The sequence below is a fragment of the Crocodylus siamensis genome, chromosome 8 (genome assembly GCF_052110815.1).
Source record: "Crocodylus siamensis isolate JL-2025a chromosome 8, ASM5211081v1, whole genome shotgun sequence".
Lineage (NCBI taxonomy): Eukaryota > Metazoa > Chordata > Crocodylia > Crocodylidae > Crocodylus > Crocodylus siamensis.
In genome coordinates, this window is record NC_143402.1 from 27,420,772 (window position 1) to 27,672,596 (window position 251,825).

The 251,825-nt window shown below is 42.3% G+C and overlaps 2 protein-coding genes across 3 annotated transcripts; one reads left to right on the forward strand and one right to left on the reverse strand.

Annotated features, from left to right (window-relative positions):
• The first annotated feature begins 85,576 nt into the window (after positions 1 to 85,576).
• LOC149858247 (uncharacterized) lies at positions 85,577 to 86,284 on the forward strand. Its single transcript, XM_090060399.1, has one exon. The coding sequence runs from the start codon at positions 85,577 to 85,579 to the stop codon at positions 86,282 to 86,284; it is 708 nt and encodes a 235-aa protein (XP_089916525.1).
• Positions 86,285 to 95,413: 9,129 nt separating this feature from the next.
• On the reverse strand, positions 95,414 to 241,228 carry CHM (CHM Rab escort protein). 2 transcript variants are annotated; one of them, XM_090059407.1, is made up of 15 exons: positions 241,142 to 241,228; positions 216,399 to 216,465; positions 200,252 to 200,324; positions 196,008 to 196,132; positions 175,939 to 176,323; positions 171,094 to 171,210; positions 170,381 to 170,501; positions 166,362 to 166,587; positions 133,277 to 133,354; positions 125,495 to 125,599; positions 123,566 to 123,629; positions 120,320 to 120,416; positions 107,364 to 107,462; positions 102,775 to 102,944; positions 95,414 to 97,559 (listed from the first exon to the last, which is right to left on the reverse strand). In XM_090059407.1, exons 1-15 carry the CDS (start codon positions 241,188 to 241,190, stop codon positions 97,377 to 97,379), a joined length of 1,959 nt encoding a protein of 652 aa, XP_089915533.1. In that variant the 5' UTR covers positions 241,191 to 241,228; the 3' UTR covers positions 95,414 to 97,376. The 2 variants fall into 2 exon arrangements, with proteins under 2 accessions (XP_089915533.1, XP_089915532.1); XM_090059406.1 differs by lacking the exon at positions 133,277 to 133,354 and having other exon boundaries at positions 241,142 to 241,215.
• Positions 241,229 to 251,825: the final 10,597 nt, after the last annotated feature.

Here is a 251,825-nt window from a genome sequence, read left to right on the forward strand (position 1 = left end):
GCAGCCCCAACCCACCTGCCCAGCCGCACACCCTGCCCACACGGGTCCCACCCCTGGTGATGGGTGCAGGGCAGACAGGCTGGGGGGCTCAGGCAGTGGGGTCAAGCCAGGGGGGTCAGGCAGTGGGGTCAGGCCTGGCAGTGGCAACCAGAAGGAGCCACTTCCAGGGGTGCTGGGAAATGAAATCCACGCCACTCTGGCCCCACTAAATGCCTAGGGACAGCAGGACCGGATGCACACACCACCGCCTGGGCTGGGCAGGGCTAAGGGACCTGCTATGGGCCAGACAAAATGCCTTGGTGGGCTGAATCTGGCTCACATTTTGCCCACCCCTGCTGCTGAGGAAGAGCCAAAGTTCACTTGTTTGCTTTTTTTTTGCAAAATATAAAACAGCAAAGATACAAAACCTTGTGGGTATTTTTTGGACAAATCTAAGAAGAACCATTAATAAAACAGGTCCACATATATAAAAAGAAAGGTGGTTTGAGCTGGAAGCAAGTGTCCTAAGCAGGACCTCTGGATGCTGCAGTTCTGGGCAAACTATGCAGCAGCTCCTACTGGTGGAAAAGGCTCCTGTCCTAGCCAACTGGCAGCTCTGTGGCTGAGGAGCCTGGCTTCATAGTCCTGTAAGCAAACTTGTATCCAGCAGACTTGCCTGACTGCTTTCAGCCCCCAAATTACCTGCAGAGATCAGAAAGAATTACCTAGGCACTTTGGCCTCTCAATCCTAGAGGCAGCAAACTGAAGCTTCTGCAGGAAGAATAATATAGAGGGAGTACTTGTTCTCAGTGGTTTCTTATGTGGGACTCCCTAACTTCAAGACTCCCAGAAGCTGCAGTTTTGTAGCTGCTCTGAACTAACACCGTAGTAGCATTGTCATGATGCATAGTGATGGTGTGATACAAAACTTTGTAAGTTCCCTTCACTGGCTCAAACCAAGTGTCTTGGAAAAAGCTAAAGGTCAGGTCCTGAAGAAAGCCAGTCAGGCACCAGGTGCTAGAACAGAACATAGCTTTCATCTCTGTAGCTGCACTTCATTTGTAGTCTTAGCAAAGTATTGTGCAACAGCTATTGTGGTTTAAAGTGCTTACACCAGTGGGTTTGTATTTGGTTTTGTTCTCGTTTTGGTGCATCTTTTCCAACTAGCTCATATACCATCAGTGATACTGATATTTTGGGAACCTCTGCTTCAGGGCAACATGGAGCTCTTACTTTTGACAAAGAATTTATAATGTGGCCAGACTTCTTAAGATCATAAAAATAATCACTCAAAGAGCAATGGCTAAAAAGAAACAACAGCTGAACTGCATTGATGAATATGAGGATACAATCTAAGCAACTTTTTGCATTTCTGGCAGCTACCTTCAGCGAAGCAAATTCAGTCTTAAAATCAGCAGTTGATAGAGTTATTTAGTATGTAAGCTTTATTGCCAGGACTGAATTTTGTCCAGGGAACCCTACCAGAACTACCTGTGTAGATGGGATGGCTATCAGTCATTTCCTGGTCCTCAGAACACTAACCAGAGTTCAATAACCAATAATTACTTACTCTGACCTAAAATTCCTCCTTCCTTCCTCTTACTAGAAAAGGCTTAATGCAATAATTTTTTAACAAGAGATGGTATAAAGAAATCCCTTATCATCTCTTTGTTTGGCAGGTTATTTCAGTGAGGATGGTCTCTTTATCTTCTGTCCACTCAAACACCCAATTATCACTAATGCCTTCCTAATAATCTCCGCTTATTTAGAATAATCAGTCTGTCTGTCTGTCTGTCTCTTTCAATTCAGTGCAAACAGTAACGTAACTTTCCCACTGACAGGCACATGTTTACTGGATGCTGGGTACTGTTTCTCAAACTTTGCACTGATGATGTATTTGTTATTTAGCACAAACCTGTATTGTTTCTGCAACCAGGCCTATAGAAACTACTGCAGTAATGTGTTTGTAACACATAATTATAGGCATGCTGTAACCTGTCCAAAGCTGCTACAGACCTAGTTGAGAACATAAATAAGTTGCCAGGTAACCAACCATTCCATCTAGTATATCTATTTTTCTTTCTGGAAGCATACTAGATGCACAAAAATTAAATTTTCAACCTTGAATGCATGAAGATCCATCACTACATCTGTATAGGTCCCAACGGAATTGGTCTGACATTCAGAGGTATTGAATTTTCATAGATTTCATAGACATCAGGGCTGGAAGGGACCTCGGAAGATCATCGAGTCCAGCTCCCCGCCCAAAGGGCAGGAAGTCAGCTGGGGTCATAGGATCCCAGCAAGATAAGCATCCAATTTGCTCTTGAAGGTGTTCAATGTAGGTGTTTTTAATATAATTTATGTGGATTTCAAGCCAGCAATAAGAGTTGCAACTACTGAACCCCTAAAAATCAGCCCAGTCACTTAGATGCTTAACTTCATACATTTTGAAAATGCTGGTAAAAATGTATGTGGGAAACATAGGCAGCAGAATACTGTTAACTACATGAAACCAAGTGAAAATCATAGTATTCAGCTAGTGTAGCATACTTACACAAATCAAGCAATTACTTTGGTTACATCCCTTGGCAAACCTCAGCACATTATAGTCTTTGATCTAAGTATTGTGTCAAGATTAATCATTTAATTTGTTTGTCGGTGTGTCTACACGGTGTGCCACGTTGGTACAGCAGTCATTTGGTAATTGCTTTAGCACTGTGCAGTCCCGGCAGCATACAGGTTGTTTCTGACCCTACTGCGCAGTAGCAGCAGTGTCATGGTTAGTGGCCACCAACTCTACGTCACCATAGGAATGAGCTACATCAGTATGGGCCGGTTGCCACTGGCCTTCCCCCTGACCTGCCAAAAAACCGCTGTTGGCATCTGCAGGAGCTCTTGCTTACTGCTTCCATGCTCCCACCGCCATGCCTCTCCCAGCCACTGGGGACATGCATCATTCATGCCAGATCCAATGTATGGGGCTCAGCCCACACTGTGAACCACACTTCCAGACCTACCCCATGTGCTGACCTCATACTGGATTAAGCCCGTGAATCAAGCCAATGCCATTTACCCAGTCCGGAGGGCTAAACTGGTTAAGCACCACTAGATTATTTTATGTCTGGTGTGACAGGAAGTTCCTGCTACCTGGTGCCTTCTGAATGCAAAATTGTTCTTTACTATAAGTAGTTCTTTTTTTTTATGTTCCTGTAAATGATAAAGTGGCTTTTTCCCATAGCACAAGCCTTGTCAGAATACTACCAGCAGCTCATCTGCTGCTTCAGGAACAAGCTACAGTGCTCAGCTAATAGCTACAGCTGTGAGGGGGTTAACATAGAGTTGTGCCCCTCCGGTTTGCTGAACCAGACACACAAGCAGCAGCCATCCTGGCAGGTGCATGCATGCCATGTGCAGTGTCTCCAGGCGTGTTTCTTTTCCAGTAAAGAGAATAACTTTCCCGCTTTTATTAACACACCCTAATCCTGAAGGGCAGATTTTTGGGAGAAAGATGCATGTGGTTTGTGAGAAAATACAACATGGGAAGAGAACTGACTGACTGAGGCACTGATGTGCTTTCTTGGGCTGTCTCCCAATTTTCTCCTGATCAAGGCCCCATACACACACAGCACTCAAAAAAACCAACATCTTTTTAGCTAGTTTTAATTCTCTGTCTTCCTGGGACCTCTGGGAACTAACCTAAACCCGTTTTTCAGTGATCTTTTTCAGGGTAGTTTTTTCCAGGGTAGACTTTCCAGTGTAACAAATGATCTATCGCTCTATCTATCTATCTAAAATCTACATATTTTTATGCAGCACTGTAATTATAAAGGGATAAATTCATAACACAATGTGTCCAGCTTCTTTAGTATGGCACCAAATATGCAATATATTTTTAATGAATTGGATTCTTGGAGTTTTCTTACAATTTTTATGTCCTTTATACAAGCTTCACAAACACTTCATACCTGATTCATTTAATCATTTTGATGTATGCTCAAATTATTCTGTACTTTGGCTTTATGGGTTTTGATTTCCCCCCAGATTTACATTTACTTTATGAAATTGGTCTTGTTTAATGTTTCTTGTTGTTTACCACTTAAAATATTAGTACTAATATGAGCAGGCTCCATATTCATAAAATTAATCTGGCTCATTATTAAGAGAACTTAACAGAACAGGTAGCCTTCAAGCCATGTATATGCAGGCTAATTTCTTGGTGCTTTCTTCAAACTCTTCCCTCTTGCAACTCTGCCTTCCCTTCCAAGTTCCATGCAGGTTGCTGCAAGAGCTAAAGATCTATTTTCTCTGTCTGAAAAACTCTCTCTTATCTATCATATTTTAAAATTAGCCTATAATTTGCATGAGTACACAGTGTTCTTTTAAATGTACTATAATTATAATATAGTCCTGATAATACTGACATTTAATCTTAAACCATATGCAGAAGTGTAATTTATATAATTGTCATTATTAGTTTAAATTACTCCCAAATACACCTTTGTGGTGTCAGTTCTCTTATCAGTACAGTAAGGATATTTGTGCGTATGTACTAACCACATGCAACGTTGTAAGAATTACTTTTATAACATTTAAAAAATGTAAAGTACTAAGTAAGTGATAGATATTATTCTGTATATTTTAGATATAATAAAAATGTTGATTATTTTCAAGGGAAAAAGTGAATTAAATATAAAGCTCCTATATTTTTAGGAGGAAATATATTTACATTGACCATATCAGTCTCTAAAGGGTAGGGTTTTGAGAAAATCATGGATTTCTTGTAGAAAATTCATGGCATATGCATGGGTAAGGTATCATTTTTCACAGAATATTCATAGAACTACCACTGATCTTGGCAAATGGGTCCCAGTTGTTCCATGAGTAGTCTGTGAAAAATGATACTTTACCCATGCATGTGCCACACATGTGGCAGGCACAATAAGCAGTGGGGGAAAATATTATTTTGGGGGGGGGGCTGAGCCCCACCTGATCCCTGCCCCTCCCTCCCACAGGGCTGTAGTGGGGGCAGTGCATGCTGTGACTGTAAGCAGTGGCGGAGGAACAGTTACACGCTAAGCACCTCCAGGTGCTGTGGGATGGTGGCACTGTGGTGCTGCTGCTGCGGCTGGCTGCCGTGAAAAGTCTTGCGAGGCTAAGCCCCATTAGCCCTGGCCTTTTGCTGCCTACGGCAGGCACACACACACTGCCCCCTCCACCCCAACAGTCCCCAAGCCCTGGCCCTCCAAACCCCCTCCCCCACTCTCCCTATACACTTACCTTCATCCAGCTGCATCCTGGCCACGCCCCCAGAAGCCACTTGCAGACTGAAATGCTATGAAAGCCCGGGTTTCCCTTTGCAGGCTGGAACACTGCCAGCCTGCAAAGGAAAACCTGTGCTTGGGCACAGGCTCGTAACCCTTAAAAATTGCAGTGTGGGGCTAATTTTACAGCATCCGCACTGTCCGTGAAATCATGATTTTCTCAGGGCCCTACTAAAGGGATAAATCCATTTGTTAAATGGCAACATACTGGCAATTCTCATCTGACAGTGAATTCACTACAAAGGACCATCCATTAGTTTACCTCAGCTTTCATTGCCACAAATTCTAATTTATTCCAGGGTAGACTTTGATCAGCTCTGTCTATATGTACATTATTGCCAAAAGTTGTGTTTTGTGTCAGGATGCTCTCATGGCATATTATCTCTTAGACTGCATTCTTACTGTGTGTGTGTATTTACATTTGTAGACCAGACTGCAGTCAGGTACTTCTTCTGAAATATATGAACAGTAAGATCAAAATAGCTTAAGTAACCTGGAACCACAGAACTACTGCCCTTATGAGGAATCCTCTTGGAGATTCTACTGCAGTACCTGAGTAGTGAAATATGTAAGATATACTGTACCTTCAATTTCAAATCTATCATTCTTAATTTTGCATACCACGCTAAGATAAGGATACTTCTAATTAAGCATTAACTCCATAGGCAAGAATTGAAATAACCTGGGTTAGGTTTTCTTTTCTCCTCCCCACAAACTTCATTTACCATGTGAGCTTGCTACAGCTGTTTTTGAATGTCATCAGGCTTTTGGGGGCCAACTTATGTGTTCAGTTACACAACATTAAATACTGGATAATTCTACTGAAGGCAATGAAATAATTCCAGTAACTTAAGTGAAGAACTTGCCCCCATCTCCATTACAGAGGTGACTGATTTTTGCTGATTAAAGATAGAAAACTTGCTGTACGTGAAACTCTTTCTAATCACCTTTCCTACCAAGTGCACAATTTCATTTTCTCCAGCTAAAATGAAACAGATCTAACAGTAAGAACATTTCTGTTTGGGGTTTAAAATAATATTCTCTTAAGTTAGCTCAGCAGTGGTAAAGCAATGAGTCTAATTCTGTGATTCATTCATGTCAGTCTTCTCATGAAGAGTTCATGTGCCTAAGAGACTCACGTGATAGGCACAGCAGGAGTTGGTCCTCTTGGAAGATAATAAGCAGATAATTCTGCTTATTAAAAGATATTCATTTGTTAAAACAAACATATAATTATAAAATGGATCAAGTCAAAGCAGATTTCTGGCAATTATTTTCTTTAATATCTTTATGAGTCATAGCTTCATTGTTGACAAAAGCAAGCTATGATTTGCCAAACCACGTGTATGCAAATTTGAAACTGGTTAGGTTGGGTGTGTCTAATACCTATGGAAACACAGGTCTTTGTAGTTTGAAATAAATGTTGCAGGCCCCAAATTGTCTATGGCTAGGTCCTATTTGAAATGACATTTTTACCTCATACATAGTCCAGGCTTTTATGCTTAATAATCATCTCTCTCACTGGAAAAAGGGATGAGAAAAATAGGTAAAAATAACTTCAAAACTAAATAAAAAATAAACTTACACATTATACAGAAGTCTGTCTTGACCAAGTCATATCCATCATACAATTCAAGCAAGATCACAATATCTGTGTCCTTTGCCCAGTTGGGTGGATAAAGAGAACAAGAAGACTTGTCTTTTTTCCATGCAAAAATCAGGGAGGGCTGCATTTGTCAGAGTGCGAGGATCATTATCCCTGTGTTTCCTAGAGGCACAAATCAACTGATAGTCTGAAGAAGCTGGTATATAATGTTGCTACCCTCCTCACCACTTATGGAGTAGCTGCTATGGAGGCGAAAGCAAAATGCATAGTCCTAAAGCATGGCAACTTGTGGCCCATTCTCTGAGCGATTTGGAATTTTGCCAAGGAGTATGATACAGGACATAATTTTTAGGTATTTTAGCCTGTTTTATGGTAGTTTTCCAGTTCAAATCAGACAGACTTCCTGACTACTGCATGGAGAAAGTCTAAGAAGCCATCATGATAATCCTTATGTCTTTCTCTCCCAGCTCTGCATGTAAGGGATCCTGTCAGGGGGCAGGGAATGTTGACAGGACACTGCAGTAATCCCAAGTTGGTAGAACAACTCCATTGGCATCACTGGTAGAACAACTCCATTGGCCTGAAAAACATGGGAACTCACTAAAGTCCCTTATTTTGCTTATATTGTGCTTACAGAAAAACTAGAAATAATATACTATAAATAAATAACAATTTTATTTATGCTGGGAAGGAATGAGAAAAAAGTATATTGTATTTTTAGATGTTGTTTTTGCTTCTGATATCTTTTTTTGCCTAATGGTCTTCCCATGTAGCTGATGTAATCACTGTCCACACGCATACAAGAGCTAGTCTACACTAGAAAAAATTAGAACTATAGCATAGACTTAGCAGGGTGGCTAGATCAATCCTTCCTCATATAGTCATAGTTTATACTGGTAAGAGAATGCTTTGCTGGTACAACTTATACTAGTTCCTGAATAATTTTTCACTAGGGCTTTTGCTGCTATAAAACATCATGCAACTCACAATCCTAACCAACTGGACTAAAATAGAAAAAGTTTTAAGTGCAGAACTTATTGTATGTCACTTGTCTGACTATTGACCAACATAGTTGTTGTGTGTCAAATGCCTGCATTTTTGCTCATTCAGCATTAAGCAAGAGTGCCAGGAGACATGTACTATGGAAATTAGACCAGGTGGTGAGAATACAGTGATAAATATCAGTCAACATCAAATAACAGCAGCAAGATCAAAAGAAAAAGTAGAGTTTAAATAAGAAAGAAAATTATCTGCAGGGAATCTCATCAACAATAGTGGCAGCAAAGAGACAGTGGATGCATCTACACATGCTCATTTACTGCAGAGTAACCAAAATTACTGTGCAGCATAGGTGCATGCCTACATGGGCATACATGTAACACTGTTAGTTAGTCCCAAGTCAGTCCACACACAGCATTAATATGCTTTAATGCCTAAACGTGTAGACGTCAGCCTATTCCTTCTTATTGTGCAGTAATTTACTGCACAGTAAAATTAAGCCAGCATAAATACACGTATAGACACACCCAGTGTATCTAAAGCAACATTGATACATATACTGAAAGTCTTAGAAGTGATGACAATAACTATCAGCCATGCTGAGTGCAATAAAAGGATTCTGCAAAAGCAGAATCAAACTATCCCAACTGTGACCCAACCCACTATTAAACGTACAAAATCCTGCTGTACTTGGCCTGTGTATTGCCAGTCATTCATGTACCACATGGAAACAATACCTTACATACATACAGATGGCTAGGTAGCACACATTCTCTGCACAGCCATTTTTGTTAGAGAGGGATCTTAATATTCCCTTGCTCAAATTTTGAGTTCTATATCAAAATGTGACAGTACCAAGTGCCAGAGAAGACCAATAAAATAATTGTATTTCTCCTTTCTTCCATCTAGTTAGAGTAGCTTTTACTAGTGCTCTCCACTCTCCATGCCTTGAAATTCTCAACTCCCCCAAAAACTTTATGACAAACTTATTTCCTGCTAACTGCTGTAACTATCACAGATATTGTTTTCTTGTCAGACAAAACCAGGGAATAACCAGGCTCCTTACATACTAGGTCAGATAGTAAGTCTGTTCAAGTTCCAGAGCTTTTCTAAGGGAAAAGTTTTACAAACATACTTTGAAAACAATCTTCTCTGACAAACCAGTGTAGCAAACAAATCCCAGACCCTCAAGTTCCACAAAGAATTTCCCATCCATCCGATGTAAAAGGTTGCTAGCAAAGCACTCCAGCTGAGCTCAATAGCTTCCTAAAATCTTGTTTCACCAGAGAAGAATGATGTTACAGCCATCAGTTTGGAGGCCTACACTACTGGTAAGACATTTTGGTTCACATATTAAAGTCAAAGTGTTATAAACATAACCATCTTGTAAGGAGACATTCTTGGAGCAAGATTTAACAATAGCTCCACCTGTACTGATTCATCAACACATGCACCTGCACGGGCAGGAACATAATTGCTGCAGTGAATCACAGTAGCTGATCCTTTCATATCTATCCCTCATTATAGAGTCTGGAGTATCTTAGGAGTTCCTCTGTCCCTACTGAACTTAACAACTGTAAGATCTCTTCTGATACTTATAAAGATTCTTGTACCACTAGTTCTAAGCTCACCAAAGTACTTGTTTATTCATGTGTCTTCTTCTATAATACTCTGGAAAAATAAGCCAATTAAATGCACTGAAGCAACATAAAGTAAATGTTATTAAACTGTAACTGTATTAGGGAAAGGTATGGTATAAAATTTTGTTTTTCATGTGTTCTTCAGTAAAAAAATTCAATTAGATTCTATTAAAATATTATAGAAAGGAAAGAAAAGTAATATGTGAAAGGAAGATAAACAAAGTTGATGGTAATCTATGACATCTCAATTACAGAGACATGTCTTATGCCATATTATCAAATCCAAAGAAAAATCTTGAACCTTAAACTTCTCAGACAGTGCTCCATCCATCCACTATCACTACTTCCACAATTCCTGAGGAACTGGCAAACATTCCAAGAACAAGTTACACAACAGGGGATATGTGAAGCTTATTGATCTAAATGTACTTTCCCAGGGGGGGCGGCGGGGGCCCTAGCCAGGCACCACACAATGAGGACAAAGGACACTGGGCCCAGCTGGATGCCATCACCGATGGGGAGGCCTGTGATGACAGCCAGCCTCACCATCCCCAGACATGTGGTAAGTCACTCACTGGGGAGAGGGTCCTCCCAGTCCCGGGCCCTGCCCCCAGCCCTGGCCCATCCAAACTCCCCCTGACCCCAGGTTCCCCTCCCCACAGCAGGTAAAGAAGCAGGACACAGTTCATAATTTTATTGAGCAGCCCGTGTTTCTGCACCTGGGCAAGCACAGGCCTCTCACACACCAAGGAATGTGTCAATGCTGGTGTCAATGTCATCATCAGCAGGGGGCAAAGACATATTGCACTGCCACAAGTAGCCTTCTAGCAGGCAGCGGAGGTTGTGGAGTAGCCTAGGCTAGCCCCCCCATGCCACCATAGCTCAGGGTCCCAAACCAGGAGTCAAGGTGTGTTTGGTGAATGAGGAGGATCAGCAGGGTGTAATGGCTTGGGCACCCCACCACCTGTACAAACAGCTCACTGCCTGGGGCCCACATAGGAGGGGCGTGCTTGAGGCACAGTACCAGCATGGGGGGGGTCTATGCCCCCACCCTTCCCAGAAAGACCCCCAGCAGGGAGTGTGGGGTCACAGCACCCCCTCACTGCAGTTGTCTCAGAGCCCCACATGCCCTGAGCCCAGGTGCCATGGGCTGGGTGGCAGTGCAGCACAGCAGTTGGCCCACAGAGAGAGAGGAGTGGGGTCTGGAGCTGAGGCAACAGTTGCTGCTAGCAGTCTGGCCTGTCCTGCTCTGGGAAGAGGGGAAGGGGAGGCAGGCAGCACACGGCAGGCTGCCGGCACCAGGTGAGCAAGTGGGGACGGTGGGGCTCATCTAGCCATGGTCCCTGGGCACCTGTGCATGGCTGACCCCTGATCTGAGGCTGAGCAGCACACAGTCCCTGGTACAAAGCATCTTATCTCTGAAATGTTGCAAAATCTCATGAAAGGCTTCTGTCTCTTGCCTCTACAGGGTCAACATCTGGACACGGGGGAGAGCCTAGCAGCCCCAGCAGAGATGTGGACTCTGGGTCACCGCCACCCAGCACTGGAGCCCTTCACATATGCCAGCTGCACCAGTGGTGTACACAAGACTGTACCCTCCTGCTCCAGTGGCTGGTGGCAGTGGCAGAGGAGTGGAAGCCATGGGAGCAGGTATGAGAGGCACAGAAACAAGCCTGGCAAGTGGAGGACATCACCTGGGAGACCACTTGGGAGGAGGTGCAGGACCAGGCACAGTGGGAGCACTGGATGCAGATGGAGGTCCAGGACTGGGAGTGCGCTGAGCTTCTCTGGCAGCAGGTGTGCCTCCAGGCCCAGGCAGTGAAGACCAAAGATGCCAACTGCTAGACCCTGGACATCCTTTTGAGCCTGGTTGTCACGTCCATGTCCCCCACTACCCAGCCCCTATCCATGACCCCACAGGATCCCTAAATCCCACCCACTGCCCTGCAGCAGGGCCCTACCTAGTTCTAGGAGAAGATCCTCTGGCACCTCCTGCCTGCTGGAAGCCCTGGCATGGCCCCTGCCCCAGGTCCCCCACCACCCAGATGCCCTGCCTGGGCAAAAACCCACCACTTGCCTTAGCTCCATGCAGGTGTGAAGCCAGAGCAACCAACACTGGGGACAGAACCCCATGCTGGTCCTACTGGCCATGAACAGCCCTCAGTAGAGTGGGACCTGCCCATGCTGGAGGACCAGCAGCTGCCATTGCCCCAGAGGGAGCCCTCCACCTGATGCATACACCACATCATGTGTACCCATGGGGGAACAGCCCAGGGCCAGGATTCTGGGTACCTGTCCCCAGGGTCTGCCCCCTAGGTTTCCCCAGATCAGGACTCAGATAGAGTTTGAGACTATTGTAAATAGTTTGTACTTTGTGACAGTTTTTTTTATTATTGGTGGCTGGGGAGGGAGGTGGAAAGGCTCTGTCCATTAAGGGTGAGGGTGCTCTGTGTGTTGATGGGGGATAGATGGAGGTGGGTGTTGTGAAGGGTTTTTTTTTTAATGTTCATTTCAACCATGCATGTGTTCTAAGAGTGGTGCTGGGGCTAGGTAGGGGTAGGTGGTGTGTGGGTGGCAGGGCTGGTGAGCTAAAGCAGGGAGTGCAGGAAGAAGGGGGTCAGGCATGGCCTCCTGCAGCTGGTGCCTTGGGTCACATTGGTGGGTGCATGGCTGTCCTGAGGCCTGGGAGGGAGGGGCCTGCTGATGCCAGCAGCACCAGCACCATGGTCAGCAGGAGCATGGGGCACTGGTCATAACTGGCAAGGGCAGGGCTGGAGCAGATAAGCACTTGGCATCACTGGCAGAGGAAGAGGCACGGGCAGGGGCTGGAGCAACCATGGTGCGGGAAGCAGTGTGGCCAAGGAGGGAGCTGTCATGTGCTGCCCTTGTGCTGGGCACATGGCTCCTGGACAGAAAAGAGGTTGGCCAGGGATCAGAGGGTGAGGGTGTGTTTACAGGATGGCTGCCAACTGCTAGCAGCTGGGTCTGACTTCAACATGGCTGCTAAGTACTGGCAGCCATGTCGCTGGAGGCTGGAGCTCCTCCCCGCTGGCCACAGAGGCACAGGGCATGGCTAGAGGACACCTGCCAAAAATCTCTTTCTGCACATTAGCTTAATGCACAGTAAATTTAGTTGCCTTTAAATGCATGTGTAGACACTCCACTGTGTACTGTGAGCATATGTGATACTTATTTCAATGTGCTATTATCTGACATTTCAAAATTGTTTTTGTGCCATATTATTCATCAAACAAATATTTTGGAAATTGTGTATTTATTATGCTGTCAATTCAAAACAATGCAATCATCTCAATAAAATGACAAGCAGCCTCTGAAGATGGTACCTAAAACTCATCAGAAAACAAAGTACTCTCTTTCATTTCTCATTGGACATATCTACACATGCAATTAATACACCTACATTTTCTACACAGTAAATTCAGGTGCATTAAACTGCTCCTTGGCACACATCTACACATGCACCTGGGTTGGGAGCAAATTGAGCATGACGGGAGCAGCCTAGTCCAGGACTGCTTGGCTCCCCTACAAGAGCCATGGCACTGAATCCACAGGTAATGTTACCTTTCATAGGATTAACAACAACAACAACAACAATTATTATTATTATTATTATTATTATAACAACAACAGGAAACTATAAGGAGTCTGAACTTTTGAAGGTAGTTCGTTACCAGCAAGTGGTCTTGGAAAAAAGTAATTAAAACAATCTTACTGCTCAAAAATGTTACCAAATTGCAGGCCCATTTTACAGAAAAAAACTGCAATGCCTTCATATTTCTCAAAGACTTCACCACTTTAACTTAGAAATTCCACAACCATTAAGCACTTCTGTTTAAATTTTGATTACTTTAATTTAACAGAAGAGAAAAATACCTAATCAAAGCTGCCACACTTAAGCAATAATGACATATGGGTCCCCAGCTGGGAAAGTGCCTGACCAAAGTAACTGTAATTCAAGACAGTGAGAGAAACAGAGACAGAAACAGCCCACCCCATCAAAATATTATTTTATGAAGGAACAGGAACACTGGGCTGGAAGCCAAGAGTCCATGCTTCACAACCCCAATTATTGAGCAAAACCATATGAACACAGCAGGTATCATTCACCCGATTTTATAGAAGAGGTTACTAAGAGCTTGTACAAGAACACTTTTTGGAAGAGATGGGAATAGAACCATATGTCTATTATGACAAAACCTATTTTCATTCATTTAGCTACACTGCTGCACCAAAAAAAAATAGAAATGCATGCATGTGGCTTTGCCAGGATTGCCAGTTCTTGCAATTTTGTCTGCAGCCTCACTATATTGCATACACACACAAACTTTCTTATTGCAGATTTCCCATGAAGAGAGAGTGAGAATAGCTGGTAAACAGAAGAGAGGCAGACTGAGGGGAGAACAAGATGGATGGGTAAAGAGGTAGGGAGAGAAAGAGTTGGAAGTCCAAAAAAAAATAATGCTGGGAGTAAGGAGATAAGGAGTGCTAGAGAGGGGAAAATGGAGGAGGGCGAATAAAGGCGATGCAGAGAGGAAAGGAGACTATCAAGAGCATAGAACAGAATGCTTTCAATAGTCTAGCAGTGGGCTCAGCAGCAAAGGAAACAGGGGAAGATAAAATAGAAAGGAGAGAGAGCGAGAATAGTGAGTTTTTTATCACCAGAGATGGAAAAAAGTAACAGAATCTCCCTCCAAGCAGCCAACAACGAGGCCTGCACGTTTTGCATATGCATTCAAATGTTGAATTTGAACCTAAAATTATTATGCACTAATCAGCAAGGGAACCCGTACATTCTCTAAAATCCCAAAGGCAGGCCCAGAGAACTTTAATTTAAAAACTTGAATTTTTAAGCCAATCTTAGTATAATATATGAACGTGTGCAGAAGCAGATACATGATTTCGCAAAGGGAAGTACAGGAGCAGAGACTGGTGCTGCAGTATGACTGCAACCCTGCTCCCAGACTCCTTCCCATTACCACCAGGGCAGGCAGACTGAACCGTAAGAGCAGCATCCAAAGCAGATAAGAATCCCACTCCCTTCACCTCCCACCTCTGAGGTACCTTCCCTTTCCTCCCCTGCCTACCCCACCTGCTACTACTCCTGTCCCTGCTGTCCTGGGGTAAGGGGACAGCAAAGCTGTCTCCAAAGCTTCTCTAGCCAGGCTGTGCAGGGGTCAGAGTCAGCCTGGATCAGTGGTAGTGGGCTGGAACTTCCCCCATCCCTGCACTGGCTTCAGGGCTGTCAGGGAAAATCCAGAGGGACCAGGCAGGGAGGGGAAACCCACCTGCCACTGCCACCACTGTTCTGGGCTGCTCCTGCCACATGGACAATTAAGTGTGTGTGAGCTGCACTCAATGTGTTGATTGAAATTGCTTTTCTACAGTGTTTGCTCACTGTGAGAGATGCAGAAATGTTCCTCATAAGTATGTTTAAAAATTAAATTGTGTCTGGATATATGCTAAGGCATATCTGACATTATAACCAAACCCTTTTAGTCCTCTGCCTTGTGATGCAAAGTATTTACAATGGAAATAAGAAAATGATTGTATGTAGGTAGCTTTCAAATACCATGTTATATTTTGATATTATTTTGATATCTTGACATAATGGACCATATCTACTCTGCCTCACAAGGCAAAGTAGCATGAGGAAAGATGGTGCAATAACTTTGCAGCTAAATGTAAGATTCAAAAGTGATTTAAAAGTTTTAAATTTAAAACATCAGCCTGGTGACTAACTCGTCACCAATGCAATGAGCAACTCTTGATCAGAAAGATAGTGGAACTTGGGTCAAGCCCCTTCAGATAACATCTTTTAATCTGATTACATTTTGATATATACAAACAGTGCAGGGTTTTTTGCAGTACAAAAATGATAAATTTCAGTTTCAGAGTTTAGTAATATACAAGTGTACGAAAGTAAGAAAGCAGCTCCCTCTGCTGATAACTTTCTGAATTGCCTTAAAATCTGCCTTTGAATGTTTTCACCTGATGTCCTTTGGCAGATTAAAAACTGCCAAAATAAATACATTCAGGACAAAGTTCTGTATTTTCTTCATTAGAAATACTTAAATGATAGTGTCTTTCTATTCTGAAATTATCTCATTTCAGTTTCCAGCCATGAAATCCTATAACCCATCAGCCATCTTTCATTACTTCACCATGAAAGCAATATTCCAGCTACTGGAAATAACTAATACAATTGCCAGCTGAGCCAAGTGGAAAAGGACAGTGATTATATTTTGCAGCACACAAAAATAAACTCCACTTCCAAATGGAAAGTGGGTGCATACAGGCATATATCCTGGTTTCACATACAGAAGAGTTATAGGGGCTTATACAGCATGCTATTAAGTGTGGTAATAAAAAGTAGATAAAAATAGATCACAGAGAGGTTGGCAACAGAAATACAAACCTTCAACTATCATTGTGTAAAATTTTATTTTAAATAACATTTTGTGAAATTATCCTTTCCCTGTTTTGCTGAATTTAATTTGCATGAATTTGGGGTATAAACCAAAGTTCTTGAACATGTTAAGTACAAGCCTATATGGATACATTAGTTAAGACAAGGCAAATGCAATGACAATCAAATAGAATAATAGAAAATTAGGTTGGAAGGGACCTCAGGGGATCATCTAGTCCAACCCCCTGTTCAAAGCAGGACTATCCCCAATAAGATCATCCCAGTCAGTACTTTAAAACCTCCAAGAGTGGATGTTCCACCACCTCTCTGGGTAGGCTGTTCCAGGGCTTTACTACTCTCCTAGTGAGAGATTTTTTTGTAATATCCAACCTAAACTTCCCTTGCTGCAACTTGAGTCCATTGCTCCTTGTTCTGTCACCTTCCACCACTGAAAACAGCCTAGCTCCATCTCTTTGCAGCTCTGCCTTCAGGTAGTTGAAGACTGCTATTAAATCCCCTCTCAGTCTTCTCTTCTCTGGACTAAATAAGCCCAGTTCCCTCATCATCTCCTCAGAAATCACATGCCCCGGCCCCTAATTATTTTTGCAGCACTCTGCTGGACTCTCTCCAATTTGTCCACATCCTTTCTGTAGTAAGGGGGCCCAAAACTGGATGCAGTACTGCAGATGTGGCCTCACCAGTGCTGAATAGAGAGGATTAATCATTTCCTTCATCTGCTGGCAAAGCTCCTATTCTCCAGCATATCCACTACTCCCTCCACCTTGGTGTCATCGGAAAATCTGCTGAGGGTGCACTCTATCCTATCTTCCCGATTGCTGGTGAAGATATTGAACAAAACCAGCCCCAGGACTGAACCCTGGGACACTCCACTTGTCTTGCCTCGACAGACACCTCACATGTACAAGGAGAGGAAGAGCTGGCAGTGGCAGTAGCTCTGGCATTGTGCAATCTTCCAAGTCATTTCTCTAGGTCTCTTAATCCTCCACCTCTCTTTTCCTGCCCCTCTTTCCGAGCAGACCTTCTTTAGCAAAATCCCTTGTAAGCTGACATGTTCACTGCTTCTTGGTCCCGAAACATTCCCTTTCCCCCACTAACTGGTTTCCTGTCACCAAGCTTGCGATGAAGGGAGGTAAGAGAGTTTCCAAGCAAACTCCCCCTCACTCTGGATTCCTGTTAAAGAAAGGGCTTAAGTATTGGTTTAACTGCTGAGTTTTAGGCACTTACACTAAATATATGTAGGTTAGTTACTCTTAATTAAAGAAAGAACTTACCTTAAAGCAGGGGTAGGCAATTATTTGGGCTGGAGGGCGACTTAATGAGTTTTGGTGAGCTGTTGAGGGCCGTGCATGGAGAGCAGCAGTAGGAGCAGGAGCAGGAACCCCCTCAGGGCTATAGCGTCTTACCTCTGCTTCTCCCCATGCAACCTACCAGCAGGCAGGAATAGGGCTGAAAGCCACGCTGCATCAGGGATCGTGTTTGCAGCCCTACACAGCGTGGCTGCAGGTGGGGGAATGCCACCACGTCTTGGCCTTCCCCCCAACCCTCTGTATGAGGCCTAAATGGGGTGGGGGGAGCAGAGCAGTAGACTCAGTTCTCCCTCTCCCTGCCCAATGCCCTTGCCCTTGCCCTCTGCGGCACAGTGCCAGGTAGGTGGGGCTCCAGCCTCTGCTGGCTCCGCAGAGGACACTGAGCAGAAGCAGTCCCACCCAGCCAGCACTGCAGGGATGAACTCTTGTCTCCCAGGCTGGTGCACAGTGCTGGTCAGGTGAGTGGGAAGAGCTGCTTCTGCCCAGCATCTGCCACCGCACCAGCAGAGGCTGGAGCCAGAGCCACCAGCCACAGGCTCCCAATTGATTCTATCCAGCCTGTGGGCAGCCTCTGGTGGCAAAGTGGGCCAAATACATGCCTCAGGCCATATTTTGCCCACTCCCCTTCAAAGAGCAGCTTAGCGAACTGACTTGTAAACTGCCCTGTTTGCTGCCCTTGTTTACACTCTCCCTGGTTGCTTAGGGAGTCCTTTTATGCCCTCCTGAGCCTGGACTAGCTCCACTCCCCTTGTTAGGGCTTCTGTCAGACACATGCAGCAATCACCCGGGTAGCAGCATTCCCAGCTGCTCAGAGCACATGCCCAAATATGCAGCCCACCAAACAAATACTCAGCAAGCCAAATGCACAGACATCCCTGGCTTACCTACCTTGCCACAGCAGGATCTGATGCCTGGCTCCTCTTCCTCCTCTTGCTCCCAGGGAACTGCTTGCAAACTGCCTTATTTGCTGCCCCTGTTCACTCACTCCGTGGTCACTTGGGGATTTCCCTTTTATATCCTTTAAATGTTTTATCCAAAAATGAAATTGTTAAATTTAATTAGAATCCAAATTTATAACCAACATTTTACAGCTAATTGTCAATTATAATTTTAAAGGAAAATAAATAATTCCTATATTTATGTGTCAATGTTATACAATATTTTACTTAAACTACTTTTTGCTCATGAAAGTTGTTCCTGAAATGAAGGATGATATCTTTTGACAGCAGTGGTCACTCTGATTTACTCCTTTAGTATCCTAAGCTTAGTTTTTCTTGCAGTGACAGAGGTCTGAAGAATGTTGATTAAAACAGAGTTGCAAAAGCAGGTAACAAATTTAGGTGCAAATAGCTAAAGCGCATTAACACACATGTAGATATGTTAAGGAACATTAAAGCTGTATTTGGACTGATTTGGGATTAACTTTAGTTCCACATCAGCCCACACACATGGCTTTAATGTGCTTTAATGAGTGCGCGTGTAGACATGAGCCTAAATCACCTTAATGTGCATTAAGTGAATATGCATTAAATTTAGGCATACTTAAATGCACGTGTAGACATGCCCTGGTGGTAATAAACTGCAAAATGTGTTTCATAAGAAATTTGAGAGTTTAAAGATGTTACCCAGATTTAGACTAAACACACTCACAAATTGTTTAAACCTTTTCAAAAAATAATCTGGGTAAGTATGATAAGCTTTATCAGGACATACCCAGTTATTCATATTAAAAAAGGTTTAAATCTACTTTTTCCAGAGTAGAAGTGTGTTTAAAGGTGTTCTGCTATCACACAAGTTCAAACCCTGTTCCAGGCTCTTGCCAAAGGTTGTTTTCAAACAACCCAGCATAAACAATGCCTGTTCATCTGGGTGAGGGGCTCAAAGACAACTGGGCATGAAACTGCACATCAGTCCCTTGTATGCCACTGGCTACAGAAACTGGTATGCCTGAACCACACTAGTCTTATGAGCAGGGATCCTGCTTATCTCTGGTTTGAAAAAAAACCCCAATTTTCAGTTTAAAAAAGTAACCCCAAATCCACATTTTTCCCTGATTTAAATGAAACACCACTAATATATAGTGATGCTTCATTTTATCATGGAAAAATGTGAATGCGGGATTGCTTTAATAACCAAAAAATGGGGATTTTTTTAAAATCAGAGAAAACCAGGTTCCCTGCTTATGAGCCATTTATCTCAGGAGGACCTTTAACTTTTACACACTACAGGCATGTCCATTTGAGGCACTGCAAACCACATGCATTGCATGTGCACCCATTTGCTGTGCTGCTAATTTGCAGCACGGTGGTTTTTTTGATTTTTTTTACACTGGGAGATCCTGGTGTCAGAAAAACTGCCACTAAAAGAAGCAGCATAGCAGTAGTGTGGTCTGCTAGAAAGGCAGCCTGGCTGGTCAGAGGCCCCATGATCCAAGGTAAGGCTGCTGGGACCAGCACAGGTGCTGGCCCCAGCCTTCTCTAGCCCACCCAGGTCAATTTGCTGTGCACTGGAGTGCGTATGCAGGGGCATGCCCAGGGACAAAAAGCAGTGGCACAAATATGTGCCTCTGCATTTGTCCCACGGAAAACACTGCACACGTATGCTTGCCAGGACGTGCCCTATGAGAAGAAAATACTGTATAATGGAAGTCAGTATGGGCATTTTTACACATGCTCTGGGTGGCATGGAGGGGTACTTTAATTAGTGAGCCATACTAATTACAAGTGCCAGAGCATCACATGTATCAGCTTCCCCCATGCTGAAAAATGGCGGCAGGGTGTTTGAACTAAAGTTCTTGAATGAGCTTTAGTTCAAAGCACTCCACCACCATTTGTCAGTGTGGGGATGCTGGTACACATGACACTATAGTTTGCTGGAATGCATTTATTTCTGTGCTCCAGCAGACTTGACTAATCCAGTTTGCTCTGATGTGCTGGATTTCCAGCACATCAGAACTGACTCCCTGGATGTCTATAGGAGCCCTCTGAGTTTTTTCACTGACTTTAATGGGGTCCAAATTTCAACCCAGAGGTACTTTTTTCATAGTTATAGACATTGTTCTTTTGTTTTTAAATGGTGATTATGAAAAGTGAAAATATATTTCTTTAGTGTGTCTGGAGTTTGTACTTTGGTAAAAACTACCTTTGACTAAAGTGCACTATTCTCTGTTTTAGGATGGCAGGATTGAACTTTTAAGGTTTAAATAGGAATGTATTTTGGACTCTCAATCTTCAAAGAAAAATATTACAGACTGAATTTCCTGCAGTGAGGGAAGGATTGGGGTTGGGGCAGACGCTACATAGCCAGAGTGGAGCAGGCACAGGATGGAGCTGCAAGCAGCTGGTCTGGAGAGCACCGGGGGGAGGGGGCAACTCCCACCCTGGCCCACAGCAGCAGCCCATTCAGATCCGGTGACATGCATCCCCCATGCTCTCCCAGGGCTGTGCATAATGGTGACACTGGGAGAGGGAAGCCAAATGGCGAGGGGCTCGCACGTGGCAACTGCCACCAGCGCCACTGTCACCGCCATGCAGTGCCCCGCGCTACTGCTATGCCTGCACTGCTTTTCTCTGCAGGCTGCTGAGAGGCCTCGCACCTGGGCAATCATGTACCACCTATCAGCAGCCTGTGGAGCTGCATGTGCAACCAGCCATGTGAAAATGGTGCAGACGCAGTGGCAGCACGGGGTGGTGGGTGGCGACAGCAGTGGCTGCTACCGCATCTGGCCAGCCAGGTAGTGCCTGTGGGGCCCACAGAGGAGTGCCACTGCCCTTGCCCACCCCTGGCCCTGCTTTTGGGAGTGGCACAGAAGCACACTCCCCTCCCCTCACCACTCAGACCCTTGCTGCTGTAACCCGGGTGGTACTCCAAGAGGTACCCCCTCTCCAATTGAAGGGATCAAAGCAGGTGCACAAGCGCTGTGGGAGGTATAGGGACTCTCCTTCCCCTATAGAGCAGAGCCAGACCACCAATGGGGACTTAACCATATACCTTTTAATGAGGGAACAATACTGGGAACATAAACAGTATAAACCAGGGGGTATAGGGGACACTACAATGCCCCGAGGGGCAGGATTCAACAAAGGTTAGACACTTACAATCATAGACAAATTCATCCAGTTGACAAAAGACAGGGTTAACCAAAATGTAAAACACAAACAGCAGACAAACAATACCGGTTGGTGAAATATAAAACACAAAATACAAAATGTCAAATGACAAGGAAAATAGGGCCTAGGTACCTGGAGGGGGAGAAAGGGGGAAAACACAATGGCCCCTTTCTACTGCAAGATGAATTTCTTCCTGTTGGCTCACTCACCCCAAGTCACCCAAGCTGGGACTTGAATGCAGTTCTCCCATGTAGTAGACAGCAACGCTACCATGCAGCCACCAGTGGTGGCACCACTCCAACCTGCTAGGCGTCTTGACCTTCCTGGAGGCCTGGCCTCACGTGGAGCTGCCTGGCCTCTGATTGGAGGAGCTGGAAGCAGAGCTGGGAACCTCTCCGGTTGCTGCTCAGATCCTTGCTGGCGGGGGGGAGCCTCTCCTGCCAGCTGCAGCCTCTTGTAGGGGATCCTGGAGCCCAGTGGGGAGCCTCTCCTGCCGGCCACACACTGAGCTGTTGAGGGTCCCACTGCTGCCTGCAGGTCCTGCTCCTTCAGGCTCTTCTGGGGCAACTGCTCCCACCCTGCTGGCTCAGCTTTTTGACAGTTATTTGAATATCCTTCCTTGTGGTCCCTCACTGGTCTTTCTTGAGTCAGCCGCGCTGCCCCTTTTATCCCCTTCCTGGTGACCTAAGGGGCCAATCAGGGGACATGGAGGGGGAGTCTCTGGGGCCTGATTGGTGAGGAAAGGGAATCCCAAGTCCTCCAATCATCTTTTGCCCTTTCAAAACCCCTGGGCTAAGTCACTGCCAGCTAGCCCGTCACACTGCTCTCCAAGAAGCAGGTAGAGGAGAGCGAGCTGAAATGTCAGTGGGGGGAGGCACTGTGGTGTGCCATGTGGGGCCAGTGGCACCTAGCACTGTCTTCCTCCTCCCCCTTCCCTGGGTAAAAGGCAAACTGTGAGAACGCGCTGGGGGAGATGCCACCACTGCACCTCAGGGCATGCTTTGTCTCCGCCTGCCTGCCTGTCCTTATGTACCCCTACGGCCTAAGTACCCCTGGGGGTACACTTACCTGTAGTTGACAACCCCTGACTGAGGACAAGGACTGAAAACAACCTCACTTCTTTTCTCATCTTAAAAAAGTTTTGAAAATATCTAAATGCTACATATGCAGTTTTTATTTCTATGAACTATGTAACCAGTATGCCCAGAAGGAACACCACACTTTCATCAGGTGCAATATCTGCAATCATCCAATTATGTTTCTAACGAGTAGATCACAAAAGAACATATTTTGGGCAAAAGAAAGTGTAAGTGTTAAGGCAGCATCAGTTTTACAAGGGCAAGCAGGCTGATTTTTGCTGTTCTCAGCTTTCCTGAAATAATTTTAAAAGCCAAGCACAAAGAAATAGGATTTGCTTTGCACCTTCAGGGATGGGAGATGACTCTTTTAAAGAAACTTATCATCAGTAGTTATATGGGTGGCTCTCATCATCATTTTCTGCTCTGATAGTAAAACTTCACCTCTGGATAGCTGGAAGGATTCCCTCTCTATGATTAAAAAAAGGGAATGAGAACTGAGCTTCATCTGGGCAGCTGACACAATCAGAGTCACTTTAAAATAGAGATGTGTTCCATGATATGCTTCTATGGGTAACAATTTAACTTACCTGCCAATATTTGGTTCTCCACTCACTGAAAAAGGTTTCAACAGAGCACTTCTTCATATTGAAAGGAGCCAAAGAAAGCCTAACATTATATAGAAAGCCTCTTGAATTGGCTGGTGTTTTAGTATTAATTTATGCAAGCATATAAGAGAATTCTATACTGGCTTTTTGCAGGTTCCAAGGCATTTCTTTGATGCCATTTTTATTACTAAGGCAGAAATGTCAACTGTGATTGTCATTTGACCGACTGCATAACCCAAGACACACAATTTAATTCAATAATGATCTGAACACCCTGTATTTGAACTATAGCCTATATTTTAGGAAGATAACTGATCTCGACAGAAACTCATATGATATAGTATCTACTCCATCCTGAGTTAGGCAGTTCACCATCGGAACAGCCTTTGGTAGTAAAACTTCATTTTTCTTTAAGTCTATGTTTTTCTAGCTTGACCCTCCAGTCATTGGACTTTGTTATGCCTTTGCCCATTAGACTAATGTTAGATACTTTTTCCCTGTGTACGTAGTTACAGTCAGTGATTTTCACTTTCTCTTTGATTATCTTAATATGGTAGAGGTCCCTATACCTGCAAATATGACATACTTTCCAGACCTCAATTTAACATGAGGTGCTGACAGACATGGAGGCCCTCACTCTAACTCTTTAATGGCACTTTAAATAAGGTGCCATTAGTTATAGCTCTATGCCCTTCCCCAGCCCAACAGATGTTCACCTATAGGGTTGAGGTGGGGTGGAATCAAGCCTGCCTGCAGGAGCCCAAGGAGCCTGCCTGCAGATGAGGAGCTGCTCCTCTCCCCCAGCCCTGACCTTGCCATCCCAGCTGTGGTGCTGCCTGCAGGAAGGGAGAATAGATGTGGGAGGTGGAATGAGTTGCTGGCTACAGTTTGCCTGGTCTGATCTTGGGGGAGAAGGGGCTGGGGAGGCTCTAATTCACCCATTCCCACTGCAGCTCAGGGCAAGCAAACCTCAGCCAGCAGCTCACTCCCCCTCGCCCATCCCTTCTCCCTTCCTGAAGACTGCCTTGTGGGGAGGCTGAGTAATTTCAACCTACCCCAACCATGCAACATATTAACCTTAGGGCACGCAAGTTCCTTAAGGCACTCCAAAGTGGAGCACCTTCATCTGATCCCTCATTTTATGTTAAAATATTATCTGAAATATCCATCAGTGATTTCAGGATTCTAGAGTGGTTGTAGTGGCATCAAACAATTCAGAATCAAAGGGCCTATGAGCTATTTATAATATTACTTGACTTTCTGCCACCCAACCTGTCCTGCAAACCAATTCATATTGAGATATTCTGCTGCAGCATGACAATGGAGGAGTGATGAAAAAACGTGTGTGTCTTAATGACTATATAATTCCAACTGAGAGCTCTGTTTTAGTCAAGCTACTTCTCCTCCTGCAAACCAGAAGATAAGTTATAAAGAGAAAGTAGATTTGAACTGAAAGAATAATATTCTATACACATTTTTTTTTGTAAACTGAAGTGTTTATACCAAAAAAAATATGTAAAAAAACCTCTCATTCATGTATTTGGAAAAAATAGAGCATTATTTTAAAAAGGGAGGAGTGAGGAAATCAACCTGTTACCGACACAAGCCTGTAGAGACATTTGTAGGACTTTTTGAAAGTTACATTATTCTTTTTCCCAAACACAAATAGAAATCTAAAAACACAGGGAAGAAAGAAATGGAAAGAAAAGCTACATATGGGTGATCTTTGAAAACCTATTGACTCTTTTGACTATCTCTTTGGGCAATTCTTGAAGGCCAGTTTCAGCGTAAGGACAAGAAAGTTAGGAACTGGAAGAAAAAGGCATTGAGGGGAGATAATCACAGTGTAATGTTGTAACTAAGACAATGGAAAGAAGGGATTGGGAACAGCAAGAGATGACAGCAACAAGAACAAAGGAAGACTGAAATCCTGATCCCACTTACTTTATTAAAAGCTTTTCCATGGACTAATATAATGTCAAGATTTTACCACTGATACCAGTGAGAGTACAGTTAGACCAATCCTGAATGCATCCATCAATCCCATCCTTAATTTCTTGATCCTGTCTTTAATTTGTTAAACTCAAGGCCTGAGTCAAAGATTTCCTTTTGTCACTATTCTTTTACAGGAGATATACAGAAGAATTCTTGTTCAATTAAGTTGTTTTTATTTACTTACCCATGAGGCAACAAGAAAATCGGTTCCAACCAATTATGTATATTGACCAATATGCTACAAATCAGAATTTGGATGCTAAAAGTTTTCTGTTTAGCAAGCTAAAATGTGGTCCCCTCAGTAAGAATTCTGAATCTATTCTAGACCACTGATTCTCAACCAAGATTCAATGGCACCCTGGGGTGCCTTGAGATCCTTTCAAGGATGCCAAAGGTTGCCATACAACGTTAACAGTCTTAGGCATGCAAACTTGATAAAAAAATAAATCCAGAAATTTCAAATAGGAATCCATAGTGTTAAAGCCATTCTGCCCTGTTGTGACATTTCTGAGTTGTTTGCAACAGATGAATTGCTCAATAATTTTTCTGAAGTGAAAAAATGAATGAAGACTAAGAACTGTCATTTTCCAAGGGGCATATCAAGCCGAACAAGGGGTAACTTGAACCTAAACAGATTAAGAACCACTGCTCTAGAGGCAGCATTTGCCTCAGACTTTTTAGTTAGTATCTGTGAAAACCATGGGCATGTCTAGATGTGCAATTAATATGACTGAATATATGCTGGCTCAATTTGACCTGGAGTAAACTAATCCTGATGTCACCATCTACACCTGGATTTAAGTAGGTTAATCTATGGCATTGTTGGATACCACTTGTAACTGATAGGACTATCCAGCAGTACAGTAAATTAGTCTTCTGCACCCTAGTTGCTGGACACATGCAGACAGTGATGCTTTACTGCACAGCAAATTAGTCTTCTGAGCAGTAAAGCCTCTTATATAGATGTACCCACTGTAAATTCTAGGTCCAATCTACTCTGGACTTTTCATGGAATCAGCTGAATCCTTACAAATTAATTTTAACTTATTCTCCTTTAGAAATGAGAAGGATGTAAATTTAAACAGTGGGTTTCCAGAAGTTAAACAGTGGTATATGTAGTAATGAGTTCTAGTTTAACCATTTAACTAAGATACAAAATGACAAAGATACTACTAGGAGGTTAACACTTTTCCTTTCCCAGCAGGTGTCAGTATAAGGCAGCAATGGTTAACTTAAGAATTTAAATAAAAATCTCTGAATCTCAAAACACTGGTTGTGAGCAGAGAGGGCACATGTCATAATAAAAGTTTCCTTTTTGGAAACACACAGGTACTGTTAAATATCTGAATGAACAACAGTGTTACCCCTGTGAAATGCAGACAGGGAGTATACAGAATTCCAGGCAGGCATTTTCATCTCCAAGTCAAAGATATTTAGAGCAGCAAGAGTGACTAGGAAGATGTGTGTCCAAGAGGAGGCATTTCAGGCCAAATTTTCAAGCAGATGCAGCACAACTTTCATAACTGCATTTAGAATTGCAAGAAATTAAGTAATTGATTTTATATAGCTCTATATCATGTAATTGATGTGTGCCAGCTAAATAGACTCTCAGCTTCTTCCCTTACCACTACAAAATATCACTTCTCTGGAACAAGATTTGTCTTCATCTTTTTTTCTACCTGCAAGAAGAGTCACTATATCATTCAAATCCATTGAAATTAGCAAGGTCAGACTTATACCACATGATCCTTGTTCTATGTTTTAAGTTACATAAAATATAATCAAATAAAGCTAGCTAGGTTGTAGAATCAAGCACTCAAAAACTAATGCTAGAACTCACTACCTGCCAACCCCCCCCACTCCCACATACACACACACACACACACAACTCACAAGCTGCTTCTGGTGCTGGTTTGACTGGTGTTCGTCAGTGCCAGGAGCCAAACAAGTCAGGCTGGGGGGAGGAGTGGGCAGGATGGGAGGGTTGGTTTTGGGGGATTGTTTGTCTGGGGGTTGGAATTTGCTGAGTTATAAATAGTCCCTAGTCCCAAGGTGTGGGAGGAGAGACCACCCCCATCCACCCAAGCCCCACCATGAATCTCCTTGATCCTACCAAACCCTCCTGTACCCTACCACCCCCCCACACCCACCCACCACAGACCCTGTCTGCTCCGCTGATCCTACCTTCAGATCCCCCTTGCCCCTGCAATCCTGTAGGCAGACCCCACTAGCTTCCAATTCCCCCGATCCCCCTGGTCTCTCTACTTGCCCCCCCCACCAATCTCATCCATGGACCCCCACCTGCCTCCCCCAGCCCTGCTTGCTCCACAATCTCTCTGATCCCCCCTAGATCCAGTTTGCCTCTTCAATCCCTCCCCATTAGGCCTTATCCCAGTTTACCATAGATTGGGTGGCTATTTTTAACTCAATCTAACTTCCCCAAATATTCGTCCATACTCCTTGTGTGCATACATTATCATTCACCCTTTAATTACATGATCATATAATATTTTTTTCCACTGCATCTCCCCTGCCCATAGTTAGTGTGCAGGATGGATAGTGTACTGTCAATGAGGCAACTATTCAATATTGTTTATAATCTTTGTTATTCAGTGTGTGGTCCCCATGCTTTATTTAATGCATACCCAGAATGCAGCTCTGAATACAGAGTTGCTTATTTTCTGGTGGTGTTTCCTATAGCATTAATACCATGCTTTAAGTATCTTGTCAATGCTACTTGAATGTATTCTCCCAACTCCTATGGGAGATAAAGTAGATTATGCCAATTTTGCAAATGGGGAAGCTCAGACACAATAAAGTAATGTGCCCCAAAGGACACAATGAATCTGTGGCAGAATTGGGATTAGGGTTTAACTGCCAAATCCCTACTCATTCCTCCTTCACGGGGTCTGTAAATCCAGGCTAGGGACAGACATTACACATAAACTGGTTTAAACCTGTAACAGAACAAATGCTCAGTGCACATAAACCAATTTGAAAATGGCTGAAACTAGTTTGAGATAAACCTGGTTGAATGTAGTATCAGACTTAACTGATTTGGATCAAACCAGTTTATGCAATGTCTGCCCCAGACCCCTTGCTGGTTTAAGATAAACCCAACTCCCCCAGCATCCCGGCATGCTCCCTGGCAGGAGATTCGGCAGAGACTGCAGACACAGCAGGGTCTGCCTGGCTTTCTCCTGCCCTTCTTCCCCCTCCCTTGCTGCTTAAGCAGGAATCCCCTGCCCCCTCAGCAATGATCCCAGCCCCACAGACCCTCCAACTTCACTGGGACAGGCAGACAGAACAATGACTGCTTAGGGTTTTTTAGAGCTATTCAACAGGGCAGCTGATAAGCTGTTTAAGAAGAGTTTGAACTAATAGAGAGAGGCTATTGTTTTTCTGATGGAGTAATAAACACTGTTATCAGCCCCCTGCTGGTTTGCTTGCCTGTCAGTTTGCTGCAGGCAGTATAAAGAAGCAGGGAGGGAGATTGAAAAGTTCCATATAATCAACAGATGCACACACTGCACACCTTCTCTTGCCTCAGAGTGCTAGCAGGCGGCTGGGGTTTGGCAACACTCCCACCCCTTGAGTAGTCAGTGGGGAAAATCCTGGAATGGTGAAAGCAGACCTCTCTAATCAAAGCATCCTACCAGGGCCTGGCCACACACCCCTCAGCTCAGGAGTTTGAAAGGGAAGGGAGGGCTGCTCTAGCACCCCCCATCTTCTAACCTGAACCACTGCAGGCATGTGCCTGATTTTCCTAAGTCCAGAGAGAGTGTCTGTCTAGATACAATCCAGTTCAGCCTAACCAGGTTAGACTAACCTGCAAAGACTGAATCAATTCAGGCTTAAGCTTTTTGAATGTCTGTCCCTAGTCCAGAGCTCATATTGAATTTAGGGTTACCATATTTCCAGTTTCAAAAAGAGGACACCTATTAGGGTGAGGGACGGATAATATGATTGTGTGGGGGGGGGGCAGTGATATGCCCCATGCTTTGCCCTCACACCTCACTCCTAAACCATGCCCCACCCCAGCCCTGCTGCTGCCACTCACTCCTGACCCACAGTACCCCAGACCATACTGATACCCCTCACTCCCAACTTGCAGCCTCCTAGCACTTCCTGTGCCCTGTGCTCCCAACCCACAGTCCCTTGCCCCACCTGGTGCCCCTCACTTCCAAGCCACAGTCCCCCCAGCCCTGCTGGTGCCCCTTACTCCTGACCCAGAGTCCCCTGCTCCCTCCAGCCCTGTAGCATCTCCCAACTGGTCTGCCCCTGCAAGTACAGGCACTGGCCCTGCTGCTGCTGGCCAGGCCACACAGCTCCCTGATGCCCCCAAAGGACCCCCTCCCCCTTCCCCCACTGGAGGGTCAGGCACCCCACCTCCCCTGCCTTACCACAGCCCCAGCACCCAGACACTGTGCTTCTCCCATCACCAGCAGGCACCTGCCCCTGCCATCTCCTCCACACACGTTTGCACACGCACCCCCTCCATACCCCTCCACCAGTCCCCAAGCCCTGGCCATCCAACCCCCACCCCCACAGACTTACCTGCATGCAGCTGTCTGCACTGGTCCTACCACCACATGATGCACCATGCCTCCAATCACCCTCCCCACAGCCCCAAGTGACTCCTTGCTAGGGCAAGCTGGGAAAAACTTTAATGCTGAACAGAGCAAAATCCCAGACATTTTTTGATATTTTAAAAAAAACTTCCTGGCTGGAGATGGGTAAACCCAGAAAGAGGACATGTCCAGGAAAACCTGGGCATATGGTAACCCTAATATTGGTGTCAGATGCAGGTGTGCATGCTCCACACTTCTAAAATTCCTCCACCATGAATCTCTAATTAGTCACTAATTCTGTTCCTCTTTTTCTAGGAGACCATTTGTCAAAGTCTGGGTTTAAATAACTTGCTTAGCATCACATAGGAAGTCTGTGGTAAAGGAACAGACAAGTTAAAGTTCTCCTGCTGTGTCTACATCAAAAGCCTTCAAACTCCACCTGTCTACCAGTAAAGAGTGGCCATCATAGGCTAACTACCAGAGCATAAGGATCCTGTGCAGTTCATGGTGACTTTGCACAGCTCCAGTTGTGCCTGAAAGTTGTGCAGCTGTCATGTCTACGTGTGCCTTCTGTTAGCTGTCAGATGACAGCAAGACCTCTGTTGGTTAGAGAGCTGGCTTTAGTCTGCAGGGGTTCTGCTGACACAGAGGAGCTGGAAGGAAAACTCACAGTTTTCCTGGGAGAATGTGACTTCTACCAGCAAAATTACATACTGTAGATCAGGTCATCTGGTCTCATTCTTTACACAAGCTCCTGCTTTTTCATAGATTGTAATGCTGGAAGGGACTTTGGAAGATAATTGCATCCAGTCCCCTGCACCAAGCAGGAAAAATAACTAGGGGTCAGGTGACCCCAGCAAGATGACTGTCTAGTCTCCTCTTGAAAATTTGCAGGATAGGTGATTGCACCACCTTTGAAGGGAGCTTATTCCACAGTCTGGACACCCTGACTGTAAAGACGTTTTTCCCAATGTTGAGTCTGAATTGGTCTTCCAGGAGTTTGTGGCCATTACTCCTAGTTTTCTCCTTGGGTGACCTGGTGAACAAGTGCTCACTGAGCCCTCGATGTACTCCCCTAGCATAGTGGTAAGCTACTACCAGGTCCTCTCTCAGCCTTCTTTTGTTCAGGCTGAAGAGTCCCAGATCCCTCAGCCTTTCCTTGTATGGCTTGCCATGTAAGACTCTAATCATACAGGTGGTTCTTCTTTGGACTCTCTCAAGCTTGTCCATGTCCTTGTTGAAGTGTGGTGCCCAGAACTAGACGCAGTGCTCCAGTTGCAGTCTCACCACTGCTGAGTACAGCGAAAGAAACACCTCCTTGGTTTTCCTGGAAATCCATTGAGTGATGCATGCCAGAGTATTATTTGCCTTACTGGTTACAGAATCACATTATCAGCTCATATTCATACTGTGGTCTATTATTACCCCCAGGTCCCTTTCATTCATGGTGCTGGTCAGTTTGGTGCTGCCAAGCCTATACGTGTTTTGGAGGTTGATCATCCTGAGGTAGAGCACTTTACATTTCTTGACATTGAACTTCATCAGTTTCTGATCCCCCCCAACTTGCTAGTCTGGCTAGGTCTGCCTGTATCTGTAGCCTTCAAGCATGACCACGCTTCCCCATAACTTGGTATTGTCTGTGAACTTGGCCAGTGAGCTCTTCACCCCAACATCCAAATCGTTAATAAAGATGTTGAAAAGCATTGACCCGTGGGACAATTTCTCACCAGGATAACACAGATCTGTTCACTGTGACTCTCTGGGTCCTATCCTGCAGCCAGTTTCTCACCCACCTGACTGTCTTGGAGTTAAGCCCACAATCCTCCAATTTTCTTGCAAGGACATTGTGGGATACAAGATCAAAGGCCTTTTGGAAGTCAAGGTATATAATGTCAACCTGCACATATTTTGTGTAATAACTTTGTCACATATTCCTGGTTTTAACATGCCATTAATTGAATGAATAGGCGGCCAGGTCAGTGCTTAAAACAGATTAACCCTGGAGACATGCTTCAGCTTCATGCAATGCCCTACAGTGGAGAGACTGGCTGTTAAGTCTTATGCTGGGTTGGGACCAGGTTGCCTGCCAACTGTCTTTTCCATTGCAACATCTACTCAGATAACAGCTGGGCACCCTCCTCTCTGAGGACTTCTTAGAGCAGCACAACACTGCTGAAGCTAAATTGGCAAGCCAGAGTTAGAACAGTTCAAAGATGTTACCAAAATTTTGATAAGTGGCAGACAAAAGAATTAGGACATGGTGATCTTCAATACCTTATAGTGTGGCTAAAAATACACAACATTTAATGAGAAGTCCCCTTGCTGAATTTCAATTATCTACTACAACCAAGGGTGGTATTAGAACTTCTAACTTACAGGAAAATATATCTTTTTCCAGGAAAACATCAGGCAAACCAAATATAAGGGTTGCTACCAGCTCCTCTACATAATCTGCCTATGTCCACCTTAGTTCAAAACATCTAAATACGATATAAAAACGGGGATCAGAAACATTTTGCTGCCTAGGGCAAGAGCTTATGAGCCAGCTCCCTCCCACAGGGTACAAATCTCCAACTGTCAGGATCTTGAGCTGCCTGTGTTTCCCTTGATGCAGTTACCCAGCCCCTTGTTGTGAGGGGAAGCACTGGTATGAGAGAGTAGCAGAAAGGGCTGCTGAGAAAGCTGCTGTGGAAGGGATGGCTGCATGCCGATCAATCTTCTGCATTACCCTGTACTGGTTCAGAACTTCCTAGGCCTGATTCAGTTGCTTTGGGACCTGGATCTGGCCCTGGGACCATAGGTTGCCAACCCCTGAGATAGATAGTTTAGGAGTAGCAGTTTTTCTGCTTGAATAATATTGTCTACTCTCCTTCTTTGGATATTGTTCTCTTTACTGGACTCATTTGCATGGAATCAAAAAGAAAATCAGGTCTGGAAGGGACTAGAAGAGATCATCTTATCTAAAACTCTGCTCCAAACAGGATCTTCTTTGTCCGAACCATCAACAAAAATGTTCACCTTCAAGATTGCCTTTTAGGAGAAGCATCAGGCTAATTTTAAACTCCCAAATGGGTCCTAAACAATTAGCAGACACAAAACATTTTTACCTCCCTCCAGGCTGCAATCTTGAGTGATGCTTTTACTTGGGTTTACTTTGTGTCCTAAGTGAGGAGGGACAGACAGTAGTTTTTTGACATTTGAAATTTTTTGAGAGCAATGAAAAAAAAACCAAAACTAGAACAGTGTAATGAAAGCATATCCGGCATATCAATACAAGGAGTGCCCAGGTCAGATCAATAGGCTAATAATTCAATATTCAATATTATTTAAAGAAATGAAGCATGGAGAACATTTGGTCTTAAAGAATAGGATCTGATTTGTTTCTTCTATGATTTTTTATTATTAGAATCAAATAGTCAGCTACTCCTCTATCCCCATCTTAATACTTCTGGTGCCCAATCTTGTGCCTTTATTTCCCCTTGGATGAAAGCATACAGTTGTCCTATTTTTAGAACAGGCCCAGGAATACAGTACCCTACATATAAAAAAATGTTTACACAACAGATCAAACTGCTGTGTAATTGCCTACTGTTGTTTAATTTTAACAACAGGAACAAATCATCTCGAGAAATAGGAATTTAAACAGCCTATTATACTTAAAGCCCTACCATCTTGTGCTGGTGGTCTAAGACAAGATTAACTTCCATAGACCTCTCACTGTGTGCCTACACCAATATGGTTTCTTCCAAATAACTACCTAAAAATTTATCTTACCCTAAAAAGAAAAAGAGTTACTTTCAGTCATCTGGGCTTTTTTTGTTGCTATCAGTTTCCAGACTTCAGCCCTTCTTCTCAAGCAGGTTGAGTCAGGTTCCAAGTTCAAGTGTTTGCTAAAGAGGTGTATTATTTTGTGCCACTGTTTCATTTCCTAATCATTTTCTTACAACCCTTCTAATTAAACTAATGCAACATTCATACAGTAAACAGTCCAATAATCAGCTCACATACAATATTCATAAATGATTAGAGATGAATTCTATTACTGTTCTACCAACTATGCGATAGCAAAATTCAGATGTGTCGTAGTCCACTATTGCTCCATTTCTACTATTGTAACATAAGATATTGCTGTTACCAACTTAGTTCATTGTTTTTCACTGACCTTTTACAAATGAAGTGCTTTAAAGATGCTATTTCAGGTACATTTACACTTTTAAAAGTATCATTGAATTCATCTCTACAAATTCTAGTTTAAGATATTTTGATCCATTTTGTAGTGGTTAGACATTTTACTAAAGGAAAGGTTTTAGAAAGCAGACACAGTTTGTGTTTTTAAATGTAAAAAATATTATTTTAATGAGGTTATGGATAATATGATTAAATTTGTTTAGAAAATTTTGATATTGTTCATCATAAGTGTTTTTGCTTTATATACCTTACCAATGTGCCTAAATATATATTTTGTTCTTGTAATATCAGACTATAGTGATATTCTAATCTTTGAAGAGAAGTGTTGATCACCACTGAAGCCTGTAGTCACCAACAAGGATGATGCTTTTTCCTCTATAATACATGTCATTTATAAATAATCAACCCAAGTGATGTAATTTGTGCCCTTTTCCAGGTGAAAAATATAATTCTTTTATTTAAAACTTAGGACAAGTTAAATTTTAAACTGCCATTTTAATTTATATAAATATGAGCTAACATTAGCCACAGGTAGCAGCTGATGGAACAAATTTAACAAAGTATTCAATTCCTTGAAACCTTAAAAAGGGAACACAGTCTTAATTTTAAATGCAAAGCTTTATGTAAAACTCAATTTTGTATGGAACTGAGTTTTTGATATTACACTGCAATATAACCTACATACGTATTGTAATGAGGCCTGCAGGCAAATCATGCGTCCAACTGCATGTGCAAAAGGCTGTAACAGGGAACCCCTGCCACTGTTACTAGGCGGGGCCAGAGAGGGTAGGAAACCCAGGGCTAGGGTAGGAAGTTAGAAGCAGCCCAGGTGGACCAAGCCCAGGACTAATAAAGCTAGGTGGTTAATGGAGCAATCAGCTACATCTGGTCATTGGGTGCAGAGGACTCAGTCACATGGCCAGAAGAAGACTGGGCTTGGGGGATTTAAGCCCAGTCTCTGAGTATGCGAGGGATGGTCCTGTCTACAGCAGGGAAAGGAGCTCTTCTGAGCGATGGGCTGTTGGGACAGATGCTCCGCTGAGTGGCCTAGGGGCTCAGGGGGAGGGGGGAAGGTTCCCACAAAGGTAGGGCCTGCAGGCAACATTAGCCCTGAAGAGGGAGATTATTTTGTCTTACAAAGAAGCTGACTTGTCTTCTTATTGTATTTGAACTTTAGACTGGAGCCATGTTATGGCTACAGAGGCAGGGCCCCAAACACGGGTGCCAGGGTGCACTTCAGCTTTTCAGCCCTATCAGGGCAGGCTGCAACTGAGAAGGCCAGGACCTGAGCCCCAACAGAGACAAAAAGGGTCAGAAGTTGTCCCCAAGGCCAAGGGACAGAGACTGGCATAATGAAGCTGAACCTTCCCCACCAACCTGGGGGCAGCTATCAAGACAGGGCTGATACCTGGGATCTGAGGTCTTGATCAGTGGACCAAGGTGAAGGGCACTACCAGAGAGGAAAAGGGGGCCTAGGCTGCAACAGCTGAAGCCCCAACAAGTCCTCAGAAGCACACAGGAGCACTCCCTTACAGGTGAATTGCTGAGGGAGGGCAAAGGTCTCAGGTGGGGGTGGGAGGGCTGACCTGGCTGAACAGACCAGGCTATATGCAAGGCTGGTACTAGCCCAAGGACCGCTCCCACAGCAACAAGCAACATCAAAGTTATGGCAGGCAAGAGACAAGAGGTGAAGTAGGAACCAGAAGGAACAGAAAAGTGGGGCAATCCCCATGCATACTTGTGCAGCTACTCTGTGCTTGAAATTACATTGATTGTACATACTAATTGGATAAATGTGTATGCAAATACCAGTGCTCATTTGTACTAGAAATTACCCAATGTGCATACATAGTCATGAAAATTACACGCATAAATGAGGCATGCTCTTTCCCATTTAACTTTCCTTGTGTTTAAATCTGCAATCCTTATTTCATCAGGTCACTTGGCTGCCAATTTGTAGATATTCTTTGTCATTGCTTATGCTGTTGATTCAAACAATGCAATGTTCTACATTTTTAAAGTAAGGTAAGGGAGCTTGAAATTCAACTAGGATGTTCCTTAGTTTTTCTGAGGATGTAGTCCAATAAGCAATAAGCAGGATGGGGGAAAAAAATGGTAAAAAGGTGAAGCTAGAGCCAATTAAGAAATGGAAATCTATCACTTACATGACACAATGTAGCCATAGATCCATGTCAGGAGGCTTAAGCTGAACTTCTTTCTACAGTCAAATAACTTCTATTTGGTTAGAAGAAATTAATGTATTATAATTGTTATAGGAAACATTGGTACACCTTTCACTGGAAGCTTTATTCAGCTTTGACCACATATTCTCTAAAAAGATGTGGCAGAGACCAAAATGCTCCAGAGGGGGGAAAAGGTAATCAAAGATGTGGAAAAAGATTGGAAAATAATGGGACCGCTTAAAGCAGAGATATCTTAGATTGCATATGAGAGAGAGAGATACAACACTGAATGCTAAAATAAGGCAAACTGAGTGCTTCCATTTACTCTCCTTCATAATACAAAAACAAAGGGACATGTATGAAATTTCAAAGGTGGATTAAAATTAATAAAAATATATATACTTTGTATACATCACATAATTAATGTGTGGAATTCATCACCACAAGATATCATTGACTCCAGGAACTTGCTAGTATTTAAAGAAATTGCACATTTACATATATAATTAAAACAGTCAGTTATATTAAATGAGATTTTTTAAGAGATATAAATCAGTGCAGAAACTGACCTTAAAGGGCTTGTCTTCACTAGCAAATTAGCTGATGTTAGATATGTGACCTTGAGATGTCATGCTGTCTTAAAGTTGTTTACTTACCTCATAAGTTAATATTGTTCATTTCTAAATCCACAAAGTGAATATTATGGTGAGGAGTGCATAGCAAAAAATAAAAAAACTGGAAGGTGGAGGGGGAGAAGCAAAATAGCAAATGACTGAAAATGTTCTGTATCTCACCAAAAACACTTATCTTCCAGGCTTAGCCACCTAACATCCAAGATATAATACGTGGAAATATTACGTCTGATCTGTTAAACTGTTCTGTAACCAAGATTGGGGCTGTTTGATAGGTAAGCGCAGGTTGATTCAATAGGATGTTGAATGTACCATTCCATGAGAACGGCCTTTTGATTCAGGGTTGAATATATTTTCTGTTCTCTGGACAGTATTGCCCTGAATTGGAAGTGGAAATGATAGGGAGATGGCCCCATGTTCTGATGTTTGTATTTCGATGTGATTCTGTCCAGAACCAAGAACCTGGAGGTCTGATGAGCAGCTTGGAGGGAGTCATTCAGAAAGCAGAAGAAACACTCTCCAAAACTCCTAAAAATAAAAAAATTATAGTAATATGCATAGTCTGTATGGATCATGAGGTACATTTGTAAAAATATTAATATACTAAACTCTCAGAAAAAACAAGGAGCCAGAGACACCCTACTACTTTTAAGTATCTAGCCCTACATTCAGTTTCAGATCTGGACACAAGAAAAGGATAAAGAAGATTTCAAAACCTTGACCGTCGAATCACATCCCCATATATGCAAGCATTTAAATCACTAATGCTCACTGACCTATGAACATCCTGGTAAACACTATTTTTCAAAGAAGTTCAGTTCCAAAACACAACATTTTACGCCTACATACTAAATTTTACTTACATTATACTCTTACCAGTCTTATAAGAGAAAGAACTCGTTTTGAAGTTTGTATACCTCTGCTTTGTAGGATGAGGTTACGAAGTCACAAAGTACCTGACTTAACCTGTTTAGGATTCAAGGACTTATTTACAAGGCAATACTACTAAAGTAATATTTCCACAGCTGTAGGATTCCAATGTGTGGTCACTTCCTCAGGATTCTGGGGTACTGCTATTTCCTGTATTTTCCTAAACACACACAAATCAAATGTTTTTGTTTAATATTATTAAAAACAAAGAGAAAATAAAGAAGTGCAACAGCATAGAAATAAGAACCAAAAGGAACACTGCGACAGCAATATGAGTGGAGTCAGGAGATTTGGGATGAATTATTTCCTTCAAAGACTACTTGTATGATCCTTTTCCAAATTAAAAAAAAAAGTTCTTTTTCACCTCACTGTCAGAGCAAAATTTTGAGTATATGCTGCCAACGCAGAAGAGCTGGACTGACATGCGCATTTGACTCTGTGAGGGGGAAGTTCCAAGGCTCACCCAGCCCTTGCCCCCGGGTGACCTGCGGACCTGTCAATCATTGTTGACCTACTTCCCCCACAGACGCATGCTCAGATTGTGTCAGCTCCTGACTGAGAGCATGCTCAGTCAGAACCTGACATGAGGTAATCTGACTAGAAATTTCTCTGCGGAGAGGGTTCTGATTGGCTACCAAATTCATATAAAAGTTCAGTGAACCCCTCCCTCGGGGGGAGATCGCGTTAGCTGAGGACAGAGGCTACTGCTGCAGGGACTGTCTCTCAGTCAGGCTTTAGGGCCTATAGATCTCCTCCTTCGCCTCCTCTGCTTGGCATTTTGTATTGCTTATGGCTTTGACTCTGCTCACCTGGCTTCCGACTTACCTTGGCACTGACTACAGACTACGATTCCGGATCATCCATTGGACTTTGTTTGCAATCTCGGCTTGACTCACCTGGTTTCGACTTCAGCTTCTGACATCACCACTTCTCACCATTGTCCTGCAGGACTGGCATCACGTGACGTGACTCACCGTATACATCGAGTTACAGTTTTCGTTTTATTGTTTGTGTTCCCCATTAATGAGCTGTTGACCAGCCCTGGGACTAGGTCTTCGGACTGAACCTCGTGGGCCAACAGACCCCTTCGTTGTTCACTGTTGTTGTAACTGTAACTGAAAACATCGCTGCCTACGCCTAAAGCATAAGTCAAATAAATCCATCTTCATTTCAATCCGCTCCAGGTCCGTATCTCCTGACTCTACGCCAATAATCCCACCTGTCTGTAACTGATTGCCACCCCGGCCCACCGTGACCTTGGGGCCCGATTCATTTTATTCGGTTTACCCCAACACTCACGACAGTGTTGCAAGTAGGGCTGTGTAAAGCTATGCCAGCTGTTTCATTTTGACGCTGTTTCAACTCGATTTGAGCTCAAAACGAAACCAAAACTAAATGAAAGGCTTCAAAACAGCCTCAAAATGAAACAAGTCCAGTTGAAATCTTTCAAAAGTTTTGAAACATTTTAGATTTCGAAGCAGCCTGGTGGTGGGAGGCAGGGGAGAGCCAGGGCTGCGTTTCAAGCAGCTCCACAGCCCCATGTTGCTCAGCCCCATGGGGAGCGCAGCCCTGGCTCTCCCACCTCCTCCGATGGTGCAGGGCCTGGGGAAAATCAGCTTGCGCAGGGACCTGCCACCACTTCAGGATCAGGGCGGTGGTGGGTCCCTGCATGAGCTGATTTTCCCCAGGCCCCGCATTAGAGCTGACCCAAGGAAGGTGTGGGGACCAAGGGAAATCAGCTCGTGCAGGGACTCATCCCCACTCTGATCTTGGGGTGGGTCCCCGCACGAGCTGATTTGCCCCAGGCCCATCTGCCACTGGCTTCAGGCAGCAGCACCAGCCTCCTGTGATCTTGGAGGCAGATCAGGGCCCACACCCCTGGGAGCAGTCTGGCACAGCTCCTGCAGCCCTCCTGGGGGTGTGGGCGAACCCCTGATCTGTCTGCTGGATGACAGGAGGCTGGTGCTGCTGGTTGGGCGCAGCCCGCACTGGGAAGATCAGTGCTGCCACTGGCCCTAGCCAGCAGCACCAGCTTCCTGTCATCCAACAGGCAGATTGGGGGGCTTGCCCACACCCCTGGGATGTCTGCAGGGGGCTGTGTTGGACTCCTCCCAGGGGTGCAGATCCACAATCTGCCCCCTGGATCACAGGAGGCTGGGGCCAGTGGCGGCACCGATCTTCCCAGCACTGGCTATGGGCAAAACATTGAAACAGCATCAAAACAGCCAAAGAGTTGACAAAATGAAATGGAACAGTGCTTTCGAAATGAAACAAAACTTGAAACGAAACCCTGTTCCATTGAAACAGAAGTTGAAGTGGAACGAGGGCTGTGTTTTGCACAGCCCTAGTTGCAAGGTTATGTTAAAGATTGCAAGGCACTCAGCATGGTGATCAGGCAATAAGTTCCTGAGATAGCTAGGAACCTATTCATTGAGCTTTGCCTGAAAGGTTTTTTTCCCCCTTAAATTAGGATTCTCAATTTTATGGAAAAATCAGTGGCACATAGATGGCCTGAGCTGGGCTTCAGGAATCTCAGTTCTACTGCCATTTTTTCCTCTGGCTTTGGGAAGATCACAATGTTCTTTTCCAGTTTCTTAAGCTCGATAATGGGGATAAAATATGCCCCAGTTACAGGGTTAGCAAATGTAACTTCTCTCATGGATGTGTACTAGCAACAGTCATAAAATGCTCTTGACCAAACTGGGGCCATGCTTTGCAAATGAGTTCCATAATGCTAAAAAGTGCTATTTTGATTTTCTACAACAGATTCCATATTACATATAAAGATGGAGGGACTGTAGTTTTAATACTTGTTGATATGCATGGAACTTCAGGAGCTCCTGTTCTTTCACTGCCTTGCATCTGTCATGGCTATTCTATTCCAGGACAGAGAAAAATGATTCAGCAGAAATTGAACTTCCTCATTTCTATGCTGCAAGAGCTCATATTCATTTTCAGGGCTGTTCACAGCTTCAGAAAGATAGTTATTGTTAGCATGGAACATTCCTGAAGCCTGAAATGCCCTGGTGAGGACACTCTATCAACAAAATCACAGTTGTTCTGGCCTTGTATAACTGATGCTCTGCTGTCCTCATATCCTATTAGATTGCTCCAGGAAAATGTGTCCAGTATCACTTAATGACTCCACATACTAAATTTTTACTGGTTTGCTCTCATCAATTGTAAGGTCTCCTTTTTTTCCCCAGAGGGCAGTGTACCTTCTGTCCAAGATAGAAAGGAGCTTTCTACAATAACTACTGTCTTGATTACTTCTCTATTTCAAAGAAACATTATTTAAAAAAAATCTTAAGATTCTCACCTCTTTGCTTGGAGCTTTAAACAAGTATTATATTAGTATTAGTAGAAGCAGCACATGAGGAACAGCTTCACTGCCCATTCCAGATTACAAGAGACTAGTTTTCTTCCTGCACATCAAGGTTAGGGACAGAAGTTACACATAAACTGGTATCAGTGACTGGAAGCCAGTTCAAATCTGTAACACAAAAGAAATTCAGTGCACATAAGCCACTTCCAATTTGGCCAAAACAGATTTAAGATAAACCTGGATGGATGTAGTATCAGACTTAAATGATTTAGGTTAAATCAGTTTATGGAACTTCTGTCCCAGATCCCCTTCAGTTTCAAATTAAATTTGCAGTCCCCTAGCATCCCAGCATGCTTTGCACCTCTCCCACAACCCACTCCCTGGCAGGGTGGGTGTGTAGCCTTGGCCGAAGCTGTCTGCTCCAGCCAAGCAGGGAGGTATATTCTAGTGCCCTCTGGCTTCTGGCCTGGACCACTGCAGACATGTGACTGTATTTCTGGAATGAAAAGTTAATGTCTGTTCCCTTTCTTGTCTGTTCAATCTATGCAGTTTAGCCTAACCTGCAAAGATTGAATCAATTCAGCCATGGGCCTTTTGATTGTCTGTACTTAGCCTAAGTGCAAATTTATTCCCACTGAAAATGACATGAAACAACAGATTAAAGGAGGTAGAACTGCAACAGGATATTATACATTTGAGATTCCAGGTGGTTGCGGATAAAAGATTTGGACTAACCCCTCAGATTCAGTCATAACCTCATGCTTTCAGTGTAATGCACTGCTTTAAGGAAAAAAAACATGTAAGCTCCTGATATAATGGAATACACTGATGTGATCTTGTCATGATTACAGGGTCAACACAGATCCTTGTCTTCCTTGTTTGAGCACATCATCTCAAGTGTCAGATTTAATGACATATATTTATATACATATACATAGGCATAGAATTTTGCATTTATTCCATTCTTAAAACAGAATGACAGACAACAGATTACAGTACTCTGCAGATTACTTACTCTGCTAATCAACCATTATTACCCTGTGGATTTGACTTATTTTGGGTCTCTGAGGTTCTTCCCCTTAGAAGTCTGTGACCAGTGGTATAAAGCAATAAAACTTACTTCTTTAAAAAAAAGAGAAAAGGAAAGTACTGTTTATTTATCATCAGCATAAACCTTTTAGAGAATAAGTACTTTCACACAATAAGCAGTTTGCACCTCTTCCCCATGTTCCTGCCTCCCAAGTGTCAGACAACAGTGGGCCAGAGTCAAGCCTGCAGGGCCCCGTGCTGCCGCTGGGCACTACCATGACTAAGAAGCAGTTGATGCTATTCTGCAAGGTGCAGACTCAGGAGCAGCAGTTCTGGCTCAGCAGTTCCTGTCCGAGTGCAACAAGTTGGCAGAGGGGCTAGGAGGCACGAATGCTCCTGTCAAAGCACAAGGGGAAGGCCCTCCAACAACTCTCTTCAGGAGAAGGGGTCAACACAGCATCAGGGTCTTTGCTAGTGGCTCCCATGCACTCTTCCCTCGGGGCAGGCTTGCTGGCCAGGCAATGCAGCCCTGCCGGGGTGAGATGCCTTGCTGTCCAGCCAGGATTCAGGCACCCTTGGAAACCCACTCTGGGGCTGCTGCCCAGGACAGTAGGCAGGCTAGGATCGTTTGTCTGCAGTGCCAGGCACAGCTTTTCCAGCTCCACTCCACTTGATACTGGCTGCCAACTAGACATCAAGCTATTGATTACTACCATTTAAGCCTGGCAATCCAGCCAGTTTTCTGTGAATCTTACAGTCTATTCATCCAAGCCATACTTTATTACTTTGCTTGCATGAATGTTGTGGGAGACCATATCAAAAACCTTGCTAAAGTCAAGGTAAATCACATCCATTGCGTTCTCCACATCCACAGAGCCAGTCATCTCATCATAGAAGGCAATCAGGTTGGTCAGGCATGCCTTGACCTTGGTGAATCCATGCTGACTGTTCCTAATCATGGTCTTCTCCTCTAAGTGCTTTGAAACAGATTCCTTGAGGACCTGCTCCATGATTTTTCCAGGAATTGAGATGAGGCTAACCATTCTGTAGTTCCTCCTTCTTTTTTTTAAAGATGGGCACTTTTCCAAGCATCCAGAACCTTCCCCAATAACCATGAGTTTTTAAAGATAATGGCCAGTGGCTCTGCAATCACATCAGCCAAATCTCTCAGCTGCTTCAGGTACATCATGTCTAGCCCCATGGACATATGTCCAGCTTTTCTAAATAGTCCATAACCTGTTCTTTCACCACTGTTGGCTGTTCACCTTCTCCCCAGACTATGCTGCCAGGTGCAGTTCACCTTACTTGTCTCTTAATAACTCTTAAATGTTTTCTGATGCGACTACCTTAAGCTGTTTGTTCCTTCCCCCCCTCTATTCAGTTAACAAGTGTGTGTGCTGAAAATGTGTGTGCACATTTTAAAAAATGTGGGTTTGTTTGGCTTGAGGCTTAAGCTACCAATATTTGTCTTGCTTTCCACTGTTATTTTATGGAGTTCTTCAATACCAGTACTTGTTCCTGTCAAAACAACTGATCAAGTCACCCCTCAGTCACTTTCTGGATAATACTGACAGATTGAACTCTTCTACTCTCTCATTATAAGACAATTCCTCTACCACTTAAATCATTTTGTGGCTCTTTTCTTTGCCTTCTCCAATTTTACAACTCACTTTAAAAAAAGAGGAACAAAGGACTGTAGCCAAGATTCTATTGTTGGTTTCACCAAAGCCATATACAGAGGTTAAATCTCCTTGGTACTCTTTGCTTCCTAGTCACTACTCCTTCATTTCTTTATGCAAGGATTCATTAGAATTTTGCAATGAGATAGGATTTCATGTTGAGTTGCTTGTCCACTACGATTCCAAAATAGTTTTTAAACCACTGTTTTCCAGGATGCAGCCTCCAATTATGTATGTAGAACCTCCTTTCCTTGAGTTCAGATGCATAAGTTTGCATTTGGCTGTATTACATTGCATTTATTTTAAATAGGGCCGGTTTACTAAACAACAAAAATTGCTTCATATGACTTTTCTGTCTCCAACATTGTTTATTGCCCCATCAACCTTTGTGTCACTTGCAAATGCTATCCACTAGTGGTTTTATACTTACTTTCAGACCATTTATGTTGAACAAAATTGGACTTGCTATGGATCTCTAAGTAGAAGAACCCCTGTCCATGACTAACTGTTTGCTGTTAACAACAGCTTTTTGAGATTTGACACTTAGCCAATTCTTAGGCAATTTAACGTACTCTAAGATGCACATGGCCAACATTTTAATCAGAATATTATGTAATACCATGTCAAACACCTAAAATATTACACTGATACTGTTATTTTTATCAACTAAATCTGAAATCCCAAAGAATGAAACAAACCTTGCTTGAAAAGACCTATGTTCCATAAAACTATGCTGACTATTTGTACTTCGATTCCTTTTCTTTAACGCTTTATCAATAGAATCCCATTTCAGCCTTTTTCATTATTTTGCCTGGAATTGATTTCAGACTAACAAACTTATCATTCTAGGTTTCTCCAGATTTGCCACAAATCCCTACCAAATAAGACACGCATAGAAACAGAAAGTGGTAAAAAGACAATTCAGTGGAAATCTTAGAAGCACACAATTTGTAAAAATGTTATAGGTAAAAACTGGAAACACACATACCATTTTCTCTAGTTTGATACTATATTAATAAATGTTGAATATTAGGATAAGGTGATGTTACTTTTATGAAAAAGACCATATTTATAGAAAATATCATCACTGAGCAGTGCTTAACAAGTTGTAGATTAGAAAATACTGTAGGTACATTAGAAATATTGCGTATTAGACAAACGATGTGGAATATGGGAGAGTTTAATATACAAAATACCAAGTGGAATGGGAAAGGGAAGTGCCTTTATAAATAGAAGACTTACTACTAAAAATCCAGGAGACAAATGGTATACAAATTTCAGGAGAAAGGAAGGGCTATGCAACTCTAAAAACAAGCGGCCTCACACAGAATTGTTTGTGAACATATACAATATGGATATTTTGGACAAAAATCTTTCAGTCCCCATGTAAATGAAGTAAGAATTTGAATTTTGATATGTTAACACTTGCAACACTTCTGTACACCCTAACATTACGAATAAGGTTGGAAGAATTAAAAAGAGTTAATATTGAGTGAAAGGAAGTTTGCTTTATGGTCTTTTAAAAATATTTTTCCTGTCAACTATGCTTTAAATTTTATATTAATCCCTGTGTGCTGCTACTGTTTAAACAGTTTTATGTGATGAAGCAAACCTGATGTACTTTGCAATGCAGGATGCTGTTCTGGCATTAGTGAGTAAAAGTGAATTTATACTTCAAGATGGTACAGTATTTCCTACAATTAACAATTTTATTTCTCATTTCCTTACCATGATAGATAGATAGATAGATAGATAGATAGATAGATAGATTTCTATTGAAAAATATACCCAAATCTCACTTGGATGCCAATAGGCATCTGTGTATTTTTTCACTGCCTTTGATGAACACCATGCAGACAATGCAGCCATCTGGTCAGGGAGAAGGAAATTGTGTAAAAATGAGATATGCGTGTGTAAATAAAAGATTGATGAATGAAGCCCTGAAAGCAGAGATGAAAGTGAAGCAGAACAGACAGGTAAATCATTCTGATACTTATGTTAGTGCTGAAATTATGTTCCTCTACTTTCTATTTTTTTTCTGCTGACAGCAATGCAGGTGACAAAAAATACTTTCAATTTTGCTGCTGACAAAAATGCTGGGGGTTAGCAAACAGTTTTAGTTCTGTTGCTGAGAAAGCAAGCTTCACTCAGGAGAAAATGAGAAAATGTAAGAGTTTTGTTACTTCAGTTTTAATTACTTGGAAGGTACTCAGATGCTATGACAGTAGCCGTATCAATACCTATGCAGAAGACTCCAACTTCACTTTCACTTACAACTGAATCTGGGTCAATTTACATTTGAACTAAGAGGAGTTAAAGAAAAAAAAAGAGATTCAGTTGAAAACTTTCCTCTGTAACTGCCATCCAAATGGCAAACTTTTTCTGAGGTGCCACCTTCAGTATATGGTAGACAATTCCTAGTCTTAGCTAGCCTGAAATGCAGAACCTAATAAAGTAAATTATTCCCATTTATAATAAAAAGAGAAAATACCCAATAAACCATGCAATAATAATACTACTCTTTTTTTAAACATATCAAGAAAGTTTAGGTAAGCTTCTTAGATTTTGGACATACGTTAAAACTTCCAAACTTTTTTTTACATCATGACATGTTGGACATGCTAGATGAACATTGTCTCTTGCTGCTATGCCTTTTATTTATCAGTTTTTAATAGAAGTGAAAGACACCTCTATAATGCTTCTATCCTGTTTCCTTTCCCCACCCCCAACAGAACTCTGCTTAAGCAGTTCTTCTTAGTAACTATAACAATCTTTACTTAGGCAAGAATGAGGCTTATGATCATTCTGTTTTACTAGGTTTTTTTCACATTATCAGCTGAAAATTTGCTAAGGGCTTGTAAGAGAGAACCCAAAGTTTTATGGAACTGAGACACACCCTTGCTCCTTCAAGTCAGTAACTAAACCAATTATCCATTCAGCAGGAGCATTTCTTCAGTGAAGCCTGCTGTTTTACAAGATAAATGACTACTAGCTTGCTTAAATATCAAACTCAGTCAGACAGAGTCCAGCCTCTCTTTATCACACTGTATGGAGGAGTGTGGTTAGTATTTTGCTGTAAGTATTCTGCTTTTCATGGACAGATCTTTCCAATGTGCTAGATATCAAGTTGTCTGCATTTGCTTTGAAAGAAAGAAATTTCTCAGGGAAGCTTCACTTGAAAGCCTAGTAAATTTTAAACATAAATATGGCTCTTTCTTACTTTACTTTAATGGTATAGTTCAACTATACAAAGAAAAGCCTAATATGAAGACACTAATGCATCAGAAAAATAAAAGGAATAAAATGAAGAATATTAGGACAATTCTCACCAATGTAATCACTGGACACACATTCATATTTTAAAAGTCAATAACACTTTGAGAAAATTAATTTTAAAAACTCTAAATATGTTGAGTAAATACCTGGTTCAGAGAAAGTGACTGAATAAATACCTGATTCAGACCCCATTAAGTGTAACAGGTTGTACTGGACTGTATAAAGAGCTTTATCATGGGATCCCAAGTGATATAAGTTGATAATAAATATGCTCTTCTCTAGCTTTTTCTATGATTAGTCAGCTCAGTTAAGATTCTTATATAACTGTATCCCTAAGTTTTGCTATCTAAAAGTCTGAAGATATGCAAAACCACCCTCCCTCACGTTTCATACTCATAATTGTGTAGAACTCATAATTTCTAGAACTTACAACAGCTTCCTGGTTTGGTCTGTGATATCACTATACAAAGAAAAATACATCAAATATTCATCTAACATAGGAAACACTCACTCAAGATTTCTTTTTTTTATATATGTGTACATGTAGGTGAGTGGATGCATACACACACGCACACACACACACACACACACACACACACACAGAAAAGAACGGCAATTTCAAAATAAAACCCATTGTGTGTGCAATGATCACTTACTGAACCATATCACTTCTCTCTAAATGATGGATACATTTGAAAATACCACTATCAGTGCCCTTCACTTTCTTACTCATTGCACACAAAATGGTTTTATTTCAAACTTGCCGTTACTTTCTGAAATATTTGTGTGCCTGAGTAGATGGAGGGGGGTGGGGTGGCTTTCAAGTAAAAGGGGGAAAGAACCAAATACATAATCAGAATAAGTACGATCAGTTGTGAAATTTGTTACATGCTATCATTAACTCATTATATTTTATATTTTAACAGTTCAGTAATTTCTTGCATAACATTTATGTAACAAACTCATTTTACAGTTCAATAATTGCAGTCCTATTTCTGTGTTTATTAAATGTCTCAATATATTGGTTGCAGTTTTGTGTAAACTATGTACCCATAACAATGTCACTTATGAAAAATATTAACCCATTAGTGAATTATGCAATCATATACTGTACCTTTTATGGTTCCTTTATAACTTGGGGGAGACAAATGCTATACAGTTCCACGGCAGTGGTCTACATGCAAGAGACAGCATTCCGTTCACAGGCAGAGGGAGGAAGCTCTTTTCTATAAGAATCACCGATTTGCTGAGGAGGACTTTAAACTAGGCATTTCTGGGGGAGAGGGAGGAGGTTCCACTGTTGTACATAAATCCACCATTGTGCATGAATCCTCTTGCCATGATGATCCAAGACAAGACATCGACATAGTGGACACCAAGGTGAGCATCAACGCCCAAAGATATTTGCATAGTAACAGAAAACTTGGGGTGAGCAGGGGGGGAAACTCAGGTGCCTTTATGGGAATGCCAGAAGCATGGGCAAAAAACAGAAGGAACTGGCTTTCCTTCTGGTAGATGAGGAATATGACCTCATTGGGTGGGTTTAAGGAGACCTGGTGGGACGATACATACGATTGGGCAGTAGATAGAGGGCTATAGGCTCTACAAGAAGAATCAAATTGGGAAGAAGGGAGGAGGGGTGGCCCTCTGTTTGAGAGAGCAGTATTCCCCCGGAGGTCAGGTTTGATAGTGGGGAGAGGTCCCTCGAGGCCCTCTGAGTCAATACAAAGGGGTTCAGGAGAGAAAACATGATGGTGGGAGTCTACTACAGGCCTCCACCCCAACAAGAGGAGAATGATCAGACATTCTCCAGGGAATTGACTGAAGCAGCTAGAACTAAAGACCTGATTGTCATGAGTGACTTCAACTACCCTGACATCTGTTGGGAGGACCATTCAGCCAGCTCCAGCAAGTCAGCCAATTTCTTGACAGCTATTGATGACCTGTTCCTGTCTCAGGTTGTTGAAGGACTGACTAGGGGTAAAGCAACTTTGAACTTAGTGATTACCAAAGGGGCTGGCATGGTAGGGGACCTGAGGATTGGAGGTACTCTGGATGACAGTGATCACAAACTGATTAGGTTCACCATCCACTGGAAGGCTAGGATCCCAATTAGTAGCTTACAGGTGTTACTACCCCTGGTGCTGAGTTCTCTGGCTCCTGTCTCTGCAACACAGAGGCACCAAGTTCTCTAGTAACCGGCTTTCTGTGCCTTTCTCTCAGATGACTGACTCTGAGCCTCTCTTTCAGGTGACTGGTTCTGCACCCTCTTAGCTGTGGGGCTACACCCCTCTGGCACTATGGGCTCACCTGATCCTATACCTGCACCCCTCTGGCACTATGGGCTCGCTGAGTCCTTCTGGCTGCACCCTCCTGAGGAGGTCTGTTTAGCTTGCAGAACTCCTTGGCCTGGCTTCTTCAGCCTTAAGAAGCAGGTTCTTCTTAGTGCCCTGCTACAGTCCCCCTTAAATTCTCTCAATTAAACTGGAGGGTACTGGCCTGGACCAGCCTACAGTGATGTGGGTGGATAACTAGCTTAGAGGCTGGTCCCAGGGAGTTGTAATCGCTGGGATGACCTCATCCTGGAGGGCTGTCTCCAGTGGTTCCCCACAGGGATCAGTGCTTGGACCTGTGCTTTTTAACATATTTATCAATGATTTGGCCTTGGTAAGCCTTGATTTATAAGGCTGTTGTGCTGACCACCCTCCTCTACTGCAGTAAAGCCTGAACCGTCTACCAACACCACATAAAGACCATTGAGAGCTTTCACCAGCAGTGCTTGCATCAAAACCTGGGGATCAAAAGCAAGGACTGCCGGACCAGCGCGAACGCCCTCCATGAAGCTGCATCCACCAGCATCAAAGCCTTGCTTTTGAGAAATCAGTTTTGATGGATGGGCCAGTGCATCCGGATGTCTGAGAACCACCTCCCTCACCAGATTCTCTCCTCTCAGCTCTCCATTGGCCAACACTCAAAGGGCGGTCAAAGGAAATTATACAAAAACATGCCCAAGGTTGCCCTCAAGCACAGAGACATCAATACCAATGGCTGGGAGGAGCAAGCTGCTGACCGTTCAGCATGGCACCACCTGGTCCAGCAAGGTAAACTTGAGAGGGTGCAGAGAAGAGCCACCCACATGATTAGAGGCCTGAAGGATAGGCCTTATGAGGAGAGACTCCGGGAGCTGGGTTTGTGTAGTCTGAGTAAAAGGAGACTGAGAGGTGACTTGATAGCTACCTACAAGTATGTTAGGAGAGAACACCAAGATCTGGGTGAGAAACTCTTCAGGAAGGAACCGTTTGGAAGGATGAGGACCAATGGTCACAAACTAATAGAGGGAAGGTTTAGGCTGGACATAAGGAAGAACTTCTTCTTCATAAGGACAACTTGAATATGTAACACACTCTTGGCAGAGGTGGTGAGGTCACCATCCTTGGAGGTGTTCAAGAGGAGGCTGGATAAACACCCTGTTGAGTAGTTTGAGCTCATTAACATCCTGCCTATGGCAGGAGACCAGACTTGATAATCTAACAGGTCCCTTCTGGTCCATTGATTCTATGATTCTACGATTCTTTGAAATACCCAAAGAAAATTCATTGTAAAAGGGAAAATATATGCTACAACATCTGTCACCACCTGTCATATTCTGTACACCATCACCGATTTGCTGAGGAGGGCTTCAGAACTTCACAGTATTAGAGGGATAGGATTTCAAACCCTCCAGCTCAAAAATCAGAGGTCTCTACTGTGACAGTTAAAGGACACACCATTAAGTATTAATAGTAAAATATGTCAAACAAGTATAATAGGTGTGGAGGTACACATTGTATGCATTTGTTCATTATAATACAGTTTTAAGAAAGTGTTTGCAAAAGCACAAATGAGAATTTGATGCCAGCTTTTGTTTCAATGCAAGTTGGGCAGCTGATAATTGTTTGGTGTCTTGAAAAAGTCTCTCCTTTAATAAAAGTAGGTTAAATAAATCATTCATCTATTAGATTACTACACTTTAAGAAACTGGAACTATATCAATTTTTATGTTAAAGATCAGAATGAGATTGTAAGTCACTACAACTCATCTCATAGAATAAAGCTAAAAAGCAAAACTATGGGGAAGCTGGGAAGGAAAGGTCTCTTAGTAATGCCAGATACCAACCAAGAAGAAATCTGTAGTGTGCCTTGTGGTAGAGAATAAGCAGAACATTGTTGCAGAGATGACACAAATAATTTGTCTTATAGAGGAAACTGGATAATTTTACTAACTAAACTCAGACTATTGCTGTCTAATGTCACCAAATTGGTGTGGACTAATATATTAGGGAATGAATGGTAGAATGTAGAACAACAATCAAAATAAGTATTTGTTAGCTGAAAAACAACAGTAGAAACATCTGTAGTGAAGTCTATACATCAAAATGTATTAGCTATGTAACATCTGTGCACTTTCAAATCACATGGGAAGAAATAACAGCTAAAAGCGTTACAGGCAAGAAGAGTTAATATGGCATATTTGATGACATTTGATATTTAAAAGAAATAATGGAGAGAGGTCTTAGTAATAAAAGGTTTTGACAGAATGGTAAGTCATTATGCCATACAATATAAATTCTGCTTGGGAGAGGAGGCTGATGTAATAGGGACCTAACTTGTGAATTTATCAGTATATTTACCACAGCAGAAGCAAAAGAAGGAAATGAGGGAAGTTAAATCGATGTCATATTGAGAAGCCTTGGAAGTTGCAGAAAAAAATTATGGAGATCCAGTGTTTTAAGATCTAGATAAAATGTGAAACAGCTTAATGGTCACTAAGGCCAGATGCAGAAGTTAAACTTATTGAGTAGTGTGCAGAAAGCAGTCTAGAGCCGTAACTGAACAGATAACGGATGATCAGTCAAATCTGAATCTGAAGACTTGATGCTGATTCAGAGAATCAGCAATTCGGCCATAGAGACACAGCTTTAAATGTTTTTTCTTCATACCTCAAGGTACCAGGCGTGGCTCGTGAACGCTGTGATGCTGAGATAGACAAAGCATCCCACAGGAGCGCCTGCCCCCACCATGTGCTCAGCAGCAGACCTGGAAGTGGACTGGAAGTACTTCCGATTCACTTTTGAGTCTGCTGCTGAACGTGCAGGGGACCCCCCACCCCAGTCTCTCTGGCTCAGAGATCAGCTGCAGGGGGACTCCAGGTGCCCCCCAGACCCAGGAGGCACCAGTCACCAAGTTGGGGGGGGTCCCCCACACACTCCCCAGTGGACCTGGAAGTGGACCAGGAGTACTTCTGGTCCACTTCTGGGTCCACTGCCTAGCATGCTGGGGACTCCCCCTCCTTACCCCCGGCGCTCCCGTGGGACATTCTATCTACTCCAGCACCTCAGGATTCAAGAGCCACCTGGTACCTCGAGATATGTAGAAAAAAACATTTAAAGCTTTCTCTATTTCTGAATCATTGAATCCTTCTGAATCTCTCCAAATTGATTTGGAGAGTTCCAATTCAATTTAGAGAGATTAAAGGGTATCCTGATTTGATTCAGGTTTAGAGGTTCGGCTGCCAAATTGAGCTGAATCTCCGCAGAATTGAATTGGTGACCAAAGCTTTGCACAGCCCTAGCAGATACCTGTACAGAGACTTTTCTATTGACCTTCTGAATGGAATGTTTATAAGTGAGGGAATGGTCTAATGTAACTCCTTGATAGGTTGGGGTGTGCTCATGAGGAAGAATGTGGTTGCCTACACCGACATTCACCATGCTCTTGGCTCAATGATTGTCCAGGTGGAAGACTGATGATACTGATTTATTGATGCTCCCCACTGATGTGGTTTCTTTCAACCCGGCCCCCCTGGCCCCTATGTCACTGCTTTGAAACAAAGATGAGGTGCCAGGGTCATTACCCCCTATTGTTGTTGGTCACTTCTCAGTATGTTACATTGAGTGGGACCATAAATCTGATTAACTGACAACAGGTCACCACATTCCTCAAGGGTTTTAGTAGTTTCCTGAGAGAGGCCAGAGTGTTGACACAGATCCACCTAATGCAAACCAGCACCCAAACACACCCGAAAAGACACTGATAACTTTTTTTGAGCCTCACAGTTGAGATAACCAACAGTCGCAACTATGGGTTTTTGCTGGCCCGTCTCCTGGCACCATTTGGAAAAGCACCTGTGTATGAGCACCACTGCAGGTAAGGCACAGTGGGAACTGAAATAATTTCCCCCAGTAAAAAATGCCCCCATTCCCTCCCTCCTCTCCTCTTAGGGAACCAGAAAAGATTCATCCCTCTGGGCCCAGACGCTTGGGTTCCCAGCCCTCCTGGCTCCCACAAAAGTAAGAGGAAAGCCAGGTATCCGGGTTTTCCCAGCTGGGAGGCAGAACACAGACATTCCATGGTGTGATCAGTGCCAGGTTGTGAGCAGCTGCATGCCTTAGGCCCCAGGAAGGGGAAAGAGTCCGGACAGGGGACTCACCATAGGTCCCTCAGTGTTGTAGACTCCCTTGTCTGCAGACTCTACATTTATGCTCAGGTGGCTTGGTCATCGAGGCCAAGATGCTGGATCCAGGATGGTCAGCAAAACACCTGCAGACTGCCCTATGAAATGGGGAGATGTGTGTATCGACTGTGTCAGCAAAATGAGTACCAAATGGGACCCTCAGTGTGTGTGTGTGGGTGGGGGCAGGGAACAGGTTAGCAACTGCTTGCACCCACACTGCTGCAGCACTTGAATGAGCTGTCCAGGCCCAGGAATGCACTGCAAAGGTCCAAGAATGAGGTCTACAGATGTCCATCCACTGTCTGAGGGAGGCTACCCATGTTGCTATGGAGCAGAGAGAATTACAGCACCAGGATCAGGGGTTTATGCACAAGGTCTAGGTATGATACTTGGGATCCAGATATGATACCCCAGAGTGGCATCAGTGGTGCCTCCCATGGAAAGAACATAGCCATCGTGGGCAGGAATGGGGGGATAGCCTGCCACCCAAACCCTCTTGGCATGCAGGGACTCCTCCCTGTGGAAACAGGAGTAGGGGTCCCACAAGGGTCAGCCCTGGATGGCAGCCAATAGGGAACACTCGACATTGCAACATTGATTGAGAGTGCTGGGGAGTGGTGGGCCCTGGAACAGGAGATATGGCACATGGGAGTCACTGACCTGTAGTCCAAGGAGCCAGGAAAGCATCCAGTAGGCCCACTCCAGTAAGTAGCAGTACAGGAGGGGATGGGGACCAGGCTGTCTGAGATGTGATGTCAGGGCCGACAAGTGACTCAACCCACCTTCCAGGACTAACTTGCTAGCCCTGGCTGCTGGTGGTGGCTGGCATAGGCATAGGGCCCCAAAGAGTTTCCAGGCCAGTTCTGGAAGGGTGTGGGAGTGCTCAGAAAGGGGAAGGGGAAGGGGAAGCCCACCAGGCCATCAGATCAGACCACTCCAGGTCTGGGTCCCACTGATGAGACCACTCACGTAAGTTCCTAACCAGAATGCAGGACCTCCATCTAACCCAGGAGGTGCACAGCCCCACCAAGGGAGACACCTTGTTGGACCTGGTGCTGGCCATGGGAGACGACCTGGTGAGGGGGCTGCGGGTGCTCAACCACCTGGGCGACAGTGACCATCACCTGCTGGAATTCACCATCCAGTGCAAGGTGGCAAAGGCCTACAGCAAGGCAGCAGCCCTAGATTTCAGGAGGGTGGACTTCAACGAGCTAAGAAGAATAGTCAGGGAAGCACTGAGGTCCCAGAGGGGAGGGGAGCCAGGTGTCCAAGGAGAGTGATCTCTCCTTAAGGAGACGATCCTCCAAGTCTAAAGGGAGGTAATCCCAACACAGATCAAAGGGAGCAGGAGGGCACACAAGCCCCCATGTCTCACCAAAAGCATCCAGGAATGTCTCCTGGCAAAAAGGGAGGCGTACACCCAATGGAAGGGAGGGGCCATCACCAGAGAGGATTATACCGCAGTTGCTCGGGGATGCAGCGGGGCAGTCAGGAAGGCCAAGGCGGAGATGAAACTGGGACTAGCTTCCCGGATCAAGGACAACAAGAAGTCCTTTTTTAAATACATAGGGGGCAAAAAGAAGTTTCTGGGTAATGTGGGGCCCCTGCAGGACATGTTAGGAAATTTGGTTGTCACACCAGACGACTAAGCCAACATATTTAATGATTTCTTTGCCTCCGTTTTCCTAAGCAGGGACCAGAACAGTCACCCACCCCCAGGCCCCTGAGAAGGCGCACCTAGGCCAAGGGTTAGTGAGGAACTAGTTAGGGAACTTCTGGAAGGACTAGATGTATTCAAATCAGCTGGTCCGGATGATCTCCACCCTAGAGTATTGAGGGAATTGGCTGAGGTCACTGCAAGACCCCTGGCATGGCTTTATGAGCACTCATGGTGTTCTGGTGTGGTGCCAGAGGACTGGAAGAGGGCCAATGTGGTTCCCATCTTCAAAAAGGGGAGGAAGGAGGACCCGGGGAACTATAGGCCAGTTAGTCTTACCTCAATCCTGGGCAAGCGTTTTGAGAAAATTATTCTGGTGCATATCCACGAGGGGCCAGCAGGGGAGATTATGCTTAGGGGCAACCAACATGGGTTCATTAGTGGTCCTGTCAGACCAACCTGGTGGCTTTCTATGACCAGATCACCAAATCCTTAGATGCAGGGGTGGCAGTGGACATAGTCTTAATGGACTTTCGGAAGGCCTTCAACACTGTGTCTCACCCCTTTCTCATTAAGAAACTGGGGAACTGTGCTGTTGACACCCACACAGTCAATTGGGTCACTAACTGGCTGGAGGGCCGCACCCAGAGAGCGGTAGTGGATGGGTCATTTTTGACCTGGAAGGATGTGGGCAGTGGGGTTTCACAGGGCTCAGTCCTCGGGCCCGCACTGTTCAACATCTTCATCAGTGACTTGGACGAGGAGGTAAAAAGCACCCTGTTCAAATTTGCTGATGACACTAAGATGTGGGGGGATGTGGGCATGCTAGAAGAGAGGAATAGGCTGCAATCAGACCTAGACAGGTTACAGGGGTGGGTGGATGAGAATAGGATGGGATTCAACACAGACACATGCAAAGTGATGCACCTGGGAAGGAAAAACCGGCACCATACCTACAGACTGGGGAACTCCCTTCTTGTCAGTACAGAGGCAGAAAAGGATCTCGGAGTCATCATTGACTCCAAGATGAACATGGGCCGGCAGTGTGGAGAGGCAGTCAGGAAGGCCAACCGTACCTTGTCATGCATCCGCAGATGCATCTCGAGCAGGTCCAAAGAGGTGATCCTCCCCCTCTATGCGGCACTGGTCAGGCCACAGCTGGAGTACCGTCCAGTTCTGGGCGCTGAACTTCAAGAGGGATGTGGACAACATGGAGAGGATCCAGAGGAGGCCACTCGCATGGTCAGGGGACAGCAGGGCAGGCCCTATGAGGAGAGGCTACGGGACCTGAACCTGTTCAGCCTCCACAAGAGAAGGCCGAGGGGGGATCTAGTGGCCTGTTACAAACTAGTCAGAGGGGACCAGCAGGCATTGGGGAAGTCCCTGTTCCCCCGAGCACTCCCAGGAGTGACCAGGAATAATTGTCACAAGCTGGCAGAGGGTAGATTCAGACTAGACATCGGGAGGTGCTACTTCACGGCCAGGGCGGCTAGGATCTGGAACCAACTTCCAAGAGAAGTGGTGCTGGCTCCTACCCTGGGGGTCTTTAAGAGGAGGCTGGATGTACACCTTGCTGGGGTCATTTGACCCCAGTAGTCTTTCCTGCCATGGCAGGGGGTCAGACTCAATGATCTGCTCAGGTCCCTTCCAACCCTAGAAACTATGAAACTATGAAGAAGCAGCACAGCCTCTGAGAGGATAGGCAGCCTCCTGGGTTTGGGTCCAAATTCCAGAGTGGGTAACATTTCACAGTTTTTCTTTATTATGCACAGGAAAAATTGGGGAGTTGCAACATTTAATTAAACCAAAGAGCAGCAGTTTTGCATGCAGCTTTCTCTCTGCGAAAAATACAGGCTAAAAACTGTACTGAGGCTGTGGTGTAAGTAGCTGTAGCACAAAAGCAAGCAGCAGAAGGGCCCAAGCTCCATGATTTAAATGTGGACACAGATTTAAATTCTGCAGAATTTGAGAGTTGAATCCTTAAATTTTGTGGCTTCTATATGTGCGCAGGGCGGCTACTCGAACATGTTATAATTACAGCGTGTCACAGTGATTTTCTTTCTTGTTGCTTATTTGTAGGTTGTCTAGCATTTTCAAAACCTACTCCTTGAGTCTCTTAACAGATGCAGCGTTGGTCCCAGGAGAAAGTCTTTTGTCCCGGAATCCCACAAATTACAGGTGTCTGTTATGCCACTTCAGGTACCTGTGATGCATGTGGGATAAAATATGCTAATGCTTTTTCCTGGGACATTGTGGAGTTCATATGAGAAATTATTGTGACTCATTCCAAGGACAGACTGTCCTTACAGGGAAAAAAATCAGTGTTTTGGGATTCTTAGAACACTTAAACACACCCCATCCCAACCCAACCCATCATATTGTTATATGGTTCCTCTAATTATACAATTAACTTTTAGGATGAGAAGTGGTACATCTTCCTCATTTTGTAGTTTCTTTTATTTGGATACTCATTAGGCATGGATGACTTCAGAAATGGAATACAGTTAAATTTTATTAACATATAGGATGATGGACAAAATTAGTAGCTCTGAAGGTCTTCTAGTTTAAAATAAACAGAAGTTGTATGATCAAAATCACAAAGGCACTGTAGCAGCAACACACCTAGATTAATAGAGATTTCAGCAAATCACGATTTTGCCTTTTTATACAAAAATAAAGTATTATTTGCCTGATTAAATCAAGACAACAAACCAAAAAAGATCTTGCACTGTGTATGAAAAAAACAGTTAAATACATTTTCTACAAAACAATCCCAGATGCATCCATTATACATTGTGTGAGATATATTAAATGCTTCTAACAAAGTATAAACATCAGAACCCGGATGCTGCATTTCGATCCGCTGCCAACCCATGCCATTGTTGCACAGTCAGTTACATAGTATACAATATTAAATGCTGGTAATAGATGAGTGTTTTTTAAAATCACGTTATTACAGGCCTAGCAAAGTAGATGATGCTCAGAATAGCAACCAGTGCTTCAGATACTATCTTACGGTGCTAAGCCCTGTAGAATGAGAGAGAGAGAGAGAGTTAAGTCTCCACAGCCTCCACTGCCTATACACAAGTTAACAGAAATTGCGTGTCTCCTTAAAGCAATATTCATGCAGTACAAAGAACCAGCATTAAAGGCGGAAATAACATCAAGGACCTCACACAGGACCTCAGCACTTGTGTGAATTTCATCATAAATCAGAATAACTTTAAGTCTTCATTTTGAACAATTCCTAACAAGTCAACAAAATAATAGTGTGCAAAAACTCATTACTAAATGATTTGACACAATGGAATAGTGAAGAAGAGCTGTCATAGCATATCATTTACTGGCATATACAGCAGATAGTTGTGGGTGACATTTAACAATACATGGAATGCCAGATCTACAAAAGAAAAATGACTTGAGCAGATGTCAATCAATTACTGTCTGTTCAAATGCATATTTTTCTTTAGTTAGTTTTTGATCCATGTTGCTACATTACAGTAAACATCAAATATTGCTACTGTTCCTGGGATGCAATGTACATGTCCCATCCATACTGCAAAGTGTCACCACACATCAAAACATATATAGAATGTGGAGAAAACAATAATTCTAAGAAAAGTCAATGTGTGTGCTCATAAGAAGTATGTCATCTCAGGAAATGGATATGCACAATTATTAGGAGTCAGAGGGCCATGCTATTTTTTCAGCTCTCAAGTACATGTCCTAGTGTAACAGGCACTTATCCCAGGGGTGGTCACGATGTCCCGGAGACTGCCTGGCCCCTGCTCCACACTCACTCCTCAGGCTTGCTCCCCTTCACCTCACCTGCCACGCCTTGGCGTTCATGGAACTGTGGAGGCTGCCCCAGGGATCCCTGATCCCATGGTGGTATTTAGGTGTCTCTGCCTCACCTTAAGGGCTTATAACATGGCTCTAACTGCTCCTTACACAACACTCATGCCTCGCAGATGTTGCCATTCACTCTCTAGATATCTCTACTCACACCTGGGCACTTGACCTGTCTTGGCTACTCCCAGGTGTGGCCCTAAGTCCCTGACCCTGATCCCATCTCTCCTGAGCCACTGGGCCCCTGGCCCTGACTCTACCCTTCTTGGGCTGCAGGTTCCTGACCCTGTTGGTCTCCTGCTGTGGCCCTCTTGGACTTCCTAGACCCTGGTCCCACTCCTAGGCTAGTTGAGATCTCTGGGCTCCCTAGCCCTGCTCACCCACCCCAGGCTATGACTTTGCTTCTCATCCCTTGCAGGCTACAGGTCCCTGACCCTCCTTGCTCTCAAGACCATTCAGCTGTGGCCCTGTTCTTCTACCTTGGCCCCTGCCTTTTGGGCCCTGGCCCCACTCCCAGGCCAGTTGAGATCACAACCACTCCTTGTCCCAGTCCCCAAACCACCAGCCTGCTTCCCCAGCTTAGGTGTTTGCCAGCAGCCTGATTCTTCACATCTCAGCTGCCAGGATCAAGCCACCACCCCAGCTCAGGTTCTGGGTTTATATCGGGCAAGTCCAGCCCCCTTTTGGATCATGTAACTTCTGATTGACACCCACAGCACCTGCAGACTGTGCCATCTGCAGTCTGCCTTCTCTTCACCAAACCTCCTAGGGCATGTCCACATATGCAAACACTTGCATGCTGCTTGCAGCAGTTCAAATAGAAGTGGTGCAAATTTGACCCAGGGCTTTTTGCTTCAGCGCATGTGCTTGGACATGCACTTTAGTGTGGAGCAAATTGTGCCACTTGGGGCAAAATAATCCTGTCTGGCTCCTCCCAGATCTGAAGCCAGGGGGAGCTAGAGCCCAGGGCCAGCACCTGTGCTGTCCCCAGCAGTATATAAAGCCACCCTGGCAAGAGCTCAGGGCTACTAACTCTCAGGAGCTTCTGGGGCCCAGCTAATTGGTACCTGGGGACACTACCCCTTGTGCCAGCTGGACTGCTGAAACAGCCCTGAGAGTTCCCTGCACCCTCTACCCACTGCAGCAGTCTGGCAGTGGAGGCTGCTGCCTGGCTGTGACCTGCTGTGCACCTGCCAGACCTGGATTGGGACTTCATAACCAGTAGAGGCATCTTACCCTCTGGGCCAGCTGCCATTGGACTGTGGTTGCAGGGCTGGCTTCTGTGAGGCACTACTGCCATGTGTGCCCCCTGCCCGGCCATCTGGGCAGCTATTGCCTGGAAGATGTTTTGGGTGTGGTTGCCTCCTTTGAACTGTCAAAGCATGTCCTCCTGGCCCCACACAAGGGATTCGGCCCCCACCCAAAGGGTTCAGCCCCCACACAAGGCAGGCTGTTGAGGGCTGTATAGCCCCCCAACAGGGAATACAGCCCCCACACAAGGGGTACAGCTGCCCAAAGGGGGGCAAATATCCCCTGCAGGGGCTACCACCCCCCCACAAGGCCCACATGCCCCACCCCAGCCCCCCAATTGCTGCCTCACCTGGCCCCATCCCCCACCAGCTGCTGCAGCCCCCCAATGGCTGCCCTACCCAACCCCACCCCCCACTCCCCCAGACCACAAAATTGCTGCCCCACCCAGCCTTACCTGCCAGCTTGCACCCCCAGGACCCCAGGGCTACCCCCACAACCCCAGGCACCATCACTTTAAAAAAAATACCCAGAAAAAGAACAGAAAAAAGTGGGGGGAAAAACCTACCTTAACTTACTTCAGAAGCAGGGGTGAGGGGGCTCCAGGGCCTCCTGGTAGAGCCCCCCAGGCAGCACAGGACAGAGCATGGCAGGAGGGCCTGGGCTGGGACTGCTGGGGCTGTGAGCCTGCCCAGCACTGTGCAGGCAGGGCCCCAGTCAGCCAGATGGCAGCTCCAACCAGTAAGTGCCAGTAAGTGCCAGTCAGGGGCTTCAGGGGGCTGGCGGGGGGAGGAGCCAGCCATGGCAGGGGTCGGGGGCTCCAGGGGGCTGGCAGGGGAGGGGTTGGCTGTGGCAGGGTTTGGGGGGCTGGGGGAGTGGGCGGGGCCATTGCGAGTCCCCCCCATGGTCCCCTCCCCCCTTCTCCAGCCACCCTGACCCCTTAGTCACCAGCACTGGAGCCCTGGTGCTGAAACATGAGGCCTGGCTGGCCAGGGTGAGGGGCCAACCACAGGGGCCAACCACAGAGACGCTCTGGCAATCAGCCTCCAGTTGCTCTGATTTTTAAAACTTTAATTTTTTTGGCCCCCTGGATATCCAGGGGTCTAATTTTCTCCCCGAGTTGCAAGTTTATGGGGAACATTTTTTTGTTCCCACACATGCCTGTTGCCTTACCTCAAAGGGGTTTGAGGCAGAGCAAGAGGCACATGTGCGCTCATCTGGACATGCCCCTAGAGTTCATCTAAAGGAGCATACAGATATAGTGTAGTGCCCGAAGACTGGAAGAAGGCCAGTGTGGTGCTTATCTTCAAGAAAGGGAGGAAAGTGGATCCAGCTAACTATAGGCCCATCAGCCTGACTTCTATCACGGGGAAGATCTTAGAAAAGTTTATTAAAGAGGCCAACCTTAATGGACTGGCTGATGCCAACATCCTAAGGGATAGCCAGCATGGGTTTGTTTCAGGTAATTTTTGCTTGACCAATTTCATTTCCTTCTATAACCAGGTGATCTATCACCTGGACAAGGGAAAAGAGATTGATGTCATATATCTTGACTTCAAATAAGGCTTCGATCTGGTATCCCATGATCACCTCTTGGCGAAACTGGCCAATTGTGGCCTTGGGTCCACCATGTTCTGCTGGCTGGGAAATTGGCTCCATGGTCAGACCCAAAGGATGGTAATTGACAGAAGTCAATTGTCATGGTGCCCTGTGACCAGTGGGGTTCCCCAAGGCTTTGTCCTTGGACCCATATTGTTCAACATCTTCATTAATGATGTAGACATTGGAGTCAGAAGCGGATTGGCCAAGTTCGCCGATGACACTAAACTTTGGGGCAAAGCATCCACACCTGAAGACAGGAGGGTGATCCAGGCTGACCTGGACAGGCTCAGCAAACGGGTGGATGAGAACCTGATGGTGTTTAACACTGAAAAATGCAAGGTTCTCCACCTTGGGAGGAAAAACCTGCAGCACCCTTATAGGCTCGGCAGTGCTACGCTGGCTAGTACAACGGATGAAAGAGACTTGGGGGTCATCATTGACCACAAGATGAACATGAGCCTTGCAATGTGATGCTGAGGCTAGTAAAGTGACCAAAACACTAGCTTGCATCCATAGATGCTTCCCAAGCAAATACCAGGACGTCATTCCCCCCTTGTATTCAGCCTTGGTGAGGCTGTAGCTGGAGTACTGTGTCCAGTTTTGGGCTCCACAATTCAAAAAGGATGTGGAGAAGCTTGAGAGAGTCCAGAGGAGAGCCACATGCATGATCAGAAGTCAGGAAAACAGACCTTATGACCACAGGCTGAGAGTTATGAGGCTCTTTAGCCTGGAAAAACACAGGCTCAGGGGTGATCTGATGGCCACCTATAAGTTTATTGGGGTGACCACCAGTGTCTGGGGAATGTTTGTTCACCAGAGCACCCCAAGGGATCACAAGGTCGAATGGTTATAAACTTCTGCAAGACCATTTCAGGCTGGACATAAGGAAGAATTTCTTTACTGTCCGAGCCCCCAAGGTCTGGAACAGCCTGCCACCGAAGGTGGTTCAAGCACCTACATTGGACACCTTCAAGAGTAAATTGGATGCTTATCTTTCTGGGATCCTATGACCCCAGCTGACTTCCTGCCCTTTGGGCAGGGGGCTGGACTCAATGATCTTCCGAGGTCCCTTCCAGCCCTAATGTCTATGAAGTCTATGAAATCTTTATCCAGTAAGGTAGTTTGTCTACTATTTCCTCCATGTTTCTAATCCATTAATTCTACTTTTTAAATAAATAAATCACAGGCCATTTGAGAAAAGAACTTATTTCTATTCCCAGCTTTCCCATATACATACATGCATATATATATGTGTGTGTGTGTGTGTGTGTGTGTGTGTGTGTGTTTATAAATATATGTAACTTTGATCAGGCACTAAAATTTCCCTGTCCTAATTTTCCCATATGTAAAATGGGATAATTCATTTTAATGTTGGGAGGATAAAGATATGTCTGTAAGAATAAGTATAACTAATACTGGGTGTGTCTACACATGGATTTGATCTGACCTAAATTTACTCTGGTGAGTAAATTTACTACTGTACTCACCCCTTCTTCTGAAGTAAGTTAAGGTAGGTTTTTTCCCCACTTTTTTCTGTTTATTAAAGAGGCCATTCTTAATGGACTGGCCAATGCCAGCATTCTGAGGGGTAGCCAGCATTGGTAGTAAATTTTACTTTTACTTTTAGTAGAAAATTTACTCTGGTGAGTAAATTTACTACTGTAGAGTAAATGCTTTCAGGCAGTTGTCTATACAATGCAGGGTTTAGGGATCAGCCCTCTTTAAAAGCCATCCCTGCATGCTGCTCTCTGCCAGACCCTTCCTTGCCCATGAGCAGCATGCCAAGCATAGAGGCAGCATGCGGCAGCACTCTCCTTGGCCCCTCTGCCTCTCTGCACTATGGCTGCTCTAGCCCCTGCCCTTGGCAGTGACAACCAGCACCCTATGCTCTTGCTGGCTACTGTGCTGGCTCTGCTGGCCCATTGTGCCAACCACTGCCTGGCCCATGGCCATCTCACCCCATCCAGCTCCCCCACATGCAGCACCCATCTGCCTGGCTATAGCATGCTGTTCTAGGGATGTTGCTGCACAGCTACCACTGGGAGAGGCACCAACGAAGGGCTCCAGGATGCCACCACCAGGTCTGATGCTGACCTCCTGGGCCTCCAGCCCTGCTGCACCAGCCACCAGGACTGATGGCAGAATTTCATCAAGCGGACCTGGGATGGTGAGCAGTGGGTGGATACATACTGGTTGACCCAGGCCACGTTTTGGGATCTTCTCAAGCAGCTTCAGCCCCCGCTGGAGTGGCAGGACACAGGCATGTGACTGGCCCTCCCCATGAACACCCAGCCAGCCCTAACTCTGCTGAATCTTGCCCTGCCAACCAGCCTCTGGTACATCAGACACCTGTTCAGTGTGGGCAAGGCCATCACCCAGGAGGCCATCCTGAAGGTGTGTGGCCATCCTGAAGGTGTGTGGCACCCCCAGGATGTTCTCTGTGCTCCACATTCATGACCCTCTGGGAGATGTGGTTTGCTGGGCTCCCCCAGTGCATAGGAGCCCTGGACAGGGCCCACATAACCATCACCTGCTCATCCAATGGAGGCTGCCCCTACTACAGCTGTTGCGGTCCTGCTCATCAGGGACCCAACCTATCTGCTCCTGCCCTGGCTCATGCAGCCCTACACCAGCTACCTGGACCCACCAGACACACTTTAACAGCTGCCTGGGCCCGGACCTGTGCCCTACTGGAGTGTGCCTTTGGCCACCTCAAGGGCCACTGGTGTTCCTTCACCACCCACCTTGAGTTCACCAAGGAGAAAACCCCCCAGGCTATTGTCACAGCCTGTGCACTGTATAACATCTGCAAGGCCTGAGTGGAGCATATTTATGAGGCCTGGGCAGAGGAGGCATAGTGGGCAAAGGATGCCTGGCAGTTGGAGCACCACCTGCAGCAGCAGTGGTGGAGATCCCCCTGCCAAGATACCATGACAGCCACATGCCTGCCAGCAGGGGCCAGGGCACTGAGTGTGGGAGGTACTGGTACTGGCTGACCACCTCCTTCAGCTCTAGCTGCACCACCACCCATGGCCCCCCTTCATGTCTCCACCCCCCAGCACCACACTCACTGCAAACACATGTCAGAACAAGTCTTTATTCATAGATTGTAAGGCTGAAAGGGACCTCAGATCATCGGGTCCAGCCCCCTGCACTAGGCAGGAAAGACAACTGGAGTCAGGTGACCCCAGCAAGGTGACCATCTAGTTTTCTCTTGAAGATTTCCAGGGTAGGTGATTGCACCACCTCTGGAGGGAGCTTATTCCACAGTCTGGGCACCCTAACTGTGAAGAAGCTTTTCCTAATGTTGAGCCTGAAATGGTCTTCCAGGAGTTTGTGGCCATTACTCCTGGTTTTCTCCAAGGGTGCCCTGGTGAACAGTTGTTCACCAAGCCCTTGATGTATTCCCCTGGTGTAGTGGTAAGCTGCTACCAAGTCCCCTGTCAGCCTTCTCTTTTCCATGCTGAAGAGTCCAGGGTCCCTCAGCCTTTCCTCATATGGCTTGCTGTGCAAGTCTCTGATCAGACATGTAGCTCTTCTCTGGACTCTCAAGCATTACCACATCCTTATTAAAGTGTGGCACCCAGAACTGGATGCAGTACTCCAGTGGGGTCTCACCAATGCTGATTAGAGAAAAAGAATAACTTCCTTGGTTTTGCTGGAGATGCATCGATTGATGCATGCCAGAGTATTATTTGCCCTATTGGCTACAGCATCGCACTGCCAGCTCCTATTCATACTGTGGTCTATTATTACCCCCAGGTCCCTTTCATTCATGGTGCTGGCCAGTTTGGCACTGCCATGCTCTAGATGTGTAGGGGGTTGTTTATCCTCAGGTGGAGCACTTTACAATTCTCAGTGTTGAACTTCATATGGTTCCGACCTGCCCAACTTGCTAGCCTGTCTAGATCCGCCTGTATCTGTAGCCTATCTTTAAGCATGACCACGCTTCCTCGTAACTTGGTGTCACCAGCAAGCTTGGCCAGTGAGCTCTTCACTCCTACATCTAAATCATTGATAAAGATGTTGAAAAGTACTGAACCAAGCACCGACCCCTGTGGGACACCACTGGCCACTTCTCACCAGATCCATTCATTATGACTCATTATGATTCATTATGATCTCTTCATTAGGACTGTCTGGGTCCTACCCCGCCGCCAGCTTCATATGCACCTGTCTCGCAGTTAAGCTTACAATCTTCCAATTTCTCACAAGAACATTGTGGGATACCAGATCAAAGGCTTTTTGAAAGTCAAGGTATACAATGTCAACCTCCTCCTTCCTATTCAGGTGGCAAGTTACTTGATCATAAAAGGAGATGAGGTTGGTAAGAAAAGACCTGCCCAAAATGAAGGCATGCTGACTGTCATTCAGAATCCTACCTTCTGTAAGCCTATCGCACATAGACACCTTAATGATTTTTTCCAGGATTTTCTCTGGGATAGAAGTTAGGCTAATTGGCCTATAGTTACCTGGGTCCTCCCTCTTTCCATTCTTGATGATGAACTCAACATTGGCCTTCTTCCAGTCCTCAAGGATCTCCCCAGAGCGCCATGAGTTTTAGAAGACTTTTGCCAGGGAAAAGTCTCCTTTAGCACTCTCAGATGGAGTTCGTCTGGTCCTGCTGACATATATAAATGCTTTTAATTGGTCACACATCAGTTCTATGGCAATAGTAGGACAGCGGTCATTTGTGCCCTGCTCATTCTGTAATCTATCTGGCATGATCTTCCCCTTGGCCCTGTAAAATACTGAAGCACAGTTCAAGAGTTCAGTTTTCTCCTGAATGCTGGTAACCAGTTGTCCTGAGTTGTTGAGCAATAGCCCCGCACGCCCATTTGTTTTTCTCCTGTTCCCTACATATCTAAAGAATAACTTCTTGTTGTCATTGATTCCCATTGCTAATTTAAGTTCAGTCACTGCCTTAACCTTTCTAATCTCTTCCCTACAAGTGTGGGCTGTTGTTCTATAGTCCTTCTTGGGGCCTGTCCCAAGCTTCTATTGTTTGTATGCCTCTTTCTTCTTTCTTAGGAGGACCGTAGTTTCCCTGTTCAGCCAAAAGGACTTCTCAGCCCTTCTGCTATTTTTCCCCGACATGGGAATGGACTTTCTTTGTGCTTTAAGGATCATGCCCTTAAGGAATGACCACCACTCTTTATGCACTCCTTTCACCTTCAGTCCCTGGTCTCACAGCATTACCTCTACTAGTGACCTGAGCTTGTTGAAATTTGCATTTTTGAAGTCCAAAACTTCAACCCAGCTATCTGATATGTCTGCCTTGGGATGGACAGTAAATGCAATGCTTTCATGGTTGCTGTCACCCAGGCTGCCCTCTATATTTAAGTTGCTCATCAGGTCATCTCCTTTGACCAGAACCAAGGTCTTTTTCCCCCACAGACCCCTTCTCCCGCCCCAACAAAGAGCCCCCTTTACATATCAACAATAAAAAACCCTCTTCTCTCTTCAAACTATGTACAAAGTGCTTTTTGTGGTGTTCCAGAGTGGGGACATCTAGGAGGCAGAGCCTGGGAACAGGTGCCCAGCACCCCAGCCCCTGGGCCTTCCCTTGTGTGTGTGGATACTGCAGCAAGTGCAGGGGGTGGAGGGTTCACTCAGGGGTGACAGCTGCTGGTCCAATGGTGAAGGCAGCTCTCTTTCAGCCAGGTTCTGTCTGGAGTTAGCAGGGCTGGCATGTAGTCCTGGTCCTACTGCAGGCAGCTCTGGCTCTGCAGCCATGTGGATTTGGCATGAGTAGTGGGCCTGGGCCCAAGTGAGGTGGGGGCTGGATGGTGGTGGATCCAGGGTGGGAGCTGAGACAGGGGCTCCTGGCAGCTGGAGACACCACAAGACATCCTCCCAGGCCCAAGTGGAGACCTGCTGCTGGGCAGTGAGCAGCTGCCAGGGGTCAGGTAGGGCTAGGGTTGGAGGCCAAGCAGCAGGTGACACAAAGGCAATCACCAGGGCCAGAACAGTTGCTAGCACCTGGTGATCATCATTTGTGGCCTGCATTGCCCAGCCCAGGTTGGCATTCTGCTCCTTGAGCAAGGCCAGCCACTTGAACTCCAGGTCCAGAGCTCTGTCCAGAACTCCCTGTCCATCTGGTTCTGTGCATCCTCACAGGGATGTCTTCCATTCGCCAGGCCCATGAGTGTCACCACCTGCTGCTAGGAGGATGGTAAGGTCCATTGTGTGCACTTGGCAGAGCAGCACATCTACAATGCCCCAGCTGTGGGCAGTGGCAACCCCGAGGCTGCATACCTACTGCCAAGTGTGACCTCTGCTCCACATCCAGCTGCAGGACCTGCAGAGCGATGAGACTGAAGCTTGTTGTGAGTTTGCAACATTTCAGAGATAAGATGCTCTGTATCAGGTCTCGTGCACTTCCTGGCCTCATATTGGGGGTCAACTGTGCACGGGTGACCCGGGACCATGGTAAGTTGACCAGGCAGGCTGGCCCAGGCAGCTGCCAGCCAAGCTCCCCATCCCTGCATGCTCCCTTGGGGCTGGCGGGTCATTGGTGCTGCTGCAGTTCCTGACTCCACTGCCTTCTGCCTCTCCTTCTGCATACCAATCACTCTGCTTCACTGCCACCCCGCCCCCAGTCCCAGGGCTTTTGGGGCACAGGGATACCGTACAACTGGGACAAGGAGCTGCTCGTGCCCCCACCCTCCCCCCGGGGGCTTCTCCAGGGAGGTACCCCAGAGTCAGCCCCCCACTGCACTGGCGCTGTGCCCTGGGTGTGCCCCTGCTGTAAGTTCCCCGGGTGCTGCTCTGTTTGCATGAACCAAGGCGTGCCTGACCCACTACACTCTGCTGCTGCTTATCCTCATGGTACCCTGGGCACACCCACACACTTGGTATGGCCCTGTGAGCTATGGCGATGTGGGGGGAAATTCTGTCAATCTCTGCCACCACCTGGAGGGTCACCTGTGGCTGTACTACATGTCCCTGCCTCCTGCTGCCAAGGAGGACATAAAGAACATGGTTTTGCGGGTATCGCCTGACCAACAATTGTGGTTGGTCATGGTGGTCCACTATGCTTTGACCTTTATGAGATACTGCTGCACCAACTGGTTGTGCAGATGGAATAAGAAAATGACAAGATAGAAAGGAGGGAAAACAGTTTGAAAGGACAAGAGTAATAGAAAAGGTGTGAAGGTTAGAGCAGAGCATGGAAAATTAAAGCTTTCTTCTGTTTGAAATGGAATAAAAGCAAATGCTCTGCAAATGCATGTTCTGAATATGGTGTGCTGTACTGAAGAAAGACCAGAGAGGAAGAAGAGGTAACTGCAATTGATCTGGAAGGGGGTATGAATAACTGGTGTTTAGGGAGATCTAAAACTTATCAAGGAAGAAGTGGCTGTTTTCAATGCATCCCAATTGTGAAGAATAAAGGAAGAGTCCAAGGTCATTATTGTTATTATATATATTATAAATATAGCACTCAAAGCCACATGGTTCTAGAACCGGGGCAGGCAATTATTTTGGGTGGAGGGCTGCTTACTGAGTTTTGGCAAGCCATCAAGGGCTGCATGATAGGCAGCCAGGGGCAGATAAATATTAATTTTCTAATTTTTTAGGGGCCCTGTGGGCCAGATAGAATGCTCTGGTGGGCTGCATCCAGCCCCCAGGCCACATTTTGCCCACCCTTGTTCTAGATGCTAAAGAAACAAAAATACATTACACAATCTACTTGTGAAAACAGCTTATGGCAACACAGAATGGCAGTATTACAGTGAAAAAAATGCATGAAAGATTTGTTTCTTTCCTCAGAAATTACGTTTTGGCCATGTTAAAATTCAGTTGAGAAAAAGACATCATAGAGAAAATACCGAAGAAACAGGCTGGTAGTTAAGACTGGATACAGAGAGATAGAAAAATACCATAATGAAGATTTTCTTTTAAAAAATAATCATTTATTTTTTTTAATATAAAATGGTATATAACACTGACAAGTGTATAGGAAAAACACACAAGGTAATTAGAAAGATATAAGCTATGTCTCATAAAGAATACACCATTGATACTTTAAACATGTTTTGTACTGAATGAGATGTGAAATGAAGAAGTGTGCACTCATGAAAAGGATGAAAATATAATTTAAACAATGGCAGCCTGAACAGAGAATATTCTGGGGGGAAAATATGACTTGTCTTGGCAATGAAATAAAATATGTAAAATAAATATATGAGAAAACATGTATATATAAATATTAATTAAAGCAGAAAAGAGTATGCAACCAATTTATATCTTTGTGCAGTTTGCTTTTCTTCTAAAAAAAAAATAATCAACACAAGCAAATCTTTGATCCTATAGACTTTTTCAAACTCCCCCTCACCCCCCATGGTACTTTCCTTACTGTTCACTTCTCATTGTTACATTAAAATCTGACAGAATATTTGTATGAATCTGGTCTTCCATCTATTTTGTTTGTGAAAAGTAGGCAGAGATGTTAAGCAGAGGACTGAAATCTCTCAAATAAAATCTGGTGGACCAATGAGCAGAAGACCAAACACGAAGAAAAAACACTGACTTTCACTTCACTGGGCCAAAACAAAACTAAAACAATTTAATCTGGTGCTACACATGACCGTGCCAGATGAATGTGTTCTGATGACTTTGAAAAATTGCTCTCAAAATGGAACATGTAGCTGCAAAGGAGACTGGAGGAATATATTTTACATTGAAAGGCTTTTTGAATTTATATAATCTGAAAAAACTGAGAAGTTTGGTCTCTGCCTTCTTCCCCCCTCCTTTCTTCATAGTTATTATTGCCTCATTATACAGTCATTTTTACAATGTTTTGGCAGACATTTACTGTTGCATAAATTAAAGTCACTGAATCTAGTTTTGCCTACAGGTCTTTATGAAAATACCAGCAACATTTTTATTTGAATGTCAAAGTTTGTCAACCATTAAACTGATTGATTTTTCATTATACAATTCAATAGAAGAGGCAATCTGCAGTGTGTATGCAACATTACTCTGAGAAAAATACTCATCTTTGAAAAAATCCCTTCTGTTTATGCTTAAATAAAATGATAGTTCCTTAACAAAAGAACCATGTATTTTTAAGCTAGCTTTATTCATGGATTGTTAGTATGCCTGGGACATGTACAATGTTGTAATGTAGTTAAATGAAAATGAGTGAGTTCACTTACCCTTTAAAAATATTTTTATGTGGTTTTATACATAAAATATTTATTGATTTCCATAGAGGTAGGATTAAACTGAATACACTGTAGTGCTAATAAAACAACTCTACAGAAGGAAGTTCTCTGCATCTCAGAACAGATATTGCATAGACAGCAATAATACAAGCTTTCACACAGCAATAATTTGTTTCACAGCCCTGGCCTGAGCAGACTGCTTGTCAAGTTGAGAGGTTAAGTTTAATTCTATGCTTATTTAATGTTCAAGCTCTCTGCTGAAACTGCCAAAGGTACCAGTCACTGTTCAGCTTTGTAACATGTAGTCATTAGAAGAAATACTAAGGTAGTTCTGTAACTTTTTCACTTTACCCACCAACCACTGAATTACTATTAAAAACTGACCATGGCCAGATTCAAACCAGTGACTGGTGAAAGGCTTCATGGAACTTTAACGGTGCTTTGTATCAGGCCAGACAGCATACACTAGCTGTGTTCCTCATTTATAATTTGTTCATTTTAGATATGCAAACCACAGACAGGTAATGTGTACAGTTTTTAAAAAATTCTTTGCCCCTTTGTGACTTTAAAATATTTTAATGGGCCAACTCAGCAACCTTCCAGCAACAGTTTATGCTGCCCTATGGAGAATAAAGTTTGTATCACATGGTCATTCTCTGACTTCCAAGCTGGAGGGATTATGGATGCAGAACCTCAGACCTATCCCAATGATCTTCCATGTCCAGCTGGAATTGCCTCCTGATCTAAGAATTAATTTATCTAAAGCCATTGGAAATGCACTGACCCTCAGTTGGTGCTGGGTTTTAGGGCCAAGTGGCACCCTGGGTCTTATAATGGCACCCTCAAGATAACAACAGCTGCCCTTGTTAGGCAGGCTGCTCTTCAACCATTCCAGTGTTTTTAAGAAACACCAACACAAACTGCAGAGCATCAAGAAACTCCATAAAAGGTGGTGGTACAACTGGACATTCATCTGCTCCATTTTTACCACTACAGATATCCTACCCTCCCCCTTCTACTTCTATAGGGAGTTTGGCTGTATTGTAGACCGGGGTGGGCAATTATTTTGGGCAGAGGGCCATTTACCCAGTTTTGGCAGGCTGTTGAGGGCTGCATGAGTAGCCCCATGTGGCCCCCTGACAGGTGCCCCGCCCCTTGGTCACCATCTTAGGACCAGTGTCCCAGGGCCAGCACCGATGGGCCCCAAAGCAGGGCACAGGCTTCCAGGGGTCTGGGCTGGGCTGCACCAGCAGGGAGAGGGGGGAGCTGGCCCAGCTCCATACAGCCTGCCAGCTGGGACCCTGTGCTCCTGCCACCCTGCTCTGGGTCTCACCGACACTGACCCTGGGACACCAGTGCAGGCCCCATGCTCCTGCTGGCTCACACCTGCTCACTTTCAGTGCCCCTCATCCCCGTGGTGGGGGGGGGCAGCACACAGCCCCAACCCCCTGCTCGCCGGCAGGGAAGAAGCTGATGCTGCATGTGGGGAAAAGCAGCCCCTCACCTACCGCATGGCTGGCGCTCCCTGCTGCAGGCACTCGCAGCCCATGTGGCGCTGTCTGGAGCAGGCAGTGAGTGAGATGCGAGTGGTTCCAGTGCAGGGCGCCAGCTGCAGCGCAAGCAAGGGGCTGCTTTTCCCCGCACTCAGCACCAGCTTGTAACCCGGCCCCACTGCCAACCTGGGCTCCGTGCCGGCTCTGGGTTTGCCTGGCAGTGGCAGCAGCAGCAGCAGCTGTGGCCCCCCCGCTTGCCACGCTGGGCTGTATTGGCTGTTGCTGTCCGCCTGGAGCTCATATGCTGGGCAGCCCACAAGGCGGCAGTGGCAAACACTGCTGAGTGTGGCAAGCGGGAAGGCCACAGCTGCTGTTACCACACACACCCCGACGGGCGAGCCCAGAGCAGCTGTAGCATGGGGTGCCGGTCACGGGGTGGGCGAGGGGCCACTTTCCCCCCCCCCACTCTCAGCTTTTCCCCAGGCCACTTTTCCCTGGGCTCCTTCCCCGCTCAGGGTCCTCCCCTGCCCATCCCCCCACCTTCCCCCTTACCTGAGTTTCCGGCATGGGGCAGCCAAGTGGTCCCAAGCCAGAAGCCCCTGCTCGGGCTGCTGGCTGGGGGGTCTGCTGGGCTTCCCCTGGGTCCTACTGCCCTTGGTTCTTGTCATTTTTGACAGGAACCAAGGGCAGATAAATATTAATTTTCTAAATTTTTTAGGGGCCCTGTGGGCTGGATAGAATGGCTTCACAGTTTGCCCACCCGTGTTGAAGACACTGGAGTCCTGCCATTGTTACGCATGTGGAGGATGACTAGAGGTTGGAGGATTCCAGAACATTTGAACTCCTAACCTTAATGATGTTATGATCCACTTCTGAAAGCAGAGCATGTGCAGTGAGTTGCTTGACCAGTACCTAGTTGCTTGTTTGGTAACCAGGGGAACTGTAGCAGTTAGGACTATTATGTTAACTAGTTATTATGGGTTGTTGGGATAGTTTGATTTGTATGGTCCTAGCTGTGATTGACTTTGATTGGCATTGATTGAGAGAGTAATGATTATATCTGCACTTGATTGACAGGTGGCATCGTTTGGATGTTATAAAGACTGTTCAGTCTAGGGGCCTGCATGGCTTTTGGGGGTTGTCGTCATTGGAGTTAGAGCTCACTGAGACCTGCTCTGTTTTGCGCACTCTCCCTCTTTTGCCTGGTGTGTACATGTGCAACTGATTTAGTATTTGAGTATTTGTGTTTGTGGAACCCATCCTTTTCCGAGGTGCTTAGTACCCACCTGCATGTGAGGGAACAGCAGAGAAATCCTCAGGGGCGTGAGGCTGCAGAGCCAGCCTGCCCTGCCTGTCAGCTCTCTAGGGCAATAGTCAGCCACCTCAGGTGAGAGACTGGCCTTGGGTTAACTGTTCTATCGTTTAATTCTTTATAGTACTGTACACTATGTCTATATACTGTTGCGGTTGGTTATGTTGGTTCTTGTCTTAATACACTTGTTAAACTTTACATTTGTGTGGGGTTTTGCTTGGTATTTTGCACCTCTGGTCAGGGCTGGGCAGTAGGCCAGTTTCCAGACTGATTTAATTCTTTGGTGTCCCTCAAATCTAATAGGGAGGTTGGTAAGGTATATAGGCCTAACAACCCTCTGTGTGCATTTGAGAACATGGGTAGATGTCTGAAGTTGTCCATGGGGTTCTCTGCTTTATTGTGGTGTGCCTGCCTTCTCTTTTTCCCTGCTCTTCAGTATAAGGGGCACAATCTGTTTATTATATCTGTCTGTGACAGTTTGTGTAATCCCTGTCATATCCTCAACACTGGCATTCCTTATGACAAGGGAGGCTAAAGCTATTGCATGCATCTTCCTCAAGTCTTGAGTTTTATTTTCTTACATCAATCTGGATTTCATACTACATGAGCTGATTGACTAGGATGCCACTTCCTGATGGAACTGGGTTTATAACCTTCCTTTTTTTTTTTACAAAGACCAGTAAAAGCAAAGGAAAGCAATAATGGAGAATGAGTCTAAGTGAGTTTTATGTCAGAATTTTATCATACCTAGAACTTTTTTTCACAGTTGCATGATTAAGAACTTAGGGAATACCATGTTCACACCTAGAAATAATATTGTAGAATACCATTTGCACACCTAGAAATAATGGAAGAAGACCCAGTCTTGTTAAATACATCTCTACAAGTAAAAGACTTAAAGAGTTTCTGAAAAAATGTGTTCTAGAACAGCACGGTGGTAGAAACGTTTGCCATTCCAAAACAATATAGTAACAAATAAGCACTTTAAAAATGAGCAATTACCTTCTGCTCATATTTGACGGTATTCTGTAGTTTTTAGATACTTGAAAACTACTTTCCAATCAAATTAAATTAACTGCCATCAAAAACTACCATCATTTGTATGGCTCATGTAACAAGAACGTTCATGGGACTTATAAATAGCAAGAATTCATTTCAGTCAGTCTTCTCCCAATATGGCTATTCAGAAGCAACAGTATTTTAATCTTTATTGATGCATTCTGATTAAGAAGTTCATTCAAAATAAAGAAATAAAAAAGACATATAAATGTATTTCCACTACAAAAAGAGAAGACTGCAGGGACAACCATGTATCAACTTAGTACATGGGCAGAAAGAATTGTAAGCAAACCTAATCCAATCTAATAAGAAACTACTGCTCTGCAAACTCAATTAAATCATAGGTGCTACGTATTTGTTTTTGGGGGTAATAAAGCTTTGCCTTAGAAGAACATTTGAACATACGGTTGAATCCAGCAGGCAGGACATGCGAGCCATGCAACCTGGAGTCTATCCCTGGCTTGGTCATGGCCCAATATGTGATTTGGAGCATGTTACTTCTCTGGGTCTCTTTCCCACCTCTACCTCTCTCCAGATTGACAATTAGACTAGCAATATCTTTGGAACAGGGCCTGCCTCTTGCTGTAGTCAGAGCAGAGCTGAAACAGTAGGTCCCATTCCCACTCACAGGTTTTAGGTACTGGTGCAATACAAACTGATAAGCATGAGATGAGCACAGTTTTTACCCCACAGAATTTTCCATGTAAATGCAAGCAGGGGAAAGAAAACTCATACTGGAAACCCATGGTGCCTAAGTGCAAGCCACTGGATTCCTCAGGAGAGACTGCACCCATCTACAGTCATATCCTGCAGGTGTCAAAAGCACCAAACACTGAGCTGCTGCTGCCAGCACTGCTGTTGACCCCTGGCACAGGCCAGCCTTAGCAATTCCCTTCCAAAGGCCCATGGGGAACAGGGCTTGGCCCTGGGTTCAGCACTAGTGATAGTGACATGCAAACAATACATGCTGTACTGTGCACTAGGGGTGAGCAAAGCAGGCCCTATTCGATTTGGATTCGGCCCGAATCAGGGACAGTGATTTGATTAGTTGATTCAGATCACTGTCACTGATTCGATTCGGCCAAATCCAAATCTGAAGATTTGATGCTGATTCAGAGAATCAGCGATTTGGATGTAGATGCAGCTTTAAACGTTTTTTCTACATACCTTGAGGTAGCAGGCAGGACTTATTGTTGCTGTGATGCTGGGGCACATGGAACACCCCACAGGAGTGCAGGGGGGCCTCCATATGCTCTGTGGTGAACCCAGAAGTGGACCAGAAGTACTTCCGGTCCACTTCCGGGTCTGCTGCGGAGCATGCTCCCCCCATGCCTCCCCAGCTTGGCAATCAGCTGCAGGGGGACCCTGGATGCCTCCCACCTCAGACTCAGAAGGCACCATTACCAAGCCGAGGGAGGCCTCCTGGCACGCTCCCTGGTGGACCCAGAAGTGCTTCTGGTCTGCTTCCAGGTCTGCTGCCAAGCACGCTGGGGAGTCCCCCATGCTTCCGTGGGACACTCCATGCGCCCTACCATTGTAGCTCTATGAGTTGCCTGCTACCTAGAGCTATGTAGAAAAAATATTTAAAGCTGCGTATATGTCCAAATCTCTGAATCTTGATGAATCTCTCTGAATTGATTTGGAGGGTTCCAATTCAATTCGGAGAGATTAGTGGGTCCTCTGATTTGATTCAGATTTAGTGATTTGGCCACTGAATCAGGTGGAATCTCTGCCAAATCAAATGAGGGACTGAAGCTTGGTACAGCCCTACTGTGTACCTGCTGCCCTCTTCAGCAGGCCCCTAGAGCCAGACAGGGCTCCAAGGTTGGGGCATAGGCTGTGTGGCAGCTGGGAAGCAGCAGGAGGCACTCATGCATGAGACTCTTCCCTTTGCTCCAGTCTTGCCTGCCCAGAGCTCGTTACCCACTGGCAGCAGGGAGGGGAATTCAGCCAGGGCTGTCTCTGCAGTGCAGAGGAGGCAGCTGTGATGCTGCAGCCTGAGCAAAGCAGAAATGTGCAGAGCTGGATTGCACAGGCACTATAGCTTGTGTCCAGATGCTCCTACTTCCTTCATCCAAACCCCTGCCCATAAAGGCTGATCCTCCCAAGCCATTTCTCTCTTGTTCCTAAAAGTTGGTCCTTTCTCTCCCTTATAAGCGTTTCCTGAATCTTGTCACTTTTTTCTCAATCCTTTTGCTAATGCAGGTTCCTTAGCTCTCTTCTTCAAAAACTACTCCCACCCCCTTGTCACTGCCTTCAGCTCCCCTTGCTGGTTTTGTGCAGCCCCCATCTCCCTCCCCCAGTGTTTGCAATGTGTGTGAGAGAATGAGGCGAAGCACTAAAATAAAAACCGAAACAAAGCAATACGTTACCTAACATCATAATGGTTAATGTTCATTGATTAAGTATTCTCCATTTGTCTGTAGCTTGGTGTCAATTAAGCAGCCTTCTTGTTCATCTTCTGTTCGAGTCAAATGGGAAAGGCTTGTGGATCACACAATCAAAAGACATGTTTTAATCAAGCTAGGGCATGTTACAAAGCATAGAAAATGAAGTCCTATAGCAAAAACAATTCAGGGTTTAAGAATTATGTATTATGAAGAAAATGAACAAAGTCTGACCTTGCTATATTATGGTAAATGAAAGAGGGTCAAGAAAAAATATTCTCTCTCTCTCAACTCCAACAGGCTCCTATGAGAACTTCAACAGAATTGTAGAATTATTTTAGTTATGGGCATTTCCAGACTGCTTATCACCACAGCTAGCAATGTTCTATTCATACTAAGATACTAGTTTAAAATTCTTCCTAAAAAGCAAACAATTGTTTTATGCAAATAAAATCTTGACAATGGGCATTTACTTTATATAAGTCTTCTCTGCTTTATCTGTGCTATTTTGATGTAACCGTTTCCTGAGGCACATGACCTAGAAATGTCCAAAGCATGGCACTACGGGTCATGTCCAACAGTATACAAATTTTGTTAAAGTCAAATCCAAAGAGATATTCACATGTGAACATATAGTCATGGCTGCTGATCATGTGCATTTTCTTCTGGTTTACAATCATTATCCCAGAATAGAATTCACTGTATGAAATCCTAGTTCCTTTGGGCTCGTTGATAAAACTTCCATTTGTTTCAACAGGACAAGGATCTCACCTTTTGGCTAAGTTTTATGAGATGCATGTGTCATGTAATCTATTTTTCCTTGATAAAATTAAAGTTAAGGTTGATACCAATCTGAATCATTAAAATATTATTTAGTGCAACTGGCAATGTTTTTCAGGAAGTACATTGGCCAGCTTACGTCACAACTGCAAATGCATAAAATCAAAGTTAAAATAACCTGGATATTATTTTTAATTAAATTGCACAGTCAGGAGTCTGTAGCTACAAAGGAATTATGACTTCTTTCATTACCTGGCCATAAAGAGGCAACTTACTGGATTATCACGCAGAACATTAACAACATTAGGATTAAGGCCTAATTAAACAATGAAACAATATATGTTACAATCTGCCAGCGAAACATATGCACAAGCAAAATGCATTTCAATAAAATGCCATTTTATGTTACTTTTTAATTACTTTTATTTTTATTAAGCACCAAACAAAGTAGAATTTGTGTAGGTCAGTAAAAACTAGCTTTTTAAATACAGAATACAACATTAATGGAAAATGGTACTTGGTCTGCTAAACATCTGCTCTCCCAGGCCGTCATATATTACATTTCTATTTGATCTTCATACAGAAAATTGTTTGCACCTGTCCTCAGCCTTTTTTTAACCATACATGTTTATAGAATATCATTAACAAGTACTGTTTGCTTTCTTCTCTGAACATTTAATACCCAGTTCTTATATAACACTATTGTTGGATAATCTTAAAGGATTTTACAAAAGCCCCTGACAGACATTGCAGTTAAAATGCGATTAACTGGCTCACAATTAATAGGCTAATAAAAGGAGAAATAGGTCACAAAGTAAAAATATGTGTAATAACTTTGTGGTTGGTTCCTATCCTACCTTTTTTTTTTTAATATGTGCACAGTACCCAGCTTCTGTAGCACACACGAGCCTTTCGAGGTTCCCATGTACTCCAAAGGCTAGGAGGCCCCTCAGCTCTTCAGAACTTGCCATGCACTCCGGCAGCTGGGAGTCCTGGTCAGATGGTTGGAGTTCCCAGCCCAGGGAGCACATAGCGTGCTCCTGCAGTTGGGAGCCCCAAGCCGCTAATCAGGGTTACCAGCTGTGGGAGTGCAGGAAGGCAAGCTTGCTACTTCCTGGTGCATGTCAGGGAACAGGACCCCAAGGTCACGGTGGGCAGAGGGTTTCGGTATGGAACAGGCAGGCTTAGTGGTGAAGGAGTCTGAGCGGTACGGGACTCGTGCGGTTTCAAACAAGTGGATTTTATTTACTTACACTTCTGGAGCGTAGGCAGAAGGCTTGCTTGTTCAGTTACAGTATTAACAAATGTACGAACGACAAAGGGGTCTGTTGGTCCACGGGGTTCCCAAGCCGAACCCTTGCTTTCTAGCCCACAGGCTAGGTGTGGCTGCCCGACTCGATAGTCCCAGGACTGGTCAACAGCTCATGAATGGGAAATGAAAAACAAACTGTAACACGATGAGATGAGATGAACAGAATCCAACGTGGATGAAAAGAGGTAGTCGGTAGTGATGCCGAGGTCAAAGCCGAAGGATGTAACAATGCCGTAACCGGTGGTCGAAATGCAGGTTGGGTCAATCAGGATCATGGTCAGTGTCGATGCCAGAAACAGGTTCGGTAGCCAAGAAATCAATGCGAAAATGAGGTCGGAACAAGCTGATAAACTGCAGCGGTGAGGAGACCAGTGGGCCTAAAAGCCCTCCTGAGGAGCAGTCCCTGTCAAGACAGCCTCTACTCTCAGGACAGATCGCTCTCCCCTGTCACTCCAGTCTCCCCGCTTGGCCGGGGTCTCACAAGCCTTAAATATAATTTAGGTGGCCAATCAGGTTGCTTTGTTCATAGAAATTTCTAGTCCGATGATATCATATAGTTGACAGAACTGAGCATGCGCGTTGTTTCAAACTAGGTCAGGCTTGATTGACAAGCCCTAAGGTTGCGCAGGGGACATGTGCTGGGCATGCTTGTAATTTTCCACTGGCTCAGCTTGTCTGCGCATGTTCAAACTTAACCCTGTGTTACCCAGCATACACTCAAAACTTTGGTCTGAACAGTGCAGGTGAGGCCTGGGCTCCCTGCATCAGCAATATGGCGCATTGAGATCTGATGCAAGATCCCACAATCATGCCTCCTGCTGTGGATGTGTGGCATGGCAGGAAGTGCGATTGTTGGGATCCTGCATCAGATCTCATCATGCCTTTATTTTGATGTCCATCAGGGCCAAAGTATTATTATTGCTTTCTTGTAGAGAAGGGAAATAGTTTGACCCAGGTTTTTGCTAAAATCAGGAATTAAACCATGCTCTTCTTTGACCCATGGTCCAGACCCAGATCCAGACCAATGTCTTATTTCTAAGCTAGGATACTTGTACCAGTAGTTGCAGGATAAATACTAGGCCTGTGCAAAGTGGCTAGTATTCAGTTAGGATTCAGAGTCGGCCAATTCAGGGGACGGTGATACGATTCAGTGACTTGAATCACTGTCCCAAATTGATTTGCCTGAATCTAATTTGGAGTTTTGGCTGTTGCTGAATCAGCTGAGTCAAACAGACCCATCCCCTGCCTTCTCTCCCAGCCCCGTCAATGGCTGCCCTGACCAGCTCTTTAAAAAAAAAAGCCTGGCACACATTGGGAGCTGGGCTGGGCTGGGCGAGCTGGTGGGATTGGGGGGCACTCAAGAGGGCTGGGAGAGCAGGCAGGGGATGGGGCCTGGCAGGGGTCCCCCCATGGTCCCTTCCCCCCTCCTTCAGCCCCCCTTCCCCTGCCACCTACTTACCAGCATGGAGTCCGGGTCCAGCTCCCTGCGGTGGCAAGTGGAGACTGCCCAAATCTCCAAAGATCTCCAAATCTTTTCCAAATCAATTTGGAGAGCTTCAAATTGGTCTCTTGATTTGATTCGGATTTGGAGATTCAGCCGTTGAATCAGGACAAATCTCCTCCAAATCGAATCAGCACCCGCAACCTTGCACAGCCCTAAGAAATACTACATTTCCCCATTTATCCAAGTTCTAGCAGAAAACACAACCTAGCTTCAGATAGCATTAAAAAATGATATTGGAACAGACTACCTGGACCATTAATACATTTTTTGATTGTGCCAAGGGTAGTAAGCAATTTTGTGTTCAAAGTGATCTTAACAGCTGCAGATAACTTAAAATTCAGCTATGGAATAGCAGCATTCTCTGGTGCCTGTATTTAAAATGCAAATTTAGCACAGAACTTCCAGTTCCCTGATTACCGATCTGTTGTGTCTCAATTTCTCACTGACTTTTAGGGAAAGTCACTTCAGTGTCCATGTCTTTGTTTACCCATCTGCAAAATGGGATAATCGTATTAACTATCATAATACTTTTTGATTCTCAGCTGAAGAGTGGAAGAAATACTTTTATTTTCTTGTATGCAACTTGCCCATAATATACACACTTTTCTTGAAAGCAGAATGAATGAAAAAAGATATTTCCATAGTTACTAAATAGCATTAGCAGCTAGGGAACCAAACCTGCACAATTTCTTTAAATTCTAACTGCTGTTTTTTCTAAGAACTTCCTCTCATGCCTTCATTTCACCAGACATGTAATGGCTGCTGGAAATAATATACAAAACCCAGAAAGATAATATTTCATATATTTCATAGATTTCTAGGGTCAGAAGGGACCTTGTAGATTGTCAAGTCCGACCCCCTGCTCTAGGTCGGAAAGAACGCTGGGGTGAAAGAATCCCAGCCAGATGCCTGTCTAATCTCTTCTTGAACGCCTCCAGGGTAGGGGAAAGCACCACCTGCCTTGGAAGCTCATTCCATATTTTGGCAACCCTTACCGTAAAGAATTTCTTCCTCATATCCAATCTGAAAAGACTCTCCTTTAGTTGGTGGCTATTTCTAGTAACCCCGAGGAGCACCCTGGTAAACAGAGTACCCCTATTTTCTGCTGACCCCTGTCTCCCCTCGATGAGTTTGTAGATAGCCACAAGATCACCTCTCAGCCTTCTCTTGCAGAGGTTGAAGAGATTCAGGTCCCTCAGTCTGTCTTCATAGGGTCTTACCTGCAGGCCCTCAACCATACAAGTAGCCCTCCTCTGAACTCTTTCCAGGTTATCCACATCCCTCTTGAAGTGCGACGCCCAAAACTGGATGCAGTACTCCATCTGTGGCCTCACAAATGCTGCATAGAGGGGCAGTATAACTTCCCTAGATCTGCTTGTGATGCCCCCTACTAATGCAGGAAAGAGTGCAGTTAGCCTTATTTATTACCTTCTCACATTGGCAACTCGTGTTCATTTTTGCATTGACTGACTCCAAGACCCCTTTGCACTGCTGTGCTACTTAGAATGATACTTCTCAGTCTATAGGTGTATTGGTGATTAATTCTCCCCAGGTGCAGCACTTTGTACTTATCTTTCTTAAATTGCATCCTGTTCTGATCTGCCCACTTCCCCAGTCTATCTAAATCCACCTGAATTCACTCCCTACCCTCTAGTGTGTTTATTATAACCCAAAGTTTGATGCCATGTGAGAATTTGGACAGAGTGCTTTCTACACCCTCATGCAAATCATCAATGAAGATATTGAAGAGTACTGGTCCAAGGGCAGAGCCTTGGAGGACACCACTGCCCACATCTCTCCAGGTAGAAACTGGCCCATTCACCACCACTCTCTGGGTGCGTCCCATAAGCAGGTTTTCCACCTACCTAACTGTGAAAAAATCCATGTCACAGCTACTTAGTTTATTTGTAAGAACTGGGTATAACACTGTGTGGAAAGCCTTTTTAAAATCCAAGTAAATAACATTTACCTGTACTTCTGCATTTAAGCACTTTGTGACCTGGTCATAAAAGGAGACCAGATTAGTCAGGCAGGATCTGCCTGTTATAAACCCATGCTGGTTGCCTCTTACCATAGTGTGACTCACTGACCCCTCACAAATGTGATCCTTTATGATTTTTTTCTAAGGTCTTGCCAAGAATAGAGGTGAGGCTAACTGGCCTATAATTACCTGGGTCCTCCTTCCTCCCTTTCTTGAAAATAGGGACAACATTGGCTCTTTTCCAGTCTTCTGGGACCTGTCCTGAGTGCCATGAGTGATCAAACAGTTGCACCAGTGGTTTCACTATGACACCGGCCAATTCCTTTACTACCCTTGGGTGAAGATCATCGGGGCCTGCTGATTTAAATATATCTAACTCCTACAAGTGCCCCTTCACTAGGTCAGTATTGGTAGGATACTGTTGCTTTATGCAACCATACATAGAGCTTTTAGCTTGTCTTTTCTGAAAGGGCTATCTCCTGATTAGAGATTTTAAGAAGACTGTCTTAATTCCCCCTAACAGCTGTCCCCCTTAACGTCCCCCTAACAGCTGTCAGGCAAATAAATGTTTACAAAATGATGTGGGGCAGTTCAAGAAAAATAGTGGATTTTCATTATTATAAAATTAGGAATATGTCATACCATTTATCTTCTCTCATATATTATTATACTTAATCATATTCCTAAAATAGGAGAAATCAGATCAAAGAAATATTTTCAGAGTCAAAAACAAGTGTTTCTAGAAGAGCTATTCTACTGTCTAAAGATTTTAGGAAGATTCTTGTACTTCAGTATAACAGCTGTCAGGCTAAATGTTTGTGAGATGCAGGATGTGGGGCAGATTTTTAAATTCAGTCATTGCCATATTTTTTAATTAGACACAAAAACAGGGACTGAAAAGAAGGCTGAAAGAAGAAAAAAGTTCTCTATAAATTAACATTCTTGCATATGTAGAAATACCAACTTATTGAGAATAGTTGTAGACGAGCTGTCTTACCCAGTCTTTGCCATAAAAATCAGTATTCTTATGCACAAAGCCCTTTAAGATCTTAAGAGGAAAGGTACTACACGTGGAAAATTACTAGCAATTTTTAAAAATGACAGAAAGGGAAAGAAAAAGCCAATGAAAAACATCATTGGTTACTGTTCATCCCTAAATACCAAGAGAGGTTGTGCAAGAAACTGTGATGGCCAAATAAAGGCTACTGCTTTAATTCAAAAACAGGGTTTTCAACGTGTACTTCTACTCTGAACAGCTGTCTTTTTCCATTATTTATTTGCTAAATGTATTTTCATCATACAAATATTTGAAGAATGGCTAATTTCCCTAAGAATATTTGTATTTACATGAAAACAAGAGCATTTATGAACAGTGAATATTCACGTTATTTACTATTTGCTTCCCTTATTCTCTATTCACTTTATGCCTAGTCTGTAATTTCAGGCAGCCAGTTAAGTGGCAGAAACAACACTGCAACTTAACTTATCAGTTGCATACAATGAAGTGTCACCATAAACTGTGTTTGAATAACTATAAATAAGTTATAACTACCCAAACTATTCACCAAATGTTTTGGATAGCAAACCCGTCTACATAAACTAATCTCAATCCATAAAAGGAAAAGGCCATAAATATAAAATGTACGTATTAATTACTGCATTTACCTGAATCTAATACATCCCTGAATTTAAGATGACTCCTAAATAATTAGAATCTATACATGGAAAATTTATAAATTTGTTATAATGTTCCTTGTATAGAATCTAAGTTTTGGAGGGTTGTTTTTAATTCATCCTCCCCACTACTGCAGAAGGGCAGCTAGTGTGTGGGGGAGGGGGCAGGTGGTGTCACAAGGTCAAGCAGCTTGCCCCCTGCTTGTGCCTGCCCTGCCTTTCCCCTCCATCTCTGCTCCTCTTCCTGCCCCTTCCTCCAGCCTCTGCTCCCCCTTTCCCTGTCCTTGCAGCCTCTGCTCCCTCTTTTCCCTCTCTCTCCAGGGTCTGCTCCCTGCTGGTGGGCTGTCCCATTCTAGCCTGGCGCATTGAACATGGAGCTGCATACCACTGCTGTGGGGAGGGGGGTTGAGGCTGTGCTCAGTGTCCCAGGCTCCAATGTGGATGCAGCTTGTCAGCATGGAGCAGTGGTAGGGTGGGGAGGGAGAGGAGCAGGTGTGGGGGGGGAGGGAGATGAGGGGAAAGGGGCTGCAAGGGGGAGATGGTAGGATGCAGAGGCTGGAGGAAGGGGCAGGAAGAGCTACATCTGCAGCTACAACCCCAACCCTGGGTAGGGGCTGAAGCCGAAACCACAGCAGCCACTTGCCTTTCAATACAGTAAATATTTACCATATTTACTTAATTCTAAGTCATGGGGCTTCCCCCCCATGTTAAATTGAGTAAATATGGTAAATACATTCACTAGACAAATAATACATTTATCAGTGGATAAATTAATTTACTGGATACTTACTGCAAATGATTCACCCATGACTTTAACAGTAGTAAAAAGTTCACAGAGCAGAAAAATGTTTAGGTACTTTGTCCTGACAACTAAGGTTCCCTTGGGCAAGCTCATAGAATATGTTGGTAATTAACAGCTTTTAAATTCTATAGTTGTCATTATGGAGCTTCTAAAGTACAAAACCTAGAGTGTACAATTTCAAGGCTTACAGCTTCTGAGCCAGGTTCTGAGAAGTTAAGAGCACTGCCATCAAGGCATACAACAATCCAGATGTTTTGTCATCACATCAACAAGACCTACTGAAGGGGAAGGTGCAGGATCAGACAATACGGAGGGCAGCCAGCAGAAGTTCATTCATAACCACAACTTCATGTTCAGAGTAATAGAGAAGAGAAGCGTAAGTCACTGTAAAGCTACTACGAGGCAACGAAATCACTCTCTAGGAGTTAAAGTAACACTGATTGAGTCTAGGGATAGAATTAGAGATCTGCAGCTCATCAGAGAAACAGAAGCTAGAAGCTACCCTATTCTTAAAGAGATCTTCCCAGAACCAACAATCCTAGTCTTCAAACAACCACCAAACCTTGCTAACTTGATCACCAGAAGAAAAATTCCTATGGCCCAGAACACACGAAATGGATCCAGACCATGCTATGACAAGAAATGCAAAACCTGCCAACATATCTCTACCACCTCCCCAATTACTACACCCCACAACAGAACCATCAGCATTCCTGCATCTTACAGCTGCACCTCCAGAAATGTAATTTATCTCATCCAGTGCACCAAATGCCCTGATAGAAAATATGTAGGAGAGACCAAACAACTGTGTACCACAATGAATGCACACCAGAAATCTATCAAAGACAAGAACACCCAACTACCTGTGCAGGGACATTTCTCCCAAGAAAACCACTCTCTCTCCTATCTCTCAGTTTTAATCCTCAAAGGGAACTTACAAAACACTTCTCAGAGACAAACCTATGAACTTCACTTCATCAGCCTACTGGAAGCAAAAAATCATGGACTGAATATAGACATTGGATTTATGACACATTATAACCTGCCTGACATCTGACTCTCCAGGTACCTCTCTACTATCCAACTGCTACATTCATCCCTCTTTTCTCTCCCCCCAACCCAGCCTGTCTCTCACCTACTGACTCAATTTACATCTTCACTGACTGCTCATCTTGTATGTATACCAATCTCTGACTTCTTTACTATTCATTCCATCTAGGAAGAACACATACCAACTCAACTGCAGAGGCTTCCTCAGCCTGACAAAGGGTTTTTAAACCCAAAAGCTTGCTAAATTCTCCCCCCAACTATTTAAGCTGGTCTAATAAAAGACATCAGATTCACCCAAAGAACCTTGTCTGCCTTGAGTTAGAGCCAGAATTTGGCAGTTCCTGAAGAAAGATATCATTTGCCATTAGAAGGAAGTGCCCTGGAATGTTCCACCACCTTTGAGGTACCTGAGAATGAAGCATGCACAATATGGAAACCCAGTTCTCCAGCTGGCTTCATGCCAAAAATATTATAAACTGAAGATCAGCTCTTTATAACTCATGGTGTAGACGCAAGGCCTATATAGAGTCAAAGGGCATTTGTACACACCACATTTCTTGAGCTGGAGTGGTGTGCTTGTTTGCATGAGCAGGTTTTTCTGGATGCTTTAAAAGTCTTTCTGGTGCAAAAACTCCTCTGACTGAAACTAAACTAAAACTCCTCTGACTGCATGTTGTAGTATTTCAGGAGTTAACATAATTTTTATTAGGAATAGTAACCCAGTCTCCTGGCTTCCTATCTCCTACTCTAAACATTAGGTATGGGGTGCTCACAACCTTTTGGCTCTGCAGGTCAAATGAGTAGGAAGGGGCTGGTTTGCAGGCCAGACTGAACCCCAGATACTGGCATTAGATCCCTGTGGCCCAGCACTGCATTTGCCCTGCCCCAAGGACTGGGATTGGCCTGCAGCTTGGCATTTCCCCCTCCTCCCATCCCTACTCTAGGATTTGTCCCAAAGGATGTGACACTGTCCCCTCCTACCCCAGCTACCAGGATTGGATTTTGGGGGCCTGGCACTACCCTATACTGCCAGCCTTCCCCCATACTAGGATTGGGCCTTGGGACCCAATGCTACCCCCTCCCAACCCCCACATGCTGGGATTGTGTCCTGGGGCCACCTCTGCACACTGGAATTAGGTGCCCATTCCAGCATGTGGGGCCCAGGGCTCTCCATGGGTCTGGAAATTTGGCAGTGGGGGAGCAGTGATACCACTCTCCCACTTCCAAATTTCCAGACCCAGGTGGAGTCTTGCAGGCTAAATGACATGGCACTGGGGGCTGGATCTGGTCTGCAGGCTCAGTACTAGGTCACGTTACTCCCAAAATAAAGTCTTTATTTTAGCTTGCTTACAAAATTAGAATTTAAAAGACTAAACAAAAATAAAGTATAAAAGTAGGTGAAGATAGAGCCCAGAGAAATTTGCCAATTTAATAGAAATTTAACTTCTCAAAGAATCTTCTCCCCAAACTGAGAAGGCACCTGCATAAAACCACCACTTGGGCTGCATTCTAAGCACTGGCCATCAACCATGATCGTTGAAGATGTTTACTCAAATACATAGAGCTAGGATTTGATATACATTCAGGATGATATCTTCCATCTTTTTTTCTCAATGTATGCAACTAAGAAAATTTATTGTCTGTTAGAATTATGACACGACGAGTATTTTCTATTAAAGTCTCCTTTGATCAGACCTCCCATGCAGTCAACAACTGCCTCTTTTTGATACTTCACTGTCAACTTTCTAAATCTCAAATGCCACTGAGATTTACTACATTCCTACATGGTTCTCTTTCCAGATTTTGAAGAACTAGTCACTGTTATAAACAGGGTCTGGCAGCCTGTAAATAAAGATAATGGTGGAATTGCTAACAAGCTGTACTTCCACCAAATATAATTTTATTGCTGGATATGAGGTTGGAGTCATGAATTCCACATGGCTGACAATTTCCTACTTCTTATGAGACACAAAGGAAGGTGTCTGGAAAAAAAGTTATATTAAAATAATTGTTTTTAAAGACAGTATATTTTAACTTTTCCCTCTGATCATTAAACTACTACTAGAATGTGTAAGTAAGTATAAACTAATACCTAATGTTGGTATCCCAAAACTTTCAGTGTCTCAAATGATGTCTCTTTTTAACAAAAAGTGCTTAGTATCAGCCACATATGAGAATGCTAATTAGCGTTCTCTCCTTTCCCCTATCCCCCACCAATTAAAATAACATTTCAGTGGCAAGCGTGATTCCCTTTAGACTTTTCAGATTGCTGCACTTTAGAAAATGAGATTATTTTTTTTTAGATGTTTTAGTAAGTAAAGGACTGATCAATATTTAAGATTCTGTTAACCTTGAAGGGCCAAAAGATGGGCACATGGAGAAGGCATGCGAAAGAGATGGGAAGATCTCCAAACTTTGTGGCTCCCATTAACGATGCGAAAAATATATTATTTTCTATTATTTATAAATATACTATCTTCCCCATTCATACCTCTGTTCAGGAGAGGAGGTCTATTCATGACTCATGTAAACAAGGCCTATGAATGGAAGAAACTAGGCCAGAAAAGCAACCATGGAAACCACCTCAAAAGGTTTGAGCATGTTGAGAAAAGGGGAACAGGAATAAAGATGGATATGACTTAAGCAGCTTTGCAGAAATAGAATTCTGCAGGACTGGTCGTGTTCTCCCTTCATGAGCGCTGAGAGACTTCTGGGCCTCCATCCTCCCTAAGCCTTGTGGCTGAGATGAGAGAAATATTTCAAAGAGAAGCCACTCTCTGGCCCAGACAAATTCTCAAGGCAGCAGAGCTTCACCTTCAGCAGGTTCAGCAGCACCAGCCTGCCAATACTAATTTCAGCCTTTTTCCCACAGATCCGACATTATATTTTCACTTCTGCACTGAATTACTGTTGAACTTCTGGCTCTAAGCTCTTCCCTGAGTGCCAACAGCTTGGTTTCTCTTCCCAACTTCTTACATCCCTCCTTTACATTTTTTACATCTTTTTCTGACTTCCCTAGTTTTTCCAACTAGTCAAACCCTTCCTCACATGATTCCATATTCATGTGATTCATATTCCATATTCAAATTAAGAGGACCACATGCAACTTTCATACTATTTCAGACCCATTACTTCACTTAAATAGTGTTCTTTGTCTTATTTAGATTATAAACTCTACCAAGCAGAGGTTACATGATGCCACATGGTTGATGGTCCCTTGTTCATAGTGAAATAAAAAAAAAAAAATCTGTGAAGTACCATCTATGAAGTACCCAACTTAAGTGCTTCAAAGAGAATGTGCCTAAGACTGCCATCAGAGCAGATAAGGAACTTGACACTCCAATCCCACAAAGGAGAAGCTGAGCAGATACTGTAAACTTTACTGTCCCAGGGATTGCCTGGACAAGGATTATTCTCCAGCCCAAGGTCCAGCATCAGGGTGACCACTCCGCTGGAGCTGCATAACAGTCTTGAACCCCTCACATCAGCAGAGCCAGCCCAGCTGCCGGCTCCAGCATGTGAGGATAGAGGGCCACCAGCAACTGCACCTAGAAGACACAGACTTCCCTCATGGTGCATGACTCCCTCCTGAGGGGGACAGAGGGAGCAATTTGTTGCCTGGACCCCTTAGTCCAAGAGGTCTGTTGCCTCCCTGGGGCTTGTTTCCAGGATGTCACTGAGAGGATCCCCAAACTCATCCAGCTCTCTGACCACTGTCTCATGCTACTCATCCTCATAGGCACAAATGATATGGTGTGGAACAATCCTGGCCAGGTCATGCATGACTACAGAGCTCAGGGGGCTGGAGGCACAGGTAATTTTTTTCCTCAATCCTCCCAGTCATGGGTCACAGGTCCTGGAGAGAAAGGTGCACTGGTGAAGTGAACAGAAGACTCCAGCAATGGTGCCTTTGTGAGGGATTCAGCTTCTTTGACCACGGTCTGCACTTCAGTGAGAGAGGCAGTGGATTGTTGGGAAGGGATGGCCTCTACCTCACCTGGAAAGGGAAGAAGCTCTTCTCAGCCAGGATGACTGACGTACTCAACAGGGGTTTAAACTAAGATCACTGGGGGACGGGCGGTCAAGTAACAGTTCTAGCCTAGGTCGTGTCAATCGCAGTAGAAATAACTTACATTGCCTAAGGGAACCCACTCCTATGACAGTCCTAGTAAAGGTAACATCCTATCACATAAGGAAGCCTAGGGCTTCCCATGGCAGACTCAACTGCCTGTACACAAATGCCAGGAGCTTGGGAAACAAGCAAGAGGAACTGGCCCTCCTCTTGTGTGAAAAAGTTTACAATCTCATAGGGATAAGAGACCTGGTGGGACTCCACCTATGACTGGTCTGTTGGTATAGAAGGCTATACCTTGTACAGGAGAGACTCCGTTGGGAACGGGTGGAGTATAGCTCTCTATATCAAGGAGCAGTAAATTTCCCCCCCAAACTGAGTTTACTAACCATGAAGGCCGTCTTGAGACCCTCTCAGTTAAAATATGGGGAGAGCATGGGGAAGAAGATATACTCGTAGGAGTCTATTATAGACATCGCCACCAAGAAGAACAACTGGACCATGAATTTAATAGGGAACTGGCTGAGGGTACACGCTCCTGATGCATGATCATCACGGGGGATTTCAACCTCCCTGATATCTTGTGGGAAGAGCCAAATCTGACTGATTGTATACCTTTCTTGCTTGCATTGATGACCTCTACCTAATGTAAGAGGTCTATGGGCTGACTAGGGGAGAGGCACTGCTGGATCTGGTTCTGGCCAAAGGGGACAATCTGGTGAGTGATCTGAGGATCAAGGGGAAGCTTGGTGACAATGACCATGAACTGATCACTTTCTCTGTCCAACGCAGGGTGGGCAAATTATTGCCCACTGTAACCCCCAGGTCCTTTTCTGCAGAGCTGCCGCCCAGCCAGTATGGGACTTCCATCCAAAGTGCAGCACTTTGCACTTGCCCCTATTGAACCTTACGAGATTTCTTTTGGTCCAATCCTTTAATTTGTCTAGGTCTCTATGAAGCCTAACCCTACCCTCCAGCATATTTAGTGCTTCCTAAAGCTTGGTGTCACCTGAAACCTTGCTGAGGGTGTACTCTATGCCATCTTCCAGGTTGTTGATGAAGACATTAAACAAAACCGGCTCCAGGACTGACCCATGGGGTGGTCCTTGATGCCAGCTGCCAACTAGACACCAATCCATTGACTACTACCCTCTGAGCCTGATGATCCAGGCAGTTTTTTAATCCACCTTACAGTCTATTCATCCAACCCATATTTCTTAGGGAATATTGTGGGAGACCATATCAAAAGCCTTGCTAAAGTCACGGTATACCAAGTCAAGATGATGGGCTCTACATTAATTGCTGTTACTCAGGAAAGAGATTTTGGAATTACTGTGGATAGTTCTCTGGATATCAGCCCATAGTTCAGCAGCAGTCAAGACAAGGAGGGATTATCAAGAAAGGAAAATAAATTTAAAAAATTATGCCACTGTATGAAACTATCATGCACCCACTCCTTAAATATTACAGTTCTTGTCCCCTCACTCAAAAAGGTGATAGTAGAACTAGAACAGGCAGAGAGAAGGGCAACAAGGATGATCAGAGGTATGAAGAAGCTTAAAGACTGGGATGTTTCAGCTTAACAAAAGGCAGTTGAGGAAGGGGTATGATAGAAGTCTATGAAATCATGGGTGGCATGGAGAAAGTAGCAGGAAGTAATATTTACTGTCTTTTACAATACTAGTATGAGGGGACATTCAATGAAATTACTCCATAGCAAATTTAAAACACAAAAGAAAGCTTTTTTCTCCCCATACAAAATGAGTAATTAGCTGGTGGGACGAACTACCATGAGATGTTGGAGGTTAATAATTTAACCAGGTTCAAAAACCGGATTGAACAAAACCATGGAATCTAGGTCCATTTGTATTAAGTAACATAGGGGAAGAACCTCAAAATTAGGACTCTTTGTCTGAATACTGGAATCTGTAGGGAAGAGGGCCAGAGACTGATTAGTCTGCATAGGCCTTGCAAAAATACTCTGTCGCTTGGCATCCACTCACTGCTACTGTGAACCATAGAACTCTTCATTAAGTGGACTGTAGTCTGACCCAGTGCCCCATATGGCATTTCTTTGGTGTTCTTTTGCTGAGTATGGTGGAACCCAGTTTTCCAACCATATGAATGGTGCTATAAAGTAGCTTCTATATCACTATATCACTTTGGCTGCAATGGGTGGCCAAAACAACACAGGGTTCTCAGCTAGTTTACAAAATTGATGCTCAGCAGCTGCAAATACATCACCCGTTTTCCCTAACCTTTCTCTCAAAACTAAACAGATTATCCATTAAAGACCAGCGAGAGACAACAGGCCTTACGTGGACAAATGCATTGGACGTTTTGTGGGTTACTGTCTGCTGAAAACTGAAAAAAAAGACCTTTTGGAAAAAAAAGAGGTAGACAAATTATGCTAACTTACTCGGCAACAATCCTTTTTTCTGGTGTAATTGTTTCTCTTCATACCATATGTAGATTCCACATTACAAAGATGTTAAGGACTACAGGAAACTGGACATCATCTATACTGCAACCCACCTTGCAAGAACCAACGCTGTATAAGCAACATTGGTTCTTGATTGCAGTTTTTGGCAAGGCATGGGCTGATTTTAAAGATAGTGCATGAAGAGATTATAATACATATTTTTAAATGCTGGCAGTCAAACAGACATGCTTATATAAGGGTATAAAATGATACTTCTAAAATGGGTGATGTTTTATTGATAAATGGGTCCTTAGGGATAGTGTACTTGGACCAGCAAAAAAAAGCAGGATCATACATAAAGAGCTCTGTTGGCCTTCTTAGAGGGGTACCATGGGCACTGGCAGGCCCATGAATTGTAAAGAAGTAGAAACAGTATGACTTATATTTGCTGGAAGAAAAATCCTTAGGACAACTGACCAAAGGAAAAGCATTCTTTACTTGGCTGACAAGCAAATAGAAAGCCACTTCACTGCAGTTAACTTGGGGAGATTTTCACCAAGACTCAGAGGCAAAATCTATTCAACTGCATCTAACGAATGACTAATATTTTATAGTTAAGAAGTTTTGAAAGTAGAAAAGGAGATAGAGGCTGTAAAAAACAAACAGGAAGTCAAGATAGGACATGGAGAGTCAGCCAAACAAATCTGTTATATTCTAGCGCTCAGTGTCTTCTCTCTTCTTGGTAGTTTCAAAATAGTCACTCAGGTACAGGTTTATAGTGCATACTCTGGAAGCCACACAGATGATCCCTGTAGTCTTTTATGGGATCTGTGACTTACATTCTCATAGTGGTTCTGTAAAGAACGTTCTATTACTTGTATTTAGGCTCTTATAAAGATTAACACACTCACGTCACACATACACACACACACACGTCAGAGGCCTAGACAGCCCAGTAATGTGTTAGAGCAGGCTTAATACTTTCTTATTTTGTTTTCTTATTCTAAAGCAAATCTAGTCCAATACGTTACTTATATGCAGTTCCACATTGCAGAATGCATTTAAAAGCTTCTTTGAATGGGTATCCAAGAAAGTTTAGAGAAAAGGTATCCATTTTTGAAGAAACTGAATGTTTAACAATGTTTTTAGAGGACTTGACTGGCGAGAACATTGAAAAATAAATGATCAAGTCTTTTACAGTGCTTATAAATTTAATGTTCTCTTTTACTTCCTATTAGTTAATGGATTACTAGCAAACTGTTACTAAACTGCCCTGATGCTGCTGAAATAAAGTGATGTTTAGAAGGATACATTACTATAAAAGATGAATTGTTGAAGTAAAACCACCCCGGTAAACTCCATAAAAAAAAGAAAAAGGAAATCAGAGTTTGCTATATGAAAAAATACAGAATTGTTATGGGAAATCTGTCAATATAACCAAAAATGAATAGTGAACACACAGCATTAAATATTCCTTACAAACGTCTTAAATTCCTGTTTCCTACTCTCAGTATCCCACTAAGATGACAGAGTGCTAGCATCTCCTCTGTACTTCAGGCCTCCATACAAGAGCTGGTAATTCCTGGACAGTCCTGAATCAGCAAGTCTAGCACAAAAGGAATTTCTTATTAGGGGTCAATTTTCCCATTGTTGCAAGGAGGATTTACACATGCAAGTCCCATTAGCAGTAATGGGAGTTACCCACATAAATCCCCCTGCAATGATAGGAGAAAGACCCCATAGTCTGCAAGGATCCAGGTTCTAATGATTACCTGTCAAATGGCCCTAAGCATCATCATTGCAAGAAAAAGCAGACGTAGCAGTTTCTGGGCTGAATATGGTTGTAAGGAAAGAATAACTGATTGCTGTCATACACACCAGACAATATAACACTAAGAAAGGAAAATGGTATCAAATTGTGAGGCTGCATATGAAGGGTTAATTCAATTAACCAAAGTTAAAAAGAAAGCACTCATTAAAAAAGGAATTCAAACATATCAAAGCACTCGTTAGAAAAAAGGTGTGAATATTGTATGAGCTCCAAGGTGCTTGAAGGATAATACAGCTACTTGTTTAAAAATTCAATTAACCTTATCTTTCTTTAACTTGATTTATTAATAATCCCACAGATAAATTGCCATTTTTTAAAAAGTCATGTTATCTTTTGAATACATCCTGTCTGACAAGTCTTAAAAACTACTTCAAATAAGCCTAACCCTCACTTAGTATGTTTAAATCATTTAAATCAAGAATGAAATGGCACAGTTTCTGTAAAATAAAAGATCAACAGTCTCTTATCTATACTATTGAAAATAAGTTGTTGGGTACTCAACTCTTCCAGAAAGAACATCTTAGATATCTATTCACTACCTGAGTAAGACATGAAAACAGTTTTTAGACAATGAACGTAGTATAAAGTCATGGTCTGTAATTTGAAGGTTATGCAGTCCTTGTTTTAACTGAACTTGAACATCTAACATAACGAGGATTTTTATTTGACACACTTTTATTATGTAAATTTCTTTTGATTCATTTAAGTTTCATCATATCATCAATAACATAACAGACATTGAAAAAATAGTACAATAAGACTTTGAGCTAGCTGCTTTTTTAAAAAACAACTGAAATAAGACACAGGAAAATGCATTTGCAACCAAAACTTTAATTTTCATAGAACAAATGTAATTTGTCCATAAACATAAAAGACAAGAACTCAAACATGGCCAGGTTACTGAATGGCAAACAGAAAACAGGTCCTCATCTTAACCTTTTAACACATTTGTTACCCTATAAATATAATTACCTTTTTATGTGCATGCTTTCTGGTACATACAAAAATGATATCTGAGAATGAAGAGGTAGGCTATCTTTTGCCACTTGTAAATAAGCACTAATTTCAAGCATTCCAATGATCACTAGCATTATCATTTAGCAATCAAAACAATTTTCAACTACATTCTTTTGAGGACTTTAGGATTACACTCATGGATGTCTATTAAATAAAAGCCTAAATGTAACTAACGCTAAACACTAACACATTCTAAATACTAACAGACTCTAAACATTAACATATTTGTGAAATGCAAGTTGGACTTTGTAGTATGATGTAAAACAGAGAATAACTGTGTTAGCTATGTTGTAAAAAAATAAATAAATTAACCTTTATGGCACAAAGCCATTTTCAAGGCAGGCACATTCACTGGAAAACTGTACAAAAAGCAGAGTTGTGTCAATAAATATCTGCCAATACTGAACAGTCATAATTTGATGGCATGTTATTGATGTATAGTATTTAAAACATTACTATTACCATATTTAAGTTTACCCAGCACATATACTTATAGACATTACTGACCCACAGTGCCTTTTTGACCTCAAGTAAATCTTTTGCTTCTAAGAAAAGACACTGCTAACTACTTTGTTTTCCTTTTGGTTATATAAGTTCAAAATACGGTTCAAAGGAGGGCTGGGAGTCTATTACTTTAATTAATCTTTGCAAGAAATGTCTGGGTTTCATAACTCTATATAGAAACCAAGTTTATAAATACAATTTATAAAATTCTCGTATAAATATGTTTATGATTTATCATTACAAAATGCATAATTTACATAATTTTAGACCTATTACTTCAAATGAATTAACACAACTGCAATTATAATCAGTAACTTTTCCCTCAAGAAAAACAACAGCCAACAATTCTGTTTTAATAATGTATATCTTTTAATCTTGCAAATACTTAAATGTGTTCATCTGGTGCCTTATTTTTTGTTGAAACTAAATCTTCATGAAGATTCCAAGCATACTGAATTTATAGTTCTTAATTCTGCAAGAATGTCCAGTATTGATATGTTCTTCCTGACTGGACTGTCAGTCACTTGCAAACAAAATTGAAACCTGGACACTTTATCGCACAAGTATGGTATTCAATTCTTTAATATTTCTAATATATAATTTCAAATGAGACCAAGCATATTTACTAGCTTATACTTTATTTTGGCTTAATATGAATAAATGGAATGATACTGATTTCAAAACTATTTAAGGATGTTATATTATATACTTCAAAAACAACTTTCAAATTAAGAAGAGCTTTTAACAGCAAATAAAAGCTTGCTGTCCCAGAACTGCCAACACTCTTTAGTGCCCTACCCCATAAGCAGTTTAAAGGAGACAAATCTTCCACTGGTAAATTTTCACAGAGCCATTGACTTCAAAATAGTGTATACTAACTGAAGATCTGTCCCTTTGGAAGTTAAATTGACTCATAATTTTTGTTTCTATTGACTATTTTGAAGCATGCACTTGATTTTAGAAAGATTCCTTCATCTCACAAATATACCTAAAGTCTTTTCAAGGAAATTATATGAACCTTAAATATCTTGTCTTAAGTGATTTTGGATCAGCTTTTAACACTCCTAGAAGAGCTGAATATTACTCTAAGCAGTACAATTGCAATCAATGAAGGTATTTAAAGAGGTAAAGTAGAATTAAACCTAATTATAAAGATAGTAAATAATAAACAAAACGGTTACCCCCAGACCAGGTCCAAATCTTCCACTGAGATGATAGTGATATTGGGTTTAGGCTTTTTATTATTATTATTATTATTCATTGTGCTCTTCTGTGCTGCTTTCTTCAGGCAGGGGCTCTGCTTCTGGCTCAGGTGAAATACTGAATCCAGGATCTTCTGGCTGAGTTCCATCTCCATCATAGACAATATCTTCTGGATTTGGTGGTGGTGGGCAAAATTCCTCCTTTGGAAACATTTCTTGAAATATTGTCTCAGCCTGTTCAGAGACAACATAAAATTAATTTAAGGTTGATATTTAATACACTGCACTACATGTAATGATTTTAAGATTAAAATAGTTTGATGTCACAGAATTGACCACATCGGGGAAACGCTTAGGAAATATATTCCCTCCTTTCCCCCAGAAAGATGGGAATTCAATGGAGTGAAGCATCACAGATAGAGAAGTTACTTACCACTAAGTAGAAAGAGGTAGTTAGCCATGTTAGTCTGAAGTCAAGCCAAAGGCAGGGCAGGATGCCAGCCTGTCCTGCCTTCTGCCCTACAGTAAGTGGAATTCGTCAATCTGTGTTGTCCATGTGCACATTTTCACTCTTGGTGTGGATTCAAGTATTCAAACTTTTGCCCTAGCAGTACCTATAGCAGTACCACACCTTCATCAGACCCCTCCTTGTATTACATACAGAACATAAAGGGAAGTCCATGTTTTCTGTTCCTCAGTTTCCTCCCAATTGCAGGTCTCAGAATTATAAAATGACTGGGAAGAAAAAAAAAGGATGGAGGGAGGGGGTACATAAAAAGTGCATATGGAAAACCTGTATCAAAGAATTTCACTTCTACATAACTTGTTTCTTTTGTCACAGATTTTCAATGTAGAGACTCTACAGCAGTCCCAAATGTCATGCAGGTTTGGTGATGGTGGAGTGCCTGATAAAAAAGTTATCAAGCTTTTTGTGGCTGCCCAGTAGAAGTCAGCAACAGAAAACTTCGTAGGAAGTTACTGAGTCACATCAGCTTGGATGTAATGGGGACTAAGCATCAATGCTGGGTCCATTTCAGTAGTTTCTCAGAGTCTGACACCGTTCACGATTCAACTGAACATGTGAGCTGAAATTGCTGCAATTTTGGATCCCTTATGATACAGAGACAAAAAGCTAGACAGTTTCTGAAGTGTTGAACTCTATGCCAAGGACAAAGCTCTTGACATATCAAGCATGCATAAAGATTTCTCAGATCTAGAGAAGTAAGGCCCTGAACAAATTGATCTGTTGGTGGAAATGAAATTCAGTGACAGCTTTAAGTTGAGATGGGAGGCAAGTCCTCGAGTATAGCTGTAACGGCACCCCAGCCCGTTACTAGAAAAGGCCCAAGAGGGTCAGGGACTTGGGCCAGGAAGGGCAGTAAGGAGTGGACTCAGAACTAATAAGGCCAGGTAGCCAATGAAGCAATTAGCTATACTTGGTCACTGGGTGCAGAAGACCCAGTTACATGACCAGAAGGAGACTTGACTTAGGGAGATAAACCCGGCCTCTGACCATGCAGGAGGCAGCCCCTGCCTGCAACAGGGAGATGAGCTGGTAGGAGTGAGGGGCCCCTGGAGACAGACAGGCACCCAAGCTACCTAGGGAAGCTGGGGAAGAAGGCTTTGACTGAGGTAGTGCCTACAGGATACATTTACCCCCAAACTATTTGTATTGTGAAGCACCTGGCTTGTGTTTTTGTTCTGTTTGAATTGGAGGACCAGGCTGTGGATGCAGCGGTAGAGGAAACCATGAACCAGGGGGGTGGCATGTCCCTGATATTTACACCAGAAGCTAGTCCTAAACTAAAGGGACAGAAACTGGCATGCTGAGACTGAAGCCGCAGGAGGGGCTGCTGCAAAGATAGGGTTGGTACCTGGACACCGAGGTCTTAAAGAGTAGATGAAGGCTGAAGGTGCGGCCAGAGGAAACGGGGGCCATGGCTGTGACAGCAAGGCCCGGACAAGTGCTAAGAAACCTCTGGGAGCACTCCCTTAAAGGGGAAGCACTTGAGGGGGAGTACAGGCCCCAGCTGAGGCAACCAAGGAGGTAACTCCTGGCCCCAGGGACTCCCTCCCTCAACAACAAACAGAATAACATTGAAGGTATGGCAGGAAAGAGTCTGAGGTGAAGCAGGGCTTAAGCTGGAGAGCCAAGAGACAGGTCAGACCAAGTGAGAGGAGAACTAGGTGTCACGGTAGCAGCTCCCCCTCCCGCTCCCCAGGGTATCACAATCTTACCAAGATAGAAAACAGAACAGGGATCTACCATAGGCTCTTAGATTTTATCCACTTTTCTCACTGCAATAAAAGTCACTTATAAGGCTTCTTTCTTACATAGCTGAAGGAAGAAGAAGGCTGCCAAAGACTCAAACATTGGCTCCATCATGGATGTGAGCATTAGATTCAGGACCTACTAGGACCTGGGATTTTTTAACAGAAGGAATATCAAAAAGTGAGGTTTATGTAATTTTGTTTTGGTTTTAGGCAATGAAGTTATCTACAAAAAATCATGGTAAGAGAAAAGCAACAATACAAAAATCTATAAGAACTGGTAATATGGAAATGCCAGTGGAACCCAACTGAAACAGGGAAACAGGAATCTACTCTAGAAGTCAGACTGCACTCTATCACATCTTAGAAAGGTTAGTCCACAGCTTGATTTCTCATTTTCAGTCAATTTTGACTTATTCTCAGCCTACATTTTCCCTTTCTTACATTTACTCCATTCCCACTTCAAGTTACATCTCTGTTTCTCACTAAAATACTTTTCTTATTTTTGTAGTTTTTATAAATATGTAAAAGATATAAACAACATCCCTGGTAAACCCAGTAATTGCTTAGATGAACTACACAGATTCTCTCTGCAAATCAACCACTTCAGCCACTTATGCTTTTCCTTATGTTCTTTTTAGCTCCTGAATGCCCTTCCGAGAAAAAACATTAGCAACTGGAATTTTTAAATTTACAAATAGCTGTAGATTTCATTTATGATATTATTTATATGTATAAGGATATGGAATTAGAATGAAAAAGCAAAGATGATCCTGAAATGGATAGCAGTACACACAGGATGATTTAGCTAGACCACAGCATGCCACATGGTGAAGTGTACTGTAAATATGATGCTCATTAGTTTTAAAAACATATCTAAGTAGTCTTTTATTTGCACAGTTTAAAATGTTAATTCATAGTTTCATAGTTTGTAGGGTAGGAAGGGACCTGAGCAGATCATCTAGTCCGACCCCCTGCATGGCAGGAAAGACTACTGGGGTCAAATGACCCCAGCAAGATGTTCATCTAACCTCCTCTTAAACACCCCCAGGGTAGGAGCCTGCACCACTTCTCTTGGAAGCTGGTTCCAGACCCTAGCCGCCCTGACTGTGAAGTCGCGCCTCCTGATATCTAACCTAAATCTACCCTCTGCCAGCTTGTGACCGTTATTCCTGGTCACTCCTGGCAGTGCACGGGGGAACAGTGACTCCCCCAATGCCCGCTGATCCCCCCTGACTAGTTTATAACAGGCCACAAGATCCCCCCTCAGCCTTCTCATGGAGGCTGAACAGGTTCAGGTCCTGCAGCCTGTCCTCATAGGGCCTGCCCTGCTGTCCCCTGATCATACAATTGTTTAATAATATATTTTTAAACAAATCATTCTCAGTTTAACAGAGCTACTATACTAATGGCCTTGCACTACTTTTCTCTCTATAATCTTTTATTCTCAGTTTATCCTCTTGGGAAGCAAATTATTACCTTATAAAACAAAGTGAAGAGTACTATTAGCCCTTAATTATGGTGCTCTGACCCTATAGTTCAGGCTGTCAGCCATTCTGTTATAGTTCCTTATTTTTAGGGGTTTATGACTTAGTCATAAAAAAACTGCAACTGGTAAAAAGTTGGCATACAAAGCTTTAAAAATTCTGGGTGTAAAACATTTGTGCATACCAGAACTGAAGCAACTCTAGCATGAAGGCATTCTTACTATAGAAACAACTGCAATGCATGCCTCAATTGCCCACCTTTCTTACAAGATGGGCATTTAAAGACAACTCTTCAGAAAAGTCCTCCTTTTCTGGGTTTAGTAAAATGGGGACACTTGGTCCCTTATTACTCTACTGCTCAATAATAGAGACAGCAAAAAAAGAGATACGTAAAGGAAGTAGAAGAGTACTTCATTGACATTTTACACTTCCACCTTGGGTATTTGGGTGACTTCATTTAACCTAAAGTTAACAGAGGCTGAAGTTACTTCCCCACCTTTCTATTGCACCATATGGTTGTGTTCTGTCCTCCCCCTCACCAAAGCAATGGGTGACCCTATATTTTGTTGAACACCACTATTTTATATTTCCTACTGCCTCAGACAAGTCATTGGTGATTTAACGTGGGGGGTTAGTTAATAGAATACAGATGCCCAAATATTGAGGACCAAATTCAAGTTAAGGCTTATGATGTTGGTAGAGGACTAGTTCAAGTACGTGAACAGACTAACATGCTATTTTATTATATATGGTATGTATTCCTCATATGAGAAGTGATATGAGCAAGTCACATATTGCCAAAGCCTTTAAGTGTGGTCATCTGTGATTTTAAAAGTAGTCAGCGCTCAAGTATTTTGACTGTTGTTTAATGCCCTGGAACAGCTATACTATTGTGATATTTATGGCTTTTAGGATGAGTTTGTATCAAAATTACATACATTATTTAATCGTTGTTTCAGTCCCTGTTGGGTTTATATCAAAAAAGATTATGAAATTTATTTTAGATTATTCAACCCATTTATTTCTAATTATCTGAAAATTCATATGCTGTAATTACCTTACAGAAAGGTAGCAGATGTTGTGTGACTACAGCCTCACTGTACTTTGAAATCTTACTCCACAAAATTTACTCTAGCTTTAATTTTTCTGACCCTTCTTGATGTGTGCTGTTTCATTCTCTACAAAAACAGAGTTCACTCCGGAAAACCTGGCTGTTCTTTGGCTATCTCCTTTGTGAACAAAGGCTATATATTTTGGACTTCTTCTCTCACCTCTGAGAAAGCAAAATATCTTGATACCAAAGAACCATTTCCAGCTACATCCACTTTCTTGATTCAAAAGCTTCCCTTTCTGCTCTCCTCCCATTAAGTTGAAGCTTTACCTCTATTTTTATATTGCACTATGTTCATATTTCTTTCCCTGTCTCTTAACCCTGTGTTCTACCCAACTGTTTCTGAATGGTGCCTTGCTTTTTCTCTGCTCCCACTTTCCAGACTTCTTTCACATCATACTATATTAGCTGCTTTTCCTGTGCACCCACAAATTTTCAACCTCTTTTTCTAAAAGTTTTAAAAACTTACCAGATCTATGAAGCATGAAAGCTATATTGACAATCCACTTTGTTTTGTACTGTACTGTAACTTTTTAGGCTTTATACTGAACCACAAAGCTAAAAAACTGACATCCCTTACCTGTTTGACAGCATAGTCATTTCCTAAAGCACAGTCTGGTCCAGAACAGATATAGACATTTGGAGGTAAACTGTCATAAGAATTTCTGTCAATGCCTGCAGAATCTCTCATGTTGAAGTATACTGCCCAAAGAACTCTGGGCTTTTCCAATCCTCCTCCATTTTCAGACTCTAAATAGTAAGAGAATTTTTCAGTGACCAGTGTTAAAATATAATAAGAGATCTAGGTAATTCAACATAATAAAAAAGTCAAATTTATTATCATGAAATTACTGTAATAGAGTATAAATATATATTTTTAAAAGGCACTAAAATATACTAATAGCACTTTTAATGCTATTATTATTATACTATTATTCTATTATTATTATTATGGTTTCTAGAAGCCATTTATGTTATAAATCTTGATGGATTATTACAAATTTTAACTTTCGAATAAAGTTTTTGTGTTAACATAAATTAATATAACATTCATTATAATTCCTGGCTTGCTTAGAGACCCTATCACACATCAACATGTACTATGTCAATTCCCTTATTCTGAAGCTACCAGTTGTAAAGTACAACACATTTTTCAGCCCTTCTCACCAGTTGATGTTGCCTTGAATACTCTTTATTTCAAAAGCAAATAATATCAAATGTCTGTCTGAACAACTGAACTTTGTCCGGGATAAAATGTTTTCTCCCAGGACAAATGTGACATCTGCTTGCAGCCTACATATCATTCTGGGAACACCTATGAACACATTCTATGCAAACATCTATTAAGACCTCAGAATAGTAAGATTACAGATTTCAACAGCAGCAATACAACGGAAGAATGCATAATACTAATACTGATAAATGCTATTTATTTAGGCAAATTCTCTCCATTTTTCTTGGTATTCTCCCTCTTCTAAAATAAATGATGCCAGCATTATTGTCCTGCATTAAAACATTATTCCTCATAAAAAATTATGTTAGATTTGTCTAAGGAAAAAACTTGCATGTCAGATGGTAATGCTGAGATTCAGAAAAACTCAAGCAAATATTTTAAAGGCATCTGAATACAAGACAGCAAGTGGAAGGATAAATCTACATTATTGTTATGATTGTCAACTATTTTATTTAAAAATAAAAAGCATGTTAACAATTTTAAAATATGAATTAAACTCAGCCTGTGAACGTCTGAGATTTAATACAGAGCAAGATGCACTTTAATGTATTAAAAAGTTCATATTCTCATAAAAGTTACTTCTTCCTCATTTAGGCAGGAAAATGAATGGAGTCCTCTTCTCCAGGTGACTTTGCCTCTTTGACCTGCCATGGCCCAGTGCTCACTTTATCTGGTGATTCATTTTCAATAACTCCAACAGTATTTGTTCTGACATTTTAATTAAAATACGACCACTACCTCATCCTGATGATAAAAAGGCCTATGTGTCAGTGAAAACTAGCTTTTCAGTGCCTCAGTGCACCTGAGGACCCCTCTGATCAGAGTTCCTACAAAAGAATTTCAGTCAGTTTCTAAACAATATATCACTTCAAAACTGTATCACTTTAAACATTAAGATTAATATAAAAAACCCTCCTAAAAAACAGGAAGCTACTAAACTCCAGGCCAAGTTTTAAATTTTTTTTTAATCTTATTACTTGATTCTATCAGAGGCAGATAATATTGCTTTTAAAAATGTACGGTACAAGTGATATCTTTCAATTCAGAGCTGTCATATACAGTATTGTGGACCTCAATTATATAATCAGATCAGAAAAAATAAATACATTTCAGAATAAAAGGAGAATATCACACAAGTAAAAGCCCCTCCTCTTTATGAATTTTATTTCTAGTCCCCTAGCTATCTGCTTCTAAAGCCCAAAGAAGTAAGCTGTTTAAATTTTATTCATATCTTATAAAAAGTGATTTTTCAAAGTATTTTTTATAAAAACTGGGGGATGCACCACAGAGCTTTTTCTGCATATCAGAAAAGAATCACATGCTACTTAAACCAAGCCAGAGGTTGTATTAGGATTTTTTGATTACAAGAACATTTATTTATTAATGCCATTTACAGAAGTAGCTGAATTAAAAAACAGTAGTAAAAATAAATTCTGTGCGACTAATTATTAACTCTTTACAAAACATTGTAAGAGGTCGTAGGAATCTTGGCTGCTGAAAAACATAGTCATGGTAAGTTATAACGAACTGTCTTTAACTATCTGTTGTTTTAACTATATAATCAATAGTACCTTCTATAAAAAGCTGCAACAAATGTGTACTAACAGAAAAACCAACGTGCTGATAGCACAAAGACTTGATTAATATTAGTATACAAGTGAAGTGACGAAAAAGAAAACAAGGAAGAAGCAGCCTTTCAGTACAAAAGAGACTGGATCTTAATACAGGAAAATTATAATTTCAGGAGTTTAAGAATGAAGTGTGATAGTGAATACTTATTATGCAAGCTATTAAATTATGACAGTTGATTACAGGCAGCCCCTGCTTAACGTGGTTTTGATTAGCGCTATTTTGCTATAGCGCTCATTTCAAATTGATACTCGGTTTCACAGAGCGCTCAGTGAGTTTTACTATAGCGCTCAGTAGAATCAGAGAGTTTTGACAGGAAGAAGCAGCGATGGCGGTGGCAGCAGCAAGTGTGGTGAGTGGCAGCAAGTTGGGGGTGGGCATGAGCATGGGGGTGTGGGGAGAAGTCAGGCATGGCTGGTGAATACAGACTGGTGGGGCGGTACAGCATCCCATGTGGGGAGGTGATTTTGCAGCCAGCTGGGAGCAGGGTGGGGTGTACAGCCGGCTGGTACGTGGTGGGGACGCTGCTAACCCTCCTGTTCCTGGCTGGCTGCAAATGTCTACCCTGTTCCTGTGGAATGCTCCACTGCCTGAGTTCACCAGCTGAAGCAGCAGTAGCAACAAAGAGTGCGGGGCCTGTGCCAGTGCCCAGGGCCAGTGGGGGCCTGCACTCAGGGTGGGGCAGCAGGAGTGCGGGGTCCTGGCTGGTAGGGGCCCATGCCCAGAGCAGGGCAGCAGGAGTGCTGGTGCCCAGGCTGGCACGTGGGGCCAGTGGGTGGGTGGGCAGAGGCGGCGGCGCTGAGAAGCGGTAAGTGCGGGGGACGGGCATCAGCGCAGAGCCTGCATTGGTGCCTGGGGCCAAGGCCAGCAGGGGCCCAGGGTGAGGCAGCAGGAATGCAGGCCTGGGCTGGCACGTAGGACTGAAGTGGCCAGCAGGCTATTGGGGAGAGATGGCGGTGACGAGAAGCGGCGGCAAGAAGCCATAGTAACCAATTACTTGTATTTACATTAATTCCTATATGGGCAAATGGGTTTCACTTAGCGTGGTCTCACTTAGTGCTTGGTTTTTCTGGAACCAATTAAGAGTGCTAAGCAGGGGTTGCCTGTATTAAAATGGTTCATAATAACTACTTTTTAGTTCAAAGTCATAACTCAATAGAAACAAAGAGATCTTCTCAGAGAGAGACATTGCAACTTATTTACGTACTAACATTCTAACATTAAAGGAGCTTTAATAGGTTTAGTCTGTAGCAGCAGACGTTGCTTAGCATATTACTCTCCACTCACTACATGGGCTCTTCACGTGATACAAATTTTAAGTCTTGGTTTCTAAATTTCAAGCGTTCTGTGGTATTGGCTCAAAATAGAGCCCTAGAAAGCATTCCCTTTTGCAACATCTGCATTCCTCAGCACCTCAGTAGTTCAGGAACTATAAAACTGTTTACTTCAATGGTGAAGCTCATGAAAGCACCTGGCAGGGCTTTCTTAATAGGGCAAAAGCTTTGGAACTCATTACAAGAGATAAGGAGGGCTAGAAATCTCAGGTGTTCACGATGATGTGTACAATTCACTTCTTCAAATTAGCATTCATATAACTCCAGGTAGAAACAAAAAATAAAAGGACTGACAGAAGAAAAGGATGAAGACCAGAAGAGTGAGAAGCAGCAGAAACAAAGAGACCAAAAGGAAAGGAATAAGAAAGCGCACAAGGTCCAGGATGCATCTGGGGGGACTGGAAAGAAAAGCAGAACACTAGCTTATTGTGATATTTTTTTCTCTTGGGAGGTATGCCAGTATTAAAATCATGGAAATAATTAAACACAAAGTAAGAATGAATACTAGTAATGCATTTGGAACTGCATTTTTGTTTCAGCAATATCTGTCTGTCATTCATGTTTTTTGTTTTGCATTGCTTTTTTAACTTAACTTATGCAAAGAAATACTTGCCAGAAATCTAGCTACCAGAAAAGGCTTTCAGCTTCCATTTTAACTTCTGGACATTTATCTTCATAGTCCAGCTCCATTTATTGAAAAGTGCTGGAACAAAGTAATGTCTGAAGCTTTAAAGGATTAAGGAAATAGGTAGAATCGGCAATTATCTAATCATATTGCCTCACTCACTCTCAAATACTGAAGCTGTCCCTTTAAATTTGGAACACTGATACCCAAAGAGCAGATGAGAAGTAGGTAACTGCCAGTTGTGAACTTGAGAGTAGATTTAGATGTTTGGTAGAAATCATTTTAGTTCAAAGGTTGAATTACATTTTTGTAAAATTATTTTATAATACTACATCTATTTGTCTTACCTGTCTCTTTTGCATCATTTAGGATGAACAACTTCTGTATGACAGGCTCTAAATCTTCTTTAGCAGTTTTAGTTGATGAACAGGTTAAATGGACTAAATCTGTTGGACAGGAACACAGACTGATTAAGGTTACCACCACTCTGATATATAAATATTGATTACAGTTTTCAAAAGGCCCTTAACAGATGCAAGAAGGCGGTTTACGAACATAAGAAATTCCAGGGAAATATTCATGAACAAAAAATTCATCCACAGAAAGTTTCATTTAGCCTTTTTGTGAAGATTTCTAGAATACCCTTGTGATTTTCCAACCAGATCTGAATGCAAATAGATTTGTTAGTAAGGCTTTTTAACTAACTAGTGATGTTCTGAGTGGTCTAGATGACATTCCTTAGATTTAAGTGAGAGCTGCTTAGTCAGCTGACCCTGATTATTCCTTTAACCTACAGAATTCTGAGGAATAAAATGAGCAGTAACTGCTGCAATTACAAACTTCAGGAAAAACAGGCATTATGTACAAGACTAACTAGCCCAAGAGCCAAGTTAGGATTTTGGCTCAAGTGAGATGTGTTAATATTTGGTAACTTAGATATGCTATTTGTTTCTGTTTCTCTCTTCTATACCACCTTTATATCACTCCTGTGAATGCTGCCTAAAGAACACCCTCCCCCCCAACACACACACACACACACTCACTCACTCACACTCACTCCTGCTCTTGTTTCAAATCCCAGAAATGAGTCCACATCACACCTTAAAGTGATGCCAGGCACATGTCAATAAGTACATCAGAGAAAGAGCATTTAAAAGTGATGCCAGGTACCGCAGGAGTTCTGGCTGTGCTAGGCCATAGTTATGCTAAGCTATAGTAAGCTACGGTGCTAAAAAGCAGTATGGAAGAAAAGGGCCTCAAGACTGTTGGATGACCTGATAAGATAGGAAAAAAAAATTCTAATGAGCAAAAAGACACTGATTCAAAGAAATAAATATGAAAACAGCAGCTGAAAAACTTGAGGACAAGTGTATAAGAACTCACTAATGAGACAGTTAGCAAGAAATGAAGCATATGTGAGTAAACTTTGCAAATGACAAGTAGAGGTGAACATCTTGACAAAGAGAGATAAGAACTGATATAAGATGGGCGGCATGCAAATATAAATGCAGGGGGCTGAGAGACCTGTTCCTTGTAGAAAACCAAGGGGAACGTGAACAACATACAGTGTCTTTACCTGTCAAGGACAAGCTTCACTAAGGTGGACTGACTGTTAATCAGACCAACTGGTGTACTGTCCAAGGACAATAAACCTTTCTGAGTTTTTGCTACCTAACACAGATCTGGGCTGTTTTTCTGCATCGCCTTTGGAATCTGGAAGACTGCTTGCCGCGCTGGCCTTCCAGAACACACCAACAGTTGCAGCCTGTATATCAAAGAAGTGACAGCAATCAGATACCACCTGAGAAAACACTGCACACACCTCAGAACAACAGGTATGTGCTGAACACACTCCTGGTAGGTGCATTTCTTTCATTTTGGGGAGCTGGCTGACGTAGAGCAGCAGTGTATAAGTGCTTCTGAGAATGGCACAGAGGTGGCATAGACACAACCAAAGATCTTTCTCACACAATGACTAAAACAAGCTATAGAGGCTATAATTTGATCTTCCCTTCATTCCCTACAAACTATGTTCCTGAAGGCAGACAGTAGCTGCTCTCTGACTCTGCATAACATTTGGTATATTAAAGGGACTGGAGGAAACAGTTATCCAGTTACTGTAGGCAGGCCTCCTTTTTATTTTAAGGAAGAAATAACTCCTCTTTAGTCTACCTTAGTGAAGCCTGATTTCCATCCACATGGAAATTACAAATTTAAAATCCTTCCCGCTATAGCAGAAGCTAAGGTGTCTTTGGTGACTTTCCACAATCTTGTAAGTTCTCAAGAGATTTATTTTCTTCTTCTGAAGTCTTGGAAGAATGACATTAATGATGGATTTCAGTATTCTCATCTGTAATGCAGACTCATCAAGAGACTAGAGCTTCATGCTATTGTTTTTCTTTGTTTCACAGCCTAGTGAACTTTCCAAAATATCCAGCTCTCCACAAAATTGGCTCTCTTTTATTCCAACATGTAAAGCGAAACTACTGTATCAAAAGATGAAGGAGGGTGCAATATGTTGTAGTTAATTATTTTTTTAATGTTAAAGAAAGTACTGACTGATCTTTGGGATGAGTCAATTCAACTTCATTTCTCTACTAATATCAAGTTACCTCCCCCTTCCTCATCCAACATGGATGTCGCCCAGATGAGGGCCCACTCTGAAATTTCCATTTAGGAGAGAGGTACTCATCAGTCTTGGGAAAGCAAGGAGGAAACCACATGTACACTTTCAGTCTGGATGCTTGAACTCTGAAAAGCAAGAGAGGCCGACACAGCCAAACAAAATACGGGCTTCTAGAAAGCATCAACAGGAATGCTCACAAATGTTGGGTAATCTGAAGGTCCTTTAACTGTAAAGGGAGGGAATTACATTTCCCCCTTGTTAATGGCCTCAATAACTGCTTTTTGTTCCTCAGCAGGCCAAACAGTTGGTCAAGAGAATATGTGGAAAAAGATGTCAGATGTTACTCTGAAAACTCAGTTTCTGAAGGTAAATTTTTGACAGAAATGGGGTATTACTCCTGAAATAACCTGCTATGTAAATCTAATCCAAACTAGATTTCACCTAGGTTTCCATGCACCTAATGGCCTCTCACATTAGCCATGTAAAGTGAGATTTTGCAGCAAGTCCCCTCAAGAAGCATGCTCTCAAGAAGCATGAGAACCTATAAAATTAGACATCCACTCATACTTATTTGTAAGATATAAGTAAGATATATTTAGACATTTTAGACATTTCTTCTTATCTTTAAGGACAGACCAAGACATTTTCAAGCTTCAGAGGAGCTTTGACAATATTATTATAAGAATAATTTACGAGAAATCTAGAATTTATAAGAGATTTAGATTTATAAAAGATGTGTTGTGTCTTTAAAAGTAAGTTTAAAAGAACATCCTTCTTCAATCCTTGGACAAAACTCAAGAGAACAGAGGACTCTGTGACAGACAAAAAGTATACCAGGGAAACAAAATATATAATAGTGAAGGAACAAATCCTATATATCTGGTTTATGAAAAAAGACTTGCCATTTTATAAATTCCTGTGGGAGACAGCACAGTCCCAGGGAAGGGAATCTGAATCACTTTATCCTATGTATCTTGTTGCTAGATATTCTGACTGCACAAAATGAGGGAACAGAAGCTACAGGAGTATTGCAAAGGGACTCTGATATCTGCTGTGTCTGGAGCTTTGAATGTAAAACATTCTGGAGAATTATTCCCCAGCAGGAGTCCTAAGCCCAGGCTGAGAGGAGAGATATGGTTTGCCAGTGAGGAACACACTGAACAGACTACCTGACATCAAGAGAATAGAGAAGGAAAGGTGAACAAGTGTATAGATTTAACTCTCCTAGAAACTGCAGTAATATATTAAAGCTGCATATCAACATTTCACCACGAATTCATTAGGAGTCTTCCCTTGTTAAAGATGGATTAGAACTGATGCAGTAATAGCAGAAGGGTGAATCTACACGTGCAATTAGCACAGAGCAATAAACTCTGGCACAGTTTGCACTGGAGTCAGTGGCTCCCAGATGCAGCATATACACAGGAGCCTGGGACTCCAGCAGTTAGAGCTGTGGTGGAGCAGCCCCAGGTTGGTCGCAGGTTCAGGGGTCAGCCGTGGGCTCTGGGTCAGGGTGTCAGGGCTGACTGGGGCAAAAGGATGCTACAGTGCAGGGCTAACCAGCAGGCAGCCCCCACATGTAGCACCCTCATGCCCAGCCAGTCCCATTAATGTCAACCCGTGTGTTGAGGCGGCATAAATTTCTCTGCCGTGGGACAGTACTTGTCCTGGACAGTACTATCCTACAGCAGAGTTAATTCACTTACTGTGCCCAAACATCAGCACACATGTAGATGGTGACATTTGACTGTGTAACTAATTAGTCAACTCTGAAGTAAAGCGCATACGTAGATGCACCCCATGTGGAGTTATTACCTGAATTTTTGTGTTCACCCAATCTACCCAAAGTTTATGTCTGGCAGCACAGAAGTAAATGGGCAAACTGTGCCTACGATTTCCCCTTGTAAAATAAGTGCTTTGAACACTGAACTCCACAGTGTCCTTTAAGAACTAACCAATATGGGTGGAGGGGAAACTGGGAGGGGGTTATGCCACAAAATTACGGTTTAAGTGAATTCCAAAAGTAAATTCAAAGTAACATTCAATACCTTACTAAACTAATGCTAAAACAATTCAAATTGGCTTATGGGCAGCAACATATGGGGTCCAAACCATCACACAGCCATAAACACATTTAAAAAATGGTGTACTGAGCTTTCTATAGGATACTAAATTCCATTACTCCTGGGCTTGTTTTATTTACCATGTTGAATAACCATTGGCAGTGGAGGTAAACAGTCCAAAGTCTGAGGGAATACAGAGCAGAGCACCAAATATTAACTACCATATATACTGGCTTTTGATGAATGTTATAAAAACTAAATGCATGCACAACTGTTTCGTGCAATGTCAAAAAACGACATTACAAATGTTTATTGTTTCCATATTACCATTAATCATTAAGAAAAAGTAAGCAAATAGACTTTGTTTGTCAGGTTGGGAAATACAACAAAGGGACAGACTGATTTCAAGATCCTAAAATTAAACCATACAAATATCTTTGAAATATAAAACAGAATGATTCTACATTGCTAGAATACAATGGTTCAATCTTTTCCATGCATGAAATCCACATTTAGGATGCTATATAAGTAATCAAAACTGAAAATACAAAGTTCAAGGCACATTCAGAAAGTATCTAGCCTGACTTATTTAATGATGGACTAAAGTTCAGATTTCACAGATCAAAACACTGCTATTTATACATTTCTTGTTAGTAGCATTTTTTTAATCTCTGCAGAACTTGTATGAGGATGTGTTGAAGTTTAGTCACTCAAAATTTGAAAAAAACAAGAGAAAGAAATCAGAGTGGCGATCAGATACCTTTTTAATAAAGGGCTGACCTCCAAGGAATTCCACAAGGGTATGATGGCAACACTTGAAGATGATTTCACACAGTAAAAAAAAAAAAAAAAAAAAAAAGAAAAAGAACATCTGCATTTATTCGAAGGAGAACCAACACTGAGGAGCTACCATGACCACCACAGCATAAGACAGTCACAAGTGATAGAAGATCAGTCAGGCAGATGTCCGAACCATTGAGCATCAGCACTGGGCCATGCATGTCATCCTTAATGAAGACCAACACATGATCAAGATCTGAACTGAAAAAAGAACAACTTAATATTTACAGGGACCTTCTGGAGTGATTTCAAGAAAAACAAGAAAAATTCACGAGCAGGACTGCAACTTATGATGATATATACTCTCACCATTTGGAATCTAAGACAAAACAGAGGAGCAGGCAGAGGAAACAGACAGTCTCCATCTCCTAAGAAGTTTAAGGTGGTATGGTTATAGCTATGGTTTTGGGACAGTGAAGAGATGATCATGATTTACTACCTTTTGACAAACAAGATCATGGGACGAGCTAGAATGTTGAAAAGGGGGTCCAGATGGTGAGGTGCATCATCAAATATAAAAGAAATCCATACTTTTCTCCAGTTAAAAATAAACTAGAAGCTTTACTAATATGCCAGGGGCCTAGAGTTGTATTATTCAATTTTAGATTGAAGGAAAAAATAACTTAATTGGAATGAGCTGAAAACAAGCTGTGGGCTGTGAAATAGGAGCTTCAATAGCAGGAGCATCCAACAGCAGCAGAAATGCAGAGCAAAAGATAGCATGACTGGCACAACATCAAGACCATTAAAAGGAAGAGGGTCATTAATATCTTTGGAATGAAGAGTTTACAAGGGATCAGATATATTACAATAATCCATGAAGTGGCTCCCTCAGTACTGCCTGACTAGAAATGCTGCTGCCACTACCAGACAGTTGGCTTTAAACTGTGGCTGAAACAGGGATCAAAGAAAAGTGCAAATGCACTAGTAACACCATCCCCTGGATCCGCCCCTAAGAAAGGCCTTCAACGGAGTACTATCCTAATGAACTGCTGTGTTTGTGAACCCATTAAGAACAAATCTATGGAAGCTAAATGGAAAACTTCCATTGCATTCCCACCATTCTACACATCCCAGATTGCAATAACCAAAAGCAATCCAACATGGTTTTAATCTGCTTCCTCATCTAACTGGCATAAGGCAGACAGTGCCAAGCTGAATTAATACCTCTGTGGAAGAAGTTTAATGATTATATATTAGGGTGACTACAGCAGCCAAAGAGTTTCTGAACATGCAAGACAAGAATTTCTGGAAGACTGGTATAATGAAACTGCAGCTACAACGGCCCAAGCACATCTATGTTGATGGCTTATGTTGAAAACCCAAGCAAACTGCTTCTAAGTCAAACTACAAATTTTCTGAACGTCCCTTATGCAGTATGGGCAGATCATTATTTCTAAACATATACACTTTCTTAATTTCTAATTAAATTTGAAATGTGTTAATACAGATTTCATATTTATTTTTGTGTATGTATTTTTAATTAAAATAAAGAAGGAAAATGTCACGTGGGGCAGCTGAAGGGTACCTTTCCTCTTCTGTTTTGTTAGGCGGGGATGCCTGAGTGCCTGGATCACCCTCAAAGAGAAGCCCCTATGCAGCAACTACCTGGAACCTTTATCTGGCTCACAAAGTCTTTTTTTGAGAGGCAGGCAGCTACTCTGCTGCATTAGTTCTATCTGATTCTACAGTCACTCACTCACATATAAAAGATTGTGTTATAAAACTGTTAGTAGACTCCTTTACTCAGAAGCAGTGAAGGAGAAACTCATGGATGGGATGGTTCTTGAAGAAGCTGTGCTGCTGCACTGATAAAGCAGAACAGGGCATTGGTTCAGGCCTTTGCAGTGATACACTGTGATATTTGGGATAAAAAGAAACACAGTCATTCCAGCATTGTGGAAAAGCTCAGCTGGCTTTTGTACAAATCCAGAAGTATGCAACGAAAACTGATCAGGTTTTCAGTTCATCCTACTCATGTTTTCTATGTTAATACATTTTTATCTATCCTACAGTAACATAGGCAACAGCTTAAAATATAAAAAAAATGTAAATGCACACATGTACAATCCTGTTTTTAAAAAGCATTATTGCTTTGTAATTCAAATTCATTACACATTATTTATTATTGAAATCTAGCCCCATATAAGGAACAGGGTTGAAGTTCAGTTATGCCATTTATTAGCACAAAAGATGAGTGAAATCTTGAGTGATATTCACTGCTTCTAGTGAAGTCAACTAAAGTTTTGCCATTGACTTCAATGGGAACTGAATTATAATCCTTCATGTTTTTCTTATATTTGATAACAAAAAGGCTAAACCAGAAAACAAACCTAAAGGGGTTATCTTGAATTTTAAAAGGTCACCATCAAATTTGACCATGAATGGAAATTTTCAGGCCAAAAGGTGACTTATCTTACAGAAATAAGAAAACAGGTGGTGATAATGAAAGTTGTCTTGCAACCTTAACTAAATTGTTCACTATCTCAAACACTGTAATACAATCTATTTTTCTCAAAAAACAGCTATAAATCATCAAAGTTCACATCATTTACTTTCTATAAAATCATTTTTATTACCTTTGAGGTTATGGCTATGAGTCACAGTCTCATCAGTATATATTTTGATTATGTGTGATTTACTCAGGTATAACTGCATTAGTTACAGTGGTTGCCAACATTTGTCTTCAAGTAATTCTTCTAGCAGGAAGAACGATGAGTTTAGTTCATGATTTCATCATTACAGTCTCAATTTTTAGGGCAAGTGAAGGAGTTTGGTTCCACTCAGCTAGCAACACAGATTATGTGCCTGTCATTTATGCACTGTGATCAAAGAGTAGATGTATTTGTATACTTATCTTAAGTAATTGTTTGAAGGAGAAATCAGTCAGGATAAACCTATTTACAGATAATGATGTAAAAGTAAAGCAGGAGATTTATGAAATGTTCCCTGCTTTTAGAATTTACCTGTACCCAAAATCCTGCCACAGTATTTCAGCACTTTGGTAAAAGACTACCAACTCATCAATAGTTAAGTACAATAACAAAACAATAATTTGCAAACTTTTTGCTGCTTTAAGTCTATCAAAACAAAAATTCTCAGGTAAGGCTATAGAATTCTGTCTGAAGTCAAAGTAATAATGTAGGGGGAACTGCATGATAGCACAGAGTCAAACCAGACTTTTGTGTTATCAGAAATATTGCTTGGACGTGAGTCCATATTCAGTTTTGAACATTAATGCTTCCTGAGTGATTTCCTGCTGTGTGTTTTATAATAAATAGAAAAAACATCAAAACTGCAAATTTGTTATTTAAATGGTTGAGCATTTGCCACATAATTGAAGTACTATGCAGTGTAAGTATCTAATTACAGACTTCCTTCTTTAAACAATTTTTTATTTATACACAGGAAATAAATTTTTTAGGGTCTAAGTGGCTGGGTGGATTATTTCACGGTCCATTTGAAGATCTAAATTAAAATTCAGGTAACAGTGGAAAAAGGTGATTATCATTTTTAGGATCATCTGCTCTTAAAGTGTTAAGTCAGGGGTTGTCAACTGGGGGTACGCATACCTCTCAGGGCTTGCTTGGAAAGGTGCTAGGAGGTATGTGCAGGTGGGTGGGGAGGGAGTGCCACCACCTACCACCCCATGCCATTGCAGGGAGCAGGGTGGGGCAAGGGCAGTGGCTCCCCTCTGCGGGCTGCATAGGTGCCAGCCAGACCCGGAGGTTGGGGGGTGGGGAAGCTTGCAAGTGGCCACCACCACCATCCTGCGCAAGCCCTCTCCCCCTGTGTGCAGCCACCACCACCAGAAAGCGTACAACTCCTTAAAAAGGTTGAAAATCCCTGTGTTAAACAATGAAACAATGGCTATGATCTCTTTTTACTTCATCACTATAAAAGGCCTCAAACTGACAAGCCCTTAGAATAGAATTTAGGAAAGATTTTTTTTAGTTCCAATGTGAGCAACAAGTTTGACTGTTTCAGTCTATACCAAATGTTAACAGTTCAGTCATAAACCCTTGTAAATAGAAAATTTTAATGGAAACACCGGAAGGCCCTCTTTGGACAGGTCAGTTCTTAATATAATTTTTTAAAATTAAAAGCCTTAATGCAGAAATAGTCAATATAAGCAATAAAATTCTGAGAAGATTTCATTTCCTTTATGAAGTCATTATGGATGAAAACCTCCAGTAATCTCATTATTGGAACTAAATTCTACAACTACAAAAAGAAAATTGTTAACTTTATGTGCTGTATATAATATATTGGCCTCAGCAGTTTGTCCTTTAAAGGAACAAACTTAAAAGAAGCATCAGCTAAGATTCAGATGACACCAGAAGAAATAAAACGAACAGGACAAACAAAAACTGAAAAAAACAACTTTATCGCAGGATTTCATTGGATAAAGTTGGAAGAGACCAACAAAACCATAAACCCAACAATGATTCAGTCTTCCAGTCTCCAATAAATCCATAAGATGACTGGTAAACTAACCATCTCTGGCAGTAATAACCCTAGTATAAGTTTAGAGCTTTGGGCAGGCTGCCTCTTAAACCACTAACAACTGCATGGTATTTGGGAGAGAATAATTAGCACCACTGTCAGTGCCAATTAACCCATGCCAGCCAGCCTGCTCAAGCAGCTATACACTGGATGCATCTACATGTGCCATTAAACCAATGTGATAAACTCTGATGGAGTTTGCACCAGAGTTTATCACGGTGCCTTAATGGCACATGTGGATGCTTAAACTGCTGCAGTCTAGGGTACACGTGCAGATGCTGCACCTGGGAATACAGCAATTTGAACTGGGGCAGAGCAGCCCCAGGTTGCCTGGGGGCTCAGGCACTGGGTGGCAGAGGGGCTGGCTAGAGCATGAGGGTGCTAAAGTGCAGGGCTGGACAGCAGGTGGCCCCTTCATTTTTTCACCCCTGTGTGCCAGCCAGCCCTGGTTACCATCTACATATGCACCTTGGTGCATTAAGTAACTGCACTGTAAGATAGTACTGTTCCTGACAGTGATACCTTATGATGCAGTTAATTAATCTACTGCACTCTGATACTGGTACATGTGTATATGGCCAGGGTCGGCAACATTTTTGAGTGCCAAAAACACCTAAAACCTTGACTTGTAAGATGTTGGTATGCCAGGGCCAGATGGTAGGAGAGCTATGAGGGGCTCGATCCTTGTTCTGGCAGCACAGCCCTGGCCCCTTCCCTGCCATCTGCTCCAAAGTGCACATGCCAAGCAAAAAGCCTTTGTGTGCCAAGCTCTGGCACCCATGCTGGGGGTTGCCTACCCCTGGTATATGGTGATGCTTTATTGTGGAGCTAATTAATCAACTCTACAGTAAATTTAGATGCACCCAATACTACCAATTTAGAAGGTAATCTGCCTGGACCAGCACAGCATGCTTGTGGATACTGTTACTGGGGCTAGGAAGGTTACTACATAGGTAAGTAAAGTGAAGCAAATGTAACCAGCAATACCTCACTTGATCTATGGCAGGAGTTCCACCCTGGCTTTACTTAAAAATGGTTAGGGTATGCAATGGCATTTATACCACCCAACTTCTTGGTATTGATGGTGAGTTTCCATTTGTGAAGGAGAATAACTGCAGACTGTACTACCTAAATGTATCATTAGCAAAACAGAATCTGTATACCCTAATGATACTCCCTCTCTTTGCCAACTGTGGATATTGTGCCCCTGGGAGGAAAGAATTTTAAGTACCTTGCCTCATCATAATTATCCCATCCTATCCAGATTCTCTGATGCCAGGGACCCTGACCACTGGACTAACATGAATCCTCTGCAAAAAAGAAGCCAGAACTCTACATCTCTAACTTTAAAAGATGAGATATTGGGAGCAGCTTTACATAAGAAATGATGCAATAAAACAACAACAAATATATCCAGGAGCTTTGTAGTTTACTATTAAAACCTCCTAGTATAGGAAGTCAAAGAACTGAATATTTTCACTAGACTGTTTTAAGGAAATAATCAAGCAGGATATATAACTACACTATTAAGACAAAACCCTATACTAGTACTATTCATTTCAATGGTAGTAGTGAAATTAGACATGAGAACAAGATTTGATCCTGTGTTAAGCGCTGAAAAGCTAAAAAATACAGTTGTATCTATTTCTACTATGCTATATCTTGTTAGTCAAATGGGATATAACAACATGTGATTCTGACTATAACTGACTGTGATAACTATAACTGCACAATCTGCGTTCCCCAGTGACTCATTTAGAAATAAGGTACAATATATCTCTTACAGTTAAAGTCATCATAGCAAGAGTATAAATAAATAATACTGGCATATGAGCTTTACTACAATAGTTTTAAATACAAATAGCCCCCAGTACTGATCATGGGCTAGGGACAGAAGTTACACATAAACTGGTTTAAGTGATCAGAAACCAGTTTAAACCTGTAACAAAACAGAAGTTCAGTGCACATAACAAAATGGCTGAAACTGCTTTAAGATAAACCTGGCTGAATGTAGTATCAGACTTAACTGATTTAGGTCAAACCAGTTTATGAAACTTCTGAGCCAGACCTCTTCCTGGTTTAAGTTAACTCACAGTCCCCCAGTATCCCAGGATGCTTTTCAGCCCTGGGCTGGGTTGTACTGTCTGCTCCAGAGAAGCAGGGCTGGCCCCGCCCTTTTGCTCCCCAGCCAAAGCACTATCACTGCTCTGGCTGGCTGAGAAGGGGGTGCAGGTGGGAAATCCTGCCTCGGACTTCAGCCCCTACTAGTCTTTTCCCTACTCAGGGGTAGAGGGAATGGCCAGACCCCGGGCTGGCAACTTGCATCGAAGTGGGTGAAGAGAGGGGGGATTAATTGCTCTTCCCTCCCCTTTCCCATTGGCATGGAACCCCAGCTACGGTCTGCCTGGCAGGGGTGCAACAGCCCCTGCCAGGCTTTTGCCCCCTGCTCACCACTCAGGTGGCAGGAGCAAGCCTGTCAGGGACTGCTGTGCCTCTGCCAGGCTGACTGCTGCTGGGATACTATGGTGGTGAGAGAGGGGAGGGAGGGGGGATTAAACCCCCTTTCCCCCCACTTTGCCTCAGGGGCCCGGCCTGGGCCAAGCCCTCGCCCCTCAAGTAGAGAGGAAAAGTCTGGCAAGGGCTGCTGTGCCCCTGCCAGGAAGATCCCAGCTGGGGTCCAGTGGTGTAGAGGGGGCGGGGGGAGAGGGGGATTAAGGCACACCCAATTGTACTCAAAGGCCTGCCCGGGCCTGGCTGCACCCCTCTCCCACCTCCGCTTGAGCAGGGAGGGGAGAAGAGCCTAGAGGACTTCTCTCCCAGCTGCTCTCCAACCTTCTGCCACTGCCAAAGGGAAGGAAGGGCTTGCTTTAGTGCCTCCTAGCTTCTAGACTGAGCCAGTATAGGCATGTGGCTTCATTTCCAGAATCAAAAGTGAGGGTCTATTCACTTGCTTCTCAGTTCAATCTCCACAGTTTAGACTAACCTGCAAAGATTGAATTGATTCAGGCTTGGGCTTTTTGAATGTCTGTACTTAGCCATGAAATATATGAAATACTAATACATGATACTAGAATATCATGAGGGCAAGCAGCACCATTTTTCTCACCCACTGACGGAGACGAGCTAATATAGATGGATTTGGTCAGGCAGGAATGTTATAATTGTGTAATTAAAGAACAACTCAAAATGATATTTTAACAATATGTTTTCACAGTTGATGCCAGCAATGGAAAAAAGATCAGCACAATACAGGTAACGCTCTACTTACAGGTGCCTTTCATGCACGTCATGGTTGAAGAACACAACTCAATGACATAAACTACTGGCTGTCCAGGTTCCACTGGTGGCACAGTTAAAACAGAAATCTATCAAACAGAATGAGAAGAACAGAAAATTCTGAATATAAATCTAGACTAGGAAGCAACATGATTTGTTTTTCATTGTTTTGCATGTAAATTGGTATAATTTATCATTCCACTGCTAATAAATTATTTAAAATTACCTAGAAGTGCCTTGATCTTCAAGCACCAAAAAAACACATGCTATTTTAAACAAATATTGCAAGTATTGCTTTAATGCCTACACACTAGAGTCTTGCCTACATAACACTATCTTAATATGCACTTGCAAAGTAGTCAAAATTAATGCTGTTATGGACTATCAAATTTCAAAATGTCTTGGAATTAGAGAAAATAAGATGGTTTAATTTGAGTTCCACAAATCATTTCTAAGAAATTCAGACCCGAGTAGGTACATGGTCATAAAAAGAGCTGTTACAGACTACAGAATAAATATTCAGTCTATCAACCCCATAAATATGTATTTGCCAAACAGACTAAAACTCCTGAGAACCAGTTATTGTCAATTCCCATACATACACACAGCAGATTTATTTATTTTTATGAGCTGCTTTAAGGATTCATAAAAAAGTCTGTGTTAAAGTAGAGTAACAAGAAGGAAGAGACAACCTGCAATATCAAGACAACTCAAGAGTTCAGGTAAAAAGTAACTGTAGACAGTAAATATTACTGCCACACAGCTTTACTTTCCAGTTTCCTAATGAAACTATTTTTAGAAACATATCTATGGGACTTAACCTGAAAACTCTACTCATGTGAGCAGTCAATGGTTAGTAAGATCTGCAATGTCATGACATCAAGTTTAATCATCCAGGATAAATATAACTGTTTTTAGAAGAATGGCTCTTGAACTTTTTCTGCCCAGAAATACCATTTTCCCCCAACCTGATACAAAGAATACACTCCTTTTGAAATCATACCCTGTGATGTGGCAAGAGACTGGTAAGTAGTTTTTTGGTTCTGGACAGAAAGGTGTTGAGAACAGGAGGGACTGGGGAAGCCAAATGTATGGTGGAGTTGACACTTGGTTGGTGGCTGCTGGCTGCAAGACCATTGGTTGGGAAGAGGAAAGGTCGGGGTGCGCAAGTATTTCGGCTGGAGGGTTGCTTAACGACTTTTGGTGAGCTGTCGAGGACCACAAGGGTATCTCCGCCCCTTTACAGGTGCCCCAACTTCTTATCTTCATCTTGGGACCAGAAGTCCCACCCCCTAACCCCTGACCTTTGCTAATTGAAGTCCCTCCCCTTGCCCCTGGAAGTATTCCTTTGGAGGGGGAAAGGGGGTTGCCATATTCAAACCAGAAAAAAACCAAATGATATATATAAAAACAACATCTACTATAACATATTTTGATTTTCTTTCAAAAAATATTTTTGTCCTGATTTATGTGTATTTGCATAGTGTATAGAGGTGATTGCATAATAGTTCAAAATAAAGTCTTATCTTTGTACATTGTGTGTGGGGGGTGTAAGGCATGGTTGAGGGGTGGGCATGGGGTGTGTGTTGGATTTGTGTGTGCACGTGGGATTTGTGGAGTGAGTGAGTGGATGTGAGGTTTGTGTGGGGAGGATCTGCGGAGGGAGTGTGGGTATGGGAGTGTGTGTGGGTGGATGTGGAGTTTGTGAAGGCTGTGTGTAGGTGTGTGCAGGACCCCCCCCACACACACACAAACATCCTCCCCCATAGCGCACAGCCCCTACTGCTGGTGGCAGCAGCAGGTGGCAGGCCCTCAGCGCACTCATGGCCCACAGCTAGCAGAGCCCCCTGGTGACACACAGATCTGGCTGAGTCCCAGAAGCTGCATATGACGGCACAGAACTGGCCTGACCTGGCCCACTGGTGCATACTTTCAGGACAAATTGGGCTGGCTCCATGCCAGCCCATGGGGCTCCTGGCACTGCAAACGGGAGCTGCATGCCATTGGGCCAGGCCAGGCTGGCTTCATGCCTCTAGATGGGGCTTCCAGCAGTCCAGTGGGGAGCCACATGTGGAGGCACAGAGCCAGCTTGGCTCAATTGCACGAAACTTCCTGCGGTTCCCAATCCACGCACTTTCAGGCAGGGCAGATTCCACTGGAGTGCTGGAAGCCGCATATGGAGTCATGGAGCTGGTTCAGCCTGGTCTGATAGTGCACAGCTCCACATACTGGCATAGAACAAGCCTGGTTTGAAGGCATGTGCCTTTGGGGAAGACCAGGCTAGCTCCATGCCACCCACTGTCTACAAATCCTGAGACTCAGCTGGAGCCATGCGTCACCAGGGGTCTCTGCCTTCTGTGGGCCACGCATCACCCCGAGGGCCAACTGCCTGCTCCTCTCCCCACGCACCAGCTGTCCAGCTGCAAGCCACTGCACTTGGTGTCTCCTCACAGGGCTCCTAACTGGAGTGCTCAGAGCCCCATGGAGGTGGAGGTACAGAGCTTGCCTGGTTGGATGGCACACAATCTCTGAAAGCCCTGTGCCTTCTGCCGGCTCTCACGGGCTAGTAATAACTGTTTTTTGGAAGGGTCCCATGGGCCAGATAGAGGAGATGGAGTATGCTTCATGCTTACCCAGGGGGTGGATAGCATCACATAATTTAGTGTTTTTAGTGGCAACTGATCACTAAAATTGTTAACAATCATCTCCTGGTTGCTGGCCAGGCTGACAATGTGGCTTCAGCAGCTATGGCATAGGAGGTTAAGGGGTGGTGAAGTTACCTCCTTGGCTACTGACGTAACAGCGGTCATGGTCAGAAGCTCCACAGTCTGGGTCTGGCTCACAAAGAGCCCCATGTTCCCCCTGTGGCCCACAGGGCTAAATGAATGATACCTCTGTTTAAAAGTATCTTTAACACAGAGAGGAGGATTGTTTAGTCCCTACTGAAATTCAGTCTTTGACCATGGGACTGTTACAAAGGTATCAATTAGTGAACAACACACAGCACACACACAAAAAAATCAGCTCCTATTACTAGCTTATTTTTCATTTTGACTGATTTTAATTGACTATAAAAGGGGAGAAGGTGATTCAGAAATTGATCAAAAGAAGTAGCTAACTAGAAAACTTGATTCAAGTAGAAACAAATATAAAAGTTAATTCTTAATGAACTGAAATAGTTAATTGTGGTTACATACAGCTTTTTAAAGAGATAACTAAATACAGACTTGATATTTACCTGCTGGTCTGACTGTGTCTTTAGAACTGATTGATCTGTAATGAGCACTGCTCTGGAAATCTGCCTACAAATAAATAAAGCAATTAAGGTACTTCACAAAACAGAAAAAAGTAACTGTTTACATTCAGGCCTTGTGGAAATCATAATTTAATTACAATTTTACTAATATGTAAAATGATTTACATGTGCTTATGACACCACATTATTAATTAATTACATGTTTTGCATGTCCCTGAAATAGTCCCACTTCTACAAATGTTAACTACTTTCAATGACCAAAATCAAAGCATTTGTCTAAGTAAAAGTTCCAGGTCCAGGGTGTTTTCCTCTAAAATTGTTAGAATGTTTTTAAGATTACAAAATAATTAGACATCTATTTTTTATGAATAACTGCCTATATCACCAACTTATTAAATATGCAGTCAACAGGAAAGAATCTTGAGAAATAGACAGCCTGTTAATTTTACAAACATATAATGAATTACCATAAAGAGCTACATGGCTTTGATAAATAATATTTAAAGCTAGAAAACTGTATAAGTCATTGCAACTTAATACATTCTTTGTAGCATTTGTGGGAACCTCCTGACTCCTTTGCTCCTTGTCACCCTGTTTAGTAACAAGAAAGGAAACAAAAGCCATGAAGAGAATAAAGCAAAAATGGTACAAGAATACTATTATCCTTAGAGAATACTTTGAGCATCAGGAAGTGGCTCTCATAATGCTGTAGACAGAAAATGGTAACAAAATCACTAGCCCTACAAGTAGAAGTTTTCCATTGGCTGCTTGAGTCCCATAAAGGTGTGACCCAAGCCCAAAAACCCTCAACAGGAGGAACCATAACTGTCTATTGTAAAGAGCAGGAACAGGGAGGAATAGAGGTAACAAGGCAAACATTTTCAAAAAGAGTCTCTAATAATCCGGGGTGCCTCAAAAGACTGGATTTCAAATATAGCCTAACTTCCCCAAGTAGTCAAGGCTGGATGAAAATGTTTGGTTTCTCATTTGGAAACTTGTAATTCTGCATAGGAAAATTTTGGCAGAATTTCCCATGAGGAAATCAAATTCAAGCAATTTAGAAGGGTATCTTGGCCACACGAATAGACCACTTTGCATAAGAAATGCAGTTTATCAAGGAACGTGGTATACAGTTCTCTATGATGTATCATGGAGGCTAAGGCAGATGCAGAGATTATGACCTTGAGTCTCAATTGTTTTGTCTTAAAAGCAAATAATCCTGAAATACTAGCACTGTCCACAAAACAGAACTTGTATTTTTTGATCAGATCTAGTACTTCACATTTTTATTGTACTTTTTACATTCAAAATAGTGTAGCAAAGATTGTTTGCAAGGAAACAGCTGGGCCGGGATATTATGAATTCAAATCTCAGACCCTTTTCTGACAATGTTAACTCTGTGCTGCACCTGCTACTATTATTTTGCCTCTGTGCCATTTGGAATGTGCTGCAAAGGTAGTGCATATATACTGCTGATGGCATGTTGATGCTTTGACAGGAAACCAGGAACAAGCTCTACGCAGCAAAACAAAGAGATAATATAAGGGGTTTCAACACTCCTCCAAACTTGAGTATGCTTACATGGGGGGCACCACAGACATTTCCATAATTCCATTTTTTGCAGCAAGTGTTAGAGTTCTCCAAGAAAAAAGTCAACATAAATTTAAAAGAAAAATGTTAGCAAACTTAAATATAGATAGTACAGCAGTTCAGCCCCCCCGACATGGAAAAAGAGGAGGGAGAAAGTTGGGGAAATGACACTGCAGAAATATACCCAATTAGGTTGTATTCATATACCAATGTTGCCCTCTGGGTCTGTTGTGAAGTTTGCAAGGTTGTGCTACGTATGTGGGTTTGTCTGGGGGAAAAAGCAAAACAACACACTTACTATGCGTCTTCTTTATTATTTACCTGTAACATATATTTGTGCATGTTTCTTCTGAAAGGTAACTATCTTCCACAACAAAATAGTTGGCACTTATTCTTTGCCCAAAATGATCTATAATTGCTTTACATCTGTTAAAAAACGAAGCACAATAAGTAAAGACTGCTTAGAAATAAATGATATCACAAAATAAATCTTTTATGTCTTTGAAGTTGAACAATATTTGGAGATTCAATTCCATTTCCAATAACTGGCAATAAATGCTGCATGTTTTACTTGTAAGCAGCTAGAAATGACACCTTATTAAAAAAACCCGACTACATATAACAAGATCATATAGAAACCTATTTAGATAGCTACATGTTATGAAATACATGGTACTGTTTATTCTAATTTATGCCATAATTGCATTAGTCAATCATTCCACAAATAAAACAATGTATTCCATCCACAATGATAACATCATTTTTTTAATTGCAATTTGACAAGTTACTTGCCTAGTGATAAATGAAAAACTGATGATTTTCTATACATGACCCTATCACTTCGGCATTTCTATAACAGGCGTGCCTTTACAAAAAATGGGTATGTTTACTGTAATGATTAAGTTTGACAAGTTAGAAAATTAGTTAGTTTGAACAATGAAGGGAGTAAGCCTGGCAAATATATAGGACAGACAGTTATCCAAGTGATCTTTTCTAGTGTTAGTATCTACTTCTACAAAACACTTGTGAATATGCATAACATCTCTTTCTCTCTCTCTAGTTCAACCAAGAAACACAATAGGCCATGTTGTCCAAAGAAAAATGCAAATGTTTCTGACAAATATGATTTGTCTTTAAGACTGTTAAAATATATTTCATCTTAGTATCTTACGTTCACTTCAGGCAAACATTTAAAATCTAATGCTACAATTTTCCCCAAGCCCAGAATATAGAAGTAATGAATTTTCCAACATTCATATTTTCTTAATACAAAACAGATCCAGAGCCTAGAATAAACAAGCTCTGGTCTTGCCTGTAGCTTGTACATGCTACTACAATACACATAAAATATCTATTTATAACTGAAATCTGGGGTCCCTTCTAAGGGACACCCATTCATTCTCCAAGAAATAAGCTCTACCTATAGCACTACAGAGCACTCTCTCCCCCGTGACGTTTCTTAGTTTTCAATATCAGACCTCAAGGTAGCTTGATATTTTTTATTTATGCAGTAAAAAAACAAAGCTGTAATTTGTAAAAGGAAAAGCCTTTTTGCAATGATATTGCATAGAAATATTTGAGGCTACCTACAGTACATCCTTATAACAGCTGTTGTCAAAACGCAATGCCATAGAACTATATTTCTGTATGCACTGAAGCTTAAAAGTAGAAGAAAAATCTGAAATACAGGACAATAATATTGCAAGTGCAAAAATGTTAAGTGATGGTAAATTTATTTTGAAATTCAGATATTTTAGCATATTACCAATTTAAGCAGAAATTTAAGAATAATTCAACGTAGAAAAAACAGGTAAAACATTTCCCATTAACTAAAACTTGCCACTGCTAACCAGCCAATATGCTCTGAATTCACATATGGTCATTTTTTGTAAGCTGAAGTTGAACACACTAAATAAGACTAGTTTCAGATGTCACCCGTCTCAATGATTGCTTTCATTAGCCTAATTACAAATAGAATATATCTTCTATCTTCTTGTCTTGTTTTTAAGCCTTAACCCTGGATTCTCAGTAAGACTTTCATTGCTTTATATAATGTCAGATCATTTTCTGCATATAAATGTTCAATATTTACTTTTTGTCTAATTTACAAAACATCTCCCACTCTTCAGAGTGAAATTTCCTTAAATCAGTTTCTGAAAATATAGTGGAAGTAAAATTGTATGTCATAGATACAGGCATACTTTAAATGGAACTTTAGAAAGAACCAAATGCCCAAGACAGTAATTTCCTAGTTTCTTATGATAATGCTTTCATAGTATTTTTCCTCACCCTACAATAATGTTTTATTCTAAAAATTACTTTAGGAGATATTCCTACATCAATAAGATTTTTTATACATTTAGTTACTAGTCAGCATTTGTGAATTAAGGTATTTAAATGCCCTTTCCTCCACTCCCCTCAAGATCATGTTGAAATACATTGTATTCACATCAAATTGGAGTGCTCTTAGGGACTTGTATAAGGTCAGGATTTCACCCCAACTTTCTATGGAAAAATCTGTGGTCTAATACAAAAGGAAGTCAAGAAATACAGGTAAAGAAGAGTTAAAAAAAAACTTAACAGAAAGTTAAGGATAATAGTACAGAAGACTTATCTGATTTTACAATAATAATTTCACAATAACAATCAGTGTATGACTTGCATATTACCCATTTAACTGTTAGTAGCAACATTCAAGCACCATGGTGAAAAGTAAATTAAATATCTCATGTCATAAACTTTGAAATACCACTTACATACGTTATAAATTATAGTTTTTTCAATATGCCTTTCACTTGCTATTTTTAAGGTTTTTTGGGGGAGCTGCACTAATTTGGCTCTACAGCACTTATTTAATGTGGCTAATAAACTAGCAAGTCAAGCCGGCACAGTTCATATCTAATTATAACCTTTTCTATTGTTTATGAAAGAAGGGTTTTTTTCCCCTGAACATTCTGGAAGGAGAAAGGTTGATTAAATGTCATGTTGTATCACTCAAAGCCAGCAAAAGCAACCATAGGCTTTTTATTTTCCTGCTAAGTGTTGTTTTCTCTCCTTTGTTCAGAAATATCTATCAGGTCATATGTTTGATAAGGTTTTTAAAAGAAGAAAAAAAAGATAGTGCTTTTAATATCAGTTTCCACTTTACTTCAAAGGAAGATCATGAGAAGATTTCTTTCAAGTACTGCCTCCAAATAAGGAAAACACTTATGCACTGACATTATCAGGTCTCTGTCATCTGATATGTGTTGGGACAATGAATCATACAGAACCCTCCATTGACCTTCTTTCAATGTGTCTAGATAAAAGGATGAAAATTAGAATCCATCTCCTTGCAGTGCCACGAGTTATAAATGTACTTTATAGGGCTCATTATCCAAACTAATGGACTAAGGGCGACATCCTTGAAATGGACTTACCAGCACTGAAAAAGCCAGTATGCAATATTTCAGGAAAGATATGTAAATTACAGTGTTTGCTATATATTTTTATTACAGAAATATAAATTTACATTTGTCACATCTTTTCAGTTTTTGGACAGAATTATTTAATTGGAACCACATTTAAAGGTATGCTGAACATAAAAATGTTATTTTTAATGTAACCACATTTGAAATATAATTATGTAAATTAAAATCCTTTAAATCATCCTAATGAAGCTAAATAAGCAATTTCTACTATGCACACAGGAAATAAAAGCAAAAAACTAAAACAAAAAAGGATAACAGTACAGAAATTAAATTTGCATTCCCTTTAGGGCAAACAGCATAAAGTATGTTTAGTTTGCTAACATTTAGAGTATCTGAGTTAGATCAAAATTATACTCTCCAGCAACACAGCATCTTTTAACAAACTTTTTTTAACTGATGATTTACATGAGATTGCTTGTAAGCTTTCTGAACTTGTCCCACTTTTCATTTCCTTGACTTGTTTAGTTAAAAGCTATATTGCTTGAATGTCTGCACAAAGACGCATAAATTTAAAGGAAAAATCTTTTATTATTCAAAACCTGGAACAACCATGTTTAAAAGATTCCAGTCTTCTAAAACTCTTTCTCTGCATATTATTATAGTTTGTACACATAAAGTACCTAGAAAGGTCTTTATTAACATAATTAATCTAAAGAAAGCTATTCTACTGTTTCATGCATATAATGTAGACACACTCCATGATATTAGACTAAACCTACCACATATATAATATATCAGCATAACCTCCTTACCACTGCATCCTTCTAGCTCATCAGTATTTGGTTTTTTTCAGATAACTTGCAATTAATCAAGCCCCTGAGTCCCTGCCTGGGGTGACTGAAGAGCACATGAAACTCTGGGTTGCCAGCAGCAAAAAGCAAATAGATGTCTGCCACAATAAAACGGAACAGATTATTACTAACTTCTTTCATGGTCACTAATTTGGGAACTTGTGGTGTGACAAAAGGTATGGATGTCTATTTATTTAACATTTTTAGGTAAGGTGATGTCTGTTTCCACCCAAACAGACTTGGGCCAGTGAAACAAAAATTTCCAGTGTGAGAGCTCAACAGGTAAAAGGGAATATTCATGAGTAGATTATGGACATCTAACATCACATCATTTGCTGTGATGGAAAGGTTGTACTTAAAACAAAGGTGTTCAGCATTTCATTTAGATCAGTGATTTTCAACATATGCACAAGATAAACTGACATTTCAAATAGGAATTCAGAGTGTTAAAACATTTTGTCATGTTGTGGCCTTTAAGTTCTTTGCAACAGAAAGATTGCTCTATTATTTTTCTGTAGTTAATAAAACAAGTAAACAGTAAGATCTAGCAATTTCCAAGGGGTGCTTTGAGTCTACTAAGGTCTGTGCCTCCATTTAAAAAAGGCTGATGACCACTGTTTAAGACAACCAGATTCTGGATTCATCTAATCATCTCTCATCTATATAAGCTTGTTCCTGAGCTGGAAACTTTCAGTTGAGAATGCTTTGTCCTGGTCTTTCATGTGCTTTGAATTAGGCTTTGTCATATGCACTGTCCAAGACCAGTACAATTGTTGCCCTATTATTAAATGCCAGAGTTCACATAATGCAATTTTTTTTGTAATATAGTCAAGGCTTTGGTCAACTAATTGCTTTGAAAATTATGATGAAGACCTTATAAGTAGCATCAGAAGCATATTGGGAGCAAAGGAGAAACTTGTGCATGGCCCTGAGGCATTCCATTGAGAAGACCTAAAGCCCCCTTGGGAAAGCTGCAATGTTTCACATTAATTTTATGAGAAAGTCATTAGAAAACTCTTGTGCGGTAAACATTTTTGGGATAATAATGAAAAGCCTAATTCTTATAAGTGCAAGGACAGGGGTATTAAACCTGCACATCACTGGCTGGATCAAAATTTCTGAAGCAGTGAGGAGGTCCATGTAAAGACATAAACCAGATTTTTAAAGTAGTTAGGCCCAGGTGCATAAATCTTGCCTGCAGTTCTTATTGAAAATAGGGTTAGATGATTTAAATAGCATTAGTGGGCTAGACAATCTGGCTAATCTCAGAATAATGATCAAACTCTGTTGAAATGATTAGATCCAAGGCACAGTACTCATTTAGAAGAGGCAAACAGCAGCAATCTCAATCTCAATAATCTTTGAAGTTTGAAATAGTCTTCCAATGCAGAGATGGCATACAGGAAATACATGCAATAACAGAGAGAAAGGCAAGACAGACAAATAAGAGCAATAAAATGATAAAGGTAGGCAAAAACTGCATCAGTTGTGAACACATTCTGGTAAGTATATTTGACCACATTGGAAAGAAAGAAAAGCCCATCAGATGAAAACACTATGTGAGAATAAGGTCCCAAAAAGACCAACAGCCAGGTTCAAAACACTCTCAATATTTTGGCTTTAGCACAGCTAAAAATAGGTGGTTTGATCTAGGATATTGATCCAAATGGGTAGAAGTAGGTGTAAGATCTGTATAATCAATAGAGAGAATAAGGCACAGAACCTCCAAAAGGTGATCCACAGGAAATGATAGGCACACAGACATGTATGAACTCCACCCCTCCTCAGAGTTTAGCATCTGATTCAGGGATGCACAGTTGGTGCCTCCATAGTTTTGGTATCTAGAGTGCCCACAGAGGGATAACTGATAACTAGCAGACACTGAATTCAGTACATAGCACCCACTAGGAACACTTTTCATTAGGAATAATGGTGTTGTTTCCCACCTTTTGCTTAGCAGCATAGTGGTTACAGAACTTACCTAGGAAGTGGGAGACCCACATTATCGGTCATCCATGGCCTGAAGGAACACTAACCCACATCTTCCACTTCTCATGAAATCCCCACCAAGCTAAAAAATAATATGGGTTAAAAACACCCCCCATACCTCTTGAATTTGGCTCACTAGATAGCCAGGAGAAACAGGTTGGAAGAGCAAGCCAGAGGAAGCACAGTTCCACAGTCAAATGATGAAGGCACTCCTCTGAGAGGTGGAAATCTGTGTCTGGATCCTTATGTGCCTATGGATCTTTTCAAGCCCAAACAGAAGTGACTAATGGATTACTGTGTCTAAACTATTTTATTTTACAGCCGCTGGAGCTGGGTAATTCTAAATCGCTTCCTTGTAATTTAGGTACCTAAATCCTACTTAAATCATGCTTAGGCACCTAGAACAATTTGGATCTGACACTAAGGTTGCTGACAAATGTGACCCCCCCACCCCTTTAAAAATTACCAGAAGAGGAAGCATGTTAGTTCAACCCAGCTCCCCAGCATCTGTATAAACTGGATGCCTCAGCAGGACTTTTTGGTGCTTTTATCAAACAGCTGATCCAATTAGCTATTAGGTAAAAGCATCAAAAAGCCCCACTGAAGCACAGAATCTATATAGATGTTGGGTGAACCAGTTCAAACTTACATGATGCATCTTCTGGGCACACTGCACTCAGTGCAGGGACACGCTGAGCTTAAAGCAAAGTGTTGGGTTTTTTTCCTTTTTTCCACATCTGTAAGCAGTCTAAATGAATGAGAGAGAGACTAGGAGAACTTATAAAAATGAGTGAACAACTAGTTTGGAAGTAGGACTATCATGAATGCCCCAAAATCTAGAAAACTATGAAAAGTTAACCGGGTTACCTGAAAAATGGAATACAGAAAAAAAGTTCTCAAGTGTTTTTCAAAGAATGAACAACTTAATGAAGATGTATTTACTTAAAAAATCCTGAAGACATATAGAAGCAGCTGGAAATATGAACTACCTGTGGCTGACAAACTAAAGTTTGCAAGTTGCTGAGTGAAGCAACAGTCCCATTGAATCAAATATCAAGTATGAAGGTTTAAAGTATTGCTTTAATTATACATGCTTAGTAAGAATAACATAAAAGCAATCCAGATGTGATTTCAAACTTTTGTGTGTTTTAAATAGAAGTTCATTTTCAGAACAACATTTAGAACATCCAGTTCCAACCTACAGCTTGTTTTTATAACTGTTATAAATACCTCAAAAAGATGTATACAATGGAACATATATGATAATCTATAGAAGAATAAACAATGCTACTATGGAAAAAATGTGGCATATTTTTCTTCACTAAACTTTAAACCTGCCTGAAGGCCTGATACTGTTATAGAAGAATTTATCCTAGGATAAGAGGGCAGCATAGTTTATGACAACAATCTACCTAAAAACTCATTAAAGTCTTTTCTCTTGGAGTGACATGCATTATCAGCAAAGATTAATCTGATGAGTCTTTAGGTGAGCTCCATTTTTAAAAATGCAATAACAGAGGGCTTTGTTGTCATCTGATGAAAATCAATTAGAGTAGGTAAGGCCACAAGGAAAACTAACATCACTCATCACCAGCCCCCCGGCAGCTGAAATGATTTGTCTTCCAAGCTTGGGTGATCAGGAGCTGTAGTAATATCACAGGGAAATTAATTTAGTTTCTATATTCTAGACCCACTTTCCTTGTTCTGGAGGACCTATACACAAATTACTTTTAATCAAGGTTGATGTGTTATTAATACCAAGGAGGATCTTTGAAGAATCATTTTTTTAAAATCGACTTTAGCATTTTTCATCTGTGTTTTGTATATAAACAGGTTACTTATAGTACCCTTACCGTCCAGATTCTTTGTCCACTACAAGGCACTGTATAGAATGGCGAAGACAATAGGTTCCACCAAAAACAGCGCACATCCTAGAAATATGTAAGAAAAGGTAACTGTTAGGTGAATCATAACTATTTGTAAACCTAGAGTTGTGGTAAGAAAGGAAGTGGATTATGCACTGACATATGTCAGAATAACATGGTGACTGATAAGTCTGAACCCCAGCATCACAGAAATCTGTATTACATGCTATATCACTCTCAAATTAACTGTAATCACAACTTTGCAGCTGAACTATTATTAGCACCCTTAAAGGCAGACCAGATGTTCCAGAATATGCTAGCACACTGAAAAGACTTAATCTAGAAGGAAAGGGTGTTAAGCCTCTCTCAGGATCTGGCTAGGAATCAGATTATGTTCATAATTCTTTTGCAAAAATTTGGTTTTAGCACATCTTTGCTTGTTGCTGAAAACTAAAATATATATATATATCAAAAACACCCATTTCTTTAATAATGACAAAGCTTTTCCCCCCCATAAAAACAGCATCCGATCTGCTTTTCTAAAGCCAACCTGCACTTCATCGTGGTGAATGAGTGAACAGCCAGAAGTATGGGAGTGCTCACTATGGTACACCGGGTGTTATATAAGATGGACATGCTTAGGAAAATTCCTGAAAATAGCCAGCCACCACAGATAGTGTTACAAATCTCCACTGCTTTTTAAGTGGGTATCGGGTAATCAACGTACTGACATGCCAACTGTGGCTGGCATCAGGAAGGGCACCTGAACTTCATCTTGTGCACAGATAAGGCTAGAATATTCCTTGGAGAGAACAGATAACAGTAAACTCCTGACTGGTATGAAAATGGGCAAAAGATACAACGAAGTCCACTGCTGCAGCAAAATAAATGAGTTGTGGTCAAAGCCAATGCAAAGGGAGCAAAGAACGAAGAGATGACACAAACTGGAAGTAGGCAGAGATGTGGGGTGGAAAATTTTCCAGTGCTTTATTTTACTGTGGAAAATTTTCCATTTCTAAAAATTCATTGTTTCATAAAATTTATTAGTAACAATGAATGGATGCCAATGCAATATTAGGCAAGCTTGGCAGACAGCAGAGAATAGGTTTCCCCTCACATGGTGGAAGGGATATTGTAACACCTGACTGTTGTCTAGGATTGCTCTAAGGATCCTAACCACTCCACCAACAGCAGCTTCTTGTGAACAGAACTGGAAGGCTTTCAGCTCAATCAAGACAAAAAACACGAATAGACTAACAAATGAACACACTGCTAAACTTGTTTCTATTTCTCAAAATCCCTTGCTTCTGGAGAATCAGGCAGAAGCACAATTAGTGAAGAAGATGCAATGTGATGATAAGTTGCCCTTGCCCATTCACTCATTGGTAAAACCATCCTTAGCAAAAGAGAACATGGTTAAATATTGATTTGCCTCAATCTGATTCTGAAATGGAACTAATAAGCAGTGCAAGTGATTCTGCAGATAGTGACAGTGACACTGGAGGTGCTGCAGTGACCTCAGTGGAAGAGAGTTAAACTCTGCTGAAGTAGATGAGTGGACAACCATGACATATCCTGCAGCTGTTTGGGTGTGCTAAAATTAGTGTCAGCAGTTTTCAGTGCCTTCGGTTTATTTCTTACATTTAAACAAACAATGTAAGGGAAGCACATGCTATTGTGTATTGTCTTTACATTTTTACAAGTATTCTAATAAAATAATTTCTTTCCACATAAAGTTTTGAAATTGTTTGAATATAACATTTAAATCACATTATGTGTGCTGTATTTAATTTTTTTTCCTAATCAAATATTTCAGTTCAAATACTTGTGGCTATTGGGACAACAAATTAACATGGGGGTACTTTTTTGTTTTGTTTACTAAATAAAAGCCAAATAAACATGCTAAATCAGATTATACTCTATTTAGGGCATTGGAAAAATTTCTGGAAAATTTTCCAATTCAAAATGTTCTGCAAAACCCACATCTCTGGAAGTAGGCTGAGAGGATGACCAAGACTGAGGTGGAAACATATGAGAGTTCTAAGCATCTGCCCAGAGAATGCAGTTGGCATCACATGTGGAGAACAACTATCTAACAAGAAGCTTAATCATAGTCTGGTCAATTTTACACTCAATAATCTACTCATCCTTTTTAAATGAAAAACTACTTTTCTATTGTATGTCAAAAAAGTCCCTTTCATTGTTTTATATTTTTGCAGTAACCAATACTGCACTCCATAACAGATCAATATTAACAAAATGTCCCTTGTATTCTTCCATGTAATTATGCTTTTAAAATGTACTTGATATATTATTTGAATATATAAGTTTTAAGGGCCAGTAAAAAGACTAATTTCTTTCTAATTGAAAAAACAAGGTAAACACTGTACAAAATGTGTTTATGCCCAGATCCAAGGAAGGATGTGCTGTACCTGGAAGCTTGTCAAACATCTCTACCAACTGTACAGTTGGTTCAATAAAAGATATCACAAAAAACCCTGGTCTCTCATACAATTCCCGAACCATCTTGAACACATCAATGCAACTTATCATAATTTGGTAATAATTCTGTTCATCTCATGCCCAAGTCAGTTTATGACTTTTGATATGTTAAGTATCACTTAAGCCTCACCATGTTCAATGCTAAATACAAGCTGCAATTATTCCACTATAGATCACAACCCTATTTTCAGCTGTTAGAACATGAAAAAGCTGCAAAAATGCAGCATGAGAAAAAACAGATTAAATTAATTCTGTTTTTGCTAATTCACAATGCTGTCATTTGCTAATGCACAATGCTGTCAGAAATATTTCCATATTTTAGTTCCCCCAACTCTTGAACACAGTGACCATTATGAAAATAAAGACAAAACGCCTGCCTAGCATGTAGCCCAAATAATCTAGACCATTGGTTTTCAGCCATGTTTTCTAAGATACTCTTCAAAAAATGCCAGCTCTTACCTTTCTTTCATTTTTGACTACATAAAAAATAAAGCAATTCTTCTGTTGCAAAGAACTCCAAAAGCCAAGATAGATCAAAATATTTTTTACTTTATGAATTCCTATTTGAAATCTGTGAGCTTTTTTTGTGAATCCTGTGCAGGTTTTTGCATACCTAACAGTGCTAATATTTTACAGCATCTTGTGGCAACATAAAAAGGATATTGCATCACCCTAGTTGAGAATGACTGATCTAGACAATATAAATCTGGACAGCAGCATGGCTAGCATAATGTACAATGACAGTGTGAACTGAAATGTATCAGATACCTTGGATTCACTGCATTTCCAGATCTCCTCACCAATTACACACAATAAGCCCCAGTCAAAAACCTGTTTGCAGCATGAAGACATTATGGACTCTCTATATCCTGTCCTCTTTTGCACTAAAAGATATGTTGGATCTTCTATGCTTATAGAGGTAATCCGGATTTAAAAAATGCAAAAGTTGGTACACACTAAGTCTACCGAATTTGAAACAAGAAGTTAATATAATAGTATATCTGTTATGGAGTTAACCACAAACCACAAACACAAACTCTCTTGTAAAAGTAAATTTTTAAAAAGAACACCCTGAAATTCTTTTCATGTGAAAGTCATGACATTTGACTTGTATGCAATGCCATCATTTTGGAATGACCAGTGTTGATATTACCTCATTTCATTTCCAGTTTATATTAATGTACTATAATAGATACCACTAAATTCTATTACAGTAGAAGTCTCAGCTGTGAGAGTTATAATAAAAATCTTACATTTAACTCACTACCTTTCATTCAGAAGATCCAACTTTACGAAATTATATAGAAAGGGTCACTTCATATATCACTAGGAGCAGCTACAGTCCAAGACAGGCATACTTTGATATGTGACAGGAGAAAGAGAGACCTTCCTCCAGGTAAAAATCCAATATTAAAAGTGTTCTGTGAGGAAGTATAAGAAAGTCTGCCTTGCTCTTTATCTCCTATATTGTATTTCTTCCTTACACTACCTCCCCAAGGTTTTGACTTTTCAAGCAAATGAAATAAGAGCAATGCATATCAGGCCCTGATAACATTTGAAGCACTTCAAAGGGTAAACAAACAGACATGCATGTCCTATGAAGTGCTTCCAAAATTGCAAAAGCACTCCAAAAATAACCATTCGTAAAACAGCAACTAACTGGAAAGGTTTCATTCGTAAATGGTTCCAGTTATGTCTGTATGCTATAACAGTACAACAGAAGTTTGCCCAGTCTTCCAGCATCCCACAGAACTCTGCTCCCGACATTCCTTCCCATGGGAGTAGGGAAGGAGAACAGGTCAGATAGTCAACAAGGCTGCTTACAGATATTAAAAAAAAACTCCAAAAAAACCTGATGCTTTACTTTAAACCCAGTGCATTCTCGCGCCGAGCCCAGCCCATGCCCAGAAGAGGCATTGCATTAATTGGACCCAGCTCACCCAAAGTCTGCATAAGTTGGGCACTTTAGTGGGGCTTTTTTGGCTCTCATCTAATACTTGGTTGAATCAGCTATGAAATAAAAGCACCAAAAAGCCCTGCTGAAGCATCCAATCTATACAGACACTGCAGAGCTGGGTCAAACTAATGTGCTGCTGCTTCCGGTAAAGCACAGTTTTGTTTTGGTTTTTTTAAACATCTATAAGCAGCCTGAATGCCCTCTTGTCTGTTTAGCTATTTCTGGGGCTAGAGAGCAGCAAACCCTGCACAATTTTCTGTCTCCAGTCTCCCAGTTCTAGCAGGGGTAGTGATACGCTCTTCCATCTTTAGCAAGCACTAGAGCAGGGGCAGGCAATTATTTCAGGAGGAGGTCTGCTTACTGAGTTTTGGCAAGCCTTCAAGGGCTGCATGACAGGCAGCCAGGGGTAGATAAATATTCATTTTCTAAATTTTTTAGGAGCCACGCAGGCCAGATAGATTGGCCTGGTGGGCCACATTTTGCCCACCCCTGCTCTAGAGCCTGAGGGGCATTTAAGACTGGAAAGAACGAAGTCTTATATGTCTCTCAAGTGAATTAACACTTATTCCAAAACAGAGACACTCCTTTACACTTCCTACCTAAATAACAACCTTGGTAGGCTTTGCTTGAGTAACTTGAGAATATTTGCTTGAGAATATTTAATTATTGGATCATAGCATGGAATTCCGTCAAAGGGACCTAATAAACTGGTCTTGAACACAAGTCCATGATCTTACTACTTTGGTCTCTGAAATAATTCATTTTCAAAGGTTTTCTTTTTTAAAGTAATGCCTACCATGAGCAGCAACTGGGAGAAAGCCACCAAAACATGAAAGCATATTACAACTTATCTGCTCTAAAACCACAAGGTTTGTAGCTTAGAGAAACTCTATACAATTATACTTATTCAGAAAAAATAATTTTCTGCATACATGTCAAAACTAACTTTTACAGATTTGTTTTTAATAATAACTTTCTTATTTTGCTCAATCCTATAATAAAGTTATGATCCTATACTTCTCACTAACACCACATAAACATGCAAATTACTGTGATTTTACAAGTTCAGTATTATTTCAATGAAGCATCAAAACAGAGTACAAATATAGTATGGAAACTTTTAACAGATGTCTCAAATATCTCGTAAAAATGACAAGGAAAATGTGAAAAACAAACATTCCTTTTTGAATGTTTTTAGTTTCTTAAACCATGGAAGTCCCAAAATAAGACATGCATTAATACAACGCAAAGACCTCCAAGCAATTGGCTATCTCAAAAGCATCAGTACATGTGTTGAAGATTCTTTTAAAAATGAAGTCTCATCCTTATCTGTGAATTTCAGTTTCCTGAACTAAACTAAACAAAAGTGATAACCACAACCCTCTGGGTCCGACCACGAAGCCAATTTCCCAGCCAGCGGATCGTGGTGGAGCCAAGGCCACAACTGGGCAGTTTGGCCAAGAGGTGATCATGGGATACCAGATCAAAAGCTTTTTTGAAGTCAAGATATATGACATCAATCTCTTCTCCCTTGTCCAGGTGATAGGTCACCTGGTCATAGAAGGAAATGAGCTTGGTCAAACAAGACCTACCCGCAACAAACCCATGCTGGCTGTCCCTTAGAATGTTAGCCTGGGCCAGTCCCTCAAGGATGGCCTCCTTAATAAACTTTTCTAAGATCTTCCCCAGGATAGAAGTCAGGCTAAGTTAGCCGGATCCACTCTCCTCCCTTTCTTGAAGATGGCAGTCACTCATCATGGTGCCCTGTAACCAGTGGGGTCCCTCAAGGCTCTGTCCTGGGACCCATACTGTTCAACATCTTCATTAATGATGTGGACATTGGAGTCAGGAGTGGACTGGCCAAGTTCACCGATGACACCAAACTTTGGGGCAAAGCATCCACGCCAGAAGATAGGCGGGTGACCCAGGCTGACCTGGACAAGCTCAGCAAATGGGCAGACGAGAACCTCATGGTGTTTAACACCGAAAAATGCAAGGTTCTCCACCTTGGGAGGAAAAACCTGCACCACCCTTATAGGCTCGGCAGTGCTACGTTGGTTAGCACTACAGAAGAAAAAGACTTGGGGGTCATCATTGACCACAAGATGAACATGAGCCTGCAATGCGATGCTGCGGCTAGTAAAGCAACCAAAATGCTGGCGTGCATCCATAGATGCTTCTCGAGCAAATCCCGGGACGTCATTCTCCCCTTGTACTCGGCCTTGGTGAGGCCGCAGCTGGAATACTCCGTCCAGTTTTGGGCTCCACAATTCAAAAAGGATGTGGAGAAGCTTGAGAGAGTCCAGAGGAGCGCCACGCGTATGATCAGAGGTTAGGAAAACAGATCTTACGATGACAGGCTGAGAGCCATGGGACTCTTTAGCCTGGAAAAGCGCAGGCTCAGGGGTGATCTGATGGCCACCTATAAGTTTATCAGGGGTGACCACCAGGATCTGGGGGAACGTTTGTTCACCAGAGCGCCCCATGGGATGACGAGGTCGAACGGTCACAAACTCCTGCAAGACCGTTTCAGGCTGGACATAAGGAAGAATTTCTTTACTGTCCGAGTCCCCAAGGTCTGGAACAGTCTGTCAGTGGAGGTGGTTCAAGCACCTACATTGAACACCTTCAAGAGTAAATTGGATGCTTATCTTGCTGGGATCCTATGACCCCAGCTGACTTCCTGCCCTTTGGGCAGGGGGCTGGACTCGATCTCCCGAGGTCCCTTCCAGCCCTAATGTCTATGAAATCTATGAAACCAAAGTTTATAGAAAATTAGCGTTTAAAGTATGGCTGTAAAATATTTACATTTCAGGATTAAGTGTTCCAAGTTGTGGCCCATACCAAGAAGAAATTAAAAAATAATTACTTTTTTGATAAAGTGAAATGTCCCATTCTACAAGAGAATTACTTACATCAATAGCAAAAGTTGGGTAAAAGAAAAGAAACAATCTTCTCTTCTTATGTTTCAGGTAATTTTGCTCACTCCGATTCTTGAAATAGTCAGAGTTCTGAGTCCATTTTGGACATGAATCCTCCTTGAAGGATTTCTTATAATTCTTACTCTAACATTTCTTAAATGAATGTTTTAATGTCATAATCAAGAAACCATGTCACATTATGTGATACCTAGTAGACAGGATAATTATTCTGCTGTCTTAAAGCTTTAATTTTTTAGAAATGTTATTAAGAAAGATGTGGTAAAGAAATACCTGGGGTCTTCAAGATATCCTCAATTCCTTTCAATGCAGTTTTAACAAATGGTTGACAGAATGAAAATTAATGACTCTTCAAAAGGTAATTAAGTATGCATAGTAATTATTTTAAATCTACCAGATAACTTTAACACTACTGACCACAACATCATGCTTACATACTCGGAGACTGTGGAAAAGACAGATAAGCTTTGCTTACATAACTCCATCCTTTTCTCTCAAGAGAACTCAAAATGTGATGTCTGAAAATTGTTCCTCTGCCCTCCAGGCTTCTGTGAAATACAACTGAGTTTGCTCCTATGATTCCTATTATTCAATGGTAAATACGCCTTTTATGATGCATAATGAAGTGGTTTGTACTGCAGTGCAATCAATAAATGCACCGAGGACACTCAGCTGTCCCTAATTTATTGTATTAGAGTAGCACAGTCTATGTGTTTTATCAACTTCAAGTGAGCTTATGAAGTTCAACCCACAGATGACTGAGGCAAAACTCGTAAGCTAGATAGGAAAGGGAAATTAGGCAGAGGGAATAGAAAGAACATCAGTCCCTTGATTAGCAGAGTCTGGTCAAGCTTATTTAAAATTAAAAACTAGGGTCATTATTCAATTCATAATGAAGAGAATATAAACTCTTAAGATAAAGGATGACGGTATCTGTATTTCCAAGGTCACTTATTATGTATCAGTCCAGCCATGACAAAAACATCACCATGTTCATTAGGAACATTAAAGAGCTAAACGAATAGATTTTCTGGGAACTCTACAAGCCAGAATGTAGAATTATTTCTCATTGTTCAAGAAATATATACTTTATCGCATGCTCAGGAAGCCAGGACAAAATTTCTCTAGCAAAAGACTACCTAAGTCCTATACTTACAAAGTCACTGAACCTAGCAGCAGACCAAAATTGCAGACCACATGATCACTGGACCAAACAACACAGATTATAACATTCAGGGTTCATTTACTTGCTCTGCATATCTTGCTCTACATATCTCCAACAGATGCAATTCTTGTCAAGGGTGTAGTCAGTATGTATGTACACATGAAGTTTCTGTGTGCAAAAATTAGAGCCCCTAGAATAGACAAATTTCTCAGTGTTGTACATGCACCCTGTATCTCTTCATGTTCCTGTAGTATGGCATAAAAGGTATGGCTGATGAAACATTCCTGTGACACTGCAACTCAAAGCCTGAGGTTACTGAGGATTCAATAAACAGTGATGCAGGGCAGGTCACGGGATCTATGCTAACCTATATAATCTCAAAAAAAATCACTACTAAACTAGGGCAGGAAGGATTGCACTGGAGGTGACTAACAAGCAGTCTCTTCTTGGGAATGAGTTTTAGGTTGCATTAGTAAAACAATGCTTGGTGCACTGCTCTCCTAAATTAGGCACTAGGTCAAGGGGATATTTGACAAAAGGCTTTTGACTACTTCACATTACTGCCCTGCAGATCTTCACATTACCACAGTGCAGATCCTTGTAGATCCTGGCAGATTTCTGACATACAATAAAAATTATGGCTCAGCAGCAGCAAACTCTTTCATTCAGATTTAAAAGCTCCAATTAGACATATATCTTGCACTGACCCCGTTACATTCTTTGTGACAAAATGGGCTGAGAGGCCAAAACAACTGTCCTGTTAGGTAATACAGTGGAAGTTTGGAAATGTCCAAAGCATATAAAACTTAACTCTGCATTGTGTGCAGTTTTTAAAAGACAATGGGTAAGTTGAATCTTGACACAACTTAAAGGAAGACTTACCACCCTTACCTTTGTGGAAAGACAAGGAAAGGCTTATAGCTTATTAGTGAAAGCAACCAAAGATTGTTCTAAGAATTAGATGGTTCATTAACCAGTCCAACAATGGTTTGAGATGAAACTAAGTATTAGGAGGACTAGGTCGACATTAAACAGACAAGACAGGTCTCTAAAACAGTAAGCAATTTTTCAAAGATCTTTAAGGGACATAGAGCCTGTAAGATGCAAGATGACCAAAAAAAGGAGAGAGAAAAATGTGCCTGGACTTTGCATCAACATTTGGTGTCATGGACCCTGGGAGCACTGAAAACTAGGTCAACGTATTTCAAGAACAGAATGCTGTGAAAAACAAAAAGTACTAGAACTTCTTCTGTATCAATAACATGTTGTTCTACCCACATTACAAATCATTTTTATTTTAAGGACTAGATCTCTCTTGTATACCATCTTCTACTCTTTGTGATTACTTAAACCTGTCATGAGCAGCCAACATTCAAGTCATCAGGTGCAACAACGCAGTATTTCACTATGTATCCAGAATATTATGTCTGGTTAGGTTGGAAAATAGACTGGAAGGATGGCAAATTGAAACCCTCAGTAAACACAAACAGCCAAAATGTTCTCACCAGTAAGGAAGTATAAGGATTGCCACCTAATTCTGGCCGTAGGGACCAAGGTAATTACATCACTAGTGCCCACATGTGGTTGAGTACTTAGTATCTTAAGAAATCTGCTAAATTGTTGCTGACTCCTAGCCAAGGCAGAATCATAAAGTTCCCTGATGTTGAGGACAGCTTATCTATAGATTGGTGACATACTGACTGAAGTATGATGAGCAAACAATTATGCAGGACAACTATTATCATGTAAACCATCTTATAGCCAAATTCTGGGATTTGAAAAAGCTAGATTTTCAAGTCATCCTGGGACCAAAGAAGCTTTTATGTGTACATGGCTTTGACAGGAAGCCAACACATTTCTGATACAGGCACTGGTATATTACAGAGCATGCCAAAGAAGCAGAGAATGCACTTCTGGCCTCTTGCCACAAATGTAGCTCCCTCAGGATGTGCAATGATGAGACCCTCTAGCATGTTCACATGGTCTTTATATAGCAATACACCAACCTAAGCCAAAGCTTAGGGTGAAAACTAGTGTCAACTGCATGCAGACATGTGACCAAGTAGATTCATAGATGCTAGGGTCGGAAGGAACCTCAACAGATCACCCCCTGCCTAGGCAGGAAAAAGTGCTGGGGTCAGATGACCCCAGCCAAATGTTTATCCAGCCTTCTCTTAAAGACCCCCAAGGTAAGGGAGACCACCACTTTCCTTGGAAGCCCATTCCAAATTTTGGCCACCCTTACTGTGAAGGCAAATATCAGGACCAAATTCACTCCAACATGAGACTACAGATTCAAACAAAAGGAGGAGTTTTAGACTGGATCATCTTTTAACCTGGAGATTTTGAAAAAACTAAGGGGAAGGAAATCACTAGTTGGGACCTTTCAGTGTCTCTGCCTGACTTTCCAAGCAGGAAAATAGTTCACTAGTGTACAAATTGAGTTGCAGCCCCCTGAAGAGTCCCTTGTTGACTACAGAAATCCACGGCCATCTGTAGAGAGGGTCAAGTCTTGGCTTTGAGCCACCCAAGGTCACAAGTGGAGAGTTATGTGCACTGCTCCCAACAGTATCAGCACCTACATACCCATTGCTCCTTCACCTCTACTATCTCCAGCTGCCAGGACCTATATTTTGGAGAGAATTAATGCAGATGTTCCTCACCCTTCATATACTGAAAAGTTTCTAATCAGAGGGTCCCTTTTATGTATGGGTCTTTGGAAAGATCATCTAGGCCACTGTTCTTTGGTGCACAACTGGTGTCAAGTGATCAAGTACTACAGTGTAAAGCTTCCCATTATTTGATTTCATTGCAGCTTCCTCGTGCATTCTAAAGGTTCATTACAGGTGTTTGAAAGCTCCTGTATAAAAGGCAATACACCTTAGGTCTGTGTAAGTATACACTACCATAGCCAAGCTTGATTTTAGGTTATTTATTATCTGTGGCACTGGAACCTGTCCTTTGGCAAGTGGACTTTTACTGACTAAGAGTCACTTGTAGCTTCTCTGAATTCTACTGCCCATGAAAAGATGATAAAGGATTTCCCACAGTCCTCAAGAGAGCCCAGTTGGGTCTTTACAGGGAGGATAAAATCATATTGCTCCTCTGGTCCCAAATCCAGGAACTCCTAATATTTTTCCTTGCCTAAAGGTGATTATCTGGCTGATGGTGCCAATAAGGTACTGTATCTTCTTACCCTGGAATGGAACAGAGATCTATTTGAAGCAGTATTCAAGGAAGGAGATAATGATCCCACCAGGACCATGTAGGCATTCTGTAAGATGGTCTGACCAATGTCAATCTCAGCATAACTGAAGTGGGGTCCTACACAGATAATTACCTGGTCTGTTCAGGGTCTCAAATGCCTTCAAGAAAGAAGGTTCCCTAATCAAGGTGGGTGAAAAGATAGGATCAGCAATGGAGTGGCAGAATCCAGTTGCCCTAGAAATGGTACCTGGTCATATTGTATTTGGCTCTGTGACAGTGCTAATGTTTGTATCTTCACAGAGATATAATTTCCAATGATTCTCCAATGATACATGTATCAAGCAATGTCAAGATATGCCCAGCTGCTCCCAAAATGCAAGACAGCTCCTTTTCACCAGCCCTGGATTCAGCATGTGACTTGGTGATTTCTCTCCTCCAAAGGTTTTGTGTTTACTTATGGAAAGGTGCTGAATATAGCCTGGTGGGTGGCAAATTGGCTTAGCAGTCACACCCAGAGAGTGGTAGTAGATGGGCTGGTGTCAGCCTGGAAGGATGCGAGTAGTGGGGTCCCGCAGGGTTCGGTCCTTGGACCTGTACTCTTCAATATCTTCATCAGTGACTTGGATGTGGGTGTGAAGTGTACTCTGTCCAAGTCTGTGGACAATACTAAATTGTGGGGTAAAGTGCATATTCCGGAGGGTAGGGAACGATTGCAGGCAGACCTGGACAGGTTAGAAAAGTGGGCAGTACACAATAGGATGTAGTACAACAAGGACAAGTGCAGAGTGCTCCACCTAGGGCGCAAAAAATATCCAGCACACCTACTGGCTGGGAAGCAACCCTCTCAGCAGTACAGAAGCAGAAAGGGATCTCAGAGTCATAACGGACTCCAAAATGAACATGAGTCGTCAGTGTGACAAAATCATCAGCAAAGCTAACCACACTTTATCATGTATCAGCAGATGCATGACATATAGATCCCAGGAGGTGATACTTCCCCTCTATGCAGCATTGGTCAGACTGCAGTTAGAGTACTGTGTCCAGTTTTGGCCGCCGTACTTCAAGAAGGATGTTGATAGACTCCAGAGGGTCCAGACGAGGGCCACTCTTATGGTTAGGGGCTTACAAGACAAGCCCCATGAGGAGAGATTGAGGGACCTGAACCTCTTCAGCCTCTGCAAGAGAAGGCTGAGAGACGATCTTGTGGCAGCCTACAAATTCATTAGGGGAATGCAGCAAGGGATCGGAGATGCTCCGTTCACCAGGGCACCTCTTAGGGTAACAAAGAACAATGGTCACAAACTGACAGAGAGCAGATTTAGGCTAGATATCAGGAAAAACTTATTCACAGTAAGAGTAACCAAAATTTAGAATGGGCTTCCAAGGGCGGTGGTGCTCTCCCCTACCTTGGGGGTTTTTAAGAGAAGGCTGGATAGGCATCTGGCTGGGGTCATCTGACCCCAGCACTCTTTCCTGCCTAGGCAGGGTGTCGGACTCAATGATTTGTTGAGGTCCTTTCTGACCCTAGCATCTATGAATCTATGAACTTATGAATACCACCAAAAGCAGCCTCTTAAGTCCTAGACTTTGGTATCAGTGGCTTTAGTGCCAACAGAGTCTGTTTCAAGAGACAGAGAATGCACGTGCAACTCTGATGCATGATGCAACTAGTCAAAAGATTTCAATCTTGTATGTGTGAACACTTGCACTGGGATTCTGTGACAGGCCAAGCCCTGCTGGGAGACTATAACCCCAAGGGGCCGGCTAACCTGCTCCCCTCACTCCAGCTCTTCTGAAACACCACCCTATATCTCACCTGCCATGCCCTGATGGAACCAGCTATGCAGGAGGCATCCTAACCCTTAGAATGGGGGTTTCCTTTGGGTCACTTGGCTTTACTCATTTTGTACTTGTCTAGGCGGTCCCTGACCCTCTTAATCAGGGCCTATGTGCTCTAGCTACTACCTTGAGCCTTAGGCCCACTTAGCCCAGCCTTAGCTCCTTGGTAGCAGTGGCACAGCTGGGAATTAGACTACATGGTTGGGGCTCTGAGCCCCCTTCATTCCCCAGCCTTGAAACGGTTAAATCCTACCCCCCATCCCCCTCATTCTGTGTATGACCCCCTTGCTAACAAGGGGTTAATCCCACAGGGTGATTTAAGGTGCCAGCAATGTGATCTCTACCTCCCCTTACGGTTGACCTCAGTCATCTAGTTAAACAGAAACAAAGAATGTAAGCATCTGCTCCAAACTAAAATACCGCCCCTCTGGGCACTTGCAAACCAACCCAATGTGAACTGAAATCCTTTATCCCTTCTGAGTCCCATAGCGGGGTAAAAGGAAATAGTGGGTGCATCTACATGAGACATTTACTGAAGAGCTCAGCATCTACATGGATGGCTCTATTAGGTCACAGTAAACTAACAAACTCCACCATAGGTTAGTATTTGTAAATACAAGTAAGTACAATCCCGAGATGGAGTTTTTTAATGCAAAGCAACACACATGTAGATGCTGACCACGCTGGCTGGGGCACTGCTCAGATGAAGAGGAGAGCATTTTTTTTAGATACAGCAATAACATAAAATAGAATCACAGTATTGTTAAGCTCTGACTGAATTCTATGGACAGACGGAGTCTAAGGCATGGCTACTGTTTGGCCTTTAAATTACCCAAAATCAGTTGGAACCCTGATGTACTCAATGTTATACAAAAACAAATAGGAGAGAGAGTGCCAGAAGTTTGTAGTCTAAAGAGAGAAGACAGAAAAGGTTAAAAGAAAGTTCAAAGAACTCTTTTAAAGTATAGAAACATTAAGCAGCTTGCTCAAAATTACACAAACGCACAGATGTGGTAAAGCTGGAAAGCAAAGAGTCAGGTCTGTAACTTAAGCACACCGTATTCTTTTTGTGCTTCCAATTTCCCTTTGCAGTCCTCTAGCCCCCCTCACACTCAGATGCAACATCACTATGTTTTCTGGTTAGACATACAGATAATTTTTCTCAGACAGTCAGATAAAATGCCCAGCCTTTAATTCAAAGGGGGTTTTTTATGACTCACAACTCTACATGCTAAAGCAGACACTACCAGAAGCACATTTACTTTAATATAAAACATCCTACAGCACAAACTGCATCATATTAAATCCCAGTCAAATATCAAATTTGTTGTAACTATTTTTATTAAAATGGATTAATAGTATCATGAAAACTAATCTTACCTATGGCAGAGCACTGTCCTGGGATGACAAACTGGGGTGATTTTTAAACTGGGACTAAAGCTCAGAAGTACCCCTGTTTGTTCTTTCCAGATAACCAGAAAGGTGTTCTGGCTTGGTAAGAAAGGGTGGCTTTCTTCTGCACAGAGTCTGTCTAAAGCAGCAGCTTTTAGAGGAATGACCAGCTCAATGAAAAAGTAAGTGATAAAGAGGCAATTATTAGGAAGCTATATCCCATCCTCCCTAGCCAAATGCGTTGACTTTAGGTGATTTTGATAACCTTGTATTCTGCCAAGTTGAATATAAGTCCTGTTTTGTCACTCTGAAATTGCACAGTATAGACTGCGTGACCACATTAGTGTGACCAGATTATCACAAGTTTTTGCTTTATGTGCATGCAGTTTATAAGCAGAGAAAGCAATACCCCAGTAGAAGCTAGGTTTAAATTGGAATAGACAGGTGAGATTACGCAGATATCAGTGACATCACGTTCTACTGGGCACAAGTATGAGACAAGCTATCTTCTAGGGAACCAAATCTTTTCACTCCCTCTCTTTTATGGAGAAAATGCAGCACACTGTTTCCATTCTACTGAAAGAAAGCTGATCTAGTGTACAAACACTGCCTGAAGTAATAGAACTGTAAGGCTTTAGGTCACTGAGTTAATAGTCACAAGTTTTACCTAGCTATAAAGTTGCAAAACTGTGGTATTCATGTTGCTTTTTTACTTTCAGACCTTCCAGACTGAAACTCACAAATGTTTCTTTCATAGTTTCAGGTTAGACATAAGATACAATAAATTAATTTAAGTTCCTTTTGTTACAAAATTGCATAAATTATTTTTTCTTTGACTTCTACCATACCCAAAGAATAAAGTGTTTTTTGATAAATGCAACTTACATTTTTAAACATGCTTTGCCAGAACTGTGCTGCTTGACTGCACAAAACCATGAATGACTCTTATTCACAAGAATAACCTTCTAACCATTGGACAAAAACATGACCTGTCTTGATAATAGGTGGAAAGCAATGATTTTTATCTTACAAAAAATAACGCGGAATTCTGAATGTATCATATTAAACAGTTAGAATGGAATACCTATTAAAATAGCCTAGCATGAAAAGTTATATGATTTGGAAGCAGCAGCTGATATCATTTAAATATAAAAGCTGAAATATTTAAACTAAATGGCATCTCAATAATTTAGGACAAAGTCAAGTAAAATCATCATACCAACATTACTTTCATACAATAAACTATTCAGGATGATTTGGGCTATATTTGAAATACAAGGTAACTCTTTGATACCATTAACCCAAAACGACAGACGCTTAAACTGATATTACTCTAATTAACTGGCTACTGCCTCCACCAATAATTCAAGTTTTGCTGAAAGATAGCACCAACACTGTACTCAACTTCAACTTTGCCCTGGTGACATCAAATCATATTACAGCTAAATTAACAGTTGTGAAAATTTTTGGCCTGGTAGCCCCCTATCATACATAGCCTTTAAATGCCATTTCACTTTCTATCAAGGCAGGAATCAGCAGTTGTAATTTTTAATACAGCTGCAAAACAATAGGACACATTAATAGCTGAACTTTTGACAGCATATTCATGATGATTTATGAGTTTGTATATAATTTGATTATTCTATTAATTCTACTGATTACGGTTTCAGCTAATACAGTGAAGGTCACTTCCAAAATAAATCTTCATTACATTTCACAGAAAGTAACTGCCTCCAACTAGTTGTTTTCTTTAATTAAACGCTAATGTAACAAGAAAGAAAATAGGCTTCAGGGTTGCTGCATCTGTTGCTACAAGAGGAGTATACTGCTTTGATATAATGTTCTTCAATCCTATTTTTTAAAGAAAAAAATAGAATGCCTCCTTATCTGACATCTTGATTTTCAGCACCAGATACGCTCTTACATTTACAGATTACCTTCAGTTTTATTTAAAAATTACATAAAAGGACTGGGAAATGTGCCACAAAATTACGAAGTATACTTTTCCACTGAGAAGAAAAGCTTTTATTTAGCAGATATGATGTTTTATTTTCTAAAATGTGTATGGAGTGATTAATTTTAAAAAAAGAGAATCATCCCTGCCTTAACCATGTATCTTGCTATAGCAAAAACTATTTTCCTCCTTCCTTAAAGATGAATGCTAGGTATATTGTGCAGCCAGCTTTGGAGAAAGATCAAAGAAAAGCATGCAACAGGCCTGACTTAATGCATTATCCTCTTTCAAATTGTTTATTTATTAATTTTTTTTTTTTTACATAAAGCAAGCTGTGTCCTGGTTCTGATGTTACATTCTTTGTTTCCTGAAGGTCATTGTTAATTCAGCATTTCCTGCAGTATATTATTGTAAGCTATGAAAAAAACTGAAAAGAGGTTACAGCCAAAACAAACATAATACAACACAACTCTGTCTCAATAAACATACCATTATATTTTCCCATTTTAAAACTGCAGTGGACAAAAGCAAATCTTCCTGAGCCTACTGAACACCTGGGTGAGGCTGAAAATAATAAAAAGAAAAATGACTGTTTTGGTGAATAATTCACTCCTGAAAGAACACCACCATGAGCTGCAACTCCCCTTGAATCTAGGACATTACTAGAAAGGATAAGGTACTCAGAGGCACTGCTTTCCTACATGCCAGTCTTTTTTGGTTTTTTTAAATAGATCTTCAGAAGATTCTTTCTACAGTTTGTTATATTAACAAAAATTAACACATGTTAATCTGTAAATTATGCTTAAACCCTGTATAATCAGCAAGTTTCTAGGTACATATCTTTGGGAGTTAGGTTAATTACCAGAAAAGCATGCTGCTCAAGCCCTTTCCCTCTAGTGCACATTCAAGTTTCTTCTTCTTCTACCAGATCTTGACCTCCTATTTCACATAAGAAAGCAAAGGGAAGCGGAAAGCCTGAGGGCTACAAGCTATGACCATTAAGGAGAACTTTTATGCTGAACAACTCTATGCTGAAGACTAACGATATTGGGCAAAGAATGAGGCTTTTCACTCCCTTGGGGTTTCTACAATGGGAGATATAGGCAAGGGAGGATGTTAAACCAAAAAAGAAAAAATGAAGCTGCTTTGGGAGTGGGGGAAAAAGGGAATATAACAAAGTACAACCTGTAGCATAAACAGACTGAGAACAGGCTGCTGCAAGAATATGATTAGTGTTTGAGACCCCTGGATCTACACTGAACTGCAATATTTTAATATTAAGGTTATAAAAACTGGACTACACTCTTACAAATGTGCTTCACAAAGAGAAAAACCTATGAAGTCAAGTCATTCATACAAACACTCGATCCTGCATTACAGTTTGACATCAATTCTGTGAAGTATTAAGGTAAAACTTAATTACACTTTGCAATTAGATCTGCCTTTATATGTTAGATCACTAATGCAGTACAACCCTACTGGGATGTTCTAGACTCTTACAAAAAATTTTAATGGAATACATACAAAACTTCTGACATAAACCAGTCCAAGTTAGAAAAACAGGTGGACATCAGCCATTTAAACCCTTGGAAACCAATGCTTTAATCCAATAAAGAGAGTTTCTGTTCACAGAACTGCTTCCTATTCCTAGGTTTCAGTCTTACAATAGATGTAAACAAGTGTAAGTCCTTGAGCTATGGCAACACAGTTCTACTGATGGAAACAGATAAGAATATTTATAAGCCTCAGTTTTACCTTTGTAAGCTGTTAGTTCACAAGGGGAATTCAATATAATATTAGTACGCCTATAATTAATGTCTAATGGAACTGTTGCAGAATGTGGTTAATCATTTAGAATACTTAACAGGGGAAGCTGCTTAACTGCATCCATTAGTAAACAGTGCTAAAAAAACCCTTCAGAATAAAAAAAAAAATCAACACACAACTACACACTCCAAAAACATCAATACAAAAGATGGCTACATGCACGATTATAGAAAATTCTTACTTTAGCTGTTATAAATCTTTTCATATAATACCAAGTTTTCCAAAAAGATATATATATATATATATATATAGAGAGAGAGAGAGAGAGAGAGAGAGAGAATTTCAGGCAATTAACATTTCACCTGCATATTTTATAACCTTAACAAACAAGGTGCTAACGTAATACAAATGCCACTAATTCTTTCCTCAAATATATTTCACTCAGAATCATACCCTGATCCAAATATGCAATCAGTGTCAACAGGAAAGTACTGGCATTTTACATCTTTGAAGCTCTATCTTACTTGGCAGTAGGAGCTATGTATTACATTAGCTTACACCAGCATTCAGCAACCATTTTTAGACTGCTGGCAAGAGTGATCCAGCTTGGAAGGCAGACATGAGGATCCAACTGCTGACACTGCTTCTCCCCACAGCGGCATGAAGAGTGTGACTGTTGCCAAAACCCCCTGCCACTGAAGGCTGCCAACTGTGAACCAGACATGGCCCATGGGCCATAGGTTACTGACCCTTGCCTTAAACTAAATGGTCTTATGCTTAAGCACTGGGTACAGCATCTTTAAGCTTTTGCAAGACCTATAAGAAAGGAGAAAGATGTCCTAGCTTTTCTCATGGGTGAAACAGGATTGAGAAGAAATTACCACAAGGACTGAAAACAATCCAGTTTTCAGACAAACATGAGAAACTTATATTACACAGGATTTCACAAATTTAGCTTACCTCGAATACACCTATTTGGAGTAAGTCACACAAAAATTGCAAGGAAAAAGCGCTATGTCATTTCTGGAAGCATGAAGTGATATCAGTAAATCTACCCTTACTTCTGAATCAAATGCATATGCTTACTGTAACTGTAATGTAAAACAACTAAACTTAGTGCAGACTGATAGGATAAACTCTGAAGCTGTACACAAGGTTCTTTCAGCACATTTCCAAGCACTCTAGAGAAAGAATCTTGGAAGTAGGTCTGAAATCAGTGACTCATAGACTGTAATAAATGTCTTAGTTGCACAATTACTAGATCCTGATGTGAAAAGTGTCCACTCTTAATGTAACCCAGGAACAAGAATTAAATTCATTCTATAACAAAAATGCTGTACCACACTTCTTAAACCAACCAACTGGCAGCTCATGGGTCACATGACTCCCACATAGTTACAGCACAACACAGCCATCAGCACTAGAGCAGCCTGCAGCCCAGGGTACCCAAGAAAGCAGTGCAGCAAGGAGGATAGACTGGGCTGCCGGAAGTGAAGGCAGTGAGGAAGGATGAGCTGGGGTGCAGTGAAGCAGGTGGAACAGCAGCTGGGGGCAGGGTGGGTGCCTAGTGCTACAGGGAAGCACAAGAAGCATCAGCAGGGGGCCTGGTGAAGTGGGGAGGCACACAGAGCAGACATGGTGGGGCCTGTGGTGCAGCAGGGGGGCACACAGTGTAGAAGCAGAGACACAGGGAAAAGCAGCAGGGGGGACAGTGTAGCGAGGAGCACCAGCAGGGAGAGTACATGGTTGAGCAGAGGGGTATGAATAGTAACAGCAGCAGGGGGTGGGGGGGCATGTACTGTGAAGCAGGAGAGGCACTATGTACACAGTGCAGCAGCAGGGACTCCTGGGTGTGGCGAACAGTGCAGCAGGAGGTAGGGGGGGCATGGAGCCTTCTGTCCCAGATCTTCCCCCAGATTCAAGTTAACTCACAGTTCCCCAGCATCCCAGGATGCTTTGCACCTCCCTTCCCTGCAAATCCCGCCCCCCTTCCAGGATGGACAGACTACCCTCAGTCCAAGCTGTCTGCTCCAGCCCAGCAGGGAGACATACTCTAGCACCTCCCTGCACAGCCTCCGGCATGGGCCACTGCAGGCATGTGGCTGCTTTTCTGGAATCAGAAGTGAATGTCTGTTCAATTGCTTATCAATTCAATCTACACAGCTTAGACTAGCCTGCAAAGATTAAATCCATTCAGCCTCGGGCTTTCTGACTGTCTGTTCTTAGCCTAAAAGATTTCCTGGAACAAGGCTTTTAAACTTGCATTAGGGGTGGATAACACAACTTGACAAGGAAGAAGTTAAAGACGATTGATGCCTTATTCTACCATGTATTCTAGATATGCTAGTACAATGAAACAATTTGTATCCAGGAAAAGTTAAGCTACTTCTTTGAGACTCTGGTCCTTTCTTTTCCTTTTTAATGTCCTAGTGACAAGGTATGTAGAAGAATTTTAAGATTCATTGGAATCTAACAGTCTGCTTTGGCCTCAAACTTGCAGCCTCTAGGCTGTCAACCATGTGCCTTAGTGCCCATACCACCCCGGCCCCACCCCTTTTTTGGGGGGGTGTTTTGGAACCCCAAATAATGGCATAATATTGTGGTAATTATTAGACACCAACCCTGAGCAGAGGCAGAGATTATAGAAGAACTGTGTTGTTCTTGTAGCAAATGAAGTCACTTGCCTGGTTCTGAATGAACTTCTTATTTCTCCAAGTTACTTAATTTCTTAGTCCCCTGTCCCGGAGGCCGGAGTGACACGGAAAGCTCACCAGCAGCAGGAGTCGACGCTCCAGGGAAAGCCGTGCGGTTTGTGAGACGGCTCTTCATTCAGCTGCGGCCGGCTGGTGACGTCAGCGGTGAACGTCGGCCAGCATGGATAAAAACGGCGGCAGCTGCAAAGAAAGGGGCGGATGGCCCCGAAGAAGAAAACACGTGGACGGAGGAAGAGGAGGGTGAGGCCCCGTGGCGTCCAGGGAAGGACGGGGAGCCAGAGCAAGAGGAGCCGGAGAGAAGGAGCCGGCGGTAGTGGCCAGGAGTCGGTGGCAAGTGGGAGGCACCTGCGTTGGAGAGCGGTGGAGTGAAGCCCCCGAGGAGGACCCGCAGGAGCCAGGTGAACGCTGGGCGCGGTAGGGCGACGAGGAGCCCGGAGGAGGAGCCAGATCAGGGCAGGGTTGCCGCTGGGATTGCAGTTGTCCAGACCTAGTAGGGACAAAGGTCCTAGGGACTAAGGGTCTAGAGCCAGATTCATAGCTGGAGAGGCTCGACCCTTTTAGCATAGGGAAAAGGGCTAAAGGAGGGCGGCAGTGGGGCAAGAGGAGCCATGTGCCTGCTCCTCCAGGCCAGCTCTAGAAGGTGGTGTGAGGCTGGGGTGCAGGGGTGGTTGGAGCCCCGTGTACATCCATAGGGAGGATCTGGGCAACGAGAACCCGTCAGTTGTTCCCCCCCCATTGAAGATACATCAAGATGTGGCAGGCGAGAGCGGGGGCAGCAACGTGGTGAAGGAACATCCACTTTGCCCTCAAGGGTCCTGGGGCGAGACTGACATCTAAAGGACGGTGGCCTCAGGAGCGAACATAGCCCGGCGGGTACATCCCCCTATTACATATCTTGACCTTTCCCTTGAACTAAATGAACTTGTCGGGTTCTTTTGCAGAGCAAAAAATGGCTTTGAAGATTAAAGCTAAATTGTCTGGATTACAGCTTTTGTCCTGATTTATCAACTTCAAACTTTAATGGCAAAACCTTATTCAAGAGGGAATGGAGACACTCAAAAACTACATGGCAAATCCTCAATCCCTTTACTGACATATTTGCTGTACTCATTTGAAGACATCAGAAACTACAATGGAATGAAAGCAGTCAACACCAGAAAAAGTGACAAAAATATTGATGTTCTTCTCTTTTTCTCCTTCAGATAAAATGTAAGGGAAATGAGTTTATTCTTAGAGTTAAAATGATTTAAGTAGTATTATGTTACATTTTGACTATGATATACATCGATTTGGTGAAACAGATATGTTAAATTAGCTATTAACAAGATGAATATTAGTTTTTGATGACAGGTAACTTGCCACTTGTCTGAGAGAATTGTTAGGTATAATGAAGTCAAGTACTGCTATTGTAGAATTTATGCGCATCTTAACAGATGTGTTCTGATATTGATCATGCCAAGATCTTTATAAATGTGGCAAAATATTACTTTCTAAACATAACTTCCATCAAAGAACAATAAAAGAAAAACACTACCCGTTTCAATATCAATGAAAGTTAAAAAGTTGTAGTTGTTTCTCCTGATCTCTTCTTAAAAAGGATAGATAAAGTTGTACAAGTTCACTACTGACTATGTAAACTTCTTGAGCTTAACCATCTTCATATCGTCCTAATATCTAACTGAAATCTTTTTTGCACTTCAGGTTCATTGTTATTTGGTCTGTCCCTTGTGGGCAGAGAGAATAATTGATCACCACCCTCTTCATAACAATCCTTGTACTTGAAGACATCAAAACTCTATCCTCCTCTCCCCAACCTGCCTTCTCTTCCTTGAACTAAGTAATTCTAGTTCCTCCAAATTGATATGTCATGTTTTCTATTCATTCTTATGGCTCTCAGCTGTACTTTTTCCAATTTAACCACATCTTTACTGAAGCATGCTGCCAAAAACTGGACAAAATGCTCCAGGGCAGACTTGCCAGGGCTGAACAGAAAGTTAGAATTATTTATTTTAACCAGCATATGACACCCCAGCATACTATTATCTCTTTTTTTGCAACAATACCATAATGTTGAATCATTCAGTTTGTAATTTATTGTATCTCATACATGTGTGACATGATGGTAATAGCTGCTTTTCTTGTGATTGAGGGGGAAGAAGTTCTGACCAAAGATGGTATATTTCTTGTAACCTCAACATACAAACACAGCCTGAGAATGCAGGCTGGAGTATATTTGAGTGGACCTAGTATCTTTTTGTTAGAAACAAAATGTTAAAAAAAATCATGCACTTGTTTTTGAGACATCATCCATGTTGATGTTGAAAGCTCCCAGTATAAAAACGTGCAATTCATTACCACTTCCACTACTCTGTCTCAGGTGTTTTGGAAAAGTTTAGTGTTTTGAACTCTTCACTGAAAACCTAAAGCCCTGGTTCCCAACCAGTTTAGGCACTTCTCTATAACTTTTCTGAATTTAGCACAGACTATTTCAAAAACTAATTTAACTTGGGGGTTTTTTTATATGGAAAAATAATAGACAATTCTTCTGTTACAAAGAACTCAGAAAGACGACAACAGATCAGAATGTTTTTGACACTGTGGGGTCCTATTTGAAATCTATGGATTTATTCTGTGACTCATGTAGATGTTTGCACACCTACCAGTGCTAATATTGTGTGGCACCCTTAAAAGGATCTCTTGGCACCACAGGAAGCCATGACACATTAGTTCAGAAAGTAAATAGGTAAATATATTCAAAGTTGTGTAACAGAATCGATAATTTTCGTCATGCAAATATATAAGGAAACATAATAGCTCCCTTGCCTCCTTATCTGAGTAATCTGCATAGGTTTTCTATAGTTTCGTAAGCACGTAAATAATCATATTACTGAAATATACGGAATCTAGACATACTGGTAACTCTACAAAGACAGTAGATTTGTTAACACATAGCTTCATTTTAGGAAATCAACATGACAAGTGATTTTACAAAATAGGGCATGATACATTCTCCTTTTCTGAGTACAAGCTCACATTTTAAAATATTCAATTAGGATATTTATATAGATTTAAATCAATTAAGATAATTTCACTGACCCCAAAATTCAGTTTTAAAATGCTGACAGTATAATTAAAGTCACCATTATGCATATTTCTCCAAGTCTTATATAAGAATGGAATTTGGTTTGCTCTTCTTTTCTAAACTTTTTCACTTCTACTTAATTTAAATGACAAGGATCTCAAAATCAGAATCTATTTTAAAAGACTTTCTTTTGGCTATTTCGCTTTAGTTACTTTTATATTAGCACAGGGATACAACACAGGTAAGCATAGTTATCATGACTGTTTGCATGATCGGCTGTTTGTTTTTTTCCCTTGAGGAGAGACTCTCTGTTGGGATAAACATCAGGGAGGTGAGATAATCCATCATTTTGAGACCTGTTCTCTAGTGATGGATGGATAGATTGGCAAAGTAACTCAATAATCTTCATTTTTTTTTCAGGTTATTCACAGATCAGTGAGCATTGTCGTTAATAAAGCTATGGAATGCTTTTGTGTCCTTGCCCACATTATTTCTCAGGTTTTGACAGGAAAAGACTTTTAATTTGGAAATAACCTTTGTGTTGAAACATAAGTTTCAAGAGTGTGAAATTCTCTGTGAATAATCTGCAAGCCTCCTAGATTTGTATTATCTTCGCAAACAGTATTACTCATGAAATCTGCTTAAACAGGTGATATGAAGCATTGGCGCTATTTAAATCATTCTTTTTTTCCTTGAACTGCAAACTTAGGACACATCTACTTAGCATTTGACTGCACTGGGGAGTGTTATCATTAAAACAAGCCCTCCCCGCCACCACCCTCCAAACCACACACCTGCTTGCTGAATGCCAAAACACCGATAAGGTATAGATATAGCATGTGTTCTTCACACTATACTAGAATATTCAATGGGATCATGGAATTCCCCTTTGTTGGAGGTAAAGATGCTGTCAAACGTAGGCTTAAATTCAGAACCTTAACATGTACAGATGCCACAATAGTGACGGTGGTTGAGATTTCCTGCTGGCTTTGGAGAGAGCTCAATAGCATAAACCTCAGAACTCTTCTGAAATGTAAACTGCTTTATAGACTTTCCAATTCAACCCCAAACATTTGAACTCTTCCATTACTAGGAGTTACCCTTTTTGTTCTCAAGAAAGAAAATTTGATTCCAGAATGGCCTGGAAAATATCCAGAAGCAAGAACCTAAATCCAAGATAAGAAGCTAAGCATTCATCTTTCTAAGAATACAGCTCATTTACATAACAAGTAGTGCTGGAAGTGCTCACAATTCCTGGGAGCATCACTTACAACTGTAATCTTTGATTCTCCTAGCTAAGGAAAGATTGTGAACATCCAGAAAACTTCTATTACTAGACACTGTCAATTCTCTGAACGTACATCCTATCGTAATAGCATGTAATACATGGAATGTAATAGCATGTTCTAGAAAGCATGTAATCCATTCCCCATGCTCATTTCTTAAACAAGCTAAGTAAGAAATTAACTAAATCTTGACCAATACCGATCACCTCGCAACTTCCTGGATCCTTATCAATGAGCTTCTGAGTTCAGATGAGAGAGATAAAGAGACAGCATTTCTAGTTCTACCGAAGGACCTCTTTTCCTGCATACATGGAAAGACAGGAAAGTAAGTAACGTCAATATTCAAGTTAGTACACTTCTTAATGGCAGCTGATATTTTGAGGTTTTGAATTGCTGGGTCTTCAGTTGAGGAAGCACCAGATACACTACTCAACTTCCACCAAACTTAGTTATATCAAACAGCTACCTGAAAACTGTTCTTTCTCTATAACCTTCACTTAAATAACAAACAAGATGGGCAATAAACATGGGATAAAGAACTTTAGCAGGAACTTAGCAAAAGCTATGGAACTAACTGGTTGAAGAAGTGAGAGGCAGCATTAATCCCAGAGCATTCAGAGTGAATGTAAAATCTTTTCTCTTAATTTTTCAGCAATGTTATCCTGGTAGATTCTAATATTCGCTAGAGGTACTCCAATATATCAGTTGCATATCCGCTTGGCACCAATAAAAGGAAAATTAACATAATTGGCTATTGGCTTTTTTTGGCTGATGTAACTGATAAATGCCACATGCATGTGAACCGATAAATGCCACATGCATGCGCACCACTACACACACATACACTACTAGGGATGCAGCCCGGCAGCTTGGAGATCAGCATCCTACCAGTAAGTTGGGAGGGAATGGGCATGGAGGGCAGAATGAGGCCCCCATGTTGAGGGAGGCAGTGGGCAGGGGCAGGCACTGCCCAGACAGGGTAGTGAATTGGGCCCTGGAGCTGGGACTGGGATGAAGTTGGGGCCAGAGGCAGCACCACCCTCTACCCGGTGTGGGGCCTGGGCTGAAAACAGGGCAGACTCAGCTGTCCAGGGTAGGCAGCAGTGGCTCTGTGAAGGGTGGCTATGGGGGCTGTGGAGAATTTGGGGGTGACTATAACACCCCCAAGCTTCCCCCTAGTGACACCCCTGCTCAGGGCACTCCACTTTGTTGCCTTCCTGTGGAAGTCCCGCACTGGCTGCACTTCCCCTGCTCACCTCACAGCACAGGGCTCCCAAGGGAAAGGCAGTACAATGGAGTACCCCAAGCAGGGGTAGTGCTGGGGAAGTTTGGCGGGCTATAACTGCCTCCAAATTCCACGCAGCGCCCCCCATATACACTCGTCCCAGCACCACTGTTGCCCACCCTGCACAGCTGAGCCTGCCCCACACCCAGTCCTGGTCCAGCCCCCACACTGAGAAGAGGGTGGTGCAGCCCCTGGCCCTGAGCCCACATTGGGCAGCCTGTCTTTGCCCCACACAGAAATCCGGGGGAGGCACATGCCCCCTCATGCTTCCCCCATGGGTATGCACAGCAGCAAGGGTGCACACAGCAGTGGGGAGTGCCCCCCCCATTTCTCTGTATCCCCTGGATGAATGACCCATGACTCCACCCCACTCCTGACCCAGGGGTCCCATTCACTGCCCTGGCTGGACCTGGTTGACCTGGCTTCTGCCCCTCACCATGGGGGGGGGGGGCCTCAATCTGCCTCCCCCCGCCACTTCCCCCGCTGCCCCCACAAGACTTACCTGCAGGGCACTGCTCTCCGAGCTGCCAGGCTGCATTCCTGTAAATTCATTACTGGATCAGTACCAGCCGATATAGCTGATTAATAATAGGGTATTGGTAACTGCTATTCACTCATCTTATTTTGGTCAAGGAAGGAAGATTTAGCTTTGATCATTAGGCACATTCAGACACTCTGGTAAAGAATATTAATATATGAACATGGATGGGTATAGGAGCACAGATTATTCCAAATAAAATTAGTGTGAAACAATACAACAATTGCTTCTATATTGCTGAAGGCTTCCATAGAAAATCTATGATCTAGAAAATATTAAACATCTCTACGTCCTTTCTACAATTAAATTGAAAAAAATTCTTCATGTTTCAAAGGTGTTTGTTTCAAAGGTGTTTACTCCTCTATCAGCTATAGGTTTTTGAAAAAAATGGGAAAGGAAGACAAAAACAAACTACAGCAGGTGAATTTGTGAAAAATGGCTCTGGAAAAAGAAGTAATTTCTCTTTTAAAAGTCCCCTCCCCTCCAAAGTAAATTGTTAGGAACTCTTAAGGGCACAGATAAATGCAAGTAAACACATAAAGGCATTCTAAGATCTTAGAAGTCAATGTATATCTCAGTTCTCCTTTTATAACAATGAGGTCTGCGTTCTATTACTTGTCGTCTCAGAATAAAATGTTCATTTATCAAATCACTTTAAGCCTTTCCTTATTATTGCCTATTATTGTAGTATGTTTAAAATTTCTACTACGAAGAAAACTGTGCTTGATTTGACTATAGATTAATGCCCTACTTAACTGGAGATGATGTCCTTTGGTCCATAAAGGAATTACTATATCAAATAGCTGACTAACATCCAATCTGAATTTTAAACTGATCATGAAAACTTCACAAAGTTTTGTTTTCAAAGTTACTGTAGTCTAACTAATCATTGTAGGTTAATTTTACCTAGTCAGGTAAACTTTTGATTATCCTCTAACTTGTACCCTAAAACAGGAAAACTGAACTGACATTAAACATTCAGCAATACCTTACACAATATAGTGCTTGATTGCGATTTCCCTGAATAACTGTCTTCTAAAAGATGCTGAATGTGTTGTTTCTGCACTGTATTTTTCAAGACCTGATGTGCAACTGGGTAAGTGTGCTTGGAAATTATCTTGATAAAAGAGATTTGTATACCCATTCCCAAACCTTATTTCATACACCTCAGTAAGTTGGCTGGGAATATTAAAAAAGCTCCTACCTAAGAGTGTGAGGGGGCTTTTGAGGTAATACTTTTAACTTGCAGTTTAAGCGTAATTCCAGATGCCACCACATTAAAAAGTAAGACAGATACTGGTTGCAAATCAGCATGTTAAAACAAAAAGAAGCTATAATACAGGCTGAGAAAAGTTCTACTGCTTCTCAGCTTGGAAAAATGTGAAGATTCCAATGACTTTGTGTGTAACACAAATCCAATTTATGGAGATAAAAAAATCTCACATCTGTACCTCAACATATTGGAAGATACATAACAGTGATATAAAAAGAGTTTAATTTTCTTTCCTAAAACATACCTGTTAAAACCAGTAAAGAACTGATGCTGCTTTTATTCACTCAACTGTCTTCAGTAGTTATAAAATGTTGTACTGTTTATGAAGAATTCATTTAGAATGCAAGGATGTGACTTCCAAATGTCTTTGAATCATTCACATAAATATGCATGCATGCCATTTATAACAGTAGCCTTGATGAGAACACACAGTGTAACTGGCTGCAAGCAACGCTTAAGAGGTTTACATTAAAACAGAATATAGAATGGTGGTTAGAAATCACAGAACAGGTGACACCTTATTCTGATAACCTGGTGATAAAACCTGTAGGGTATGATGTATAGGCAGTGGTGACACTACTTAACTATACTGACTGAACAATATCCTAGGAATATTGTTCAGTTTTGGCAAGATATAATACCCAATGCAGGTCATATATAAAATAGTTAAAATTAACAATATTAAAAAAATAAATGGTGATTGTCTTCTAAATTGTTTGAAAGTTTATTTGAAAACTAAAATTTAAGAGATTTGAGATTTTATTTTGTCTTTTAAAAAGACTACTAAGTTTGTGATTTGATATGAAGCAGTTAGCTTCAGGCACCTTGAATGCACTCTTCCTTATTCTACTATTACCTGAGATTAAACAGCAAAACAATGGAATACAGTAGGCAAGCAAAAAGTTCAGCTAATTTAAAGAATTCCTGTGGTCCCAGAGATTCTCTTTGACAGTAGCTAAAAAGTTTTCCACACAGTCTGAATTGATCCTGTCTCCATCAAACCTATCGGTAATATATGTAACAATACTGCCTATTCTGGTAGTACAACCACTGAACCCCTTGGCCTTCTATCAAAGTGAGCCAACGAAATTATACCAAGGAATTTCTACATCTGAATGAATATATAAATTGTCATCTTGCTGGTTGATTAAAAATAAAATAGCAGCTGTTTAAAACATACATATGCATATACATATACATAGCATAATATATGAGAGTTGGTTGAATGGTATATTTTGTATTAATTATGTTCTGCAAGAAAATAAAATATGCAAAAAGCCTTTTTTAAGAACGGCCAGAAAACCTATTGCAGGTATTAAGTTACTGAATAATACTTGTTTTCAATATGGTATTGGACAAATGCCCAGACATGTAATGAAGTATAAATTGGATACACACTTGACACATCAGTAAACCTCATAAACAATTTTACTAATTATCTGAATCAATTCAATGATTTATATAAATAAAGATGGAAATCAGGCAGTGTTGTATTATTACCCTTACAAATGTGCAAACACATTCCAGATGAACTGAATCTGGAAAGGATACAACAAAACTTATTCTCTATATTCAGTATTTATCCAAGAAAAATATTTAAAGTAATATCCAGACATGGTAAAGTGCTTGCTCAAAAGATAATGTAGACTCATTTATCAGACTTGGATGAAAAAGATTAAATTTAAACTGAAATAATGTGAATTTAAATTCATGGGGGAGAGCAAGGGAGATGAAGTGTGGGGACAAGGGGAACAGAAATTGTGGAAGGGAATAAACAGCTTGTTGTAACAGCTGTCACTTTTTCTTTGCATTAAACCTCCACCACAACAAACCCACACAGTTTTCGTTCACGAAGACAAGAAGGCCAAATAGACTACTTTCATGCTGAGAATAGTTATAATCACCAATGCAACCTTGTGTCTTCAAGAGATAGAGACCTTCCACGAACAAATGCCAACGGCTGTGATGATGTATACTTGCTGGAAATACACAGCATTCATTCATTGCGCATTCAAGACCAACTCTCTCCACTGATAAATATAGCTCCATACAGCTAAGACCCTTCATCCACCAGGGAGTGTTGTAAGAAAGGAAAAACTAGGAACCCATTATACATTACAGGCAGGAACAAAGCAATTGTCACCTATTTCCAAAGAAAACAACATGTACTTCCTAACAACTAAGCATGCATAAAAATTACCATTTCCACACAACCTGAAAACATGCCATGTCAGACCTCATACTGATATTTATAACAAATCCACTAAAAGGTAAAGTAGGCTGTTTGTGCTGTTCTACTAAGTACAAAAATCTCATGGTTATATAAAATGCACAAGTTACTACATAACCTGCAGAAAGAGTGTGGGAAAGCTGCTTGCCAGCAATGCAAAAGAGGAAGAGGCGATTCTTTCATTTTCAGGCTTTAAAAGGACAGGTGAACTGGAAGAAACAACACATGCGTTTGGTGCTTGAAGGTGTCTAACACCTCTAGTTAGCAACTCCTTAGACAAATCAGACTTTGTAGGAGAGATTAAGAGTAAGCTTCCATTTCATGGATGTAACAATGAAACTACAGGAGTGCAGGGCATTGTTATGGAGACAGGGTCATCGTGCTTTGATTTTAGAATCAGTGCCCTTTTTTATGGCCGCAAATAGATGTTGGATTTGTCCTGGAATAAACCATTTTATCCAGGACAAAATACAATCCTTCAGATGCCCATGTCCATTGTCCCAGGATAAATCCTAAAGAGGTTGACAAGATAAGAAGTAGCAATAGTTCAACCTGGGACATGGCAAAGTGTGTCTGAACAATTATCCAGGGATTGCATAATTGAATCAATGTCAGAAAAGCAGCTAATTAACCCTTGATTAGAAGGGTGATGTGTGTACACGCCAAACCTAGAATACTTCTGTTCTGGGACAAACACAGGCACATGTCCCAGGACAAATGCAACATTTGTTTCTAGCCTAAGTGCTACTATACAGAAAGGATTGTAATTTTTAGAATGTCAAAATTCAAAATTACAATAGTTGCACATTTTGTAAACAAAACAATATTAGGATTGTTCAAACACACGTGTTAACATCTCACTGTGAATTTGGATTTCCAAGGACTAAAGAGATATTAATGCCAAAAGAGCAAAGATGTGATTTCATATTGTTTACCCCAGATAGATTAGTACATTATTTTAAGACAGGTATCACAGTGATGTCATTACTTTGTTTCATCACTTAAAAATCCTCCGAGCCACAAAATAGCAACTACCACCATAGTGACTATATGCTGAATTTGTTCTAAATACTAAAACCTTCTCAGACAGTCATGGAGATTTGCATGCAGACAGAGGTCAATCCTTAAAAGTGACTCTGAAAATGTTCTCAGAGCTGCTCTGAGATAGCTCATCTTATATAGGAATTCTCGCCCAAGAATAAGTTAAATGTAGGTGTTAGGGATTACGGTTTTAGATAACATTATTTTATTCCTTCTGTGCAGCTGTAAAATTAGCAATGGAGAAAATCCGTTGTTAACTTTCAGCTTTTACAGATCCTTTATTTATTCTAATAATCTTATCAATTAATAATTGCACCTAACAACATAGCTCTTCAGATTATATCATCATAGCATGAATATTTCTGTTTATATGGAACCATTTCTCAGACTTTTTCAAAAGCAATTACAAAACAATTAGCTAACAAAGGGTATTTTCTGAGACCTCTGCATTACCTGAAGTATGTATGGGGAGACAGAAAAGCCATTTTTTCCACTTTCCAAAAGAGTGCAATATCTATCTTTCAGAATACACTGTTGTAAAACTTACATTCCCATTTTGAGAGGAATTTACAAATAAGAGATGAAGAAACAGAAGTTGAACATTGATGACAATTTCATAAAAATATATTCGCAAATTCTTGCTTTTTACAAAATAAAAGAACATGGATTAATTTAAACCCTCTTTGTAATAGGAATTTTAAATTGGCCAATTAAAATGCCATACTACTTAGAAAATATTTCAACAAACAATAATTTTTATACTTTTTAGAAAAATAAAAATACAAGGTAAATGGAAGTGTTATATTAGCTGTCTACCACTAGACAGCTAAGAATAGGTTTATAATACTCAATTAACAAACATTTCTACTTATTTATCAAGAAATATAAAAAGTCTTGCTTACCTGCAAAAGCACTGGGAAATCTCCCCTTGGCCATACAAAGGAAACAAAAAGGGCGTATTGCCATAACGGCCAAGACAATGAAGAAATTTTTTTGTTGCCTTGAGCCCATCTGTGGTGTTGCTGTCACTCTCCGATACCATTGCAATAGAATGCAGAATAAAATGTTGCAAGTTAGGTGTTAATTTCTGGGTTTTTAAGTATTGTGAAAATGTAGAGTCCTTGTAATCTGTTTCAAGGGAAAGAAATACAATTCAGGTAAAGGATGCAGCTTAACAGTGGAAATTTTCACGTTATAGTTTCAATTTTTAAAAAAATCCTTACATTTTAATATTTTAACACATTAAAGAAGAGAGAAAGAGAAAAAGAGAGAGAAAACATTTTAACATCTCAATTTTCCAGTATGTTACTAAAACTAAGCAAAGAAATGATGGAAGCTAAAGATGGATTGTCAACCTTGATTTTAAATAATACAATTCGTATAAAAATGAATTTGTTAGAAAGAAAGAAATCTAAAACCTGTACAGACATCCCAACAGCATATCTACCATGTTGTGTGGAAATATTTTGAGCTAACTGTGAATGCACTAGCTTGCCCATTGAGTCTACATGGCACACGAGACTTTACACACAATACCCCCAAGCTAGCTCTGTACATCTTTAGCTCTAAAACTAAACCAGCAGAGCTAATTAACCCAGGGCTCACCACCGTGCTAATATGACTTGTCCTCAGAGCTAGCTCAGGATATCCATGCAAAAGGCTGCTTTGCACTGTATAGGTGTACTCCAATAAGGAGGTAGCTGTTTGGGAAGTTATAGCGAGAGAGGAACGAGTGTTGTGACATACCTAACAATATGTTATCTGTTCTGAGTCAGGACTGGTCTATACCATTTTACATCATTTAGCCAACTCCATTAAAGAAACTATTTTCTACAAAAATACTTAAAGCAGTACCAACCATATCTGGTATATGGTTGTATTGATATGAAGATGTCTTATGCTGGTCTAGCTGATTTTCAAAAGGAATGCAGAATAAGCTAACAGGTATAAGAGGGCTTTCTACGCGTATTTGCATCCACTCAAGGATAGGCCTACTTACTCCACTGATATACGTAAAGTGTATAATTATGAGCAGACAAGCTTTTAATAATTCAAAATACAGATCACTTGGAATATATTGTAAACTGATGATTTATGCAAAAAAACAATTAATATAGACAGGATCTATCAGGATATGAGGGAGGATTTATTTCTCTTTTTTAATTACTTTTTTGGCAGTATTCAGAACTGCATGAAAAGTGAGCTCTGAAAAATGTTTCAAATTTCAAACAATGCATGTCTGTGATACTTCATAGTTAAAATAGGAAATTTCCTCACATATTAAGGTAAATTTAATTATAATGAGTAATAAACTTTGATGCTTTTACACGGTATCTCTGAAATCAATTATGCTCATTCTTGAAATTTCAAATGGCTGAAATAATTCAGTAAAACTTACTCTCAGTGTAATCAGTAATATTATAAAAAGTATATCATCCGCTTGAGCTTCAGCCGCTGTTCCATTACTAATGTATTTTACTACCTGTGTACAGCCAAGCAGCAAGTCATAAAATACACTACATTTTTTTTCACTGTGTTGTCTTTATAAAAACAGGTATCTCAGTGTCTTTCCGTTCTAGAAGTCTTATATATCTCAACTCTGTATTACAGAGAAAAAGCTTTTTAAAAAGCTTTAAAAAAATCTCCAATTCCTAGCCTACTTTAAAATGTAGTGACAAAAATCAGTGTAACTATCTCTAGAACTAAAATAAATCTAACTTCATTCTGGTATATGAATCAATGAATTGCACCTAAATTGATGTAGTCTCTCTTTTTTGTACTAAGTAAATTTTCTAAATACAATATTTTTATTTTACAAATATTTTTCCTCTAAGCACTGCTTTTTTTATTCCACTAGCAGCAAACCTGAAATTGCCTGTAATCTATAAACTGCTTTGGCTTAATGAGTTTTTCCCTTGAAGACTTTCTAGAGTTCATCACCTCATTATCAATACCAGTGGCTCTCCACTGGGGTGTCCGGTGTGGCCAGGAAGGGCTGTGGCACACATGCCTGCTGCTGCCTACATTACAGTTCTCCGGATAACCCCAAACCAGGCAGGAGCCCCTCTTCCCAGTCCAACCCTTCCTAATGTCTCCCAGAAATATACACACACAATGCAGATGGACCTGTCCCATGCAGGAGGATCAGGGGGTGGGCTGGACCAAGAAGGACAAGCTTGTGCCTTGCAGAGCGTGTAAGACCCTGTGCAGTGACCAGCAGACAGCTGGAGGAAGAGAGACAGGTCCTTGCAGGAGAAGCTAAAGTTCACCGGAGACCTTCCTCAGCATACAGGAGGTGGGAGCCACAAGGGAAACAAGTTCAAGCCTGATTTATGCTGCCCTGGCCAGGATTAAGCACAGGAAGGAGCAACGTCCACAGGATACCAGTGCAGGGTCACAACTGGAGGATTTTTCTCAAAGACAGCCTCCCCTTTCATCAACCAAAGTCCATGAAGGGACTGAGGGCTTGTAAGAAGCAGGATAGAAGGCACCTCAAGAAAACCTCCTGTCCCATCTGTTTTCTCTGCCTGCTGCTTCATGTTATTTTCAAAAATGAAGCTGAAAACTGGGGCTGGGATCCATTGGAGAGAGGGCAAGACAGTGAAGTGATCCTAGAGAGGGAGAGAGGCAGGGAGGTAAGGGATTCTGCCCCTTATCACAAATAATTTACTGCCCTACTTGCATACAGGTGCTCTGATGCTCAGAGAGCAGAAGCTCAGCAGGTCTGAAAAATCAGGTCCCATTCAAGTGTCTTATCTGAACCCTGCAAAAACCTGCAGCAGCCAGAACAATGATTCTCAACCTGGGCTTCATGCACCAAAGCAAACACAGGCAAGGGCAGGTGCAGGCATATCTCCCTTACACAGAGAAAAGGAGAGGCCTTCACCTACATCCACAGAGGATGCCGCTAAATTCAGAGAAATTATGGAAGGGCTAAAAACCACAAATCTATCCTGACCAGTTCTCTCTCTCTCATGTGCTTACAGTTTTTCACTCTCATTTTTGCTACCCAACCCAAGACACGTATTCAACCAAGTCTTCTCTAAATTCATGTAAATATCCCAACCCTGTGAAAAGTAGCAAATTCCTTCAAATATATCTTATTTAAAAAATAATAACTTTTTCTGTCATCTATGAAAGTATCTGTATTCTCTAAAATACATGTCAGTGTCTCAATCACTTCTGCTCATTATTATCATTTTTTCCTAAAGCTTTTCTAACTTAGCCGTAGGCTTTAGTGGGCACAGAATACCTTATATAAAATATTGTCTCATTCCAAAAGCAAAGCTGTATGATCTCTACTACATCCTTTGGTGCTTTCAATGGCTTCAGATGAGTCTTCAAACCCAAACAGGATTTTCATAATTTTCTTTCAAGCTTGCTTTGACTCTTTTCACAACTTGGCTCAAATTTGTTCATATTTTTTTCTCCACTATATGAAACTTTCATTAATTGTGAAGAATATTCTCCAACATTCCAGAGAAAAATCTCTCCAAATGTAACATTAAAAACCTCATTTTCAGTGTTTCAGACTAACTGTACTGTCATTTATGAGAATGAGTATCAACAGGATCAAAAATACATGTACATTAATTATCCAAAGAAAAAGAAAAAGAAAGTATACCACAAAAGGTAAATAAAAACCTCAATGAAAAAAAGAACACAAATAAAAAATACACTTTTGACAAACCTATTGCAATAAAAAATTTGAAAAAAAATTACAAATATCACGAGAACTAAATAAGTGAGAATTTAAGAAGAGTAACACTAAAGTGAAAAGGTCAGGAAAAGGTCAAAACCTACTCTGAAGCTGAATCCATAAAAATAAATAAGGTGAAAACACAGGAGAGCTATCAAAAGTATGGATAACCAAATGAACTCACAAATAAGGGGGTGTGTATTATTCTATGAAACACAGTACCTTGGTATTCATCAGGGTGTTGTTCATATTCCAAACAAAATGTCAAAAATTTCATTAGCATTCTCTTTTCTATCATAGTGAGCTGTTTGCTATTGAAGACATCTGCTCGGGAACAAGGTACCTGGAAAATAATAATTTTAGTAGTTTTTCAAATGGAAGGAAGAGCAGGATAGATGGAGGCTGTATTTATTATACTATCTATTTAGAAATCTTTCTAAACACAAGAATATTCCAGTTGCTTGCATTTATTTTCCTGTTCCATTATTCCCTTTCATTTTCAATAGAATCTTTGCCAAATGCAGGGCTAATTAATTTTGAACTCCACCAAGTAAATCTGTTGCCATTATTAGGCTAATGGTATTTCCCTTGTAACCAGGAACTAATGACATATCAAGTCTAGCTCTGAAGTCTGGAAATAAAACTGGCTCCTCTTTAAGATCCAGCTGACGAGTCAACAGCTGGACATGATCGTTGTCTAAGACACTGATCTATTCAGTTCCACATTCCTATTTTAGCTGAATAAACTTTGATGTTTAATTTATGGCATGTACAATTGTAATATTTCCTTACCATAAACAGAACGCAGATAAAGACATTTTCCCAGAAAAAATAACAGCTTACAGCAGCAAAATGTCTTATGAAAATCAGTTTATATTTTTTCATATTTAAAAAAGGAATAGATTCAGCTAATATACCACATTCTTCTACAGTACCTGTTCCACCTTTCCTTCTCGAAATACAAGGATCCTAGTTGCATTTTTGAACTCTGCATATCGGCTAACATTCGACTTTATTAGGAGGTCAATTAACAATCCCCGGGAATAAAGCACCTGTACAAACAAATAAAAATATTTTTGAGGATAAAGATAAACAAATACTTGCATTAAAACATAAGTCGCTTCAATAATATTGTTTTATAGGTTCTCTCTCAAAAGAACTCTGAAGTTCCACTTGAAATTAGAGCTTATAAGGAAATGCAAAGACCCCAGAATAAAACAAAACTGTGTTGAAGAGAGGGATAAAGAAGTAGCTAACAAGAGAGCACTGCTTTCCCCACAGAAAACAGGCTCCTCCCCACTAATTACATAGCTTCATTAGCATGGCAAGGCTCACCTGGAGAAATAGACATCTTGTGTGTAAGTGCTTGAAGAGAAGCTGGCTTCTTTACTACAAGGACAAGTTTCTATCATACAAAACTGCAGCTTAAGTTCAATGAACACTTCTGGCTTTCAACTGAAGTATTATGCATTAAAATTTCTTTGCACACCACAGTAACAGCAATCTTCTCCAGTCACTGGGACCGAAAATTTCTTTCAGAGCATTACCATCAGCCACTTCTTTTTCTCCCCCTATAACCTATCACTGGACCATCTTATCCTCTTATGATTTCAAGTATCATCCTTACATTAATTAACTCTTCTCCAAACATCTCATGTATGCATGCTAGTTGTTCAAAATCAATATGACCAAGCCCAGTATGACCTTTTCTCCCACCCACCACACTGTCACAACCACATTACTCCACTACCCAGGCACATAACCTGGGTCAGGGGTGGGCAATTATTTCAGCTAGAGGGCCGCTCAATGAGTTCTGGTGAGCTGTCAAGGGCCACAGGGGTAGCCCTGGCCCTTGACAAATGCCCTGCCCCCTGAATGCCATCTTGGGACTGGAAGTCCCAACCCTGCCCCCTGACCTCTGTCACTGGAAGTCCATCCCCTTACCCCGGAAGTACTCTTTTTGGGAGGGGTGGGGGTTGCCACCTTGAAACCAGAAAAGAAAAACAAATCATATGCTAAAAAACTTAAAAATCAAACATGCACTGTAATTTATTTTAATTTTATTTAAAAAATATTTTGCCCAATTTATGTGCATTTACATAGTGTATCTAGAGGCAATTACATAATAACTTAAATACAGTCTTATTCTTTTATACTCTGTAGTGGGGTGTGGGGGCATGCAGAGTGCAGGTATGGGAGGTGGATGTGAATGGGTGTGGGTGCAGGGTATGTAGTTAGGCTGGGGGTGTGTGGGAGGGTGGGGTGGGAGGGTATGGGTATGTATGAGGGTATGGTGGGCTGGAGAGGTGTAGGACTGTGCGGGGGCTGTGGGAATATGATAGGGGGTTGGAGTATGTGAGGGCTGTGGGAGGGTGTGGGTGGGCCCTGGGGCGTAAGAGTCCCTGGAGCTGCATGTGGTGGCAGCGAGTAGGGTCAGCTCTGCCTGGCTCCACAGTGCCCAGCTCCCTGCACTCCCACCCCAGTCCCTAGCTACAGGTGGTGGCAGTGTGTGGCACCAGCCCCACCTAGCCCAATAGCTCTCCTGCCCAAGTCCCCAGCCACACATGGCAGCTGGATGTGGGGCCAGCTTCACCTGGCCCCATAGTGCATAGCTCCTGTGTTCCTGCCCAAATCCCTGGCTGTAGGTGGTGGAAGCATGAGGGACAGGCCCCACCAGGCCCATAACACATAGCTCCCACCCAAGACCCTGGCTGCACATCAGCAGCATGTGAGGCTAGCCCCACCTGGCTCAACAGCACTTCTCTGGCCGCAGGGTAGCAGTATATGGGGCTAGCCTGTCCCAGCTCCATAGCGCACAGCTCCTGTGGTCCTGCAGAATGGGAACAGCCCAGCTTGGCCCCATAGAATGCAGCTCCCCACACTCCCACCCCTTTCCCCCTGAAGGAGTCCCTGGCCCCAGCCCAGTGGGGCCCTTACCTGCATTTCCAGGCTTGCGGGCGGGGAGGGCTGGAAAGAGCCTTGGGGTGGCCAGGCACAAGCTCTGCCAAGCAACAGCTTCCTGTCTCTAATGTCCCGTGGCTTGGGGCTGGGGAGGTTCAGGCCAGGCTGGGTTGGGGGAGTGGGGGGTGTTGCTTAGCCACCAAAGCTGCACTTCCTGCATGGAGGCAGCCAGGGTTTACAGAGGGGCCCCACGGGACAGATGGAATAGCCTTGCGGGCCAGAACTAGCTGACAGGACGTATTTTGATTCAATCATCTTTGAAGATCCACACACATCAAGACTACTTTAATTCTGCCTTTATGACACCCACCACAGCATGTGACACCCACCTAGCTCTGTTAAGGCTTTTACATACTACCATTATGAAAAATAAGAAACTTTGCATTACATTTGTTTTCTGTAACACATGTTCTCATGTAATGTCTACAACAATGTCTTTGCCTGGAATTACTTGTGCTCATTTCAAACCATTATAAATTAAAGTTACTTTTTTCTTCCTTTAGAAGAGGTATATCATAATATGATGGGCAAAAGTCTCTTTTGTTTCCTTCCTTTTGCCCACCCCTAATGACCAAAACTTATGAAAAGTCTCTGTTAATAAAGCTTCTCTATTATTAGAAAATGCATCACAGAAGCATTTTTCATTTGCCTTATTTTACGTCTGTAATTGTTTTCCCCCTAGATCTGGGATTTTCAGTGTCTTTATACTTTACTATTTTAACACTTTGAAGGATATTAAGCCAGTTAGTATAAAGGATGACCTACCATTCATAGTATGTGTTTTCTTCTTTAACCGTGTATCTTGTTCCTCAAATACCATACTTCAAAATCTATCCCAGATATGTCTATGCCTTTTCTTGAATATAAGCAATTTCTACTTGCATCTTTCCCTTTGTGGGAGATACTTAATTTTAAATGTCTTAGCTCCCAAAATACAGACATTTTTAAACTTGCTAATTATAAGTACCTCAAAGTTTTTTCAAACTTTTTCAGTCTCCACTATTATTTCACTGAACTGATGAGTAAAGCTGGTTTTTGCTTTCTTTGTATAAGCTATATATTTATTATACATTGGTGGATGGACATAAATGTAATTACTAATCCAAAAAAGCTTACTAAATTAAAAGCACTGAAGAAAGTTTTATATCTAGTGCTACTAATCTGAAAGTCATCTAGCCGGAATGTAGGAATCTACAAAGTACCAATGGAGAGGCAAAATCCCTATTTGTTACAATTTCAGATTTCCAAATTTTGAAAACCAAGCCTCTGATGTAAAAATGTAAGTGTACATTTGCCCATGGTGGGATGGGCATGCCTTTCAGAGCCCATGTGCTAAAAATGAACTGCTGCAAGTTAGTGGAAATTTTGGCTGACACTTCCCCAGTCTGCCTCTCTCCCCAACTAGTATTCTGCCCCTTTTATCTACAGTTACCTTATAATGGCTTCTAGGGTTAGAGTGCTGTCTCTAAGTTTATCTTTTGAAGTGCATCAATCAAAATGGATACATGCACAGGTTGTGCACGCTGCCAATCATGACCTCTAGCATTCTGTAGGATCAGTCTCACATACTGTAGATTTGCAAAGTGTACCCTAGGCTCTGGAATACATGACCTAAAATGTATCACTGAAACGTAATATTCACTATTTTGGCTACTGTAACTTTATTGTCATAAAAACTTAAATATCACTGATGGTGCCGAATAAGAAAGTCTAAATATGTAAGTTCAGAGTGTGACACGTTTGGCAAATAACACTTCTGGTCATTTCAACTCAGATAATTCAATAGGTTATTGATTAAAAACAACTTCTTTTCTAGCTTTCAGAACTATTTTTCCAAACTGAACAATAAAGAAAAAATTCCGTCCCAGACTTAAAGAGTCTTGCTTTCACACGGTCCACTGAAGTTAAAAAAAAAAAATCTTATCAGCATTATAACAGAACTTGTAACTGTAGGTACAGATGCTCACACGTCAGCAACAGATTTCCTTTGTAAAATATATATTTCCTCTATAAATTAAATTACATGTGTGTGGGTGAGCACACATGTGCGCGCACGCACACACATAGTCTGTTACTGCCCACTGGACAAAGAACATTGTTTTGAAATCTGAGTGTTTGGTAAGCAAATCAGATTTTAAGAAACCACTCTCAAGAACAGGACAAAGTAAGAATTCAGAACAGTAACAACAACATCCAATTTCATTTAGCTTAATAATTACATTAGGGACTAAATGCATTTAACTTTTATTTAAATAGACATATTATTATAATCCAGCATGCCAATGTGCTGACAATTAAGAATTCCCTCGTTAATGCTTGTTACTGAAGGAACATAAGAGCCCCATAGTATCAGATTTCAGGTTGAGTTTGAGTTCAGGAAAGGGTAGTTAGATATTTCTTTAAGTGCACTAAGTGAATTTGATTTGAAAAAATATTCTGTATCTTGAAAACAAAGGTTTGCACCTAGGTGAAGTTTCCTTGTTAAACTGTTTTTATTGAAGTATTTAAGAAGAATAGAACTAAATTTAAGAACTGTTGCTTAAGCTCTCAGTTGTAGGGAAATTTGCTTTACTTCTATGCGAGCTATGCTTTTTTGGTTGTTTTCATTAAGGAACAGATGTAAAAATACATTGTGTTACAGTGCCGAAGACACTTTTTGTAAAGAGAAACTATTACATGCTCACTTACTTAGAGCCTATGTCTTATGCCCCCACAATGTTGTTACGACCATCTTGTTAACCCCTTGAATGTCTAAGTATATTCATTTTTTTCACTGAAGTAAATGCAATTCTATGAAGAGATAGCTAATTAATTCTTACCTTGGAAACTAAATCAATATTAAATCGCCTGCCCTCTTTAACAATTTGGGAGTAGGTAATTTTCTTTGGTTCCAGGTTAGAAACTTCAGTTGTTGATGCATTGTCAGTTTTTTCTATTTCCAAAGTAGAATGGCCAGAAGTTGCATCATAGGAACTTTCTCTTTCAGAGATAACCTCTGTATCTTCCCCTTCTGGTGTACACTCCAGATCATTACTTGCAATTGTTTCTGGAGACATTTCACAGCCCTTGGTCCCTAATAACTGTTTATCTAGAGCCAAGCACCCTTTTTCAGATTGCTGAGCAGTCTCATTAGTAACAGAACCTCCCAAGTCAGGCAGTTTTGACAACGCACCAGCTTCTTCAACATCTTCAGCTGAATCCTGACTGATTAGAACACAAAAACAGAGATTTAAAAACTTGAAGTTTGATCTAGTGCAAGAAATGAAGAACTTCAGAAACATTTTAATTAAAAGCATTAAAGTGAACTACCTGATCAAAATAAGGTCTTATTTGGAATGGCTACAGTACCCTGCTGCTTTCACTCTAAAGTTGTAACTCACCAGGGCTACATTTCTGCAAATCAAATAACAGGCTTGAAATCCCCGTTTCTGCATAAAACTAAGACTGGATGTATCCGCACATGAATTTAAGCACACTTAAATTTGATTCATATTAAGCTAATGCGCATTAAGCGTTTTTTGGCAGGTGTCTACCCATGGTGAAACTTGGGACTTTTAGTCACTCCAGCCCTGCCACATGCCCGTGTGGCCACCAGGGGGAGCTCCAGCCTCCATATACAGGGCTGCCAGCATTTGGCAGCCATGCTGAAGGGAGAGCCAGCTGCCAGCACTTGGCAGCCATCTTGAAAGCACACCCTATACACTGTGACCTCTGGGCTAACAGAGCAGCAGCATGGCATAGATGCAGGCAGCACGTGCCTGCCCTGATCCTGCCGCAGCTGCACTTCCCAGGCCTCACTGCTCCAGCTCCTGGCCCTGTAGCTGGTACAGCAGGCACATCCAGGTAGCTTCGCCAGTGGGTTGTGGCAACCCTGATGTGCACTCCCACAAGGCCCCGAAGCCTCTCCCCACAACGCATATGTTGGGCCTGCAGAAGCAAAAGACAGAAGCCTTTTGTGAGAGTTTGCAACATTTCAGAGATTAGATACTCTGCACCAGGGTTCATACACTTCATGGCTACAGATCAGAGGTCGGCCATGCATGGGTGCCCAGGGACCATGTTAAGTTCTCCAGGCAGGGCTGGGTCCAGGTGGCCACTGGACGCAAGCTGCCTGCCTCCCCTGCTCCCTTCACAGGGCAGAACAGGCCAGGTTGCTGGCAGCACCTGCTCGCACAGCTCCAGACCCTGCTCCCTCCCTCCTCTCTGCAGGCCAGCCACTCTGCCACACTGCCGCCCAGCCCATGGCACCTGGGCTCAGGGCACGTGGGGCTCCCAGACAACTGGGGTGAGAGGCTGGTCCTACCCCTGCTCTCCCCACTGGGGGCCTTTCCAGGGAGGTGCTCCAGGTTTGGTCCCCCCTGGACTGCTACTGTGCCCTGAGCATGCCCCTGCTGCATGTGCCCCAGGCAGTGCATGATGAGCCAGCTGTTTGTGCAGGCAGAGGGCTGCCTGAGCCACTATACCCTGCTGATGATGATCCTGGTGGTGCCCTGACCACACCTGTGCTCCTCTCTTCTGGTGGCACATCACCAGAAGCATCATGGTGGAGTGCAGGAGAAGACAGGCCACCCTCGCAGGGATGCAGCCTATCTCCTGGGGTTGCAAAATGTGGGTCAGCTCCTGCATGAAGGGCATGGTCTTTTGGACATAAACAGATCAACAACTGAACTCGGTCACGGCCACCCACTGTGCCCACAAGACCCTGGCCTTCATGCAACAATGCTGTGCCATCCACGGGTGGCCACACGCATGTATTCCACTGGAAATGGTGTCATAAATGTGGGTGTTTGAGCACCCGCCCCGTGTGAATGGCCTCTTGATGCTGGCCCTGCCCCAGAGCACTACGAGGTTGCACACCACCTTCCAGGTCCAGCTGGGGATCCAGGCACTCAGGATAGGTGTGGACACATGGGCAGAGCTGGGGCTTGATGGGGACAATGTGCTGGAAATGCTCCCTACACCAGCTCTCTGGGCCCCTGTGAGTCTGCCCCTGCGATGCTGGCCCTGGAGGGCTGCTAGCAGCATCCTGGACAGGGGCGCAAGCAGGGACTGTGAGCCACGTGGCAGAGGTGCTTTACCACAGTGCCTTCAAAGAGACAGAGGTGGGGGTACAAAACTCCAGGGAGCAGGTGTTGGCCCAGCTGCTGTAGAAAGCAGGGCCAGAAGCCCCGGGACGAATCTCATGTGTGGCCAGGAAGCAGCTCCAGCAAGGGGACAGGACAGGCAAAGGCTGCATGGGTCCTGTCCAGGAGGGACACATGGGGGCCTGGTAGGCTTCTGCATGTAGCACTCTGTGCTGTGTGCCCCAGGACACAAAATGGCTGAAGGCTTTTATAGCCTGCAGCTAGGGGCTGCCAGACAGCAGCCCAGCCCTGGAGGAAGAGAGGTGGTCACGCCAGGAGCCCTGGGGCTGGATTATGGCTGGCCGCCTAGTGACTGGGCAGACCCAGAACTAAAGACCCTGCATTAACATGTTATTAATATATCTACATATGCATAAGTGCGCTTTAACTAATTGTGCCTAAATTTGATGCTTGCTTTATGCAGGGCTCAAATTTAGGTGCAATTAGCCTAAAATCACCATTTTTAAGGTGCATTAATGGCGCGCATGTGTAGAACTGCACCCTTAATGTACCTTAAATTGGGCTAATGTGCTTTAAATACTCATGTGTAGACACACCCACTAAGATTAATATAAACATGAATACCTACAGCTGTCAAACTGATAAACAGCCCTGCAGATAGTTACCTAAAGTAGAGACCATTCATATCACCTTAGAAAGTAGACTGTAGCTTACAAAAAGCTTATACTTTTCTGATCAAATCTGCCTTTAACATGACACCCCCTGCTTTCTGCCTAACTTCAGACTAACATGGCTAAATTACAACATGATATTAAAAATAAACATCCATTAAAAGATAACCTGAAGAGTTTTATTTTTATCTATGAATATGTAAAGCTGCTTTAACATCCCAGCCATTACACCACTGAAAATAACTGAAAACTAAATTCAGTTCTTCATTTGATAAAGGATATTTTGTCTCTAAGAGTCTACCATCTCCTCAGGAAGTATGGGAATTTGGTCTGAAATTTTAGCCTATAAGAACTTTCAGTTTACCTATTTAGCTTGGATGCCAAATTTCACTAAAGAGGTGGATCAGACTGCAGGATATAGTAACTAAACATACATAGATCACACTTTTTTATTGAATCCCATTCATAAGGCATTAATGCTAAATGAGTAACCAATTATCACAGACTAACAGAACACAGTAAGACAAATGTGGCTTTATGCTCATCTCAAATGTCTTTGATATAAACTATTTATAATACATACTTATTTCTAGAAAATGCTTCTCTCACACAATCACATGTTAACTCATTAATGAACAGAACTTTAATATATGTGGCCTCATCAGCCAAAGAAATTTTAGAACAAGTTTATTCTATAAATAAATCTTAAGGGGTGCAAGGCATTCCATTCTGGTTCATTATGAGGTCATGCATACAACTTGTACATCTTACGAAACATGATTTGTCTCCATTTCCAATCATACTCCCCACTGCCTCCTCCTCCCCCAACCCCTTGGTTTTGTTTAAGAGCCACAGTCTTATTATCTTATATCTATGGTGGCAGAGCCTCATTCTTCTTTTGTCCATTTCCAGCAATCAGTTCCTGAGGTCCTGTACACACCATGGGGGTTTAATTCAGTTTAGTTCTCCCTAAATTTAAGTGATGGGTTTTAAAAAACTCGTTTCAATTTAGGGAGAATTAAACCAAATTAACCCCCCATGGCATGTACACAAGAGTGGGGGCCCAATCCTTAGAGCTTACCTGCCTCTCTGGTGGTGGGGGGCGAGAGTGGGGGCAAGCTGCTGGCAGGTTGGGAGGTCCTTGAGCTGTGCAGGGACCCTGTGTTTCCCTCCACAGCTGCGGGGGGGCCGGTACATCCCTCTGCAGCAGCACCCCCCACACTGCACCTGCCCACTGGCACCTGGCCCAGGAGGTCCCAGGAGGCACTGCAGCCACAGAGGGAAGCACTGGGCCCCCAACACAGCTCAGGGAGCCACACAGACTCTGGAAGAAAAGAAAAAAAGGAAACAAAATATCAGGCTCCTCACTGCTTTTTATTTTCCCCCTTCAGTCAAACCTGCCTGCATGGGCTGCTGCCGGGTCACAGAGCCCCTATGCTGTGCAGAGCTGGTGCTTCCCTCCACAGTGGCGGTACCCCACAGGACTACACAGGCTGGGCACCAGCAGGCAGATGCAGCCTGGTGGGGCCCCGCAGCTGCAAAGGAAAGCACTGGGGTCCCCTGCAGCAAAAGGACTATGCAACCCGTCAGCAGCTCATTTCCCCCGCCCTGCCACGCCGCAACAGAGGCAGGTAAGCTCCAGCACCCTTGCAATGCTCCCACTGCCTTCCTGCCACCTGGGACTGCCTGGGAATGGCTGGCTTGCCCCTGGGGCAGAGCAGCAAGGCGGTAGGAGGGTGGTACTGGTGGCAGGAGAAGACAGCGGGGATGGTGCTAACAGCAACGCCACTGAAGTAGAATACACAGCCAAACATGATTTTGCCATTAAAGCAGTGCAAAAGGGCATTTAAACCATCTTAAAAGACCAATTTTGTGGCATGTACAAAAGGACCCTGGAATTTAGGCTTAGTTCACCTGCTGCCTGGCTTTTGCTGAATGATGATTTTACTTACTATATTCCTTGCTTATCCTCAAGAAGGCTCAGAAAAAGGAGGAGACTTTCACTGAGAGGATGAGTGAATAGAGACAAGAAGGTCCCTGACACAAGACAAGCCTCACAACAGCCATAAATTCTTCCCACATTTCTCTAGCACAGGAACTTTATGAAAACCCTGGAAATCAGGCATTCAGGTAATAGCCACATGGAATATAGGCAGTTTCCTTAACTACCAAATACTCCCCCCTTCCCTTCTCCCCCCTCTGAGGGATTACAGTTCCCAAATTAACTTAACACAAACATACGTATAATCTAAGTTTTATTTTAGAAAGCAGGAAATTAACTATATGTGTTTTCATCTTTACTGGCATTGTCTGTAACCTTTAGTACAATATAATGAAAGCATGCCTTGTGCAATTCTGGTTAATCGCTAACATGAGAATCATAATGGCAATAAAGTTAGAGGGCAGTCACCACAGGTAAGTATTCTGTGTAGTTGGCCTCCTTTTTCTAATGACAACATTCTTTAAAATTCTCCTTGTAAAGCAAAACTGCACATTTAATCTCATCTATCTTTTTTAGCTTGAACTTCAATATTGTCTACCTCAGCAACTAATACTTTTGAACTTAGAATTTTAGTTTATGTTACCAACAAAGATGAATGAAATCAATGTCATTATAAGTTAAAGGAGTTTGGCAATACTTTTGTATTATCTTTTTATCTTTATACCACAAGCCATTAATGCACTGAACAAACAATCTCTTCTAAGGTGAAACCTAATGAACTGTGATTTTAAAGGTGACCTATAAAGGTACAGTATCAAATAGCAGTAACTATCAATATAGGTAAATTTCCCATAACAGCTAAGAAGCATTCTGCAGACTTACCAAAAGACCTACTTCTCTTCTCTGCAGTCTCAGGGGTAGGAGACTGTCTGGACTAGCAGAAGAAAACTCTCCAGATTGTTCTCACTCTCCCATTTTGTATATTTGAAGAGTGCCATTGGTTAGCCAGAAGGGCACAGCATAAATCAGCTTATCCACACACAAAACACATTCTCCACTTTTCTGGAAAGATATACTTTTGTTGGTCTTGGGATGGCACTCCTTTGCACTATCAAAATTTCCCCCATCAAGTAAACCCACTCAAAGTAATGCTAACCAAGCAGAAGCATAAGGATTTCTTAGGGTCATATCTTTTATTGGACTACTTGCATAGTTAGGATACTTAAACAAGTTTTTGGATGCAAGTCCTTCTTCATTAAGTCTGAGTAGTAAAAACCAGCATAGCACAGTAAAAAAAACAAATAAACATGCGATCAAAAGCTTGTTTACCCTAATCACAGCTATGTAATTGGTCCAACAATAGATATCACCTTAAGAAATCCCGGCCTCTAGTATAATTCCTAGTACACCATGGACAGCTGCATCACCCTAACACTACCATAACATGGAAGATAACAAAACCCAGGACTTACACTGGAAAATCCCAAACCTAAAGAGCTAAACTTGACTATCTAATCATCAGAAGCAAACTTCCCACTGCCAAACAGACTTAATAGCCTTGTGTTAACAAGAAATTCTTGACAATGTATCTCCATTGCTAATACAAACAACACCCCGCCCTACAACCATCAGAATTCATGGATCCTACACATGCCTTCCCCAAAATGTGATATATCTGATCCTATGCACCAAATGCCCTCATGGCAACTACATGAGTGAAACCAAACAGCAACTAAACAACAGAATGAACTCTCACAGAAAAATATAAAAGACAGAGACATACAAACACCATTGAAGTACATTTATCAGAACAAGTACCCCCTCTTTGACCTCACTAGTCTCGTGTGTAAATCTATCCTTTATCTAACACTTTTAAAATATTAACTTGGGAACAAAACTTCATAAGCTGACTGGACACTAAGAACCAAGGGCTTAACACTGATACTGGTTTCATGGCACGTTATAAAACCTATCTGATCTCTGAATTCTTTCAACACATGAAAGGTGAGACTGACCCTACTCCCTTTTGACAGGCCTTCATCTCCCAGTAATCAGCTTCTTTTCTACTGCTAATTGTTTGTCTGCTACCCCTGGGAATTTCTCTCTCCTGTCTTCCATCTGGGTTTTTTTTATTAGAATGTCCAGGCTTTTACTCCTCAGATGCAAAGAAGATTGTCTTACATTCAGAAGTTTGTCCAACTCTACTCCAACTAGGTAGTTAGTCCAATATAAGATATTACCCTAAGAAATCCTTACCTCTTGCATAATTCCTCAACCACCATCACTACATCATCACTCTAAAAGTACCAATAGCCAAGTAAATACATTGCAGAATCTTGGAATTCAGCATCATATAAATGTAACTAACTCACCTGCACTCACTACACCAGAACTGTCCAACTGCATGCTGCACCAATGGGGGTCACATGCCCAGCAGGTCACACCAGGACAAGTAACAGGTTCTCAGGTTGCACACCACATGGACACCCCTCTCCTGCTATACTATGCACCCATGTCCCTCATCCCACTGCTGCACCATGCACTTACATTCCTTCTCACCTCTGCACTGAAAGCCTGCATCCCTCCCCACTGCTGCGTTGCATGTCCCTGTGGGTGCATCTCCCTCTACCACACCCTGTACAAGGTCTCAGGCTCACCCTAAGCTCCCCAAACCATGCCGTGCTGCACTGCCCCACTCCGTGGGAAAAGCAGCAGGCATTAAAAGCCCAAGAAGGGAGAGGGAGCTGGGAAATAATGATGAAGTGATAGCTGGGCACAGGCCAGAGAGTAGTAACATGCAAGCCATGAGTTGGAAAGCCCTACTCTACACTTAACACTCTCTACCAGCACTACTTCCAGCAATCCAAAAATAAATAAATGAATAAATAAATAAATAAATAATCAGGGTAGCGTTTTCACTATCATTTTTTGTTTAAATTTGCTGCACAAGCATTTGCCCCTTCTCTACAACCCAATTACAGAACCTTCCACCAAAATTATATAATAGAGCAACAGTTAATATTGAGCTCTGGACCAAAATGCAAGCAATTCTGTCAGTTCTGGAAGTAGGGTTTTTATACAACTGTAAAGATGGGACCACAGGAATGCAGGAATCTCCATAATAAATCAAGTTTTCAATACAGGTACTACTGCCTATTATTCTGCCACTGAGATGGTGACAGTGTCACTGCTATCACCAAAATAAATAATTTATCAAATTAATTAAAATATCTTGCTACTGCATTTACAGTTTTATGTGTCAGCTTTTTCAGTACTCTGAGATAGAAATTATTTTTGTTTAGAGACCTGAATTCTCTTAATATGAGCTCATTGAACACAGTTTTACTTCCACTCTGGATGCGGTACTTGCCATTTCCTATAAACACATTCCTATTGGCCATCCTACCAGTTTCTGTGTTCTTCATTGTCAACTGTCTTAAAAAACAAAGTGAAGCATTCATTTAGTTTGGAGCCATACCTAAATTATCTTTGCTCTGTGACCTGGCCTAATTCTTTTCTGTTTTTCTTAGCATCTGACAAAGTAGGCTGATGTCTAATGAAAACTTATGCATCTCTGAACAAATCAGTCTACACTGCCACCGTGCCCTTTCTGCCTTTCCACTTCTACATTTCTTTTTCAAAGTTCAACTCAACTTCACTTCTGCTTGGGATGCAAATTCCTGATAAGTTTAGAACCTTTTGTTTAGATATCCTAAGCCACTTTCACAGTTATTTATTTCTTTTCTCCTGTTAACTTTGCAAGCCAGTTTTTTAATAAAAAATTTAATTACCAACACGTTTTTATCTTTCTAATTATAGTGAATTAACTTGTGATCTCTTCGTCTAAGGGCATTGTTTAAAACCAACTCTCCCAAACATTATTCATAGATTCATAGTTGTTAAGGGAAGAAAGGGACCTCTCGAGATTATCAGGTCCAGCCCCGCTCCGCTTGGGTAGGAATGACTGCTGGGGTCAGATGATGCCAGAAAGGTGAGCGTCCAGGCATTTTCTGAAAATATCCAGAGTAGGTGTTTGTACCACTTTTGGTGGAAGTCTATTCCAGACCAGGGACACTCAAGTTGTAAAGAAGTTTTTCCTTATGTCTAATCTAAAGCAATCTTCTAGTAATCTATGACTGCTAGTCCTAGTCTTCCCCTGGGAAACCTTGGAGAACAGATGTTCTCCCAGTCCCTGATATGAGTCCTTTATATATTGACAGGCTGCCACCAAGTCCCCTCTGATCCTTCTCTTCTCCAAGCTGAACAGACCCATGTCTCTAAACCTCTCATTGTATGGCCTGCTCTGCATATCTCTAACCATACACATAGCCATCCTTTGGATGCCCTCAAGCTTCTCCATAACCTTCCTGAAGTGTGGTACCCAGAACTGGATGCAGTACTCCAGCTGCAGTCTCACGAAGGCTGAGTAAAGCAGGAGGATGACATCTTTAGTCTTGTTTGAGATGCATCAGTAGATGTATGCCAGTGTTTGGTTTGCTTTGCTGGCTAAGGCATTGCATTAGTGGCTCATGTTTATTGTATGGTCCAGGGATTTTCAACGTTTTTTAAGGAGTGTACCTCTTCTGGGTGCACTTCTGGCAGAGTGGGGGTTAGGGGATGCTGGCGGCCAGGTGAGGAGCAAGGGGGCTTTCACGCGGTGGCACAGGGTACTGGATGGCAGTGGCAGCCACCATATGCGAGGCTCCCCCACCCCCAGCGTGCAGCCAGCTGGGCAGCACCTGTGAGGCCCGCAGAGGGGAACAACTACCCTCACCTCCCACCCAACCCTGCTCCTGGGAGGCAGCAGTGCGGGGTGGTGGTGCTCTGTCCCCTCCTGCGCATACTACCTAGCCCTTTTCCAAGTACCCCCAGGGGTATGTGTACCCCCCAGTTGACAACCCCTGGTATGGTCTATCAAGATTATATACACAATTATATGGGAACAGATGGATGAAAAATAATAACATATATGAGACTAAACAATATTCATAGGGACAGAGTTAAAATGACTGTGGTTTTGAAGCTGATGTTACAATATGTATAATTTTTATTTTAATGAAGATGAATTAGATAACATTAACAGGGGAAGCAGTTTGTAGGCAGTTGCTGGAAGCAAGAGGAGGAAGGAGGAGAGCAGAAGGCGAGAAGCAAGGCACCAGATCCTGCCTAGGAAAGGTAAGTGATCCAGCTGCTTATGCCTTTGGTTTTGCTGAGTGTGTGTTTGGTGGGCTTTGTGTGCTGGGGTGTGTGCTCTAAAAACTTGGGAGTGATTGTTGACTACTGTGTGATTGTTGATTGTTGTGGGATTGCTGCCTGGGCCTGACAGAAGCCCTAACAAAGGGGCTGAGTCAGCCCAGGCCCAGAAGGGTATAAAAGGAGACTCCCCAAGTGACCAGGGAGCCAGTGACCAGGTAGCCTGTGAACAGGGACTGCAAACAGGGGAAGTAGTTTGCAGGCAGTTGCTGGAGGCAAGAAGAGGAGGGAGAGAAGACTAGAAGCCCACAGCAGTTTGCAGGCCAGTTCGTGGGCAGTAGCATAGCCTATTACCATACAACAGTGGGGATGCATTGTACCTCACGCTCCCCGCCTTGGCCCCAACGGGCGCTCCCTTCCCTTGCACCACTGAGGCCAACACCCAGGCAAAACCCATGGTTACAGCCTCTACCCAGATGGAGGCCCTGGCACGGGCTGCCAGCAACTGGGAATGGGAGCAAGGTCACCCCCACCTGTGGTGTATACTCCTAAGTGAGGTCCCTGGAGTCCCAAGTGACTGAGCTCCAGGCCCATATAGTTTCATAGTTTGTAGGGTCGGAAGGGACCTGAGCAGATCATCTAGTCTGACCCCCTGCCATGGCAGGAAAGAATACTGGGGTCAAATGACCCCAGCAAGATGTTCATCTAACCTCCTCTTAAACACCCCCAGGGTAGGAGCCTGCACCACTTCTCTTGGAAGTTGGTTCCAGACCCTAGCCGCCCTGACTGTGAAGTAGTGCCTCCTGATATCTAACCTAAATCTACCCTCTGCCAGCTTGTGACCGTTATTCCTGGTCACTCCTGGCGGTGCTCGGGGAAACAGTGACTTCCCCAATACCTGCTGATCCCCCCTGACTAGTTTATAACAGGCCACAAGATCCCCCCTCAGCCTTCTCATGGAGGCTGAACAGGTTCAGGTCCTGCAGCCTGTCCTCATAGGGCCTGCCCTGCTGTCCCCTGATCATACGAGTGGCCCTCCTCTGGACCCTCTCCATGCTGTCGTCATCCCTCTTGAAGTGCGGCGCCCAGAATTGGACGCAGTACTCCAGCTGCGGCTTGACCAGTGCCGCATAGAGGGGGAGGATCACCTCCTTGGACCTGCTCGAGATGCATCTGTGGATGCATGCCAAGGTGCAGTTGGCCTTCCTGACTGCCTCTCCACACTGCCGGCCCAAGTTCATCTTGGAGTCAATGATGACCCCCAGATCCTTTTCCACCTCCGTGCTGACAAGAGGGGAGTTCCCCAACCTGTAGGTATGGTGCTGGTTGTTCCTCCTGAGGTGCATCACCTTGCACTTGTCTGTGTTGAAACCCATCCTATTCCCGTCTGCCCACCCTTGTAACCTGTCAAGGTCTGATTGTAGCCTGTTGCATCCTTCCAATGTACCCACGTCCCCCCACATCTTAGTGTCATCAGCAAATTTGAACAGGGTGCTTTTTACCCCCTCATCCAAATTGCTGATGAAGATGTTGAACAGTGCGGGCCCAAGGACCGAGCCCTGCGGAACCCCACTGCCCACGTCCTTCCAGGTTGAGAAGGACCCATTTACTACCACCCTCTGGGTGCGGCCCTTCAGCCAGTTGGCGACCCATTTGACTGTGTGAGGGGGTGAGAGACAGTGTCAAAAGCCTTCCGGAAGTCCAGGAAGACTTCGTGCCATCAGGGTCCACGAGCAGGAGATCAATGACTACTACAGTCTGGCTCTTCTCCTGAAGAATGAAAAAGAGAAGATAGAGAAGAAAATGGCCAACAAGAAAGCTGGCCAAAAAGACCCACCCGGGGCTACCTGTAAAACAGTTGTCTTGGGCTCCAGGACACGCAGGGCTAGGGTAGCCCCTCCCCTGCCATTGCAGGTATGCTCCCCTCACCACACGAGGAAGCTCCAATGGAGACACCGGAGGAGGAGCTGGGTAGTTAGCAACCTGCCACCCCCAAGAGGAGGTAGGGGAGGTGGGGGACTCCCACCTTTGGGGCACTGAGGGACCCATCTGCCATCCAGACCCCTTAGCCCATGAGGGCTGCTGCCTCCCTGAGCCCTGCACCCGAGATGTTGTGGAGAGGATCCCTAGGCTTGTCTGGCTCTCCAACTGCTACCCCATGCTCCTCATCCATGTGAGCATGAATGACACAACCAGGAGTAACCCAGACCTGGTCAAGAGTGGCTACAGGGCTCTGGGGGCTGGGCTCAAGGGGTCAGGGGTGCAAGTAGTATTTTCCTCTGTGTTCCCAGTTGTGAGCCACCAACCTAGGAGATAAGGATGTGAACCAATGACTCCAGTGGTGGTGCTACCAAGAGAGCTTTGGTTTCTACAACCACAGCGCACACTTCAGGGAGAGAGGACTCCTGGGAAGGACAGCATCCACGTTACACAGAGGGCTGTACACTAAGGTCACTGGGGGATGGGAAAACACTGCCTGGAGCATGCCGAGGGACCAGTGTACAAGAAAGCGCTGAAGTTGGGGATACTAGGACAGCCACTCTTGCAAGAGCTGAGGGAACAGTTTTCCCTCAGCGTGACAGGAAATGGAGGGTCTCAAATTGGAAGACTCAGGTGCCTGTACACCAATGCTAGGAGCAAGGGGAATAAGCTGGAGGAGCTAGCTCTCCAGTGGGCATTACTATCTAGTAGGGATTATGGAGACCTGGTGGGACTCCTCAAATAATTGGAACATAGCCATAGAGCACAGGTGGGCAAAATATGGCCTGCGGGCAAAGATGACAGGCAGTCAGCAGCAGAAGGACCCAGGGGAAACCTAAGGTGGGACTCAGGGGCTGAGCAGCAAGAAGGACCTGGCTCCACCCCACCCCCAGCCTCCCACTTCCAGCCCCCAGATGGAAGTCTCTACAGCTTCCGACCTTGAGATCCTGAAGCTGTTCCCCACGTCCCTCCACCTGAGTGGAAAGCAAGATAAGATTGGATGGAGGGATGGGGGAAAACCGCTGTGAACTGCTTAGCAGTCGGCAGCCCCATGGTGCTTGCCAGGCTGGAGCTGGAGCAGAAAGAAGCAGATGGAGAGGAAGAGAAGGGGAGAGGTGGCAGTGGGGGCATGGAGTTCATAGCTGCAGCAGTGGTAAGCAGGGGCCACGGGGAGTGGAGCAGCAAGCAGCAGGGGCAGCAGCCGTGGAGAGCAACGGGAGCTGCGGCCACTGTGAGCGGTGGAGGCGGGGGGCGCGGCCACGGTAGCATTAAGTGGTGGGGGCTGTGGCAGTGGGGACCATGGGGAGTGGCCTGGTGAGCAGCAGGGGCCGCAGTGGCGTGCAGAGTGGTGTGGCCCATAGGGAGTGGCAGGGGCCACAAGGAGCAGTACAGGTCGTGGCAAGCAGTGCAGGTCATGGCAGCAAGGGCTGCAGCAACGGCATAGGGAAGGATGGGGGCCGCAGCAGCGGGGAGCAGCACAGGAAGTGACTGCAGTTGTAGAGAATTGGCGGTGGTGGGCAAGTGTGATGGAGGGAAAGCAGGGAAACAGTGGCAGCAAGCTGGGATGGCAGGAGTGCGGAGCCTGAGCGCACGGTCTGCCTGGCTGCATTGTGTGAGGCTCACATGCAGTCCACAAGAGCCTCAAGCAATGGAGCCAGCAGCCCAGCCCAGTCACTCTCTCTCCCACCCCACCCACCATACCCACACCCAACCACCGCCCCCCACACACACACACTCCCCAACCACACCCCGCCTCATACACCCCCTTACCACCCACACACAGCATACAGTAGGACTGTTCTTTGTGCTATTATGCAGTCACCTCTAGAAACACATGATAAACACAGAAATCAGTGCAAAAATATTTTAAAATAAAACTAAAATAAATTACAGTAGAGGTTTTATTTTTTTGTATATGATTTGGGGTTTTTTCTGGTTTCAAGATTTCAGCACTCTTCCTCCCAAAAGGCAAGGGGAGCAACTCCTGGTGGCAAAGGTCACAGGTCAGGGGCAGGACTTCCAGTTCCAATATGGCGACCAGGAGGTGAGGCAACTGTCAAGGAGCGGGGCTACCCTCGAGAGTTTCCCAAAACCTGGTAAGCGGCCCTCTGCCCAAAATAATTGCCCACCCCTACCATAGAGGGCTACACCCTTTACAGAAGGGACTGAGCAGGGAAGAAAGGTGGAGATGTAGGCTCTCTATGTGATGGCGCAGTACACCTCCTTCAAGGCCAACAATGGCTCCAAAGAAGAGTGGCTTGAAACCCTCATGGTCAAACTACAGGGCAGGGCAAGGTGAGAGAGACCTAACTGTAGGTGTATACTACAAACCACTGGGGGTGGAGTTCTCTCGAGAACTAGCAGAGGCTGCATGTGGATGGGACATGGTTGTCACAGGCAACTTCAATTACCCAGACATCTTTCGGGAGGAACACTCAGCTAAGTCAGATAGGTCACACTGCTTCCTGACCTGTATTGAAGAGCTCTACCTGACTCAGGAAGTGCACAGGCCAACCAGAGGCAATGCTCTCCTACACTTGGTCTTGGCCAAAGGAGACAATCTGATGAGCGACTTGAATATACAGGGTAGCCTGGGCAACAGTGACCATGAAACCATCATGTTCATTGTCCATCACAAGGCAGTCAAACTGGATAGCAGGGTTGAAGTTTTGGACTTTAAAAAGCCAATTTCAACAGGCTCAGGGCAATAGTAGGGGGAGCACTGCAGGACCAGGGACTGAAGGTGGAAGGAGTGCATGAAGAGTGGTCCTTTCTCAAGGACACAATCCTCAAAGCACAAAAGAAGTCCATTCCCATGTGGAGGAAAGGTAGCAGAAAGGCTGGTAATATCGATATCATCATCCTCTTGAAAAAGAAGAGAGACGCATGCAAACAATGGAAGCCTGGGACAGTCCCTAGGGAGGACTATACAATATCAGCTCACACTCTTAGGGAGCAGATTAGGAAGGCTAAAGCAGCAACTGATTTTAAACTAGCAACAGAAATCAAGTTTTCTTTAGGCATGTAGGGAACAGGAGAAAAAACAAATGGAAGTGTGGGGTCACTGCTTAACAACTCAGGACAGCTGGTTACTGACACTCAGAAGAAAAACTGAACACCCAAATGACTATTTTGCTTCAGTATTTCACTGGACTAAGGGGGAAATCATACTAGATAAGGTTCAGAATGGGCATGGTGGGAATGACCGCCTTCCTACTGTTGACACCAAGCTGGTGCATGATCAGTTAGAAAAGTCAGACATTTATAAGTCAGTAGGATCAGATGAACTTCATCCGAGAGTGCTGAAGAAACTGATCGAAGTCATCACGGGACCTCTCACAAAACTCTCTCAAAACTCATGGCGTTTGGGGGAGGTCCCTGAAGACTGAAAAGGGCCAATGTTATGCCCATCTTGAAGAAAGGGAGGAGAGGACCTGGGCCAATTAACCTAACTTCTAGCTGAGGGAAAATCCTGGAAAAATTCATCAAGGAGCCTATGTGCAATAGGCTTGCAGAACATAGGATTCTGAATGACAGCCAGCATGGCTCCATCGCGGGCAGGTCTTGACTTACCAATCTCAACTCCTTCTATGGCGAGGTAACTCACCACCTGGCTAAGAGAAAGGAGGTTGACACTGTATACCTAGACACCAAAAGGCCTTTGATCTGCTATCCCATTATGTTCTCACGGGAAAACTGGAGGATTGTGGGCTTTAACTCCTCAACAGTTAAGTGGGTAGGCAGCTGGCTGTGGGGTAGGACCCAGAGTCCTGATGAACAGATCTGTGCCGTGAGAAATGGCCAGTGGTGTCCCTCAGGGATCTGTGCTTGGCCCAGTGCTTTTCAATATCTTTATCAATGATTTGGATGTGGGGGTGAAGAGGTCACTGGCCAAGTTCACGTATGACACCAAGTCATGGGGGAGGGTGGTCATGCTTTAAGATAGGTTGCAGATACAGGCGGACCTAGGCAGGCTGGCAAGATAGGTGGATCAGAATCAGATGAAGTTCAATATTGAGAAGTGTGAAGTGCTCCATATGGGGACAAACAATCCCCAACATACTTACAGGCTTGGTGGCACTGAACTGACTAGCACCACGACTGAAAGGGACCTAGAGGTAATAACAGACCATAGTATGAACATGAGCCATCAGTGAGATGCTGTAGCTAGCAGGGCAAACAATACTCTGGCATGCATCAACCGATGCATCTCAAGCAAAACCAAGGAAGTGAATCTTCTGCTTTACTCAGTATTGGTGAGACTGCAACTGGAGTACTGCATCCAGTTCTGGGTGTCACACTTCAACAATGATGTGGAAAAGTGCGAGAGTCCAGAGAAGAGCCACCTATATGATCAGAGACTTGCAATGCAAGCCATATGAGGAAAGACTGAGGGACTTGGGTCTCTTCAGCCTACAAAAGAGAAGGCTGACAGGAGACTTGGTAGCAGCTTACCACTACATCAGGGGAATACATCAAGGGCTCGGTGAACAACTGTTCACCAGGGCACCCTTGGGCAAAAATTGGAGTAATAGCTACAAACTCTTGGAATACAGTTTCAGGCTCAACACTAGGAAAAACTTCTTCACAGTCAGGGTGTCCAGACTGTGAAATAAGCTCCCTCCAGAGGTGGTGCAATCTACCCTGAAAATCTTCAAAAGGAGACTGGATGGTCACCTCGGTATGGTCACTTGACCCCAGTTGCCTTTCCTGCCTAGTGCAGGAGGGCTGGACCCAATGATATTGCAAGGTCTCTTCTAGCCCCTTACATTCTATGAATCATCTATAAACAATATAAGAACAGTATGATTTTGCCCCTTAAAATGTTTTAAAACTTAATGTCTCCTACTTGAGGATTATATTAGTGACCATCAATTTAATATTGTTCTGAAATTTATTGCCATAATTGAACATTATGTTTACACATTTGTGTAAACATGATACAAAACACAGTCTAGAATCCGCAAGTTTTATTTCATTTTCGCTGCATTTTCCAACTATAAATTTCTGCATAATCAAAATACAGGTTTAATGAAAGTGTAAATCTAACTGAATCCAATTTTTCTGCCCTTCCCTCAACCCTTCACAAGCCATCCCTACTTTAAGCAGAAATCATAGCTAACCAGAAACGCTGGACCTTGCTACACATTACATATATTATGTAATTAACTAGTTAATTGTGCAATACATTTAGACTAGCCACACATGCAAAGTAATTATCACACTATAAAAATTACTATCTAACTATAAAAAGATCTAACCAGCTACAAAGTTAGTGCATGAAAATTTATACCAACTCTACATCTGACTTCTATCAAGTTTTAATGTGTGGCAGGACCCTTTGATACACCAAAGTTCATGAAGGCAGATTCACTATGCCAATGTATTTTGAAATTCTATTCAATTCCTCCAAATTAATATCTGAACAATGTGCAGGCCTTCTAATTTTACAGTAAAAGCCAAACCTTTCACAAAAAGTAAACTCATGACATCTTTCCTACAGAAATAACTTCCCCTGAATAATGTAACAACTGTCTATAAAAAAGAGAATCACTCAAATTAAACTTTTGTACAGACATTTTTTCTCACTAATTCATAAAAAAGGATGTGCCTGTAGGAAAACTGTTGTGTAAATTCTGATTATTATCTACTACTATTCATCAATTAATGGTAGTAACAAAGGAATATCTTAAAATGAATGTGCCTTATTAATACTGTGTAACAGCCACCCCTTCAGATAGGTCAAATGAAAAATTGCCAACCAGCTGGTTAATTTATTCAGCACAGGTGTTCACTATTTATTTTTCAGCCATTTGCCTTTTTTCAATACAGCTTGTTGTAGAGACGGTATTCTTTTCCTTTGATGGATGCACTTTGTTCAGAGGCCATTCATTTCAGTTTCACACAGTATATATTATACTGCTACCCAGCTGTTTATTCTTTCAGAATAAATGTTTAATGGTTACTTCATACAAGTTATAAAAGTTAAGCAACAACAAAAATCTACCCAGAACATGTAAGCTGCCTGGAGTGCCTTGATCAACTCTCTCCACTAAGTTTAAAGTTGGTTTGTAAACTGCTTCTTTTATCCAACACCAGTTTTTTCTAGCAGTATGCTGTTCAGTGCATTAGACTGAACTGTGTGTTTAACTCACAAACTGCAAAGAAGTTGAAAATTTTAGTTACCTTATTTTTGAAGCAGCTGTGATCAACACTATTATTTCACCATACCTAGGCAATTAGTAATATATAAAACACTTAAAACCAGTACTGGAATAGTATTAAGAATATTTATGGTGACATTAAGGTAGAAATAACTGAAGTGAGAATCAGACATGTTAGAAGGATTTTTACACAATGTAAACAATTTTTTAAAAGCTGGAATCTGATCAAGTTTCTCCTACTATGTGAATGTCAACTTTGCACACCTTGATTTTTTCAGCTTGCGTTACTTACCTTTCGACATTCAACTCTCTCTTCCTACCTTTTACATTTAAAATATAAAATGTATCACCAATTAGTTTCGTGGTCTTAGTACATATATGTGCACAGAAATATATGCAACAAACATGTTTTAGACACACACCAGGTACTATGGCATCCTAATCCATTTTTTTGCAACAGAAGTTATTTGAGGAATACAAGATAAGTATCCATCTGTTGGAAGTCAAATGAAAACAAAATTATTTTGATTCACAAAGTAGACATAGATAGGAATAATAGCTGACTTTACCCTACAGTAAAAAGGCTCCCCAGCCATAGCAATAAGGTCCCCCAGAACCCAGTTCAGTGAGAAATGATTCAGCAGAAACTGACATGATATCTACTAAAACCTCTTAAGAACAAAAGAATAATTCAATGCAAGAAGTACAAGACAAAAATAAAAACACAAGATTATTCAGTTCTGAAACTGAGGCTCACAGTATATGCAATCAGCATTATTATGCTTATGTATTAAATTTAAGTTTTGTTATGCCAGTATTTTAACTGACAGAAAGTTTAACTTTTAAACTGTCTAACTTGTTTTTAATCAGTATTACACAAGATGCTGAATTTAAACTTCCTTTGTTTTAAGCAAAACCTTTAGCCATGTAATCATTCATCACATTTAGATGTCAAACTAGCATCATAAAATAAAAATAAATTTGTTTTAAATACATGTTTGATTCCTAAACTGGCTGATAAATGATATATTGTTTGCACTGTAACAAATTACAAGATTTAATAGATTAGTTTTGTGGTCTTAGTACATATATGTGCACAGAAATATATGCAACAAACATGTTTTAGACACACACCAGGTACTATGGCATCCTAATCCATTTTTTTGCAACAGAAGTTATTTGAGGAATACAAGATAAGTATCCATCTGTTGGAAGTCAAATGAAAACAAAATTATTTTGATTCACAAAGTAGACATAGATAGGAATAATAGCTGACTTTACCCTACAGTAAAAAGGCTCCCCAGCCATAGCAATAAGGTCCCCCAGGTCCCTTTTTAGATATTTTAATCTAAAAATATTATACTGATCTTACCTACAACTTTTTTTTTAAAGAAATATGTTTTCCTATTTAGCCTTTTCTTCAGCCATTATACTTTTGAAGAGCCATGTCTGGGCCCAATTTTTTTGTAGAAGTTATTTCCTAGTACATAAGTGAGTGCAGAATGAGAAAATATAGTCAAATAGACAGAAAAATTTATAACTAGTGAGCAATTCCAAACACACTTTTCTTATGAGAAATGTATTTACAATTATCCCAAAATTAAACTGTCCAACAACTTTTATAATATAATTTTTGCAAGAAATCTTTAAAAGTGTCATTCAACTCTGCTAAAGTTCAAGGGATTTAATAGGGTTCGTTAGCAGAGCATTTCGCAATTCTTGGCTCTTTCATGACTCAAAAGGAAATAAAGGAAAAAACAATTACTTACAACTAAAATCATAATATAATAATTCATCCACAGTACATACATCTATTAATAACATTTTGTTTATAACTTCCATATTTATAATTACCTGATATAACAGACATCTTCTACATGCTGAATAGTTGTATCCTTCTTACTAAGAGAAATAGCTTCTTCTGTTTCAAGGATCAATTTTCTCCAGTCTTCACTTTCTTCGCTGACCTCAGTCTTCTCCTTGCAAACAAATATAGAAGGATAGGATTTTGTACTACATTTTCCTGGAAGAGCACCCTAAATTTTTTAATAATGCTACCAATGGCTATTAAATAAACTAACCTGAATGTTTTAATTGCACTGATTGCAGTACATGATGAAAAAAATTATATGCAATTTTATAGTTTAAATATGCAGTTTCCCACAAATAAAGGCAGATTTTAATTCATCTAGACAGTACGTTCCTCTGTTCATGATAGATGTATTTAATACATGAGCTGGCAGTTATAAATGGTTGTGGTAAAAAAGTGTTCCAAGTGCCATAATACGGCTTTCTACCAATGTTATAGTAGATACCTGCCCTGCCTTAAACTATACCTTAACTTTTTGCATTTTTTTCAAACTTGAAAAGAAAACATTAACATGTTACAACACTAAAATAAAATGCATATATATTCTCATGAATGTAAATACTAAAAACTCGTAAGAGGCTTTTCCTCTTCACAATTCACGTTTTGGCTAAACATTTGGTCCCTATATTTTTGCTTAGAAACCTTGAATTCAGAGGGATTTAGGAATGAAACAATTTGAGAATTATGTAATCACTTTAGAAATGTACCATAAATCATGTGATGAGATTAGGAAGAAACATCTCCCTGATAAGAACATGAGTAGTATTTTCCCTCTTAATGCCATACTGTTCATTTATGTATGAGTGCCATTACATTGTTTAATGTGCTCTTCCAAAATAAAGGACATTTATCAAATGTGTCACTGGCAAAGCAGCACAACCTACCAAAAATAAGACAACAAAGGAGAATTTTCATATCTGGACATCTTAAAAATGAAATTGTACATCTAAAGAGCAATCCAGTATCTCTCCGCAAAACTACAAAAATTAGCACAGAAGCATACAAAATATTTCATAGGATCACAGAAAAGTAGGGCTGGAAGGGACCTCATGAAGTCCACGCCCCTGTTCAAGGCAGGATCATCCATAACTAAGCCATCCTAGCCAAGTGTCTAACCTGCTCTTAAAAGTTTCCAAGCATGGAGATTCCACAACTTCTCTAGGCAGGCTGTTTCAATGCCTGACCATCCTCACAGTCAAAGTTCCTAAAAATTTCCCTTGCTGAAGCTTGAGGCCATTTTTTCTAGTCCTGCCCCCTTCACCCACAGAGAAAAACTCAACTCCATCCTCTCTATAATCACCATTCAAGTATTTGAACACTTATCAAATCTCCTCTCAGTCTTCTCTTCTTCATACTAAACAACCTTTCCTCATTAAGTCTTGCCACTGAAGCCCCCATCATTTTTGTTGCCCAGCTTTGGACAACTGTCCTTCTTGAAGTGTGAGGCCCAAAACTGAACACAGTATTTTAAGTGAGGCCTCACCAGTGCTGAATAGAGCTGAAGAATCACTTCCTTTGATTTGCAAGTGATGCTCCTGTTGATACAACAAAAGATGCTGTTGGCTTTTTTGGAAACAAGAGCACACTATTAGCTCATATGCAGCTTATGGTCCACCACTACAACTCCCAGTTCCTTCTCTCCAGTACTGCAACCTAGCCAGTCATTCCCATCTGTATTTGAGCATGCAGCTATTCCATCCTTGTTGAATCTCAACGAATTGCCTATGAACCATTTCTCCAGTCTATCAAAGTCATTCTGGAACCCACCCTTCCCCTCTGGAGTGTCAACAATTCCACCAACTCGGTGTCATCCACAAATCTGCTATGTGTTCACTCTATCCCATCATCCAAATAATCAATGAAGGTGTTGAACAACATCAGATCCAGGACAGTCCCCTGGTGACCTACCCACAACTAGACATTGAGTAATGGAAGACTACTCGCTGAGTACAATGATCCAACCAGTTATGTATCCACCTTACAGTACTTTCATGTAGTCTGTTTTTCCATAACTTGTCTTGTTATCACAAAAGGACTTGGTTAAAATCTGTCAACTCCCTTGGTTATTCCTGAATGAAGAGATATGCCTAGAGAAAGTAGCAGCAGAAAATTCCACAGAAGGAAAAATACTGTCTACAAAGAGACTTCCTCCTGTGTTCTGCAAAACAGGATATTTTATCTATTCTCGGCAAATAAACGGGATTGCATATAAAAAAAATACTTGACTCCCTCCATTTTTCCCAGTGGAGAACACACTCACAAGACCACTCGGGTCAAAAAGAGCAACAATATAAAGAAAGAAAAAAAATGGATGTATTTTGTAGGAAAAGGTATCAATTCAACATTTCTGTCACTGAACAACCCCATAACATACAGCTGATTTTTGGCATAATCAATTAGTAGACACATATGAACAAATGTACATATATATACATATTATATTATCCAGCGGATTAACAAACATTATAATATTATAATGTGGTGCCGATCTTCAAGAAAGGGAGGAGAGTGGATCCGGCTAACTACAGGCCCATTAGCCTGACTTCTATCCTGGGGAAGATCTTAGAAAAGTTTATTAAGGAGGCCATCCTTGATGCACTGGCCCAGGCTAACATGCTAAGGGACAGCCAGCATGGGTTTGTTGCGGGTAGGTCTTGTTTGACCAAGCTCATTTCCTTCTATGACCAGGTGACCTATCACCTGGACAAGGGAGAAGAGATTGATGTCATATATCTTGACTTCAAAAAAGCTTTTGATCTGGTATCCCATGATCACCTCTTGGCCAAACTGCCCAGTTGTGGCTTTGGCTCCACCACGATCCGCTGGCTGGGAAATTGGCTTCGTGGTAGGACCCAGAGGGTTGTGATTGATGGCAGTCACTCATCGTGGTGCCCTGTGACCAGTGGGGTCCCTCAAGGCTCTGTCCTGGGACCCATACTGTTCAACATATTCATTAACGATGTGGACATTGGAGTCAGGAGTGGACTGGCCAAGTTCGCCGATGACACCAAACTTTGGGGCAAAGCATCCACGCCAGAAGATAGGTGGGTGATCCAGGCTGACCTGGACAAGCTCAGCAAATGGGCAGACGAGAACCTCATGGTGCTTAACACCGAAAAATGCAAGGTTCTCCACCTTGGGAGGAAAAACCTGCACCACCCTTATAGGCTCGGCAGTGCTACGTTGGTTAGCACTACAGAAGAAAAAGACTTGGGGGTCATCATTGACCACAAGATGAACATGAGCTTGCAATGCGATGCTGCGGCTAGTAAAGCGACCAAAATGCTGGCATTCATGCATAGATGTTTCTCGAGCAAATCCCGGGACGTCATTCTCCCCTTGTACTCGGCCTTAGTGAGGCCGCAGCTGGAGTACTGCGTCCAGTTTTGGGCTCCACAATTCAAAAAGGATGTGGAGAAGCTTGAGAGAGTCCAGAGGAGAGCCACGCGCATGATCAGAGGTCAGGAAAACAGATCTTACGATGACAGGCTGAGAGCCATGGGACTCTTTAGCCTGGAAAAGCGTAGGCTCAGGGGTGATCTGATGGCCACCTACAAGTTTATCAGGGGTGACCACCAGGATCTGGGGGAACATCTGTTCACCAGAGCGCCCCATGGGATGACGAGGTCGAACGGTCACAAACTCCTGCAAGACCGTTTCAGGCTGGACATAAGGAAGAATTTCTTTACTGTCCGAGTCCCCAAGGTCTGGAACAGTCTGCCAGCGGAGGTGGTTCAAGCGCCTACATTTAACACCTTCAAGAGTAAATTGGATGCTTATCTTGCTGGGATCCTATGACCCCAGCTGACTTCCTGCCCTTTGGGCAGGGGGCTGGACTCGATGATCTCCCGAGGTCCCTTCCAGCCCTAATGTCTATGAAATCTATGAAATCTATGAAATAACACTTGATACACGGCAACATGGCCTTATTTGCAGTCCTAATACTAAACGTTAAGTTAGTAGCATATTAAATAGAAAACAGATATGCCTCAAATGCTCTTTGGATTATCTGCGTATGGAGTTAATTAATAGCCATAATAATTTAATTGATTGCAGTTTAAGAGTTAAAATGAATATCAGATTCTTTTACTATGTGTAAAAAACAGAATACAGAAGACTTCTTCTTATATGCATTGTGTCTAAAAAAATATTAGTTACTTATTCTATTGTGTTTTTAAGTATGTTTTCATGAAAATAAGATGCTAGCAGGTTAATTCTGGTTCCTTACCTGTTTTTCCTTAATCCAAGACAATAATCCTGAAAAGCTAAAACTTGCCCAGTTTCCTCCATAATAACTTCTCCTGCAAAAGAAAAAAAAATATTAAAAAGTTAAAAAAATAAACATAATCTAACTCGGGGAAAAGAAAACTAAAAATATAGCACTTTTCATGTTTATTCACCATCTAAAGCAGTGGTTTTCAAACTGAGTTCTGTGTAACCCTGGAGTTCCATGATAGGCCACAGGGATTTCACAAAGAGACTCGGGGTAATGCTGGAGGGGCCCAGGAGGCAGCACACTGCCACTGCTGGGCCAGGCTGCCTGGCTCCATATTGGTTCACATGGCCTGTGGAACCAGGAGTAAGGGTTCCATGGCAGAAAAAAAAAGTGTTATGAAAGCCCCTAACTTTAAAAAGTTTGAAAACCACTGACCTAAGCAAAAAAAAGCTCAAAACATAACAAGTAGGGCTGTGTGAAGCTTCAGGTGCAGATTCAATTTGAAGGAGATTCAGCCTGATTCGGCAGCCTAATCTCCGAATCCAAATTGAATTTGGAGATGAATAAAAAGGTGTTAATTGATTCAAAGCTCTCTGAATTGATTCAGAAAAGATTCAGAGAACTTCAGAGATTAGGGCAGTCCCCACTTGCTGCCACAGGGACTTGGATCCAGACTCCATGCCAGTAAGTAGGGGGGCAGGGAGGGGGGCTCACAGCAGGGGGAGGAGACCATGGAGGGGACCCCCACCAGGCCCCATCCTCTGCCTGCTTCCCCAGCCTCCTGAGCACCCCACAACCCCTGCCAATGGCTGCCTTGCCCAGTCCCAGCATCCTAGCTCTTTAAAAACAAACAAAAAAACCCGCACTCACCGGCTGCTGCCAGGTAGGGGTCGATCCCCGTTAACCTCCACTGCCCTGTGCTGCGTGGGGGGCTCTGGCATGAGCGTCCGACCCCCACCCACTCTCCCAGCCCTGTCAATGGCTGCTCTGCCTGGTCCCAGCATCCTAGCATTTTTTTTTTTTTCTTTTTAAAGCCCCACACTCACCAGCTGCTTCAGTGGCCATCACGGCTTCTGGGGGCTTGTGGCAGAGCTCTCCATGCAGCGCAGGGCAGTGGGGATTGCACCCCCTCCCCCTCTAGCAGAAGCCAGTGAGTTGGGGGTGGTGTTTGTTTTTTAAAGAGCCGGGAGCTGCGCCCAGGCGTGACAGCCATGGAGGGGAGACAAGGAGAGCAGGCAGGCATCAGGGGGCTCATGGGAGAGCACCCATGTAATGCAGGGCATTGGGGGGAAGCGGGAATCACCCCTCCACCTGGCAGCAGCCAGTGCATGCAGGCCTTTTATTTTATTTTTTTAAAATGAGCCGGGATGCTGGGGCCAGGTGGGGAATGGGACCTGTTTGATTCAGCGATTGGTCAATTCAGCAGTAGCCACATCTCCTAATCAGATTTGGCCAAATCAATTTGGAACAGTGATTCAAATCACCAAATCGAATCACTGTCCCCCAAATCAGCCGAATCTGTATCCAAAGTGAATACTAGCTGCTTCACACAGGCCTAGCAACACGGGTTTTACATGTGTGGAATTGTAGCTATCTATATAAACTGTAAAAAGTAGAGTCAAAACAAGGAAGTCTATTTTCCCCTCAGCAGTATTTCATAGATATCAGGGTTGGAAGGGACCTCAGAAGATCATTGAGTCCAGCCTCCAGCCCAAAGGGCAGGAAGTCATAGTTTCATAGTTAGTAGGGTAGGAAGGGACCTGAGCAGATCATCAAGTCTGACCCCCTGCCATGGCAGGAAAGAGTACTGGGGTAAAACAATCCCAGCAAAGTGATGGTCTAGCCTTGTCTTAAAGATCCCCAAGGTAGGAGCCATCACTACTTCGCTTGGAAGTTGGTTCCAGATCCTAGCCGCCCTGACAGTGAAGTAGCGCCTCCTGATGTCTAGTCTGAATCTACCCTCTGCCAGCTTGTGACCATTATTTCTAGTCACTCCTGGTAGTGCTTGGGGGAACACGGACTCCTCCAATGCTTGCTGGTCCCCTCTGACTAGTTTGTAACAGGCCACTAGATCCAGCCTCAGCCTTCTCTTGTGGAGGCTGAACAGGTTCAGGTTCCATAGCCTCTCCTCGTAGGGCCTGTCCTGCTGCTCCCTGATTATGAGAATGGCCCTCCATGGACCCTCTCCATGTTGTCCACATCCCTCTTGAAGTGCGGCGCCCAGAACTGGACGCAGTACTCTAGCTGCGGCCTGACCAGTGTCACATAGAGGGGGAGGATCACCTCCTTGGACCTGCTCGAGATGCATCTGTAGATGCATGACAAGGTAAGGCTGGCGTGCCTGACTGCATCCCCACACTGCCAGCCCATGTTCATCTTGGCATCAATGATGACTCCAAGATCCTTTTCTGCCTCTGCACTGACGTGAAGGGAGTTCCCCAGCCTGTAGGCGTGCTGCTGGTTCTTCCTCCCCAGGTGCAGCACCTTGCACTTGTCAGTGTTGAATCCCATCCTAGTCTCATCCACCCACCCCTGTAACCTGTCTAGGTCTGATTGCAGCCTATTCCTCCTTTCTAGCGTGCCCACATTCCCCCACATCTTAGTGTCATCAGCAAATTTGAACAGGGTGCTTTTTACCACCTCGTCCAAGTCGCTGATGAAGATATTGAACTGTGCGGGCCCAAGAACCAAGCCCTGTGGAACCCCACGGCCCACATCTCTCCAGGTTGAAAATGACCCATCCACTACCACTCTCTGGATGCGGCCCTCCAGCCAGTTAGTGACCCATTTGACTGTGTAGGTGTCGACACCACAATCCCCCAGTTTTTTAATGAGAACGGGGTGTGTTGAAGGCCTTCCTAAAGTCCAGAAAGACTATGTCCACTGCTACCCCTGCATCTAAGGATTTGGTGATCTGGTCATAGAAGGCCACCAGGTTGGTCTGACAGGACCTACCTCTAATGAACCCGTGCTGGTTGCATAACCTAAGCATAATCTCCCCTGCTGGCCCATTGTGGACATGCACCAGGATAATTCTCTCAAAAAGCTTACCCAGGATGAAGGTAAGACTAACTGGCCTATAGTTTCCCAGGTCCTCCTTCCTCCCTTTTTTGAAGATGGGAACCATGTTAGCCCTTTTCCACTCCTCTAGCACCACACCAGAGCACCGCGAGTGCTCGTAAAGCCATGCCAGGGGTCCTGCAATGACCTCAGACAATTCCCTCAGCACTCTGAGGTGGAGATCGTCCGGACCAGCTGATTTAAATACATCCAGTCCCTCCAGAACTTTCCTAACTAGATCCTCCCCGACTCTTGGCCTAGGTGCGCCTCCCCTGGGGCCTGAGGGGGGCCCAGTGGTGATACGGTCCCTGCTCAGGAAAATAGAGGCAAAGAAGTAATTAAATAGGTTAGCTTTGCTGTCTGGTGTAACGACCAAATTTCCTAGCGTGTCTTGCAGGGGCCCCACATTAGCCAGTACCTTCTTTTTGCTCCCTATGTATTTAAAAAAGGACTTCTTGTTGTCCTTGATCCGGGAAACTAGTCTCTTTCTTCCGTGGTGCTAACCAGCGTACATTACTGAGCCTATAAGGGTGCTGCAGGTTTTGCCTCCCAAGGTGGAGAACCTTGCATTTTTCAGTGTTAAACACCATTAGGTTTTTGTCTGCCCATTTGCTGAGCCTGTCCAGGTCAGCCTGGATCGCCCTCCTGTCTTCAGGTGTGCATGCTTTGCCCCAAAGTTTGGTGTCATCAGCGAACTTGGCTAGTCTGCTTCTAACTCCAGTGTCCACATCATTAATGAAGATGTTGAACAATATGGGTCCAAGGACAGAGTCTTGGGGGACCTCACTGGTCACAGGGCACCATGACAATTGACTTCCGTCAGTTACCACCCTCTGGGTCTGACCACGGAGCCAATTTCCCAGCCAGCGGATCGTGGTGGACCCAAGGCCACAACTGGCCAGTTTTGCCAAAAGGTGATCATGGGATACCAGATCAAAGGCTTTTTTGAAGTCAAGATATATGACATCAATCTCTTCTCCCTTGTCCAGGTCATAGGTCACCTGGTCGTAAAGGGAAATGAGATTGGTCAAGCAAGACCTACCCGCAACAAACCCGTGCTGGCTATCCCTCAGGATGTTTGTGTCGGCCAGTTCATTCCCCGTGACAGAAGTCAGGCTGATGGGCTTATAGTTTCCCGGATCCACTTTCCTCCCTTTCTTGAAGATAGGCACCACATTGGCCTTCTTCCAGTTTTCGGGCACTACACCAGAGCACCAGGAGTTTTCAAAGATCCGTACCAGAGGCTAGGTTATGATGCTTGCCAGCTCCTTGATTTCCCTGGGGTGTAGACTGTCAGGGCCCGATGACTTGAAGGTATTCAGCTTCTCAAGGTGTTCCTTCAAGAGGTCAGCATTGATGGAGGGCAGGAGATCTCCCTCACTTGGACCTCCCTGTTCCGCAGTGGGCATGGGCATCCCATGGGACTGATGAATCATATGTTATCAAATGAACTATTGGGGGTACATAGCACTATTTATAGAGCTGTGCAGAAGTTCTAGAATTACACATACTTTTGGGGATGCCGAAATAACTTTCTTTTAATTTGTTCTGCCTCATTGAATGCACTCCAAGATATATTTACTCTCCCACTACTTTAAGGTGTCACACTGAATCTCACCTTTAGTGAATGTTAAAAATTATTGAATGAATTAAAGACTGATGTTTGGGAAGAACAAAGGGGTTTTTACCCTACCAAATAATGCAAAGATAGTTTGCATTGTCCCTTTTTGATTTAACAGTTACCCTTAAAAACCAGAAGTCTTTCTTTATCACACATTGTTTCCAAAAATCAGAAAAAATAAAAGTTTAAAAAGAACGTTCAAGTTCAGTTCTATTATTTAAAAGAGGATGTTTTCCAAAAGACTTATATGTACTGACAAAGACTTCATTAAGGGTGTCAGTCCCTTTATAGTACCAGAGGGTGATGCTCTACAATATCTTGCTTAGTTAGCACAAGAAAGACAGATGTCTGCTAAACAATGTCTAATTGTTCATGACTAGAAACTGACCTAAAAAAGTCCTTCAGCTCCTGAAGGGAAATGATAAGGAACATAAATAGGACGTTTTCCCTGAAGAGAAGAGAAAATTCACTAATCACTGAATTAAAATGTTGCACTTAATAACAGAATCTATAGTTTAAGACTTTATTATTAGAGCTAATTCTCTCAGAGGTCCTATGTTAATGTAAATTCTCCTCCAATCTTTCATTTTAAACAGACAAAGCCACTGCAAAGTTGTAACGAATCAGGAAACCCAGAATAACTGTAAAATGGAGCAAATATTTGTTTGCCTCATTGGGCTATTAGGAAAATGAGTATTTGTTAAGGACTTTAACAGAAAACTAGGAAACATTTACAAGATTCTCATTTGGAATCAATACGATCCAATGAGACTCAAACATACTTAATGATTCCCAGACTCCCTCAGAATGAAGCCCACTAAAAAACAGCCTGGTACCCTTTCAGTTCTCTATAAAGATCAGTCAAAAATGCCCTTGTTTCCAAATGTGGAAATTGGGTTAATTTTGTTTTTTTCTGTTGTGAGATATTATCAAAACAAATCCAATATCCATAAATTATATAATCTATCACTTCTGGGAATTAAAAAGAAAAAAGTATAGAGAATGACAAGGGAATCTGCTGCTTTAAATAGAAGTTTCCTTGAAAGGAACATAATCTGGTTGTCACAACAAGCAAGGGCATCAATCACAGAAAATGTACAAAACATAAGCATAAAACAAAGACAGGCCTTCCAAAATTTAAATCTTGTTGAGCTTTATGTTTCCTTTATGTGGTGTACCTGAAATGCGCACATCTGCAGCAAAAGAAACAAGTATTATCAATATGCTATCATAAAGGGATGCAACATTCTGTGGGGGAGGAAAAAAATCAGGCTACAATAATATAAAAGCTTTCTCTTAAGTTTGTCATTAGAGTGCCCTTTGAGACATCTTTTGTCTTCTTACTCAAGTGTGGCGATTAATTTTTTTCAAATAAAGTCCTGAACAATATTTAGTTAAGGATATGATTTCTTCAATTACTGCAAAATAAACCATGTTCGTGTTTTCCTCTGAATTAAACTTTTTTCCCCAAGTTAATGTCACAGCCTTCTAAAGAATTATTTTGTAAAGAAAACAATATGTTTTTTCCAGGTTTTTTAATGAACTGGCTGTTGCTCTACATTATGTGATGAATCATCATAATCTGTCAATGATTCCTAAATACTCCAAAAATGATGCTCTACAAGTATTGATGGATTTTCTAGCTCTCACAAATACAAACTAAGTCATAGTTTCATAGTAGGTACGTTCGGAAGGGCCCTGAGCAGATCATCAAGTCCAACCCCCTGCCATGGCAGGAAAGATTACTGGGGTCAAACGACCCCAGCAAGGTGTTCACCTAGCCTCCTCTTAAAGACCCCCAGGGTAGGAGCCAGCACCACTTTGCTTGGAAATTGGTTCCAGATCCTAGCTGCCCTGACAGTGAAGTAGCGCCACCTGATATCTAGCCTAAATCTACCCTCTGCCAGCTTGTGACCATTATTTCTAGTCACTCCTGTTATTGCTCAGGGGAACAGGGACTTCCCTCCAATGCCTGCTGGTCCCCCCGACTAGTTTGTAAACAGCCACTAGATCCCCCCTCAGCCTTCTCTAGTAGAGGCTGAACAGATTTAAGTCCCTTAGCCTCTCCTCGTAGGGCTTGCCTTGCTGCCCACTGATCACACGAGTGGCCCTCCTCTGGACCCACTCCATGTTGTCCACATCCCTCTTGAAGTGCGGTGCCCAGAACTGGACTCAGTACTCCAACTGCAGCCTGACCAGTATCGCATAGAGGGGGAGAATCACCTCCTTGGACCTGCTCGAATTACATCTGTGGATGCATGAAAAAGTACGGTTGGCCTTCCTGACTGATGTCCCACACAGTCGGCCCATGTTCATTTTGGCATCAATAATGATTCCAAGATCCTTTTCTGCCTCTGCACTGACGTGAAGGGAGTTCCCCAGCCTGTAGGTCTGCTGCTGGTTCTTCCTCCCCAGGTGTAGCACCATGCACTTGTCAGTGTTGAAACCCATCTTGTTCTCATCTGCTCACCCCTGTAACCTGCCTAGGTCTGATTGCAGCCTATTCCACCCTTCTAGTGTGCCCACTTCAGCCCACGTCTTAGTGTCATCTGCGAATTTGAACAGGGTGCTTTTTACCCCCTCGTCCAAGTCACTGATGAAGATGTTGAACTGTGCGGGCCCGAGGACTGAGCCCTGCGGAACCCCGCTGCCCACATCCCTCCAGGTCAAAAATGACCCATCCACCACCACTCCCTGGATGCGGTCCTCCAGCCAGTTAGTGACCCATTTGACTGTGTAGGTGTAGATGCCACAATCCCCTAGCTTTTTAATGAGAATGGGGTGAGAGACAGTGTTGAAGGCCTTCCGGAAGTCCAGAAAGACTATGTCCGCTGCTACCCCTGCATCTAAGGATTTGGTGATCTGGTCATAGAAGGCCACCAGGTTGGTCTGACAGGACCTAATTCTAATGAACCCGTGTTGGTTGCCCCTAAGCATAATCTCCCCTGCTGGCCCCTCGCAGACATGCGCCAAGATCATTTTCTCAAAAAGCCTACCCAGGACTGAGGTAAGACTAACTGGCCTATAGTTTCGTGGGTTCTCCTTCCTCCCTTTTTTGAAAGTCGTTGGTAAGGATCCTTAAAGAGGAAGCAAATCTAAGAGGGAAAAAAGACTTACTAAAACAACTCTGATAGTTTAATTTAAGGAGTCATCTCAGAGTAGATAGGCATTTACTATTTTTAAGATTGATCAAAGAACTGCAAATCGAGATCTTCTGCAAATAGTGCTGATGTTATCAATGCCAGTAGTCTAATTCTATATTGCACATGGCCTTACAATTCTTAAGGTTTATAATCCAGTCTTTTAGCTGACTACAGAAAAATGGATTAATAATGGAAAAGCCTAGAACAGGTTCAATTATCTAAATTGGTACGGACCTAAATTGCTGCAGATAAATTACTGTATTTTCTCATAGAAAATGAAACCAGAGTATTTTTTTCCTTCTGTAATATATACCTGTCCAAGTGCAGTTTCTTCGAAACTTGTGTTATGTAAAATGTTCACGAAACTCTATTGTTTGCGATTAACTGAGGACCAGGCCTCTGTTCAGATTTTTTCAGTTTGTATCTAAAGCCCTTAAGAGGAACCTAGAATCACTTTTGTGAATGTTGTATAATCCAGATCCTACTTTTCCCCATTTGCTAAATAGTTTAACTACTTTTTCTAGGCTCCTGAACATTCAAAAAATATCCCAGCCTAAAACACTTTTGTTGAGAGTGCAACTATTTCTTGCTGATCAGCTCTTCCTGAGACTCAATCAAAGGTAGCATGTAGCATTTTCATTTGAAGAGTTGAGAGAGATGGAACAACTGTGATAGCATGTAATACAAAAGCAGCAGCAGATAAAGCCTTTTGTAGAAGATGTCTGTTAGGAAGACTGGGTTTCTGAATGCCATGTCATAATAGCCATGGTAAAACAAGTCAAAGCTGCTGATGTCTGAAGAGAAGCTGCTGATGCTTCATGATTTCTCCTGAGAGCTGCCTGTATGTGTCTATCCTGCATTTGATCTCTCGGAAAAGAGTCTCCTACCATCAGAATAGCTGTCTTTTGCAAGGGAAGTTACTGCCACATCGATTTTAAGGATCTGGAGACAAAATGACTACAGTTTCAAACCCATAAAATGTAATGCTTTACTTACTGAATTTCTCACATTTATTAGAAAATTTCCACTCTGCCTTAGTTACATTCTCCAAGACATGGTTAAATAGAATGACAGGCTCCTTGGTTCCCAAGAGAAAGATTTTAACCAGAAGTACTCTTTCTATAGTCTTTTGGTTGAAACTACATGACTACATGGCTTTCTTTTCCAAGGTTAAAAGGCACCTACTGAAAATGTTCTGCCCAAGGCTTCTAACCTAGAGTTAAAACAGTTCTTAAACTTGTCTTGGAAGTAATCCAAGACTTCTTTTGAAGCATTATTTCCCCTCTCCTTTTACACTGTTCATATGGCTTTGAAAGGAATAACCTGAGTTAAATTTTGTGGCAAGCTGTATTATACATGACAAGCTCCAACCAGACATGAAAAGTAGATAAAGGAAACCGAGGCATGATGGGAGACAACAAGTAATTAAACAAGATTGTTAAAGACATAGGTAAGGGATTTGAACTCTATGTATAAAGGTATAGGAAGTCTGTGAGTAAGAGTAGAAGGTGGAGGATAGGATTGACATGGCAAAGAAGTACAAAACGGTAGCTGCTGGAAAGAAAAAGAGAGTCCTATATGCCAAAAAGAGAAAGTTCTGAGTCAAAGAATGAGGATACAAAGGTGTGTAAGCATCAAGGACAAAGGAAAGGGTAGATTTTAGAGATGTAATAAAAGCCATGTACCAGCACTACATTTCTGCTGGGAGAATTGCAGCTCTTCCAGTAAAAACAAGTGTACAAGCATCCCCTTGTCACCCAAAACCAGCATAACTGGAAACGAGGCTCTGATATACTCTTCCCCAACTCAGTTCCCAGCACAACTGGCTTCTGTTTGCCACTCCTGCAGCCCACTTGCATGGTGGAGGGATCATTTAAAAGCCAGTCAAAAAGGTAAGTGGGGTTAGGGGATGTTTTCCCCACCACAGGTCCCACAAGCTTTAAATTCCATGTGCACTGCCCAGCAGCACACATGATAATTTGAACATCCACAAGTCAGGAACTGGAGGTGAAGAAGTTTTTTCCCTAGGGCAGACGCGCAATGCTCCCCACGGTTGCCCAGACCAGGGGTTGGGAAATGGAGTGGAGGCTTTGCCCCGCTGCTCCACTCCTCTCCCAAGCCAGTCTACAGGAAAAGAGCAGAGCATCAAGGAAAGACTCCCTGCCTGTTCTCCAGACCTAGTAAGGAACACTGAGTCTTTCTCCGCCATTTTGCTCCACCCCAGGAATGGAAGAAATGGAGTAGCACTGCTTCCTGTACCTTCCCCAGACCAGGATTATCTCGGTGTCAGGAAGGTGCAAAGAACAGGAGAGAGGGGGCAGTTACAGGCTGAACACTTGTATGACTCCCTTGCCCAGAAACATTTCTCACAGTGGGAAAAAACACCTGTTCATGGCAAAAGATTACGTGTGAGTTGAGATGTGAAAAATCAGACAGTTCTCAAGTTCTGGACCTGAGAAAAAGGTATGATAAAGGTTCTGGTAAGGATGGGAGAGAGAAAAAGAAAAAATGTGTTTTTTCTTGTTTAATTTAAAAAAGATTCAGACACAGTAAGATCCAAGACTGGCTAGAGAGAAAAACAACTTAAAAGCAGCCAGAGATACAGTGGGAGCTGGATTTTTAGAAACACTCACCAGTAAAAAATATGTTGCTCCTATTTTCTTAAATTGGTTTTACCTTATTTCACTGTCCAAACAGGGAAGAACCCTCTAACAGTACACTGGGAAGGTACTATCATTGTATGTGCTTGACTGTCTTTTATTTGGGTGGGACTAGAAAAGGATTTAGTATACAGGCTGACAGCTTTCTTTGCTCTGTAAGACAGAGGAAAATATTAAGCCTTCCTAAGAAATTAAGACACTGCCCATATACCCCAAAATAGTTACTGAAACAAACACAACTATGAACATTTGATATGAACTTTTCAAAGGCAAAACATGGATTTTTCCATTGCATACCCCTTGACTGGCACCTCCAAAATTATTTTTCAGTCCCAGAAGGAAAAAAGACAGTATCTCCAGAGTGAGGTAAATGGTGCAAGGTAACTTTTTTTTTTAAAAAACCTTGTAATTTTATATAATATACTTTCTATTAAAGACAAGGGAGGAAGCTACAATTCAAATGTAAACTTCATTTTAGAAACAGTGCCAATTTGAAGAAAAGCTTCCTTTACATATAAAGAAACTGCAAAACAGAATATAAGCAGGGGTAAAGAAAAATAGGACAGAGCATAACTAAGAGGAAAGTCCTGTATTACCATAGAAGCTACAGTCATTTCACAAAGTAATCAACTTTAGGCTTCACATACTTCCCTTTAGCAACTTCAAGTTTAAAATAAGTGCAGATCTCCACATTTTGAATTGCAAATTACTTTTCTAAATCACTTAACATCTATCCTTGAAATTTCACATGTCAACAGCTCGTTAATATCTACAGTAAATGTAGCTCTCTGAAAAGAACCACAGATTTTACATTTATTGAGACAGATAGCTGGCACGCAGAAATAGAGCTCCTTCAATTACAATTTGGCAGAAGCTAACTTTAGTTTAAAATCTGTCTACAGAAATTTATGGCAACACTGCAATGAAGAAACTATTTTGAATAAGATTAGCTGTTGTTGATGGTGATGCTTGGACAGTGTTTATAAATCAGAGGCTTGAACTTAGTATTTTATAATGGGCTGCTTCAGAATTATCTAGCACCATTACCTATGCAGCATATTCTGGTAAATGCAAACAAAGATTGGAGATTAAAAATAACAAGATAATCTATACAACACAATGAATGCAAGCAATATATACAAGAAAAACAGTTTTATTTTTGGTTGCACCTATTCAATATTTTATATTGAACTTTTTCTGACGTTTATAGAGAAATGAAGAAATAAAATAATGTAGCTAACACGTACATATTTCAATAGACTACATTTTTGCTTTAGGGAATGGGAAATTAGCAATCTAATCTATGATCCTAAAAAGGATTTTATAGATCAGATAATCTTTACAAAATGTAAAAATCTAGATGTAATAGAATACAATAGTTTGAACAGAAATGTTTTCAGCAAACATACTATTTTCTGCTAACAAATTTTCAATTAATAAAATGAGAAGATAATTTGTGAATTCATCTAATGATTAAATTTATAGATTAGTTCACTAAATAAAATAAAAATATGTTTAGAGTTTCCAATCAGTCAGAAACTTGAAAGGTTTAACAGTGGGGCTCTTCTCACTTAAAATACAAAGCCAGCAATAGCTTTCTGGAAGGCAGCATTAAATTGTTTTAGATTTTAAAAAGCAGATGGCTTTTGTAATGTTTGCCTATTGGTTTTTTTATAGTGTAAATATCTCAGGTTTTGCCAAAATATGGATTCTAGATCATATTTTACTGAGAACATACACTAATTAAAGCAGCACAAGAATTTAAAAAGCCTCCACTGAGCATACCTTCCTTTGACCTACTAAGTCTAATCTTGCCCAAGATTTGGAAAAATTACCTCATAGCAGGACGAGGGGAGAAATTAGAAGACTTTGTTTTCATCATAAAAATGAAAGAGGAAGCATGCATGAATATAACCAAACACATTTAAGTGAAATCAGTAACAAACAAAATCAGCACTCCACAGTTCTAGTTGCTCTCTACTTTTGAGAGATAAGACAGTCATCTGGTGGGCTCTCCACCAGCAAAAAAGACACTGATGCTTCAGATCAAAGGTATTACTACAGACCATTAATAAACCTCTGATATTAAAACTGGAGAAGCAAGGTGGAAAAAAACTATTTGACCAAAAACAGTCAATGCATAATGCTTTGCGATTCTGAAAAATTTTGCTACCATAGAATCTAAGTTTAACCAGCCAGAATGTATTAATTCTAGGTCTCAAAAACTGCCTGCTTACTTTAAGTATTTAATATTTTCCCTACTAATATAGCATTTTATCAAATTCAAATGCTGCCAGAAATACTGTAAATGAGGCATCCACATCAACTTTAATAAGATTTCAAGGATTCTGAACCTCCCTTTGCTGTTCAAGTGTGTGTACTAATATGGAACATTTTGTGATGGAATTAAAGATTCTGAAACCATGTTTTTAATTTAGAGGACAGTTTCTATTCAGTTTAAATTAACTCTCAAGATGTAAAATACTACAAGATGAAGTAGTTTAAGAACCAACCAGTCTTTGGAGTTTCTGGGGGATTGTCACCATAGAAGGGCCAGGCTAGAACTCAAAATTAGATTCAATCCAATTAGAATAAGGTATGATTCATCCTGCTAACATGCTTATTTATAAAACAACCAAGCCTCCCACCACTGTACATTACATTCCTCTTTGTCAGTTCAGGAAACTGCAGGTAAGAGGATGGACAACATAACTGCCAAGTTCCAAGTAAAAACATATTACATTTTATGCATCTTATTAATTTTAAATCGTTAATACTTTAATTCAGTATTATTTTGAAAGAGTTTGCAGAACACCTTTGCCATACTAACTAAAGGCAAGGAAAGTAGAGAACGAGGATGTACACATGACTTGGCTGCTATGTGTCTAGAGCATGGAGGGAGAAAGGCAGATACGCTAACCCAGGTAGTGGACAGGATTTCTAAATGAAAGTTAAACCAAGCAAGTTGAGTGTAAGGTATTAAAATAATGGGAGCATTTGGTATCAGTATGTTGGCCAATAGGTAGCTATATAACACGGGTAGGCAATTGTTTGGGCTGGAGGGTTACTTCAGGAGTTTTGGTGAGCTGTTGAGGAATGGAGGTAGGAGCAGATCCCATCTGGCCCAATAGCAGCAGTTGGGAGCCTGAAGAAGGAGGGCTGCATCCTGCACCACTACACTGCAGCCAGGGCTAGGCCACAAAACATGCACCTCCATGCATTCCTCCACCCCCCGCACTGATCCCCTCCTTCTGCCCGGCTATCTGTTGGTGCTACGCAGTCCTCGCACTGTGGCTGCTGGCAGCTGGGCCCACACAGGAAGAGGCACAATGCAGCAAACTGAGTAGCTGTGCCACTCGCCCACTGTGACAAGCTGCTGCTGCCCCTGCATCACACTAGGAAAGTTGGGGGTGGCTCTCCTGGGCAAACTGTACCCCACCCACCCCCCTCCCCTGCCAGCATGGACTAGTGGTGCAGCAGTGGCAGCAGTTCAATGCAGCAAGTAGTCTATGCGGGTTTAACTATCCTCTGAAGGCCCAGTTGGCAGTGGCCACAGTGCCAGGACTGCACAGCTTCAGTGCTAACAGGAAACCAGGAGTGGGGGCTGAAGGAGTCTGTGCACTACAAGGCCTGGCCTGGTCTTGGTTGTGGTAGTGTAGAGCAGCACAGGGCACAGCCCTCCTTCCTTGGGCTCCCAGTGGTTGTTGGTGGGCCAGATAGGATCAACTGGCAGGCGGGATATGGACTGTGAGCTGTATTTTGCCCACCCCTACTATATGCTGAGGTATCTAGGGCACTACAATATTCAGCTGGGTATTTTAATTATGTTATTATGCACCTATTATCCATAAGCTGATAATAAGGAACTAGTGGCTGCTGTCCCTCTGGAAAGGGACTGGAAATCTGACTGTGATATAGGAAGTCTTGCTAAGAGGCAGGAGAGGGGAAGGTGTCAGGGTCTGACCAGGCATTCAAGGCATCTCACTAGAAGTTGAGATGTAGGGCGTTGGTCCAATGTCCTTTAGGTTAGTACTGAACCACCCTTCCTTTCCAACTCCACCACCACCTTATAACCTCACCAGCTTATTACATGTGTGTTGTCAATTCTTGTGAATGGTTTTTTTCAGTGGTTTATTTAAACTCCAGCTAGAACTGTATTGTATGACAATCTCAGCATCCATGTTAAAAGATAAAGATTCTATCTGTTGCAGTTACAGAAAAGCGTTTGAAAATGTAAAACCAGTTCACTTAAAAAGCTCTAAATCTGGATATTTGCAATTTAAATATTTCATATTTAAAAATCATTATCTTTAAGCCAATTCTGTAATTTTTTAAAAGACAGTCAGATTTGAATGTTTGCAGTTGGCTTCTCTACCTCTCACTGGTAGCTGTTTCCTCATTTCTTGTATCCAGCAGGAGAGAAGCAGACACAACACATCTGAAATAAGTCTTTTAAATACTACAAAAAGAACTGTAGCTTTGCAGCTGGACAGGCTGAACTGCAAAAAAGACCATTAGCCTATCCAAAATGAATGTCCCTCAAAGTGGTTGACATTCAGCAGGTGTTAAGCGACAGGAGTAAAGCAAAAAATAGACTGGAGCCTGGATACTGATTAAGACCAAATTAAAGACCTGGAGGGATGTGGGCAGTGGGGTCCCCCATGGCTCGGTCCTCAGGACCATACTGTTCAGTGACTTGGACAAAGGGGTGAAAAGCACCTTGTTCAAATTTGTGGATAACACTAAGATGTGGGGAAAGGTGGGCACGCTAGAAGGGAGGGACAGGCTTCAACTACAGGTTACAGGGGTGGACAGGTTACAGGGGTGGGTGAATAAAAATAGGATGGGATTCAACACTGACAAGTGCAGAGTACTGCACCTAGAGAGAAAGAACCAGCACCAAGGGAGAAATAATGGCCACAAGCTGTTTGAAAGTACTACTTCACAGTCAGGACGGCTAGAATCTGAAAACAACTTCCAAGGGAAGTGGTCCTTGCTCCTATCTTGGGGGTCTTCAAAAGGAGGCTAGATAATCAGCTAGCCAGGGTCGTTTGACCCCAGCATTCTTTCCTGCCCATGGCAGGGGGTCGAATTTGATGATCTGCTCAGGTCCCTTCCTACCCTATCAACTATGAAACTATGAGAACAAAAAACCAGTAGATTTGTAAAGGATGTCCACTTAGCCTGATATTCTGAGGACTAATCAATCTGGCCAAAATTTTCTAATCAGGCGAGCTAAAGCTAACTAGCTAAAAATGTGATCTAGAAGTATTGGAGGTGTTGAGATGAATTCCCATTGAAGTCAATAGCTATAAGTGCATGCTGAGCACCTCTGAAAACCAAATTAAGTAACTAAGTTAAAAGCATCTACGTTAGAAAGTGCTGGCATTTTTGCACATGGTACAGACACTTGAACTTGAGACCAGTAAATGTTTACCTGCCACCCCCTGCCCCAGGCAGTTAACACACAATTATGGTATAAAATGATGTTCTGAAAGGACTCTGATTCCTTGCAAACACCCCCAAGAGTTGTGTTTGCACCAGTCCTTTGACTGCCATCTTTAAGCAAGTTTTAAAATCAATTCTAGACTTTTTGTCAAATTCAGGCTGATGATATTTTTAAATTTCTGCAAACACTTAAATGCTCAATAATGTATAGCATTGGGATAACTTACAAATCAACATGCAGAACTCTCTGGCCACTTCTCGAACATGCAGCTGCAATGATAGACTCAGGCAAACCTATAAAAATACATATATTTTTTTTAGAACAAGAGTTTAAAGCATGTCTTAATAAAAAATAACTAGCATGTCATTGTCATGTGAGTTAACTAAAATGACTCGCAACACATTTTGGACCATTATAATCATCGTAATTTCATGATACTAAAAAAGCAAACAAAATGTCAGTATCAGTAAGAGATCCTTCGATGTTGCCTGAACTTATATTTTCTTGTATAAAACACACACCTTTCTTCTCCCAAAACTCAACCCCACAAAATGTAGGCGCATGCATTAAGCAAGGAAGCTGATTTTCTGCCTGGAATAGAAGCACTCTGGGTTTTTTTCATAGATTCATAGACATTAGGGCTGAAAGGGACCTCGGAAGATTATCAAGTCCAGCCCCCTGCCCCAGGGGCAGGAAGTCAGCTGGGGTCACAGGATCCTAGCAAGATAAGCATCCAAATTTCTCTTGAAGGCATTCAATGTGGGTGCTTGAACCACCTCCGATGGCAGGCTGTTCCAGACCTTGGGGGCTCAGACAGTAAAGAAATTCTTCCTTATGTCCAGTCTGAAACAGTCTTGCAAGAGTTTATAACCATTTGACCTTGTCATCCCTTGGGGCACTCTGATGAACAAGTATTAATATTCAAGTAGCTCAGGCAGTCAGCTGATTTAATGACTCACTGATCTGCACTCTGCAGCAGTTAACAATGGTCTCGATATTCCATTAACATTTCTTAGGGCATTTTTCCTGTCTGCTAGCTCTTGGTCTCTCTACACATATTTCATAGGCATGGAACTATTTTTAGCTCTTTTCAAAATCACAGATCCATCCATAAAAACCAATCTTCAACAGCTAGAGTTTCAGCTTTGGTTAAGTAGGAAAAGAGGGTAAGTCACCTGAAAATCAGGCCTCTGTCTGTGATCTATACAGCTAAAAATCTGGAAAAATCATTTTTTCTTCATTCTGGCTTTCAACAACAGGGTGCATAGTGTACTCCAGGGCACACTGTATGTTAACAAATATGGTGGTAATAACAACACATAAATAATAATAATAATTTTTAAAAAGTGTTATTGGTGATACATTTGCACCAATTTCTCCCCTAAATGGTTTGATATCATATATCTATTCAGCACTTGCACAACACTGCCTAAAGCTTAATGTGATATACAGAAATTGCACTCTCAGGAACACAAACCCCCGAGTCATCTCAAAACTCAGATATTTTTACTTCAGATGAGGGATCAAACTAGAAAAGAGGTAGTGGCAATCTTCCACCAATTACCCTGCCCGTATAAGGTCACACTCATTGACTACATTCAAAATAAGTCATGCACATTCTCTAGCTTCTGCTCCCACTCACTGAGCACACATTGAGGATCCTTTGGGCAGCTGAATTAGCTTCAGCTTAAATGGGGCAAACCTTGCAGAAATAATGTTTCAGGTTCTGCAAAACACAGGAAGATGTAACCACAGCAGTTAACCTAAAAAATAATCTCAGCCATAATAGCTACAAATTATTATAGCACTAGAACACAACCACATACTTGCTTCACTTTAAGCAGTCAAGAACATTTGAGTTTAACATGGACCCAATACAGTTTGTAAGACCCATCACAGGAACAACAGTCAAAATGTTATTAGGAGTTGCCTCAACTACATGCCCAACTAGTGATGAAGATTGAAAAGAACCCTAGGTCTTATATAATCAGTTTTCTCTTGTAATATTGCCAAGTAAGGATTCTGGAATCTTTACAATCTGATTATTTTTTACACATGTATACTATAGCATGTCAAGGGTACAAGGTAATTATTTTCTAACTTACAAAATATAAGTCTTTACCCAGTTGATGGCCAGGGCTTCTAAATAATATTTAGCACTTGTGTAGACAGAAACTCATTAGTTGAGAAATTTAATCTAGTTGTAGTTAACAGTAAGATCCCAGTGTAAATGCCAACCAAGAATCCTTAGTCACTCTTTATTTAGGCAAACTTCCATTGAAGTAAAGGCCCAAATCAATGGATTAGGTCCTAAAGAATGTGAACTCAATTGCTCTCACTCTCAGCCAGCTTGCGTTGTCTAGGAAAGTTAATTAAAAGCTCCACCTTGTCATCCCAGAACAAACAATCATTGAACTTTGCTTCATAAATTACAGAAATCATATTCCTCTACTGTCAATTTTGTAATGAAGTTTTTTTACTACAGTGTTTAGCTAATGTAAAAGAAAGTTCCTCCTTTCTCTTTTTAAATAGCTTCATTTTCCTAAGACATTCCCTACAACATAGGCTTAAATCTTTCTTAACTACTTTACAGAGTGTCTGTACAGAGTGTGTCAACATTTCATTTCAATATATACTTTATATTAGGGGGTGCACCAATAGAGATTTTTGGGGGCTGATACTGATATCCAATATTTAAGGAGATATATCAGCCAATACCGATCCGATTACCGATACAGCTGCCTCCAGCTGGTAAGTTCGGTGTAGTGGAAGGGGAGCAGCGAGGGAAAGGGTGTCAGGGGGGCCAGATCAACACCCCCTGCAGTGAGGGAGGGAGAGGGCAAGGGCAGGCACTGACCAGGCAGGACGGGGGGAGCCAGAGCCGCAGCTCATGAGGTGGAGGAAGGCAGCTCCCGCTGCTGCTTGCACACCAAGGCACAGAGGGAGGGGTGTGTGCCCCCTGGATTTGTGTGGGGCAGGGCAAGGCAGGCTGCACAGGGCTCTTCTCGGTGGGGGCTGGGCTCAGAACACTGGCACTGGCAACGATGGGAGGATGCTGCAACCACCCCTAATTTTGTCACTGCTCCACTCCCAGCGCTGCTGCCACCAGTCGCTTGGCACAGCCCCGGCTGTTCCGAGCACATGGGTGGAGACAGGGCATTAAACTGGGGCTGCACCAGGCAGCTGGTGGTGGTGGCGCTGGGAGCAGAGTGGCAGCGAAATCCGGGCTAGCTGCAGCATCCTCCCAGCACTGCCAGTGCCCACTCTGAGCCCAGCCCCCGCCGAGAAGAACCCCACACAGCCCCAGCTGCAGCCTGCCCTAACCCACACAGATCTGGGGGGCCCATGCCCTATCGGGGTGCAAGCAACAGCAGGAGCCGCCTCCCCTCCACAAGCCACGGCTCCACCCCCCCCAGAAGCAGTACCCCCTGCCTCTACCCCCTCCCTACTGCATGGCGTGTTGATCTGCCCCACCCACACCCCTTCCCTCCCCTTCCACCACACCAGACTTACTAGCTGGAGGCAGCTCTCCACGCTGCTGAGCTGTGTTCCTTACTGCCTGAGTGCTGCGCTGCAGCTGTATGCAAAATGGGCATGTATTGGCCAAATACCTGACCTCACCAGGCTGATATCTGATAGTCAATTTTCTTTATACCAGTACCGATCTGATATCGGACCGATGTATCAATGCACCTCTACCTTATATACATGTTTATGTCAGTTGTGCATATAGTCGCATATGAATCTGACAACAATAAACAAACAAATGAAAATGTTCACATAGGTTTCTCACCCTCGTATCTAGTTCAGAGGCTAAGAACAGATGTTGCATAAGTATGATGACAAGTTGTGCCTGTGTTTACCCTAGAACAGAATTGTCCTGAGATTGACCTGTACACACATGTATGCACTACCAACCAGGGTTTGATGAGCAGCTGAATGCATATAGCTCCCAAGTATAGCAGGATCTCTAGCCTTAGTTCTGCCATTAGCTCTACTGAAGAGCTTTCCCCTGCAGCTCCCAGGGACAGACTGACTGCCTGGGCTCAGGCACTGCTTTATGTACCTTGAGTCCAGCACTATCCAGTCATGTGACTGCAGACACTCACAAGTGTTCCCTTTCTGTGCCTGATGACCAGTCTATTTTCTCTTTTAGGGTTTGGTTCACCTGTCATTTGCAGATGACACAAAGCTGTGGGGAGCAATAGATACGTTGGAGGGTAGGGCTAGGATTCGAAGTGACCTAGACAAATTGGAGGATTGGGCCAAAAGAAATCTCATGAGGTTCAACAAGAACAAATGTCAAGTCAGTCCTGCACTTAGGACAGAACAATCCCATGAACCAGTACAGGCTGGGGGCTGACTGGCTATGCAGCAGCTCTGCAGAACAGGACGCGGGTGTTACCGTAGACAATAAGCTGAATGAGCTGACAGTGTGCCCTTGCTGCAAAGAAGGCTAACAGCATACTGGACTGAATTGGAAGGTGTGTTGCCAGCAGGTCAAGGGACGTGATTATTCCCCTCTATTCAGTACTGGTGAGGCCACATCTGGAGTACTGCATCCAGTTTGGGGCCAGAAAAGATGTGGACAAACTGGAGGTTTGCACATGACGGAACAAGAAGCAACTGTCACAAGTTGCAGCAACGGAAGTTTAGGTTAGGTATTAGGAAGAATTTTCTCACTAGGAGGGTAATAAAGCACTAAAACATGTTACCAGAGGCTATGGAATCTCCATCCTTGGAGATTTTCAAGACATGGCTAGACAAAGCTTTAGCTGGGATGATCACGCTTGGAGCAGGAGGTTGAACTAGATGATTCTATCTGACTGCAGCTTGGGGCTTCTGAGCTGCCTACAGAACTGCCGTTTGCAGCTTACTACTCTGTGACTGTCTCTTTGGGAAGGTTACTCCCCAACCAGGGCAGCCACTAACCCATGTGGCTACAGTTCTGCCTGCTAGTTGGCATCTGGTTTACAAGCAGTTAGCTTGTGTATTAACTACCTACCACCCTGCCCAGCCCAGGGACAGCTCAGTTTTCTATTACAGTTCATCCTGGGACAAAATGGTTTCTCGAGGGACAAATGCAATGTCTGTTTGTAGCCAGACACTAGCAGTTAAGGGGCCAAGCTTTTCCTCCAACTACTACTGTACACTAATCATGACTGATGACAAGGACACAACACAGCTATGTGTTTTGCTTCAAGAGCAAATACCAAACAAACAATCAGAACCTATTTGCAGGGAAGAGTGAGTAGTCATCTACAGACCATGGTAACTCAAAAATCAAGCTGTAAGGGAGACAAAAATTAATCTGTTTAATATTTTCTCGGTTAAAATATAGGTATTCATTGCTTATATTTTTTTAAATATTCTCTTGATGGAATGGGTGGATTTTAGTCCAACAGTGTTAACCAAAGCAGACACAAAGAGGAAAAAAAAGATAAGAGCTCTTAAAAGTCTGAAATAGCACCAATAGATTATTTACAGTAGCCTAAAAATATCTGTATGTAACTCTTAAATTCTCTTCTCTTCACCCAGGAAGGAGACTTTTAGACACCCAGAATTGTACTGCACACCTGGTGCCGCCTTTCTTGTTAATATAAGCCACTGAGAAAGTGTTCATCATTATTAAAACAGCATGCCTGATCAGGACCAGAACTGTAGTAACAAGAGTATAACTAATTGTTCAGTACTTGATCCAGTTGATACTGTGTTGGAGGTCTGTTTTCCATTAACCTTGGATGTTGAAAGCTGACATTAAATTTATCCCCAACCTGTGTTTCTGACAAACTGTAGCCCTCCAAGTACACAATGGCAACAGGGCAAGGGATTATAGAATAACAAGTCCCATGAGCTCAAACCTATGGTGAGGCCCTATGTCCTCTAGCTTATTGGTACAAGAGACATTATTCAAATCACAAAGAGTGTGCAGTCTGACAGATATAACTGAAAGACAAGTGATGCTATGCCTTGTGGCCCCCAGCTTCTAAATCTTTTCCAAGAAATCAGTCTCTACAGAACTTTATTACTCTTGGAGGACAAGTATCATAAGCAGGACTACAAAGCATCATTATGCTATAGGTGATGGTGACAATCCTAATTATTTCAAAATAAAATCTGGACAGTGCAATCCTTGCTCTGCTGGCCTTGAGCAGAGGATACTCTGAAAAACAGATTGTTTTAAAATGGATTTACAAAGCAGCCATTCTACCAAATAAATTACCGCAAGTTAGTATTTTGGAAAGCAACATTAGGCAAATAGACCAAAAAGTGAAGCAGCATGCAAGAAATATCTGTTGCATGTGGAGCTAAAAATATTTCCTATCCAAGGTTTATATAATATTACATAAACAGATATTCTTTGGATTATCAAAAGAAAAAAAATCATTTCTGAAAATTGCTATGATAAAATGTTTCATTTCCACCCTGAACTCTGGCTCCTAGAAGAAGCCTCTTCAGAACTCTAGGTAGAGTTCTGTCTTTGGCATGCTTTGCTACAAGAAACATAGCAGAGTCAAGCCCTTACACCCTCTTGTTCCTTGGGAGATCAATTACTGCAGTTTGAAAGTGATATACTGCAGTGTTCATACTTTGGGAATTCAAATAGTTGAAGAATGTAATATCAATAACCTTGATTTTGGCATGTCATCTTAGTCTAATGAATGAGCAGGCAAGACCTGCTAAGTCTGCTTAAGATTTGTTTTGCTGATGAAACACAGATCCAACACTGAAATTTCATGCCACTTTGTCCCCTAATCAGAGGAACCATATCAGAGTTTGTCTGTAACCATGCTTACTTGAAAGATGGAGATGGGTTCCCTACAAATTCCCTGTTTTTCACATCACTAAACATGTGTGATCAGCAGGGATCCAGGTTTTCCGTTTCCCACAGAAAAACAGAGGAAGATATGGACTTCCCCTTTTGTCAGAGGAAAATGTGGATTTCTCATTTTACTGGAGAAACTCATGTATTTTGCAGTTTTGCAAAGAGCTCTCTGCAGGCTGGGAGGGAGTAGGAGGAGGGCGGTCAGGCAGGGGGCAGATGTATATGCCAGGCAGCCTAGAGAGTGGCTTACAGGTAGGTGAGGTAGGCAAGACTGAAGTCCCCATAAGGAACGAGGGAGGGAGTTAGGCAGGGTGGGGGTGGGGCTGGGGCTGCTGCCAGCCAGGCAGTGTGTGGGGCTTGGGGCCCCAGCGGTGAGCAGGATGGGGCTGCAGGCAGTTTGTCTGGAGGGCAGGGTCATCTCTCTGCCGCTGCGTGCACTCCTGGGCAGGGAAAGGGGGACCTATGTGCCCCAGATCTGTGTGGGGTTGGGGGGCGGGCTGCCCACCCCAGGGCCTCCACAGCCCAGTGGGTGTGACCCGGCACTGCAGGACACAGCAGGGCCACAAAGGAAAGCTGCTGGCCAGCTGTGAGCTCTGTAATGCCCTGGCAATGCATCCCCTGTGCACGCAGCAGCAGTGAGGGGCACAACTCCGCGCCACCACCCCCACTACTGCCCCTTGTGCAGGGGCCACGTCACCATGGCAGCACAGAGCTTGCAGCAGCAAGCAGCTTTCCTGCGCAGCCCTGCTATACCCTGAAGTACTGGGTTGCACTTGTCGGGCTGCACCAGCCCCAGGGGAGGGCAGCAGGGTGGGAGCCCGAGCCCACAGCAGGCAGCCTGTACCTCCGTGCACACAGATCTGGGGGAGCACAGGTTTCCCGTCCCCCCAGAGTGTGTGCAGCAGTGGAAAGCCTGTCCCACTCCCCGCCAAGCCCACAACAGGCAGCAGGGAGGGAGCCAGGCTCCACTCCACTGCAGCAGCCACTGCCTTCTGTCAGGGACAGGAGGCTGTGGACCCAGGTCCCTGGCCCCATAGCCCTGGCAGCTGGGGACCCCCTCCAGCATGACTGGGAGAGGCAGGGGCCTATGAGTGGGGGTTGGGGGGCACCAGTAGGGCAGGGGGGTCTGTGAGGGGGACAAGGAACATCAGCAGGGCCAGGGGGCTATGGGGAGGGATAAGGGACACCACCAGCAGGGCAAGGGGGCTGTGGGGGGTAGTAAGATGCCTATCATTTCAATAATGGATTTTGGATTTTAATCAGAGAATTTGCAGTTTTCTTCAGGGAAAACCAGAATCCCTGGTGATCAGGTCAAAACAACATGATGACCATAGTATACTCTAGATTTTCCTTTATGCCAGAGCTATACAATTTCTAAGCTGCTGGGGACCACACATCCCACGGGCCTCACCAGTGGGAGTAAAAGGCCACATTGGTGGGGGCCACAGGCTGCACAAAATACAACACCCCCCTGCAACCTCTCACCATGCACCCAGGCTGCCCTGGCCTCAGCTTCAGTTCCCTGCCACCCCACCCCAAGGTCAGGCACAAAAAGCAGAAGTCAGAGAAGGGAGGGGGATCCTAGAAACTCTGGCTGCTGTTGCAGCTGGAGTAAGCTGGGGGGGGAGGGGGGCAGCAACCAGACAGGAGCCCAGGAGTCACAACTTAACCCCTTATGTACTACATGTGACCCAGTCCTACCTGGACAGCCCTGCTTTATGCTAATAGGCTCCCCCAGGACTGGGGCTATTTTGTTTTCCTTGTTTGTATGTGCAACCATGGAAACCTTTAAGCAAAGTATTAACTCATGAAGAAGCATGCTCCCCAAGATTTTTATAGTAACCAGTTCCTTCTTTCCATAGTTTTAGGGAGAGCTGCAGCTGTGACATAGTGGTATATATAAGTCACTGCTCTTTTCTTACACCTCAGGCAATTTGGGATAAATGAAGGGACTTTGCCCCCCCAGCAGCTACTGCTAGGAAACTCTTGCAAAAACGATTCTGAATCCAGAGAATTTTCTAACCTCAAATCGGCACTGCAAGAGGCACCTGTTTAGACAAACTACACAGGAGGTTGACGCAGCATCGTTGGAACAGGGAATTTCTAGTGAAAGAGGCCAAGTATAAGCTTAGAATCTAATAAATCAAGACTAAGAATAATACAGATTTTGGTTCCTTTTTCTTTTCTTCTTGTTCTAAAGAGCAAATCCAGTCACAATCTTTCTGCAGCTGCAGGAGGCAAATTAATCTCAATGTGTGTTTAGGGGTGTGCCAACTCTCAGCCAACCCAGACCCATAAAAACGAGCTGCAAGTAGGGTCACACACATTTTACTGGATTTGTGGATTCTCTTACAAAAGAGATTTAGCTTTAATTGCAATTTCACTAAAAATAGTATGATTCATAAGTAAAAATACGGGAAAAAATGGACATAATCTAAACAGCTCCCTCAAAAATATAGACTACATGGGCCCCTCATCAAGGTGCCAGTTCCAATTCTAGTTCGTTACACAGGAAGAAATGAAAATGAGATGCCTCTTCATATTTCAGGCTCTCCTGTCTTGTTCTGAGTGCTGTCCAGTCAAATATCTGCACTTTTTTTTTAAAAGGAAAAAGCTTGCTAAAGCAAAAATGATACAATTTGCCTAATTTAAGTTTATGCTCAGGCTTCCATGTGTTACATTTATTTTGATTAGTTGCCATATATTACATAATATTACAGATACATATTGCTCTTTACAGTAATTAAAATCAACAATTTCCAAGCCCCAAGCAAGCTTACATAATAAATACAACTCTATAAGTGCTGAAGTGTATTTCTCAAAATAAACTGGATTTTTCAATTGTGTAACTGATATATGCTTGTACCAAACTACATAAGCCTTTTGTAGCAAGGGGTTTAAATGTTTAATTTATTCCACTATATCTATTAAATAAATCACTAGTGGCCCCTTTGTTATATAAAGGATTGAAGGGAAATATATTCTCAGCAAAGAAATGTTAAGACCAGGACACTCCACACTGCAATCTTCTGGTTACACAACTAACCTACTGCAATAAATTTTGCTAGTATGTTAACTTCTGACATCGTAGCAGCTAATTTCTGGGGTAGCTCACTGGATAATTCTAGCAGCCTGAAAGAAGTGACACTCCTCAAATCAGTAACTAGTTCCAAAAAGTCTAGGAAGTTTTATTAATGGAAAAATTGTACCAAGTCAATATTCTACAGGGAAGAAGGAAAAAAGATACTTACTTAGAAATTTGGTGGAGATCCTTGGAATTTGATGCTTCCAAACCATAAAGTTTGAGAAACTTATTTGAATACTGAGCAAAGTGCAAATTATATGAGCTAACAGTAAATAAAGATCACACTTGGAATAAATTTGAAATCTAAAAGCAGAGCTAAGTAGAAGATAGTCAGATATGTATTATACAGCATTCTGAGGGAAAAGAGGGGGTGAATTATTAAGAAGGTTACATACAGAGATGAAAAAATACAAAAGCTTAATGACTGAAACATAAAGGACCCGTCAGAGACTGAAAGAACACAAGGCTCTTAGACTGCATGGATGATGACTTGGGTTAAGGCAGCACTGTTGATGGAAAATAAATACTCATCTTGATGTATATTTTAGAGAAGTGGATATATCTGTAGACATTTCATAGATTTCATAGACATTAGGGCTGGAAGGGACCTCGGGAGATCATCGAGTCCAGTCCCCCGCCCAAAGGGCAGGAAGTCAGCTGGGTCATAGGATCCCAGCAAGATAAGCATCCAATTTGCTTTTGAAGGTGTTCAATGTAGGTGCTTGAACCACCTCCGATGGCAGGCTGTTCCACACATTTTTATTTGCCAGGTTGGATTAGTTAATATATAAGGGTGGGGATGTTTTTGGTTTGTTTTTTTAAAAAGCCCCTCACAAAACTTTAATTCGTGGTTGAAATAACCTGACAGGGTAACTTAAATACTACTTTGCACTTTTGTGCTCGGTGTAGAAAAAAATCAATTTTAAAACTGGTAGCACAAAGAGTGCAAGCATATACATTCATCATCTTTCACAAAAAAAAAAGCAGCAGAAATTAATGAAATCACAAACCTAACACATTAACATTTGTACGGCAGCATCACAGCTGCCCAACAAGCTTCTTTATATTTGATAGAATTATCACAGATAAGTATTTGTCTATTTTATTGTTCATTTAGAAGTTTTTCTGAACTGTAAAGCACAGGGGTGGGCAAAATGGCAGATCCAGCCAACGCTGCTCAGTGGAGACTCTGCCCCAGTGCTGTCAAAGCACCACCACTACTAGGGTCTCCACGGAAACCAGCCAGAGCCACATGAGCAGGGTTGCTGGGATATGAAGTCCACTGTGAGCCCAATCTGATCTAGGGGCAAAACTAACTGTAATTAAATATTTAAAAAAATAAATAAAATAAAAATAATTCTTCCTAATATGGTTTATAGCTAGATAAACAAACTACCCCTTTTAACAAGATCACCTTTAAAAAATAACTAACAACTTATAAATATTCCTAAGGTCTCTTCTCAGTGCATCTTTAGATCTTCTGACTGCACCAAAAATTGTTCTCTTTCAGTTCACAGTATTTTTTAGTGAAATACCTCACAAGAGTAGTTTCAAAGAAATAAGGGAGAAAAAATGTATATGTATGCATACACACATTTTAATACATTAAATATTAATACATTGAATCATTCGACATTAAATAGATGAATCATGATGAATAAATCAATCATAGATGAAACAACTTTTGAGTTGTGTTATTACCCATACAAAACACGCATGTAAGCTGTTTGAGACTCAGTTGGCTTGAAGAAAACTTCATCAAGGTAAGACAAATAAAAACAGCCAGTTTTCCAGCTATTGGCAAAAACAGATTACCTCTGATTTAAACACAGTTCTGGTTGAAAGAAGTCAGATACTTATTTTTCACACGCAGTTAAATCATCTAGTTATGTTCACCTTACACAAGGACGCCAAGTTCCAAACAAAAGTTAAGGATGCCTGTTAATAAGATTCTCCGATGTCACTAATTCTGCATCACATCTACTCAGAACAAATGCAAATGAAGGGGATTAAAAAAAATAAGAAAGCAATCCCAATTCTCTTCCAATTAGTTACAGTTATAAGATTTATCCTTCAAACATCAGGGAGCTGATTAGGACAAAAGTATGCTAGGGATTAGATCTGAAGGGACTCCATACATAAAAGACTAACAGCGTAAGGAGGAAGATACTGAAACAACTATTTTTCCAAGATAAAAATATATTCATGTCCAACAAATTTACATTTAGAAATCATCTCTAACATCCATTAAGCAAACATCTTAGGAGACAGATAAAAGTAAGAAACATTTTATTTGTTTTTTGATTGGACCCAACTCTTCCAAAACCTTCTACATTTTTTTCTGATAGGAAACAGAAAGGTGGCATGATATTGCTGCTTACTGCTATATATGTACATGCTTCAATCACAACTAGAACTTAGCTGTTTAACTCTGAGTATGGACAAGCACTCACTTCCAGCACTAAGAATTTCTGTGTCAGCCCTCTGGCTTGATGGCCCCACAGAAAAGCTCTCCAGCTAGGGGCCTGCAAGAGCGCTGCTCCTTGGATCACCCCTGCCTTTAAGGGATTGACAGCCTGTGCTCTCCCCTGCTAGGGGAAGCACCACACCGTCAATGAGTGGTTAGCAACTGCTGAAAGGTGGCAGCTGCCATGGACAGCCCTGCACCCTACAGGGCTGGAAGGGGCAAGAACTATCCTTGCTACTTCCAATCCCCACCCCACAGTGCAGGGAGCGGTAACTCCCTGAGATACTAGTAATGGGTTAAACAAGAGGGAAATTCTTCCTGACCTCAGAACACCATAACCCTGCTCAAAGAAGGACCATCCTCAGCTAGCTCATTCCAGTCAGGGCTTTGTCAAATTTGGCCTTAAAAACCTCTAAGGATGAAGAATCCACTACCTCTCTCTAGGTGGATTGTTCCAGTGCTTCCCCACCCTCCTAGTGAGAAAGTTTTTTCCTAATATCTAACCTAAACTTTCTTTGCTTCAACTTGAGACCATTGCTCCTTATTCTGCTACCTGCCACGGCTGAGAACAGTCCAGCTCTGTCCTCTTTGGAACCACCCTTCAGGTAGTTAAAGGCTGCTATTAAATCCACTCTCAGGCTTCTCTTCTGCAGACTAAATAAGCCCAGTGCCTTCAGACTCCTCAGAAGTCACGTGCCCCAGCACCCAAACCATATTCATTGCTCTCTGATGGACTCTATCCAACTTGATCACATGCTTTCTAGTGGGGGGCCCCAAAACTAGACACAGTACTCTAGATGTGGCCTCACCAATGAGAATAGAGTGGAATAATCACTTTCCTCAATCTGCTGGCAAGGCTGCAACTAATGCAGCCCAGAATGCTGTTGGCCTTCTTGCAACAAGGGCACACGACTGATTCACATCCAGCTTATTGCCCACAGCAACCACCAGGTCCTTTTCTGCAGAGCTATTGCTTAGCCAGTCAATTCCCAGGCTGCAGATTTTTCTGTCCTAAGTACAGGACTTTGCACTTGTGCTTGCTGAACCTCATGAGATTTCTTTTGACCCACTCCTCCAACATGTCTAGGCCACTAGCCCTAGAATCCTAGCCCTACCCTCCAGTGCACCTACTACACACCCCCACTTTGGAGTCATCCATGAACTTGCAAAGGGTGCAATCCATCTCATCTTCCAGATTGTTAATGAAGATATGGAACAAAACCAGCCCCACGACCGACCCCTGGGGCGCTTCACTTGATACCGGCTGCCAGCTAGAGACTGCACCATTGACTACTACCCATTGAGACCAACAATCCAGCCAATTCATCCAAACCATACTTCCTCAGCTTGCTTGCAAGAATGCTGTGGGAGTCTGTATCAAAAGCCTTGCTAAAGCCAAGGTATATTATATCCACTGCTTTCCACAGAGCGAGTTATCTCATCATAAAAAGCAACCAGGTTGGTAAAGCATAACTTGCCCTTGGTGAATCCATGCCGACTGTTCCTAATCAACTTCTCAAAGTGCATAAACATGGATTGAGGACCTGGCTCCATGATTTTTTCAGGGACTGAGGTGAGGCTGATGGTCACTCTACAGCCGTGCATGGAGTGGCAGGGAGATCTGCCCGTGGCTGGAACCATCCAGGAATTGCAAGACAGGTCTAGCTACAGGAGAATGCCCCTAATCCCATCCCATAAATCAGCTGATTGGCAGGATAAGCCATTCCCGCACAACTTGAGCATGGAGCTGTAGGAGAATGCCTCCATACTCAATGTACAGACCCAAGGTCACACAGATCTGTTCAGCAGTAACACGGTTCCTTCAGGGCCCCGACAGCTACCCTTGCACGGCTAACAGGGAGCCAGTACCCTCCTGGAGAATGGAGGATTGTAGGATACACTACTGGGAAAAATATACAGCCTTTCAGGCTGGTGTGCAAGAAAAGAGATGTTCCTCATTTAAAAATGCCCTCATTTTTTCATGAAAGAGCCAGTTCTCTTTCACAAAAATGAACAGATCTACGTGCTCTGTTTGTGCTAGGAGAAAGGCTTTTCTCCCAGCACAAATATAATGCCTATCCACAGCACGTGTCTGGTGCTGCCAACTCCATTACTGAGGTTTCTGCTCAGGACACTTTCAGGAGCACATCCAATGCACCAATGACTTGAAAACAGACAAGTTCTTGGTATTCTATTCTTTTCCAACTTTTGAGGCCATCCTCTTCTTAATGGTCTCAACTTTTCTACTTAAAATCTAGACAAACATGTCTTTCAAATTAAACTAATTCAGACTGAGGTTTCCAAATACCCTTCCATAATTTGTTTCAGAGTGCTCAAAATAGATTTTAAACAAAAGGCAGATCAGTGCAATTAAAATAATGACAGATTCTCCATTATCCTGGATAAATATCTAATACATGAGCTTGAGAGGAGAAGGTTCCCCAAGAGAATAAATAAACTATTCAAAGTACTGAGAGAACTTTGTTTAGTTATGTTAAAATCTTCAATGAATTGGGATGTTGTGGGACTGCACACAAGGCTATAATAATCCCAAACTCTCTACTGTGCCACCAATTCAGCCTTGTTAGCACCAGAATTTTTAGTGAGAAAATATGAGAACCAAAATGGAAAGCCATCGGCTCTAGTTCTTCACAGTAGTCTCATTGTGGGAAAGACTTTGGGATGTAACATCAAAGCAAGCAAGGAACAATCAGTGGCAACAGGCACTTATACGATTGAGGGTATCTGAAAAGCACAGAGTGACCCATCAATATCAGTCATGAGAAAAAAAAAAAATCGCTGAGAAGGCAAAGATACGGCTATTTACTAGAGATTCTAAAAACAAGTAGGATTGTGAATGTGATGAGCGCTGCTCATGATGTGCAATTAGATAGGTAGTTACCTATTTGTAAAGATAATGTAGCTATTCCTCCCTTATAAAAATTAATACAACATATTTTACTCATATGCATACCAGAAAAATGTAGTTAAACAAGTTATGCACAACACAGGTCCCAATCTTAATTAATTATAGTAATCTGCATATAACTTAAGTATATAAAAGTATGTATACAAGAACTTTCCTTCCCAGTCTATCTTATAGTTTAATTTTACCCTATGAACTACACAGCTGATGGAACTGATTAGAGCTCAGTCCAGGTCTTCTGAAGCAGCCTTCACCTCACTAGGTCCTGTCAATTTCAAGGCTATTAGAGGCATAAGACACTCTGAGAAACAAGATAACAAGCCTTAAAATGCAAAAAACTTTATCCTTGCTATTGCTGTAATTAATGAGCATTGTTTTTAGTGTGTTTGATAAATACATAACTTTTTCAGTCTCCAGGCTACATACTTAAACTGGGTACACTGATACTCTACTAGATTGTAATGAGTGTATCCTGGGGTCAAACCAATACCTTATTTTAAAGTACCATTTCCTTACAGAGATTGCATTACAAACCCTATTTCAAACTTATAGGATCTTACAACAGCCTAGACCTGTCTAGTGCTCCCCACTCTCTCCCCACCAGCCCCTACATCATCATCTCTAAATACTTGGTTGTCTAAATTAGTGACTGTTTATTTATGTAAAGTAAGGTAACCAAAACATCAGCACAGAAAATATAATTTGAAATACCAGAGAAAGATTTTAGGCACATTTTAAAAGTTCCAGGGAGCAATAAAAATATTAGGAGTTATTAATTTTCTTAATTCTCTTTTTAATCAGATCTCTGATGTGCAGCTTCATAATTCACATCTATAATATTCAGGTTAGTTTTCAATGATATATTTTAAAAACTGTATTAGTATCTGGAATTGATTTTTCCTAACACTATACTTACATAAGATAAACATAAAATAAAGTACTTACACCACTCCCGGCATATCGAACAATAAATAATAGATTCTCCTGACAGGACTTTGATGACCTGGCAAAGCCCGAATGCTTTCAGCCAAAATCATATGAAACCATAAATCACTCTTTATTTTATAGAATATTTCAAAATGGATTCCTGCTTTCTACCTTGAAAGTCATTTCATGTGTTATTTATAACCAGAGAAGACCCGAATGGAAAGAAAATTGCACAGAACTAGAAAATTTACTGTGACTGCTTTTATAAAGAATAACTTCTTTTTAGAAAAAAAAATGAGAATTACTGGCAGACTTGTGAATACAACTACCTTTTAGAGAGCAACATCCTTTATTTTACAACTTAAACAGCAGCTAACACAGGCCTTCTGCAATATCCTAGATACATTTAAGCAATGCTAAAAATTGAGGTATAATCCAACCAACTAAAGACATTCAAAGTTAAGGATGACACCGCATCCTTAACTTATGCTATTGCAATAAAATGCACAACAATGTTAGACACCTTTGCACTTGCAATGATTCCTGCCATAAATTCAACCTTATTAAAATGTTCCGTCTATGAATTTTCCTTTTTAATCATGGTTTGAAGACAAAGCACTGTCATTAAGTGTAAAATCTGGATACCTGACAGTGCCATTCTCATATAAATGCTTTCAAGAAAACAGTTGTATGCTGTTGTTTAGAAGGTACTCTTTAACTCGGTAATTACAATGCCACACATCCCCTTATAATAAGCAGAGCTACTAGTGTAATGCTTAAAAGCTAAGCCTGCAAGCAGTTCTGAATGTCAAGAGTACAAGTGTTTGCAATAGGATGCCCTCCAAACGTGGACATTGCATTCTCTCTATTAGAACTTACTAAGTATCTCTTTTTTAAAGAGCAAATTTGATCAAATGTCAGTACTAGCATATGAATTACTGATATGTACGGCATCAATATATTGGGGTTTGAGGGGGAGGAGGGGAAGGTTGTTACTGGGTAACTCAGCCAAAATAAAGCCATATACCATTTTCAAACTGCAAGATGTGAAAGCTCACACAAAGGTACAAGAGCTACGACAAAAATGGAACTCCAAAAAATACTTCTTGTATCTTTACTTCAAAAACTCAAAATTCAATATACAGTTAGCAGTTTTGTACCCTGTTATACCTGCAGTTATAAGGAAATGGGGGTTATATTTACTCCCAATCTGGTACTGAAAACTTTTTTGGTTATTTAGAACTAGCGTACAGTCAGTAAGTAGCCCTGGTATTCCCGTATTAACAGAGCTAGTTTAATAGCGCCTCTGTTTAAAAAAAATGCATATGTAAACTACGGTAATAGAAGCCAATTCTTTCAGAAAACATAAACACAAATTTCTATTTACCAGACAAATATGAAAACATTATTTTTGAAGCTATGTGAAAGATAAAAAAAAAAAGAGGTATAAGATGAAGCACAGATGACCAAATTTACCACAAGGTTCCGTTTTCCCTATGCTCACCAGGACAAATAGGTTAAATGAGCCCAAATTCAGGTTTACCACTTAACGTGATAACTAAAAATCAACAGATGTACACAACGTATAAATCAAAAACAGAAAAAGACCATGAAATAATAGAAGGACTTAACAACTGGCTTTTAATTCAAGTTTTCAGCAATATTTTAAAGAGTTCTTACATATCCATATTTTTGAACAATTACACAGCAATGGCTCCATTAAATACTGGTTACAAGACAGACAGAAAAGTCCAAAAATACAGTTAAAACAATACAGGCAGTCCTCCGACTTACAACACAATAGCAATCGTATTAATTTGGAAAGACTTCTTTGAGGTGACTCTGCAGGACTTTTTGAAGGATTCTTAGCTGGAGTCTTCTCAGGAGTCTTGGCTGCAGGTTTTTCTGGAGTCTTGGCTGGTTTCTTAAAGGCAGTGTCCAAGGAAGTTTGGACAAATGTTCTCCAGGGAGATGGGTGACACAACAAACTTGTTCTCTGGCATGGCATGGTGTCATATCATGGTGTTGTAAAGTCAAAACTGACATCAGGAAGTTGAAACAGGGTGTCAATTTATAAATGTTGCAAGTGCTAAACATTGTAACTTGAAACATAAGTCAAGGACTGCCTGTATCTTATAATACATCTTTTCCAATGCCCTTTTTTAGAGGGACATTGCAGAAAGAGATTGGCACAAAAGTTCAGCTGCTGGATATGTTTACATACTTATGTATGTATGTATGCTGACATTCATATGTTATATATTAGCAAATATGAAAACATGAAAAAAAATATTTTCCATGTAATGTTTTAAATAAAAAATATTTTCACATCTGTTATATTACAGTGCTTTGAAATGCAGGTACAAAGATAAAAAATGTAATTTTTAAGCCAACTCAACTTCTATACTCTTGTTTCACAGGCCTAATTTATAAAAATGAAATCACAACAGCTTATAATTTAGTTTATACAATTAAAATTATTAGTTGAATCTAAAAAACAACTAACTATGAATCTTTTTAGTATCTGAAGTGCTGATCCCCTCATAGCATTCACATACAAGCACAGAAGTTTGCTAATTTATGCTAAAACTTCAATCATATGTTATAAGGTTAGAGAGAATACAAAGTTACCTAATATAGTACAACCTTTTGCCTAACATTGGTTACACAGGTTTATCATGTAATTTCTACATGAAGCCCAATAACTTTTGAGAAACAAAAGCCTGTTTCAGACAGACATCCAACCTTGATTTAAAGTGTAAAATGACAGAGAATTTGCCACACTCCTCTTAAACTGTTCCAATATTAAATAACCCCATTAAAATGATCTTTCCTGCTGCAAATGATCTCATTAACTAAAATACTATATAAAAGAGATTGATTTAGAAGGAATGATTAAATCAAAAAGAAAACTACATCAGTAAACATCGTAGAGACAGAGGATATGACAAATTCAATTTTTGATGCAAGAGCTATCAAAGCAAACAGAATTCTCGAATTCTCGAAGTCAACTGAAACTGAGACTATTTTCTCCAAAAAACTTTACATCTCAGTGAAAACTCTCAGACCTTCATTAACTCAGATTTTGATTATTTTCACTCTTCTACAAATCTATATTATGCCTCTTCAAGGCATTTAAAGAACACATCTACTAAGGTCTTCCTGTAATTATATTGTGTACTACCCCGTTCACCTGAATCCTACGTATGACTCCCCCACTGCTTTCCACATCAGGCTGCACTCTTTAAGGCCTTTCAAAACTTTTACAACTTCTTGGAATCTTTGCTTTATGCATGTTCCACAGCAAGACAAATGCTGATTTCACTCACTCAACTATCTGTATACCTCCTTCAGTCCACACTTCCATACAAACACTAAACTGAGAGCAGTATCCTCTTCCTCTTTCAATATACCTTTTCTACAAGCCAACCCACTCATGATGAATACTGTGGAACATTTGGGGCTAGCTGATTTTTGTTTAAGGAAATACTTACAGAGTTTAGAACCTCTTTGGTTCAACACAAAGCTAACCTAAATAGATTTTTCCTTGCCATTGTTTTGCAATTGTTTCCAGAAGTTCTTCTGGAAAAAATAGCAATTAATAAGATCTCGTTTTATTTTTAATCTGAAGAGATACAAAGGGAGATGATTTTTCATATTTCACTGTACTTTTACATTTTTGTAGAAACAACTAAACAGAGTTTAGAAATTAAACAAGGACTACCCTTCTCCTTAATGGCAGGTCAGCTTATCACTTAAAACATAGCCTTTGCCTAAAAACTACATCAAATTCTAATTCACTTACAGAAAACCCATAACCCTTGGAACAAAGTGCTACAAAATTCCCTGCTTACTCATCTATGTACTGTCAAAGTCTGTTTTCAAACAGTATAATCATTTCCATTTAGGAGAAATGCTTTTATACAACCAAAAGGAAATAGAAACATCTTAACACATCAGGCTAGACACAGCAAAATGTAAAACAAATTATTTGCCATGTGTAGAAGTTTAATAGTTCCTCCTGTGTATTGGGGTTTTATAGTAAACATTAGAATATGATGGGAAGGAAACATAATTGATTTTAATTCATTATTATTAAATTCAGATTTGCTGAAGTAGTGTTAAACTTCAAGAGAAATCTCCTAAAGCTCAGGAATTTAGTATGATAACATAGAAGGACCTGTAGAGAGATTGGCTGGTGCTTGATTTACATGCAGGTGCTAGCATCTTTCTGAAACTCTCCTTTTAAAGTGGAAATTTGCCTTCTCTGGAGATTGAGAATAAGAGAGTCAGACTTTCCTTCACTATCAAACTTGGGCATTAGAAAGCACTGGTCATACTTATCAGTCATTCAGATTTTTAAAATATTTTTCTTCCACTTCTCAGACTGAAAAACGGAGAGATCTTGTTACTTTGGGCTAAAAATCAGAAAAGTTAATGGGTTAAATCCTGACAGCAAAACTCTTCTTTAAAAAAGGGAAATAAGTAAAGCTGAATCTAACCATGACAGTAATTCTACAAGAGCATGACTCTCCATGGGAGGACATCAGGGAAATGATGGGTGGAGAGATATAAGTACACATAGGAATATTGATTATCTGAATAATAACTTATTCATGATGCATCAAGATGATGGATTTAATTTTATTAATGTACCCATCTCTTCCCAACTACATTAGTCAGATAGAAACTGTACGTATTCCTTTAAACAAAACCTGTTAACTTTTCTGCTTTTATATGTGTATAGCAGAGAAGATTTTCAAAGTCAAAGCATATGCTACACATACCTTTGCAAGTACCCAATCTAAGGGAAAGGGAAGCTAGCTAAAATAAGCAACATCCAACTGGCTATTTCCCCTATATACTTTATATATCTACATGCATTAGTTGCCATAGAATGAGAAAAATTATGAGCTGTCAATCCTTATGTTTCAAAGCATAAACTTTCATAGAAAAGTTAACAAAAAGGAGCTAACTGGAGAGCAGTGGGGTGATGAAGCAGATTATTTTTTTGCACCTTATGTTAGAACAGTGGTTCTCAAACATTTTAGACTCCCAGAATCCCTGGAAAAAAGTCAGCTCTTAGCTTCCACTATTTTTTGCCTACAGAAAAATAATAGAGCAGTTTTTCTGTTGCAAAGAACTCAGAGAGCCCACGTTTATGGATTCATAGCTGAAATCTCTGGGTTAATCTTGTGAATCACACTTGCACACCTCACAACACTAACATTGTGTGGCACCCTGGCAGAACCCTTAAAAGGATCTCAAGGCACTCTGGTTCAGAATCACTGGGTACATCTACATGAGATGCTCGCTGCCCATTAACCCAATGACTATGCACAGTAGCATCACAGCAAAAACCATGCTATCATGTGCAGTGTTATTAGGCTAATGCACAATAAGCATCACTAAATAACTGTGCCAGTGCTACTGCGCAGTAACTTTAGTTACTGCACATTCAGTTAATACTTCATTAAATGTAGTACTAAACTAAATGTGGAGTATTTAAGTCTCATTAATTAACATGTAGATGTGTTAGATGCATCCAGTAGCGATCACTGTCAGAAACAGGATGATGATTTCAACAGAAAACAGGGATGAACTGATGACAAACACCCTCCCTGTATATAGGAGCCTTGAATCTGTTTTAGGCTTGTCAGCAGGACTAAACTCACAAATATTTTCAACATTTTACTTCTGAAATATTTTTATAACTTACGGTAGGTGTATTGATTGATTAGTTGAATTTTCTTTTAAGAGGGTAAGCTCATTAAATATATAGACTACTCAGTAGTGTAACTAGGGCAGGGTAAACTCAGAAGATGCCCCAGGCACTGTTCTGGCAGGGGGGATGCAGGTGGAATATCAACTTTTGCTGCAGCCACACAGTCACAGGAGCACTAGTAGCAGCTGGAAATTGCTGCTGCCCCATGCATCCTGCTACCCCAGCCACCTGGCTGCTTTGTTATGCCTCAATGAAACAGCACAGCTCTAACCTGGAAGTTGCACTGTCTGTATTTGTTCAACATTTGAATTATCGGCTTATTTTTGCTAGGCAGTATATATTATAAACACTCTTTTTTTCTAAAATTAAAGAAAATCTAGTAAGAATTTGAAAGCAGTTGGTGGTTAATAGCCAGATTACTATGTCTAAACCTTAAAGACTCAATTCTAGAATTTTTAAAACTTTTTTGACTAGTTCAATCTAACAAAAATGGACAGCTTGAGGGGAAAACTAATAGCTATGCAGTTTGATTCCTCCCCTTTTCTATATGCAGGTAATCATGAAAAGATAAAACTCCATTTAAATTACACAGGTTTATAATGTTTTGCTGAGGTTAAATCAATACATACATTCCCAATTGAACCCATCCCCCTAACATTGATATGACTTTAAAATTACTTTTTTGCTTTATTTTGTACTTCAGATATGTAAATATGATAGTTCAGTGGTGCTCAATATTCTAGCCTCACAGACCAGGTGGCAGGAACATGGCCAGAGCCCATGTGCCATCAGTGCATCAGTCCAGGGGTCAGTCCAGAGGCATGATTCTGTGTGCCCATCCACCAGATCCAACCACAGAGTAACCCTGTTCACCAGTGTGATCTGATATCTGGAGCCATGTCAGCAAATATATAGGTCTGCAAATGTGAAGGAGGGAGAATGGTGGCAGCATTAATTGCCACAACTCTGGAAGTCACAGCAATTGACGTGACCACTTCCCCCTCAAACTACATTTTCAAACCTATGGAGGGTTCTGGCAGGCCGAATGACAAGGCCTCACAGTCCAGGGGTTGAGCACCACTATGACAGTTTATTCAAAGTATGTGAGAAAGTTTCTGAACTAAAGGAAATGTTTTGACGCATTGTTGGATGATAAATAAATATTCAGCAAGAAATTAATATGCTTTTGATATAAACTTCTATGATCTCCTCTCACTCTCTCTCTTGAGCAATAGTGCCCTCACCGATAACTGAATGGGCATGGAAACAACTACAGCTCCATTATTAGGTTTTTATCCTGCATGGCAGGGTATGGAAAAATACTACAGGTCTCTTAATTTACTCAAAGATGTTAAGTTAGTAAAATACCATTGGTGGTCACCAGTGGGGAAACATGTCCAGATTTTACTATTTTTGCAAGTCCCAGAATAAATCTAGAAACTTCTGAGCAATAATCTGTCCAGTACAACAGGATAGTGTTTTTTCACTAATTTTTTAAAACAGCATATATGCCAGTATATTCCACCAATCCAATCTATTTTATGCATGCAAATCAAGTTGGCAAGTTAACATAGAAAAATATAACTGAATGTTTCATAAAGGAAACAAAAACTACACAAGAAAGTCATCATTCTGCAATCAAATACTCTGTGCAGATCCAGGGAGGCCCTCAAAAGTGCATGGATCCACCCAGGTGGCAGCCTCCCTCCAAACTGTCATTCCCAAAACAGCTGCTTTGCTGGGCCCTGGGGCAGGCTCCAGCCTTGGACTGGGGCCCAGTGGGGAAAATGCGAACTAATAAATGTCACATGAAGAGCACTGATGGGACAGACAGACATTTAAAAATGTATATAATTTGTATCCGAGGCCAAATTAGCCAAAACCAATTCCAAATCCGAGAGTCCAGAACCATAACTGGCCCTACTACTGGCAAACATCCTCCACCAGCACCTGGGGCTTCAGATGTTTCCAAAACCTTTGGTGGACAGTCTACTTGTAGGTTCAAGCCCGGAGGCTTGGGGTTCGTATGCCCCTGACTTTTGATTGCCCTCCGCCATAAGGCCCTCAGAGAAAGCAAGGGAGGAAACTCCCATTTCCATAAACTAGGCTTAAAGCCACTGCACCTCAAGGGTATTGAACCACGCCAGAAGAGCAGTTCTCCTGTGAAGAGGTTCAGGAAGACTGCCTTCTTGGAAACAGATACATGGTATTTCCCCTGCCAAGTTAAGAAACCACTACATTTGATCTGAGCCTTCAAGAGACAGACATTTTGTGGCAAAAAAAAAGATTAAATTAAGGAAGGAACACTTCCCTGGGGTCATCTACAAGAGCAGCTCCAACGAGGCCACTCTCACCACAAGGTTCTGTGAAGCAAAAGTCAACTTAAATAAGTCTACTTAGGTCAGACAGTTGGGCAAGAAGCAGCCTCATTTGTAAGGAGTGTCCAGGCTGTCCTTTCAGTCTCTATCTTGTGATGTGTTCCAATAAAATATGGAATAAGATACTCCACCCTGTCCCATCCCCACCCCAAAAAACTGAAGGCATTTCTGTCTACGAGTGAAATCTCCAGCGACTGAGGGGGGAGGGAAGGGGAGGGGAAGGGCAGTTACCAACATCTACTAGGTGTCCTGAAGAAACTCTTGTTATCTAAAACCTAATTCTGGAGCCCACTGGTAAGGCGCAAAGGCAACATCTGAATGCGCGTAGGAGGAGCAGATGCGTCAGAGCGAGCCGGCGGCACCAGCTGCCTTGCATAGTCCGCCTGCTCTCGGCTTGCTGGGGGCTGCTCAGCATTACAAGCCCAACCCCCAGCAGGTCGCAGCCTCCCTCCGAACAGTCATTCCCAAAACAGCGGCTCTGCCGGGCCCTGGGGCGGACTCCAGCCTCGGTCTGTCCGGTCCCGCTCCTGCAGCCCTGCGCTCGCCCCCAGCCCCGGCACCCGGCCCGCTCCCCCCCTCGTGCCCCGCGTCGCAGGCGGGAGCCGCGCCCGGCCCCGAGGGGGCGCCTCCCGTACCGGTTCCTATCACCGCCACGTCAAACTCTGAAGGCAGGTTGTCCGCCATCTTGAGGAGGGAGTCATGTGACCGCTGCTGGCGGAAGTGAGCCGCCCGCTCCCGTGCAGACTCCTGGGGGAAGCCGGGCCCTGGTGCATTGTGGGGGTGCCGGGCGCTGCGCTCTGCTCCGCGGGGGGACACCGAGGGCACCTGTGTGGCCGTGTAAGGCTGCAACACTCGATGTCACCAGATCACTGACCCGGCGGCTCCGGTTCCGGGTGACGCGGCGGGGACCTCCCCGGAGCTTCACTCCATGTTGCACTGATGGTCTCCCCTTACAGACCGACTCGTGCAGGAGCCTCCCGCAGCCCCTGCCTCCGAGCCCATCGCTCCGGGGCCGCTCCCAGCCCGTGTCTCAGGGGAGGCCTGACGGCCTCAGCGCGGACGATCGCTACTGGGGGTCTCCTCACTCGTTTTGTTCTGGGAACAGAAGCGCATTAAGGTGCACTGGGGCCCTGGGGAAGCACAAAAGTGGAGGTGCTCCCCCTCCTGGTGATGGCGGGGGAGGCTGGGTGGACCCACGTAGGCTGGGGGGCACGTGCCCACCTCTTCTCCCTGCTACAGTCGAGTGTACACACGGGTGCGCACACTACACTCTCGGTACATGGACACAGACAGACGCGCACGGAACCCGATCACACGGAGGCAGCGCCCCACCGCTCGCCCCCTCCCTGCACGAGCCACCTGTGGCTCAGTCTTGCTCCCTCGCCCCGGCCCCTGTTACACTCACTTGCACGGAGCTGCTGCCCAGCTGTCTCGCGCAGCCATGCCGATGCAGAGGGCTGGCTGGGCTGGGCGGGGAGCAGGCAGGCAGCAGCACTGGGGGGGAGGCTAAGATGAATTTGGGGGGGGGGCTGTAGCCCCTAAGTCTCTCCCAGCTCTGCTGCCCACAAAAGCTCACCATGGCACAGCCCTGTCCCAACTGCCCCCCTGCCAAGTGAAGCACAGCTCTCCCAGTCCTGTTTTGCTCCCTCTCCCCCAGATGCAGTGCCACCCAGTCTGCCCTCACTCCCCCAGGGGCAGCTCAGCTCTTGTGGCCCAACCCTAGCCTTGCCCTTCCCCCACAGCCCCATTTGTGGAGAGCTCCCGCTCCAGCTCCCAGGGAAGCAAATGTGAAAGCTGCCGTTTTAAACTAGGCACCAAGAAAGGGCGCCATGTTTAAAACTGAGGCTTTCACTTCCCTGCTGATAAGGATCCTGGTACCCCAAATTGATAGAAGCCCCTGGGTTTATGCCCAGCTTGCCCGTTCATTAATCTGCCTGTGCCTGGAAACTTCCCTCTTTTTTTTTTTCCCTTTTTTTTGTAAGGAATTTTTTGTGTGTGTTTCAAGCCAGATCAGCCAAATCCATTCCAAATCCATGAGTCATTCAAGAACCATATGTGGCCCTACTACCAGCAAGCATGCTCCACCCCACCTGGGGCTTCAGATGCTTCCACATCTTTTGAGGGGACTCCTACATGTACGCCCAAGCCTGGAGGCTTGGGGTTCAGATGCCCCCAAGTTTTGCTTGTCTTCAACCGTATGGCCACAAGCAAGCTAAGGAGGAGTCTTCCACTTCCATATAGTCAGTATATAGCTGAGATCTTCCCATTGGAAGTGAAAGTGGGAGGCTATCATTATCTCCCTGCATTATACTACCCCCTGCAAAGAAAGTGGTTTTCCCCTGCAACTAGGAAAACCATATTAGTTGTCATGGTATTTCCCCTGCCAGGAACTACACTTGAACTGAGAGAGGGAGCTGAGAATTGCCTGGTCCAGGCTCCGTGTGTGAGGACAGGACGGTGCTAAGGACAACAGACTTCTCTTCCCCTCTCTGTCTGAAAGGGCCAAGTACCCGTGTACAGGAACGTGCTTACTTCAAGTACACAAATGAGCTGCAGCCAGTCGCCTTTTACAGTCTGCTTGTCTCATTTCTTTGAGCGGGCCCAGCGTTGGAGGAATAACTTCAGGGGCATCGCTTTACCCCTTTGATTTGCCACGTGTGCCCTACAGACTTCCTTTATCTGCTCAGGTGTAGAAAAGCCCTGCTATGCCTGTGAATAGGCCAACTGTAGGCACACAATCTTTTTCCCCTGGTTTTTGTACTGCACAAATGTGCTGAACTCCAGAATGTTGCAAAACAATCAATGCTGCTGCTTCTGAGTCCATTATAAATTCTTTTCAGTAGTGTTTATGTTTTAACTCTGGATAAAGTATACTCTAGGCTGAAATTTAAGTGGTGGTGTTTTTTAAAATCTGATTGCTGTGTTGTATTAGAGAATAAAATGGGGAAAAGATGCCCTCAGTTTCATGTAGTGTATTTTATATCCATATATGGCATTTAAAATTAGCTTTCATTAAACTAAGATTTTGCAAGCAACTAGTCTGCGCTATTGGCCAGAGTCCTTAAATACTTTTTCAAGATGCAAATAAATACAACCACAATCTTTTGTGTATAAAAACAGTTTATTTTAAGCATATATTAATTTCTTATTTGGAAATGTTATTAAAAGTTTTTAAAATGTTAAATCCTTTAGATGAGTCAGCTGTTGAACATATTCATACATGCACACGCACACCCCCAACACTGTTAACAACAGCCTTTCTGGAGCCACTAAGATCTACCGTGTAAAACTTAAATCTTTTCATACATCCATGCTTCGGACACAGGCTAACATTTAGTTTCATTAATCTCTCAGTACAGATGATTCAGAGTTAATAAATATACTGACACCTTTAGGGAAGAAACCTGCTGGAGCTTTGTCCCTGCATAATATGCATATTCACAGAGCAACTTTTTCACAAATGGACTTTGAAACTAAGGCGAACCCTAACATCCTTTGCCTCCCCTGTGCAAGATGAAGTTTCTTTTTTACCTGGGAGAACTTTTACAGTCTTTGAACTCTCCTCTGCCTGATGAAGAGCGTTTTGGACTCAAAAGCTTGCAAAGAAAATTTTTTTTGCTACTATTTAGTTGGTCTAATAAAAGATACCACCTTTTACCCAAGAGTTTTGTCTGCCTCTTAAAAGCTGTCAAATACTCAGACATCCCTAAATATTTTTAACATTTGGAGGAAGGGAAGCAGTGAATCTTCAGGAAGAGTAAAAGCCTATTAAATTCCATTTTCTAACTAACCTGTCTCTTCTACACAGCCTAAGGTCCCAGCTTTGCAAACTGTACATATTATACAGCCAGAGATAATCCATGGGCTATTCTGTTTACATTAAATTAATAGTTACAGTGTTATACCCCATCCATTTCAGTATTTATTATCATAACTTACCCTTCTTTGACATCAGTCAGTCAGGTAAAACACAATTTTTTACATGTTTACACATTACTATTTGTTGGATTATTTTTTTCCAAACTATTTCATTTGTTATTTTTTCTTATGTGTCCAGTCTTTGTAAGTTTATTTTTATTTCTCTACTTTCCCTTACCTTTGGAATTTCTTCCAATTGAGTTGTGGGCTCAGATCAAGTATAAATTGCAAAAATAGTTGTTATGTTGTTAAATCAACTTTCTAGATCATTTACAAAGATACTAAATAAAATATGACAAAGCAATCATACCCAAAAGTTTGTTGAATAATGGGGAAAATATTAATGTTTCCTAAATGTTAGGGCTTTGGTGCAGAGGTGTTGTATTCAAGCTGTTTAGTATCAACAAATCTGTGAAACCTTGAAACTGGTTGATAAGATTAAATCATATGCATATTAAAATCACAAGCAATAATTTACAAATACTTGTATTATATGTATAAGTAATGCATTCTGCTTTCTAGAATACTGGGGCAATCAATACTAAAGCTTGAATATTAAATATCAACATTTGAAAAATTAATACTCAATTTGCCCTCCTCTCTTGTGGGCCAAATAAGATTCTCAGATATTGGAACCAGTCTGCGGATGCTTGAAAACAATTTTATAAGTCAAAATTCATTGGATTGTATATTCTGTAAGCACTGTTTGATCAGCTATTCTCAACTGCCCTGTTTTCCCTGTCACTAAGGGTAAGGATTGCACCCTAGGGACCAGGGCTGGCACATTAAGGTAAACATTAGCAGATGCTGGTCTTATCTCATAATGGGAAACGTCCATGTTGGTGAGTGACAGACAAGTAAGTGGCCTAGGCCAGGGCACAGTCTATTGTCCACAAGCCAAATCTGGCCTACAGTGGCACGGGGGAGCAGCAGCACATCACTTAGCCTGGCATGTCTGCCACCTCTTCCCTCCACAGTGCCACTGATCTCTGTAGCCCTCTGCTGTCTCCCCATACAGCAGGTGCTGCTTACCATTGTTGCCAATTCAGCCCTCCCCGCTGCTGTGGGGGCTGGGAGCTGGCAGCGCATGGTGTGTGCGGCAAGGCAGCACTGTATGGCAGAGGTGCAGCAAGTAGCTTGGGTGCTGGGAAGGGAGTGTTGGCTCTCAGTGGAGCAATGGCCTGCAGCAGCAGCTGGATCACAAGCAGCCAGCCAGCTGTTCCAAGAGGTTGCCAACCCCAGGCTGGGGGAGTTTGTACTCCTAGAATCACAGAATCAATGAGTCGGAAGGGACCTAGACAGATCACCTAGTCCGACCCCCTGCCATGGGCAGGAAGGAGCACTGGGGGGTGGCAGGGGTCATAAGACCCCAGCCAGGTGCCTATCCAGTCTCCTCTTGAAGATTTCCAGGGAAGGTGAGAGCACCACCTCTCTGGGAAGCCTGTTTCGGGCTCTGGCCACCCTTACAGTGAAGTAGTTCTTCCTAATATCTAACCTAAACCTATCCTCCCTCAGCTTGTGGCCATTGTTCCTGGTGACTCCAGGGGGGGCCCTGGTGAACAGACTTTCCCCAAGTCCCTGTTGGTGGCCCCTGATAAAGTTGTAAGCAGCCACAAGATCCCCCTTCAGTCTCCTCTTGCGGAGACTGAAGAGATTCAGGTCCCTCAGCCTCTCCTCATAGGGCTGGCCCCGGAGGCCCTCAACCATACTAGTGGCCTCCTCTGGACTCACCATTGTCTGATAGAATGGTGTAGTCACCTGAGGCCCCAGAGTAGGGTCTAATAAGAGTCAGGTGGCCCTTACTACTGCTTGGCCCTGAGTGCCAGGAGGAGATAACTGGTCCAAACTGAAGAAACTGAGCCTTGGAACTTGGCAGATATTAAAGAAATTTTGTGACAAACGTGTGGTGCATCTTGCTTGTGACTTGGGTAGATGAGGGCTGAGGGCTCTGGGTTCGGTCATTGGATTGGAGGAAAGGTGGCTCAGGTAAGTCCCAGCTATATGGAGTAGTTGTACAAAGAGTTGAGAGACAGTGTTTGCTTGGGCTGAAGTAAGAAGTTGGAGGTGCACAGTGAGCACTGAGTGCAGCTTGCATAGGCTATTAGGCAGGTCTGTGGTTGAAGTAGCGGGGCAGCCCTGATCCACAATTATATTAGTAACTAGCAATCCTTCCAGAGACAGAAAATATCAAGTCATGGCATAAGCGATGTGTAAATGCTGACATTGGGGGAGCACAACTCTGCACCACCACCACAGTGCCACTGTCACCCCTGCTGCTGCTGGGTCCAGCTGGGCTGCAGCCCCATGCCCTGTCATTGGTGCAAAAATCACGCTGCTGCTACTACTACCACTGCTGCCAGGCCCTGGCTCTGGCCGAGCTGCAGCCCCATGCCCTGCTGTTGGTGCAAAAATCTGGAGGCGATACATACCCTCCATAACCCCACCCCCAACACATCATCTATGAGTCATGGCACTGGTCAACAAGCGGGTAAGCAGTCCTCCTCTTGCAACTAATTGGTCTTTCTAGCTCATTTCCCCCCTATTCATTCTCTGTGGTTTATCTCATGCTACGTCATCTTTTTGACATCTTTGTTTCTGAACCTAGGGCATGTTTAAATTCTGTGACGATTTTTATATTCAAGCTGATTTTCTTTAATGTTTAAAGTAAGGTTTGGTGGGCCAATCTACTAAATGTTTTTCTAAAATGTAAATATACTGTGTATCTGGAACCATACTACTTTACCCACTGATCTGGAAATTTTGGCAAAAAAAAAATCAGATTTGCTTGGCAGAATGTATGCTGTTTAATCCATGCTGCCTATTGCTTATTTTGCTGTAAAGTTTAGTGTTAAATTAAATTATGATCCCATTAATATGTCTTGTGTTTTACAACACTGTGGGGGGGAGTGAGCAAAGGGATGATTTTCCCAGTGAGGAAAGATAAGATTTTAGTTGCTCAGAAATGACTGACATGCTCAACTTGTTTTCAAAATCTACTTAGACAAGAAGTTGTCTACTCTTTTTCTTTTCTTTCTTTTCAACTTTGCATTTATTGCTTTCTGTGTCTTTAAGCTAACCTGTTAATGTTGTTAGAATGTGCGTGAATATATTAAGTCTTAACACCTTAAATCATAAGCAATAATAATCCAACCAGCACCTCATTAACACTTTATTACAAGCCCCTTGCTCACACTAAAAAGAATGATGGGGGAGGAGACGGAAATTGTGAAAAGTAACTAATGGAAGCCAGAGACCACCTCTGTCCTTATGTGTACCACCAGTCATGGTAAAAGTTCTTTACAAGAGAACCCTTGTAATTACAACAGAAGCCAAAAAAGCTTAGGAAACAAACTATTGTAGAGAAAAACCTTCAAACAGCATTAAAAACCAGTATGTTGTTTTGAACCCATGCTTTAACATTAGTACCTCTCAATAGACTCAGAAATAAATTTATGTCAGATGACATAAAAGTAGTAAAATCAGATTTTAAACTGCTTGTGATAACAGATGGTTTGCATTAGTTTATTTTATATTTTTCATGTATTGCAGCCCTTGCAGCCTTCTCCTATGGAAGAGGCTGGGGGTGGGGGGTTATACCCTCTGTTTTGACAAAAACATATAGAGCCATAAATACTTACAGCGTTCATCATCTCCAACCTAAATGTTTTGAACAGGAGCAGCTCTTCATTTCACTAAAAATCTCATAATTTTAAGGTAAAATTTAAGGTAAATTGTGGAATCAGAAGGAGATTATACATTTTCCTTCCAGAACTTTTGCTTAGTGAGAGAGACATGTATGGGAATGACATTGTTTCAAATATTTTAAATTTAGAATATCTTTTATTATTTAACATAATTCTAAAATTGCACTAAGATATTTTCACTGTAAACGTCCTACTATTTCCAAAGTGTGCAAGTGTTTATCCCACCACAAAATGCTGTTGTTTTGTGCTCCAAACTCCTGTTAGCTTCATTCATAAGATGACAATGAGTGCAATCCTATTTCATGATGACAGTCATTATCCACTGGACCAGAAATTCTTCTCAGTACTATTTTATTTGACAGAAATGATTATGTATGTTTCTTAAGTGCTAGATTAATCAACCCTTGCAATGCAGAAATATTTTTCTGTACTGTACAATTTTACATTTCAACAAATGTAAATAAATATTAGAATATTATTATTTTTATGGAATTTTGTGGACCCTTTAGAAAATGTCTTAGCGTGTTATTCTCTTTAGCTATTTAATTGCAATGTCATAGTAACAGAAAGCGGCATACCCAATTCTGCATGGATGAATAAGCACATTCAATAAAGAAGATTTAACAGAGTAAATCAAACACTGGATTAAACATTTTCTGCATAACAGACCACAAAATGGGCATTCATTTTACCAATAGATCCTCCACATTAGAAACAAATAGAAGTGCACACCAACATAATTAAGCCATGCATTCAGTGGCCTGATTGCAAAATTTCCCTACATTTTACTGAACTAGGACCCAGTCAATTAGAATTGCCTAAGCATCTTTGAGAATGTACACTGACAAGATTAAAATGTAAAAATGGCACTGACTTGTATTCACTAGTTTCCTTTTGTTTTCGTTAATGTTTGAACTACTTCAAAACTGTGTATGGTATTTGAACAAACGTATTCATATGGCATCATTAAATAACAAATAATGTCCGTGTCTCAGGTTATAATTCCACATTTTACAGTCTTCTAACATTCTTATTCCCTTCCTGTAAACATCCATATCTTTGCTAACTACAATATGAGCATAAACTTGTTATTTTTTGTATTCTTCTTACAGTCTCCTTTATGTTCTTAATTCAGATATTTTGTTGTATTTGCAGAATGTCATTTTTCTTTTTATCCTCAAACATTTATCCTTCAAAGGTAGTGTAAATTAACAAGAGTTAGACCATAGCTTTGTCAAACCATGTTGCATACTCATAAACACCTATGTGTGCACATGCACTTTAAGTGCCTCTGGGAAAGGCATAAAAATTTATATTCCTAGTTACCTCTGTAATGGGACCCTTCCCCATTACTAGAGGGAGAAAGGGGGTTAGACATGCATAGGCCTCTCCCCAACCCTTTCCCCTCTCACTCCCACACTCCTTTGTGGTCTGCCAGTTCAAACCTTCCCTTTGTGGAGTTCCTTTGCCTGTTTCTTTTGTTGTACACTCTCCCTTTCTCCCTGTGGCAGGACTGTCCCTAGGGGTGCCGTGACCTCCCCTAGTGCCCTTGCCTACCATGCCAACCTGGGCCTTGAATGCACCCTCTATCTCGCCCGCCACGTCTTTGATCTTATATCGTTAATGGGAGGCTGCCTTCCTGGCCTTCTTGGCACGGGGCCGGTCTTGCTATACCAGGATTCCGTTCTAAGTAGCCCGCTCCTTCTCGGGCCTACTCGATATACTCGTTCCTTCTCTCCAGGGCCTTCCACTAGGCTCGGCCCCTGCCGGGGCTTTCCCCTCCCAGGCCGTGCCCCACTGGGGCTCTTCCCTTTGTAATATACGTGCCCTCTCCCGGGGCCTGTCCGATGTCCAATATACACGCTCTCTCCCGGAGCCTGCTCCAAGATACTCGCACTCTCCCCCCCCACACCGGGGCCTTTGCTCGCGCTCGTCGTGCTCATCACCCGCACTGGGGCCCTTGCTTGCGCTTCTCGTGCTCTCCGCCCACACTGGGGCCTGTGTTCGCGCCTCTCGCGTGCCCGCCCGCTCTGGGGCCTTCTATGCCCAACTCAGGCTTCCTAAGGTTGGGCCTCAGGCGGCCTTAGCCTCACCTGGCCCCCAGACCTGCCTTCATAGATTCATAGATTCATAGATTCATAGATGCTAGGGTCGGAAGGGACCTCAATAGATCATCGAGTCCGACCCCCTGCATAAACAGGAAAGAGTGCTGGGCCTACAATACCCCAGCTAGATACACATCTAGCCTTCGCTTGAAGACCCCCAGGGTAGGGGAGAGCACCACCTCCCTTGGGAGCCCGTTCCAGACCTTGGCCACTCGAACTGTGAAGAAGTTCCTCCTAATATCCAATCTAAATCTGCTCTCTTCTAGCTTGTGGCCATTATTTCTTGTAACCCCCGGGGGCGCCTTGGTGAATAAATACTCACCAATTCCCTTCTGTGCCCCCCTGATGAACTTATAGGCAGCCACCAGGTCGCCTCTCAACCTTCTCTTGCGGAAGCTGAAAAGGTCCAGTTTCTCTAGTCTCTCCTCGTAGGGCTTGGCCTGTAGGCCCTTAACCATATGAGTGGCCCTTCTCTGGACCCTCTCCAGGTTATCCGCATCCTTCGTGAAGTGCGGCGCCCAGAATTGCACGCAGTACTCCAGCTGCGGTCTGACCAGCGCCCGATAGAGGGGAAGTATCACCTCCTTGGACCTATTTGTCGTGCATCTGCTGATGCACGATAAAGTGCCATTGGCTTTTCTGATGGTTTCGTCACACTGCCGACTCATGTTCATCTTGGAGTCCTCTAGGACTCCAAGATCCCTTTCCACTTCCGTGCCACCCAGCAGGTCATTTCCTAGGCTGTAGGTGTGCTGGACATTTTTCCTCCCTAGATGCAGCACTTGGCATTTCTCCTTGTTGAACTGCATTCTGTTGTTTTCTGCCTACTTGTCTAACCTGTCCAGGTCTGCTTGCAGCTGCTTCCTGCCCTCCGGCGTGTCCACTTCGCCCCATAGCTTAGTGTCATCTGCAAACTTGGACAGAGTACATTTCACTCCCTCATCCAAGTCGCTGATGAAGACATTAAAGAGTATCGGTCCAAGGACCGAGCCCTGCGGGACCCCACTGCCCACACCCTTCCAGGTCGAAACCGACCCCTCCACCACGACTCTCTGGGTGCGACCCTCCAGCCAATTCTCCACCCACCGGACTGTGCAGTCATCCAAGTCACAGCCCCTTAACTTGTTCACCAGTATGGGGTGGGATACCGTGTCAAAGGCCTTCTTGAAGTCCAAGTATACGACATCCACCCCCCCTCCTGCGTCGAGGCATTTTGTAACCTGGTCATAAAAAGAGACTAGATTGGTCAGGCACGATCTGCCTGCCACGAACCCGTGCTGGTTTCCCCTCAGCATAATTTGTCCTGCCGGGCTCTCACAAATGTGAGCCTTGATAATTTTTTCAAAGACTTTGCCAAGGATGGAGGTGAGACTAATTGGCCTATAGTTGCCCGGGTCCTCCTTCCTCCCCTTCTTGAAAATGGGAACCACATTGGCCCTTTTCCAGTCCTCCGGGACTTGACCCGTGCGCCACGAGCATTCAAATATTCCCGCCAGTGGCTCTGCAATGATGTCAGCCAGTGCTTTCAGTACCCTCGGATGGAGCTCATCCGGGCCTGCCGACTTAAAGGCATCCAGTTCTTCCAAGTGACC

Bases quoted from the DNA above. Each gene is read 5' to 3' on its own strand.
- LOC149858247 (XM_090060399.1), top strand. From the start codon at position 85,577: ATGTTCAGAGTAATAGAGAAGAGAAGCGTAAGTCACTGTAAAGCTACT.
- CHM (XM_090059407.1), bottom strand. From the start codon at position 241,190: ATGGCGGACAACCTGCCTTCAGAGTTTGACGTGGCGGTGATAGGAACC. The intron at 176,324-196,007 runs GTAATTATAAAT...TGTTCTAATCAG, and splicing joins GAAGATGTCTGTTATATCAG to TCAGGATTCAGCTGAAGATG. The intron at 120,417-123,565 runs GTAAATATCAAG...TCTGTTTGATAG, and splicing joins AGACACAGTCAGACCAGCAG to ATTTCTGTTTTAACTGTGCC.